Genomic DNA, 242,885 nt, shown 5'->3' with positions numbered 1-242,885 from the left:
TGCAAGACCTGTTGATGATAGGGTGACTTGGAGGTCTCTCATTTATGGGGTTGCCATAAGTCAAATTCGACTTGATAGTAGCCAACAGCCACAAAACCATGCATGTTATTAGTACCAATTATTAGCAAATAATAATCATAGATATTTGCAAACAGTGACGGCACGAGAATCATACAGTTTTCGGATCGCATTCAGATCCGTGTCCAGTTCCAAAGAGTGTGAACTGTATTAAAAAAAACACAACCCTGAGCCCCAGAAATAAGGTGTGAATGAATGTCTGCCATGTTCCGTTTTGGAGTAACTCCATCTCTTTCTCACCGGAGGAATGAGCCTGGCCCAGTCTTTACCCTTCCTTGCTGGTTCTTGATTCCACTTATTGCCGCAAAGCACTTCCGTTGCCGGTCGATCCAGAACGCCTGTCTCAAGATGGGAGGAGGAGAGTCTTGTTTCTCTCCCAGAACATCACTAATGCAAGAGCCGAGGGGGAGAAAGAGAGGGAAGGGTGGGTGGGAGAGATGAATAAATAAAAGGAGGAGGCATCAATAATTGAAGCGCCACTCAAGATCATGTAAGGGAAGAGAGCCGGGGAAGAGAGAGGCTGAAAGCAGCCAGTCCCGGCTTTGGAGGATTTGTTCCTCCAAGGCTCTTCTGCCTAGAAACCAACCATGCTTGAACCTTAGGATCTTAGCCTTGGAAGGGGCTTCAAGGGTCATCTAACCCAACCCACGCTATACAGGAAGACACAACATAGAATCGTAGATCTGGAAGTGACCCCAAGGGTCATCTAACCCAACTCTTGCAGGATGTGTTTCTCCGAGGCTCTCCTGCCAAGAAATCAACCATGCTTGAACCTTAGAATCTTAGCCTTGGAAAGGACTTCAACAGTCATCTAATCTGAAATGATGCTGGAATCATAGAATCTTAGATCTGGAAGGGATTCCAAGGGTCATCTAACCCAACTCTTGGAGGATTTGTTTCTCCAAAGCTCTTCTGCCTAGGAATCAACCAAGATTGAACCTTAGAATTTTAGCCTTGGAAGGGATTTCAAGGGTCATCTAATCCAACCCCTTCCATACTAAGATACTGGAATCATAGAATCTTAGATCTGGAAGGGACCCCAAGGGTCATCTAACCCAACTCTTGCAGGATTTGTTTCTCCAAGGCTCTCCTGCCAAGAAATCAACCATGCTTGAACCTTAGAATCTTAGCCTTGGAAGGGACTTCTAGGGTCATCTAATCCAACCCCTGCCATAATAAGCATCATCCTTCTATGTAGGATGACACAAGGAATCATAGAATCTTAGATCTGGAAGGGACCCCAAGGGTAATATAATCCAACGCTTGGAGGATTTGTTTCTCCGAGGCTCTCCTGCCAAGAAATCAACCATGCTTGAACCTTAGAATCTTAGCCTTGGAAGGGACATCAAGAGTCATCTAACCCAGCCACTGCCATACTAAATGTCATCTAATCCGATGCTTGGAGGATTTCTTTTTCCAAGGCTCTTCTGCCAAGGAATCGATCATGCTTAGCCTTGGAAGGGACCTCAAGGGCCATCTAACCCAACTTCTGCCATGCAGGAAGACACTACATGGAATCACAGAATCTTAGATCTGGAAGGGATCTAAGACCCATAGAGTCCAACCCCATGCCATGCAGGCAGACTCAACTACAGCACTCCTTAGTGGTAGAATTCAAAGATATAGCCCTGTTAGTCTGTAGAATCAGTATGTAGAGAGATCTTGTAGCACCTTTGAGAGTCACTGAAACTTTTCAGTTAGTCTCAAACGTGCTCCAAGACCTCTCTCCATACTTCGGCGCTCCTGAATGATGCCCATCCAACCTCTGTTTAAAGACCTCCAAAGATGGAGTGTCCATCACCCACCAAGGCATCCCGATCTCTTCCATGCCAGCATTGTCTGAAGATGCCAGCCACTGATGCTGGCGAAACGTCAGGAATAAACTCTTCTAGAACATGGCCACATAGCCCGAAAAACCCACAAAAAACTATGGATGCCAGCCATGAAAGCCTTCGACTTCACATTAAATGTTCTTCCTAATGTTCAGGTGGCATCTCATTTCTTATCCTTTGGATCCGTTCATTCATGTCCTAGTCTCTGGAGCAGCAGAGAAGAAGCTCACTCCATCCTCTGCATGACTTCCCTTCGGAAATCATCTAGGTACTGGTGCTCCTTGTTTTTGGTGTATATGTGACCGCAAAGACCATCTAATCTAACCTCCTGCCATACAGGGAGACGCAACTACAGGACTCCTGAAAGAAGTTACTAATATTATTAGCAAATAATAAGAAGAGATATTTGCAAACAGCTACAGCTACATAGAGAGCCAACATGGCACAGTGGTTTGAGTGCTGGCCTATGACTTTGGAGAATCTGGTTTGAAACCTGGTTTGAATCTGGCCATGAAACCCAGTGAGCGATCTTGGGCAGGTCACACTCTCTCAGCCTCAGGGGAAGGCCATGGCAAACCTCCTCTGAACCAACCTTACCAAGAAAACAACAACCGACAAAAGGAGGGACATGGAGAGATACGAAAAGAAGGTTCTTGGAAATGCCTCCAGGGATTCTGGAAGTTATAGTCCTTTCCCAGCTGTGGCACTGGAAGATCAAGGTCAGTAACATCGGCGTGACCTTCCCATCAAACCCCGGCAGAGATTAATGTGACCCTGTCCTCACATCGTGTGGGGTGAGGGTTAAACCTCCTCAAATATGGCAGGAGCCAGCTGTGCCCATCTCTTCCCATACTCTCCTGGGCAGCTGCGTGGTCTAAATATTTAATGCGCCGCATTTCACCCTAATCTTTTATTAATCAGGTTATTTACTTTGCCAAAAAAATACGGTGGCAGCTCTTATCCAAGGCAGACGTGGAAAGAGAAGGCATCTCAATCTCCCTCTCTTTCTCCTCTAGATTAAGACCTCTTGGAGCTCAAATGTCCCTGGGTTGGGTCCATTAGCCGGGGCTGATGGAAGTTGCAATCCAACCGCATCAAGAAGGCCATAGATTCCACAGCACTGGCTTAAACGGTGGTACAGGCGCTATACCTTGGATTCGATTTGTAACCCGGAGTATAAGCCAGTCAGAACACCCCCATAGAAGTATGAGATGAAATACATTAAAATGGGTTCAAACGTAGAACCTGGACAAGATTCGGTAAACAGTCATTGAGAAAGTTGGGCAAAGCATTTGCAAAGTTGTGTTTGGTCCATTTTGGAGTCGCAACTATGATTTTGCCATTTGATATAAGGGACCCCATTTTATGAAGCCGTTGTTTTTCATGGGACTTGAGCATCCTGGAACCAAACCCCAGCGGATGCCAAATTCTCGCTGTACATCCTAATAACCTCTGAGCATGTGCAAAGCGCCCACATGTCCAGAAATATAAATTCACCTTCCTTTCTCTTTCCAGCAAGGTTTTTTGTGCCTTTAATTGTAGAAATGTACAAAGTAATGTATTATAGTTCCAGGCGTCCAAAGTAGTTCGTTACGTTGGAGCTAGTTTTTCAAAAGTGTCCTGTTTCTCAAATGGGACCAAAATATTGTAAGCTGCAAACCCTGGTCTCCAGAGTCATAGTCCAATGTTCATGCCACTATGCCATGCTGGCTTTCTGGGGAAGAATGAAAGTACAGTCAGCCCTCTATATCCATGGGTTTTGCATCCATGCCTTCAAAATATTCAGCAGCAGCAACAACAAAAATTCCCAAAAGCAAACCTTGACTTTTTTGCCATTCTCTATAAGGGACACCATTTTGCTACTCCATTGTATATAATGGGACTTGAGCGTCCATGGATTTTGGTATCCACAGAGGTCCTGGAAGCAAATTGCAGTGGATACTAAGGCCCCAGTGAAGTAGTAAGTAGTAGTAGTAATACCCAATGTATTTAATGAGACATGAGTATCCATGGATTTTGGTATCCATGGGGGTCCTGGAACCAAACCCCAACAGATACCAAGGGCCCACTGTAGTAATAATAATAATAATAATAATAATAATAATAATACCCCATTGTATGTAATGAGACTTCTGCATCCATGCACTTTGGTATCTACCTGGTGTCTTGGAGCCAAATCCCAGCAGATACTAAGGGCCCACTGTAATAATAATAATAATAATAATAATAATAATAATAATACCCCATTGTATATAATGGGACTTCAGCATCCATAGATTTTGGTATCTATCTGCGGTCCTGGCACCAAACCTCAAGATACCAAGGGCCCATTGTAGTCACAGTAGTAATAATAACAATAATAATACCCCATTGTATGTAATGGGACTTGAGCATCCATGGATTTAGGTATCCACAGAGGGTCCTGGAACCAAACCCCAGCAGATAGCAAGGGCCCATTGTAGTCATAGTAGTAACAATAGCAATAATAATACCCCATTGTATATAATGGGACTTGAGCATCCATGGGTTTTGGTATCTATGTGGGGTCCTGGAACCAAACCCCAACAGATACCAAGGGTCTACCATACTATAAATATTAGATGATAGATAGATAGATAGATAGATAGATAGATAGATAGATAGATAGATAGGTGGCTAGATAGATAGATAGGTGGCTAGATAGATAGATAAGATAAGGTAGATGCCAGTGTGATGGTGTGGTTTGAGTGTTGGACTGCGACTCTGGAGACCAGGGTTTGAATCCTGCCTCGGCCTTGGAAGCCCACTGGGTGACAGTGGGCAAGTCCCAGTCTCTCAGCCTCAGGCCAAGGCAAGGGCGAACCCCCTCTGCGCCAACCCTGCCAAGAAAACCCCACGACCGGTTCCTCTTAGGGTGGGCCTGAGTCGGAAACAACTGGAAGGCACCCGACAGCCACAACTGCCACCAACAAATCAATGTGCCCCTGGCTCACAGTGCATCCAGGCCACTCGGCCTATGCTCAGAGGCCCTGTTTCTTTTGGCTGCTTTGATGCATTTGTTGGTGTGTGTGTGTGTGTGTGTGTGTTTTTCTCTTGGTGGTATTTTTTCCAAGCCTGCTTTCAGCACAGGAAGGAAGAGAGAGAGAAGGGGGGGGGGGGGGAGCAAAATCAAAAGCCAGCCTTTTTATTATTTTGGCTTTTTTGGAAAGGAGCCTTGGCTGGCAAGCTCTGGGGAGGCTTGGCTTTTGATGGCAGCCGCTGGCTGGTCTTAGCTGGGGAGGGCTGAGGCTTTTTCCCCTTCTGCTGGTCCCCTTCCTTCCCTCCCTCCCTCCCTCCCTCTTGCTCTCCCTCCCTAATGCCTGATGGATGGCCAGCCTGGAAACCTTGCCTGGGTGAGATCAATGGGTTGCAATTATAGCAACCAACCAGTCAGGAGACAGAGAGGGAGAGAAGGGGGAAAGGAGCCCACGTTACTTTGAGTGACAGGCCAAGGAGAGGGATGGAGCAAGAGAGAGAGATGGAAGGGAGGGATGCAAGAAAGGAGGGGAGGAGGGAAAGGAAGGCATTGCGGGAAGTGTAGTTTTCTGCCACCGCTGCTCTTGTTCCATTGCCTTAGCTGTGAAACAATGGTCAGGCTTTGCAACAGAGGCTGGATGGTCATCTGTTCAGGCAGCTTCGACGGGGTCTTCCTGCATGGCAGAAGAGGCCTTTGTGGGTCTCTTCCAACTCTAGGAATCTGCCAATCATCATCATCATCTCATCATCATATAATTTATTTATAGCCCGCCTCTCCCCAAAGGCTCGAGGCAGGTTACAGTCACAAAACCACAATGGCATGAATTAAACATAATTCCCTAACCCCCCAATTAAAATGGAAAACCTCCAAAAAGACAGTCAATTTACCAAAATCCGTCTAAAATTAACCCTCATTAAAACGAGGCATTGTGGGATGAGTAAATCAACCACAGTTATGGGGCAATGGGGGGACAAGTTGATCAAGCTGGGAAGGCCCGCCGGAAGAGATCCGTCTTAATGGCCTTCTTGAAGGCATCAAGGGTTGTAACGGGACGGATCTCCTCCGGCAGGTCATTCCAAAGTTTAGGAGCGGCCGATGAGAAGGTCCTCTGGGTAACTGCAGCCTGGTATTCGTTCGCTGTAGTAAGTTGCTCCCAGAGGACCTGAGTCTGCAGAGTGAATTGTATGGAAGAAGACGCTCCTGCAAGTCAATGTGTATTCCTGCGTGGCAGAAGGCGGTTGGATCGGATGGCCCTCGGGGCTCCTTCCATTTCTAGGGTTCTGTCATTCAGTGTGCATTCCTGCATGGCAGACGTGGCTTGGACTGGATGGCCCTTCGGCTTCCTTCTCAATCTAGGATTCATTGAAATGCCAAGATATAGGTTGCAAAGGGATCTTTGCAGTCAAGACGGATCTCTTTCGGCGGGCCTTCCCACCTTGATCCTTATGATGGATCTCCCATCTGCTTTAGATGGTCCACTCCATTTGATTGTAATCGATCAGAATTTTAACTGTGAACTTTATTAATTTAACTCAATGGGCCAAAAAAGTTACAGCAGCAGCTTTTGTCGATTTGGGGCGCATCTACATACACTCATTCGAGTTAAATACACTGCAATCTGGCTACCCACGATTTGGAGGAATCTAGGCTTTTTGCAGGTGGGGGGATCTCTATAAACTCTGGCGAAGAGGGAGTTAAGGTGTATACTAGTGTCCCCAAGTAGCTCCAAGGATGTACATTATCAAATGTGTGGTTGTCCGTCCATTTTGCGTGGATTCACATGGCTGCACATTTTCGGCAGAGGGAAGGCAAATGGATGCAAATCTGCACAAGAAAGTGGCAGCAATTCAGCATCTCTGTTTAAAGACGTCCAAAGATGGGGACTCCACCATTCTCCAAGGCGGCGTCTTCCACTGTCAAACAGCTCTTACTGTTGGGAAATTCTTCCTAATGTTGAGGTGGAATCTCTTCTCCTTCATCCATTGCTCCGGGTCCTAGTCTCTGGAGAAGCAGAAAAAATGCTCTATCCTCAACATGACATCCCTTCCAATGTTTAAACATGGCTATCATGGCACCGCTTAACCTTCTCTTCTCCAGGCTAAACATACCCAGATCCCTAAGTCACTTGATGGGCTTCATGGTTTCCAGACCTTTCACCATTTTGGTTTCTTTGTGAGTATGTGTATGTTGTGTGCCTTCAAGTCGTTTCAGACTTACGGCAACCCTAAGGCGAACCTATCATGTGGCTTTCTTGGCAAGGTTTGTTCAGAGGAGGTTTGCCATTGCCTTCCCCTGAAGCTGAAAGAGCATGACTTACCCAAGGGCCAACTGTATATCCACAAACTGCAGTCCATCAATGAGTTGAACAGAGACAATGGCTTCCTGGCACACTACACATATTATAACACTGGTTAATACCGCAGGCAGACAAGGGTGCTCTTGGCCAGTTTATCATCTCTTCTTTCTGGTTTGCACCACATCCCAAAACTCCCTCCACCATTCATCTGGTCATCGACTCCCCTTGGCCTTAGGCAATATCTTTCCTCCAGCCTTTGTCCTTCAACAGACATTGATAAAACTGAACTTGTCACTTCATCAACATACCCACAAGTTGTGCATTTCTATAGCTATTCACACAGTCTGGTTATAAAGGTCCTTCCTGGGTACCACCAGTTCACTCCATGCCTCTGAAGAACAAGACCAAGGTTGCATTCACACTGGAGAGATAATCTGGTTTGGCACCACTTTAACTGCCCTGGCTGAAGGCTAAGAATTCCATAGCCTTCAACCAGGGCAGTTAAAGCAGTGCCAAACCGGGTTATCTCTCCAGTGTGGATGCAGCCAAAGTCTGCAAAAGTTTAGGCTGCAACTTCTTTTGCACAGTTCGCTTCAAAGGTCCTGCAAGATCCCTTTACACCCAAGACTCAGTTTAACAGGAAAAATCTTGCCTTTCCGTCGGATTGGAGTTTGTGGATATACAGTCGGCCCTCCACATTTGTGGCTTTGATTTTTTTGCAGATTGGGTTGTTTGCAGATTTAATTGCTATGCTCTGTCTAGGAATCTCTAGGTACTCCAGAGTGACTCTGCTGGAAGCTGACCATAGAGTTATGCTGGAGGACATAGAGATGTAGGTCTTCCAGCGTGATTCTATAATCAAACTCTGGCTGTTGTTGAGCATAGAGTTGCACTGGAGGACCTAAAGATTCCTAGAGAGGTGTTCTCGAACCAGTGGGTTTTTATTTATGGTTTCCCCACTTTCATGGTATTCCTGCATCCCTAATCCCAGTGAAAGTAGAAGGCTCTCTGTATTCCAGTTGAGCTGTATCTCTGTCCAGTCTTCCTTTGCAGTCTTTTTGTTCAAGGACTGCTGTCCTGAGGTCTGAGATGGGATGTCCAGGAAGACTGAAATGTTCTGCGACTGGTTTTTGTGCATTCCCACTCCTAATGTCTGATTTATGAAGAGACTCCCAGTGTGTGCAGCCTTCCTAGAGGATTTGAAGCTCTGCATCTTCCGCTGTGTCTTGGGATGGGGATTGCATGGCCATGCTGGTGTTGGAACGCAACTCCCAGCAGTCCTAGCCTAGTCCAACATCATCCAGATGGATAGCTAAGTGATGTTGACGGGTGATGGGACATGCAGTCCACACAGAAAGGCCACAGAACTCCCATTTTTGGAGACGATTCTGCAAAATCCTTCAATGCATCACAATGGCTCCAGCCTATGGAATCTTGGGGTCTGTAGTTTGTTGTGACACCAGACTGAGAAGGCTCAACAGCCCACCAAACTACAAATCCCAGAATTCCATAGCATTGAGCCGTGGCAGTTAAAGCGGAGCCAAACTGCATTGTTTCTGCAGTCCAGATTAGACTATCTTCCTTTTCTCTATTTGCATTTTTCCCCCAAAAGTTTCTTTTTGGAACCAGGGGGGGGGGGAACACATTATATTCTTATTTAGAAGGGAGGAAAAAGTAGAACACTATATATATATATATATATATATATATCCTTAATGGATTCAGATTATCATAACACACCACTTTCTGACCATATCAAATTAATCTAGTCCAGCAATAAAGTATCATATTGGTAACAAATATTGCAAATTATTTAATTAGGAGAAAGAACTACAATACCCAGAGTGCACTGCGGTGCAAACCCCACCCCTGGTCTATTCTCTCTCCAGACCCCCCCCCCTCTTTCTCCTGATTAGTCTTCCCTGGGTTTGACGTCATAGACCCATGTGGGACCCTAGGCGGCTGATTGGCCACTTCTCAAACTCTCTGCACCAATCAGTGACGTCCCACAGCAGCAGACCCTGAAAAAGCCATTTAAGGTGGAACGGAAGAGTTGTGGACAATCCTTTTGCTACAATGCTGCTTGTTTTGCAAAAAGGGATACTTTCCAAAGAGAAATGAGAAAGAAAGGGAAGAAAGAGGGGCAACATTGTTATAATTATGATTAGCAGTAGTGTTTGTGTTTTATTTTTGCAACTTTTGCATGTTTTGAAATAATTTTATCTCTTTGCAATTGTAACTATATATATATATATATATATATATATGCATACACACAGAGAGAGAGAGAGAGAGAGAGAGAGAGACATATAGTGCAATGATAGATTTCAATTGAGTTTCCTTCTGGAAGCTGTCTGGCATATAACTATAATAAAATTAATACATATATATATTAATTTTTGGAAGCCACCAGGGATGTGAAAAAAGTGATGATGATGATGATGATGATGATGATGATGATGATGATAGCAGCAATGATAATGATGATGATAATGATATGAGGAAGGATGCTGATGATCATAATAATAATAATAATAATAATAGGTTTTATTTATATACCGCCCAATCACTGGGAATCCGAGCGGTTTACAATAGAGGGGATAACAGACAGTTCCCTGCCCACAGGCTTACAATCTAAAGACACGACACAAAAGGAGAAGGGAATGGTGAGGGGGGGAGGGAATCAGGTCCAGCATTCTTCTCTCCCTCTGAGGCCTGGACCAAGGCAGATGGACCGGAGGGAGGGCTCTGCTTCTTCAGGCTAGCCCCTGATGGAACTGGGCCAGCCTTCTCTCTCCCTATAGATGTTGGAAGCCACCATAGATCCCAGCACTGTGATAAAAGGTTGTAATAATACCAATAATAAAGATGCTGCTGATGATAATAGATGTTGGAAGCCACCATGTATCACAACTCTGAAATAGGTGATAATAATGCTAAAAATACTAATAATAAGGATGCTGATGAAGATCATAGATGTTGGAAGCCACCATGTATCTCAGCTCTGAAGTAGGTGAGAATAATATTGATGATACTAGACTGGCGAAATGTCAGGAATAAACTCTTCTAGAACATGGCCACACAGCCCGAAAATCCCACAAAAAACGATGATACTAGACGTTGGAAATCACCATGGATCCCAGAAATATGAAAAATGTGGTGATGGTGATGATAAGGTCATGGAGAATGATAGATGTTGGAGGTCACCATGGATCCCAGCTCTGAAAAAGGCGAGGAGACGTAGAAGTAGAAGCAGAAGAAATAAGGATGCTGATGATAATGGATGTTGCAAGCCACCATGGATCCCATGTCTGTGAAAAATAGGATGATGATGATCATAGATATAATTCTATGATCATCAGCATCAGCATCCTATTTTTCACAGACATGGGATCCATGGTGGCTTCCAACTCCAAGGAGTTGGAAAGGATCCTAAGGGCCATCCAATCCAGCCCCTGCCATGCAGGAATACACCATCAAAACATCCCTGACAGTTGGCCATCCAGCCTCTGTTTAAAAACCTCCAAAGAAGGAGACTACCATTTCCCAAGGGAGCATATCCCAGTGTCAAACAGGTCTTAGACTCGAGAAGTTCCTCCTAATGTTGAGGTGGAATCTCTTTTCCTGAAGCTTGCACCCATTATTCTGGGTCCTGTTGTACATACTGAACTATGAATCAACCTCACGTACAAGTCGAGGACACGTTTTGAGATTATGGATTTTGATACGACCCATGGATAAGTCGAGGGTAAAACTCGGGGGCATCTAAGAAAGGATGTAAAGGATGAAGCAAAAGGAAACACAATGCCAAATAACATACAGAATTCCAGCAGGTGTCACTGTCTGTACTCATATTGTTGTAACCCGCCTCAATCCTTTTGGGAAAGGCAAGCTAGAAAGAAAGAAAGAAAGAAAGAAAGAAAGAATAATAATTAAAGGCTGAATGGATGAGAAAACAGAGTGATTCCAGGGCAGATGACACTCTTGCCTTTCACCAGGGGATGGTTCCTTTTTTAATGAGAATTAAAGTATAGTACCTATATTGACCCATGGATAAGTCGACTTTTTTGGGGAGTCAATTTTTAACCTCAATTTCTAGACTTCTACATGAGTATATACAGTGTATTCTCTGGAGCAGCAGAAAACAAGCTTGCTCCAGCCTCGACAGGCCATCCTTTTAAATATTGAAACAGGGCTGTTATGATAAGATCACCATAGGGTTAGGAATGACTTGAAGGCACACAACAACAAGGCAATACCATCCTGGGGTTTTCCGAGGCTGAGACTGTGCGACTCGCAAAAGGACTTCCAATGGGTTTCCACGGCTGAGCAGGGATTCAAACCCCGGTCTCCAGAGATAGTCCGACATGCACTATGAGGAACATCTTAGGGATCTGGGAATGTTTAGCCTGGAGAAGAGAAGATTAAGAGGTGTTAAGAGGTGAAGGGTGTCATATTGAGGATGGAGCAAACTTGTTTTCTGCTGCTGCAGAGAATAAGACATGGAGCAATGGATACAAGGTTCCAGCTCAACATTAGGAGGGAGTTAGTAAGGGCTGTTCGAAAGTGGAACACACTCCCTCAATTGAGAATGGTGGAGTCTCCTTCTTTGGAGGTCTTTAAATGGATGGCCATCTGTCGGGGATGCTTTGATTAAGAGTTCCTGCATGGCAGAAGGGGGTTGGACTGGATGGCCCTTGGGATCTCTTCCAACTTTAGGATTTTATGATTCTATGATTCAAAGCACTACAGCATTAAGCTGCAGGGATACCGACTGTACCTAGGCCTCGGTTTGTCTGCAGCTCTCACCACTAGGCACCACTAACCTTGGCTTATAAAGCCATACCTCTTTCAGTCCTGTTTTTGCAGCCTTTTCAGCTTCTGCTGGCGTTCCACCTTAAGCCTCCAGTTTGATAGATTTCCCTCTGGGTTGCCAATAGGCAGTTTCTAATTCCAGGCAGGGGACAGACTGTTGAAACCCAGCCAGGTTTTGGGCTGACCTTCTGTTCTTGCTTCGCCCACCCAAAAACATTGCCTCCCCTTCCTTTAAGGAGATTGCATTTAATTCTCTCCCACCCCTTCTTTTTTCCTTGCTAAATGCCCTCTTTGGAAGGTGGGTGGGTATCAGAGACAGACCCATGCAGGCATACCAATGCCCATTGGTGCACACTTTTTGCAACATATATATATATACAAACACATACATATATATATTTATTGCTGAAATCAGCTTTGCCATGCTTGCTGTGACTCTGTCCCTTCTGTAAATAGGATTTCTCATTTTTCCTTCTATTTTATTGATCAGTCCCCAAACCTACCAGCTCTTGGATTATTATCATTACTATTTTATTTTGCAAGATATATATATGGTATATGCACGCATTATAAAAATGACAGTTGTCTTTGATGGATGATTAAAAGAAGAGGGACTCTCCAGCTTCCTTTTGGAAAGGGATCTCTGCCCCTTTCCCAAGATGTTCCCTCAAGGACGGCACACCGTAAGTACCTACCTTTTTATGGCTTTTTGCAAAGAACTACTTGGTTGCTCCCTTTTTCCTTTTGACAAGGTTGGCTGGGAACAGTAGGCTGTCACTGGATGGAGGTGGGAATGGAAGCAAAGAAATGGCTTGATCTTGCATTCAATGATCAGTCTTCAAAGGGGTAAGAGAGAGGAAGGAAAAGTTGTTTTCTGTTTCTTAATGGTATAAACCCAACGCCTGTTTTTGCATGCAAGGTAGCCCTCTTTGAGTTGCAAGGGATGGACTGGTAAGGTGATGCGCAGAGGACTCTAACCTTCCCGGGTGCAAAGATTTCAGGTGTGTCTCCTCAGGGGGAAATCCCAGCATCTCTTTGGGAAACGGCAACCTCGGTTGCAAAGGACATCAGTTGCAAAGAATGTGCAAATTCAGACTTGGTTGGATTGCCCTGATGTATCTATGGGTTGCGAAGAACCTCAGCTGCAAAGAATCTGACTTGCAAAGAATTGGCAATTTTGGGTTTGCTTGGATTTCCCTATTGAGTTTATAGAGTACAAAGAACCTCAGTTGCAAAGAATGGGCAATTTTGGATTTGGCTGGATGTCCTTGATGGGTTTCTGGATCGCAAAGCCCCTCAGTTGCACAGAACCCGACTTGCAAAGAACTGGCAATTTTTGGATTTGGCTGGATTTCCTATTGGGTTTAGGGATGGATTGGCTCCCATAGCTCTGCACTTTCCTTTAGGATAAATGTGCTTCAGAGCCTTTGCAAAGTGCATCCCTGACTCAGGTGCCATTGAGTTCAATGAGGTTGATTTCCCCAAGGAAAAGAGGGTAGTAGGCTATGGGAGATGATCTAGTCTTTTACAGACACAATATAATATGACCATGTCTTTTAAAGGTACTATATAATGTGTCTGGTTTCAAGCCAAACACAATTTCAATCCCAAATACAGCAGACCCATTGAAGTCAATGGGAATTGGGGGGGTGACTAATAAGTCCCATTCCTTTGGATGGGTGCATTGGAGCCGGGAATAAAATAGCATTTAATCCTCTGTCTCCCCATCTATTTGAGACCCGTTAATAATCTTCTACGATGATGATACGGCTCATCTTTAGTGTCAACTCCCCCCGCCTTGCCATACATTTTCACATTGCATTATTCATGATCCCCGTGAATGTCGTGGCTGCTCTGGAGACACTTCTGGGATTCACTGTCGTACCTTCCCCTAGCCATGCATGGACCATATGTATTGAAATAAAAACAGCAATAAAACTTGAAGGAACGGGAGCGCTGGATCCGGGCGAGCAACTAGAATTGCACAACCGCAATTTCATATTCTGTTTGGCTGCTAAACAGGGAGTGAAACCTTGGGGAATTAGTGTTAGTGTCCTCCCAGCTATTGCTGTATTTGGGACAGAAGTATCAGGAGTTCATGGATGGCTGAATATAAACGTTTTCCACTGCCTTTCCCCTAAACTTTGGTTATTCTCATTGATACTCCAGATTAAAGCTAGAGATAATCTACCCTCCAACTGTCTTGGTTTGGTAGAGGAATCCTCCGCCTTCCCATTTTCTCATTTGCTTTTAAAATTCCCACTTACAAATAAATCGGTGTGCGATCCAAATCAATAGATCGATTCAACAGCGGAGCGTGGTTCCCACTGCATTTGCCCCGATCGCATTTTCTCCCTCTAAAATAATCCCCTTGTGGTTCCCATTCATAAATGAATCAATTCAAAATGATTCGGTTCCAGCCGGCCGAAGGGGAAATTTAAATCGATTCCGATCCACGTGTGGTTCTCACTTGCGCAGATTCGATTTATCGAAAAGGAGCGTCAAAAAAGACGCGGGTTAAATAGGTCTAGCACATGGCCTCCCTCTTGGAATCACTTCAGCGATTCGGATCAAGTGGGAACCAGGGTCGTTTGAAACAGTTCAAACCGATTCACGATCCGATTTAAAACGTAGTGGGAATGACTCTTTCCCCTTCTCTCTTTCCCCTTACTTCTATTGCTGCAAACTGGGTGCAAAAGGGTCGCCTTGGGTCCCAACTTGGGAGAAAGGTGGGATAAAAATATAATAAATATAATAAAGGTAGTTGGTACTCAAAGGGAGAGAGGGACAAAATCTTTGCCCTTCCCAGTGGGCTCAGACAAAAGCAAACTGCTGCAAACTCATACCTCCTGTGATCTTCCTCCTTAGTAACCTTTTGGCACCTTGACCATCTTCCATGTTACTATTCATGGGACCTATTTATCGGAAATAGGTTATGCCAGACCGACGTCTCATAAAGAAGTACATCCGAATCATCTCCCCAGCCCTCAGTCCTTTACAATTCATTGATTTCTCTGGGCATACAAGTCTGGGAATGCGTGCCTGGAAATATTTCGTATTTGGAATCAAAGTGCATTAGTAGCGATTGTAGTTGGTTTCCACTCCCCTGCTCCCCGCAGCCTTTTTAATGCACTGCCAGCATGATGTAGTGATTTGTGCATTGAACTAGACCAGGGGTTCGAATCCTCACTAGACCATGGATGACTTTAGTCAAGTCCCACTGTTTCAGCATCAGAGGAAGGCAATGGCGAACCTCCTCTGAACTAACCTGGCCAAGAAGCTCCTGTTTTAGATCTGATAGGGTGTTCTGGTCCAAGTGCTGGACTCGGACTTGGGAAGATCAGGGTTCGAATGTGCACTCAGCCATGGAAACCTGCTGGGGGGACTTTGGGCAACTCACACTCTCTCCGCCTCAGAGAAACGCAGAGGAACCTTTTCGGAAGAAAACTTGCCCAAACACTCAGGAGGATGGCACTTGGACCAGAGCACCATACTGGTTCTAAAAAAAACAGATTCCCATGGCTAGCAATGGGCCCTTATTATAAGAATGCATTTTAATTGGGGTCCCTTGTGGGGCTGGCAGGTGTCCTTTATTATAAGGAATGTCCCGGGGTGTGTGTGTGGAAAGCCTGTTCCTTATGGGGCTGGCAGGTGTCCCTTTCCCAATGACCCTTCTTTGGGGCTTGGAAAGCTTTTCCTTTTCTATGGACTGAACAAGATGACCCCCGATTCCTTAGTTTGGGGTGTGGAGCCTTCATAAAGGCAGAGAAATGTGTCCATCGCATAATGTGCGACTGTGGACGACGCGTTAATTTTGCAGAGAAACACATGGCGAGGTTAACGGCAATCGATATTGTCGCTTGGTAGCGAGGCAGAAAAACAAGCTCCTTAAAAGCTCTTTCCTGATGGTCAGCCCTGCAAGTCTGTGAATTTCAGCGCTTCTGTATTGTTGGTTTGACAACCTGGCAGCGCTAGTTGTTTTTTGTTTGCTGTAGCAACCATTTTTTGTGTGCAAATGGCCCCCGTTGAGAATGTGATTGTGGTCCTGTTCTGCTTCCCCTTGGCCTTTGCTGTGCACTCTTAAAATCCTGCAGGAGAACTCTTCATGGGCACGTTTTCATGTATGTTTAGACTTCCTGTCCATTTCATGGCCATTTAGCTTGGAGAAATGTTTGCAGAAGGCTAGATTTGGGTTTGAGCCTTAGAGGAAAGTTGTTGTTGTTGTTACTACTGGTTTCTGCATCGCAGTTTACATACCTGATCCATGACTGCATTGCATGAACACAATGAACCCCTGTTAGTGAATTGCAATGATGCGCAGCTAGGCACCGACAAGAGTGCTCCAGTGTGCATCACACACTTCTGGTGTGCATCAGTCACTTGTGAGACACATGTGGCACTTGCTATGTGTCGGTGCATATCAAGTACTTCTGATGTGCATTGGACACTTTTGGTGCACATCAGGCATTTGTGAGGTGCATGGGACACTTGAGTTGAGCATCGCTCCTGAGATATGTTGGGCACCTTTGATGTACATTAGACACTTCTGGTGTGCATCAAGCACCAAGTTGGATACTTTTGGTGCACACCTGGCACTTGTGAGGCACACAGGGCACTTGTGATGTGCACTGGACAGTTTTGTGTATATCTGGCACTTCAGGCATGCATCAGGCCCATGTGAGGCTCAAAAGTATCCAGCGCACATCAGAAATACTTGATGTACACCACCACATTGCAAGTACCACCACATTGCAAGTGGCCCATGCGCCTCTCAGTTGCCTGATGCACACCTGAAGTGCCTAATGTGCATCAAAGGTGCCCAATGCACATCAAAAGTACTTGGTGCTTGTCACACAAGGCACTTGTGATGTGCATTGGACACTTTTGTGTACATCTGGCACTTCAGGTGTGCATCAGGTACTTGTGAAGCACAAGGGGTGCTTGTGAAGTGTTGGTGAGCAAGTACTTTTGATGTGAATTGGACACTTTTGGCGCACATCAGGCACTTGTGGGACACACAGGGCACTTGTGTTGATAAGCATAGCTTCTGATATACATTGGGCTCCTTTGATACACATCAGTCACTTCAAGTGTGCATCAGGCACTTGCGAGGCACATGGGGCACTTGTGAAGTGTTGGTGCACATCAAGTATTTCTGATGTTCATTGGGCATGTGTGGTGCACATCAGGCCCTTCAGGTGTGCATGAGGCATTTGTGAGGCACACAGGGCACTTGTGAGATGTTGATGACCATCAAGCACTTCTAATGTGCATTGGCCACTTTTGATGCGCTTCAGGTGTGCATCAAGCACTTGTGAGGAACATGGGGCACTTTCAGTATGTTGATGCACATCAAGTATATCTGAGGAGCATTGAGCACATCTGGTTTCTACCCATTGTACATTGGGCTGTAGCGCATCAGTTAATACACTGGCCTCCGGTGTGCAACAGACACTTCTAAGTTGTCATATCATGACAGCCCCTGAGTGAATACCAACATTGCAAAGCTACTCAATTCCTTTCTGTCCCTTTCTCTCGAAGCCTAGCATACCTCACAAGGTTGTTGTGGGATAAAGTACATAGAGCTAAACTCTTTGGAAGAAAGGCTAGATGTAAACATAACAACTTAAGAAATAGGGAGGTAGTTTGTTGTTGTGAGTTTTCAAGTAGTTTCTGACTTACGGCAGCCCTAAACTATGGGTTTTTCTTGGCAAATTTCTTCAGAGGGGGGTTGTCATTGCCTTCCTTTGAGGCTGAGAGAGTGTGACTTGCCCAGGGTCACCCAGTGGTTTTCCATAGCCAAGGGAGGATTCGAACCCAGCTCTTCGAAGTTGTAGTCCAAACCGCTATGCCATGCTGGCTCAGTTTGAAACATTTGATGATTTCTTTCCTCCCTTCTCAGTCCGGGCAGCCTTTCAAATTCTCCGTGTTGGAAATCTGTGACCGGATCAAGGAAGAATTCCAGTTCCTTCAAGCTCAGTATCACAGGTATGGGGCTGGATGGGTGGATTTGTGGCCTTTATAGCTGAAATAGAGCCTCCACCTCCAGAGGCAGTCTATCTTGCATTTCAGCCAGTGCTTTTTCTTCTCCGAACCAGCCTTCCAGGGCTGTTGAATCAGGTTCCTTCCCTAAATGTTGTTTACTCCTTTCATTTCTGAAAAATACCTTTTAAAATATTTGCACACCATGTCATGCCTGCTGCGTAGCTGCGAAAGGCGAGGAACCTGTCAGAAATGGAAGAATTGGCAGCCTCAGGTGCGCATGCAGATACCTCCTTCCTGTTTCTTTTCCCCGTGGCCTTGTTTGGGCGCAATTTCCATCCGCATGCGCCGCCTGAATCCCGATTAGCGGGAGTGATAAATAAAAGATACGAGAGACGCTGGGGTTTCTCACACTGAGAGTGTTTTTCCTCCACTCCTCCTTCTCTCTTTATTCTTCGTTCCCCCCTTTTGCCTTATTTTTTACCCTTCTGAAGCCCTCCACCAACTACATTCTCAGTTTTGGGCAATGTGGGCCACAGAACTGCACAGAAAAATCCCTCCAACATGCAAAACCATGTGTAAAAAATACTACCCACACAAGTCCTGTACTCCCCATGCCTTTAGTTTCCTCCACCATCGCTCCCAAAATGGCATAATGTTATTTTCCTTTGCGGTCCTTCCCGAAATGGAAAAATGTGCTTTCCTCTGCGGTCCTTCTCAAAATGGCAAGACGCCATTTCCTTTCCGGGTCCTTCTCAAAATGGCAAAAGGCCATTTTGCTCCGCAGTCCCTCCCAAGACGAAGAAATGCCATTTCCTCTGCAGTCCTTCTCAAAATGGTAAAATGCTATTTTGTTCTGCAGCCCTTCTCAAACTGACAAAATGCCATTTCCTTCACAGTCCTTCTCAAAATAGTAAAATGCCATTTCCTCTACTGCCCTTCTCAAAATAATAAAATGCCCTTTCTTCTACCGTCCTTCTCAAAATGGCGAAATGTTGTTTCCCCTGCAGACCTCCTCAAATGGCAAAATGCTATTTTCCTCTGCAATCCTTCTCCAAATAGCAAAATGCCCCTTTCTCCGTAGTCCTTCTTAAAATGGAAAAATGCCATTTTCCTTCACAGTCCTTCTCAAAATGGCAAATTGTTTCTGTGAAAGAAGGCACTTCAATGGCTCCCATGTCACTGGGATGGTGACTCCGCTCCAGGTTCTAGTTTAGCCCTTCAGGAAGTTACACAAGCTGCCGAATCCTATATTTCCCAATGGGGAAATTGGATCTTTGCAGTGATCCAAAACCTGGAATGGATTTAATCACCCTACTGACCTGGGAACCAACACCTTTTGCCATTGAACTGGGTGCGGTAGATAAAGGCTGCACAGGGCAAAAAAAGGACGCCATTTTGAGAGGGCCTAAAGAGGAAACATTTGGGCTTCTTGTGGAGGAATGACCTCTAAGGGTGGTCTAGGAAGAGAGAACAAAATTGTAACTTTATCTTTCTTTTTGCAGTCTAAAGCTGGAATGTGAGAAGCTGGCCAGCGAGAAGACGGAAATGCAAAGGCATTATGTGATGGTAAGAAAACCCTTTTTCCCCTTGTGCAAATCAACCTTGTGAGTTTTGCATGGAATAAGCCCCCCAATTGAAGCATTTCCTATGCAGAAGGGGAAAAAAAACCTCATTTTCTGTGCAGAAAATAACATTTCTCCGCAAAATGTTTTATTTTTCTGCCTAGGAGATGCTGTTTTCCGCGCAGAAAACTCTGGGTTCTCTGCAAAACCTGTGCAAATTTTGCATGGACCAAAGTGCTAACTTGTGAATCGGTTTCAAAACCCGGTGAGGTTTGTGAAGCCTTTCTCGCAAGAGGAGGGCAGTCGTGAATATTATTTGTTGCTTTTGTCACAGGAGGAAAATTAGTGTCAAAAACAACATCTCTGCAAAGACACAAATGAGGCCAATGTCAACTGATATCTCCCATGTCATTGGGACGGTGAATCCGCTCCAGGTTCTGTTTTATTCAGGGATTTATCCAAAGTGTTGAATCCCTCTCCAATAGGTCCATCAACATGGACAGCTTCTTTGTTGCGATCTAGAACCCGTGAGCTAGAACCTGGAATGGACTCACCATCCCAAGAACATGGGAGCCATCTCTATTTATGCCGTAATTCTATGCTTCTTTCCACCTTTATCATTTTATGGATGTGAGAGGGATGTTCTCCTTACCTTCTGGTCCAGACTTGCCCATTCTGTATTTCTTCTCAAGCCATTATTTCCTTCCAGAGGTGGTTCTGCAGAACTAGAAATTAAAACATAGAAGAAGGGCAAAGCTCTCTTGGATGCAAAAAGCCTGCCGCCTTTGCGACACGTTACTATTAAGGCATTGCTCAAGTTTTTGTTTCTACTTTTGGCTCGCGTGGCTATTTTTGTTTTTACAAAGGCGACCCAATAGAAGTAGTTTCATGCTGCTGATCTCAAGTCGAAATGATGTGTTCATTCTTCCTAATCCGTGCCCCTTTTTGGTTCCCTTGCAGTATTACGAAATGTCTTATGGATTAAACATCGAGATGCATAAGCAGGTAGGTGAACTTCAAGTCTCTTTGAAGGAGGGGGAAAAGTTACCGGGGAAGTTGGGTGGAAAGTATCAATCAGAAATAATAGCCGGGGGGGGGGGGAATATATGAAAGGCTCAGATGGAAGAATGACACCTGGCTTGACAATAAACAGCACATGCAAAAGGATCTGGGAGTCTTAGTAGATCATGAGCTGAATGTGAGCCGACAGTGTGATGCAGCAGCTAAGGAACCCAATATGATCCTGGGCTGCATCAATAGGAGTGAAGCAGTGAATGAAGACATTGAGATAACTGAGTATTTTCCATCCCTTGGCTCAGTCATTAAGAGATCATAGTCAAGAATTCAGAAGACGATTTGGACTTGTAAGAGCAGCTATGCAGGAATCTAGACAAGATCTTGAAGTGTAAAAATATATCATTGAATACCAAAGTTAGGACAGTCCATTGTATTTCCCATTTCTATGTATGGTTGTGACAGTTGGACGGTGAAGAAAGCAGATAGGAAGAAGATCAACTCATTTGGAAACGGTGTTGGAGGAGATTTCTCTGGATACCATGAACGGGTGACAAGACCAATACAGGGGTCTAAGTGCAAGTCAAGCCTAGACGCCAAGGATGTTGTACTTTGGACTTTGGCTGCCGTACTTTGCAGAAGGAGGAGTGAGCTTCTCTCTCCTGCTCCAGAGACTAGAACGTGATTCATTGGATTCAAATTGCAAACAAAGAGATTCCATCTAAACCTTAGGAAGAACATCTTAACTGGAAGAGCTGTTGGAAAGGGGACTGGGTTGCCTTGGCAGGCGATGGACTCTCCTCCTTTACTCAGAGCTTGGACGGGCATCTTTTGGGAGAGCTTTAGTTGTGTCTTCCTGCATGGCAGAATGGGGTTGGATTGGGTGACCTTTGAGGTCCCTTCCGACTCTAAAAGCCCAATGGTATGTTTTAAAAGATGGAGCTCCAATTTTAATCATCATATTACCAGCTTACGGATCTCTTCAGACAGGCCTTTCCAGAATAGCGTATCAGCTGAACTGAACCATCAGTTCAACCATCGTTCAGTCCATCTCACCAACTAGTCCGCACCCGATCCTCCGTTTTGTTGATTTGAATGCATTTTTAATGCATACATGATTTAATTGTTATTTTAGGGGGGGAGAGTAGAATTTGGGGTTATGGAGTACTGTTGTTTTATTATGTATCAGATTGTTTTTACTGTAAGCCGCCTCGATCCTAATCAGAGTACGCGGGATATAAATAAAAGTTGTTATTATTATTATTATTTACTGTATACAGTGGGCCCTCCGCTTTTACAGAGGCCGCAATCCTCAGAAATACACAAAGGGCAAACAGAGGGCGACACAATGGAGGTGCGCACCAGAGGCGCGTGTGCGACAGCGCGCACAGGAGTGTGCCACCATTGGAGTCAATAGGGACCCCAATACCGGCAATTTTCCATTTCTGTGTATAGTGCGTCCACACATGGCGTGGGCGCACACCGTGTGTGTATGGCGCCATCCCCTTTCACTGAATAGAGTGGTAATAGGCGAGCGCTTAGTCCATCCTGGGAGCACCAAAAAGAAGCATGGATCCCCTCTCCTCTCTCATGCATCCTGCCTTTAGGTTGAGCACAAGTAGTTATGCCTGCCAAAATGTTCTAGGTTCTTTGGCATCATTTTCCTTTGCATCATCCTTGGTTACATGCCCCTAAGTTTTACCCTTCGCCAATCCATGGGTCATATCAAAACCCATAGCTTTGGCCCCCAAACCTCCCATTGACTTATACATGGGGTCGACTCATAATCAAGTACTTATGGTATCCCAAAGGAGTCCGAGTAACATTCAGGCCTTGTTCAAGTGGGTTTCCTAACCCGGCTGCCCTTGGCACGCTGAGCCAGCCATAACCTGCCTGCCTTCTTAGTTTTTGATGAAATCCATTAGGCCTCTGATTCTGTTTCGATCGAACCAAAGAGGGCAAAAGCCCTTTTCTCGCTCCCAAGGCCTTCCTTTTGTTCCGGCGGTAATTTCCTTCCCGTCGTCTTTGGGTTTATCAAGCCAGGCATCGCGCACAACGGGGCCGGCTGCCAGGGATATTAGGTTGGCAGGCTTCCCGACAAAGTGACAAACCAAACTGGCATCGTTTCCCAGCTGCCTTCTCATTGCCAGCCTCCCTGGCCCTAAACTATCCTCTTTCCTCTCCTCCTAGTTCTCCTGTTTTGCTTGGGAAGAAAGAATTGGCAGCTGGCGAAATGTGTGCGTCTCTTTGTGAGAGTCTCCCCTTGGCTTCTAGCTTCCTGGCTGCCATTATGATTATTATTAGCCTCCTATCATTATTATTACTGTTATTATTACTAGCATCGTCGCCATCATATTCTTTGCAAATCCAGGCTTTGCATCTGTTCTCTGTCTGTCTTCTCCTCTGCTCTTCTTTCTGGATTTCAGGCGGCTGAAAAATGTGTGTCCACTTGGAGGAATGGTTTGAGCATTGGACTAGGGCCCTGGAGACCAGGGTTCGAATCCTGACTTGGCCATGGAAACCCACTGGCTGTCAGTCAGTTGGTCAGTCATTTATTAATGCTTAGACCAGAGGCAACTCGCATACATAGTGTTAAAAGTGGTTTGAGTGCTGGACCATCTCTCAACTATGGAAACCCAGTGGGTGACTTTGGGCAAGTCACACTTTCTCAGCCTCAGAGGATGGCAAGGGCAAATCCCCTCTGAAGAAACTGGCCAAGAAAACCCTAGGATAGGTTGGCCATAGGGTTGCCATAAGTTGGAAATGACTTGAAGGCACACGACAACGACAACAACAAATATGCCTTTAAGTTGCCTGTCGATTTATGGCAACCCTGTGATTTTTATAGGGTTTTCATACCAAAGAAGTCTCAGAGGTGGTTGGGCCAGTTCCTTCCTCTGAAATAGAGCCTCCAGCACCTGGTATTCGTGGGTGGTCTTCCATCCAAGTGTTAACTAGGGTTGACCCTGCTTAGCTTCCAAAAACAAATGGGATTTGGTGCCTTTGGGGTATTTAGCCGAGGTCTGTATGCATGTGCCTTCAAGTTGTTTCCAGCTTATGGCAATCCTAAGTCAACCCTATCACAGGGTTCCCTTGGCACATTTCTTTGGAGGGGGTTTGCCCTCGCCATCCACTGAGGCTGAGAGAGTGTGACTTGCCCAAGGTGGGTTTAATGACCTCCCTTAGCTGTAATGAAATATTTTTCCTGGGAGGGTAAGCAAAGACAGGGGACAGGAACCCAAATTAAGGAGAACTAGTTCTGAGCAAAGTTTCTCCTACAACTAAAATGGGCTCTCAGCTCCATCCTTCCCTGTGATGTGATTGCAGAGCACATGATTTGACGGACTAATGGAGATCCCGAACTCAGATCTTCCATATTCAACCAGAACTTAGTAAGTTTCAAGGTGGTTATGTTTGTTGTTTTTGATCTTCTGTCTTGCTGACCAAGTCTCCCCCTTCTGTCTCTTTCTTTTCGTTTAGGCTGAGATTGTCAAACGGTTGAGTACCATTTGCGCGCAGATAATCCCCTTCCTGACCCAAGAGGTAAATGAAGAACAAACCTGGGGAAAATCTGGGAAGTGGCAAGGAGTTGAGATGCAGAAAATTCATTCAAGAGGCACGGCTAGAACGTATTTGTGATGCTGGAAAATCTTCCCGCATAAACAGATACATGATAGCGAGCTTACATGCTTCACTTGTAATTGCAGTATTTAAAACATGTAATGGCAATAGTTTTACTGTGATCCATGCAACAAGGTGTCCCTCAGACCTTCCACTTTCTCATCCTTTTCAGCACCAACAGCAGGTCTTGCAAGCGATGGATCGGGCCAAGCAAGTCACCATGGGGGAGCTGAACAACGTTATTGGGGTGAGTGATGTGGTGGCGAAGGCCAAAATTTGGCCAGACATGGCCAAACGGGGTCCTATATTTGTGCACATTTCTTATTTTAGGACTTTATGAAGGTGGCAATGTATTCAAATGGCAGCCACCGTGCTTTGCAAATCTGGGTGGAATGGGAAATAGCTAACCCTCCCCTCTGAACCTCAGCTTCGAAATTCAGTTTAGATGCCAAATTCCCCCTCAAATATACTTGAGAGCTGAGCCAACAGTGTGATGCAGCGGCTAAAAAGGCCAATGTGATCCTAGGCTGTGCCAAGAGAAGTGTAGTGTCTAGATTGAGGGAAGCAATAGCGCCACTCTCCTCTGCTTTGATCAGACCTCACCTGGAGTACTGTGTCCTGTTCTGGGCACCACAATTCAAGAAGGATGTGGACAAGGTGACTTGACAGTAGTACTTTCAAAGGGGATCTAAGAGTCATGGTGGACCACAAGCTGAACGTGAGCCAATGGTGTGATGCAGCAGCTAAAAAGGCCAATATGATCCTAGTCTGCATCAATAGAAGTGTAGTATCTAGACTCGAGAGAAGTAATAGTGGCATGGTTGCATACTTAACTAAATCGCTGATACAAGATACAGATCCTCTCTGTAGTGATGACAACGGCGCTATTACTTCCGTCAGTCTAGACCAGTGATCCTCAAACATTGGTCCTCCAAATGTTTTGGACTTCAGCTCCCAGAATCCCTAGCTACTGGCCAGGCTGGCTGTAGTTTCTGGGAAATTAAGCCCAAAACATGTGGAGGACCAAAGTTTGGGCACCACTGATCTGGGTACTACATTCCTATTGATGCAGACTAGGATCATATTGGCTTTTTAGACTGCTGCATGACACTGTTGGCTCATGTGCAGTTTGTGGTTCTCACCATCTCAGTGGTCTGCATTTTGGGGGCCAAGTGGGGGGGCTTGGGGTATCCATGGCAAGGGCACAGGTCCCCCAGGAGTCTCTGCTTTCTCTCCAGCAGCAGCAGCTCCAGCACCTCTCCCATCACGCCCCTCCTATCCCACTGACCCCGCACCCTTCGGGCTCCCAGACTCCGACCCTGAGTGCCATCGGGACCACATCCGGGCTTCTGGCGCTCTCGGGAGTGTTGACGGCTCAGGCGGCGCTCGGAGCAAAGGATGAAAGAGGAGCGCAGGATGTCGAGAATAACCGAGGTACGTAGTTGGAGCGAGGGTGAGCATCCGGGATCTCTCTGGACACCATAATCCCTGTTGGCCCTATCTGTGTTGTGCTTTGAGGTTGGAGTCCTGAGTTCAAGTTCCAGGCAAAGGGGTGTTCTGGAATGCTAGTGGCATGTTTTGCATAGCTCCTCCCCCTTTGTGCTCCTCCCCCTAGGCAAATGAAGGGGTGGGACACGAGGACATCATTAGGGAAGTGACAGCTCAGAGAGGGATACTCATCATCTGTCCCATCGTCCCCTCCAGGATCAATCACGGTCACATTCTGCTCTGATGTGTTGCAGACCACAACATCCATTGATATTTTTTAACAAAGGGAGCTCTAGCATTGGCAGAAATTTTTGCCTGCAAAGAGTTAACATTTTTGCAAAGCTGGCTTCCAAAGGAGCAGAGTTAACATCTCTATAGTTCAGACTAAACCCCAAAGCGGATTATCCACTGCCCAGATCTATCAGCCACCGCTGAAATTTAGACCAGGATGGGCAGAAGGAAACATGCAAAGACCAAGAAAGATGATCAATCACACAGGGAGGGCTGCCTTGTACTATATTTCCCCCCTAAGCCTTGAATTTCTTTACTCTTCTGCAGCTGTTGGTTGAACCGCGGTGCCAGGGGGACGGTTCCGGGTGACTAATAATGCCAATTAAATCCCTATAACTCCCGTAGTTGGTACTATTTTAGGCCTGAGGATTACAGAGATCCGTGGGTGCCAGGCAGTTCATTTTTCCAGGAGAAGTGCTAGAGCCCAACTTGAAAAGCACAAAATGGTTGCCCCAGAGGTCCTGATATCCCCATCGTTGCTCCATAAATCCCAGATAGATCAGGGAAGGAGGCTTGCAGCCTGGTTCAGGAGGGAAAGCACTCTGCACATGATCAGAGGCACTTTAGTCTTGCTAAATCTGCTCCTTTGGGGAGTTGGGGGGAGCTGAGACCTTTCAAGAGAAAAGGTGACAGCACATACATCTTGCAATGTTTTCCAGCTTGTCTCATTGCACAGCTAAGGAGCAGGAAAGGACTAGCCATCTTTACCTGTCTCTTGTCAAATGTTGGGACATAACAATAGTTATGAATGAGGAAGGGCATGCAAGCTAAGAGAGGCTGCTGCAGTTTGCTTTTGCCTGAGCCGACTGCCCTTTCCTCTCCTTTCGCGGAATTAATTGCATGCAAACTACATTTTTGCACCTTTGCAGCATTTGAGGTACGCTGAGGACGAAGGTGGGAGGAGGAGAAAGAAACCGGGACTCTTTAAAAGCAGTTGAAAAAGTGGGATGGCAGAGGATTACTCAGGACTGTCCTTGCCACATCGGGACAGTTGTAGGACATCCGACGGTTTTATGTACAGTCGTCCCTCCATCTCCACGGATTCCTGATCCATGGATTGAAACCTCCACAACTTGAAATATATATAAATTCCAAAAAGCAAACCATGATTTTGACATCTTATATAAGGGACACCATTTTGCTTGGCTATTACATTCATTGGGAATTGTGTACCCACAGATTTTGGTATCCACTTGTCTGGGTCCCCAAAACCAAATTGCAATGGATACCAAGGTCCCTCTATATTGTTTTGTGAATTATTATTTATTATTGTGCTATTTATTGTTTATTTAATGTCTTCTTTCTTACAAATACAGGGGGGGGGGGAGAGAAGAGGGTCGTCTTTCTTGTCCTTAGAAGTTTCCTGCTACCCACCCCTGGTTTCAGTTTCAATGATGGCTAGTAGATCTGGTGTCCATGGGAGTGGAGAATCTGCTTTAGATTTTAGTCAGAACTACAGAGATGCTATCCCTCAAGTCCCATTAAAAACAATATCCTAGTAGAATGCTTGAATCCGTCGATAAAGGATCTGCGGATACTGCAAAAAATGAATAAAATAAATACTGAATTCTTTGCTTTTGGTGGAGGATGCACACTCCATCCTCCGCAGAGGGCAAAGAATCCAGTATCTTCTTGCAGGATCCTGTTTTTCGGTGTGTCAGGAAAGGATTCTCATTTTACAATCTGATTTGGATATCTCAAAGGGGAAGGAGGTTTGGGCAAAAGCACAGTGGGATCCATCTGGAATCTGGAAGCGCACCAGCCATGCCTATGCAGGCCACAGGGAACTGTTTTCTCCTTTTCTTCTTTGCTCGGGATTGCTTTGCATGCAGGTCTGATCAAAGCCAAGGACATTTGGCAACCTCGCCTTATCCCCCTCCATCCTCCGCCTTTGCAGAAAGCTTTGTTGGCTGCAGTCTGTCCTGGGATCCCATCCAGCATCTGTTAACCCACCTTTCTCTTTGGCAAACCTCTCCAAAGGAAATAAAAGCCATTCCCTCCGCCCCCCCAAGCTCCCCTCTCTCCCTCTTTCAACCTTTCTGCCAAGGTTGCGAGGGAGGTTTGATGGCCACAAAAGCACATAAATGTGTGTCATCTGACAGATTTCCCTCCAGCTTGTAAAACATCTGGTCACCTATGGCAAGGAATAACCATGAAGTGGGCCCTTGGTATCCGCTGGGGTTTGGTTCCAGGTCCCCCATGGATGCCAAAATCAATGGATGGTTAAGTCCCATTATATACAGTGGGGTAGTAAAAAGAGTCTCTTATATAAAAGGGCAAAATCAAGGTTTGCTTGTTAGAATATATAATGTGTGTGTGTGTCTGTGTGTGTCTGTGTGTCTGTGTGTGTATGATTATTTTCAAGCTGTGAATGCTTGAATCCGTGGATAAACAATCTGTGGATATGGAGGGCTGACTGCATATACAGTGGCATACTAAAATGGTCTCCCTTATATGAAATTACAAAATCAAGGTCTGCTGTTTGGAGTGTGTGTGTGTGTGTGTGTGTGTGTGTGTGTGTGTGTGTGTACAAATATTTTCAAGCTGTGGATAACTGAATGGATATGGAGAGCCAACCTTAACCATGTTATATAGTTTTTTTGTGGGTTTTTCTGGCTATGTGGCCATGTTCTAGGAGAGTTTATTCCTGACATTTCGCCAACATCTGTGGCTGGCATCTTCAGAGAATGCTGGCATGGAAGTGAGTGGGACACACACACACACACACACACACACACACACACACACACTGTGTGACTCTAGGTTGGGAGGAATGATTTCCATGTTAAGCTGTATATTGCTCTAACCTAGAGTCACACAGTATATATATATACCCCACTCTCTTCCATGCCAGCATTCTCTGAAGATGCCAGCCACAGATGTTGGCGAAATGTCAGGAATAGACTCTTCTAGAACATGGCCACATAAACCGAAAAGCCCACCAAAAACTATGGATGCTGGCCATGAAATCCTTCAACTTCACAATGTTTTCCAAACACCTTTGGGCTTGTAAGGCTGAAGGATGTGAAGTCTACCAGACGTTCTCAGATGTCAAGTCCCATTGGCCTTGGCTGGGCTTGGCTAGGGATGATGGCAATAGGAGTCCCACTGCATCTGGATACCTATGTTCCCCTAGTCCAGTGATGGTGAACCTTTTAGAGGCCAAGTGCCCAAAGTGCAACCCAAAACCCACTTATTTATTGCAAAGTGCCATCTCCCTCTGGCTTTCTAGTAACAAACTCTGGCAAACTCTGTGCTGGGGCGACGGCACATGTGCCCACAGAGAGGGCTCTGAGTGCCACCTCTGGCACGCATGTCATAGGTTCGCCATCACTGCCCTAGTCCCTTCGGACTGGCAAGTGGAGGATTGCCTTTTTGCAATATAACCTCTACCTGCATGGATACCCATGCTTTATGCACCCAGAGAACAGGCTAGATTAGAGGAATTAGCTTGATCTGCTAGATGTCTAGTTGCAGGTGATTCTAAAAAATCTCGAAAGGTTTAGATTTGGTATCCCACACTCAATGTAAAGAGCGATACAGACTATTCTGCATTGTTTAATTGTATTTATTGTACTATTGAGTAAAATATCTTTACTCCCGTCCTTTTATCATAAGATCTCAGGGCAGCAAAATGATTAAAAATAATCTAGACAACTGAATGATTCCAATTAAAACCGATCAACAATTAGCAAGGGGTTGGACTGGAATGCCTCTGAGACCCCTTTCAACTCCGTGATTCTATCCAGTCTTCACAAGAGCTGAAAGCAAATATAATTACTCCAGCAAAAGTGTCTTTACACAGTCTTTGAAAATGGCTTGGTCCTAAATGAGCCATTAAGACTCATTCGCTTTGCAAAAGACCTGCTCCTGATGGAGATAGAAACTCCTAGAACTGCTTTCTTGATCTGGATCAACCCAGCTGCCAGCACTTTTTGGCTCTCCATATTGGGGTTGGCTATGGTGGGTATCATGCGGTGTATTCAGAAATTGACCAAAAGGCGCTAGATCTAATAATATTGTTTCTTCCCTCCTTGTTTCTCTGCAATCGTTTGGATGACCTCAATGGGTCCGTTCCAGAACACACTTCAAGCCGGGTAGGTCTTCTTAACTTTGTCTTGGATATGTTTGTTTCAGCGTGTTTTGTGCTGTGTGCTGTATTTTGTGTTGTGTGGTGATTTTGCTGTTGTGTATGTGGCATAGTGGTTTGCATGTTGGACTATGACTCTAGAGACCAGGGTTCAAATCCACGCTTGACCATGGAGTCCCCCTTTGCAACCTCATCTAAAAGGTTTGACTGTTGGACTTTGACTCTGGAGACCAGGGTTCAAATCCACTCTTGACCATGGAGTGCCACTTGGGCAACCTCATCTAAAAGGTTTCAGTGTTGGACTGTGACCCTGGAGACCAGGGTTCGAATCCACGCTTGACCATGGAGTGCCACTTTGGAAACCTCATCTAAAAGGTTTGAGTGTTGGACTATGACTCTGGAGAACAGGGTTCAAATTCACGCTTGACCATGGAGTGCAAACTCATCTAAAAGGTTTGACTGTTGGACTATGACTCTGGAGACCAGGGTTTGAATCCATGCTTAACCATGGAGTGCCACTTGGGCAACCTCATCTAAAAGGATTGAGTGTTGGACTGTGACTCTGGAGATTAAGATTCGAATCCCTCGTTGACCACAGAGTGTCACTTGGGCAACCTTATCTAAAACATTTGAGTGTTATACTAGATGCTGGAAGCCAGGGTTCGATTCCCAGCTCGGCCATGAAACCCACTGGGTGACTTTGGGCAAGTCACACTCTCTCAGCCCCAGGGGAAGGCAAGGGCAAGCCTCCTCTGAACCCTGTGCCACGCTTGCTGTCGTATTCTTTTCCTTCGCCACTGGAAGCCTCCTTCTGGCATTGCAGAGGTTAAGACTTTGGAAGTAAACAGCCAAGGCCCCTGTTTTTGATGGGGATTTTCCACTGCTGTCACGCCTCATTATCTCCCCGAAGGGGCCGGGTGCGATTCCTTTCAAGTCCACAGGCTGAGCTGCAGTTATTCAACTGTTGTTTTAATACCAGCCACTGTGCAAACATTTCGCTCTCTGCGTCAAGCCTCTGTTATCTAGTAGAACATGTTGGCTTGGTGCATGTTGGACACCAACATATATGAGTGTGTATGAGTGAAAGGGAGAGTGGCAATGTAGTGTAGTGGTTTGAGTGCTGGATTCCAGGAGACCCAGGTTCAAATCCCCAATCAGCCAGGGAAACCCAGTGGGTCATTTTATGTGAGTCACACACTCTTAGCCCCAGAAAATATGTGAGATGCTTGCCTTAGAATCACAGTAAGCCAGAATTGACTTGAAGGCACACAACAAGGGTTCGAATTCCCACTCAGCCAGGGAAACTCACTTGGCGACTTTGGGCAAGTCCCACTCTCTCAGCCTCAGCAGAAGGCAATGGCAAACCTCCTCTCAAGAAATCTGGCTAGTGAGAGATAGCATGGTGTAGTGGTTTAAGGGTTGGACTCCAAGGAGTCCAGGGTTTGAATCCCTGCTCAGCCATGGAAACATATTGGGTGTCATTGTCCAAGTCACACTCTCTCAGCCTCAGAAGAAGGCAATGGCAAACCATCTCTGAATAAATCTTGCCCAAAAAACCCCATCATGTTTGCCTTTGGGTCTCCATAAGTCGGAAATGACTTGAAGGCACTCCAAAACAACACACACACAGTGTCCAAGAGCTCTGGTGCCCCACCAAACTACAAATCCCAGCATACCATTGCAGTTAAAACAGTGTCAAAGTGCTTTATTTCTGCAGTGGGCAACAACCTAATATACATGTGAAAACCATGCCAACAGGTTAAAACAACTCAAAGCAATCCAAAATAACTAATACGTTTCCAGTAAATTTATTTTCCATTGCTTTGAATTGTTTTGCAATGTGTTTGATACAACATGAAACAGGCAGGGCTGGGGATTGGGGGTGTTGTAGTACGGAAGATGAACTTATGGGGCTTTAAAGTTTGCTTATAGGGCTTTAAAGATTAAAACTGGTCCTTGGAATTAGTCCGGATTTGGAATCTTTCCCAATGGAAAGCTTGCATTGTCTTCTTTGATCAAGTGGAATTTTTGGATGAATTTTCCCTGCATGTCTTAGAAAATAGTTCTATTAATTTTGTGTTATTTTGTCTCCTCCAAAGAGCAATTCTGCTTCTCCTCCTGAGAGCTTGCAAGATGAGGAGCAACATGTGGACAACCTTGGGGCAAAGTGTAAGCCAGACGGGAAGGAAGAGGCCGGACGTTACGTGAGTACTGTTTCCGATTTGAGCTGGGTTGAAAATTTTCAACAAACTTTTAAATTCAATTAATATGTACATGTGAATTAAAACCATCAGATCCGATAGAACTTGTATCAGTAAACAGAAAAAGGTTGGCACCTTCCAGAGGAGCGCTAGCTGCAGTGCAACATTGGACTATGGATACATCTACACTGCAGCAATAATGCAGCTTGACACCACTTTAAGTGCTTCAGCTCCATCTTAGGGAATCCTAGGATTTGTAGTTTTGCAAGGCCTTTATGGGTGCAAGGGCAAAGGTCTATATTTCCCAGTATCCTTTGGCAAAACCCTTGACAGATACATGTTTATAGAGTAGAGCTATATGAATCCGATGAACCTATGAAAGAAGTTTTAGGTTTTAGGATGAAGCTCTCCCTCGCTCCCCATTGCAGACTAGAATTGCATTTTATCTACTTAACTTTAAAAAACCCTTTTGTCCTTCTGGATAGCAGGGCTGAGAACAAATATAATTAAAACAATAAAGATATTGTGTCATTGTTGCAAACCCAAAGAAAACAGCAGAAATGATCAAACTTACCAAACGTAGAAACGTAAAGGACAAGCTGATCAATGAAAACGTCTTGAGCAGGCATTAAAACAATTGTGCTGTAGGCACCAGTTGGCTCTCTCTAGATCAGCACCTAGGTTTCTGGTTTCTCCCAGATCTTATTTCTCTTGGTCAGAATACCCCCCAATCCTACTTTACCAGGCATCAGCCACTGCAAGTGATGGAGATCTGTTCTCTTGTCAATCAGGGTGCAGCAGATTGATGTTTTCATCCCCATCCCCACCAGCGATCTCTGGTTTGACAAGCAGAATTGGTGTCCCTGACAATCAGAGTCAGAACCTTGCCTGTGATCCCTGGTCTGATAATCAGAATCAGGATCTCATCAGTGATTTCTGGTTTGACAATCAGAATCAGGATCCCTGACAATCAGTATCAGGATCCCACTAATGGACTTTGGTGTGATGATCAGAATCAGGATCCCTGACAACCAGAATCAGGATTCTTGGCAAACATAATCAGGATCCCACCAGTGATCTCTGGTGTAACAGTCAGAATCAGGATCCCAGCATCTATCTCTGGTGTGACAATCAGGATCAGGATCCCACCAGGGATCTCTAGTGTGACAATTAGGGTCAGGATCCCAGAATCAGGAGCAATTCCTCCTCACACTAGACATTACTGGAAGGAAGGGGATGGAAATGTTAGTCTGCTGCATAATGATTGAGAGGACAGCAGACCCCCATTGCTCCAGTGGCCAACATTTCCAGCCAGTATTTCAGAGCTGATGTGCCACCGCCAAGAAAACGCTGCCTCTCGTTGCTGTCCAATGTCAAGCCCAGTTTCTCCAAAAGGAAGGCAATGTGAAGCCTTGGGTAGGCTGGCATTGGCAGAGGTATCTCTGCAGGTGTTAAACAGTAGAACTGGGGCACCGCCAACTAGAAATGCCGCTTTAACTGCCACGGCTCAGTGCTCTGAAAATTTGGGATTTGTAGCTTTCTGAGAAATTCAGCAGTCTCTGTCTGATGCCACAACAAATTCCAGGATCCCCTAGGATTGAGCCATGGCAGTAAAAGCAATGTCAAAGTGGATTAATTCTACAATGCAGATGCAGCCACAAAGGGAAGTGGGACTTCCCAAAAGGTTACTATTACAGGATGCCTCTAAGCCCAGAAGGCTCTTTCCTTATATTTATCTGTGTTTATTTTTGCAGGAGAGCGACGGAGAGAAAAGCGATTACAACCTAGTGGTGGATGAGGTGCGTGCGGGGTTTGCGGGAAGGTTTTTTTCCTCCTTCCCGCCTGAGGTGAAAGCGGGTCTCTGGGGAGAGAGAATTAAATTATGCAAGGCAGCCACAACACGGCAGAGCGAAAATTGTGCATAATTCACATGGGTTGCAGAGTTCATGGCTGTTTTTTTATCCCCTCTCATCAGAGAAGAATGGTGCTTTAAAAAGACAGAGAAAAAAGGCCACCCACAGGCTTGGTCTGGGGGTCAGGGTGGCCTTTTCCCATTCTGACCCCTTGCCATAACCTTCTGGCCTGAGGAGTGAGGATGGCAGTGCCACCCTCAGCTGTGTGCCTTTTGGAAAGCGAAAATGGATTTTAGTTTTTTAATTTGCAGTTTGTATGCTTTGTCCCTTCCATTTTCAGTTTCCAATTAGTTTGTCCTTTCTGTTTTATAGGTTCAAATTTCCATTTTTAAATTTCATATTTCTAGTTTTTGATTTACGTACATTTTTATCCATTATATTTTCAATTCTTTTTAATTTTTACTTCTTATATTTTGTAATTGCTATTGTTGTGTGGCTTTCAAGTCATTTCCGACTTACGGCGACCCTAAAGCGAACTTATCGTGGGGTTTTCATTGCAAGATTTGTCCAGGGAAAAGGGTTGCCATGGCCATCCTCTGAGGCTGAGAGTGTGTGACTTGGCAAAGGTCGCCCAGTGGGTTTCATGTTCAAATGAATCGGCAAACTAATTAACTAAATAAATAAAATTAGCATTCCCGATTCCTTATTCCTGCTATGCCTGTTTCCTTTTTCACCCAGGATCCTCCTTCTGAACACAGCAGTCCTGTCTGCACATCCAGTGTGAAACTCTTGCCAACCCGGAGGGAGATCCCAGACAGCCCCACATCGCTGGCATCCAGTCGGAGCACCACGCCGTTGAAAGGAAAGGACCCGAATGTGGTAAGCGAAAGGTCTGTGGAATAGTTGCATCAGAGATGAATTGGGGATGCCAGATCTCAGGACCAGGTCTTCAGTATCCAGTTTTCATGGTCCGTACCCAGGTTGGGTGCAAATTGGAGAGCACTGGATTGCTATAATTTGCAATGATCACTTGCTGCAACTTTCAAAGACTCTCCATGGGGGTCTATGGATGTATTTAGCTAGTTTCCTACTTCCCTCCCAGTACTTTTGGCACTCCGCTGTCTGGCTGGAAGCAAGTTTTGTTGCTGTTGTGTGCCTTCAAGTCTTGTCTGACTTATGGCGACCATTAAGACGAACCTATCATGGGGCTTTCTTGGCAAGATTTGTTCAGAGGAGGTTTGCCATTGACTTTTCCCTGAGACTGAGAGTGTTTGACTCTTCTAAGGTCACTCCGTGGGTTTTGTGGCCGAGTTCAGAATCGAACCCTGGTCTCCAGAGTCATAATCTAACACTCAAACCGTTATGCCATGCTGGCTCCTTCAAATGGACCCAAGCTCTAAAATATTTCATGATGGCAGGATAGGGTGAGTTTCTCCTAGGGAAGAAAAGAGGGCTATATGTAGGGACCAAAAGTCTCATGTTCATCTTGGCATCATCCTTTTCAGACTACGCAAGACAAGATCAGGCAGACTGGATGCCAATCTGGCGGTTCTGCCCTGACCCTGGTCCAAAAGTCCCTTCACTCACTCTTTGTATCTGTTTATTCCTGGAAATACTGCCGCAACAGCTGGCAGACTACATGGCAGTGTGCCCCCTTACCTGTTGCCACTGTCGCATTCCCCATGATGGAAGGGGACACCTGGCCATGTGGGTGAAGCCAGGTGCCCTATTTCTACCCTTTACAGGTCATAGTGGAAACCTTCACAGAAAATACGGCAGGTAAGGGGATGGTGGTGGCTTCAAAGCATGGCACCGGGCATGCATGTGAACACCACTCATTGCCACACCTGCCCGGAAGGTACCGGTGGCAGAACAGGATGGAAACATGGCCAGGATACCACAGGGTTGGTCCACAGTTCTGCCTGAACATTAATCCCCAAGTATACCCACTTTAATCTAATTATCCTCTGTCCACGAACAGAGAGATGGAGTAGGATATATGAGTTGTGTCTCCCCTTGAAGTAATCTTGCAAAGAAAACCCCAGGATAAATTCTCTTTAGGGTCGCCGTAAGTCGGAAAGGTACACAACAATAGCAATATAAAGTAAAAGTCATTTCTGACTTGCGGTGACCCTAAGGCAAACCTCTCCTGGGTTTTTCTTGGCAAGATTTGTTCAGAGAGGGTTTGCCAGTGCCTTTCCCTGGGGCTGAGAGAGCATGACTTAGGGGGGAGTCAAATCGACTCCTCACCCCTTCTGGGGCCTGTAAAGGTTTTCCTTCCCCAGCACAGCATTTGACAGCAGGATCAATACCCCTCTTCTCCGCTCACAGCTTCCCTTTCGAGATGATGTTTCAATCCAGAGATCTCGGCCGTCCGGGAAGGCGATCGATGAATTTGCACGGCACTTTCGGTTCAAAATTGTGTGCTTTTTTACACCCATGAAAGGGATGGGAGAGAGGCGCACCTCGAGACCGCCCAGCAGGACTGACAACAGGCAGCCGAAGTGAAAGGGAAACACAGACACACACTCCTGTAATGTGTTACAGAAATTATTGCAATTCTGTAGCTCTCCATTAAGGAGGAAGATCTTTTCCCATCCACCCAGATGGTACCCAAGTCTCCCCTTTGCCTGCTCTTCTGGCTAGCCATCCATCCATCCTTCCTCTCTCCACCGCCCTGGAAGCCAGCGCTAATAGCAATTAATTATACATTAAAACCCTCCCGGGAATTCAAAGCCCCTGGTGGGCACTGAGCCATGTTGCCGGGGTCGTGGATTTGATGGGAAGGAGGCGGGAGGAAGGGGGAGATGGAGGAGATCAAGAGAGAAAAGAGAGGAGAGGGAGGGGGAGATAATTCATTGAAGAAGAAGAAGACGGCAGCAAAATGTGAAATGGAGCATCCAGGCTGGGTGAAATTTCTCCCTGCTCGGATAATAGGATCCTGCAGTTGGAAGGTCCCCCAGAGGCCATCCAATCCAACCACCTGCTCAATGCACCATCTCCAGCTGGAGCCATAGCGGTGTGGTTCCTCCTGATGTTTTGGATTTTTTGACTAAACTTCGTCATGGGAGATGCACCAAAGCTTGGGAACCACTGAGCCAGAGCATCCCCAGCAGGGAGTTGTCCAGACTGTTTTGGAAGATGTCCAGAGGAGGGGAGACCACCACCTTTCTAGAGAATTGGGTCCACTGCCGATATGTTCTCACCACTGAGAAGTTCTTTCCAATATCCAATCCAAATCTACCTTCCTGTCACTTCAAACCATTAGACTTAGTTCAATCCTCCGGGGTAGCAGAGAACAAACCTGCCTTCTCTTCTTTGGCCAGCCTTTGGAGTATTTAAAGAGGGAAATAAAGTCCTCCCCACCATTGAATCTAAAAGTTGAAGGGATCCCAAGGGTCATCCAATCCAACCCCATTTTGCCATGCAGGACGACACCATCAAAGCACCCCAACAGATGGCCACCCAGCCTCTATTTAAAAACCTCCTACAATCTGCAAAAGCACTGCTGGTATGTATGGATTTGAATATGTGAATTAAAAGTGGTGTTTTTTAAATTCCCAGCCATCTGTTTTGGTGAAATTGACTCAGAAGAGGCCTTAAATGTGCTCACCAAGTAGCTGCTAAAGTCTGTATGACAGTGATTGTGAAGCCGAGTGCCCAAACTGCAACCCAAGACCCACTTATTTATTGCAAAATGCCATGTCCCTCTGGCTTTCCAGTAACAAACTCTGTGCTGGGGCAACGGCACATGTGCCCACAGAGAGAGCTCTGAGTGCCACCTCTGGCATGTCTGTTATAGGTTCGCCATCACTGCGTGTATGCTCTATCCAGGTGCTTGAGTTACAATTGTCAAGTTACCCTGGAAAAGAAAAAGATTAAGGATTAATTCAGTTTAATTCTAGGGTGTTGGCAGGCCCTCAGGTGTATCTGGGAATTGTAGTCCAGAAGAGAGCACTGGAACTCTCTAACATGGGATCCTCAATCCAACACAAAACTACACATCCCAGGATTTCAGGCAATTAAAGTGGTATAGCGCTGGAGTATCAATATGTCTGTCTAATATCTGCCAATATTGTAAAAGGTGATTTCTTTAAGTCGTTCTGTTTCAGGGCGATGCCAACTCTGCCATTTGCAAACCAGCCAACCTGTCTCCACCTCCTGAATCCTTAACCCCCGGTCCTGGTCCAAGCTGTACCTCTCAGATCCAGCAGATCGCTAAAACATCCACCACAGAGGCCATCAGTAAGTAAAAATGTGTGTGTTTGCATGTACAGTCGGCCCTCGTATGCTCAAACCCCATTAGTTTCAATGTGGGTGGGCGCCCATGTGCGGGTACCATGGGTGCACACGCAGTTGTTTCTCCTGCGGGTTACCTTCTGTGTAAGGTTAAAGCCGTGTATGGCACTCCTGCATATGGCACAGTGCAGATGCACCCATAGCAAAGGAATTCTAAAGTTACCCAACATAGGCCATGATGCAGTCTTGGCCCCGTGCTTTTTTTTTATTACTTCGCTCCACCCTTTTTCTTTTTTCCCTGTTCTTCCATGAGCTCTCCGAAGTCCTTTGAGCATGACCGGTTCCTTTGCCTCCTCCTTTGGGATCGTGCCCCACACGGCTCTGAACGGAGATCTGTCCGCTCCGAGCTCTTACGTCAGCATCCACCTTTCCCCGCAGATCGGAGGAACCGTCATGTATGGACGCTCCCCCGTGGTAAGACAAGCGCCTGACTTGCCTTTTGGGTGGGGAACTCTGTGACTCATGATGCTTTGGATTCTGTTTGGGGTTTGTGCGCAAAGCCGCACAAGTGCATGCTTTTACATTGCTTAGAAGTATTTTAACTGGCCTCTTATTATTATAATGATTTATTTATATTGCACCATCCAGGCACAAGGTGCTTTATAAACAGTTGGAGAATAAAACATACTATACTATATTATATTATATTATATTATATAATATATACTATATTATAGTATACTATAATAGTATACTATTCAATAATAAAAAACACAATATTAAAACACAATTAATGTTGTTTCTGTGCTTGTGGCCTTCTAAAGAACCAGTGTGGGATATTGGTTTGATCATTTGGACTACAGCTCTGGAGACCAGAGTTCGAATCCCTTCTCAGCTAAGGAAAACCCAATGGGTGAACTTGGGTCACCATAAGTCAGAAACAACTTGAAGGCACCCAGCAAAAAACAAAAGACTATTATTATTACAATCACTATCATCACTGCCACCATCATAATCTTATTATTATTACTACTACTACTATTATGCTGTTATATCATATTATTATTATTATTATTATTATTATTATTATTATTACAGACAGCCCTCTATATCCATGGATTTTTTTATCCACGGATTTAAGCACCCAAGGCTTGAAAATACTCCAAAAAGATACAAATTCCAAATAGCAAACCTTGATTTTGCTATTTTATATAAGGAACACTAAACCCCAGCGGATAAAAAGGGCCCACTATATTATTATTACAAAATAAGAGAGGAGGAGGAGATAATAATCATGTAAACTGCAATGAATCCCATCTTAGAAGAAAGGTGGAATATGAATTTAATAACAAAAACAGCAATAGTAATAGTAATAGTAATAATAATAATAATAATAATAATAATAGTATTCTCCCAAAATGGGGTAGAGTGCAGCTTACAGCCACCAGAGAGGAAAAAAACCTGCAACTAAAAATTATTAATAACAAATCTAAAACACAATCAAACCTGAGTTCTGTTTTTAAAAAGCACAAGTTAAAACCCGTTTAAAGCATAATAAAATAGAAACCCATCTGAAGGATAGAGCATCAGATCCCAGGTTGAATAGCAGCATGTAATTCAACCAGTAACAGGCATGGGAAGTTAAACAACAAATTAGTAAGAAGTTACTTATACTGGGAAATTTAAAATTTGAAGGGGAACCATAGCGTCTCTGATATTATATATATATATATATATATATATATATATATATATATATATCTTTCTTTCTTTCTTTCTTTCTTTCTTTCTTTCTTTCTTTCTTTGGTGCCTTACAGGTGGCCTTTGAATCTCACCCACATTTGCGTGGTTCAGCAATATCCACTTCCCTTCCAGCCGTCCCAGGCAGCAAACCGTAAGTACAGCTCAAGGTGGGGACACATTTTTAGGGACATATCAGGACCTTTAGCGGAGTGCACCCAGGGCCTTGCCATAGAGAGCTGCTTGCATGTCTTTCAGTCATTTCCAATTTAGATTAATCTGATTACTCCTCTATGATCCCACTTTCTGTGCTGGTCTGAAAATGGATTTCAAAACAAGTAAACTAGGAGAGGCTGCAGCAGTTTGCTTTTGCCTGAGCCTCCTGGGAAAGGCAGGGTTTTGTTCTCTCCTCTTCCCCTTTTGGAGTATTTGGGTCCAAACTAGTTTTGCATTTTGGGCTGTTTGCAGCAATGGAAGTAAGATAAGGACAAAGCAGAAGGAGGAGAAAGAAACCGGGGCATTTTAACAGCAACTGAAAAAGTGGGATGACAGAGAATTAAATTGGGACAGGTAGAGAGTCAGCATGGTGTTGTGCTTGAGCGCTGGACTAGGATGCTGGAGACCAGGGGTCGAATCCTTGCTCAGCCATAGAAACCCATTGAATGACTCTGGACAAGTTGCATTCTCTCAGCCTCAGAGGATGACAATGGCAAACCTCCTCCGAAAAAAACCTGCCAAGAGAACCCCACGATAAGTTTTGCCTTAGGGTCGCCATAAGTCAAAAATGACTTGGAGGCACACAACAAAGGGAGTATGCAGATTTCATTTCCTATCTAAACATGGCTGGTGCTATTCACTCCAACAGGGCATATTTCCCTGGGGAAGATGGTGGGAGTTATAATAGAAAAGAGCCAAAGGGTCCCCGGTTTCTAACCCTCGTTGTCCATCATCTTTGTGTAATGTCTGACTCTTTGCTTTCCTCCACAGGGCTTATTCCTTCCATGTGAGTGCAGATGGGCAAATGCAGCCAGTCCCTTTCCCACCCGATGCCCTGATCGGTTCGGGTATCCCCCGCCATGCCCGCCAGCTCCACACACTGACCCATGGCGAGGTGGTATGTGCCGTCACCATCAGCAACTCGACCCAGCATGTCTACACAGGCGGAAAAGGCTGTGTGAAGGTCTGGGACGTGGGACAGCCGGGCACCAAGACCCCCGTTGCCCAACTTGACTGCCTGGTAAGAAAAAGTGGGACCCTCCATTTCTGGTGGGGGCATCATGCCAACTTTCTCCCTGCCTCCCCAGTTCCTTGTAGCCTCACCCCTCTGGCTTTTTAATGCCTTGAAAACTTTGCTGCTTGCTGGCTTCTTCCATGGTTGCATTCATTTTATTGTTTGCACCTTCCTTGCTGTGACTTTCTGGTTGTTCTAGGACTGCATTTCCCAGCATTCTTCAACATTGGCCATGCTGGCTAGGTTCTGCTGGGAATTGCAAACAAGCAGCTTCTCCAGGGCTATAGTATTCTTGCTTCTGGTTTTTGAGGTCTTTTAGTTGCTAGGTATGCAAAGACTTGGGCAGCTTGGGTTCGGTTAAGGAGTACTTACTTTTTAAATGTCTGTTTACAAGCAGGGTTAAGTTTCTAGCTGAGTGTCTGTCTATGTCTGCACCTGTTAGATTTTGGCTTGCAATCCCTGTTAGGTATCTGGCTGTGTCTTTCTGTCTGGGTTTCTGATTTAAAGCACAGTTAAGCCTCAGGATGCATATTTGCCAGTTGACTTTCTGCTTGCAAGAAAAGCTAGGTATCTCACCCTGTGTCTGTTTCTTTGCCAGTTGAATTTCAGCTTGCAAACATGGCTAGACGTCTCAATGTATATCTCCCTGTGTCTTTACTGGTTGAATTTCTGCTTGCAGGCACAGCTAGACATCTCACTGCTTGAATTTCTGTTTGCAAGAAACCCTCCATGTCTAGCTGTGTCTTTGCTAGTCTATGGAAGTGACTAAGACTGCACGGATGTTAGGATGTTATTCTTCTCACATGCAATTTGTATTAATATTGTAGTCATTTAATTCTAGTTTAAAGGATCTGTTTTGTATGATTTTAACTGTGGTGTTTTTTTAAATATTTACGCCGCTCCGAGTTCCAGTTTTGGGAAAAGGATGGGTTACAATAAATATAATAATAATAGGATATGGGCAGTACCAAAAATCCCATGGCACATTGACTACTAGCATGGCTTCAAAATACACATGGTGATGATTGATTAATAGTTTTGGAAATGATGGTGGTATTTACTACCTTTTATAGAAATATAGCTATATTTCTTTATATTTCTCTCCAGAATCGAGAGAATTACATCCGGTCTTGCAAACTCCTTCCCGATGGCCGAAGCCTGATCGTGGGTGGGGAGGCCAGCACCCTTTCCATTTGGGATCTGGCTGCTCCCACCCCACGGATCAAGGCGGAACTGACCTCTTCGGCCCCGGCTTGCTACGCTTTGGCCATCAGTCCGGATGCCAAAGTCTGCTTTTCCTGTTGCAGTGACGGCAACATTGTGGTGTGGGATCTCCAGAATCAAACCATGGTCAGGTAAAGGCAATCTTCCTCGAGAAGCTAAACTGGAACGCTCCTTGTTTTGCTTGCGTAGACAGGTGAAGCCTTTTTGGATGGCAGACAGGAGACCCTCAAAGCACCAGATCCCATCTGTTATTGGAAGCTGAGCAGGGTCAGGCCTGGCTAGTACTTGGATGAGAGACTGCCGACCAATTCCAGGTGCTGGAGGCTGTATTTCAGAGAAAGGAACTGGAAAAACCACCTCTGAATCTTCCTTGCTTAGGAAAACCCTAAGAAATTCATAGGGCTGCCAAAGATTGATAGGTGATTTGAAGTTATATGCACACATGGCTTGCTCTTGGAGGCTAAGCAGGGTCAGCCCTGGTTAGTGCTTGGATGGGAAGCCATTGACCAATACCAAGTGCTATAGGCTGTATTTCAGGGGAAGGAACTGGAAAAACCACTTCTGAGGATTCCTTGCCTAAGAAAACCCCCTGAAATTCATGGGATCATCATAGTCGACAGGCAGCTTGAAGGCACACACACTTAAGGTTGCTAGATCTCAGGTCCTGGTCCCAGAGTCTCCAGTTTTTATGGGTCATCTCCAAGTGGGAGATGAGGAAATGCGTTCATCAGTTTTGCTCAGCTCAGCTCCAGGCAAGAGGAAATATCCGGTTACAAATCTCCATCTTAGTGAATAAGAGCATCAGCTTGTCTGAATTTGTAAGCCTTCATTGATTTGTTGGTCCAATTTTCAAAGGCTGTCCAGGTGGATCTATGTATTGGCAGTTGCTATGATGCCAGGGCTCACCCTCTGCTCTGCACCCAGCTTTTGGCTCAAAGGAATGCTAGATTAAATGTTCCCATCTCCATAAGTACACGAGAAGGAGTAATCCCTCATTTCACCTTGATGTCCCTTTAGTTAAGATTTCTGTCTTAATTTCCAAACTGAAAAAAATAATAACACTTAATGACATCTCCAGAAGCCATCACCAGGTTTCAGGAAATCCCAGGGCATGGGAAAATCCTCAATTGGCAACCCAAACGAGGACAAAACATTCTCCCCTCTCCAAATGAAATTTTCCTTCCCCTCCCAAATTTCTAACCCTGGAGTAACTTTAAATTTCAGTTGCGCATTTGGAAACAGAGTTGAAGCACACCAAAAAAAGGAGCCAGCAAAGTGACTAAGGGAATGCAAACACAGAAAGAGTTCTAGGTGTGAACCATTTTCAACTTCTCTCCCTCTGCCATGCTAGAAATCTGGGGAGGGAAGGAAAATTTTGTGTGCCTTCAACTGATTTCCAATTTATGGTGACCCTATCATGGGGTTTTCTTGGCAAGGTTTCTCAAAAGGGCTTTCCAATGGCCTCTCTGAGGCTGAGAGAGTGTGACTTGCCCAAGACCACACAGTGGGTGCAGACAAATGCAAAGAGGTATTGTTGGTATTCCTCAGAGAGTTTCATTCTTCCTTCTGCCATCCTTCCTCAGGCAATTCCAAGGACACACAGACGGGGCCAGCTGCATTGATATCTCCAACTATGGCACCAAACTCTGGACAGGGGGCTTGGACAACACTGTCCGGTGTTGGGACTTGCGGGAGGGCCGCCAGCTTCAGCAACATGACTTCAGCTCCCAGGTATGCCAAGGAAAGGTGGTGGTGTTTTTGGAAGTGTGGCCTCAGTGGCATCACTAAGGTTAGTGTCCCCCCAGGCTGCCTGGCACTCTCTCAGATGATGCCTTTACCAGCCAGGCAGCCTGTGCTGTAGTGGGTTGGTCTTTCCACCCAGTAGCTTTTTTCAGGTCTGGCAGAGCGTCTGGGCAAGTAGGAAAGGGAGGCGGCTTGCTTTCCTGCCTGGAAATAGGTAGAAGCACCCCATCCTCACCTGCAGCCGTAGCTGATGGATGGCAGAGGCACCCTGGTGGCATTAGGGGTGGATCAGGGGGGCCTTGAGATGAATTGATGAAAATGACTGCCTCACTGAGTTTTCATACCCCCCCAGGTGTCACCTGGTGCAGTCTGCACTCCCTGCACCCCATACAATTGCCCCTTTGTGACCTGCTCAAGGGAGCAAGTGGGCAGGTTTTCTGTGCCTGGCCAGCCAACACAGAGACATGCATCATCCAAAATGTGTGGCAGGGGGTTGGACAGGATGGCCCTTGAGGTCTCTTTCAACTCTATGATTCTAAGTCAGTGGTTTCCCAAGGGGCTGGTACATAGCGGTGCATAGTGGTGAGGGCAAAGGAGTGGCAAAAAGGAGCTTTCAAATTTGGGACAATGCTTAAGCTTTGTGAGCTTTGCCAGGATTTGGCTGGCAGGTTGAAGCTGGGCTGTTGCTCAGTGGCGTCCCTGCCCCCGGTGTCACCTACTTTCTGTGGGCAGCTGCACCTTTGCCACTTCCCTGTTGTTGTTGCTGCTGCCGCAGGCTACTCTCTGGAGGAAAGTGGCAGTGCAGCAGAAGCCTGGACATCCACACTTCATCCTGTCCTTCACTGCTGCACCACTGTTCCCCTCAGGAGGAAAGTGGCTCTGCGGCAACGAGGTCTGGACGGCCGCTCCAGGCCCTCAGGAGAAAAGTGGCAGTGTGGCGCCATGGCAGCAAGGTCCAGATGGCTGCACTGAGCCCTCTCCTTTCTGCTGTGGCACAATTCCCCAAAGGATGAAAGCGGTGCTGCAGCAGCAAGGCCTGGATGACCACACTGGGCCCTCTCCTTCGCTGCTGCAGTGTCATTCCACTTAGGAGGAAAGCGGCAAACTACAATTTCCAGAATGGATGGCCCCAAAGGATTATGGAAGTGACATTTGTGAGCTCTGCAGTTTCTGCACTTTGGTTTAATGTGGAAGGAAACCCCTGACTGACGGTCTGTTTCTCCCATGTCTCTCCCCAGATTTTCTCCCTGGGTTACTGCCCCACGGGTGAATGGCTGGCGGTCGGGATGGAGAGCAGCAACGTCGAAATCTTGCACGTGACAAAATCGGAGAAGTACCAACTCCACCTTCACGAGAGCTGTGTCCTCTCCCTCAAGTTTGCCTCCTGTGGTAGGTGTGTCAGTTCCCGCAAGGGTGCGACTTGAAAAATCCCCATCTTGATTTTGCAATTTCTGTTTCTTAATAAAAAGGTACCACAGATCAAATGATTCCACTATTTTTTCTCTCCCTGGATCCTTTTCTCCCCTTTTTTCTCATCCCTGCAGGCAAATGGTTTATAAGTACAGGCAAAGACAACCTGCTTAATGCGTGGAGGACACCGTACGGAGCCAGCATCTTCCAGGTAAGACGTGAACAGATCTTGGGGGATGATGTATCCCATCTGCAGTATTTGTCAGACCTTGACCGCTGTCTCTCTCATTTCCTTTTGCAGTCCAAAGAATCGTCCTCGGTGCTCAGTTGCGACATCTCAGCCAATGACAAATTTATCGTGACGGGATCAGGAGACAAGAAAGCGACCGTTTACGAACTGGTGTATTGAGGGAGGTGGCAGAATCACAGCCATTCCTGCCCTTCTACTTCCCACTGGAGACTGCCAGCTTTGGCTCTCGCTTGGTGACAAAAACATGTGTCAAAACTGGAGACTCTTCTGACATGAATTCAACTCTGCCGCTCTTCTCCACGAATGCTCTTCCCACAGTTGGCTGCCACGATCCCCGGAGCTACTCACACACTTCTGAGTCTCTCTTTGCAAGCCCATGTGGACTAGAAACTTAAAAACAGATTCTCAGGAAGAGTTTTCTTTTTGGATGGGCTCTCCGGTGGAAAGACGGTGCAGAGACAATCCTCCACTGCTTTTTGGTGTAAATCAGGCATGAACCACAGACTGGTGAAGCTGAACTAGAGCAGCTGGGGAGGAGGCCTAAGCCATTGCCTCCTTTTATCCCGCTAATTGGATCAGCGGATAGTAGAGGAAATGTCTCTAAGCCTTCGCTGCTGGGAGGGAATCTTCACGAAAAGCAGAGGTGAAATGGCATTGGGCCCTCTCTCCTCTCCCGCTTTCTAAACTCACTGATTTTTAGAGTCTTCATTTGGTTTCCTCATTCTTCTTCTTCTTGTGCAAATGAAATAAAGTGTTTTAAATCCTTCAGGATGATTGAGTGTGTGTTTAGCAAGTTGCAAATGGCCCTGTCAGTCCACATCAGCTGTGTGAGTGATGTCGCTATGCGCCTTCGAGTCGTCCCCAATTTACGGCAATCCTATCATGGGATTGCCTTGCCAAACTGTATTGGGGGGGGGGGTTTCCCATTGCCTTCCTCCAAGGCTGATTTGTCTGAAAACACCCAGTGGGTTTTCTTTACTGAGTGGGGATTCAAGCGATGGACTTGGGAGTCCAGAGTAGAGATCCCCACTCAGCAAAGGAAGCCCACTGGGTGACTTTGGGAAAATCAGCCTCAGAAGAAGGCAATGGAGATCCCCCGCTCAATAAAGTTTAGCAAGGTAATGTTGGGACACATAAACTTTTAGTGGGTTGGGGTACTGCTGCCACCCAGCAGCCTCTTCCGGGTTTGGCAGAGAAGGGAGGTGATGGTGGCAGTGGTGGAGATAGACTCTCCTTTCCTTCTGGGAAAGGTTCATGGCCACCACAGGTGGCCAACACCGCTGGCACTTCCATTTCCTGGCACAGCTAGCAGCTGTGACAGTTGCCATGGCTGAGTGGATTTGAACCCTGGTCTCCAGAGTCTTAACCCTGGCTAAATAGATTAGATACACCAGTGATTCCCAAAGTGGGTGGAGGAAAAGTCCAAGGGGGCACTGAGGGGAAAGGAGGCCAGCCAGAGGGTAGTGAGAAGAAAAAGGGGGCAGCAGGGGGGCCTTCAGTCAAAGTATTGAGGCATAAGAAACACAAGGGGAGCAAGGGGCCTTAACCAGCAGCAGCAAAGGAGAGGGATGTGTCTGGCCCTCTCAGCCTTGGCGTTGAGGTCGGGCAGCCCTCCGTACCTCAGGATTGTGGTGTTGCAGTGTCACGCCACCATGGACGTCAGTGTCACACCGCCATTGCCTTTTGGACATTGGTGTCATGCTGCCGTGGCCCTCTGCATAATGAGGATGAGGCCTGTATGAAACATCTTTTCAGGGCCCTTTAAAAACACCACACAGCCTTGCAGATCACTTGTGTGGGGCGCCTCCTGGTGCTGTCTGCACCACCACACACCCTTAGTGATGCCACGGCTGCTGTTCTTGCTTTCTTTCCTCAGACAGGCTGAGAGAAGAGGCAGAACAACAAACAATGTTGGTTGGGTTACAAATACTTCAGGCTCTGTGGGGAAGGCATGCCTCTGGGGAAGGAGCAGGAGGAGTATCTGAGGTCAATTCTTTGAAAGAGTCTTTTGCCTTGGAGTGGCCCCTGTAGTTAAAATCTCTCCCTTTCCCATCCATGCCAGTCTCCAGTCCAGAGCCTGTGGCCTCTGCAAAACTCCTCCATATGCACTGGCTGCACCCCTCTCCAACAGGACAAAGGATTGAGAGTCTTTCCTTGACAGGGAGAAGCCTTTCCCTTTGCACCTGGGACCCTTAGGAGCAGCAACCAAGAGGCCTCTTGTCTACCATGCCCTTTCCCACAAGGCCAACATGGGCACAGCCAGCTGTTCGGTTGCTGCTCCCAGAGTGGGTTGCAAAAAGAGCAGCAACCAAGACTGGCTCTTTTGAATGTGCAGTAGAACAGTAGAACTAATATTCGGGGATGGAGGGGAACGTTAGGGTTCTCACCAAATAGGAAAGGGGCTACTAGCCCCAAAAAGTTTGGGGACCACTGAGATAAAACAGATTATTAGATTGGATGGATGGATGGATGGATGGATGGATGGATGGATGGATAGATAGATAGATAGATAGATAGATAGATAGATAGATGGATAGATGATAGATAGATAGATAGTTGGGATGGAAAGCTGGAATAGATGGATGGATGGATGGAAAGATAGATAGATAGATGATAGATAGATAGATAGATAGATAGATAGATAGATAGATAGATAGTTGGGATGGAGAGCTGGAATGGATGGATGGATGGATGGATGGATGGATGGAAGGATAGTCAGGGATAGATCTCTTTGGAAAAGCGGGCTATAAATAAACAGTATTATTATTATTATTATTATTATTATAAATAGGGATAGATTGGATGGATGGATGGATGGATGGATGGATGGAGAGAGAGACAGGGATACATGCTGGCTATTTGCTGTAATGAATGATTTGATAGATGGGGATAGAGAGATAGATGAAAAATGGATGGAGACAGATAGATTAATCCCTCAGTCAAGTTCCTAGTCCTTGTTGCTTGACAATCCAGGTGGGATTTGATTTTGTCCACAATATTTTTGCTGACAGGATGGGTTTGTTTTTTCCCCCATTCAAGCCTCAAGAGCCAAACGGGTCAGGACGGTGCCAATGCCAGACACCCCCTGTACTTTTTATTTAAAGATTACAAAAAAGAAAAGAAAAGAAAACCACATGAGAAACTGCTTTGAGGAGTTTAAGATTTGTACACGCACACACACACACGCACGCCCACGCCAAAGAGACAAAGCCTCCGCTCCCCTCGCCCTGGGGAAAAAATACAACGGAGGAGCAGTCAAGAGTCCTCTCTTCCTTCAGCAATCCCCCCCTTCCCTCGGTTAGCAAAAATGAGAAGCAGGCCTCTGAAGAAAACACTTCCAACCTTCTTTGCAATGGTTTTTGCTTCTGATTGTATGGATTCTTTGGCTGAAAAGAAACCTGGGGGTGGAGGGTGCTGCAAAGGGGAAGTTTTTCAAGTCCCTTCGCCTGGATTCGGTTTCGACCCGGGTGCCAATCCAGCTGCTCAGTACATGACTTCATAGACAGAGGCCTTCTTGTCCCCGGAGCCGGTGACAATGAACTGGTCATCTGTAGAAACATCACAACTGAGGACGGAAGAGGACTCCTTTGACTGGAACGACAGGGAAATGGGGGGAAACATAGTTATTTAAAGCAAAGATGGGAGAGTGTTGTGTGCATGGGAGTAGCAGGTGATTTAAGTGATAGTATATAAGAACATTTTATTATGATACAGTATTCGGATACAAGCATTAGAGGAGAGAAAGAAATAAGGGAATAGTATGTGAAGGAGGCTCATGGGCCATGCATGTAAGAAAGCATTTTTGTGGGCCAAAAAATTGCATAATACCCTCCCCAACCATACCTCTCCCAAATGTGGCAGTTTGGCTGTCCTTGTCTCCACTGTGTGTGTATTGTGTGCCTTCAAGTCATTTCCAACTTATGGCAACCCTAAGACAAACCTATCATGACAAATCTTGACAAGATTTGTTCAGAGGAGGTTTGTCATTGCCACCCCCTGAGGCTGAGAGAGTGTGACTTGCCCAAGCTCACCCAGTGGGTTTCATGGCTCAGTGAGGAATCGAACCCTGGTCTCCAGAGTCATAGTCTCAAACCACTACACCATGCTGGCTAATAATAAAACCATGATGATGATAATGATGACCACCTAACTTTCTTCCCAGGTTTAGGACTCCAAATAAAAAAAAGGCCCAGATTACCCAAAACACAGGCAAGCTGAAATATAAACTGTCTATAGCAGTGGCACCCAAACTTTGGTTCTCCACATGTCTTGGACTTCAGCTCCCAGAATTCTTGACTATTGAGCAAGCTGGGGATCCTGGGAGTTGAAGTCCGAAGCATCTGGAGGCCGAAATTTTGGGAACTCCTGGTCTGCAGAATTTCAAACCAAACATGGACAATGCAGCCAGTTAATCTAAGCCCTTTGTTCCTAAAAAGTCAATTTCTATACTATCCTTGACCTGCTGTTGGAAGGACAACATGCAGGGGGACACCCAGAAGAGTAACAGTGCCCCACCTGTCCCCCAATTCTGTCCCCCACTTACCTGGAAGATACTGGCTCCATAGGGTGTCCTCCAGGCATTCAACAAATTGTCCTTCCCAGTGCTTACGAACCATTTCCCTGTAAAAGAGAAGAGAGACGCCATAGTGTAAAGCAAAGGTGGACAACTGTGGAAGAATAGGGAGGTGCTTTTGCAATCCCCCGAGACCCCAAAAGGTAATCCATCCCACCCCTGCAGGGATGAAGCAGAGAAACCCAACCTACCGCAGGAGGCGAACTTTAGGGAGAGAACGCAACTCTCGTGGAGGTGAAGCTGGTACTTCTCAGGCTTGGTCACATGCAAGATCTCAACGTTGCTGCTCTCCATACCAACCGCCAGCCACTCACCTGTGGGGCAGTAACCAAGGGAGAAGATCTGCAGAAAGGCAAGAGGAGAACGATCAGGCGGGAGGTAAACAGGGACCTGAATAGGATTTGGGCTGCTTGGATGCTACGATTCTACTCAGGGTGCTGTATCATTCGCACACAAAAGGAACAACCCTGAAGTTGGGTGATGTGAAGCGCTGTCTGGATCTCTTTTAACTGGGAGTCCTAAACCTGGGGAAATGGTGAGGTTGCCATCATGGCCCTTGATGTTGCATCTACAAAGCAGGTAGTCCATCTGTGACTACACTCAAAAGGATACCAGATGAGGGGAGTTCATTTCTATGGATTGTTTTTTCACAATGGAAGAGACCCAATCTGGATCATGATAACTGGGAGAAGGCAAAGATTAAAGGCTCGCTACTCTCTGTGCCAGGGTATTAATCCAGATGTTGTGCCTCTCTACTTACATCTGAGTAAGAGGGTAGAAGGAGGCCAGAATCTTGCTGGTGACTTACACTGACAGCAATCTCTGTGTGAAAAATAATATTTCTGGCCAGAGATAGTATTTCCTCTTCCAAAAATGCTGTTTTCTGTGCAAAATCATTACATGTGCATTTCTGGCAGAATACATCTCCAATTGCAGCCTTTTCTGCACAGCAAACAGGCCTGAACAGAATACCACCTGCAGAGAAAATGCTGTTTTCTGAACAAAAATATTGCATTTAGATTTTGTGTAGAAATAAGTCCTCAACTCTGATGATTCTCTTCAGTCCTGGATGTTTCCCAGCACTTGGAAAGATGTTTTTTCAACCATTTTACAGATATTTTTGAATATTTCTTCCCATGTCACATTACTATTTTATGGAAGTCACTGGCACTAGGTGTGATAGTGATAGCGATTACATATTGTATTTTCAGAGAAATTAGAAAAATGTGCTGATTTCTGATTGATGGTCCAGAAGGGTCTCCACGTTTCAAAGGCAGTAGACCATTAAACACCAGCAGCTCCCAGTGGCTACAACCACCCCAGACATGATAGAGGGTCTCCAGCCATTCTGTACACCCCCCTATTCTCCGGTTCCTGCCTGTGAGCTAAAGTCATGTTGCTGAAGCTGCCGTCCTTCCCGCAAGTCCCAACACCGAACGGTATTGTCCAATCCCCCCGTCCAGAGTTTGGTGCCATCGTTGGAGATATCGATACAGCTGGCTCCATCGGTGTGACCCTGGAACTGCCTGCAGATGTGAGGTAGAAAGAATCCGCAACAGGTTGGCAGATCCAAATTTTATTTCAGCCTAACCATCCCCCTGCGAGGTCAAACATGCTAAGGGAAGGTGACCGGCTCAGGGCCGCTCCATGAGTTTTGCAATTCTGCAAGGACTCGACTGCACTTTTACCTCACAAGTGTCTGGTTCTGGAGATCCCACACCACGATGTTGCCGTCACTGCAACAGGAAAAGCAGACTTTGGCATCCGGACTGATGGCCAAAGCGTAGCAAGCCGGGGCCGAAGAGGTCAGTTCCGCCTTGATCCGTGGGGTGGGAGCTGCCAGATCCCAAATGGAAAGGGTACTGGCCTCCCCACCCACGATTAGGCTGCGGCTGTCGGGAAGGAGCTTGCAAGAACGGATGTAATTCTCTCGATTCTAAGGTTGGGAAGAGAAGGAAGAGGGAGAAGCCGCCACTGGAATTGCAAACACACAGAGAAAAAACAGCAGCCTAGCCCCCTAGATGTTGCTGGAACTCTAACTACTGGCATTCCTTGAGTACTGGAGGAGCCACAACTCCCAACCTTCCTCACTACGGGCTAGCCTTGCTGGGAGCAGCAGTCCAAGAACATTTGGAGGGACCCAGCAACATCTCACTAGGTTCTCTGCTGGCTAGGGCTGCTGGGATTTGCAGTTCAAAAACAGTTAGAGGGACTCCCCGAAAGGGGGACAAGGATCCTGCATCTGACCCGGCCAGTAGTCAGGGATGCTGGGAGCTGCAGTGAAGTTATGGTATAATGGAACAAAGGCTCCTTTGCTGCAATTATTTTTAACTCTAGTAGAGGCAACCTAAAGATTTTTGCAGGTCACAATGGTCTTAAAGTCAACCTGCATGATGCCCCTGCCAGGGATGAGAGTCTTGTTGCGCTTACCAAGCAGTCCAGTTGGGCAACAGGGGTCTTGGTGCCCGGCTGCCCCACGTCCCAGACCTTCACGCAGCCTTTTCCGCCCGTGTAGACATGCTGGGTCGAGTTGCTGATGGTGACGGCACACACCACCTCACCATGGGTCAGCGTGTGGAGCTGGCGGGCATGACGAGGGATACCTGAGCCAATCAGGGCATCGGGTGGGAAAGGGACCGGCTGCATTTGCCCGTCTGCACTCACGTGGAAGGAATATGCCCTGGGGAAGAAGGCAGAAAGACATTTTTAAGATGCTCTCGCTGGAGTTCCCGCACTGAGCAGAAGATTTGACCTGATGGGGCCTCTTCCAACTCCATAATTCTAAGACACAGAAGCAACGGACAGAAAGTACAGATCTTCCAGCTAAGGCTGACTCCAACTCCTATCATCCACCCACAGGAACGTGCCCTACCAACCACATTTGGACAAGAATGGAATCTGCCATTAACTGCTGCCAAGTCATCTTCAACTTATGACAGCCTTATGAACGATAAGACTTCCAAGAGTCATGAACTGCACAGCTCAGGTCTTTCAAACTCAACTCTTGCAAATGCTGAGAGGGGGGACGGAGGCCCAGATACCAAGAGATTGCAGCCATCCCTTTTCCCCCACATTGTTATCCCCTTTTACCTCTGCCTCTCTCTGATCCCCATAAATTTCTGATCATGGCACCAATGCTCACTGGGATGCACATCGATTACTTCCAGGGGCGTAGACAAGGTCACTCACAAAAGTTTCCTCTCCCACCCTCCCCAAACTTACACATGCAACTTCTCTCCACTTACGGTTTTGCCGAAGGCACCCCAGTCTGCATCCCTGCCGAGAGCGCTGGGACCCGCAGGTGAGAGTGAGGATCATAGGCAACCTAGTCAAACAAGGAGAGGATTAACTTGGGTCAGCATCAGCCATCCTCAGATCCAGCTCGAAAACCTGCTTCAACAATTTTCTGCTGACTTTCATAACCAGTCTAATCCTAAAAAGCCTAAGTATGCTTTTTTCCTCCTCCCTCTCAATTATTCTTCCTTTTATGCCATGCCTCTTACCATACAACTAGGGACTAACTTTATTCTAGAGAAGTAAAAATAAATGAATAAATAAAACATTCACAAATTTTCTCCTCCTGAGCAAGAAAGTGTGGAAAAACTTGCAGCGTCAAAGGCTGCAAGAGTTTTTTGTTTCGAAAATGAAACCAGAAGAGTTTATTCTCCTCTTCAAGAGCAACAGAAACATTGCTGCTGTGCTGTTTACACAAAAAGGTAGCATTTTATGGACAAAGTTATTTAGTGCACCAAATGTATTGGATTCTGCAGAACAGAAAATGTCCATGAAATTTTTACAAGAGAAGGTCCTGTTATGCGAAAAATCATTGCAAAATGTGCTAAGCTACCAGTGGGGGAAAGCTTTAGAAATGTTTTGTTCCCATGTACAAAAGAATGAAATATGATACTGTTTGTATCCCTGTTCTGTTTTGATTTTTGCAAAGCACGCTGGATGAAAAAGAGGGAAAATACAATATAATTATAATAATACTTTAAAATAATAAGAAATTATTATTGTTACAATCACCATCATCATTATGATTATTATTATACTTTGTATCCTGCCTTTCCCTCAAATATTGGGATGCAAGACAGCTAACAGAATTACAGATCGCTGTTCTGTTTGGACTTTTGCAAAGTGTGCTGGATTATGAAGAGGGTAAAAATAAAGTTAAATACTAAATACTAATAATAGATACTGTAATAAAATATATCCTTTTGAAACAACTCAGCAGAGATGCCACCAGAGGGATGGCTTACATCCCTGTTCTGTTCTGACTCTTGCAAAATGTGCCGGATGACCAAGAGGGTAAAAATAAAGTTCAATAATACTTCTGATACTATTACTATTAATAATAAATACAGTAATAAGATATATCCCTCCAAAACAACTCAGCGGAGATGCTCACCAGGGGGGAACGCCCGTAACCAGTGGTGCCCACAACCGCTGCCCCATTGAGTTGTGGGCTCATGAGGTGCAGGCTGGCATAGGCACTGGCACCTGCCATTTCACCATTGACTGATGCATGGGCCACATTGAAAGCAGCCTGGTAGGAGCTCTGGACGGAGAGAGGATTTCGTAGGCTCAAGGCTGGAAAAGAAGAAGAAGATGAGAAAAAACCTTGCTATGCCAGGAGGACAGAGAAAGGCGGAAACTCTGCTGTGCTGAAAAGTAGCGCTGCATCTGAAATTTCCATCCTAATCGCCATGGGTGATCCAAAAGTGCACAGAGGTGAATGAGCAAGATATAGGCAAATATTTTACTTGCCTCCTAAAAGCCTTATATTGTTGTTGAGTCGCTTATGCCAACCCCGAGGCGAACCTGTCATTGGGTTTCCTTGCCAAGATTTGTACAGAGGAGGGTTTGCCATCGCCTTCACCTTAGGCTGAGAGAGTGTGACTGGCCCAAAGGTGGGTTTCCAGGGCTAAATGAAGATTTCAACTTTGGACTCCTGGAGTCTTAGTGCAACGTTCAAACCACTACATCACACTGCCTCTCATAGAGATTTCTTTCAGAGGTGGTTTCCCACTGCTTTCCTCTGAAGCGGAGAGAGCGTGACTTGCCCAAGTTCACCCACATGGGTTTCATGCAAAAAACACGTGGGGGAAGAAAGCCCGTTCTCTCTATAGAAAATAGGTTTCCCGCATAGAAAATGCTGTTTCTGTGCAGAAAAATAGGTTGCCTCTGGTCACGAGTGCGACTTGGCCCACATCACATAGAGGGTTTACATGGGTGAGCAGGGATTTGAACCCTGCCCTTCCACTAACCTAGTCCAACACTCAACCCACTACATCACTTTGCCACCAGCGTCTCCCAGAAAGAATACGGCAGAGAAATATTCATTTTCTCCTACAGCAGGGAGAAAATCTAATTATCTGGCTTTGCATGCAAGGATAAAATAGTCATGGATTTAGACCCCGACGCATTTCAGATATAAATATAAAAGAGGAGAATTCCCGAAATCACCCCTACCCACTCCCACCATCCCGTAACTCCGAGCCTCAGTTTCCCCTCCGGCCAACCCATTACCGAGAGATTCCACCGTCTGTTTTGCGACCGCCGGACGAAACTGCGGTGTGCTGTTGTTGCTGCTGCTGCCGCTACCGGAAGATCCCGGTGTTGGACCTTCACCTTGCGAAGTTGGAGTGTTTGATTTCAGGCCGGGAGTTACCGCTTTCTCCACCTGAAAGGAATGGCTGCATTATCTCAGAGTGACAAAGATTTATTTCAATACGTTGCAGCCAACTCTAGTTTGTTTATTTAATCTCCCAATACAGGAACTGAAAGAGACAGCATGGTGTAGTAGTTTGAGAGACGATGAATCCGGGGACCAGGTTTCAAATTCTGTTCAACCACAGAAACTCACTGGACAAGTCATACTCTCTCAGCCTCAGAGGATGGCATTGGCAAACCCCCTCTAAACAAATCTTGCCAAGTAAACCCTGTGAGATGTTCGCCTTAGGGTCACCGTAAGTTGGAAATGACTTGAAGGCACAACAAATGGGAACCAAGGAAGTTTAGTTTAATTGAAGTTTAAATGTAAATTAATTTAATGATAAATTAATATCAAAACAATATGTGGTTGTTGTGTGCCTTTAAGTTGTTTCCAAATGGTGACCACTGGCTCTCAAATTCCTTGGCAAAATTTGTCCAGAGAGGGTTTACCTCTGCTTTACTCTAAGGCAGAGAGAGTATGATTCGGTTCAAGGTCTCCCAGTGGGTTTGCATGGTCGAGCGAGGATTCGAACCCTGGACTTCCAGAGTCCAAGTCCAACACTCAAATAATAACACTATGTTCGCTCAGTTTCCTTGGCTGTGTCTCTTCAGAGGGAATTTTCCCTTGCCTGCCTCGAAAGCTAGGAGTGTGTGACATGCCCACAGTCACCATGGCTTAGCCAGGACTCGAACCATGATCTCCTGGAGTCTCAGCCCACCACTCAAACCACTGTCCCACACTGGCTCTCATAGCCACTCAGAAACAGGGTAAATAAATGAGAGGCAGTATGGCCTACCGTGATCACATCCTTGGTGGAGCGGGGTGGGGAGGCGCTGCCGGACGAAGCCATGGAGGTTGGGCTCAGGGGTGCCATCTCTTTCCTCTGGAGAGGGACCTTCTCGACCCCGTTCTCCCGAGATGAGAAAGAGTGGACGCTGTGCGGAGAAGAAGGGTCCTGGGAGGGTGGATCGTAGGGTGAGAGAGAGGGGAAGACTTATAAGAGAGGAAGGCTTTCGTGTAACTCATACAATCACAAAATCCAAGAGCTGGAAGGGGCTCCCAGAGGCCACCTACTCCAACCCTTTGCTCAATGCAGGATCTCCAGCTAAAGCAATCCCAGCAGGGAGCATCCCTGAATCTTTCAGAATACATCCAAAGAAGGAGACCCACACCACTTTTCCAGGCCACTGAGTCCATTGCTAAATCCCTCTTATTCTCAGGTTGCTCCTTCTAAGGTTTTCACGATGTTTCTTCTGAGGTTCTCAAGATGTTCCTTCCAAGATTCTCGAAATGTTCCTTCTAATGTTCTCAAAATGTTCCTTCTAGGTTTATCAAGATGTTCCTCCTAACATTCTCAAGATGTCCCTTCAAATGTTCTCAAGATGTTCTTCTAAGGTTCTCAAGATGTTCCTTCTAAACTTCTCAAGATGCTCCTCCTAACATTCTCAAGATGCTCCTTCTAATAATGTTCAGTCAAAATCTACCCTCCTATAACTTGAAACCATTACATCTGACCCTATCCTCTGGGGCAGCAGAGAACAAACTTGGCCCTTCCTCTCTGGGGCAATCCTTGAATATTTAAAGAGGGCCATCATGCCACCCCTCTGTCTTCTCTTCACCAAGCTGAACATGCCCAAGTCCTTCAACCTCTCCAAATATTTGTTCTCCATCCCTATTATCACTCTTGTTGCCCTTCTTTAAAGTTACTCCACCTTGTCTATCTCTTCTTTAAATGGGGCTCTCAGAACTGGATGCAGGATTCTAGATGAGGTCTGACCAGCATAGAATATAGTGGAACTAATTGAACTAGTTACAAGAAAATAGTGGACATCAATACTCAATTATTTCATTTCTATGCCGCCATTTTCCCAGAAAGGGACCCAAGGCAAACAAAATAAAACTACTGAACATACACAGACCTCATCGACCACCAAGTTGTCTTCACTCTTGTCTCCATCACTCCCCTGGAAATAAAAGGAAAAATAGAGGAAGGAATAATAATGGACATGAGATGCTAGCTCCAACAAACTCTGCCTTGTCCCCAAATAATAATAATAATAATAATAATAATAATAATGTATTTGTTACATAAGGATTCCTTGGCCTCTGGGGTGCCTTTAAGGTTCATTAAACTGTTCAGCCAGACTACCATCGAGCCATTTAATAAAGTAATTAAGCCTAAACAAGACATCCACAACCACCGTGGGACGGAAAAACCTACGTAGTCGGTGCCATACTCTTTCTCCTCCGTTTTCCGCTTTTTGCTGCTGTTCAGATACTCCGAAATGGCGCGCATCCTTTCGCCGTTCGATAGCACTAAGGAACTCTGGAGGATGGAGAAGAGAGACAAAAACGAAAATCACAACATGTATTGGGCAAAATCTATCTATGACAGTGTTCCCAGTATAGCAAGGACTGTTTTCTCTTTTAACCGATTTGCACAGAATAACTTGTACTGGGCAAAATCTATATATACCAGCATTCCCATTATAGAGAGGACTGTGTCTTCTGCTTTTAACTGGTTGGCACAGAATAATTTTTATTGGGCAAAATCTATATCTTGGAACCAAACCCCAGCGTATAACAAGGGTCCACTGGATGGATGGATGGATGGATAGATAGATAGATAGATAGATAGACAGACAGACGATGGATGGGTGGATAGATAGGAGGCTAGAAGGATAGATGGATGGAAGCATCTTAAATAAAGTGGATGGATTGATTGTAGATTGATAAACAGACAGATAGATGAACAGGCAGAGAAATAGACGGATAGATATATAAACAGATACATGGATGGATAGATGGATGGAGGAAGGGAGGTAAGATAGATAAATAGATATATGATACAAGATGGATGAATGGACAGATGGAAGGATGGATAGCTAGATGGACAGACTGACAGACAGATGAAAGGATAGATGAATGGGAGCACTAGAAAGAAAGAAAGAAAGAAAGAAAGAAAGAAAGAAAGAGATGGATAGATGAAATGGATAGAGCTGAGCATCCAAGGCACTCTTTTCCCCATGGCTGAAAGTCTTTTTTGCTCCAGATAACAGAAGAGACATGGAAGAGAAGGTGGATAATGGGGAGAAGGGATGCACAGAGCTGACGAAGAAGAGACAGAGAAACGGGAAAAAACGAGGAAAGAAGGGGGGGTGAATCCAACTTACGGGCCCCGGGTCTCTCTCTGTCACCATGGCAACGCAGATCAGCAACAGGGCAAGGATGGAAAAGATGGAGAGAGTTTAGTATTGGAAAAAAACACAGTGGAATGCCTCTCCCTCCCCCAACTTCCGCACTCGCGCACAGATATCGATTGGAGGTTTGCAAAGGAAAGATGGCACAGGGAGGGCCTGAAATTGCAAACCCTTTTTGCTTCCTTCTTGCTAAGTGAGGACCACCCCATTTCCCGCCTTCCTCCCCTCTGTCCCACTGCAAAGAGCGTTTGCCCCTAGTCACCTATGGGGAGCATGCAAAGCCTGCCAGGCGATCAGCCACAAAAGCATTTCCCAAGCGACTTCGTTTCTTAAAGAACAGGACACGGATCCTGATCCTAAACCTGTGTGTCTTTCAAGTCCTTTCCGACTTATGGCGACCCTAAGGCAACTCTTTCATGGGATTTTTGTTCAGAGGGGCTTGCCCTGGCCTTCCTCTGAGGCTGAGAGAGTGTGGCTTGATGGCTGAGCCGGCGTTTGAACCCCGGTCTCCAGCGTCAAAGTCCAATGCTCAAACTACTATGCTATGCTAGTGACAAGTTTTACAGCAAATGAATGCAAATCTTTTGTGAAGACCAACACATTCTCTCATACATATATATTCCTAAATTTATATATGTGTGTGTGTGTGTGTGTATCCATTTAATTTCTCCATCTCTCTATCTCCCTCCCTCCCTCCCTCCCTCCCTCCCTCCCTCTTTCTTTCTTTCTTTCTTTCTTTCTTTCTTTCTTTCTATCTTCCATTCCATCTATCCCTCTATCTAGAGATTATATACATTTATCTCATACACATATATTCCTAAATTTATGTATATGTGTGTGAGCTAGCATGTATATATGTGTGTGTGTGTGTGTGTGTGTGTGTGTGTATATATATATATATATATATATATATATATATATGGGTGTGTGTGTATATTTATAAAATCCACGTAATCTATCCATTTCATTTATCCATGTATCCATGTATGTATATATATATATATATATATGGGTGTGTGTGTATATTTATAAAATCCACGTAATCTATCCATTTCATTTATCCATGTATCCATGTATCCATTCATCTGTCTATCTGTCTCTTTCTTTCTTTCTTTCTTTCTTTCTTTCTTTCTTGGTGCTTCCATGCATCTATCCTTCCATGTATCTTCCATTCCATTCCATATATCTTATCTTCCTAAATTTATATATATACATTTATATGTGTATATGAGTGTGTATAACATTTTAAAAAATGAGGGCAATTTCATTCCAAGTCAGAGAATGCTAGACTTCCCCATTTATCCCTCTGTATTGGAATTATATCTTTCCAGTCTTCTACTCAGAATGCTGGCTTTGGTTACCAAATTTATTTTATTTCTGTGCATAACCACCATAAATACCCCCAGATATGGACGCTTCCCTGTACCTCTGTGATCCGGGTCCAGAAGCCCTCCTCGCTCATCCTTTGCCACCAGCTGTGCCTGGGCACCCAATGCCCCGGAGAGGGCCAGTAGCCCCGAAGCTCCGCCAAAGGTGGCCAGACTGGACGACTGGAGGCCGGAGGGGTGAGGGGTCAGTGGGATGGGGGGCGCATGGTGCGAAAGATGCTGCGCCTGCAGCTGATGCTGGAGGGGAGACAGAAGAGAGGCTTTCTTTAAAAGGGGGGTGGAGAGAGAGGTGGGGAAAATGTGGCCCTCAATATGTGGGCCACATGTCGACCGATACATGGGCCACATGTGGACCAATCTTTTTTTTGGGGGGAAGAAATGCAACGTATTTCTCTTCTGCTCCCTATATTTCTGCTTTCCTGCCCTCCCCACTCCATCATCCATTCTTTTGGGGGCTTCTTGTTGTTGTTTTCCAAATACATGAGTTTTGACAGAGCCCACGAAAACTGGGTCAGCTTTGCCTTCCCTCGGCTTTTAAATTAAATATCACGGCATTCATGCTTCAAGCGCATGCAGGCTCTCTCTCGCCGAGAGAGAACGCACACATGGATTTTCAAGCCCATGCCATATATATATATATATATATATATATATATATATATTTCCCCCATTGGTTAACCTGCTGCGTTATTGCTAACAGAGTTTCTTCATTTAGGTTTCACATTTTCTTCTCTTCTCCCCAGGAGAAAACATGGTTCCAGTCCCTCGCTTTTGACAAGGCTCATCACTCGCACTCGGCACCGATGCACCCTTTTAGCACGTCAAAGTCCCATATCCCCGTCCCCTTTCCCCAATCCTCTTTTCTACAAAGCAGTTACATTTTCTAGGAGTTTGGAAGAGGTTGGCTGGGCAGAGTTGGTGCTTTTTCTTCCATAGTCTGGGATGTAGGCGTACTGTCAGGATTTGAACCCAGACCAATTTTCAGCACACAATCCCCATTTTTGCCCCCAGTTTTAAACACAGGCAAATTCCCAATTCATGCAATCCCTGGTCCCCCCCCCCTTCATTTCAAACTCAGTCTGCATCCGCACTGCATAAATAATAGGTTTGAGACCACTTTAACTGTCCTGGCTCAGTGCTATGGAATCCTGGGACTTGTAGCTTAGGGAGACATTTAGCCTTCTCTGTTAGAGAGCTCTGGTGCCACAGCAAACTACAGATCCCAGGATTCCAAAGCATTGAGCCATGGTAATTAAAATGGTGTCCTACGGCAGTTAAAACAGTGTCAAATTGGATTATTTCTGCAGTGTGGATGCAGCCAGAGCAGTGTCAAACTGCATTATTACTGCTGTGCAGATGCAGCCTCAGCAAGCTTGGCCTGACCTACCTTACAGGGCAGCTGTGAAGGTAAAGACGACTAACGCTGTTGTGGGATGGAAATAAAGGAAGGAACAAAACAAACAAGAAAAGGCTCTCGAGAGAGGAAAGGTCTTTCTTTAAAATAATAATAATAATTAAAAGATGGTATTTGGGAATTCCACCAAGAGGATGGGAAGCGGGCAGGGTGCCACATACCCCAATCGCCACGTTCAGTTCGGCCATAGTCACCTGCTTCGCTCGTTCCACCGCCTGGACCACTTGCTGCTGATGCTGAAGAATGGGTAGACAAAAAGATCCAAAACCAGCATCACCAATAGTTACAATAAGGACCATCATTGTAATAATCCCCACCATTATCATTCCTAGAATTGTAGAGTTGGGCTCCAAGGGTCATCTAATCCAACTCCTTGCGCCATCCAGGAACTCACAACTCAAGCTCTCCTGAAAGATGCTCCATCCAACCTATGTTTAGAAGACCTCCAAAGAAGGAAGGTCCACCACCCTATGAGGAAGTCCATCCCACAATCAAAGAGCAATCAACATCTGGAAGGTCCTCCTAAAGCTGAACTGGTGAGGTGTGCACTACAACACCCATCCTCCCCAACTGGCATCGTTTGGGGGTGCTGGAGCACAAAGTAGAGAGAGGGCACCGAGTGTGGAAAGCCCCCAACCCATCCTTACTATCTTGAGGCATTTTGGAGCAAAACAAATGGGGGGGGGGGATACCCATAAGGGGTCCACATGAGGCAGCCCATTGTCTACCCCATCGGACCACAGAATCATAGACGTGGTAGAGCTGATTCACAGCATCATAGAGTTGGAAAAGCTGACCCACAGAATCATAGAATTGGTAGAGTTGAACCATAGACTTGGAAGAGTTGACCCACAGGACTACAGAATTGGAACTGTTGACCCATAGAACTACAGAGTTGGCAGAGTTGAACCACAGAATCAAAGTTGGCAGACTTGAAGCACAGAATCATAGAGTTGGAAGAGTTGACCCATAGAACCATAGAACTGGAAGAGTTGAACCACAGAACCATAGAGGTGGAAGAGTTGAACCACAGCATCATAGACTTGGAAGAGTTGATCCACAGTATCATAGGGTTCGAAAGGTTGACCCACAGCCTTATAGAACGGGTAGAATTGAACCATAGCATCATAAAGTTAGAAGAATCGACTCACAGAACCATAGACTTGGAAGCATTGACCCACAGAACCATAGAGTTGGTAGAGTTGAAACACAGAATCATAGAATTGGTTGAACTGAACCATAGCATCATAGAGTTAGAAGAGTTGGCTCCCAGAATCAGAGAGTTGGGAGACTTGAACCACAGAACCATAGAGGTGGAAGAGTTGAACCACAGCATCATAGACTTGGAAGAGTTGATCCACAGAACCATAGAGTTAGTAGAGTTGAACAGCAGCATCACAGAACTGGTAAATTGAACCATAGCTGCATAGAGTTGGAAGAACTGATCCATAGCACCATAGAGCTTGAAGTACTGAAGCACAGATGCATAGAGTTGAAAGAGTTGAACAATGGAATCATAAAGTTGGAAGAGTTGAATCGCAGAACAACATAGTTATAAGACCCACCTAAATTAATAGTACAGATCTTCTAGCGAAGACATCTTAGTCTTCCCATCTTGGTCTTCCAGAACTCTCCCCCCACATTTTTGAAATGGGTGAAAAAATTATGCCATTAAGGACAGGCAGAATTGGTGAAATCAGAGACACTCACCTCCTGGGAGAGGAAAGGGATGAGCTGGGCGCAGATGACGTTGAGTCGCTTGGCAATCTCCGTCTGCATGGCAGGAGGAAGAGAGAAAGAAAACAGACACACAAACACACAGGAAACACTACAAAACATCAGATCGGCCATAGATTAGGCAACCAACATAGAATAACATGGGTGCGAACCCCCCATTTTGCACATAGCAGGCACTAAGGTTCAATCCTTGACATCTCCAGTTAAAATAATCAGAAGGAAAAAACTTTGCCTGGAGAGCCAATCCCAGCACTGGTTGAGTCTCCCTTATCTGGAATTCGGATGAGATGTATATGAAACATAAATGAAATTTGCGTTTAGACTTGGGTCTCATCTCCAAGAGATCTCATGATGTATCTGCAAATATTCCAAAACTCCGAAACCCAAAACACATCCGGTCCCAAGCGTTTCGGATAGGGAGGCTCAACCTGTCATGGCACTGGACAGACAAAGAGTCCAACTTGGTATAAAACATCATCTGATGTAAAAGCAGCTCTGTATTTAGTTAGAACTCAGCTGCAGTTCTCTAGATATTGTTGGACTGCAGCTCCCAACATCCTAAGCCAGAAGGGTGAAGAAGTCTGGATGATACAACTCAGCAACATTTAATTCTCGCTCCCGGTTGAGAATCATGAGGTCTAGAAGCTTATTTAATATTTTGGCTAGGCTCAGACAAAGCTGAATTGTACAGCAGCTGCACTGCATATACACAAGGATGGGGCATCAATGATCATTATCATCATTGGAGTCCCTGTGTCGGGAAGAAGGCGGGATATAAATAAATAAAATAAATAATAATAATAAATAAGTCATCAGTTATCATTGTCATTACCTATACTTCTCTATATTGGTATTGCCATTGCCATTGTCCGAGGCTGAGAGTGTGTGACTGACCCAAGGTCACCCAGTGGGTTTCCATAGCCAAGCGGGAAAAAGGGCAGAAAGGATATAGATAAACGGAAGGAGCCAGATTGTTGTAGTCTTTAGAGCGTTGGACTAGGATTCTGGAGAGTGGGGTTCAAATCCCCGCTCAGCTATGGATACCCATTGGGTGGCTTTGGGCAAGTCATACTCTCTCAGCCTCAGAGGACAGCCATGGCAAACCCATCCTGAAGAAACATGAAGAAAACCTGCTTAGGGTTGCCCTAAATCGGGGAATGACTCACACAAAAACAACGGAGACGCTTTACAACTCTGGGGGGCAAACAAGTCCTGGAGTCTCTCCATCACAGGAGTCTCACGTTGGGTAGATTTTGCAGGAAATCATGACCAGGGGAGAAGAACTAAATGGCATTAAAACATTAAAAATGCACCAGAGATCAGCTGCCTCACCTGGCAAAAAATAATATAAAATACATATGCATGCACACCAGAGGCCTAAGCGTAGGAGCCTCCGAAACAGAGGGGGAAATATCTAGATAGGAAAAGAGGAAAGGGAGGGGATGGATGGAGAGGCCTTGGCAGTAGGTACTTTCTGGGAAAGATTTAATTCCCTCCTGGGGCCGCCGGTAATGGATTCTCCTTCCTAATGGGCAGCCGGCTCCTAAGGGAGCCCTGCCTCCAATTCAACCCAGCCTCGTTAATGTTCAATTTAGTGGCACTTTAACGCTGGCGGGATGAAAAATGATGAGGCGGCCGCCTCGCCAGGCTTCCCCCCACCACGGCTGGCTGGCTCTCCCCTCCCTGGTTTCCTCGCTTCCACTTTGGAGAGGAAAAAACAACTCCATCCCAGCCCATTTTTGCAAAATTCAGTCCTCACCCCAGCCCACTTTTGCAAAATTTCAATTCCTGCTCCAGCCCACTTTGGTAAAATTCATTTTCCACACCAGGCCACTTTTGCAAAATTCAATTCCTACTCCAGCCTACTTTTGCAAAATTCATTTCCCATGCCAGGCCACTTATGCAAAATTTCAATTCCTGCCCCTGCTCACTTTTGCAAAATCCAGTCTCTACCCATCCCACTTTTCTCAGCCCATGGCTTTCCAAAACCACCAGGAAGCATTCGGTTACTCCTGAAATGGCAGGAATGCCAAATTGCGGTTCTGAGACGGTTTGGCACAGGAGTCGTGTCGGCAGGAGCAAAGGCCTCTGGCCAACTTCTTTGGCTCCTTCCAACGTTTTTTAAAAAAAGGCATGAATGCTGCAGTCAGGGGTTCCCTGTACTCAGATAACATGATTTTTCATATGGACTCTGAATATTTATAGATATTCTTTCCACCACTTACTGCACCACTTGCAGGGGGGGGAGATGTCAGGATTCGTTCAATGTGGTCCAGCAATCTCAGAAAGTGGATTCAAAATTAATAGAGAGGGAAAATGCACAAGCTAGGAGGGACTGCAGCAGTTTGCTTTTGCCTGAAACCACTGGGAAGGGCAAGATACAACTCCCTCCTCTTCTCTCCTCTCGTTCCCCACCGCTACTAAAGAACCTAAATACCTTAAAAGCACCAGATCCTGTCTGATCTTGGAAGCCAAACAGGGTCAGTCCTGGTTAGTATTTGGATGGGAGACTACCAGGTACTGGAGGCTCTATTTCAGAGGAAGGAATTGGCCAAACCACCTTTGAATCTTCCTTGACTAAGAAAATTCATGGGGTTGACCTACATCGACAGGCAACTTGAAGCCACATACATACAATTATTTTTGCATTTTGAACTCGGTTTGCAGGAACCGAAGTAAGCAAAAGGGGAAAGCAGGAGGAGGAGAGAGAAACTGGGACGTTTTAAAAGGAGCTGAGAAAGTGGGATGGCAAAGGATTAACTGAGACTCTGTCTGACAAATTGGGGTGGTTGGAGGGTATATTGCAGATTAACATGATGGCATGGAAAGAGAGAGACTGTAATGTATTAACGTGTATTGAAAGAAGACTCGGGTGGCTTTGCCAGTTCCTTCCTCTAAAACAGAGTCTCCAGCATTGTGAAGACGAAGGCTTTCATGGCCAGCATCCTTAGCTTTTGGTGGGTTTTTCAGGCTGTGTGGCCATGTTCTAGGAGAGTTTATTCCTGATGTTTCACCAGCATCTGTGTCTGGCATCCTCATCTCCAGCACTTGTTGGCAGTCACCTATCCAAGTACCAACCAAGGCTGACCCTGCTCAGCACCCAACATCAGACAGCATCTGATGCCTTTAAGGCAGTGATTCCCAAACTTTGCTTCTCCGGACGCCTTGGACTTCAGCTCCCAGAATTCTTGACTCTTGGTCAAAGGCTAGGGCTCCTGGGAGTTGAAGTCCAGACCACCTGATAGACTGAAGTTTGAGAACCACTGCTTTAATAATAATAATAATAATTATTATTATTATTATTTTCTTATAACCCACCTTTCTCCCAATATTGGGACTCAAGGCAGCTTTAAGGTCTTTGTTAATTATTAAAAGAACAGGAGCCCCTTTCCTGTATTCCGTCAGACAACCCTAGAATTATAGGGTCCATTGTCCTCAACCCAGCTTTAGGGAGAAGGGTCTTTTGCAGTGGGGGATTCGAATCCCGCCACCTCTCCCCTTTGAGGAGTGGAAAGCAGGAAAAATCAAATGAATGAAGCACTAAGAAAGAAAGAAAAAAGTCGATACATAAACCATTAATTCCCCCCCCCCCAGACCACCAAAACTGGGTTAGCAGTGTCAACGGCGTGACCTTTCCGATGCCGGTAAAAAAGTCGGCTGGCAATGGGGTGGGAGGAGAAAGAGAGGGATTGAGTGGCATTAAAAAGGCACCTGCTGGGCCGAGGGTGGCGGGGATTTAATCTGAGGGGAGGCACCAGACAGAGCGAGAAAAGAAGGAAGGAGGGAACAAAGCGAGGGGCGAAAGAGAGGGGGATTTATCGGCCTTCGCCTCCTGCAAGTTCGCATTTGTCACACAGGGGTTCGTCAGAACCCTGGCTGATGAGCGATCTTTAAAATTATGTTAATTATATTATATTATATTATATTATATTATATTATATTAGTGTGTGTATATATATATATATGTATGTATGTGTATATATACTGTATATATATATATACACACACACACACACACACACACACACACATATACGTGTGTGTGCATATATGTGTGTGTGTGCGTGCACACACACACACACATATATATGCATGGAATGAGAGGAGAGAAAAAAGAAGAAATGCGAACAGGCGTCTGGCAAGCAGCCAGCAACACCTGAAGCCGGCAATAAATTTTGCCGTCTGCACACCGGGAAAGAAAGAGGGAGGTGCATTCAGGAGGGTGGAATGGGGTGTGTGTGAAAAAAAAGATTTTTAAAAACAGAATTATTTGGTATGTTTGGGAGAGGAAGGAAGTAAGAGAACCAAGCTGCTCCGATGGATGCGTGGTGCGTTGGCAGAGAGGAGGACAGGCTTATCAAGGGATGAATCCATGCTTTGTTTTATGATATATTTTATTGCAATGGGCCCTCGATATCCGCTGGTGTTTGGTTCCAGGACCCCCTGTGGATACCAAAAGCCATGGATGCTTCAGGCCCATGGTGTGCAACAGCATAGTAAAACGGTGACCCTTATATCAAATAGCAAAATCGCCATTTGCTTTTTGGAATTTATATATCTGTGGGTTATTTTCAAGCCATGGATGGTTGCATCCATGGATAAAGAATCCGCTTGCATTTCTAGCTCATCTTTGCTGCAACGGAGTTCAAGGTGGTCCTCTTCCCCGTATTTTATGCTCACGACAGTCCTCTGAGGTAGGCCAGGAGGGGAGAATGCAGCAGAGGCAAGAAACCTGGCTCTAAACTAGAGCATCCCAGCAGCCTTTTGGGGATGATTTCCAGTGAAGAAGACCCCACCAACACTAGGAAATTGGTCCCACTGCCAAATCTTATTATCAAGAAGTTAATTCTGATTTTCAATCAAGATCTGCCCTCTTGGAACTCAAAACCATTAGACCTGGACGTACTTTTTGGAGCAGCAGAGAACAAACCTTTCCCCTCCGCGAAAACCCTCCAAAGTACCATCACATCTGTTGCAGTTACAATCTAACATTAAAACCACAACACCACACTGGGGCTTCATCCACATGGCAGAATTAATGCAGTTTGACACCGCTTTAACAACCATGGCTCCATTCCATGGAATTGTGGCGTTTGTAGTTTGTTCTGGCACCAGAGCTGACAGACGAGGTTAAACATCTCGCCAAACTACAAATCCCAGATTTCCATGGCATGGAGCCGTGGCAGATAAAGCAGCGCCGAACGGGATTAATTCTGCAGTGGAGATGGAGCTTGACTATCTCAGAAATAGCTGGCGTTCAGGAAAAAACGAGGACGTCACAGAATAAGACAGGCTTATCTATTTTGTACGTTGAGACAAACCCATGTAACATTAAATCCACCAACGGTGCCATCAAATCAACCACTTTCCCCAACTTTAACGACATTTCAAAACGGAGAAAAATAAACTGCGCACTGACAAACTTTGCATAATCTTACCTGTTTGTGCATTTCAATGTTCAGCCCATAGGACATTTCGTAATACTGGAAGATAAAGCAAAACAAATGCTCAGAAAGAATATGTTTCCCATTGTTTCCATGTGTCTGCTTTTAAACTAACTCCTTGGCAAGCTTGGTCTCAGTCTTCCGACTGTACGTTGGGCATAACACTCCTAATCTCCTTTGCAGAGTCAAGATAGGATTACAGGAAAGGATTGACAAAACACTATGAATTACAAAAAGTACTATTTTATATCAAACACACACAGACACACAGAAACACACCAACCAGGCCACTCACCATGACATAATGGCGCTGGATTTCCGTTTTTTCCGTCGCCAATTTCTCGCACTCCAGCTTTAAGCTGTAGAAAACAGACAGGAAAAGGAGAGAAGGAAGGTGAGGATCATTCATCCCAAAATTTGGGGAAAATCCGGTCCCTGAACAATGTGGGTCGCACAACTGCAGACCCACACTCTGTGTCTTGTGTGCAATTTGGATTCATATGTTCTCGCTACGAATCTCTAGGTCCTCCAACACAACTCTGCCAGAAGTCGACCACAGAGTTGTGCTGGATGACCTAGAGTTTCATAGAGAAAACACTTCTCTGGGCATTTGTCAGTCCTCCAGCAAAGTTTTATGATCAATGTCTGGCTGATGCTGACCATAGACTTGCACTAGAGGACCTAGAGATTCCTTAGAGAGGGGTAAAAAGAATAGGTCTTTTTTATTTGTGGTTTTCCCACATTCACAGGCATCCTTCACCCCAAACGCCAGTAAATGTGAAGGGATCACTTTATTAAGTGATCCCTTAAGGGAATTGAACCAAGATGGGAGCAGCTACCAAGAAGGCCCTGTCTTCCAAATCCTTGCATTGCTTCTATTTGGAGAATATATCCAATTATAAGCATCTCTCCTCCAATGCAAAAAAGGGGGACAATGTTAATTTTACCTGTGATACTGGTTTTGCAAAAACTGGAACTCCTCTTTGATCCGGTCCAGGATCTCCGGGTAAGTCAGCTTCAAGGACTGCGGCGTGGTTGAAACGACACTGGCAGCGGCGGCGGCTGCAGCAGCCACAGCGGCAGCGGCGGTGGCGACAGGTGGCGCCGGCAGGTGAGCCTGGACAGGACAGGTAGAGAAAGTGCCCGTCACAAGGGCCATCAGGCAGATATATCCAAACTACAACTCTCAAATTTTCCAAGAAACCTTTCAGTTAGGGATAACTTACCGGAGGCCGGTTTTGGGGGAACATCCTTGGAACAAAACCATAGGATTGCAATTTTTGTTTGGTCACTTCGGTTCCTCTTGGTCTGTGCAAACTCTCGCCCCTCTACAAGAAAAAAAGATCATTTATAATATATATATAATTTGTAATGTTTTTAAAGCTGGAAAATATAAGTCTTGGGTAACCCAGTGAGCAGATAACGGTTTGGGTGCAACAGTTTTGTACCAAAACAACAGGATTGTGGTTTACAAAATGTGTAGGTAGAGAGTCAACCGAGAAAACATAACTTGCATTACTCTTAGGTCACCCAATGGGTTTTTAATGCTTGAGCAGGGATTCGAACCGCAGTCCCCAGAGTTGTAGTCCAACATTCAAACCATTATCCCATGCCATCTCTCTGTTGTTGTTGTTGTTGTTGTTGTTGTTGTGTGCCTTCAGGTCACTTCCAACTTACGGTCGGGGTTTTCTTGGCAAGAGCTGTTCAGAGGTGCTTTGCCACTGCCTTCCTCGAAAGTGGGCTTCTATCGCTAAGCTGGGATTCGAACCTTGGTCTCCGGAGTCATAATCCAACACTCAAACCACTACAACACACTAACTCTTATTCAGAGGAGGTTTGCCCTTGCCTTCCTCTGAGGCTGAGAGAGCATGACTTGCCCAAGTGGGGTTTGCAATGCTCGAGCGGAGATTCAAACCCAGGTCTCTGGAGTCGTAGCCCAGCACCCAAACCACACCACTGTCTCTTTAGTGGAGGGCACTTTGGCCACCGTGAGCAGTTGCCTCAGATGTCTTTCTCGTCCAAGAACTGGTCTAATTCCCTTTTAAAGCTGTCCCAAGTTGGCAGCCGTCCGGACTTGTAGGAAAGCGATTTCGCTCTAATCGCCAGCTTAACGAAATTCCGTCCCAATCAGGCTTGGAACGAGAGAGAGCCAGATCGCCTCAAGCGATCAAGAGGCGGCTGGCGGCGACCAGACACCAATGTGGTTCCTTGAATCAGAAAGAAAAGGGATACTGAAAGAGAAACAAGAATTGTGCACAAAACCAGGCCATGAACCTCGGAGGATGTGCAGAGATATCTTCTCTCCCAAGAAGGAAACACTGGATCCGGCGCCCAAGACTTACAGCGTTAATGACTGTTCACAGGCCTGGCATAGTGGTTGGACTAGGACTCTGGAGGCCATGGTTCGAATCCTGGCGCGGCCATGGGAACCCACTGAGTGACTTTGGGCAAGTCATGCTTTGTCAGCCACAGAGGAAGGCAATGGCAGACGTCGCCAGAACAGATTTTGCCATGAAAACCTTCTAAGAGTCACCTAAGGGTTGCCATAAGTTGGAAATTTGGTCTAGGGCTCTGGAGACCAGCGTTCGAATCCCGGCTCAGCCACATAAGCCCACTGGGCGACCCTGGGCAAGTCACACTCTCTCAGCCTCAAGGGAAGGCCATGGCAAACCCACTCTGAATAAACCTTGCCAAGAAAACCCCGTGATAAATTCGCCTTAGAGTCACCATATGTCAAAAAGGACTTGAAGGGACACATCCCAGGATTCCATAGCACTGAGCCATGGCAGTTAAAGCGGTGTCGAACCGCATTAGTTCTGGAGTGTAGACGCAGCCTTAGCTATCAATGTGCCCAAGCTAGGATACCTACGAGGAATATTCTGCAGAAGTGGATTAAAAGGAAGAGACGGTTCATACTCCAGAACTTCAAATCCAAGGCTGAGCCTCCAAATCACACAAAATATTTCACGGTTGACAAGAGTGCCCTTGGGCATGTCAAGTGTCTCTTTGCTCACCACGCACTGAATCTCAAGCAGAAAGAACAGCGCTTCAAAGCCGGAGAGCGCATGGACTGCACACTGCTTAGATTTCTTTGTCTCCAAGCTGTTGCTGCTGTGTGTCTTTGAGTCGTTGCCGACTTTCTGGGCAAGTTTCTCCAGGGATTGCCATGGCCACCCTCCGAGGCTGAGAGAGTGTGACTCTGACCCCTGCCATGAGGTTTTCTTGGCAAGATCTGTTCAGAGTGGGTTTGCAATTGCTTTCCCATGAGGCTGAGAGAGCGTGACGTGCCCAATGTCACAAATGAGTTTCCATGGCCGAGCTGGTATTTGAACCCAGGTCTCCAGAGTCATAGTCCATCACTCAAACCACTACTGGCTCTCTTTCCTCTCTCTATTAAAGGCAGCCATGTTAAGTATTCGTGATTTAAGAAGAATGGTGCAAAATGGAATAAGAATCCATTGACTTTTGTTATTGTTATAATGAGATATATATTGAGAGCGCCAAAGTGGTGAAATAATAATAATAATAATACATATATTATATGCATGTGATATTTTATTAATATATAATACATGTATTAATACATGTATTATATATTATATGCATATGATATATTATAATATATAATACATGTATTAATACATGTATTAATATATGAATAATAATACTAAGTAGTTATTATTTAATGATGACAATGATAACAACAACAACAACAATAATAAGAGTAGTAGTAATACAGTGGTACCTCCACATTCGCTGGGGTTAGAAGCAAAGGACCCCTGTGAATGTGGGGAAAAACACAATTAAAGAAAACACCTTTTACCTAAGAGAATGCCACTCTAGGAATCTCCAGGTCCTCCAGTGCAACTCTATGGTCAACATCTGCCAGGCGCTGATCATAGAGTCATGCTGGAGGACCTACAAGTGCTTAGAGAAGTCATTTCTCTAGGAACCCCTAAGTTTTCCTGCACAACTCTATGGTCAATTTCCGTCAGAGTTGCGCCAAAGGACCCAGAAATCCCTAGAGAGAACACATTAAACAAAACCGCAAATAATCAAGCCCACCAGAAGTCAAAGCCGCAAATATGGAAGGCCAACTGTATGATAATAATAGCATATATTACTGTTATTATTCCACCACATTGACTTTCTCAATATAATATTCAATTTTGCACCGTTCTTTTCGCTCTCAGTACCAGGGCTTTAAAAATCAGTGTCGCGTTCTGTGGTTCTTCTGGCAAACCAGGCTGCCCAAAAGGAGAAGTGACGCCATTCGGTTGCAATGTATTGGAACAATACATCTGAGAAAACTGGTTTCAGGAAATACATTAAACCTGGCTCTTAACCACAATTTTAACCTCATTCCTAACCTGGGGTTTTTTGACCAACGGGGTCAAAAAACAATAACCCACCAGTCACTCAGTCCAAATATCTCTTTATTCCAAAAACAATCCTATTGCATGAGCATTGAATGCCTTTCTGTTTATTTCAATATCTCCGCTTGCTGAACTTCCAACTTTCCAAGTTTTAACTGCTGATGGAGCGGAAGCCGCTTTTCGCACCGGAGACCTGAAGAAAATGGGTGGATATAGATCAAATGCATGCTAATAAATGTAATTGTTTGTATTGTTGCTTTGGCCCTTGGTGCGCAATCGGATATAAACTGAATAAATGCATCATAAACATACAATCCATTATTATTATTAGGAGCCAGCATGCTGTAATAGTTTGAGTGTTGAACTATGACTCCGGAGACCTGGGTTCGAATCCCGGCTAGAAGGGTTTTGGATTGCAGAGTTTTTCAGATTTGGGAATATTTTCATATACGTAGTGAGATATTTTGATCATATTCATTTTGGGGGGGGCTGATACATTTATAGGCCAAGTTTGCAAACCAGATATCGATAGCTACAGAAGAGTGTGACGAACCTGTGAAGGTGCAAAAGGATGGCCACTGTGACACAATAACCTATGGTCCTTCGTTGCGCAGTGGTAGCCAATGGAGCAACTGAAGAGCGATAGACAGAAGTGTTGGAGCACAACAGGAGTGTCTGATGGGCACCAGAGATTCCTAATGCACTTCAGAATTACCCAATGCACATCAGACATGCCCAAATGCACAGTGCCCAGTGCGAGCCCAAAGTGCCCCATGCACACCAGAAGTACCAATGAGTGCCAGAAGTACTCAATGAACACACGAGAAGTGCCAGATGCACACCAGAAGTGCCTCAGGTGCACCAGATGTGCCAAAATGCATGCCACAAGTGCCCAGTGTGTGCCAGAAGTGCCCCCTGCACACCAGAAGTACCCAATGAGAGCCAGAAATACCCAATGAACACGAGAAGTACCAGATGCACACCAGAAGTGCCCAAATACATACCACAAGTGCTCTGTGTGTGCCAGACGTGCCCAATGCGCATGTACCCAATGCACACCAGAAGTGCCCAAATGCATGGCACAAGTGTCCAGTGCACTTCAGAAGTACCCAATGAGTGCCAGAAGTACCCAAGGAGGGCCCACAGTACCCAATGTGCACCAGATGTGCCCAAATGCACGTCTCCAATTTGTGCCAGAAGTGCCAGATGCACATCAGAAGCTCCCAATGAGTGGCAGAAGTATCCAAGGAGTGCCCACAGTGCCAGAAGTGTCAAGTGCACATCGGAAGTACCCAATGAAAGTCAGAGGTATCCGAGGAGTGCCCGTAGCGCACCAGAAGTGCCTGATACACCCCAGAAGTGCCCAAATTTATGCCACAAGTGTCCTATGCACATCAGAAGCACCCAATGAGTGTACCCAATGCACACCAGAAGTACCCAAATGCATGGCACAAGTGCCCAGTGCACATCAAAAGTACCCAATGAGTGCCAGGAGTACCTGAAGAATGCCCACAGTGCCAGAAGTGCCCAATGCGCATGGGAGCACTCTTGCCTGGATATGCTCCTTCTCATTTCACTAACAGGGTTTTAGGGCGTTCCTAGAAAGTAGCTACATAAAGTTATGAAATGTAACTCTATAGGCTCTCGGATGAAGATGACCCTGACCATTCTTGGCAGGGCCAACAGTAGGGGGATTATGGGAATTGTAGTCCGAAGCATAAGGTTTCACCCATTCACCCTTGTCTGAGACACGGGTTAAAACTCCCCGATGTATGGGCACAGAAGTAACTTTGCAGCTGTTTATTAAGGGCAAACAGCAGACATTTCTTTCCCCCCAAAACCCCAAATTTGGCCTCCAAATACTCTTTATTTCTAACTCTTTGTCCAGCTCCTATCAGATCTCCAAACAGGAAAATTGCCATATATTTCCATGTTGTGGCTCTTCTTCTTCTTATTATTATTATTCTATTTATTTGCATCTTGCAAAATTGGGACTTACAGAGCGGCTTGACACAATTAAAAGTTACTAAAGCATCCGCGCTGCATATTAAAATGGCTGATAAACTTACAAAAGCAACACATTTTGACCGCTGCAACTAGACAAGGCTGTTCAGGAGCAGCCAGAAAGCACTCTAGACATGCTCAGGAGTGCCCTGTTCATCCCTCCAATAATTTACATTTTTAAAAAGTTGATTAATAACCATTTTTAATGGGCTTTTCCACCCTTCCCCCCTAATGTAGAAATCAGACCCCTAAGATCCCCATCTGCCTCACCTTTACAAACAGGCAGCGGTTGGACAGCAGCTCCCATTATCCCTGACCCAAAGCTGGGGCTGATGGGAGTCCAGTCACCAAACAATGCTGTTAGCCTGAATCACACACATCCTTTTTATTTCTCAAGAAAACTCCCAACTCAATCCACAAGCAGGTGGTTGTTGGACTGTAGCTCCCATTATCCCTGACCTGAAACTGGGGATGATGGGAATGGAGCCCCCAAATTAAAAGCCTTTAATGCTTTTTTTAATATAAAAATACTGATTCACACATATAATATAAACCTCCCACATTCAGGAAACTTCTCAACCCCACAAGCAGCTGATTGTTGGACTGCAGCTCCCATCATCCCCCGACCTGCAGCTGGGGATGATGGGAGTAGAGTCCCCAAATAAAAACATTTAATGCTTTAAAAAAAACTAGTTTCACACATATAATACCTCCTTTCTTTAAGGAGACTACCCCCCACAACACAACCCACAACAAGCAGGTGATCATTATCCCTGGCCAGCAAGCTGGGGATGATGGGAGTGGAGTCCCCAAAGAAAAACCCTCTAATGCTGTTTTTAAAAACTGTTTTATATCTATATCTATATCTATATGAGAGTCCCTGTACTGGGAGAAAGGCGTTGTATAAGTAAACATAAACATAATAATAATAATAATAATAATAATAATTGCATTAAATTCCTCTTTAATTCCCTCAATCCAACCCCAAAAGCCTCCCTTCCCAAACCAAAACCCACACATTTTCCCTCTTAAAAACTGATCCCCCCAAAACCCCAAATGAGACCCTCATGCACCCCCTTTTTTCTTCCTTCCCCCCAAAGCCAAACAAAAGACCATATATATATATATATATATATATTTCCTATTTTTGCAAAAATAGCAAAACAAATGGAAGGAGAGGGGAGATGGAAGGAAAACAAGCCTCTTCTTCGACTCTTTCCCCCAAAAAACTCAAACCCACCCTCTTTTTTAAATAAAGACCCCCCCAAAGGAAAAAAAAAGCAACCTTGGAAGAGACCACCACCAAAAAATGAGAAAGAGACTCACCCAAATTCAGGAAAGGAGGGGGGATCCAAAGAGGTTTCTGGGAGGGTCAGGGAGGGGGGCCTCCTCCTCGATCCCCCTCCTTTTTATTTTTAAATTTTACTCTGCGATCCCCCTTTTTTGATCCCCCCCTTTTTGCAAAAGCCTGCCCTCCCTCCTTTGCAAAGGCTTGGCCAAAGGATCAATGGACCCAGCGCCAGCTCCACGTGGGGTCTGGCTGCTCCTGCTCTTTCGCTCCAGTCAGGCGCGTCGGAGCCAATCAGGAGGCGTGGAACGCAGGAAAGGGGCGGGGCGAAAGAATAAATAAAGGACTTGCAAAGGAAGGTGGCGGCGGGCCCCACGTGGGATTGACTAGGGGAAAGGGAGGGACAGACTCCTGATTGGTCGGAAGCGGCCTGCCTAGAGAAAATGTGTCAATCCAAGAGGAAGCCGAGGAGGGAGGGAGGAGGGTTTTATTTAACCCTTTCAGGGAAGGAAGGAAATGGATTGGAAGGAGCCAGGCTGGGGTTAACCCTTTAAAGGAAGGAATCGGAGGGCAGGAATGGAGTTAAGCCTTTCAAGGGAACTCCCCCGCTGGGTTAAAGGGGAGGAATTCATTTAACTCTTTAAAATACCTCCCACTGGGCTGACCCTTAAAGGGGAGGGATTCATTTAACCCTTTAAAGGGACTCTTAAAGGGGAGGGATCCATTTGACCCTTTAAAGGAAACCCTCCTACTAAGTTAACCCTTAAAGGAGAGGGATTCATTTGACTCTTTAAAAGACCTCCCACTGGGTTAGCCCTTAAAGGGGAGGGATTCATTTAACCCTTTAAAGGGGCTTTTTAAAGGGAAGGAATCAATTTAAACCTTTAAAAGACCTTCCACAGGGTTAACCCTTAAAGGGGAGGGGGTTTACTTAACCCTTTAAAGGGCTTTTAAAGGGGGGAATTAATTTAACCCTTTAAAAGACCTCCCATTGGATTAACCCTTAAAGGGGAGGATTTAATTTGACCCTTTAAAGGGGCTTTCAAAGAGGAGGAATTCATTTAACCTTTTAAAAGACATCCCATTGGGTTAACCTTTAAAGGGGAGGGATTAATTTAGCCCTTTAAAGGGCCTTCACTAGGTTAACCCTTAAAGGGGAGGAATTAATCTGACCCTTTAAAAGACCTCCCATTGGGTTAACCCTTAAAGGGGAGGAATTCATTTACCCTTTAAAAGACTTCCCAGTGGGTTAACCCTTAAAGGGGAGGAATTCATTTACCCTTTAAAAGACCTCCCATTGGGTTAACCCTTAAAGGGGAGGAATTCATTTACCCTTTAAAAGACTTCCCAGTGGGTTAACCCTTAAAAGGGAGGAATTCATTTACCCTTTAAAAGACCTCCCATTGGGTTAACCCTTAAAGGGGAGGAATTCATTTACCCTTTAAAAGACTTCCCAGTGGGTTAACCCTTAAAGGGGGGATTCATTTATTATATTATTATTATTATTATTATTATTATTATTATTATTATTCATTTGACCCTTTAAAGGTCTTCCCATTAGGTTGACCCTCAAAGGCTTTCTCTCTCTCTCTTTCTCTCTCAATTAGGTTAACTGTTATAGAGCTGGAAGAGTTTAAGGTTTTAAAGGAAACCAGAATGGGTTAACCATGAAAGAGCTGAAGGGGAGCCCTTTAAAGCCCCCCATTAACCCTTAAAGAGTTGGAAATATTATAAAGGACTCAGATTGAGTTAACCCTTAAAGGGCTGGAAGGTGACCCAAACCAAGCCCCCCAAACCCTGACTCTAACCCTAACTCTAAGCTTCTAACCCTAACTCTAACTCACAGTCTAACCCTAACCCTAATTCACTCTCTAACTCATTCTCTAACTAACTCACACTCTAATTAACTCTCTAACGCCAACTCATTCTCTAATTCTAACTCACTCATTCTCTAACTCTAAATCATTCTCTCTCTAACTCATGCTCTGAACTCTAACTCACTCTCTAACTCTCACACTAACTCTAACTCACTTTGACTCTAATTCTAATTTACTCTCTAACTCAATGATACTCTAACTCTAATAGCAATAGCAAGTACATTTATATAAACACTTATCTAAAAACCAGGTACTCATTTTAGTGACCTACGGAAGGATGCAAGGCTGAGTGGACCCTGGAGCCCTGTCTGCGATCGAACTCACAACCTTATGGCTGTGAATGGCTGCGCCACCAGGGCTCCCTCACTCACTCCCAACTTACTTTTTACTAACTCTAACTCACTCGCCCTTTAACTAACTCTAACTCACTCTCTAACTCTAACTCACTCACTGTGTAACTAACTCTCTCTAACTCACTCACCATCTAACTAACTTTAACTCTAACTCACTGTCTAACTCTAAGTCTAACCTTAACTTTTTCAAGGATCCCCCAATCGATTAATAAGGGCTGATGGGTTAAAATCAATGGGAACCTTTAACCTCCCCTTAAAAATGCTCTGGAAGGTGTAACTTGTAAAATATGGGGTCTGGATTAACCCCAAAAGGTCCAGAAAGGGGAATTAACTTGACCCTTTAAAGTCTTACAAGTGGATTAACCCTTAAAGAGCTGGAAAATTTTAAAGATATTTAAGGGACCAAGGGCTGGAAAGGGGAAACCCTTTAAAGGACCCAACTTGGGCTAACCCTTAAAGCAGTGTTTTCCAAACATTGGTCCTCCAGGTGTTTTGGATTGGAACTCCCAGCATTGGGGCCAATAATCAGGCATTCTGGGACCTGAAGTCCAAAGTTTGGGGGGAACTGCCTTAAAGGGTTGGTCGTTCTCATTGTATGTCTCCATTTCTGACTTACAGGCGAATCTATTGCAGGGTTCCCTTGGCAAGGTTTGCTCAGAGGCACTGCCTTCCTCTGAGGCTGAGAGTATGCGACTGGCCCAAGGTCACCCAGTGGGTTTCTAGGGCCAAGCAGGATTTGAACCCTAGTCTCCCAGAGTCCTAGAGCAACCCTCACACCTTTACGTCATGCTGGATTTATGGCTTTAACCTTTTTAAAGGGGTTAAAAACTTTAAAGCACCGAGAGGCAATGGGGGGTTTAACCCTTCCAAGGACCCAGGTTGGGTTAACCCTTAAAGAGACAGAAGGGAAAATGGCCATAATCCTTTCCAAGACCCAGAAGAGATTTATCCTTTAATGAGATGGAGGTAGGAAAATTGGCTTAACCCTTAAAAGAGGCCATCCGCTTAACCCTTAAAAGGCTAGCTTGGGTGGGATTAGTCGAACCCTTCAAGCAGTTGGGCAGTTGATGGACTGCGGCTCCCATCATCCTCAGCCTGGCTGGCCTATCCAGCCAAGTATACCTTCCAAAATATTCACAGACGAAAAGCAGGTCACTTATGTGGCCAAGCAACATCAGTGCATGGTCAAGATGGCTATGAATGAGGAAGAACAGACCAAATGGCGAAGGCCGCAGCGGTTTGCTTTTGCCTGAGCTGACTGGGAAGGGCAAGGTTCGGGACCCTCCTTCCTCTCCTCGCTGCTGAGTTAATGGGCCTAAATACCCCGAGGGCCCCAGATCTTGGAAGCTAAGCAGGGTCAGCCCAGGTTAGCTTTTGGATGGGAATCCCAGGCAGTATAGGCTATATTTCAGGGGAAGGAAATGAGTCCTGTACCAGGAGGAAGGTGGGATAATAACAGGAATTCGGATCATGGTCCCAAAAGACAAGGAAAATATCAGAGGAAAGAATGGGTTTTAGCCCTTTGCCAGTCAGAACATTAATAGAGGGAAGGAAGGGGTTTAACTCTTGAAATGCTCAGAGGTGGGAACCTGGTTAATCCTAAAGACTGGGAAGGGAGGAGAAAAGTTAATCTCCGAAGGTCTGGAAGGGAGAGAGCTTAACCATTCAAGGCTAACCGATCCAGGATTAGAGTCCTGGAATTTCTTTCATTTTAACCCCGTAAAGCTGGGGATGGATTGCCCTCTAAAAAAAGGCAGTTTAATCCACTGGGTTTGCCACATTTTCCTGGATCTGGATATATATATATTTGTTGTTGCATGCCTTCAAGACATTTCCGACTTACGGCAACCCGATCATATATACAGCAATGGGACTGTTCAGCCTCAGTTCAGCCTTACCATTATTAATATGGGACTGGGATTAATATGGGACTAATATGGGACTGATGGCACAATTCACTATTACTTCAGCATGGCCATTACCAATAGAGAATTTTATATATTCATTACAAGTTATTTCATTCATACCATTCTGCCTTATCTGTTTCATATTTTATGGTAAAACTGATTTATATGCTGGTCTATGAAGGTAATATATGATTGATTGATTGATTGATTGATTGATAAGAACTGCACCAACTATTCTGGGGATTTTCTAGAATCTGTTCTCTATCCCAGCATTTTCTCAGCCTTATTTAGTCAATGTTTTAAAGAAAAAGTTGGATTAGGACACTGGAGACCCAAATCCATCCGTGATGCCTTTATTGGCCAACCGAAATGCACAATATACTTGTTGCAAGCTTTCGAAGCTCCATGAGCTTTGAAAGCTTGCAACAAGTATACTGTGCATTTCGTTTGGCCAATAAAGGCATCACAGATGGGTTTTTGTTTGCATTTGTTAAATGACCAACACAGCTATCCCTGAATCTTTGATGACTCTGGAGGGAGCTGGATTCAAATACCAGCTCGGCCATGGAAACCCACTGGGCGACCTTGGGCGAGTCACGCTCTCTCAGCCTCAAGGGAAGAGAATGGCAAACCTCCGAACAAATCTTGCCAAGAAAACCCCATGATAGGGTTGCCTTAGGGCCGCCATAAGTCAGAAATGATTTGAAGGCACACAACACTCACACAGGCAAATACCACAGCCCATCTTGGGGAGCAAGGGGTTGGACTTTGAGCTGTCTTCCAACTCTATGATTCAAGGGCCTGATTCCCACTACCTTTTAAACCGTATCGCAAATCGAACCGGTTCAAATGACCCTGGTTCCCACTTGAATCGATTTGCTGAAGCGATTCGGAGCGGGGGGGGGGGGAGCGTGCACTAGACCCGTTTAACACGCATCTTTTGGACATTGATGTCTTCCGCATCTTTTTGGATAAATCGATTGTGCACAAGTGTGAACCAGATGCGGATCGGAATCGATTTAAATTGGCCCTTCGGACGGCCGGAGCGGGTCCATTTTGAACCAATTCACTGGTAAATGCGAACCACAAGTGGGTTATTTTACAGGGAGAAAAGTGCGATCGGGGCAAATGTAGTGGGAACCATGCTCCGCTGTCGATTCAATCCATCGATACAGACGACAAACTGCAGGTTTTTTTGTAAGTGGGAATGAGGCCTATGCTTCAGTGATTCAGTGCTGTCACCCATTTTGGGGTGCCACCCGGTGTGGTCCGCACCCCTTGCACACCCCTTGTGACGCCTCTGAGTCTGGATAGTGACATACAGCTCCTTCTGGAAAAGGAATCAAGCCGGCCTTTTCTTTTCCTAGTATAGGCCATCCAAGCATGGCTAACAGATTTGGTGGGCCAGCCTGGGGGGGGGGGCTAAATCCCATGTCCCCCCCTTTCCTGCTGCTTCATTTCCATCTTTAATCCTGCTTTCCCCAAAGTCGAGAGAGAGAGAGAGAGAGAGAGAGAGAGAGATACAGATGTAGGTCACTCATTCTTTTTCCTCGCCTCCCTCCCTCCTTTCCACAGCCTTCAGAAGTAGAGGTTTTTCCACCGTCTCTTGCTGAAAATGGGGGTAATTCTCTCGGCCCCAGACCCCCAACCTCCAAGGATAAGGACATTTTAGGAGGGAACAATCCGTCTAGCCTCCTTTTCCCCCAACCTCCAACCCCCCTTTCCTTCTCTCTTTCTCTCCAGTCTGCATGTCAGAACTGATCTTTTTCAATCTGTTTCCTTGAGCTCGGATGAGGTCGGATTAAAAGCAGGAGCGGAGGCCCGGGAGGAGGGGAAATTAAAATTAAAATAGATGCCTTGTCATTTCAACTGGGATGGCGGCGTGGCTCTGAAAAGAGCCAAAGTGGGTTTTATTTCAAAGTCTGGCCCGGCTTTATTTTCCCCATTCCGTAAGCTTGGCGGAAAAACCAGAGGTATATGTATAGAGAGCGGAGCGAGGGGGGAATATTGATCTAACTTTAAAATTGCAACACTTAAAAATATCTATACCAATATCATCCAACCGACATCTAAAATGTTATCATCAACGTATTGATCCAAAAATTTTGACGAGATTGAATATCGAGGTTGAATATCGGCACAGGAACATTATTTTTGGTATTGAAAATTTTGGCGGGTATTTCGCTTGGGACTTGTGTCTTTCCAAATGGTCATAAAATGTGCATAGAATTGAACCGAGTAGCTTTGCAACATCTATATTCACGTAGGAGCTGCCGCGAAGTAACAATGTGCAGGTGTCCATTATTACAGAATGACTGGTGATGTGCCATGGTTTGGTGTGCAACGGGTACCAATGATGCTCCAAAATGTGCACCAGGACACTGTTTGGGAAGTGGTGGAACACGTCAGGAGCACCCAATCCACACCAAAAGGGCTTGATGCTCACCAGAACTGTCCCATGCTTACCAAAGGTGTCAGATGCATACCAGAAGTGCCTGGTGTGCACCAGAAGTGCCCAATACAGTACTTATCAATGGTGTCTGATGTGCAATGTAAGTGCTCCATGCTTACCAGAAATATCTGATCTGCAGCAAAAGTGCCCCACGCTTGCCAAAGGTGTATGGTGTGCACCAAAAAGTGCACCATGCTTACCAAAGATGTGCCCCAAAAAGTCTGGAATGCTTACCAGAGGGGTCTGATGTGCAGCAGAAGTGCCCTATGCTTGCCAAAGGTGTCTGATGTGCAGCGCACCAGAAGTCCCTGCTGTGCACCAAAGGGATCCTGTAACCCATCTGAGACTAATTGAAAGAGAAAGGTTGGTCTCAAAGGTGCTTCAAGATCCCTTTGCATACAAATTTCCCCAACTAACGTGGCTATGTGTTCGGATACAATTTAAAACATACAAAAAGTGAAGATTAAAACAGAATTAAAATCATCACAGAATCACAAGAATCCCAACCTCAAGTGAAAGAGTTAAATGCACTTAGGTGAAGCTGTCATGGGGTTTTCTTGGCAAGGCTTGTTCAAAGGAGGTTGGCTATTGCTTTTCTCTGCGGCTGAGAAATGGTAGCTGGCCCAAGGTCACCCAGTGAGTTTCCATGGCTGAACAGAGATTCGAACCCTGATCTCCCAGTGTCCTAGTCCACCACTTAAAGCACTACTACACTATGCTGGCTCTCTCTGACCTAAGTTACCTATCCTCAATTTACAATCTGCAAATCCATCAACAATCATATTTTGTGCAATAAGATTTCTGGCCCCAAATAATGTAACTTAGTGATGCTTTGACCAGGAGTGACTTCCATGGCATTGGGGCAGGGGATCCACTCTGGGGTTTAATCCAAACTGTCGAGGAATAGATCCTGAGGTTCTCTGCTTTGGAAAAAACAGGCAAAGGGTTGGCATTATCCTCCATTAAGTTAATATAGCAATGAAACTGAATTAAGTCATGGCCTGTGGCAGCTTGGAGGTCATTGGCTAAAAAGGAATCCGCTCTGGGATTTAGTCCAAACTGTCAAAGACTTGATCCAGAATGGTCCGTTTTGTGCATAAGGTCCAGTGCCTTGGATAACTCATTTTTAAATTGCAAATTTTAAATGTGTATTGTTTCACTATGCAAATAGCTTCTTTCTCCTTTTAAACTGATGTGTGTTTTAACTGGTGTTGTTGTCAATTGTTGTTGTTCCCCACCTCGATCCATGTGGAGAGGCGGGTAAGAAACTGTCATCATTGTTGTTATTTCTTACCCCCGAGACGGGGAACAACGACAATGAACCACAACATCAGTTAAAACATATCCGTTAAAACACACATCTGTTGAAAAGGACAAAGAAGATGTACACACATTAAAACAATCCACATTTAAAACTCACAATTTAAAATCATGATTATTTTTGTGGTTGTTGTGGTTGTTGTTTGGCCCAAACCCCAGAGCAGATTCAGCACTGACTGAATTGGAAGTCACCAGCATTGGCTTTGGCAATTTCAAACAGGGACGGATTGGAAGAAATCCACACTTTGCAATGCATCAGATTGCATCTTGGCCACTGTTCTAATAATCTGCTGGTTTGGGGAGATCTTCACTGGTGCCCAGCATGGCGGGTGAGTTTGGGCCATGGAAGCTTAGTCCCATAGCCTGACCCAGGGCCAAAGGGCATAGCTGAGGATCCCCATTTGCACTGAAAATGTGCCCCAAGAGAAAAGCAATTTCCCCTTCTCCACCCGCACAATGCAACAGCAGCTTCCATTGGATCCCTTGAGAAACACACTTAGGAGGAATACCTTCTCCATGGATGGATTTTTCAAAACCAGTCGCCTTTTGCAGAGCAAATCCATAGCTGTGGGCACATTGCCCTCTACTGACAGCATCCTTCAAATACTCCTTTTCTGCCATGCACAGAAAAGCCCTTTATAAAATGTTGTCAAGTTCGCTTCCCAGTTGATCACACTGGGGCTAATTTCGGCATTGAAGCGAGATGAAAGCGCATTTAATGCATCTGGCAAATAAAGCAAAAATGGTGAGCAATTGCACAAATGATGATCACACGCAATTGCACAAATAATGTGATATCGGAAATGCATTGCTGCTGAAATCCTGAAAGTAAAAAGTGATGCATTGACTTTCTTTGTGTGACTTGTCCACAGCCACCCAGTGGGTTTACATGGTCAAGCAAGGATTCGAACCCTGGTCTCCAGAGTCATAGTCCAATGTCCAAACTACTACACTATGCTGGCTCTCTCCACTTCTGTACAGCTACACAATGTACATCTCAACACCGCCAAACTGATCACTATACATACTTACATGCCCCCAGTTTCCACACTGGACACACCACCAGAGCCATAGTTTACCCCCAAGCCCTCTGACACAACTGCATCTGAGTTAAAGGACAGGGCTTACATTGACCCATGTTTTTGGGTCAATATTTTGACCAACATGTCTAGATTTATACATGTGTATATACAGTACAACAAGCATTCCTCAAACTATGGCATCCACCAGGGAAACAAATGGGAAAGCCAGTGCAGACCGGTGTTATATGGTCTCTAAAATGCACACCCGACACCACTCTGGCCACTGCATTTTGCGCTAGCTGCAGCTTTGAAACACGTTTCAAGGGCAGCCCCACAAAGTGCACATGGCAGTAATATAACCAGAAGGTTGACCCGACCAGTACTGTATTGGCCATTCAAGTTGCAAAAGCAAAGAGGTTTTCATACACACCAGAGTTCTGACAATCCGTTATTTAATACAGGGAGGGAACCCACCTGGAATACTGTGTCCAGTTCTGGGCACCTCAATTCAAGAAGGATGTGGACAAGCTGGAGTCTTGTCCAAAGGAGGGTGACCAAAATGGTGGATGGTCTGGAAACCATAAAGCTCTATGAGGAACGGCTTAGGGAGCAGGATATGTTTAGCCTGGAGAAGAGATGGTTAAGAAATGAAATGATAGCCCTGTTTAAACATTTCACAGGTATGTCCTGTTGAGGAGGGAGCAAGGTTGTTTTCCGCTGTTCCGGAGACTAGGACCCAGAGCAATGGATTCAAGCTACAGGAAAAGAAATTCCACCTAAACCAGTGGTTTCCAACCTTCCTAATGCCGCGAGCCTTTAATACAGTTCCTCATGTTGTGGTGACCCAAACACATGAAATTATTTTTGTTGCTACTTCATAACTGTAATTAAATAGGTGTTCTCCAATGGTCTTAGGTGACCCCCATGAAAGGGTCATTCGACCCCCAAAGGGGTCCCGACCCACAGGTTGGGAACCACTGACCTAAACCTTAGGAAGGACTTTTTGTGATGGTAAGTGATGTTCAGGAGTGGAAGACGCTGCCTCGGAGGGTGGTAGACTCTCCTTCTTTGGAGGTTTTTAAACAGAGGCTGGATCGATTGGGAGTGTTTTGACTGTGTCTTCCTGCATGGCAGAATGGGGTCCCCGCATGGCCCTTGGGATCCCTTCCAACTCTAGGATTCCATGAACTTCAGTTTGTCCACAGACCATATACCATGGGACACACTCTGTGAGCTTCACCATGCTTGGAAATGTTTTTTCCCCCTGCAAAACAAACCCAGAATGGACAGAAGTCCTGGTTTTCCTTTGAACCTGGAAAGTGGGAAGGAATTGGCTCGTGTTTGGAAATGAAATGCACACAATTTTTTAAGATAAATCATCCCGGGAGGGATGCATCGAGAAGATTTTGCAGGGCACAAAAATATCTGGGGGCCATTGGTGGTGGCCCACAAGCCCCACTATGGCCACCCCAAGGCAGACGCAGATGGCCCAGAGGAGAAGCATGAAAGAGGCACCAAAGCATCCCCAGCCATTGTTGTTCTCCTTGGGTTCCTCTTCAAGTTAAACAAAACTGCCATGTTGGCGACAGCGCTCTGGATCTCTGCCTCCACTCCAGGAATATGTTAATGTTTTCTCTCCCCCTGGAGCCTGCTGTACAAGTCTGTCTGCACACGTTCTTCGCCCTCCTTCGCTGCCAAGAACCTGGAATGCACCGCGGTGGCCAGGGCCTTTTCCAAAACACCATCTCTTCCCCTGAGCAACTTTGCCTTCTTCTTTTGAAACTAGCAGACCCCAAAAGAAATCATGTCGAGGTTGCCGATTTGGCATTTCCAGCCGAATATATCCAGACCTTTTGGCTCTGGCTTGAAAAATCCAATCAGCCCATGTCTCTTGTGTTACTCCTCAGCTACCAATAGTTAGCTACTTACAGGCATTAAAAGTCTCTGGTACATATATACACTTCTCCCTCCCTATTCGCTAGGGTTAGGGGCACAAGATCCCCACGAATATGGAAAAAACGCAAATAACAATTTTTTACCTGAGAGGACATCTCTCTAGAAATCTCTAGGTCCTCCAGAGCAACTCTGTGGTCAACGTCCGACAGACACTGACCATAGAGTTGTGCTGGAGGAGCTACAAAGGCCTAGTAGAGCATTCTCTCTAGGAATCTCTAGGTCCTCCAGTGCAACTTTGAGTTAAAGTTGACCATAGAGTTACACTGGAGGACCTAGAGATTCCTAGAGAGGACATATTAATCAAATCTGTGAATAATCAAATCCACAAATATGGAGGGATATGTGTGTGTGTGTATCATATATGTTTTTAAAAGTCTTTTTACACCTGTTGCCATCTTTCCTCCTTTTCCTCTGTCTAGGGGGAAAGTTGGATTTTTAGCAGCATCAGCATTTGGAGCCTAGCGATAGAGGATTGGAGAAAGACAAACTTTGGCTGCTGGGTTGCAGCATCCTCTCTGCACTAAGCAATGCAATAAAGCTTGAGTTGGGAAATAATGGGATTTTTCCTCTAGCCAGTCCTCTTGTATCGCAACCGGTCTTTTATGGTCACCCAAAGCATTAGTTGAGGTGGAAAGAGGCGACACAGTTTTTAAAATTCAATGATTTACTCCTCTCCCACCCTTTCCCACTCTTTCCCTCGCTCTTGGGATGACTCCCTTGTTCTTTTTTAAACAAATATGTCATGGGCAAAACATCTCTGTTAATGGGACGCTGTTATAATAAAGCCTCCGAGAGAGGAAAATCCAGCGCAACGCTATCCCTCCGGGCTCCAAGCGAATAGCAAGAAAGGACTTGAATCAGCGAGTCTTTAAGGGAGGATAGAGATTTCGTTTTAAAGAGGAAAACAACCAGGAGAGAAAAGTGAGAACTGTGTAAGAAGGGGCCGGAGATCCAACTGTGCAAATAGTCCACATATTTCGGCAGTGCTTTTCAATCTCTGTTCTGTTACCTTCAGGAGATTTTATATATATATATATATATATATATATATATATATATATATATATATGATGTGTTGTTCTATGCCTTCAAGTCATTTCCGGGGTTTTCTTGGCAAGGTTTGTCCAGATTGGTTTGCCTCTGCCTTCCCTAAGGCTGAGAGAGTGTAACCTCCCCAGGTTCACCCAGTGAGCTGGGAATCAAACCCTGGTCTCTAGAGAAATAGTTGGGCTATGACTTTGGAGACCTGGGTTCGAATCCTTGCTCAACCGTGAAAGCCACTGGGTGGGCCTTGGGCAAGTCACATTCTCTCAGCTTCAAGGGAAGGCAATGAAAACCCTCCAATAGAGTCGCCATGAATCTGAATCAACTTGAAGGCACACGACGATTTATATATGTACATTTATTTAATCTAGATCCTGCTTCTCCCCGGCTTAAAGGAAGACGATAGCACAACCTGAACAAAATTCAGCAAAAACCAGTCAGCCACAAAACCATTTAGAGAAATGATCCTATTAAAACGAAACACGGAATTTACAAGTTTGAAAGCAGAGGGAATTCAAGGCATATATACACACACACCAGTTGCATTTGCACTGCAGAAATAAAGCAGTTTGACACCACTTTCACTTCCATGGCCCAATGCTATGGGATTTGTAGTTTGTTGTGGCCCCAGAGCACTCTGAACAAGAAAGCTAACTATCTCGCAAAACTGCTACAAATAAATTGTGCCGCAGCAGTTAAACTGGTGCAAAACTGGATTGTTTCTACAATGCAGATGCAGCCACACAAATACTATTAAAAGACCCTTCTGTAGAGTTAGTTAATGGCCAAAAGCTCATCTGAAATTAAAAAGGTATTTTCCAACCAGCAGAAGGAAAGCAGAAAAGGAGTCAGCCTCCTGCGGCAGGGTTTGAACATTAGACAATGACTCTGGTGATGGGTTCGAATCCTGGCTCGGCCATGTAAACCCACTGGGTGATCTTGGGCAAATCACATGCTCTCAGCTACAGGGGAAGGCAATGGCAAACATGCCAAGAAAACCCCATGATAGGTTTGCAATAGGGTTACCATAAGTTGGAAAGGATTGGAAGGCACACAACAAAAAGGTCTTTCTAGGCCATGAGCATTTTTTAAATGGAAGAGACAGTGAACAAAGAAATAGTGCGGACTCGGGAAAGAGTATTAAAACAATATGTATGTTCTATTGCAATTCCAAATTGCAATGACAATACATGAATTGGGGGTGCGGGTTTTGAAGTTCAAAAAGAAAGAAAATCATTATATTGCTGATCAGAATTTGGATGCGCACAGGAATTTAAACACATATTGTTACATGTGTGGAATGTTGTTTATTGGACGTTTGGAAATCAGAAAAATATTGAAATCCCTAGGAAAACTCTCGGGGTTAGGAAGCAATTGTTGTCGGGTGCCTTCATTGCGTTTCCGACGTGTGGCAACGGGGTTTTCTTGGCAAGATTTGTTCAGAGGGGGTTTGCCATTGCCATCCTCTGGGGCTGAGAAAGTGTGACTTGCTCAGAAATGATATGAAGGCACTCGACAACCATAGCCTCCTCTGAGCTCTTAAACCCTGAGAGTTTTCCAAGGGATTCCAAGTGGCTGTCCAGGGCTGAGCAGGGATTCGAACCCTGGTCTCCCAGCTCAATGCTCAAACCACTACATCTCTCTAAATGAGGCAAACAGAACCCTAAAAAGCAGCCTGATAGCCTCAAGGCACCAACTGAAGACCTTTGGGGTTTAGCATGCCCTTCGTTGGTACATGTTAACTCTCACATATTATTCAGAGACATAGCCATGTTAGTCTAGACTAGTGATGTCCACACTCTGGCCCTCCAGGAGTTTTGGACTTCAGTTCCCAGAAGCCTCAGCCATCTTGGCTAATGGTCTGGGATTCTGGGAGTTGAAGTCCAAAAACACTGGCGGGCCAGAATTTGGACATCACTGGTCTAGAATATCCATATGTAAAGGGATCTTTTGCTCAAAAGATCCCTTTGCAAGATTCTCAAAGATTACTTGTTGCAATGGGTCAGCTGTCCCACCGATAAGGGATGTCGATCTGGCAAACAGCGGGCGATGAAACAACTTGAAAACGCACAACACTAACCACAAATCATGCCTCAACTTTTTCCTTCTTAGCACACCAGTCCCAAAGGGTTGTTAATTCTTCCTCTTCGGAAAATGGCTCCTCGGATCATGTTGGTGCTCTAATAATCACAATCAAAATAATACAAGGAATAAATAACCCAGGTGTGCAGATGATGGTTTTCTATTTTATTGTATTGTATTAAAAATCCCATCAATGCAAAACTCAACTCCGACAAAGGTGCTACAAGATCCCCTTGCGTTTGGAGGGTGAAACGCGGGATCCGTTTTAATGCAAGTCGGGATCTTGTTGCTCCGAAAGGCCACCTCAATCCACTCTCTTCCTGCCTTCCCATCCTGGACCCAGTTTTCAGATATTTAGACATTGTAGGTGTTTATAAGGCTTTGTGATGTGACCCATTTTCGCACCCAAACCCAGATTTCAATCAAGAGAAAAGGAACATTAGAGTTACTCTGCTTTTTAACTGCCTTGGCTCAATGCAATGCAGTTCTGGGGGTGGTAGTTTTGTGAACCTTTGAGCCTCCTCTATCAGAGGACTCTGATGTCGCAGCAAACTACAAATCCCAGAATCCCCTAGTATGCAGCCATGGACGTTAAAGCGGTGTCAAAGTGGATTAATTCTGCAAATGGAGCAGAACAGAGGTGGTGAATCTTCCCAATAACCCTGCAACATACATAAATATCTGATAATGTCCAGCTCCATTGAGACAGACCTCTGAGTGACTCCAATCCCATCAGCCCCTGCCGCCTAGAAAGGGTTGGGGATGATGGGGATTGTAGTCCATTAACATCCAGCTGTGTTAAAAGCTAGGTTTCAGTTTGCTTCAAATGCAAACTGGACTGAAAACGATCCCCGTCAGGGATGCCTCTCTTTGGAACAGAGTTTGGAAAAGTTACTTTTTAAAGATCCTAGACTCCCTCCAGGTCTGATTTCCTGCATGGCTGGCTGTGGCCATGTTGACTGCATGGCAAAAAATAATCCAGTTTGACATCACTTTAACTGCCATGTCTCAGTGCTATGGAAATCTGGGAACTGTAGTTTGTGGTGGTGCCAGAGGTCTCCGACAAAGAGAGAAAGCGATGCTCAGAAAACGACAAATCCCAGGTTTCCAGGGCATTTAAAGTGGTGTCAAAGTGGATTATTTTTGCAGTACAGAACTTTCTTGTAATCCAAGAAAGTAACTTTTTCCCAAGTTCTCACCCATAAAGTTTTAAAGCACACGCACACACATCTTTGCATATATATATATAGATACCCACAGTTTGTGAAAAAGTGATAGTGAATTCCCACTCCTTATTGAATTAAGGGAGGGAATTAAAAAGTCCAAAAAATACACCATGCAGTTATACAGGGCATAATAATAAGACATAAAGAAAATCTTTTTAAAAAACGCACACAAGGATGGAAGGAAGGACCCCACCGATCTCCCATTTGTTCAGGCAAGTCCAAAAACGATGTACAAACTCTTGCTGGGAGAGGAGTTAGAAGATTTTTTCGGGGTCATCGGCGGTTGTGTTTCTCTCCATCACAAAACACACACACACATACACACACAACAGTTCAGGTAGGAGAGCGGTAGCTGTAATGGTTGTGATCCGGTTCGCTCAACGAAAGAGGGATGCTGGCTTTGTGTCCGACGGCATCCTTCTCGGCGCAAGGCAACGGGGGGCGCTCTTTGAAGAAGTCGGAGACGTAGCGGACCTGGGTGCAAAAAGAACGGAGATCAGGAAATGCTCTGCGCATGTGCGCATGACCGTCTTTGCCGTAGCGTGCACTTCCGACTCATGGCAATCCTAATTCCAGCGGATGTTGACCACAGAGTTGCACTGGAGGACCAAGAGATTCCTAGAGAAAACACTCCTCTAGGCATTTGTAGGTCCTCCAGCATGAGTCTATAGTCAAATTCCAGTGGATGTTAACTATACAGCGCGCCATACGCGGGCGCACTTTACACGGCTTGAGCATATGCGCTCAAGCCGCGGGCGTGCACGGGGTGGAAGGGGCAGGGCATCCCATTCAATTGCATGGGCGTGCGCGCCTGTTGCGCCCCACGCACCCCTGCGCCGCCGTGCACGAGCCCCATGGTTTACAATGGGGCTTGAGCATAGGCGGAATTCGCCTTACACGGAGGGATCCGGAACAGATCCCCACGTAAGGCGAGGGCCCACTGTATATAGTCCTTTTTTGAAGGGGAGATATATATATATATATATATATATATATAGAGAGAGAGAGAGAGAGAGAGAGAGAGAGAGAGAGAGAGAATACAGGACTTAACAGGAGCTCTTTCATATATGTGTGTGTGTGTGTGTGTGTGTGTGTGTGTATGACACCTCTTTTCATATTATGTCTTATTAAGTCCTGTATAACACACACACACACATTTGTCCTTCCATATTCACTAGGGTTAGGGGCACAAGATCCCCATGAATATGGAAAAACCGCAAATAACAAAAACACCATGTTTTTACCCGAGAGGACACCTCTCTAGGAACCTCTAGGTCCTCCAGGGCAACTCTGTGGTCAACGTCTGACAGACACTGGCCATAGAACTGCACTGGAGGAATACAAATGCCTAGTGGAGTGGTCTCTCTAGGAATCTTTAGGTCTTTCAATGTGGTTTTGACCACAGAGTTGCACTGGAGGACCTAGATATTCCTAGAGAGAACATATTAATCAAATCCATGAATAATCAAATCTGCCAATATGGAGGGATGCATATGTGTGTGTGTGTGTGTGTGTGCGTGTGCGCATATATATATATATATATATATATATATATATAGGTGTGCCTATGGTACACTTGTCCTTCCATGTCTGCAGTTTTGACTTTTCATATTTGATTATTCACAGATTTTATTAGTGTGTTCTCTCTAGGAATATCTAGGTCCTCCAGCGCAACTCTATGGTCAACTTTAACCAAAAGTCGCACTGAAGGACCTAGATATTCCTAGAGAGGACACTCCTTTAGGCATTTGTAGCTGCTCCAGCGTGAATCTATGTCAATGTCTGGCAGATGCTGACCACAGAGTTGCACTGGAGGACCTAGAGATTCCCTAGAGAGTCGTTCTCTTGGGTAAAAACGTGTTTTTGTTATTTGGGTTTTCCCACATTCACGGAGACCCTGTGCCCCTAAACCCCGCGAATGTAGAGGGATGAGTGTATTTACTTTTCCTTTGTTACTTATGGGGAAAGAAAACACTAGAAAGTTACAATAATGTTGCTGGCTGTAGTGTGCACGAATATGTGTGTGTATATATAAAACAAATGGCTACGGAAACTACAACTACAACCTAAATCCTGGTTGTAGCCCTGACCCAATTGCACCTATTGACTCAGTTGGATTTCCCTATGTACGGATTCATTGAGTTACGGTGAGGTCATGGGATGTTCACAAACTTTCTACCTAATGAGGCGGAAGCCCTTTGAAAAAAGAGGAGGTTACTTTGGAGAGGAGAAAAAGGATTCACAGGAGACGGAGACTCGGGGGACCAGGGTTCGAATCACCGCCTGGCCATGAAACCCACCGGGTAGCCAAGTCACACTCTGGACTAAACTGGAGACTTCGGAAATAGGAGGCTCGGGTTCAAATTCAGCCCCTCGTGTTCCCATGTTTAATGGGGTGTTGGAGATCTAGGGATCCCATGCCTACTTGGCGGAGTTTACGTACCACAAGGATTGCGATGAGCGCCCCCTGGAGGAGGCCCACCAAAACGTCGCTCCAGTGGTGCTTGTAGTCCGACACGCGGCTGTAGCCCACGTAGATGGCGAAGGAGATGAGGAAGAACTGGATGGTGGGGCGCACGAGCCGAGCCCATCTCCCAACCAACCGAGCCTGGATATAAAGCTGGAATCAAAGCCGGAAGAGGAAACGGGGAATTAGACTCAGAAACGAACGACGTTCTACTGCCTGATCCCAGGGCATCTACTTGGACAGTCGTCCCTCCACATTAACAGCTTTGACTTTTGCAGATTTGATTATAATAATAATAATAATAATATTTATACCCCGCCTCTCCAATGATATCGAGGCGACTTACAGCGTTAAAATATAATTACGATACAATAAAATCTCCCACAAACCCAGCCATCCATCCAACATAAACCCAAAATTAATAACATTAACTATAATAAATAATACAATTAAAATTGTTTTTAAAAAACCTATGTCCTCTCTAGGAATCTCTTAGTCCTCCAGCTACCAGACGCTGACCATAGAGTCAATGCTGGAGGATCTAGGGATTCCTAGAGAAAACACTTCTCTAGGCATTTGTAGGTCCTCCAGAATGAGTCTATGGTCAGGTTCCAGTGGATGTTGACCATAAAGTCACACTGGAGGACCTAGAGTTTCCTAGAGAGGTATTCTCTTATATGCGGTTTTCCCACTTTCATGGGGTTCCTGTGCTCCTAACCCCAGCGAATGTGTGGGGCCTGCTGTATTTAGTAATAATGCCCCCCTTCCAACGGTGTATGCAGCAATTTGGAAAGAAACAGGCCACGTACCGCTAGGAACATCATGCAGTACATCCCGAACGAGGAGTGCCCTGAATAGAAGGATAACCTGGAACGGAGAGAGCAAGAGAGAAAGCATTGATTTATATTCCATTGTTTCAGCCCTTCTACTCATAGTCTAACAGCACAGGGAACCATGGCATGGGAATGAACCTTAGCTGCATCCACACTGTAGAAATAATACAGTTTGACACCACTTTACCTGCCATGGCTATCCTACAGCACAACTCTATGGTCAATCTTCACCAGATGTTGACCATAGATTCATGCTGGAGGACCTAGAGGTTCCTAGAAAGAACACTTCTGTAGGCATTTTTAGGTCCTCCGACATGATCCTATGGTCAGTTTCCAGCAGATGCTGACCATGGAGTCATACTTAAAGACCTAGAGATTCCTATAGAGAAGACTTCTCTAGGCATTTTTGGTCCTCCAATATGATTCTATGGTCAATGTCCACTGGACATTGGCCATAGGGATGTTGGCCACAGGGACGCAGGACCCCTAACCCCAGTGAATGTGGAGGGCCCCCATTTTGTTAGCCCTTTTCTTGGACTAATGTGGCTCCTAGCCTCCCTAGTTGAGAGCCAGCTTGGTGTAGTGGTTTGAGCAATGTACTGTGACTCTGGAGAGCAGGGTTCGAATCCCAGCTCAGGCATGGAAACTGAGCATTGGACAAGTCACACTCTCTCAGCCTCAGAGGATGGCCATGACAAACCCTCTCTGAAGGTACTTGCCAAGAAAACCCTCCAATAGGTTCTCCACCTTAGGGTCGCCATAAATTGGAAATTTGAAGGCACACAACACTTGAAGGCGCACAACAAAGCCTCTCCCAGTTGACCGCCACTAACACAAACCAAGAAGGAGAAGGAACGACAACGTAACTACAACAGAGATGATATTGAGCGTTCCCTGACTTCCAGTCCCTTCATCCAAACCTGGATTCGGTGACATTCTTGGCTTCGCCCCGGCACAGTCCTTCCAGCTGGACATAAACCGAGCAGTTGACTTTCGACCAGTCCGGATCACAGACGGCCAAGAAGTTGGGTCTCAAGCGGCCGATCATGTACTTGGCGAGATCCGTCAGAGACTGGCTGACGGCACCGCCAAAAAGGAAGGTCCCCACGACTTTGTAGAGAGCGGCCAAGTAATTGTTAAACTCGGATCGCGAGTAGAGACGCTCGGTGTAGACAAGGTAGGCCTCTCCGGCAGAAATCTGCAAAGGAAATTTATCAAGACTGAATGAACGGAGGAAGGACGTCAGCTGTGTTTCTGGGGACGAGAGCATCCAAATGGAAAAAGATTTGGGAAACAAACCCTGACAAAAAGATTTCCAGGCTATTTGAAGGACCGCATCTCCCTGTATTAGGGTTTTACGATCATCTGGAGAGGGCTTTCTTGGTGGCTGCTCCCAGACCTTGCAACTCCTTACCCAGAGAGACCAGCCTGGCCCCAACCTTGCTTTTCTTCCGATGGCAGATTAAAACATTTTTGTGCCACCAGGCCTTTGCAAACTGTTGCATTTGGGCTCTTAATGTCGTATGATGTTGGTTCTGACGTTTTTTAAAGGTCTGTATATAGTTTCTTTAAAATTGTTTTCATGCATTTTAATATTCTAATTGTTTTAATATAGATCTATAGGATATACAGCTGGTCCTCCACATTCACTGGAGTTAGAGGTACAGGACCCTCATGAAAGAGGGAAAACTGCAAATAAAAAAACCCTGAAAGAACACCTCTCTAGGAATCTCCAGGTCCTCCACTGCAACTCTATGGTCAACATCTGCCAGACGTTGACCACAGAACCATGCTGGGGGACCTACAAATGCCTAGAAAAGTGTTTTGTCTAGTAACTTCTAAGTCCTCCAGTGCAACTCTATGCTCCATTTCAAGCAGAGTTGCACCGGAGGACCTAAAGATTCCTCGACAGATATATTAATCAAAACTGCAAATAATCAAATAGGCAAAAGTCAAAGTTGCAAACATGGAGGTCCAATTGTAAATGTTGATGATGCTAAATCATCATCATCATCATCATCATCATCATCATCATCATCATCATCATCATCATCTCATTGCTGGTTCTTGGAAAAAGCACATTAGAAGTAATGATGTAGCATGTTAACCTGGGGATAACAAGGAGAATAACAATTTTCCTGTTGAAAATAGCAAACTCTTCAGTCTAGCTAGGGAAATTGTGAACCTCAGGAAGCATGAAGAGGATAAAACATGCAAAAAATCTCTTCTGTCTGTTTCTACCATGCTCTGCAATGAACTCTGTCTTCCCTAGCCCTGAGTGCCTTGAAGGAAGGGAAAGGTCAGTAATGCAACAAAGATAAGATAGTCTTAGTCATGGAAGCTCTCCTTTGTTGTGGGTTCCTTACAATGATAACAGTGCATGGGATGGTCACCCCGGCCATCACTCCGTGCGTAATGGTGTCCGGCTTGTACGGGTAGCGGATGGAGTCGTCATCGCAGTAGAAACCACGCTTGTAGGGAGAGTTCACCAGGGTAAGGACGATGAACGGCAAAGAGGCTGGAAGGCAGAAGAAAGAGAGACGGGGCATTCAGATTTGAACCCCTGTAAAAACCAAAACCGAGCCCCTGGTATCTTAAGATGGTGGTTGCTTAACTCCCCAATTGGTTCTTTTGGAGGCATGTTTTCATTAACTTTTTCTAAGGGTGACCATGAAGATGGCAAAGCTGACCTTTTTAATGCAGAGGAAATAAGGGATGGTTTCTTAGAGGGCAAGAAAACAGTTACCATCACTTTAACAGAATCACAAAATTCAAGGGTTGGAAGGGATGCCAAGGGTCTAGTCCAGCTTCCTGCCAGAAATACACAGCTATAGTATCCCCAGTATATGGGATTTTGATGATGGTGATCATCATCCTTTTGGGTGATGGCATGATAATGTTCATTCATTCATTCATTCATTGGGTTTCCATCCTGCCTTTCTCTCACTCACTCACTCACTCACTTGATTGATTATCTTGCCTTTCTCCCAATCATTCAATCAATCAGTCAATTTATATCTGGCCTTTCTTCCAAGCATCATTAATTAAACTGCTTCTTCAAGCTATATTCTGCCTTTCTCCCAAGCATTCAATCAATTAATCAATCCTCCAATCAATTTATATCTGGCTTTTCTTCCTAGCATTATTAATCATTAACTCAACTTCTTTATCAATGTATAGCCTATCTTTCTCCCAAGTATTCACTAACTCAATCAATCAATCAGTTTACATCTGGCCTTTCTTCCAAGCATCATTAATCATTAATTCAACTGCTTGATCAATTTATATCCTGCCTTACTCCCAATCAATCAATCAATATCTGGCCTTTCTTCCAAGCATCATTAATCACTAATTCAACTGCTTGATCAATTTATATCCTGCCTTTCTTTCCACTTGTTCAATCGATTGATCACATCAATCCATTTATATTCTGCCTTTCTCCCAACCATTCGTTCAATCAATTTATATTCCAACCCTCTCCCGACCATTCAATGATTCAATCAATCAATCGAGCAATTCATTTCCCACCTTTCCCCCAACCGACTGTTTAATCAATCACTTGATTTATCAATTCATATCCTGCCAATCATTCACTTGGTCTCTCATTCCATCAGAATATATCCTTGAAGGGCACTTTGAACTTTAGGAAAGAGAAAGGTAATTTTTTGATCGCTCGAAATTTGGGGCACGCAACTCTTTCAGGGCTTGCCATCTTCCGGAGAGGTGAGTCTTGAACCCAGATCCATGTTCCAACAGAGGATCTGGGTTCAAGGGTCACCTTTCTTTTCCCTAAAGTTCCAAGTGCTCTTCAAGGATATATATTTGACGGACTGATAGATCAAATGAATGACTGGGAGAAAGGCAGGATCCATATAAATGGATGAATCCATAAATGGATAAATGGATGAATCAAGTGATTGATCAAACAATCGGTTGGTTGAATCACTGAATGGTTGGGGGAAAGGTGGGATATAAATGGACCGATTGGGAGAAAGGCAGGATATAAATTGAGGATATAAATGGATGAATCAAGAGATTGATCAAACAATCATTTGGAAGAAAGGTGGGCAATTAATTTCTCAACTGATTGATCGAATCACTGAATGGTTGGGAGAAAGGTGGGATATAGTTTGATTGAACAAATGGTTGGGGAAAAGCTAGGATATAAATGGATTGATTGGGAGAAAGGCAAGATATAAACTGAGGATATAAATGAATGAATCAAGTGATCGATCAAACCATCGGCTGGGGAAATGAAGGTGGGAAATGAACTGCTCAAATGATCTGGCTAAATATTTGAATGGTTGGGAGAAAAATGGTATATAGCTTAACTGAACGAATGATTCGGAGAAAGGTAGGATATAAATGGATTGATTTGATCGATTTGGAGAAAGGTAGGGTATAAACAGATCGATTTGATCAACGTAGGATCTGCCCCCTTCTGCAGATTTTTCCTTGTTCCGGTCACCAAACTTGGCAGAGCCGAAGGCTCCCGTATCACAGCAAAGATCTCTCTGGCGCTTCCCACCCACTTTTATGAAGGCTCAACTCAACCCTTGCGCTAATGTACTTTGTGCCCTTGGAAAACTGGAAGAACTGGTTCGGTACAGAAGAAGAAAGGGGAGCGAAGCCAGACTGATGGTTTTACTTTTGCTCAGCAGGGAAGGCAGGGAAGGTGGATATATGAGGTGGAAAGAAAAATGAAAGCAGGACCCTTGCAAAATAAAAAAAATCTGTCCCCTTGGATTAAATTTCCCTCCAGTCCACAAATTTCGAGCCTTGCAGGAACTCAAAACGTTAGGGGCTGCGTCTACATTGCCAAGTTAATGCAGTTTGACACCAATTTAACTGTCCCGGCTCAAACTCACCTAAGAGTTTGTTACACTGGGGCTAATTTTGGTATTAAAGAGACATTAAAGCACAGTGAAAGCATCCCGCAAATGAAGTGGAAATGGCGAGTAATGGCGCAGATTATTATCACACGCAATTGTGCAAATAAAATGATATCGTAAATGCATTGATGCTGAAATCCCAAAAGTAAAAAGACACATATGAATGCTTCTTTGTGACCACTTCAATGGTGGGTTTGGTGCGACGTCATGCGAAATCGTTACGCGTAATTACGCGACTTTTCCGAAATATTCGCAGGATAGAAAGCAGCTCTTTACCTACTTTTTTAAAAGGTCAGTTTTGTAGACTCGGAGAGCAGGAAGAGACCGCAAGCCTCGGCTTTTGTCTCTTAATCTGTCCCCCCCAAATTAAAAATACTACAGATCCCGACAACAAGTGTGGGGTGGACCGGCTCGGTTGTAAATGCCCACCTCTTTTTGCGCCGGATTTAGGTGCAAAAAGGGGGTGAGCCGAGGAGGCGAAAGAACCGGGTGGCTCTTTTTAAGGAAAATTAAAACTTTGGAGTTCTTTTTTAAGGACAACGATGGTGTTTTTGTTTAAATTGCGGACTTCTCAAGGGCTATTTTAAGGGGGAGAGAGGTGTCTGGCTTTTTGTGCGTTTCCTACTTGGGTGGAAAAGGGTTCGAGGTGATTGTTTGGGAGAGAGCTAAAAACAGAAATAACATTTTTAGCCAACGTTTTCTAAGGACGGTGTGGATTTTGCAGGAACGAAAACCCCAAATAAGAAGATGACATAGTGCGAGAGGCCGTGGAGAGGAAAGAAGAGCCCTGTTTCCCCAAATGCAGGCCAGGTGATCCAATTTAGCAAACCAATGTGAAGTCGAATACACATATACAACAATACACATGCAAATCACTCCTGCCTTTCCAGATCACACAATATATATAGCCAAATCCTTTCCAGGCAAGCATTCTCTGAAGATGCCAGCCACAGATGCTGGCGAAACGTCAGGAAGAAACTCTGCTAGAACATGGCCACAGAGCCCAAAAAACCCACAAATAACAAAGCTTTGGGCAAGTCACACTCTCTCAGCCTCAGGGGAAGGCAATGGCCAACCTCCTCTGAGCAAAACTGGCCAAGAAAACCCCAGGATACCTTTAGGTCACCATAAGCCGGAAATGACTTGAAGGCACACAACACATACATGGATTCAACCATCCACGGCTTGAAAATATAGTGCGCCCACGTTATATGCGGACACACTTTACACTGACTTAAGCGTACGTGCTCAAGCTGCGAGGAGTGCGTGGGGCACAAGGGGCGGCCCGTCCCATTCAAATGAATGGAGCTTGAGCATAGGCGGAATTCGCTTTACGCGGGGGGGGGGGGGTCCGGAACGGTTCCCCCGCATAAGGCAAGGGCCCACTGTATTCTGAAAAAATAAATGAATTCCCAAAAGCAAACCTTGATTTTGCCATTTGATATACAAGACACTATTTTACTGTCGTACATAATGCAACTTGAACATCTGAGGATTGTGTTATCCACTGGAGATCCTGGAACCAAATCCCAGCAGATGCTGAGAAATACCACCTCACTTCCAGAAAGAAAGAAAGAAAGAAAGAATGCTAGAGTTGGAAGAAACCCCAAAAGTCATCCAATCTGCCCCCCTTCTCTCCCTTTCTCCTGAATATATTGAAAGCAAACTCCTTTTGCACTCTGAATTCAATTTGCAGCAATGGAAGTAAGCTGAGGACCAAGGAGGGAGGGAGGAGAAAGAAACCAGGACATTTCAGCAACAGCTGGAAAAAATAGGATAGCATAGGACTTCTTTCTTTCGTTATTATTTATATATTAAAACTGACTATCCTGTCCTATTGCACAAGATCTCAGGACAGATGCAAGCATGTTGGAACCACTTAGAAGGATAAAAACAGTTGGAAGAGACCGTAAACGTTATTCATTGGCAAGTTAAAACAGGAGGAAAGGGTGCAAAGAGCTTAGAAATGTGGTGCATAAGCATTTAGATCAAAAGCAGCATTTGGAAGGAATCCATCCCAAGACTCCTTCCGAGAATGACGCTGTTGGGTTGTCATGTTTGGAAATCTATTTCTTCCCCTCTTTCTCCTGGGCATATATTTACACACCTTTATTACGTCTTGCCTTTTCTTTCCCAGGCTAAAACGGGGCCAAAAATTGTAACCCTTCTTGACAGAGCTGTTTAAGGCCATGGTAATTTTAGCTGCTCTTTTTCTACATATTTTGCAATGCTTGTTTTTGGTTTGTTTTTCAGTTGCTGTTCTAGAAGTGAACACAACACAACTTTGACTTTGGCTGCATCCGCACTGCAGAATGAATGCAGTTTGACGACGCTTTCACTGCCATGACTCAATATTATGGACTCCTGGGATTTGTAGCTTGGTGAGATGTTTAGCCATCTCTGTTGGAGTGCCCCTGACAAACTACAAAATCCCACAAATGTGCAACAACAGAAGAGCAACACAATAATTTATTGTTGTTGTTGTTATTGTTGTTGTGTGCTTTCAAGCAGCTTCTGACGTATGGCAACCTTAAGGCAAAGCCACTATAGGTTCAGCTTGCTACTTCTTCGCAGGATTTGTCCAGAGGAAGTTTGCCCTTGCCTTTTTTGAGGCTGAGAAAGTGTGACTTATCCAAAGTCACCCAGTTGGTTTCATGGTCGAGCTGGGAATCGAACCCTAGTCTCCAGCATCCAACGCTCAAACCACTCACAAGAATACACTGATGCAAAACACAAAGAGAACCATGGTTTCTTCTTTTTTGCTATCTTTTCCAAAAAGCAACATTTCTGCAAAACCGAATGAAACATTGCCATTGTTGCATGGGCCACATATGGCCCCAGGGCCGCCCAGCGGCTGACCCCAGGATCAGAAAGCAGGGAATTGAAATCGCTATCTTTTGCAAAAGTGAGACATTAATCCAACTTTCTCAGTCTATTTTTTCCCTTGGCAAAGAAGTGGATTCGCATAGCAGGCGGAATGAAAGTGACAATCCTTACTCAACCCAAGTAGAATATCTTCATTCCTTTATACTGGCCCAGCCAAATTTCTTGCAGAGCAAAGCCGCAAGGTAAATTTCAACCTAAAAACAACCTCTGTTGGAGCTTCTTAGCCATAGCCGAAAAACAAACCGCGCCCTGGCACACGACGGGCCGCGGTTGGGACGGGCAACGGACCCAAACGGAGAATAATGCACTTTCCTGCTCTAAACCTCTTCCTATAAAAGCAAGTCAGGAAATTTAGTGTTCATTTCCATCTCTGATCTGGTCTCTCCGACTTTGTACTCTCAAAATGGCCGCTCTGGAAGCAAACGAGGGCTGCATCTGCACTGCAGAAATGATGCAGTTTGGCACTGCTTTAACTGCCATGGTTCAATCCAATGCAGTTCTGGGATTGGTAGTACGGTGGGCGATTTTGCATTCTCTGGTCAGAGAGCGCTGGTGCCACAACAAACTGCAAATCCCAGGATTTCCTACCATGGCGTCATGGCAGTTAAAGCGGCGTCAAACCAGATTCTTTCTGCACTGCTGCTTTTCTGCAGTGCAGAAACAATACAGACACCACTTCTCTGCAGTGCAGAAACAATACAGACACCACTTTAACTGCCCTGACGCCATCCTGCCGAATCTTGGGATTTGCAGTTTTGTGAGCTATTTCGCCTTCTCTGTCAGAAAGCTCTGGTGCCCACAACAAACTACAAAACCCAAGATTCCCCAGCATGCAGCCATGGCAGTTAAAGCAGCGTGAAACTGCATGCATTTTGCAGTGCAGATGCATCCTTTCACTGCCATGGCTTTCATTGGATGGCATCCTGGGGTACGTAGTTTCATGCGGTATTTTGAATTCTCTTCCAAACTACAAACACTAGGATTCTGCAGCCGTAGCAGTTAAAGTGGAACCAACTATAATTGTGGCCTATAAGAAAGAGCTCATTAAGCATAAAAATCACCATATATATAACTGAAACTGAAACCTTTCTCATTAGGCATCCTTCCAAGCAAACGCACAAAAGGATGGAAGGAGTAACCAAACGGTTAAAGATTATAGCCAGATCCTTGTTAATATTAACCAGAACTGGTTTCCAACCCTCCCTTAATGGAGACTGGGAAGGAAATCAAGGCATTTTCCCTTTGCTATATTAACCTTACAACAAACGTACAATTTTAAACATTTTCTTTTGGACCACAAGCCGGTTTCGGGTAACGTCTGGCTTGGAAAGGCCCCAGAAAAGATGTCCAAACTACAACGAGACGAACAAGCCCCGTCTAAGAGAACATTCCTTTTGCCTAGTAAGGATTCGAATCCAGATCTCCCAGAAGTCCTAGCCCAGCACTCAAACCATTACACCACACTGCCTCTCCTAAAGTTTTCTTGGTAAGGTTTTATTCTTCTTCCTTTCCCGACAGTGCGTTTTGTCCCAGAAAACACACACAGAGACACACACAAGTGAATTATCCCTTTCCAAAGAAAACCTGCCATTTGCAAACACACTTTTAATTGTTTGGTAGTAAAGAGGTATTCTGAGTACGGAGGGCGCTACCCACCTACGCATCCTCTGAATATATATATATATATAATTACTCACCCCTGACTTCCCTCTAGGTTAAAAAATAAAAGTTGCATATACTTAACTTTCAGGAAGGAGTGGTATTTTTAAACCAAAGTTCGGCCAGAGAGTGGTCACAGGACCTAAAAGGTATCCCTCTCCAAATCTGCAGAGTATTCTATATATGCATGTGTGTGTATATGTGTATGTATATATGCATGTATGTGTGTGTATATATATATATATATATATATATATATATATATATATATATTGGATTATGACTCTGGAGAACAGGGTTTGCATCTAAACTCAGGTGATCTTAGGCAAGTCACACTCTCTCAGCCTCATTGGAAGGCAATGGCAAACCTGCTCCGAACCGTTCTTGCCTAGAAAAGTTCGCTTGCGTGTCTGCGCTGTGTGCCTTCGAGTTGCTCCCAACCTATGGCGGCTCTAAGGCCAACCTATCCTGGGGTTGTCTTGGCAAGATTTCTTCGGAGGGGGTTTGCCCTGGCCTTCCCCTGAGGCTGAGAGAGTGTGACTTCTTGCCAAAGGTCCCCCCAGTGGGTTTCCATGACTGAGTCAGGATTCGAACCCTGGTCTCCAGAGCTGTAGTCGTAGCTATAGGGAAAAAACTGACTTTCATACAAAACTGAGCGGACCTTATCTTTCTTTGAGTCTCTTTGAGCATCGTAAACGGAGAGCTCTTTGCAACAGGGCAAAGGTAGATAACCGATTCCCATCTTCCCAGGAGGAGAAAAATATGGTCTTTGTTCCAGCGTGCCATGGCTTCCTTCTCCTGGCAAATGCAAGCAGGTAGTGCCAACCCCCAAAAATGGAGGCCGAGATTTCTATCTGCTTCCCCAGACCCCATAGTTGTGTTGTTATTGCTGGCCAAACTGAGTCCTGCTTATGGCAACCCCAAGCCACACTCTCTCAGCCTCAAGGGAAGGCCACGGCAAACCTCCTTTGGACAAATCTGGCCCAGAAAAACTCACCATAGGGTTGCCATAAGTCAGATATGACTGCAAAGCTGACCACCGCAACAAAATAGCGTTATAGCAGAGTGCCAGTGTGGTATAGTGGTTGGAGCATTGGTCTATGACTGCAGTGCTGGGTACAAATCCTCCCTCAAACCCACTGGGTGAACTTGGCCAAGTCACACTCTCTCGGCCACCAAGAAGTAAAGCCACTGGTGAAGAACTCTGGCCAAGAATCTCCCAAGATAAGTTTGCTTTAGGGTTGCGGTAAGTTGGAAATGACTTGAAGGCGCACAACAACAACAAGCATTACCGCAATAAGATATAAGACATCAAATGTCTGAATGTAAGGGTGCATCCATTTTGTAGAAATGATGCCATTTGGCACCACTGCAGTTGCCACGGCGCCATCCTACACAATCCTGGGAATTGTAGTTTGGGGAGGTAGAGGCGGCCACGGAGTTTGTCAAACTACAGATCCCGGGATCCCATGAGACAGAGCTCCAGCGCTTAAAATGGTGCCTGACTGCATTCTTTCTACATTGTCAATGCACCCCAAATCTCCAAACGTAGGTCCGTTTGTAAGTTGGGTCGAGAGATCACTCCGGCTGATGCGAAGCCATGTTAAATCTTCTCTCCATTCCTGGAGATGTCAAATCTGGGTATGGTGACACATGCTTGGATTATATAGCATTTCAGTTACTTCAGGAAAGATAAGATCCACTCAGATATTGCAAAATCTTCCTCAACGGGAGTCTATCAATCTGGAATTTGGTCTTCCTTTTTTCCTATTGCCTTCTACCTTCCCAGGCATTACTACCTTGAAGGACCAACATTTGAGAAGCGGTCTCAATGAGGGATGACCCACTTGTGGCCAGGTCTAGTCCACACAGCCATAGAGATGAATCATGGGAGTTAGAGTCCAATGATAACCAGAGAGCCAGAGCTGAACCCCCAGAAATCTATCTAAAAAGGAGTGGGAACCCAGTAGTCTCCATCCAAATTTTGTTAGACTGCAACTCCCAGTGTTCCTCACCATTCTCTCTGCTGGCTAAGGATACTTGGTGTTGCAATCCAACAACATTTGGAGCTCTGTCCCTGGTTTACAGAAACCCAGAAGGCTGGGCCATACTAAGGATTTAATGGAAACTTAGTGAGTTATAGTGTCATGGGGGGATTATGGTTGGTGATGGGGCATGTTTAAACCCCTGGCTCTCCAAACGTTCCTGGACTCCAGTTCTCATCATCCCCAGTTACACAGCCTTCTAGATGTGGCAGATGAAAATCAGAATCCATGTGGCCCAGTCACATCAGAATGCAGTTATGATGGTAAAAGCAAGGAAGATGAATAAACTGAGACCATAATACTTTGAACATATGATGAAACAAACATGACTCATGGGAAAAATGATCATCTTTGGTCAAGTGGAAGACAGTCAAAGAAGAGGAAGAAGAGACTCAATGCACAAAAAAGAGCCGGCATGGTATAGTGGATGTTGGACCAAGAGTCCTGGGTTCGAATCTCTGCTCAGCCATGCCCAACTCCCTGGGTGACCTCAGGCAAGTCAAGCAGCGGTTCCCAAACTGTGGTCCTCCAGGTGTTGCGGATTTTATCTCCCAGAAGCCCCAGCCAGCTTGGGCAAAAGTCAGGAATTCTGGGAGCTGGAGTCCAAAACATCTGGAGGATCAAAGTTTGGGGACCGCTGTCTTAGAGGAATGAAACGACGAACCCCAATCTGAACAGATCTCAAGAAAACCCTGTGAGAAGTTCGCCATCGGGACGTCCTAAGTCGGAAACCACTCAAGATCAACCAAGATTTGAACAAGGAAGCCCTGGTTGGGGCTGATGGGTGCTGGAGTGCAATACCATTTGAAAGACTGCAAGTTTCCCAGCTTTGTTTTAGGGGCCAGGGAGCACCCTGCAGCCTTTATATCTACTTCCAACCACTTTATTGATTGAAATCAATTTATTGATTAAAATGTGTCAGCATGCGGAAAAGACAACCGTGTGCGATTGTGTCCTCTGAGTGGGAAAAATGTCACCCTTCCTGATTCATGCATGACGGACCGGTCAGACCTCATCTTCAAGGACTCTGCGGGCTTCAGCCCTCAAAACCACCCAAAGTTCATGGAGCCTCCATGCATAAAAACAACAATGACAACAACAACTCAATTTAAATTGTGCTGGGACCACAAAGTGAAGAGAAGGCAGCAAAGGTTCGTCTCTAGATTAATCCAAACCTAGGTTTATGAGTAGGAAGAAACCAAGTTCTGGCTTCAATCCTGCTGGGTTGTGGTGTCCAACCTGTAGACAAACCATGGTTTGTGAACTCACAATCCATGGTTTGTTATGGTTTGTTGAAGCCATGGCTCATTGCCACTTCAAAGATCATGGGCGGGACAGATGGGATGGGACAGAAAGGAAGTAGGAAGAAATTGGGTTTTGGCTTAAAATCTGCTTTGTTGTCATGTCCACCCAACTCCTCTAGACAAACCATGGTTTGTTGACCCACAAACCATGGTTTGTTGTTGGTTTACAAACTCTAGTTGATTTACGCCAGGGCTCTTTGTCACTGTTTGAACTCAGAGCTGTGACTTTTCCCTGGTTTCTTTCCCTAACCACCACCCTGAGACTGGACAGAAACAAAGTGAAAATAGGGGAAACAGGTATCAGTGGAACAATTCAGGGCTAAAGCAACAGACCATGGCTTGCATAAACCATGGTTTAGCGTGACATGTCAATGCAGCCAATGAGTTTGGAAAAAACAAACGCTGCAGATGCTTTGTGTACTTCATAGTACTGGCACTGCCAAACATTTTATAGTGCAGTCTTCAGATGTTTTGGATTACCATTTTCCAGAATCCTTGGCTGTTGGCACAGTGGACTGGGGATGATGGGAATTGGTCCAAAACACGTAGAAAGTACCATATTAGGGGATGCTTTTGTAAGGTGTATGTCTTTTTGTGAGCATGGAAGGAGTGGGCCATTGTTTCAGTCATCCATTTCAGATTATTGTCATGGTATGGGACCAGGGTTCGATTCCCAGCTCAGTTGGCTGAGCTTCAGCAAGTCACACTCTCTCAGCCTCGGGGGAAGGCAATGGCAGACCTCCTCTGAACAAATCTTGCCAAGAAAACCCTGTGATAGGTTTGCTTTAGGGTCGTAGTCAAAAACAACTTGTAGGCACACAACAACAACAAACTTCACTGCTGACACCTGCATCTACACTGTAGAAATAATGCCGTTTGATACCACTTTATCCGCCATGGCTCCATCCTCGAAAATCCTGGGATTTTTGGTTTGGTGAGGCCCCTATCCTTTTTGGCAGAGAAGGCTAAAGACCTGGTAAAACTACAACCCCCAGGATTCCATAGGATGGAGAGACAGCACTTAAAGTGGTGTCAAACTGTATTATTTCTACAATGTAGATGCTCCCCAAGTCTGTTTTTTGTAGCTTCACAACCAGCCAAGCATGTTTAGCATTGGTCTAACCACACAAGAGTTGTTACCAGAGGCATAAACACAAACCAGATGCAGAAAAACCGACTTGGAATGAGAAGCAAATGGGAAAGGAGGCCGCGAGTGAAAAAAATGTCCATTTTAAACCTTGTCTTGGGTTCAAATTCTGAACATGACAGCCTGGATCCGCTGTGATCAACTCTGTAAATCTTTATATTTGCAATAGAAAAAATATAGATCACTTCTTGAAAATTGATCCACAAACACAAATTAGGACTACTGGAAACGCCAAGAACGTGGAAAGTTGCATTTCACAGAATCCGAGAGTTGGAGGATACCCCAAAAGTCATCTATTCCAACCCCCCCTGCCATGCAGGAATACACAATCGCAATTGGAAAACGCATTAGCTGTACGCCAAATATCCAAACATTCATTACTCTGCCTTTTTTGGGAATCTGGTGACATTTCCAAATAAAGAAACGTTGGGTTGCAACTTTGAACGAACGTCTCTTTTCCTGCTTTGAAAGCAACCGAAACGGCGACGTTTTCAGAAATCTTTAAAACTCTACTGTAGCCAAACTGATACAAATTGCATTATTGATGCACCTTGGATTGACTTCCACAAGTCCTGGGATCAAATCTTCTGTTTCCCCCCAGTAATATTTTCCTAGCTTGGGGTGAACTTATTTTTTAGCAGGGGATATATGGGGGAAATTTAAATTTGTACGGTACAAGGGTGTCGACAGTTGGGTTTTGAGAAGCTTTTCTTCATTTTCTGGGGGTTTTATTCAAGGAGAGATAAAATTGGGGAGGTCCAGAAGATGCTGAGAAAGGTGCGAAAGGGGGTTGTACCCCCCATCATCCACTTATAGGGGGTTGAATAACAATGTGGTCAGGACACCCCTTTCACAATGATGGAAAACATCCAACTGGTTTGTACTGGGGCTGTGGAACGGAGACCTGTAGCCGTGAATCCCTGCATTGCCGAGGGTTTGGTTAGATTCATTTATTTATTATGGTAGTTATAGATGACCTTTGGGGGTCCCTTCCAACGCAACTTTCCTTCCAGCTGGTATCAATAATATGTATTTTAAAAATGCTTGCGGGCGGATTTGTGTCAGCAAAGAAGACGTCTAAATTAGTAAAATATGGGGTTTGGGTACCGACGTCGTCGCTGGAAAGAATGGCTCCGACTTTGGAATTTGTATTTTGCAACCGAGGCACAAAGCCCAGAAACGGGGAGCTGAAATAAAATTGGCAAATGAAATTGGCAAATAATCTTTCCCCTTCCCGAACCCTATGCCACGCAGTTGCACAGATTTCCAGGGGCCCCGAGCCAGCGATGGAGGAAAGATTGCAAAACAACAAAATGAAATACATAAGGTACATAAAATAAAATACAATGGGGTAACCTCCCTAATTTTGCTTTCCATCCCCTCCAAAAATTGCATCCCCAAAGTTTGGAACAGAAGGCCTTGGAAGAAATAACAGGCCCAGAAAGTTTTTAAAAACCACGATCCCTGTTTAAATCCTGGGTCAAAATTGGGGTACTTTCAATTTGGGGGTGCTATTAAGGGAATTTTAAATTCTAGGGGTACCAATGGTTGACATTTCCATTTCCGTGGATTTTGGACTCAATTTTTGGAGATTTTGGACTTGGGGGAGAAGGAGGCTGAGGGGGTGTTTTGGGGAGAAAATGGGTGTACCCCCATTTTATCCACTTATAAAGGGATTGGATGAGGGGCTTCACCACACTTTTGGGGTGTGGGTCCTAAATTAGGGGTGTTCTGAGCAGAAAAGTGAGGTTCGTTGCCTCTCCCCCTCCGACGGTTGCTTTAAAAGGACTCAAAATTTGGGGTGCCTTTGAGGGAAAAGTAGGGGTGCCATCCTGTTATCTGTTTATAGGATGTATGATGGGAATTTGGGGTGTCACCCCATGCCTTACAAATTTGGGAAGACAAAACTTTGGAGTGCTTGTGGGGGGAAGTAGGGGTGCCATGCTCTTTATAGGGTGCTATGGGAGTTGGGGTGTCTATTGGGTGCAATGGGGTGTCTATTTAAAATAGAGGTGCCTATCCTCTTCTCTGTTGATGGGGTGCCATGGGAATTTGGGGTGTCACTTCTTGCCTTACAAATCTGGGAAGGGAGACTTAAAATTTGGGGTCCTTTGTGGGAAAAGTAGGGGTCCCATCTTTTTTATCTATTTATAGGGTGCAATGGGAATTTGGGGGTATCGTTCCTTGCCTTACAAATATGGTAAAGAGGGTGCTAAGGAAGACTTAAAAGGTCTGCTCAGTTGAGAAGGGCACCTCTAAGTAAATGTGGGGTGCGCTTTTTCAAAATCTACTTATGGGGTGCTGTGGGGCTTGAGGAACTCTCTCCTTGAGGAGATCCGGAAGGGGGTTACTAGAGAAATTTGGGGGTGCTCCTTTTGGAAAAATTGGGGTACAAGACTTCTATGCACTGGATGTGGGGTGAAGCGGTGCTAAAGAAGCCTTAAAATTTGGGGGTACCTACTCGACTTAAGAGGGGTACTTTTGGGGGGAAACTTGGGAAACCTTTTTACATTTAAGAGTATTACATTTTTACATTTTGGGGGTACACCTTTCACCTTTGGGAGAAAGTAGGGCTTCCCCCTTTCTCCTGTTTATTAAGGTCTTAAGAAAATGGGGGCTCACCCCTTTTACCCCCCATAAATAGGAGGAGACAGGATGAAAAGAGACTTAAACTTGGGGGTGTCTTCATTTGGGAAAAAGAAAAGCACCCCCTTTTTTCTGAGGCAACGGAAGTGGGAGAAGGGCATGCAAGGAGGGGGTAAAGCTTTTAAGGATGCCATCCAGAAAACTTGGGGTACCACCCCGAAAACTACCCCTTCCCCATAGATGTGGGATAAAGGTATTCATAGAGACTTAGATTTTGGGGTACACCAAAAGTTTGGAGCTTTAGCCCTTAGAAGAAGGGCCTCCAAGGTGGAGTAAAGGGTTTTGGGGTCTCAGCTAGAAAATCTGGGGTGCCATCATGAAAGTTCCCTCTTCCCCATAGATGTGGAATAAAGGTATTAATAGAGACTTAGATGTTGGGGTACACCCAAAGTTTGGACTTTTAGCCTATGGAAGAATGGCCTCCAAGGAGTAATAAAGGTTTTGGGGTGTCACCCAGAAAAGTTGAAGGGCTCACTCCCTCCTCCCCACAGATGTGGGATAAAGGTATTAATGGAGACTTAAAATTTGGGAGTACACCAAATGTTTGGACCTTTAACCTTTGGAAGAATGGTTTCCAAGGAGGGGTGAAGGTTTTTGGGGTGCCTTCCTGAAAACCTGGGGTGCCACCCTGAAGACTGGGATAAAGGTATTAACTGAGACTTAGATTTGGGGGTACACCAAAGGTTTGGACCCTTAGCCTTTGGAAGAATGGCCTCCAAGGAGGAGTAAAGTTTTTTGGGGTGCCATCCTGAAAACCTGGGGTGCCACTCAGACAACTGAGATAAAGGCATTAATGCAGACTTAGATTTTGGGGTACACCAAAGATTTGGACCTTCAGCTTTTGGAAGCATCCTGAAAACTGGGGATAAAGATGTTAGTGGAGACTTAGATTTTGGGGTACACCAATTGTTTGGACCTTTAGCCTTTGGAAGAATGGCTTCCAGGGAGGAGTAGAAGTTTTTGGGGTGCCACCCTGAAAACTCCCCCTTCCCCACAGATGTGAGAGAAATTCATTAATAGAGACTTAGGTTTTGGGGGTGCACCCAAAGTTTAGAGCTTCAGCCTTTGGAAGGCTGGCCTCCATGGAGGGGTGAAGGTTTTTGGGGTGCCATCCTGACAACTTGGGGGGAGGGTGGGGAAACAAAGGGTCTCCCCTTAGTTTAGGGGGGAAGGAAGAAGAAGCAGAGTCTTTTCCTTACCAACCACCAGGCAAAGGCAGTCCAAAGCCACGAAGATCTTAGTGCGCTCCATGATGGGGGGCTCCTTGGTTTTGTTTCCCCGGGTCCTGGGTTCGGATTGTGCGCAGCAGGGCTTCACATCCCAGCCCCAGCGATCCAGGCGGAGGGGAAAAGAAAGCTTCCCCAAAGAGTAGAACCGAGGCAGGCGATCCTGGGAGGGTCTGGAGGAGGCTTTGGGTTGGGAAGAAGGAGGAGTTGCTTTGGATGGAAGGAGGGAAGGAGGGATGGATGAAGGAAGGAAGGGGCCGTCCTGGGCTGGGCTCGGCTGGCAGCCACCCTCCGCCTCTTCCCCCGCCTCGATTGCATCGGGAAGGCCTCTTGAACCCAGGACCACAGAGCATGTGCAGAGTGCCTCCAAGTCTGCAAGGCAAAGGCCTTCCAGGAGGAACGAAAAGGTCGGATTGGCTTGAGCTGGGGGTTTCCAAGCTGCCTTTTCAATGAGTTTAGCCTCTTTTGGAACCAAAAGGGTTGGGATGGATGACCTCGAGGAGACCCTTCCCCAAAAAGAAGGCTCTGCAAAGGGAAAAGCATGCATTTTTGTGCATTGAGGGCAAAGCCTTTCTCTGGCCCAGAGATCCAGATGGAGCTTCCACTCAGGTCTTTGGACAATCCTCCTTTCCAGGACTGCAACTCCCCAAATCCACAAACTGAGGGGGATGCTGGGAGCTGCAGTCTGGAAAAAACACTCCCACTTAGATCTAAAATGCTCAACAAAACAAGTCCTTCCTTGTCAATAGGTTTATCCAGAAATCCTTATGGAGTTTCCACTCAGGTCTTTTGAGCACCTTCCTTTCCATGACTGCAGTTCCCCAAATCCACAGACTGAGGGGGATGCTGGGATTTGCAGTCTGGAAAAAACTGCTTCAGTTTCACCTTCCTTGTAACTAGATTTATCCAGAGATCCAGATGTAACTTTTACCTTGATCATGACAATCTAATAATAATAATGGCTACAAATCCACAGAGCTAGGGGATGCTGGGAGTTGCAGTCTTTAAAAACTACTTCAATCTATTCTAAAACACTCAACCAAACAGGAGCCTTCCTTGTCACCAGATTCACCCAAAGATCCAGGTCTTGACCCTCTTCCTTTCTAGGACTACAACTCCCCAAATCCACAGACTGGGGGATGCTGGGAGTTGTAGTCTGGGACAACAAATAAAACCTCCCAAACTCTGCTTCTGCATAGCCATAGCCTCAAACGTTCAACAGAACAGCTTCCTACAAACAAGTCCATCATCCCTGATCTCAAGCGTTTCGATGTTTCGTTCCTTCCAGAAATTAATAAAATTGAATAAAAATAGTCGTTTCAGGAGACAATTAAACCTCTTAGGATTGTTTGTAGATTTACTCGGTGTTTATGGTGGTTGTATTTTGGAGGGAGGAAAGAAAACATCAGATTTTGCCCAGGCTTGCAAGATTTCCCTGGTTCAAACCAAAAAAGATGTTTTTGTTACAAAAGGATATGAAAGGCTGTTTATCCAACTCCAGGGTGTAGTTTAAACAAACAGAGCCCTTTCCCATCACAAAAGCTGGTTTCCTTGTTCTTTCCTTAGGCCTCACGGTATGAGCAAGATGGAAACCCATGCGGCGTGAAGTTGGGCTTTGGGAGTCCTGGGTTCGAATCCTGACTCGGCCATGGAAGCCCATGGAGTGCCCCTGGACCAAGTCAGCCTCTCTCTCAGCCTCAGAGGAAGGCAATGGACCTTGCAAAGTAAACCTAGGAGAGGCTGTCTGGGGTAGTGGTTTCAGTGGTGGCTAGGACTCTGGGTTCGAATCCATGCTCAGCCATGGAAAGGTGACTGTGGGTAAGTCTCACTCTCTCAGCCACAGAGGAAGGCAAAGAAAACCCAAGAATAAAGGGGTCCTCAGACTCGGAGGGGCAGCAGAGAAAGAGTGTGGCGTAGTGGTTTGACCACAACTCTGGAGACCAAGGTTCGGATCCCCACTCGGCCATAGAGACCCATTGGGGCAAGTCACACTCTCTCAGCCTCAGAGGAAGGCCATAGCAAACCACTTCCGGAGACATCTGGCCCAGAAAGCCTTAGGAGAGGGTCACCGCAAGTTAGAATAGCTGCCATCAATCCCTATACTAAGAGGAAGATGGATTATAACATACTACTACTACTACTAATAATAACAATAATAAATAATAGATACATATTTGGATGGTTTGGATGCTGAACTTGGACTCCAGGAGGGAAAAAACAAACCCCAAGAACCTGAAAGCAACACTCTTAGATTTCATGATTCCTAGTCACCGATCTTCTGGGTTGCAAAGGGTTCTTCATACATGCGAAATTCCAATTAAAATTGAATTAAAATTAAATTTGCACCACAGTGTGAAAAATGCAAGGTTAATCTTGTTGCAGAGGCTTTGAAATGGTCATCTGTGTTGCTTTAAGGCCCACATTGTGGCAGGGGACCCAGAATGTGGATGCATTTCCTTTCCAAGCCAATAAGCCTTGCCATGCAAAGGAGGTTTCTGAACATTTGGGGGGATTTCTGGGGAAGAATGCAACACAGAGATGGAGCAGGGGCTCCCCCTAAAGGCAAAGAGGTAGAACTACAAGAGAGAGAGAAATCTGCTTTGAACCCAAAACCATTATTATTATTATTATTATTATTATTATTATTATTATTATTATTATGCCTCTCCCCATGGATCGAGGCAGGGAACAACAAGAAATCCACAGTCACAGACTCTCAGCCTCAGAAAACCCAAGACAGCTTCACGTTAGGGTTGCCGTAAGTCGGAAATGACTCAAAGGCACACAACCGTGACAACATTAATTCTAATAAATGAGGTATTAAGTGTTGTGTAATGTAGTGGTTTGAGTGTTGGGCTAATTCTCTGGGAGACCCGGGTTCGAGTCCACATTCAGCCAGCGAAACCCACTGCGAGACCCGAAACACAATGGCAAACTCCCCTGAAAGACTCTTGCTGTGGATTCTATAGTCTAGCTATATAGATAGATTATAGATTACAGTTTACAGATTGTTATGTAACTTCATTTCTTTTACTGTAACCCGCCTCGATCCATAGGTTATTATTATTGATATATAGATTCTATAGATAGGTATAGATATTCTGTAGATAGTGTAGAAAGGAATGTGGTATAGTGGTTGGAGTGTTCAAGTCGGATTCCAGGAAACCAGGGTTCGAATTGTTGCTCGGCCGCGGAAACTCACTGGGGGACCTTGGGTAAGTCACACACTCTCAGCCCTACAGGGAAGGCTCCCTGTGAAGAAATCTGGCCAAGAAAACCCTAGGAAAGGATATAGGATAGGACTACCATAAACTGGGAGTCGAGGGCCCAGAACAACAACAAAAGTTGTTGAAAGAAGAAGAGAGGGAGAAAGAGAAGGAGAAAGAGGAGGAAGGGAATAAGGATGGAGGAGAAGAAGCAGGAAAAACTAAAAACCATGATAACAACAATGATTCTCAGTAACACCAGAAGTGATGGACTGCAAAGATGTAAGGTCTTATTAAAAAAGTGTGGCCTTGTTCAGTTTTTGCTATTTATTTTTGGATTGTTGGCTTGCAATATGACGATGATGATGACGACGATGATGATTCTCGGTAGCACCAGAAGGCCTTATATCTTGCAAGGAGTGTTTTCTTGTGCGGGCTTTCCTATTTACAGGTATTTTCAGATTTGTGAAGTCGAAGGCTTTCATGGCTGGCATCCATAGTTTTTTGTGGGTTTTTCGGGTCATGTTCTAGAAGCGTTTATTCCTGATGTTTCGCTGGCATCTGTGGCTGGCATCTTCAGAGAATGTTTTCAGATTGTTTGCTTGCAAGATGATGATGATGATGATGATGATGATGATGATGATGATGATGATGGTTCTCAAGAACGCCAGAGCTGCTGGACTGCAAACATCTAAGGTCTTATAAAAACCTTGCAAGACAGGTTAGGAGTTTTGCAGGTTATCTCTGCATGGGATTTCAGCTGGATGGAGATCTCTTTCCATCGCCATCAGACTACCCAGGAGCGGGAATTCGCCGGTGGATTTGAGCGCTCTGTTTTGCACCACAACTTCATAGGTCAAATTCTGAAGCCAAACGCTTTGTCCGAACAGGGTTCTGGAATATACATTTTGCGGATCCGGTGCTTTGGAAAAGGAATGGGAATGATGAGGACTCCTCCATGGTTCTTGGAGCCCGCGGCTGTTATGGACCACAACCACTTTCGAGTAGTCCACCTCATTGGCGGCTGTGGATTTGGGGGGCCCTTCTCCGTCTTCCCACAAGGTGCCCCTCTTTCCGTTGATGGAGATGGTCTTCTGGAAAGCGCTGGGGACCTGAAGCAACCACTGGTCACCAAGAAACTTCCTTGGGTCGGATCCTTCTTGTTGGGAAGTATGGACCCCCAAGAGGTCACCGATAGTCAGAGTGAGATAACCTTGGCTCCACGTTTCTGTGCCACGCAAGGATGGATCCTGAGGATTGCAAACGGGGAAGTGATCAAGAAGTTAGTAGCAGTAGTATTTATTATTGCAGTCCAATGACCCATCAATACAAACAAACAAATCGTTGCACAACATCGAATAGGATACAACTTAGTATTTGTGAGACATTTAGCCTTCTCTGTCAGAGAGCTCTGGTGCCACAATAGACTACAGCTCCCAGGATTCCCTAGCACTGAACCAGAGCAATTAAAGAGGTTTATTTCTGCAGTGTGTTTTGGACCATACTCAATAAAAACATTTTATAAATACGCCGGCCAATTTAGAAGTTTCTTTCTCTCTAATCTTAATTACAGTATTTATTATTATTATCATCATTAATTTATAACCTGCCTTCCTCCCAGTATGGGGACTTAATGATTACCTATATTAGTTGCTTTTATAAGTAATGTGCTTTACTTGCAGAATTTGTTATAATTATTGCATAGTTTTATATTTTATTGCTCCTTAGATTTTACGCCTTTGGCAGGATTTGATGTTTGGAATTGATTGTATCTGCAAAGCGCCATGTAACCTTATGGCACTATACAAAATAATAATAATAATAATAATAATAATAATAACAACAACAACAACAATAATAATAATAGGTTCGGCCAGTGTCGGACTAGGAGTCTGGGTTCAATTCTAGAGAAACCCATTTGGTGACTTTGGACACGTCTCATACTCTCAGCCTAAGAAGAAAGCAATGGCAAACCTAGTCTACGGAGTTTATCAAAGGGGAATTGGAAGTATAATCCAATGGCAATCTGAATGCAATCATGGGGTTTCACGTTATTGCGTGATAGACTGCCAGACGCAAATTCGGGCAATGGCATGCTATTTTCGGGCAATGAGGAGCCAGTTCGAACGCAATGCGCATTCACGTAATTGCACTAAACTAGCGACTTTAAGTGAATGCATTCTGGCCCCACTTTCTTTTCTTATATTTTAAAAAATCACTCTGTAGCCACAGCAGCTAAGATACTTACAAATGTATTATACAATTGTGAAAGACGAACAGAGGAAGGTTAGGATGGATATATAAGTTCTTTAGGGGGAAAGGGCAGTCTCACAAATGTAAAGACTAGCTTCGATAAGATGTGGACGGACTAAGGAAATCTAGATCAACTTTCTAGAAGAATATATTTTCAATATCGAACCGCTCTATTAGAAACCCAAATGAAAAGTGACATACAATGGAGGTAGAGGGGTTTTACATTGGAGAAAAGTTATAAAGCTTGGATTGTCATTACTACTGACATGCAGATTTGATCGGAGAAAAAGCTTGGATGTTGGCTTATGTATGTAAACTATATATTGTTAAATAATATCTGCTTTGCTGCTTATAAAAATTAAAAAAGGAAAGCAAAAGGTCCCCATGAGGTACACAACAACAACAACAACAACAACAAGGGTGGCTAGTGACTTCTGTATCAATGGGTTGAGGAATCCGTTCTCAGTGTCATATTGAACTTTTAAAGGGGCGCTGACCACTATTTCCTACTCAACCCCCCAAAAGAGGTTTAGCACCTTAGATGGCTCCTTTCTGGTTTAGTCTAAAATCCGGGCCAGATTCAAAGCCCCGCTGACATGGGAGTCACCAGTCTTCTCTGGCAATGCCGTCTACTAACCAGACACATTTTGGGTGGCATCCATGTGGCGAGGTTGCTTTTTGCTGGATCTGGGATTTGCGGCCAGAGGTATTTCTGAACCCTGAAAAGTGAATGAAAAAGATTCAAAATGCAATTTTAAAAGGAAAGAGAGAGAGAGAGAGAGCGCGTAACATTTGGCTTGCCAGTTATCCATTGCATTGTTCCAATCAATAAATATTACGGCTGGAATCCAGCATGGGATTTCCATCTTTATGAGTAGATTTGCATGCCTAGTGTCTAGATCGAGGGAAGTAATATCGCCGCTCTATTCTGCTTTGGTCAGACCTCCTCTATGTCATTTCTGGGTACCACAATTCAAAGATGGACGTGGACAAGCTGGAGCATGTCCAGAGGAGGGTGACCCAAATGGCGAAGGGTCTAGAAACCACCAAGGCCTATGAGGAATGCGTTAGGGAGATGGGTATGTTTAGCCTGGAGAAGAGAAGGCTAACAAGTGACATGATAGCCATGTTCAAATATTTGAAGGGAGGTCATGTTGAGGATGGAGCAAGCTTGTTTTCTGCTGCTCCGGAGACTCTGACATGGAGCAATGCATTCAAGCTGCAGACAATGCAAGGAATGCTGGAAGTTGCCATCTGGAGGGCCACATGATTATTATCATCATCATATCTGCCATTCTCAGGCTTAATGGGAAGGTTTTCTTATACATTCATCCCTCAAGATGCCACATTATAGCCACAACTGGAAAACCCTAAAGAAAGATTCAGTGGGACTTTACTATTTGAGGTTTCTGCCTCCAACAAAGGTAAAGCATTCCCCTTCCCCCCCAATATTGGGACTGTGTTGGCATGTTTAAACTCAAAGCCACTTCAGGTTTTCCTGATGCAAAAGCATGAATGCTCTATGAGAGATTCAGGCCTGTAACAGACAGCCAAAATAAAGCTGCTTGGAGTCACAGTGGAGGTATGGTGTTTCAATGATGCATGCGTCCTAAGAGTCCAGAAGCCACACCAAAGTCACGCTTGGAGTGTGGCTTTGGTGTGACTTCTGGACTCTTAGGACACATGCATCATTGAAACACCATACCTCCACTGTGACTCCAAGCAGCTTTATTTTGGCTGTCTGTAACAGGTCTCAGTGTCCTCTGCCTAACAAAGGGGCCTGAGACCTCACAAAGGATGGAGACAGACTGCATTGCAAAGGAAGTATCTTTTTGTCTTGCAAATGGATGTTAACATTCAGGGGTAGCTGTGCTGGCCATTTAACAAATACAAACAGAGATCCATCAGTGATACCTTTATTGGTCAACCAACATGCACAATATATGTGTTGCCATGGATGCTAAATTTGAGAATCTCCCAGTTGCCACATGGCCAGAAGAAGGAGGTAACTACTACCTTGCAAATAATACTCCTCCATACCATCTGAACTAAGAACAGAAAAAAGCAAAATGCTGGCCTATGACTAACATATTCAAGTTTCTTCTTCTCCTGTATGGTATGTAATACCTTTCCTGATGAAGAACCCAGTGGAGCTCTGAAAGCTTGCAACGTGGATATTGTGCATTTTGGTTGGCCCAGTAAAGGAATCACTGTTGGGTGGATTATTTTTTGTTGTTGAAGTTATTGGATTTATCACCATCCCTTTTGTAACGCCCATTTTCCAGTCTGTTTATAATCCTTACTACTTTTCATAAAAGACGTACCACCGATGTTTCCAGACGCAAGTCAAAGAGCCGGCAACAAAGAGGAGGAGGAGAAGGAACCCCACGCAAAGAACGGATAACAAAGTTTCGGCTTCTCCATGACCTATGGAGGAGAAAAAGAAAAAGATAGAGAATAGGGGAGTCTGGAAAATCTGATAGGCTGCAGTGAGGCTGGAGGTTCAATTACTTAGAAAAGGAATCTTGGCCAAGATCAGCCAAAGAACCTCCTGAGAGTTAGAGGTGTTTGATAATGGAAGATGCTTCCTTGGAGGGTGGATGAGCCTCCTTCTCTGGAGGTTTTTAAGCAGAGGCTGCTACCTGTTGGAAAGGATTGGATTGTGTCTTCCTGCATGGCGGAATGGGATTGGATTGGATGGCCCTCGTGGGTACCTTCCAACGCTATGATTCGGACACTACCAGTCCCAAGGTGTTGCTATGGCAGTTAAAGTAGAAGCACAGTGCTACCACTATGTAGTGGGGAGGGGTCTCCCGGAGTCTTACTCACCGTTGCTCTTCATTCGGATGGACAACGCTGGTCCCCGGGTGCTCCCTCCTTCGGTGGAGGCAGCAATGGAGACCCGGATCACGGATCCGGGTCTAAGGCCTTTGATGAGATAACTCTGCACTGAACCCTCTACAACTACCGCTGTTGGGAAACAAAGCAGAGGGAATCACCACAAAGGCAAACAAAAGGCAACCTCAAGGTGAATCTATCTCAGGGGTTTTCTAGGCAAGATTTGCTCAGAGGGGGATTTGCCATTGCCTTCCTTTGAGGCTGAGAGAGTGTGACTTTTTATCCCCACTGTTTGTTGTGGTTGTGTGCCTTCATGTCATTTCGGACTCATGGCAACCCTAATAGACACACCTATCATGGGGTTATCTTGGCAAGATCTGCTCAAGGAGGCTTGCCTTTGCCTTCCCCTGAAGCTGAGAGAGTGTGACTTGCCCAAGGTCACCCAGTGGGTTTCATGGCCAAGCTGGGAATCGAACTCCAGTCTCCAGAGTCCAACGCTCAGTATGCCACGCTTTCAGAATCATGGGATTAACCTAATCCCCCCAAATGCTGCCCTTACTCTGCTCATCCCTTCTGTCTTCTTTGTAGCAGATGGAGTAGTTCCGGATCACTCCACCCCGGTCCTCCAAAGGGAGTTTCTCCCACCGCAATTTAACCTGGGTTTTCCAGATCTGGACAGGATACAAAGTCGGTGCCCGAAGTGGAGCTGAAAAAGAGCACACATTAGCATCAGCAAAATGCAACTGTGACACCAACGTAAAGCAGCAGGGAAGCTCAGTGGTTGGTGTTTCCCATGTCAGTGGGGCAATGAATCCAGTCCAGGTTTTCATACTGGTTATAGATGAGCTGTCCAAGGCTCTGAATGATATTCCCAAATAGGTCCAGAACCTCTGAGAGCTCCCTCCAAAACTCTCTCTTGCTTCTCCACCTCTCCCTTCAAACTTGGCATGGATCGATAAAGCTGCCCCTACCACTTAGTTATTGCCCTTGTCAGGATACTCTTTGGTACTGCAGAAACCTAACCCTATTCTTCCCATGTTATCTTTGCCTCTGGTACCAGATTTTCTATTAGAAATGCAATGCCCAGGAACACACTGACTTTGTTGACTGGGATATCCATATATAAAGAATGACATGCATAATAACCAGCATGGTGTAGTGGTTTAAGTGTTGGACTATGACTCTGGAGATCAGGGTTCAAATCCCTGCTCGAACATAAAAATTCACAGGGTGACCTTGGCCAAGTCACACTCTCCCAGCCTCAGACAATGGCCATGGCAAACCCACTCTGAATAAACTTGCCAAGAAAACCCCATGATAAGTTTGGCCAAGGGTTGCCATAAGTCAAAAAACGACTCGGAGGCACAGAACAACAATGCAGAACAAACAGAGGGAATGATAAAAGGTCAGAAAGTGTTTCTTGAGATCAGATTTATTCTGGTCCACTTACCAATCTGTTTCGAGTAACTGCTGGTAGAACCCGAGGCCCAAATGGTGCCGTCGATGAGGGCAAAGAGCTTGAGATTATAGAGATGTCCTGGCTCAATTGCTTCTGCAGGGAAAGAAAACGGAATCCATAGTGGTGAAATCCATGCAAAACATGAACGCACCGCACTTCCCTTCTGATCTCGCAGGTCAGATTTAAGGAAAGTTAACCTTATTTCTCCCCTAAAACAGAACTAAACAGGGCTTGCAATTTATCCAAAGTGCTGCTGCAAAAATCTCATGGGGTTAGTCTACATATCAGTGTATTATGCAAACTGCTGGTGGAGGCGAGTGGCCAAGGATGTATTTCTTGGCATAGACAGGCACCACCGTCCCACCGGCTGTTCAATGCACTCTGATATGTCACTCGGTTTGGTCTGCACCCCTTGCACCCCCCTAGTTACATATCAATTTAATGTAAAAATCTCTAGCAGCAAATGAATCCTGACCTCTCCATAGAAGTTAAGATGACTAAACTGAGCCTTTTGACACATCAAGGCATGGCTCACTAGAAAAGACAATAATGCTTGGCAAGGTAGAAGCCAGTAGGAAAAGAGGAAGATCTCCTTCCAGGTGGATAAGACTCCGGCCTGTTACAGACTGCCAAAATAAAGCTGCTTTGAGTCTCTTTGGAGGTATGCTGTTTAAATGATGCATGGGTCCTAAGAGTCTGGAGGTCACGCCAAAGCCACTCTCCATTCCTAAGCACTGGAGTGCAGCTTTGGTGTGGCTTCCGGACTCTTAGGACCCATGCATCATTTAAATAGCATACTTCCAAAGAGACTCGAAGCAGCTTTATTTTGGCAGTCTGTAACAGACCTCCGTCAAGGAAGCCCTGAGTTTGCAAGATTTGAGTAGGATGGATTAGGGTGACTTGCAAGTCTCCCATTTAATACGGTTGCTATAAGCCAAAATCAAGTTGATGGCAGTTAACAACAATAACAACCAAGTCTGCAAAGGGCAAGGAGATCCCTAGGACAGCTTTGTCCACGGAGTTAAAACTGATAATCCAGACTGTTCCCCAGCTATCTGGACTACTGTATATGTGTTGTTTGCCTTCAAGTCATTTCGGCAACACTAAGGCGAACCAATCATGGGGTTTTCTTGGCAAGATTTGTTCAGAGGAGGTTTGCCCTTGCCATCCCCTGAGGCTGAGAGAATGTGACTCGTCCAAGATCGCCCAGTAGGTTTCATGGCTGAGCTAGGAACTGAACCCTGGTCTCCAGAGTCATAGCCCAACACTCAAACCACAATGCCACGCTGAATCTGATCTACTGGCTCACCATTAATTACCACGTGGTTGACGTTCCCAGGCTGATGGCGCCAGAAAATGTCGGCGCCTTCTTTCTCGGGTAAGCGGCCCCACTCCAAAATGTAATGCATCTGTGGGAAGCTGGGAAGAGACCACTGAACGAGGAGGCCCTTTTCCCCCACTGGCGAGGCGAGAACTGGAAGCGGGGAGGATGGATCTGGAAGAAAATAAAGCTTAATTAGTTACTATTATAAAATAATTAATTAGAGCTGGAAGCTGGAGGAGCAATAGTTAGTTCCTATAAGGAATCTTACTTTTAAAAAGTAATTTGTCCTGTTATAATTCACTGCAATTACTCATTTGAATGCTTAGAAAGTCACTTATTGCAATACTTACTATGTTCTTCGTTGCTTTTGCATTATTCTTTTGGAGGGTGGAATTGGATAAATGAAAGGCATGATGAAATGGCATTTGAAAAAGGCATACCAAAACGCATCTGAAAATATCTAGAAATAGCTTCCAAAATAAAGTTTAAAAGTAGCTATGAGTGTGATTGTGGCATCCGTAAAGTAACTTAGGCTGCCCGCTGCACTGCAAAAACAATGCAGTTTGACACCGCTTTAATTGCCATGGCTCCGTGCTATGGAATTCTGGGACGTGTAGTTTTAGCCTTCTCTTAGCATAGAGCACTGGTGCCACCACAAACTACAAACCACAAACTACAAACCCCAGGATTGTATAGTATGGAGCCTTGGCAGTTGAAGTGCTGCCAAACTGCATTATTTCGGCAATGAAGATTCAGCCTCATTCCCATTCTCCAGTTTTTAAAAAATGATATTGAATTGTAACGTAGCTATTCATTTACGATTGCAAAAACTAGCGCAATTGCAAGTTCATTGATGGGTTCACCCCATCGATGAAAAGGGCCACAAAGGCAAACCCCTCTGAGCCAATCTGGCCAAGAAAACCCCATGACAGGTTTGGCTTAGTGTCGTCGTAAGTCAGAAATGTGTTGAAGGCACACAACAATGCCGAAGGAAGTATTGGAAGATGAAGGACACAAAGAAAGCCAGTTATGTGGCAGGGGTTAAAAAAGGAACAAGAGATAGTGAAAATAAGGATACCTTTGGGTCCGTATCTATGTCAGGACGTCTGATTCTGGCATGTGTAGCATTGCCAGCACTCAAGACCTGGCCCTGAGTCTCCAGTTTTTATGGATTGTGTCCAAGCAGGAGATGATGATGATGCAGATTCTCCAGGTTTTTGGGTGAGCTCAACAACAATAATAGTAGAAACAGTAATAGTAATGCACTCTTTCACTGCCATGTCCAGAGCCAGTCTTGGCAGTTGCATGCATTTTTCCAGCCACAGAATCACAGAGTTGGAAGAGCCCCCAAGGGCTATCCAGTCCAACGCCTTGCCATGCAGGAACTCACATTCAAAGCACCCCCAACAGATGGCCATCCAGCCTCTGTTGAAAAACCTCCATGATAGGGTCAACCTTTCCAACAATGTGCCCTTCCTCATTGACGCACAGAGCCAACTCTGACAACTATGTGCCCTTCCTCATCCATGCCTAAAGTAACCTTAGTTACCATGCGCTCTTGCCTAGTGAGAGGTTGAGTCCATCTTGGCGATCCCTTCTCCAACCTGGCTCCCATAGAGGCAACCCTATGCGTTTCCCAAACATGGGCCAATTTGGAAGGCTTACCTTCTTGGCTGCCGGATGGTGGGACCACAATTTTACTCGAGGGAGAGACCCCCATAGCATTGCTGGCTGCAATGAAGAAGGTGTACCCGACCTGAGCTGGGAGAAAGAGGGTACATTGAAGGTCTTTAGTGAGGCACTGCAGGATTGCGGGCTCCCCCTTCCTTTGAGAGCGGAGACGGTATGCCAAAATTTCTCCATTGGCTTCCGTTGGCTTCAAGGGCTAAACAGAAAATGGAAAGGAAAGGAAGAATTGGGCCAAAACTGGTGCCATGTCGTATTCCAAGACTTAAATTACAGTCAGCCCTCGGTAGCCAAGGATTATGTTTTTTTCTATCTTCAGAGTCAAGCATCCACGGTTTGAAAATATTTTTAAAAAGATGTACATTCCAGAATAAAATCATGGATGACATTTTTTTAAAGTTGTTTTTGTTTAGACTTGCTAGTGTTGCAATGCAACAGACATCCGAATCCCAAACTTAACTTACTTAAATATATGCCCCCTTAAATGCATTGAATTTGGATTTTTGGAAAGCTCCTAAATGATCATGCTCAACCTTTCCTATCTCTAGTCATGGCATGCGAGGTTTCCTTCCTTACCTTCCACATCAGGACAACGGCTCTCTTTCCATAAGCATCTGGGGCTCTTAGTTTCCTCCAAAGGGCCGGTCCTCTGGAAGGAACTGCAGAGGAAACCAACAGATTCAAGCGGATAAAAAAATTGAAATCGTACATTAAAACTGCAGGAGCAATAGAGACAAAAGTTAGTTTATCACCCAAGTTAACTTCCCATCACTAGGTTGAGTGGGGAGCTGAAACTTTTATTGGAGGCCTAAGAAAGAGAGCTTCCCCCCTTGAAGAAGCTGGTTTTATGCTTTTTAAGATGGGCTTGAAGTTACTATTAGTGCCAGCATGGTGTAGTGGTTTGAGTGCTGGACTATGACTCCAGAGACGTGGGTTCAAATCCCTGCTGAGCCATAGAAACCCAAAGGATGGAGAAGGGACGATGGGAGGGGGATAGGGAGGAAGGAATGAAGGGAAGGAGGGAGGGAGAAAGGACAGAGGAGAAAGAAAGGAGGGAGGAAACGTGGAAAGAAGGGAAGAAGGAAAGGACAAAAGGAGAAGAAAGGAGGAGAGATAAGAAGAAAGAAAAAAGGAAGGAAAGGAGGGAGGGAGGATGAAAGAAAGGAAGGAGGGAGGACAGGAGGGAGGAAGATAAGGAAGAAGGAAGGGAGGGAGGAAAATAAGGAGGGAAAGGGGAAGAGAGGGAAGAAGATAAGGAGGAAGGAAGGAAGGACTGTCAAAACATATGACACTTTTGCCCTGACCACTATTTAAGGTGACTCAGTCTTCTCACCTGCAGGCAGTGTCCTTACAAATCTCTCTGTGCTCCATTCGCTCCAGAAGGGACCTTCATTGCTTTGGAGAGAAGAGCTGTGCAGGTATTTGGCTCGCACCCGGACAGAGTAGTTGGTGAAAGGGGAAACGCCGCAGATGTTTGCAAAGGCCGCTGCGTTCTCCACCACTGTAAAATTCACCTTCGGAGGAGGAAAGACGACAAACCGGGAGAGAGGAGTTTGCATCATTTCTTCTTAGAGTTGCAATGAGCAATCCATAAGATATATTTCTGTTAGGCTAGGAATCTGTATCCCCACAACTGGGTGGCCTTGGGCTAGTCACACTCTCTCAGCCTCCGAAAAGGCAATGAAGAAATCTCACCAAGAAATAGAGACAGTGTATACAGTGGTTTCAGTGTTGGACTACAATTCTAGAGACCAGGGTTCGAATCCCTGCTTGGCCATGGAAAAACCAAGGGGAAAACCTCCCTCGGAGCAAATCTCGCCCAGAAAACCCCATAAAGAAAACCTAAGATGGTCCTTTGGGTGCCTTTCCAGCTTCATGGTTTGCCATGACCATCCTCTGAGGCTGAGAGAGTGTAACTCACCTGAGGCCACCCAGTGGGTTTCCGTGCCAAACCAGGATTCGAACCCTGACCTCCAGCATCATAATGCAACACTCAAACCACTACACCACGCTGGCTTTCGTTGTTAGACTTAAATTGCTAAGAGAAACACTAAGTTACAAAGGTCTCATTCCCACTTACAAAAAAAGTGGTTTGCGCTCCGAATCAATGGATCGATTCGTTCTCACTACATTTGCTCCAATTGCATTTTTCTCCTGTAAAACAACCCACTTGTGGTTCGCATTCACAAATGAATCGGTTCAAAATGGACCTGCTCCAGCCGGCCGAAGGGCAAATTTAAATCGATTCCGATCCGCATCAGGTTCACACTTGCTCAGAATCGATTTATCCAAAAAGACACGGAAAATGTCATCGTCAAAAAGAGGTGGGTTAAATGGGCCGAGCGCATGGCCCCCCTCTCCGAATCGCTTCAGCGAATCAATTCAAGTGGGAACCAGGGTCATGTGAGCTGGTTCAAAGGAATTTGTGATCCGGTTTAAAAGGTAGTGGGAATCGGGCCAAAGTTTTAAAAAAACGAACAAACGAAAGAAAATATTTCACTCCAATTTCAACCCTGATGAAAAGAACTGATGCAAAAAACCAGCCGCTCACCTGTGTCCAGGAGGTCTCTGCCAAGTCCCGGTACTGGATCACATACTGGGCCTCCGACGCAGACAGGATCTCATCTCCTGGTAGGTCCCATTCCATCTGGAAGCAACGGCTCTGGTTCGCAAGGATCGCACGAATCACTGGGGGACTCAGTTTTACTTGGGTAAAAGTAAATGGGGAGAAGAAGAGAATGCAGCTCTCAAAGGCAAGGGACAAAGAACCCACCCAACTTCTTCCATGCAGTGGCTACCACTTTAGAATAATAGATTCCTAGAGCTGGAAGGGATCCCCAAAGACTATCCAATCGAACCTCATTCTGCCATGCAGGAATACACAATCCAAGTACCCCCAACAGATGGCCATCCAGCCTCTGTTTGAAAACCTCCAAAGAAGGAGACTCCTTGGAGGCAGCCAATTCCACGGTTGAATAGCTTTTGCCATCAGGAAGTTCCTCCGAACGTTGAGGTGGAATCTCTTTTCCTGGAGCTTGCATCCATTGCTCCATTGTGTCCTAGTCTCTGGAGCAGCAGAAAACAAGCTTGCTCCCTCCTCAAAATGACCTCCCTTCCAACAGGGCTATCATATCACCTCTTAACCTTCTCTTCTCCAGGCTAAACATATCCAGCTCCCTAAGCAAGGCTTTATAGTTTCCAAACCCATCGCCATTTTGTTCGCCTTCCTCTAGACATGCTCCAGCTTCTCCACATCCTTCTTGAGTTGTGTTGCCAAGAACTGGACACAATATTCCAGGTGATATTTCCCTTTCAATATTCCACTTTGCTCCCCTTAGGGACTAGAAACCTGAACCGACCATCAAAGGTCTGACCTGCTGCCTTTACTCCAACTCTCCATGTGCTAAACCTTCCCCTTATTTTATTATTCAGTAAATTTCCAATAATTGGAAAATGCATTAATTTGTTTTTCAAAAATTGGAACAGAGAATGGAAATGAGTCTGAGTCTGCGCTGCAGAGATAATGCAGTTTGACGGGGCTTTTAACTGCCGTGGCTCAATGCTATACCATCATGGGATTTGTAGTTTACCATAGTCTCTGACAGAGAAGACTGAGTGCCTCACCAAACTACTACTACTATTAATGTTAATTTATACAGCGCCATAAATTTGCATGGCACTTTACAGACATCATCAAAACGATCTATAACCTGCCAATGGCGTACAATCTAAACTACAAATCCCAGAATTACTTTGCATTGAGCCAGGGCAGTTAAAACAGTGTCAAATTGCATTATTTCTGCAGTGCAGATGTAGCCTGAATCTCACAACTCTCCCAAGGTTTAAGTATTATAATAATAATAATAATAATAATAATAATTATTATTATTATTATTATTATTATTATTATTATTATTATTATTATTATTAGCCCCCCCCAGTCACAAGGAATCCAGGCAGGATACAGCAATAAAAATACAGAGAATACAATAAAATAAAATACAATAAAATAAAATAAAAGAGAGCGACGTGAGTTACAGAATTGTATGTTTCCCCCCTCCCCATCAAAACTCAGAAAAAGTTACTTTTTGGGACTCCAGCTCCCAGAATCCTCCAGTGACCATGCTAGCAAGGGAATGCTGGGACTTCTAGTCCAAACCAGCAACATTTCCGAGGCCTGCTCTAGTCTGTATCCAAAGCGATTCGACAAACGTTGTATTACGTAGCCGCCGTAATTGTTCCATTTCGTACAGCTGTCTATGTCTAATATAGCCTTCTCCAATCTGCGATCCGTCCTTCAGACTATTCTATAAAGCCTTTTCATCTGCAGATCGCTTTTGTCTCCTTTTCCATTTTGCATCATTGTTTTATACATTCACCCCTACCTTTTGGTTGTGGGAGTCACGGATGCGTTTATCCCTCTGCAACCATTGTTCAATCTTGTCTTTTGAACTTTAAAAAAAGGCATGCCTCTTTTTAAAAACTGCTTCCTCCGGAGAGCTCCACCGTGTAAGTCATCCACTAAGCCATTTTTATATATACATAAAGGAAATCGAATTATTGTTCTTTTTTAATTGCATGCTTCACCTTTCTGCAAACGCACTTGCGGCAACAGATTTCCTTCTCCCCCAGATATTTTTATTCTTACACCAACCCTGTCTGCCCGGTTCTCTTTCCCTCTCATATTTGATCCTCACAGCAACCTTGTGAGGTAGGCAGGCTGGGACAGAGAGGAGGACTGCTCTAAAGTTACATGGTGAGTTTCATGGCTCAGTAAGGACTAGAATCATAGAATCATAGAGTTGGAAGAGACCACAAGGGCCATCCAGTCCAACCCCCTGCCATGCAGGAACTCTCAATCAAAGCATCTCCATTGACAGATGGCCATCCAGCCTCTGCTTAAAGACCTCCAAAAAAGGAGACTCCACTAGACTCCGAGGAAGGAGTGTGTTCCACTGTCGAACAGCCCTTACTCTCAGGAAGTTCTTCCTAATGCTGAGGTGGAATCTCTTTTCCTGGAGCTTGCATCCATTGTTCTGGGTCCTGTTCTCTGGAGCAGCAGAAAACAAGCTTGCTCCCTCCTCAATATGACATCCCTTCAGAGATTTAAACAGGGCTATCATATCACCTCTTAACCTTTTTTTCTCCAGGCTAAACATCCCCAGCTCCCTGAGTCGTTCCTCATAGGGCATGGTTTCCAGACCTTTCACCATTTTAGTCGCCCTCCTTTGGACACGCTCCAGTTTCTCAATGTCCTTTTTGAATTGTGGTGCCCAGAACTGGACACAATATTCCAGGTGGGGGCTGACCAGAGCAGAATATAGTGGCACTATTACTTCCCTTGATCTAGACACTATACTTCTATTGATGCAGCCTAAAATCGCATTGGCCTTGTTAGCTGCCGCATCACACTGTTGACTCATCTTCAACTTGTGGTCTACTTGGACTCCCAGATCCCTTTCACACGTAGTTTCATTCAGCCAGGTGTCCCCCATCCTATATCTTTGTATTTCATTTTTCTGCCCTAAGGACAGTACCTTACATTTCTCCGTGTTGAATTTCATTTTGTTAGCTTTGGCCCAGCTTTCTAGTCTATTCAGGTCATCTTGAATTTTGATCCTGTCCTCTGGAGTATTAGCTATTCCCCCTAGTTTGGTGTCATCTGCAAATTTGATAAGTATGCCCCCAATTTTGTCCTCCAAGTCACTGATAAAGATGTTGAATAGCACTGGCCCCAGGACAGAGCCCTGTGGGACCCCACTGGTCACTTCTCTCCAGGATGAAAAGGAGCCATTGTTGAGCACCCTTTGGGTTCATCTGGTCAACCAGTTACAAGTCCATGTAACAGTTGCCTTGTCTAGCCCACATTTTACAAGCTTGTTTGCAAGAATGTCATGGGAAACCTTGTCAAAGGCCTTACTGAAATCAAGATATATATATCCACAGCATTCCCTTCATCTAACAAGCTGGTAATTTTATCAAAGAAAGAGATAAGGTTTGTCAGGCATGACTTCTTTCTCTGAAACCCATGTTGACTTTTTGTGACTACGGCATTGCCTTCTAGATGTTCACAGACCCTCTGTTTAATGATCTGCTCCAGAATCTTTCCTGGTATAAATGTCAGACTAATTGGACGATAATTGTTGGGATCCTCTTTTTTCCCCTTTTTGAAGATGGGGACAACGTTTGCCCTCCTCCAGTCTGCTGGGATTTCTCCTGTTCTCCAGGAGTTCTCAAAGATTATTGCCAATGGCTCTGATATTACATTTGCCACCTCTTTTAATACCCTTGGATGTAGTTCATCTGGTCCTGGAGATTTATATTCATTTAGATCAACCAGATATTCCTGTACTATCTCTTTACTTATTCTGTGCTGAAATTCCCCTATTCTGTCCTAGAACCTTGATCCTCCTCAAATTTCAGTCCAACACTTTAACACAGGAGTGAATAACTGCTTTAGGTCTGGAGACCAGTTCTACCTACCTACATACCTATCCCTCCAACCCCAACTCTAGCTCAGAGGTGAATAACTACATTAGGACCTAATAACTAGATTAGGTCTGCCGTAAAGCCCTTCCAGGGGGCTATCTATCTATCTATCTATCTATCTATCTATCTATCATCTGAACCAAGACCAGAAACAGAAAATGCAGGCCTATGACTAACGTCTTCAATTTCTTTCTCCTGTTTGCCTGACGAAGAAGCCAGTATGACTTCGAAAGCTTGCAACATGTAATTGTGCATTTTGGTTGTCCCTATAAAGGTATCATTGTTTGGATGTTATTTGGATTTGCTATACGGCCAACGCGGCTACTCCTAGATACTCTAACCCAGGGTAAGTAACTATGTTTGAGGCCAGTTCTCTGCCCCCAAGATCTTCCAGGGGGCACTCTCTCTCTCTGTCTGTCTATCTATCTATCTATTTATCTATCTATCTATCTATCTATCTATCTATCTAATCCATCCAATCTATCCATCTCCAGCACTCTAACCCAGGGTGAGTAAATAGATTGGAGGCCAGTTGTCTGCCCCAGAGACCTTCCAGGGGACAATTATCTATTTATCTGTCCCATCCATCCATCCATCCATCCATCCATGTCCAACACTAAACTAGGAGTGAGTAACTAGATTAGGAGATCAATGATCTACCCCAAAGGCATTCCATTGGCTGCATGCTCTATCTATCTATCTATCTATCTATCTATCTATCTATCTATCTAGCCATCCATCCAACTCTAACCCAGAGCTGAATAACTGGATTAGGTCTGGAGATCAATTCTCTACCCAAGGCACCTTCCACAGGGTGCCTGCTCTATCTGTCCATCCATCCATCCATCCCCAACTCTAACCCAGGGATGAGTAACTAGATTAGGTCTAGAGGCCAGTTCTCTGCCCCAACATCCTTCCATGGGACAATTATCTATTTATCTGTCTTATCCATCCATTCGTCAATTCATCAGTACAATACTCTAAACCAGGATCTATTGGTGATCTACCCCAAAGACCTTCCATTGGGTGCCTGATCTATTCATCCATCCCCAACTCTAAGTATCTAGATTAGGCCTGGAGTCCAGTTCTTTGCCCCAACTTTCAGGGGGCACTCTATCCATCTTTCTTTAAAAACATCACATCTTATCCAATCTTCACTTTAACCACATGAAACTATGTACACGTGGATACACTTAGGCTATGTGTATGATATTGTCATGTAAAGGTCTAATTTTAATGCTGATAGCTGTTTACGTCACAACTATCACCACTACATTCAGGGATGTACGGAAACAACGATTCATCAGTACAAAAAACATTCCTAAGGATCTTGTATGGGGTGGTATGGAAGGAGAAGTCAAGTTATAACACCGGGTGACACCAACCCTAGTGACAGCCTGATCCTAAGTTGTGGTTTTCACACATCTTCAACTACACCACACATTACTGGGAAGTCTAGATTTTCCGAACAAGAGCTTGCATGCTGCTTAGTCCTTACCAATGTTCATTCCATGGACGCACTTTTCCAAAGAGCTAAACCGGACTTGTTGGTTCTCTGCTGTGAGTTTGATTTTGTAGAAAGCAAAGAGGTTTTCAATGGGGATGCTGCACCAACGCTCTTCCGGCTTGGCAACGCATTGCGCAGGGGCCCCAAAATCTCTCCGGCAGCGTCCAGATTCCCTGAAACGGGAGATTATCGGCAACAGATCCCAGATGCGGATTCCCTGTTCCACTGACATGGGACCCACCACTACCATACCTACCATATAGTGATAATATAGGAATATAATACAATAATAAAAGGATACAACATAGTGATAATAATATGCAAAATATAGAAATAATATTATGCAAAAATTAGGAATAATATAGTAACAGCATTATGCAAAATATAATATAGGAAGAATATAGCTTGCAACCTGTATAATGTGCATTTTGGTGGGCCCAATAATGGCATCCCTGTTTTGTGGCTTTTGGATGATACTATACTTTGTTATATGGCCAACACAAATATCCTTGGATATATAAGACAGGAATATATTATTCCAGATTTTTAAATGTTTAAATGTATTTATTTATGGTATTTATATCCCTCCCTTCAGCCCTAAAGGTTCTCAGAGCGGCCAACAATTATCATTATTTTAAAGGCATTTTCCTAAAAGCTGGCCATATTTTTTCAGAATAGAGCTCAGCATGTTGGAGCGCTCCTTTTCCCAGTTTGGAATAAAACCCAGAGCGGATTCGAAGACTAAAATGGAACAAACAATGTTAAGGCCTGAATTATGGATAGTGCTAACTAGAGCAGATCTCTTGAATTAAACCTATTCCCATAAGTGTTGATTTATTAATTAAAATTGATTTGATGATCGTTCTCCAGTCGGGACGATGGGAATCATGAAGTTGCTTTGACCGCAGCTCCCAGCATTCCTTGCTCCTGGATGCTGGGACCTGCAGTCCAAAACCACATAGAGGGCCCTATTCAGGCCAACAAGTAACACAACTCACTCTGTAACATGAAGGGTGTATGTCATTGGCGGATGCGTCTCCGGCAGAAGGTCCCAATAACATGTGATGTTTTCCCCCCAGAAAGTGACACAATATTCAATTTTCGGGACTCGTGGTGTCACTGCCGAGAAAGGAAAAGAGATGCAAACCAATAAACAGCTTAGGGGTATCTTTCAATAGCTTGGGCTCATGATAATACAGTGAAAACATTCTTTTGCTCGGTGAGTCTCAAAGGCGCAACAAGGTCCCTTTGCAAACAAACACACAAAACGCAAACCATACAACACAATTCTGCCAGGCCTGTTCCTCTCCGGCCTGAACTTTCCATGCGGTCACAACAGTTCCCTCAACTGGTGTTAGAATCACAGTATTGCAGTATCTTAAGAGTCAGAAGGGACCCCAGAGGTCATCTAAACCAACCCTTTGCTGCCTGTAAATACACAAGTAAAGCACTCCTGGAAGATGTCAAGGGCCACAATATGGAGCTCAGTTAAAGAACTGAAAGGGCCAATCTCCATTCATGAGACTCCTATAAGCTCCATCTCTTGGAACATGGGAATATTTAAGCGACTGAGTGCCTAAGCTTTTGGACAAGATTCATCTCTCCATTATCACAAATGTAACGCATGTTTTCAACAATGTGGATTATGAGCAATTAATAATAAATTGGAGGGATGGGTGGTTTTTTTAGCTGTATCCCGGCTCCTTTGGAGGCCTTGTGACGTTCGTCGACAGGACAGATGGAAGGATTAGGAGCTCTTTGCTTGCAGGAAAATGTCAGAGCCTCGCACAGTGTTCCTTGGGGTCCCCAAAGCATAGAGGGACATGAATTCGGAACATTAAACTCACCCGCCACAGCCGGCGTCTAACGCAAAGAAGCGAAGATGCAACAGCTTGCCAATGAAGTGGTGATTAATCCCGGGCAGACACAAAGCCCGCTCGCCACAAAGTGTGCATGTTTTGAACGCCACCAGGGAACACTTTGGCACTGTTCAGTGCCAGCGAAGAAGCTGGCACTGCAAGCGAGGCCCGTGTGAGTCATTGAGAAGGAGTGCGATGCCCATCACTCTTTCTCTCCTCGAAAGGGTGGTCATTTTACTCCGCAGGTGAATGTGAGTTGTAAAAGACTTCACTGGTGTACAAGGGGCTGCATCTGCACTGCAGAAGTAATCCATTTTTGACATCGCTTTCACTGCCATGGATCAATGGGATACAATTCTGGGGTTTGCAATTTTGGCCTCATTCCCACTACCTTTTAAACCAGATCACAATTCAGTTAGAACCGATTCAAACAACCCTGGTTCCCAATTAAATCAAGTTGATGAAGCAATTCAGTGAAGGGGGCCATGCACCAGCTCCATTTAACCAGCATCTTTTTGGCGCTCATTTCCCCCCGCATCTTTTTCAATAAATCGATTCTACGCAAGTGTGAACCACAAGCAGATCGGAATTGATTCAAATTTGCCCTTCAGCCAGCTAGAACCAATTCATTTTGAATCGGTTCATCGTGAATGCGAGCCACAAGTTGGTTATTTTGATGCCAAAAAATGCGATCAGGGCAAATGTAGTGGAAACCACACTCCGATGTCGAATAGATCCATCAATTCAGATCTCACACCGATTTATCTGTAAGTGGGAATGGGACCTCAATGAGCTTTTCAACCTTCTCTGTCAGAGAGCTCTGGTGCCACAGCAAACTACAAATCCCAGGATTCCAAAGGATGCAGCCTTGACAGATAAAGTGGTGTCAAACTGCATTCATTCTGATGATAATCCTGATGTAAGCTTCCACTGAGCTCAAAATTGTTTGATGGGATTTTTGGGTCAGATCAGGCATAAGCAAGCTGTTGCAGCCTTTTCTAAACTTGTGTGTATTTCCTCCTTAATAACTTTTGCCCTCTTGACCACGTGCCAATGATGCTTGGGCACACGAGTACCAATATCTAGTTGTGACGTGTGAGACGGTATGCAGCCTGGGCTTTCCCAGATCAAGATCAAATGATGGGACTGTTTCTTCTCAGGGGAACAGGGAACATTTAACCTATCCTGCTTGCTTCTAGCCAGATGATGGATACAGAGCAGAGTGGAGGGTGAGCCCTGGCTCTACCATGATTGTGGGAAGAGGCCTTCCCTCTCAATCATGGTAGAATCAAGGTTCACCTTCCAACCTGTTCTGTCTCCACCATCTGGTTTGATAAGTAAATATACAGACCTACTAGAGCAGTGGTTCCCAACCTGTGAGTTGGGACCCCTTTGGGGGTCGAATAACCCTTTCATGGGGGTCGCCTAAGCCCATTGGAAAACACCTATTTAATTACAGTTATGATGTAGCAATGAAAATAATTTCATGGGTTTGGGTCACCACAACATGAGGAACTGTACAGTGGTACCCCGGGATACGAATGCGCCGCCTTACGAAATTTCCGGGTTACGAAAAAAATCCATGTAATTAAATGTTTCTGGGTTACGAAGGTTATTCCGGGTTACGAAGAAAAATTTTGGTGCTTTTCGGCGCGATTTCACACGAAATCGCGGCTTTCGCTATTAGCGCCTATGGGCTTTTCGGCTAGCGAAAGTTTCCGGGTTACGAAAGCGGCGGCGGAACGAATTAATTTCGTAACCCGGGGTACCACTGTATTAAGGGGTCGCGGCATTAGGAAGGTTGGGAACCACTGTACTAGAGTGTCTTTGCAACTTGCAGTAAAGCATGAATTAAAACTTGCAAACCATATCATGGAAAATAATAGTCCCATTCTATTCTGTTTTAGTCAGACCTCATCTGGAATACTGAGTCCAGTTCTAGGCACTACAGTTCAAGCAATCCATGCAAAAGGGATATAGGGGCCTTAGTAGACCATACGCTGAACACGAGCCAACAGTGTGATGCAGCAGCTAAAAAAGGCCAATACAATCCTGCTCTTCTAGGTGGGATGGAGTTTGGCATGCGACCTTTTTTCTCTTGCTTGGAGCTGAATGCCCCAAAACTTTGCATCCTTGTAATTTTGCCTAGAGATTTTCCTTGAAAGCTGGAGACTTGGAGCTAGACAAGATCTGGCAACCCAAGAGATGATGCACCATGCAGTTTTGAAGAAGTTTGGAGAGGTTTGGGCTTCGCTTTCTCACCACTAGAAACGATGCCTTGGAGCCCTCTTCCTCCCTAAGGATCTGGGACTGACGAAGGCTGCTTTTTCCCCAAAGGCTCCGAAAGACGAGGTTGGACTGTTCTAGCAATTTATCCGGCCACGGACACAATGTTCCCTCCACTTCCAGAAAGCGAACCGGGAACAAAATGTGGGTAATTCGAAATGGACTGGGCCGAGGAGTAAAAAGAGGGGACAGAGGGTGATTTATATATGCACACGCACAGGTTGGCAGGCCAGAAACAATATGTAAGCAGATCGGCTTACAAAGTCTGGAACAGAAAAACACAACACAGATGAATCTCACCTGGTCAACAAAAGGCTAGGAAGGAGTCAGAAAGGGGATCTGAGGAGAAGGCAGCCATGACAAAGGTCGTGCCTCTTGGCTTCTCCTACCTGCTTTGCAGTGCGGAGCATTTTGCTTCCAACTGTGTTCAATTTTCACCTTCCCGGCTCTCAGCCTGCTTTCGGACACAGTCAGACAACCTGTGGGTTTTTCTCATTATATGCAGGAAATCTTTGGTGTGGAAGGAGTCATGGCTCCAAATCAGCATTGAAAACAGGGGGTCATTATCTGTCTGCCTAGTCAACCACCTGTCCTCATCTCATCTCATCATAGAGTTGGAAGAGACCCCCAGGGTCTGCCATGCAGGAACACCCAACCAAAGCAGCCCCGACAGATGGCCACCCAACCTCTGCTGAAAGCCCCTCCAAAGAAGGGGACCCCACCATCTTGGCTTTCTGCTTCATAGAGTCATAGGATCATGGCAGAATGGGGCTGGACTGGATGACCAGACTGACAATATGATAGCCCTGTTTGAATATTTGAAGGGGTATCCTATTGAAGATGGAGCAAGCTTGTTCTCTGCTGCTCCAGAGATTAAGGCCTGGAGGAATGGATTCAAATGACAGGCAAAGTGATCCCAGCTCAACATTAGGAGGAACTTCCTGACAGTAAGCTGTTCAACAGTGGAAGACACTGCCTTGGAAAGTGGTGGAGTCTCCTTCTCTGGAGGTCTTTAAATACAGGCTGGATGGCCATCTCTTGGGTATGCTTTGACTGTGTGTCCCTGCATGGCAGGGGGGGACTGGATAGCCCTTGCAGTCTCTTTCAACTCTAGGATTCAATAAACCTTGGGGTCATCTGGATTTGGCAAAGAGAATTGTGCCACCCTCAAGTGATGGTTTGGTCCAGATCACTGGGTAAATGAAACAAGCCCCCCAAAAACCATACTAAGTAACAGTTTATTCATAGGGTTAGTGTTGATCTTTTCAACTTGGTTGGTGGAAGATGTCTCCCATTCAGAACTGGGAAAGGTTCTGAACTGGAAAAGATCTGAATGTGAAAAGGTTTCTTTTTTTTGGGGGGGGGTATTCAGTGTTGACCTTGTCAGTAGAGGACCTTTCCCATTCAGAGCGGGAAAAGTTACTTTTGGGGGGAATGCAGTGCAATGGCTGATCCCACGCTAGCAGGCGGGTGAATGTACTCTGCGCCCAAGGCAGCTTACAGTCAAAAACTAAACCTACAATTGCTTCATTGATGTATTCATTTGATTTTTATCCCAAATGGGACTTAAAGCAGCTTGTGACAAACCAAAGAGCCAGCTTGGTGTCATAGTTTGAGCTCTGAACTACAACTCTGGAGACTCTAATTCCCAGTCAGCCATGGAAACCCAGTGGGGGATCTTGGGCAAGTCACACTCTCTCAGCCTCAGAGGATGGCCATGGCAAACCTCCTCTGAACCAATCTTGCCAAGAAAACCCCATGATAGAGTCGCCATAAGTTGCAAATGACTTGAAGGTACACAACAACCACAAAGTTCAGACTCAAAAGGGGAATGGATTCACTCTGTTCCCACTGACATGGGATGTACCAGGCAACCTTACTTCAGCAACCAGCATCCCCCAACAGCCATATGGATGGGGGGATTTGGGGAGTTGTAGTGCAGTTCTGTCCCCGTTTATGTTTTGTAAAGACCCAACACAGGCAATGGATTTGAAAGGTAGGAAGACAACTCATCCCACCTTGGCTCTTACCTGAACAAGAAGTGGGAATGAGGAGCGTCACGATACACCCCAAAGCCAGCTGCATCCTGAAGGCCATGATACTTAAGTCACCTGGAAGGGGGGGAAAGGAAATTACAGATGAGTTTTCTTTTCCTTCAAAAGGAAATATTCTCCCTGTGCGTGCTTCTTTTGAAACAGCATGGCTATATGCGCGCATGGGCCTACCCACACACTGCACTTAGGCACATCTGGGGAAAAGGACAGCACATCGCTGCAGTACCGCGTGTGGGCTCCTTTTATTTGTTAAAGCGCAAAGAATGTAAAAGAAAGAGCGCAACAACTTTCCTCCTCTGTTCCTCCTTCTCTCTTTTCTAAACCATCCTCCCTCCAGACTGTTCTTCCTCTTCTGTTGGCATTGAAGCAACTGAATTATAGCAACTCAAAGCCCAGTGCATGCACAAAGTCCTGGGTTCAAATTTCGGCATTTCTACAGCTGCAGAAATCATCCAGATTGACACTGCTTTAACTGCCCTGGCTCAATGCTCTGGAACTGTGGGATTTGTAGTTTGGATTGTGCGATTGTAGCTCTCTGACAAAGGAGGCTCAGTGTCTCCATGGCAAAACGAAACACCAGGAATAAACTCTTCTAGAAGATGGACACATAGCCCCAAAACCCCACAAAAAACTATAGTAACTTGGATTATTTCTGCAGTGTGGGTGCAACCTGGATAGACCTGAAAACAGCCCCAGTTGTTAGCTCCATGTCAATGGGGTGGAAAATCCAACCCAGGACTTAAAGGAATTCTCCAAGGTCCTGAATTCTATCCCAAATATGTTCAGTACTATGGAGAGCGCCATAAAACTATGAAGTGGTGTGGTGAGTCGGGCCTCTGCTGCCAGGCAGATGGGTTTTATCATCCTTGGTGGCATCACGACCAAATGCTAACACTGCTCTGGTGGCATGAAAGAGGTCACTTGCATGAATGATCTCACTGGATACTTTTCCCATTCACTATTTAGTTTGAGATGGGGAAGAAATATAAAGGCTGGGGACAGACTGGGAAGGGAATGTTTCTCTGTCGCTTGTTCAGTTTTCATAGCTAATGGAAGGGGAGATGGGTTACACTTGCACACTTTGTTTGCTCCTGTTACAAATAACCCTTGGGACTTCATCTCCCATCAGCCTTGCCTTGGTGAGGCTGCACCCCAGCCAAGGGTTCCTCATACCTCCAGCAACTCAGATTTGAATTTGATCCCTATCCAAGGGAGAAGAGCCAGCATGGTATAGTTGTTCGAGTGTTGAGACTAGGATACCAGGAGACCAGGGTTCAAATTACGGCTCAGCCATGGAAAACCACTGGAGTGACTTTGGGCAAGTCACACTCTCTTAGCCTTAGAGGAAAGCAATAACAAACTTCCTCTGAAGAAAGCTGGCCAAAAAAACTGTAGGATAGGGTCATCATATTAAAGCCAACATGAAGACACATAATAGCAGCAACAACAGATGTTCATCCTATTTTGAGAAATCTATGCCGTGTAATGGTTTGAGGGTGGGACTATGGATCTGCAGTCCAGGGTTCGAATCCAAGCTGGCCCATAGCAACCCACTGAGAGACTTTGGGCAAGTCACACACTCTCAGCCTCAGAAAACCCCCAAATAGCTTCATCTTAGGGTTGCCTAAGTTGGAAATGGCAAGAGCCAGTGTGGTGTAGCGGTTTAAGCATTGGACTAGGACTCTGGAGACCAGGATTTGAATCCAGGCTCAGCCATGGAAACCCACTGGGTGCCCTTGGGCAAGTCAGACTCTCTCAGCCTCAGAGGATGGCAATGGCAAACCCCCTCTGAAGAAACTTGCCAAGAAAACCCCATGATAAGAGTCTCCATCTCAGAAATGACTTGAAGGCACACAACAACAACAACAACAACAACAACATATTCTAATAAATGGGAGCATGCCACAAAAGGCCCGGTGTGGTGCCGTGGTTTGAGTGTTGGGCTCACCTCTAAAAGGTCTGCTGATGCTCAGAGTTGGTGTCACTGAGTTAGAAGGACGAATGGTATAAGATCTGGCTTAAGGCAGCTTCTTCCTATTGAAATGACCCCAGAATCATGGGAACTAGAAACTTTAATTTATTTTTGTTTAAAAGGGATCTGAGCAGCAAACGTTCTGCTTTGCATGCAGAAAGATCTTCAGCGGTTCCCAAACTTTGATCCTCCAGCAGTTATGGACTTCAGCTCCTAGAATCCCCAATCAACTTGGCTAACAGGCAGGAATTCTGGGAGTTGTAGTGAAAAGTATCTGGAAAATCAAAGTTTGGGAATCACTGATCTAAATCCAATCCAGGCTGGGAATAGTTCATACCTGAAGTCCTGGGCAGCTCCTGCCAGTCAGGGTTGGCAATATTGGTACAAACGGGCCAAGAGTCTGACTTGGTCTTCCTATGTATCATCCTGTGTGAAAAAAGAACATTAATTCCCATTCATTCCACGGATCTTTGAGGTCTGTTGAAAATTCACCAAAATGTCCCCTCTTCATACACATAGAGGCTTTATCCCTGCCATCAGGTTCTTCTTCCCAGCTGCTCTTGAGACAACACAGCAGAGAAATGCAAAATCCAAAAGGTGAAGCAAAGAGCAAAGCATCACCTGCTGCTCCAGAGACTAGAATATGAGCCGACGATTCAAATGATAAGAGATCCCACCTAAACGTTGGGAAGAACTTGACTGTAAGAGCTGCCTGAAAGTGGAATGGACTGCCTTGGAGAGCTGTGGACTCTCCTTCTTTGGAGGTCTTTTAAACAGAAGCTGGCCGGCCATCTTTCCGGAGTATAGTGCCTAGAAACGAACACCTTTTGTGCCATGATTGTAAGCCTGAGGGCAGGGAAGCGTCTGAATAACTGTCTGTAAACCACTCTGAGAGCCTTCGGGGCTGAAGAGCGAGGTATAAATATTGTCAATAAATAAATAAAATACCTGCCCTTGAAAACAGTGCATGCACAAGGAATCTAGGAGCCGTAGGAGACCACAAGCCGAAACTGAGTCAACAGTGTGATGCAGCAGCTAAAAAGGCCAACATGATCCTATGAATATTGTGTCCGGTTCTGGGCACCACAGTGGACAAGCTGGAGCATGTCCAGATGAGGGCAACCAAAATACTGAAGGGTCTGGAAATCACCAATCTTCCCGAGGAGCGACTTAGGGAGCTGGGGATGTTTAGCCTGGGAAAGAGAAGGTAAGGAGGGTGCCATGTTGTTGCTGCTGTTGTTGTGTGCCTTAAAGTCATTTTATGCAGCTTATAAGTTAACTTATGCAGTTGCGTCTTCTGCATATTGGGAGGTTGGAATAGATGGCCCCTGTGGGTCCTTCCAGTTCTAAGATCCTATGACCCTCTGATTTTTCTTTAATGGTTTTAATGGTTTATGATATTTTATTATAGTATAGATGGGGGGGGGGGAGAGAGAAAGTGGTAGCATGCCTTTTAATCTATGTTGTATTTTATATTGTATTTTATTCGGTGCTGTGAGCTGCCTCGATCCTGCGGGAGAGGTGGCATATAAATAAATTATTATTATTATTATTATTATTATTATTATTATTAAATTAAAAGTGGAAACTATATTTGGTGAGTTGCAGAGATTAAGCCTAGAGTCCTCTACACATATCTGCAACTTCCCAGGTTTACGTTCCATTTGCTATTTTATATGATGACAGCATCAAGATTAATATATACCCCCCCCCCCCCCTAAAAAATGGAAACAGATATAACAGAATGGTTCTTGAAATTATCTGACTATACGGAAGTTGATAATTAATTAGAAAGTCTAATTAGAAAGGATTCAATGGATAAATATAAGAAAGATTAATCAAACCTACTTTTGGGGAGAGAAGGGAACATATGGAAAAGAGGATTGAGGCACCAAGTTTTAGAGAAACTACATCTGTAATACTTATGTATATAATATATGTACTTTTATAAAAGGGGTTAAAAGTATCTAAAATATTGGCAGTGATAATCGTATTATACAAACATACACACACATATATATATCAGGAAAGAGAAGTTTGATAAAGTATCAATGATATTTATGAGCTAGATGGAAAGAAGTCGTTTTAGTTTATACGTTTGGTGTTTGTGATGAATTGCGCAAGTGCCATTCAAATATTTCATGTCTGTCTGTCAAAGTCATTTTACCCTTTTAAGATTAATAAAATTTAACAATAAAAACAAAGAAACAGAAGCCCTTCCAACACCTGCCTCCAGTTTCTGCTTTTTTCTGTTGAACGCTCCACTTTATCAGCTTAACTGTTCAGGAATAAAAAAGCACTTACCTCTGATCCAAGTTCTCTGGCATTGCTTTCTACCCAAAGTCTCTTTCCTGGTTACTTGGAAAAGGCAAATCTCCATGTGCAGAGAAAATAAAAGGATGTGTCCTCAAACCTTTGGTGAAGAGAAACTCTCTGCTGTCCCTACATCACATTTCTTCAGTGGCCATCCACTCATTTAGATCCCTAATACTGAAAAATAAATCTGGTCCTGGGGCAGAGTCCTGTTATATGTGAAGATCAACACACTCACAACCCACACCCCTGAGCAAGAGATGGGCTTGGTCCATTATTTGGAAGGCAGCTTTGCAAAGTAAAACCTGTGCCTCCACCCAGGAGCATCCAAGGATGGAGGCAACAGGTGAGTGAAAAGATAAAAGGTGAGTTCAGAAGCTGCATCCCAAAGGGGTGTGGCCTATACCTACTTGGCCAATCAGAAGAGAGGAGGAGGAGGAGTCTTGGGTAAATGGGGTGGGGATGAACAGAAGGTGAAACTTACACATACAGCTGTGTCTGCACTGCAGAAAGGATGCAGACTGACACCACTTTAACTGCCATGGTTCCATCCTATGGGATTTGTAGTTTGCTCTTGCACACCACACCTCTCTGACAGAGAAGGCTCAATAGCTCACCGAACTACAAATCCCAGAACTCCATGCTAGTTGAAGTGGTGTCAGACCGCATCATTTCTGCACTGCTAGAGAACTCCTGGATAATAAGAGACCCATTTGCGGTTTCTTCCAACTCTATGATTCTAAGTAATAACTCTTTTCATTGAGTTTTGATGAGCAATAAATCACAACAACAACAACCACCCCCATCCAGTTTGGGACCGGTGCTTTGGGGTGTCATAAAACAACAGCAAATGTCATAAAACAACAAAATATGGGCCAAGCAGAGCTGCTGATATCCTGGTGGAGGTCTCTCATTCCCAAGGGTCGCCATAAATTGGTCAACTTGGTTGGAAGTAACACCAAAATACAATTTTTACACCGAGGAAAAGGTATTTGTGTGTGTGTGTGTTTTTTCCCCTGCCTGAAATGTGCATCTGGGTTAGTTGGCAGTTGGGTTTCAAGTTCTACTTCGGGCAGCAAAATGGCTTGGGCCCCCTTGACCATCCCTGCTATTTACTGACTAAAATAAGCCCTTGGCCACCATTCTTTCTGGAGGGGCATCACTTCCGATGGGCACATTAAGGGACTTACGTTTGGACTTTTAAAGCTTTTGATGTTGTAAATGGGAAAGTATGCCCCTAGGTGTCCACCATCATTTCAAGACCATGAAGCCAGATCACTTGAAAGCTGACAAAGAGATAAGAGGATCAGTAATTAGAGGGATCTTGTAGCACCTTTGAGCCTAACTGAAAGAAAGAAGCTGGCAGCATGAGCTTTCATAAACTTAAGTCTACTTCCTCCAACTTGTTGTTTCTAGAATGTTTGTTGTTGTTGTTGCATACCTTCAATTCATTTCCAACTTACGGCAACCCTAAGGCCAACCTATCATAGGGTTTGCTTGGCAAATTTCTTCTGGGGGAGTTTGCCATTGCCTTCCTCTGAGGGCAAGAGGCGTGACTTGTTCAACATCAACTAGTGGGTCTCGAAGCCGGGTCTCCCAGAATCCTAATGTCCAAACCATTACACCTGCTGGACCTTTTCTAGAAAGTACTGATTAATTTTTCTAAATTAAAACCAGCTTGTGGTCCGTAGTATCCGTAGCATCATCTCAAGTGGTTAAGTGTCGGGCGATATTTCCTAGCCACAAAGAAGGTTAGCCGGCCCATTTCTCCTCCAAAGGGACTCTAGGCAACTCAATGTGTTGCTCTGCCTTGTAGCGCCCCAGAAGTCAAAGCAGTTCAAAGACTTAGTAAAGAACGAGAGAGAAGAATATACAGAGGGAAACGGTAGAACCATCAGGGCAGAGGAAAGAAGAAGGAAAATGGAGAGGGGAGGGATGAACGCAAAGCAGAGATGGGAATTAATTCACGGAGACCCGATATACCTGCTAGTAGATGCGTATATAAAAAGACTCAACTCTCCCTCTCGGTTGCAGGGTTTCCCCCCAACGTAGGCTTTTAATTAAATAAATAAATGAAGGGTATTTCAAGGCAGTTTCACATCACAGTGAAGACCTTCCCTGCTGTCACAATGGGGAAGGATGTGAGAAATAGGAGGAAAGCAGCCTAAATGGAATCGTATCCCAAAACAAAATCCCTTCCCACCCACCCGCCTCTACCAAGGCAAATAAAATACGAGCTGCTAGTCCTTCCTCCGTTTCCTGGACACCCGGTTCCTCACCCCCTTATCATTGCAATTCCCCCCTCCCCACCCCGAAAGGTAAGACCACTTCCTCACAAACTGTAAACAAACCCGGGGAATATACATATATAAATAAGACATATTAAAAACAAAATAGGCAAGATGAAATGAAACGGGTCCATATCTAAAAGGAAACAAATACTGTGATGCCGAGGAGAGGAACGCAAATAAACCCTAATTGCCATTGATCCAACAAGCATTTGTTTTTTAAAACGGGAGCAGCGCTTAAGTGAGTTGAATGTGTGCTTCCCGTTTGAGAAGACCGCCGGGGGAAACGCAGCCTTGCTCAGTAAAGCAATGTAAAACCCAAGGGGCACTGGGATGCAACGCAGTGGGCATGATCCATTTTCTTCAAGGCGCCACCTACAATGCCTTTCAGTGCTAAGGAGCGAAAAAGGAGGTTCCGGTTGCAGTTTCACCTCGCTGCCTCTAGGTGGAAACCAAGAGCAGTGGTTTATGCCATCTAGTGGCCGAAGATGGGAATGCAGAAAAACAAAAGGAATCTCTAGTTTTTTGTGGGTTTTCGGGCTATGTGGCCATGTTCTAAAAGAGTTTCTTCCTGACGTTCTCTGAAGATGCCAGCCACAGATGCTGGCGAAATGTCAGAAAGAAACTCTTCTAGAACATGGCCCCATAGCCCGAAAAACCCACAAAAAACTATGGATGCTGGCCATGAAAGGCTCGACTTCACAAAAGGAATCTCCTTCAATGCAGAGCTTGCTTTGGCGACCTGAGAAAACGAATTGTGTGTACAGTGCCCCCACGTTTTATGCAGGCGCGGCATACACGGCTTTCAGCATACGCTGAACTATTGTATCATTTGCTTTCTTTGTGTCACTTGTTTCCAAAGATGTATCCTAGCATGCCCACACTTATTTATCACAAGATGGGGGGAAAACAATAGTTCTTTACCCCTCAAGACCCCATCCTGTGAAGGGAAATCAAACAATCTTAAAACTGTGATTGGCTTTCAAACTGACAGTTAATTCATAGGAAGCGTTAAGTATCTTGGAAGAAATGTAACCCTGAGAGTTATGAATGGATTTATCTGGAGCAGAGCATGGAAGAATGAATCTTGAGCCCCAAATGGCCTGGTGTACAAGTGGAAAAGAAATAGGGTCAGGCTAGATAAAAGTAGGACAGCAAGATTCCAGATGGGACTTTAGTTGCAAGATGTTATTTTGCTGTTAACCCCATGATGGCAGAGGACCCAGAGGAAAATGGGTCTTGTGATCTGCACAGTCCAGTAGGCAATAATCCGAATAGGATTTGCAGTCAAGAGGGTCGCAGTGGGAAAGAACTGGACTGCAACCACATAACCCAGGATACCTTGCCATGGAGGGAGGTAGAACTCCACTAAATACTAAAATAGCCCTAAAAACTATTTTCAGCTTCACAAAACGTAGGCAAACCTTCATGAGGATAGGAACTGGACATGTGTGCGTAAGGTATTTGAGCATCAGTTGAGACCACAGTAGAACTGCTATCGTATCGGGACGAGTCCTGATTATGCTCTGCGAGGCCATAAAGTAGGATGAAGGTTTGATTGCCAAAGCGCAACCTCTGACATTTGTCACTATCGGCTCTGTTTGGGGGAACCTGTCACCTTCATGTCTCTCCTCGTAACTCCAGCTATGCTCCAGCACAAATCCTTTCCACCTTGATGTAACTGACACGATCGTCTGTAAGATGTGTTATTATTATAACAATGAGAACTGGGGCTGTAAGCAAGATGACAGAAAGCATTCAACTTTCACAGTCGCATTCCCCCCATTCACCAAATGCCTCTCTGAAAAGTGGACAACAGAGTCAAGGAGGAGGAAAAGTAACAGCAGCAGCAGTTGTGCAGAAATGAACTTAGGGGGAAACAGAAGATGGTAGTGACCTTACCTTCCACTCTCTTTCACTCCATTTCAACCCTTGCCCTAAAATTTCAAATTATACAACCAGAGAAGAGCAAATAAATGCGTATAGAGCTACAGCAGAGGTAAAGTGGTTTTGTCAGAAGCCAGGGAAGGATCAGATTGAGGACAGAAACACTGCAACCCCAAAAAGGTTCAATTTAAAAAATATCGGGGTCGGGGAGAAAGAAAGGATATTACCAGTAACAAAATCCAGTAACAGCAAACCCTCACCTTGGCTTTGCGTACAATGGACAAACTAGGGAGAAGGAAAGTCGAGGATTCACCCTTAAAAAGACACACCCTTGCCAATTTTGTAATGTTCCTGGCGGGCCAAAAGAGCAGAGAAGTGGCTGGGGAAATCCATTTTTCGGGTTCTCTGTTCCTTTGGTTCCTAGTTTTGGCACTCTGAAGCAGCAGTTCTGTAGCTGCTGGCATCAGACTTAACATTTTAAAAGTCACTATGGAAAAAGCAAACACATTCTTCCATCGATTGTGAATTCCTCCTGCGTGCCCCTTCCATTTCTTCCTGCCATGGAATGTCATCTTAGGGGGCTGGAGGACAAAAGCAGCTGAAAGTCCACTAATGTGCCATCTCACATGTGGTCACATGAGCCAAAAGAAAGAGGAAACACTATTTTCACAACTATGATCCCTTCCTTGCGGACACAGGACTCTGTGCCCATGAGACACTCGGGACAAGGGAACACCTGCCCTGAAAGGAGGTTAAGAACAGCCCAAGTTGGGGAAATGGTTTACAGAGCCTTCGTCCTCCCCACATTGTGAATTCCCCTACGACCATCTTTCCCTCGCCTCCTGTTTTCCCTTCCCAAATTCCCACTGAATCTCTTCAATGGCAAATCCTTTGGAAAACCCTGGCTTTGCCTTGAAAGGCAAGAACTCTGGCTTCCTCATCTTGCCGGACACAAGTATCTCCATCCTGTGAAGTCACCAGTGAGAAGAAGCCAGAAGAAAAGAGCAAAGAAAGAGGACCAAACGGTGCCCCATTCCACCCCTAGAAATACAGGATGCAACTACCAGATTTGGCAAGAATTCACCTCCTAAATGTGCAGAGAAAACCAAAAATTAAAAAAAGAAGAGGTACCAGTTCCTGCTGTTACAACTGAAAACTTGAGGTCGTAATCTCCTTCTGGCTTGTTCCTCGCCTTGATGGCCAGCAGTTTTCTGCATCCATTCTTCTGGAACAAAAATACCCCACAATCCACTCTCTTTGCTCCCTTAATAAAAGTGCTTAGGGCAAACCTTTCTCTCTCCACTGTATCCCTTACAATACCAGTTACATTGGCTGGTGATATTGGCTAGCATCCCATTAGTAGCATATCCAGGCATAAGTCAACCGTACACCTGTGCACATTTCTTTTTGGTTGATATTCCCTTCTCCCTCTGCACTGACCAATGCCTCTTCTGGGACCTATTGTAGAATTATTGCATCTCTCCTCCAAGTAGTATCTGGTAGAGAGCAGTGCGGGATTGGTGAAGTGCCTGGCTGTGTTTCTGTAGCCAGAAGCAAAATGATTACACAACTGACTGAAACTGCCTAAGGACCTCAACAGAGGATGTAGCCATTCTGTAACTGGCTACAGAAAAATGGCCAGATGTTTTCCCACTCTTCCACCAGACAGTGAATAGTTATTGGGTGGTGGAGCCAGATGTTTTCCCACTCCTCCAATGGACAGTGAATAGATATTGGGTGGTTGTCCTACTTTAGCATAGTTTCTCTACTATGCTACACTGCACTACACAGAATGGGAGCCAGTGGATGTTCAAGTGAACAAGGGGTTGAATGGGGGAAGATTCTACCTGCCCCTGAATGGCTTTGGCCTCCTTGTCTGCAATGACCCCATAGGGGTCACAGTTTCCCCTCCGCCGGCTTTTCATGAAGCTGCATGAGAGAGAAAAAGAGAGATATATAACCCTACGTAGGTGTTTGGTTTCGCTGGAGAGATATCGAAACATCAGGGGCAGGGCAGGAATGGCGGTGTATGCTCCTGTGTTTTTTGGAGGGAAAAGGCGAGGTCCGAGGGGTCTGACAATTCTGACCCGTCCTCATGGGCCTGGGGAAAAGCGGCAGGTTGACCAACTGCCCCAACCCGCCTCCATTCCCCCAAAGGGAACTTGGATCCAGTCCCATCCGAGTCTACGTCCAGCCTACAAAGAGACCCGTCGATGGTCAGTGTCACTGAGACAAGGAGTCCAAATGGGCTGTCGGTGCTGGGCAGGCCGGCTGAGCAGCCAGGAAGCTATTTACATCTCCGATGCCAATGATGCTGAAATCGGGGACAGATAAGGACACTTGTGCAGGGGCCACCAACGTCTCTGAATCCCTGTCCAGTCCCACATGGCCAGAAATTAAAGGCAGCCTCTCCGTGACATTCCTAGGGAGGGTGAAGTCCATGGCAATGGCTTCCCCCGAACACTGCAATGGCTCCTGCTTGCCTGCTGCCGCCATCTGGTAGAAGCCACTTTCGGGGGGATCTGGTGGGTGCTGCAGAAAGGGTGGCGCCCGGCCTCCCATGGGCACTTCCTCAGCAGGATCGAAGGAACAGTTTGTTTCTGAAGGAGTGCTGCACTCGTAGCCATGGCCCGACTCACTGGTGCTGCCCAAACTGCATGCGGCACTTTCGATACTTAAGGGCTCTATAGAAGAAGGGGGCAGTGGGAAGAAGATGAAGAAAAAAGTCTGGTTGATATATTTGAAGTACATTTTCATAGGCTCTTAGTCAAAAGGGGCCGCAAGGGCCATTTAGTCTGATCCACAGCCATGCAGGAATACATACAACTAAAGCACCCATGAAAGATGTCCATTCAATTTCTGCTTAAAGATTTCCAAAGAAGAAGAGTCTACCACTCTCCAAGGCAGTCTATTCCACTCTAAAACAAATCTTACCACCAAGCAGTTCATCTTAATGTTTAAGTAGAATTCTTGCTAAGTCTGGAAAAGTTACCTGCACCCTCCATCGTCAGGTGATCTGGATTAAAGCGAGAGTCGAGGCAACCGGTAGCCGATGGGATGGGTGGAGAGCCATGGGCACGGCTGGCATTTTCCCCCTCGCTGCCATCCAAAAAATTATCTGTGTAATCCCTAGGGAGGGGTGGGAAGAAAGAAACAAATAGATCCAAACTTGGAGATGCAGAATATTTCTGAATGCACAGCTTAGAACAGAGGTAGGCATTCTCTTTCGGGTTATGGCCTTCCACAAGATTAAGAAAAGTCAAGCTTCTGCAAACAAGCAGAATGCATGAATTTTTTTTTCTTCCTACGATGATGGATGAACATGTGGTCCCTCTTTCTGAGGAAGGGTTTAAGAGTTACATTCAGGACCCCTTCCCCAATCCAGAACAAGAAAGAAGGAAGAGAAGGACAACAGGGGGCCAAAACCCCAGACTTGTACATATACTGTCCATATGTGCCCCTCCAAGTTTAAAAGGTATCTCAATTTCAGTATTCATTATTTTCTTTGTTACCTTTTCATTACTTAAAAGCACCCCTTAGGATTGAAAAATAGAATAACATTCATATATTTTTTTAAAAAATCCCACTCATAATACCTCTCCCCACCCCCATAAGTAACTGGTGAAATAAGAAAATCTTACTTGTTACAACAAAAGAACTGTCTTACTTTTGCAATGTTAACTTGGCTAGCACCACCATGCAAAAACCTTTGAGGGAGTAGGTGTGTTACATCTTCCTGTTGCATGAAGTGCCTTCAAGACCAATACGTTTTATCCTGGATAAGCTTTTGCAGATTGCAGCTCACTTCATGGCTACTGATGAAACTGGGCTGCAATCCACAAACCTGACCCATTGGATCTTGCCCTGGCAGTCAAGGCCTGGTGCCTCTAGGATCTGTCCACTGGCTTCCTAGGTGTTCAGCCACCTATACAACCGATTGCTTTCACACGCTAGCGATCTTAGCCGACACACAAGGTGGGCAACATACTTCTTCTTCCCGAACCGTGTCTGTTGGGTGAAGTAGTCATAGCGCTCCGACTTCTTCCACATGTAATAGTACTCCACACACTCGCCCACCGATCGGGTGCGGACCTGCAGGGATTGGAAAGGTGAGGACAGGGCAAAGTTTAGAACCACCATGATTGATGGAGAGAACTTTTTTTGAGAGTGAATCTGGAGTGAATCCCAGAATCCTTTGTAATGTGACAGATCCACAATGACCATCTCTTTGGTGGATTTTTGACAGAGTACTCAGTGATGTCAAGATGTCATCATAACAACGATGATGACAACAACCACTGCCTCAACCTCCTCCTGAAGAAGGACAACAAGGATGAGAAGATGTATGGAGAACATAATATAAGGGGCAAGGATGAAAAAGTGGGGCATGCCCAGCCTGGTAAAGAAAAGATGGAGGGGTGACATGGCCACACTCTTTAAATATCTCAAGGCCAGTCCCAGAGAGGGAACAGGCCTGTTTTATGCTGCCCCAGAACCAGATCTAATTGCAATTAAACAATCTATAAAGTTAAAACAATTTAAAATTCTTTGAAAGACAGTGTAGGGAAAAAAAAAATCAATCCAAAACCAAAATCCATCCCTAAAAGCCTGAGGGAACACAAAACTTTGCTGGTTGATGGAAGGCAAGGAGGCAACTATCTTGGCATCTCTAGGGAGGGAATTTCAGTCTGGGAGCAGCCACTGAGAAGGCCTTGTCTCCCTTGTTCTCACCAAACATGCCTAAGAAAGCACTAGGACCAAGCCCCAGCCTGACGTGAAGATCTTAAAGCTCAAACAAGTTTTTAAAAAACATTTTAAACAAAAGTCCTGTAGGAAGTGGAAAACCCCACTTTTTGCCAACCCTAAATAACCTAAAAGAACCAGATCCCAACTGATCTTGGAAGCCAAGCAGGATCAGCCCTAGGGAGACCACCACGAAATACCAAGTGTAGACTCAATTTCAGATGAAGGAACTGGCAAAACCACCTCTAAGAAAACCCTATGAAATTGATGGCCATTGAAGTCTCTACCAACTCTATGATTCCGTAATTCTGTGTCTTTACTATTTGTCATGCATTTGAGTTAACAAACCTGCCATGGATGTTCCCAACTTACCTTGTTGGCTTGAATAAGGTGGAAGTTTTTCCCGTGGACCCGAAACCCATGCTCAAAGTTCCTGCATTCCTCTTCACTCCAGGCACACAGTTCATCTGCCAAGAAAGCACAATTAAGAAGAGGGGGAAAGTTTGCTTTAATAACAAAAACACTCAAAATAAAAATGAAAATAAGAGTGGAGGAAGGAACAGCAGCACCTTAAATACTGGATTACTTCACTGTATACTTTATTTACAGTTACAGTTAAAATCCCTGCTTGGCTGTATTTGGGGGCAGGTAAGTGGAACAAAAAGAAGACATCTCTCTGAACTCTGGAGGGCAGTAAGCAAGCTACAAAATGGATCTCTGGAACCTCCAAGAAGGACCAAAGGCCTCTGCTAAAAACAGAATGATGGATATATTTTCTCTCACCTCGAATGACCTTCACATTGAACCGGAGTCTCCGGAGAGCTTCTTCTGGATTGAAGTTGCATTTTACCAATTCATATAAGGCCTGTGGAGAATGCATGGACAAATGGCACACAGCTTGTTAGACAAGGAGCAGAAAGTAGGATGCAGAAGGAATAGTAAAATATAGGAAGACCTTGCCCTAAAGGACCGGCATTCCATCCAGACCATCTCACATTACCATGAGGGACTATGAAGAAAACCAGGCATGAGGAAACAACTTTCCTCTTCTGGAGACTCTGGACAGCCTTTAAATTAATTTATTTCTGGTGGCACACTGCCCACTTCCTAACAGCATCCATGTGACGGCCTTTCATGCTGTCTGGGAATAGTTGCCATGCTCACCTGTTCATTGTCCTTCACCATCTCTCCTTCTGGAAGACTGGCATTGGAGACTTCATCCCGCCTCCTCTTGATGGCTCGGTAAAGGAACTCCTCGACGTCTTGTTCAGGGAGGATATTTGGATCCCAAAGCAACTGGTCTTCATTCTCATAGACTGCAGGAGAAAACATCTGGGCTGTGATCTCATATAACAGCCTTGGACTATAAAACTCCACTGGCATAATCATGTGTGCAACAGCAGAGATGGCTCTTTTTCGTGTCCCACCAGTGGGAGCAATATATTATGTGAGAACATAATGTGCCACCCTGTTGTGGAAAGCCATTCCAGGTCTACATTGTGCAAACCTGGTATAACCAGGTGATGCTGGAGATTAGAGATGTGAAGTCTTGGGAGGGAGGGCAGAAAAAAAGGTGGGTGGGTGGGAATTGTTTTCTGGTTTTACCCGCCTATCTTTCAAGTATACCCACACCCATGCATGGAGCATAAACCAATGCAAAAACAGTCCGGAACATTACACTGTGCCAACAAGGAAGTTCTCTTACCTTTTTCACTATGCATGTTTAAGCTGAGAAGGGGAACAGCTGCCTGGTACTGAGGCCCAACCATAATCTCCTGCAAAGAAAAGTAAATTAAGAGAAAATGGGATCATTCATTTTCTACTGGCATGTGCTATTGGCTTCTGGGAATCTCTCACCAGGCTACCTGTACTTCTCCCAAACGGTGCACCCGCCCAGTGCGTTTGACTACAACTCTCATCCCCTGCAGATAACATTGCTGTTGTTAATTCCCATCAAATTGGCTTTTACTTATGGAAACCCTATGAAGGTGAGACCACCAAGCCACCTCCACAGCCCTGCTCAGCTCTTGCAAACTCAGGGCTGTGGCTTCCTGGACAGAGTCTGTCCAACCATAATGCAGTCTCTTTCCTTTTGTGCTTCTCCCACCTTATGATTTATTTAAAGATACAGCCATGTTAGTATGTAGAATCAGTATGTAAAGAGATCTCGTAGCACAGGGGTCGGCAACCTATGGCCCGCAGGCCGGATCTGGCCTGGTGAGGCCTTGGGACCGGCCCCAGCCCGGTCCTGCCGCCGATTGCCGCCCCCACCGCAGCTTCTGCGCCGCTCCGGGCGCCATTTTGAGTTCGGCCCCCCAGTTGTCTGAGGGACAGCAACCCGGCCCCCGGCTCAAAAAGGTTGCCTACCCCTGTCGTAGCACCGTTGAGACTTACTAAGCAAAAGAAGTTGTAGCATTAGCTTTCATAGATTTGGTCTGCTTCTTCAGATGCTATAACTTATTTCGCGGAAGAGGAGGCATTGCACCCTCTTGCTAATTTTTTGACAGCAAAAATTGCTTTGGGAAGAGAATCAGGGTAGATGCAAGATCTGAGGAAATAGTCTTTCCCACCAGTGTTTCACAGCCTCTTGTCCTTAGTCACTCTATGTCCTCTCCAAATGGAAGATGGAGTGATAATGCCAGCTATGGTCTCCCAAGATTTACCTTCTTGCAGTCATTTGGGGGGAGAGAGTCTTCTTCAGAGTCCTCAGCTGAGAAGGAAGCAGACGGGGAAGAGCAGGGACCCTTGTCTTCATCAGCAAGAAAGTTCGCTTTTGGAGAGATAAAAGTAAGATTTTATTTTTTTTTAAACTGCAAACTCTTAATGATCATACAGAGAACATGCTTTACTTCAGAGAATACCATTAACAGAATGCGGACATTAATGCCAAATTATAGCTAAGTTTGTAAAGACCTCTTCGCCTCTTTCTTACAAACGTTTGCTTCAGCTCTTTCCAAAATGACGCTGGAGACTCTGAAGATTGAAAACCATTTGTCCTTTACTTATATGTAAGATGAATGTGGGTTCAATCTGGAGAGGATTCACTGCTCCATTAACATGGAGATACATTGGCACACACACACAAAATACCACAGCTCTGCCCTTTCCCCTCTGGAGCCATGCATGCATCTCAGCCAAACACACTGTTTGTGCTTTGGTCCAAGTGGCTAGTAAAAGGCTCTCCTTCCATATTCCAACTGCCATTGCTCTGGCCTCTGAGGGAGAGAAGAGAAACTAGGCACATCTCCATTTTGTATTGGCCCCAGCAGCTGATGAGAGGCCCTCCCTACAGACTAACTACTACTGCTTTGGTTTCTGAGAGAGAGAAGAAAAGACAGCATTTATTGGATTTATTCCCCTCCGCTACCATCATCCTTTTTGCTTGCATTTTGTGTAAGTCTGAGGTCAGGGAACTGTCAAACTATTTGTAAATCCTCTGGGAGCCTTTTTGGCTGAGAGGTGAGGTATAAATACTCTAAATAAATAAATAAAATAAACTTACAGCCAGTTTGGTTGGGAAAAAGATCCGACGCATCATGGGAAGTGACTGAAGGAGTGAGATCGTCAGCCGAAGACTGCGTCTCCTCTTCCTCTTCCCCAGAAAGCAGATCTTTTGCTATTTGTTCCTTTAAGCAGAAAGTGGAAGGAAAGAGGAGAAAGACTGTAAGAAATTATTGGTTAACCTACATAGTATTTTACTGTTCCTGACCAGGAAAGTCTTCAAAGGCTTGGGACAAGGTTGCAAAAAGGACTTCCTCTACCCAACATACTAAAAAAGACTTATTTCACACATGTTTAATGTAATATATATAACGATGTTTAATACATTCTTGAAAACAAATCTTTAACAACATTTAAAAAGACATTTCCTTCACATCGCAATTGTGTCACAGGTACAACTGCACTGACATCTGGAAGATGGCTTTCTGTAGCCTTGTGAGCTGTGGAACTCCATGCCATAGGAGGTTCATCCTCTTCTTGCTCATCATGATATCTCTTTTCAGACAAGTATCTGACCTGAGAACAGGGCTGTGTGGGTGTGAATATGAGAAGTGTGTGTGAGAGAGACACAGAACATGTATCCACATAACAGAAATAAAGAAGTTGGACACCACTTTAACTGCCATGACTCTATCCAACAGAATCTTGGGATTTGTAGTTTGGTGAGGCACCAGAGCTCTCTGACAGATCAGGCTGAATATCACACAGGATTACAAATCCCAGAATTCCACATGGAGCCATAATAGTTAAAGTGGTGTCAAACTGCTTTACTTCTGTGGTGTGGAACAGCACACACACGGGGGGGGGGGGGGGGGGCTGATTCTTCTTTAAAGCTGTTTTTATCTGTTGTAACAGTCACCTCTTTTACTGTATCTAGAAATAAATACATCTAAATAAATAAATACATTCTAATAGATTTTTGAAGTTTCACTTTTTGCAAAAATTGACACAGTATTGTGACTGCAGAAGGGTGGAACACAGCCAGACAGGGTTGTGCACTGGTTACAGCAGGGGTGAGAACTGTGTAGCCCACCAGATATTGTTAGACTTCAACTCCCAGTATTCCTTACCACTGATTATGATGGCTAGGGGATGTTGGAAGTTACAGTCCAGCAACACACCAGCCCTATGTGATAGAGTTGGAGTGGGACTCCATGTAAGCCATGATGTTCACTGGGGGACCCTGGATCATTCTCTCTTCCACAGCCTGAGCTACCTCACAAGGCTGCTGTGTGCATAAAGACAGGGAGAAGGAGGAAAGCTACATATGCTGCCTTTTTGCTTTTTGGTAGTGGTTTGAATGTTAGATTGCTCCTCTGGAGACCAGGGTTTGATCTTCCACTTGGCCACAAAACCCACTGAATGGTCTTGGGCAAGTCACAGTTGCCCCAGACGATCTCTTACCTTATCTAGGGTCATGTCCGGGAGGTTGGGAGCCGCATCATTGCTCTCGCTCTCTTGCTCAGAGATGGGGTCAGAGGCCTCATAGCCATAGAGTGCCAACAGTTCCTCAAAGGGCATTTCTGTGTTCTGAAGGAGAAGAAAGAGAAACTGGTTCAATAGCTATGGAGGACTCCCCTAAAGCAGCAGCACTATTAGCTTGGCCATTTGAGTTTAGAAAAAAGATATGGGAACAGACTGAGGGAGTCAGCTTTTCTGTTACTATCCTGCTTTCAGAAAGGCTTTCAGCCTTACTGCTGAACATAAAGAAAACAAAAATACTGACCACAGAAATACAACCTAGACAATGAGGAAATCGAAACAGTTAAAGGGTTCCCGTACCAGGTATCAAACACTGATCAGAATGGTGACTGCAATCAAGAAAAAAAGATGAAGACTGGGAATGGGAAGAGCAGTTATGAAGATCCTAAAATGTAAAGATAGACAACTGAGCACCAAAGTTAGAATTGTCCAAGCCATTGTATTCCCCATCACCAGGTACAGAAGTGAGAGCTGGACAGTGAGGAAAGCAGATAGGAAGAAAAGCAACTCATTTGAGATGTGATGCTTCAGAAAAGTGCTGAGGATACTGTGGAGAGCCAAGACGACAAACAAATGGGTCCTAGAACAGATCAAACCTGAACTCTCCCTAGAAGCCAAAATGATCAAATTGAGGCTATCATACTTTGGTCACATCATGAGAAGGCATCTGGAAAAGACAATAATGCTAAGAAAGGTGGAGTGACGTAGAAAGGGAGGAAGATAGATGGACTCTGTTTAGTCTAGATGGATGGACTCCATTAAGGTGACAGGTATGAATTTGTAGGACCTGAATGGAGCAGTGGAGGATAGGGGTTTTTGAAGATGTCTCATCCATGGGGTCGCCATAAGTCGGGATCGACTCGACAGCGGTTAACAGCAACAATCCTGCTTTCATAGTTTCCATAGCTATGAAGGGAGGAAACAGGTCATGCTTGCATCCCCTGGACGTTCCTTCTTTGCTTCTGCTTTAAAATGTCTTTGGGAGTCCACCTTTCATAAGCCTCAACCTGGAAGGAGTACACCCCAATCCAGCCCCCCCCCCCCCTACAGCCAGCAATGGGGATTGAATATGATCACCAGTAGGAGATCATCTGGGTACAATTTGTGGTCTTCCACTGGCTGTGAGGGGATGTTGGAACCCATCCACAAAAGGCTAGGAGGTATCTCTGCTGTAGAACATCTGCTGCAACATTTACCACCAATAAAGCTCATTTGATATCAATAACTTTTATCTGTGTTGGTGGTCAAGGGGAGACCAAGAATTACACTGGGTTCTGGCACAGAAGTCATGGGAATGCTGAAGGGGGCAATCCAGGCAACTGAAACAGCTGCTGGTCCAGTTTATCCCAATATTGTTAACAATGGCTGGCAACTATTTTCCAGGCTTTCATGCAAGGGATTTACCCATCTTACTTCAGATGCTGAGGACTGAACTGGGACTTTTTGCATGCAGATGGAAAATTCCCTACCTGGGAGGCATTGAAGCTCTTGTCTAGTTCTTCAAAAGGCTTTGCTTTCTCCTCTTCTCGATGCTCCTCCTCGTCTTCCTCTTCTTCCGTCTCTTCCCGCACCCCGTAGTTTTGCGACAGGATCTCAGCCAGATTGAAGCGATGGTCAGCTGAGCCCATAGAAACCACTGCGTGGAGTGAAGGGGAGGGGGTGAGACAGAAGAAATAGCAGCTGTAACCTGTGATCCCATCAACCACTCTGACACTATTAATAATGCTTCAGCAGACTCCTCTAGCCAATGCAGAGTTTGACACTAAAACTTCTGCATGGCACTGAGGTAGGGAAGGTGTAGGACAGTGAATTTAGATGGGCTGCAGTGGCCGGAGAGTGGCATAAACCAATGGGTAGATTCAAGTAATACTTACCTGCCGTGGTATGAAGGCTGGGTCTCCCAGGACATAAGTTACGGGCAGGGAAGGATACAACCCTTGGGCTTTGCCTCCCAACCGAGGCCTTTAAAAAAGAAGAAATGACACATTCTTATATGTTTTTCACTATTTCCAGCCTTTTTAACACCTTCCTATATAACAGGGCTGAAGAATCAGCAGTCTTCCAGATGCAGGAGAACTCTAGGTCCCATCAACCTTTGACAGCCTTACCAATGGTGAGTATAACCAGAGCAGTAGTTTGTTAATACAGTCCTACCCTCACATTCTGGGGACTAGTAACCAGTTTCACTTACCTGCACTCAGAAAGAAAAGATCTCTCTAGGCATCTGGAGGCCCTCCAGGTTGACTCTATGGTCAACTTCTGCTCAAAGGTGGAAATCCAACGCATAGCAAATGAGTTGCGCTGGAGGACCTCCTCATGCCTAGAGACTACCTCTCTAGGCACCTGGAGGCCCTCCGGGGTGACTCTATGGTCAACTTCCAGCACAAATATAGTGTTTGTCACTAACTTGGGAAATGTGGGTATCCTAAAAACAACTGCAGAGAGAGATCTTTCTGTCCAGCCATCCTCAATACATCCAACCCCCAGGTTTAGGAATGCCTTCCCTTGTGAGATCGTTTAACCATGTAGACTAATGCTGTATTGTGTTTGTTGAATGGCAGTGACACACACATTCTCAGGCAGAATGTTTCCCCCAGTCCAGTAAAAGCCTAGGTAGGTTCCTGAATACAAAGCATCAACCCTTTGAAATTAATGCACTTCAATCTCTGACTGCTCCACAATGGATAACACTGCATTTGGAGACCCAGGCTGCATCCACACTAAGGGAATGATGCCGTTTGACACCGCTTTAACTGTCATGGCAAAATGCTATGGAATTCTAGAATTTGTAATCTGGTGAGATATTTAGCCTTCTCTCTCAGAGATCTCTGATGTCACAACAAACTACAAACCCCAGGATTCCCTGGGATGGAGCCATGACAGTTAAAGCGGTGTCAAACGGCATGTAGATGCAGCCTGGGTCTCCGAATGCAGTGTTACCCATTGTGGAGCAGCCAGAGATTGAACCTCAGGCCTTGTGCATGAAACAGATGTGCTCCATCCCTAATTCCGCCTCATTTTTCTTCTGCCCACTGTATCGGTCTATTCACTCCTCTTCCCCTGAACCTTTCTTATTCTTCACCAGCTTGATATCAAACCCTAACTCTGGCCATTAAAAATAAAGAAGCAGAATAAGGATAATCACCTTATTGTCCAACAGAAGGAAAACCTATGGACACTGAAGGTAGTAAGAACCCATAATTAAATTGTAGCTGACACACAATGCCCTCTGAAAGAATACCAAACTTTAGGCAGTGCTAGGGCACCGAACTGAAAGACACAGCCCTGGAAATACCAGTTCTTTGCCTACTAGGAAAACTGCAAAGAAGATTCCTTCAACTTAAAAGCTATGAGCACATGTGCTGCAATGCGCTGGTCCCTAGTGTCTTATTAGTGACTTAGGAGATATTCTCACTAGAGATCGCCATGTCTGCTTGAAGAAAGAATCCAACGGATGCCAGATGTGGAAGCGAAGAACATAATCGAGCCCATTCAAGAGAAAACACCAGACTTTTCCATATGAAGGAATACATGGATTTCTCCTTCCAATAGACAGGGTGAATGTCAGGGAAACAGGTAATGAAGAAGAGGGACAAAAATCAAAGAAGCATAGAGTAGTGAGTGACTACAAGGTTGATCTGAATGATTAACTTAAAGGAATGTAAAGTCGAAGGCTTTCATGGCCGGCATCCATAGCTTGTTGTGGGTTTTTTGGGCTATGCGGCCATGTTCTAGCAGAGTTTCTTTCTGACGTTTCGCCAGCATCTGTGGCTGGCATCGAAGATGCTCCACATCTGCAACATTCAATATGCCAAATTTACTTTTATCTGCCTTCAAGTTAACTCTGATTAATGGCGACCCCATCCCAGGGTTTTCTTAGCCAAATTCATACCGAGGGTTGCCATTGCTTTCTTCTAAAGCTGAGACAGCTTGACTCACCCAAGGTGGGTTTCCAGAGTCTCCCATTCTACAATGAAACCATTATGCCACAGTGGCTTTCCCACTGCCTCTGACACCAGTGAAAATAGATAGCCATAATTATACCAGGCATTGATAGTCTTGTATTCCTGTCATCACAAAATACATTAAACGAAAGAAAATGCTGCCTATGGAGACAGGTAGTTGTTGCATCCACACTGCAGAAATAATCCAGGTAGACACTGCTTTAGCTGCCATGGCTCAATGCTATGGGATTCTGGGAGTCGTCGTTTGTTGTGGCACCAGAGCTCCCCGACAGAGAAGGCTAAATGGCTCACAAAACTACAGATCCCAGGATTCCAGAGCATTGAGCCAGGGCAGTTAAAGTGGTGTCGACCTGGATTATTTCTGCAGGGAGGACAGCCAGTGTGTCATAGGAAATAACGTTCCTGTATTTTGGGTAATGTTTTGTTCTTTTTACTTAGGTTGGATACCATTTCTGGGAAAGTAAGGGATAGTAAAGTATATTTTTAGAAAGAAAATTGTGTAAATAAAACTGTTTATTTCTCTGGGTGATTTTGTTTGCTGCCATGTGCGACTTCTGGTGACGCAACTAATTCTTCTGGGCGTACGGGTACAAACGCGATTCCCAAACCATCAACAGCATTAACACGCATCAGTGTGAAAACCAAATGCGTGTTCTACCCTCTTTCTCTCTTTAGTAATGAGCCTCTAACACGTTATTGTGTTCTGCGTGTCAAAATTATTTGCACGCTTTTACGGGATGCGGACATTTTAATCATTATCGGGATGCAAGTAAAGTACATATGGTCCCCGTGTGATAAACTCCTTGGAGAAGAGAAGACTGAGAAGTGACATGATTTAAACAACTGAAGGGGTGACATGTAGAAGATGGAGCAAGCTTGTTTGATGCTCCAAAGACTGGAACACGAACCAATGGATTCAAAAGACAGAGGTTCCACCTAAACAATCTATACTTCTTTGTAAAAAGCACTTAGTTGTTACATCGGAAAGGCCTCAGGACTCATGACTCCAACAAGCTCTGCAGAATTACAGGCTTGGGATGTTTGACAATAACATGAGGTTCAACCAAACAGGGCCGTGACTAAGTTCCAGCCACATCCCTAGGATTTGGCCTTAGTATTATGGCAATACTTTGGTGTTCATCGGAGCTGTCATACCTTCCATAGGCAACATCTTCCTGAGTAGGTCCACCTCCTCCAGGGTTGGCTCCAGGTTTGGACTTCCCAGTGGTCCTTACTTTGGGTGACTCCATCTCCTTCTTACCACCATTGCTGCTGAGTTTGATCATGTAGGGACAATGCTTTGTCAACACGATGACGATGACACTCAACTTCTAATTTTCCATTTTGGTGGAAGCAGCAGGAGCCATCTTCCTTAAATGCGCATCCAATAACAAACTACTGGAAAAGAGATTCCACCTCAACATTAGGAAGAACTTCCCGACGATGAATGCTGTTCAACAGCATGCTTCTTCAGAAAGTGGTGGAGTCTCCTTCTTTGGAGGTTTTCAAACAGAGGTTGGATGAGAGTGCTTGGATTGTGTCTTCCTATGGGGCAGAATGGGGCTGCACTGGATGGCCTTTGATTTGAAATGGAGGTTGAATCCAATGGCTAGGTACAGCTCTTTAATAGGGCTGTGATCCAACTCTGCATCCATGAAGCTTGTCCTTTGCCTAGAAATGCCAAGTCTAGATTGTAAGACACTCCAATCCGCTTTTGGATGAACAAGTATAAAAGTGTTCTAGACAAATAAAAGTAAATATATTCTTCCATTGAGTATTGGTCCATTTCCAGGCACAATTAGAAGTGTTTTTATCCAGACCTTTATATCCTGATATGACTTGGGCCCAGAATATCTGAAAGACCGTATCTCCTTTTATGAGCCTAACCGACTTACTTTCCTGCATTTGGTGAAGACAGAAGCATCTTTTCAGCGGTGACTCCAAACCCATGGCAGGTTCAGTTGGTTCCCCATCTACTCTCTTTCCACTGGCAGGCAAACATCTTTTCATTTAGACAGGATTTTGGCTTTTATGTTAATGTGTTAGATTTTTTTAGTGGCATACATATCCTAAAGGCACCAGAACTCATCTGATCTTAGACGCTAAGCAGGGTCAACCCTGGTTAGTCCTTGGATGTGAGAATCCCAGCTGCTGCAGACTCTATTACAGAGGAAAGAATTGGCAAGATCAGCTCTGAGGATTTCTTGCCTAAGAAAACCCTATAAAATTCATGGGGTCGCTTGAAGTCATATATATATATATATATATATATACACACACACACACACACACACACACACACACACACACACACACACATAGAATTTAAAGAGGACCCCAAATCCAAGGAAAGCCAATAGGAATTTAAATGCGAAAAGTTCATGTTGTCCTCCGACGTTCACTTTGCTAGTTTGTTTCCTGAAAAGTTCCTTGCGCTTACATATACATAAAGACTAACTTTCCCTTCCACTTGATCCTCTTCCTCTCTACAACCACAGAGTTGGAAGAGACCCCAAAGGCCATGCAACCCAACCCCATTCTGTCACGCAAGAAGACACAACTCAAGCCTTTCCTGTGACAGAAGGCAGCATCTCCCGCTGTCAAACAGTCCTAAAGGTCACCAATTCAACCTTTCAAAAGCTCCTACAGGTTACCACAAAGCTAACTTGGACCTCATCTTGGGTAAAAGATTGGATATAATTCAATAAACACACAAATATATAAATAACCCCATCTTTGTACAACGTGGCTCTTCACTTGTTTTGCATTACAACCCCCATATCCCTCTCTAGCATGGCCAGTAGTAGCAACGATAACTGGGGATGATGGGTTTCAAACACATGTAGAACACACCAAACATGAGATACAAGGTTTACTTCATTAGTTGTGCCATTGATTCCTCAATGACCCCCCCCATTGATATGGGCCCAGAATTGCAAATTCTTCTTATGTTCATCTGTATGTCTAGGATGATGTTTGGTCCAACATCGCTTTCCATCAGACATCTCAGATGTGCCTCTGCCTCTTCCAAAAGTTATGGCTTGTTGTTCTTGTGTGCCTTCAAGTCATTTCCAACTTATGGCGACTCTAAGGCGAACCTATCGCAGGGTTTTCAGGGGCTGAGACTTGCCCAAAATCACCCAATAGGTTTCCGTAGCCGAGCGGGGATTCGAACCCTGATCTCCAGAGTCATAGACCAACGCTCAGACCACTACACCGCCTCAAACACCTTGGTTAATAGCTATTTCCAAGCCCTTTCTTGGTCAATTTCCCTTCTACTTCATCTCCCTCCAAGTTATCGCCTCGATTCCAGCTGCACCTCTTTCACAGCCGGGATTCACAACTTTGCTCACACCAGTTGCACGAAAAAACACACACACACTGCTCCAATTTCCACAGCCCAAGTTGTGTCTGAGCGCCAAATTTCTGAACTGCACCCGCATCCAGCACTTCAAAAGTTTCTTTCTTTGCTCTCCCCAACTTCAAAATGTGCACACTTTCGATAAAATATAACACAAACCCATTGCCCCTGTATCTGTTAATCTTGGCTGATTCAATCTGCTTCTCCTCATCCCTCCAAACTTTAGGGATTAATATTATTATCTCTACTGTTGTTGTTGTTGTTGTTGTTGTTGTTGTTGTTGTTGTTGTTATTGATGCTGATATTTATATTCCGCCTTTTCACCAACTCTGGGACTCAAGGCAGCATACCAAAAAAACCCCAAATTAAGATGTGATAAAGGTTCATATCACTAATAGAAAAACCAAACTGGGCCCCCAGACAGACATTGTTGGGGTGCAACTCCCATCAGCCCCCGCCACCCATAGCCAGTGGGCAGGAAAGATGGGAACTGTAGTCCAACAAGGTTGTCTGCCCAGGCCTTATGATCGCACCCTAATAACAGCTTCAAGTCTTCTTTGTTGGCCCCATAACTACACAACTTGGCTGTCTCTCCCCAGATTCCCAGAGGAATCACAAACGGTTCCAAACAGTTTTATGGGATGCTCCCCCCAAAAAATTCACTCTCGCTGCTTCACATCCTTCCCCATCAAAGCACCTTAAGTCTTGTCCCCATTGAAGTGTCTTGGCACCCCTTTCTTTCTGTTGATGTCCCTTCAGAACAGAGGGAACCCCATGATCACTGTCTCCCCGCCCCCCAAAAAAAGAACCCTACAGAACCCTGCATCCCAGTCCCTTGCAATGCCCCTCAGAATGGCCAAAGCTTCAGGGACATCAGTTGCACCTCCAAATTATTGCTTTCCCTCTCCAGACTGAGAGGGAAAGTCTAGAGGACCCACAGCAGTCACACCTCCACAGCTGCACCCCACAAAAGACCTCAAACCTCTGTGAACATTGGGTACACTCCCTTAGGAAAAAGTAATCCCAACTGGTGGGGGGAGAGGTTAGGGGGGAGTCTGGGTTTAGAGGGGGAGCAGTGGAGAGGGAGTCGTTGGGAGCCTGGGGTTAGATGAGGAGGAGTTGGGGGGGGGAGCCTGGATACAGGGGGGAGTTGTTTGAGTGAGAGCAGTTAGGGGAGAGCCCAGGTTTAAAGGGGGAGCAGTTAGGGGGAGCATGGGGTTAGATGGGGAGTAGTTTGAGGGGGAATAGTTAAGGGACAGCCTGGGTTTAAAGGGGGAGTGTTTAGGGGGAGCATGAGGTTAGATGGGGAGTAGTAGTTAGGGGGAGCCTGGGGTTAGGAGAGGAGTGATTAGAAGGAGCCTGGGGTTAGGAGAGGAGTGGTTAGGGGGAGTAGCTAGGGGGGAGCATTGGGGTTAATTAGGGGGAGTGGTTAGGGTTAAGGGGGAGGGGTTAAGGGGGAGGGGTTAAGGGGGGAGCCTAGGGTTAGGGGAGGAGTAGTTAGGGGGGAGCCTAGGGTTAGGGGAGGAGTAGTTAGGGGGGAGCCTAGGGTTAGGGGAGGAGTAGTTAGGGGGGAGCCTAGGGTTAGGGGAGGAGTAGTTAGGGGGGAGCCTAGGGTTAGGGGAGTAGTAGTTAGGGGGGAGCCTAGGGTTAGGGGAGGAGTAGTTAGGGGGGAGCCTAGGGTTAGGGGAGGAGTAGTTTAGGGGGAGTAGTTGGGGAGGAGCCTAGGGTTAGGGGGAATAGTTTGAGGGGGAGCAGTTAAGGGTGAATAGCTTGAGGAGAGCCTGGGGTTGGGGGAGACTAGTTGCAGGGAGTTGTTGGGGGGGGGGAGCCTGGGTTTAGAGAGCGAGTAAGACCCCTAAGTTTACTCCGGGAACCCCTCAAACCCTTCCAGCCCCCCATTCCCCAAATCCCCCAGGAAAAGTCCCAACTGAGCCCCCTAGACTCAGCCCCACACCTTCCCCGAGTGACCCCCAAATGAGCCCCACCTGCCTCGAGGGACCCCTCACCTGCCTGAGGTAGGTCCCCCTTGGGGGGCTGCCCCCAAAGCCCTGCCCCACTCCCTCCTCCTCCCCCAGGGGTGCCCCCAACGCAAGCCCCGCCCTGGCCCTGGAGGGGAGGGAGGGAGGGGAGCCCCACTTTCTGGGGGGAGCCCTCCGCTGACACTCTCTCACACACTCACCTCCGCCATAGCCGAGTGCGAACGGCCGTGCGGGGGGGGGGGGCAGGAGAGCCCCGGATGTGGAGCCCTTCGCTGATTGGCTGAGACGGGAGAGGGAGGGGAGGAGGCAAGGGGCCCCGGAGGAGAGGGGCGGGGAGGGGACGAGGGGCTCTGGGGGAAGAAGGAGCCTCCGAGGGAGAGGCAGGAGGGGGGACTGAGGTAAAAGCTGAGGGAGAGGTAGGAGCAGATGGGGAAACTTAGGAAGAGCAGGTTGTGGAAACTGAGGTAAAGGTGAGGGGAGATACCTGGGGCAGCCAGGTGGGCAAAACTGAGGTAAAATGTAAAGTAGATAGGAGGAGGAGTACATGGGGAAACTGAAGTAAAAGGTGAGGCGAGGAATTTGGGGTAGGTGGGGGAACTGAGGTAAAACTTGAGGGAGAGGAGGTGGGGAAAACTGAGGTAAAATGTGAGGGGAAATACCTGGGGCAGGTAGGAATAACTGAGGTAAAATGTAAGGAGGAGCAGATGGGGGAACTGAGGTAAAAGGTGAGGCAAGGTATTTGGGGTAGGTGGGGGAACTGAGGTAAAACTTGAGGGAGAGGAGGTGGGGAAAACTGAGGTAAAATGTGAGGGGAAATACCTGGGGCAGGTAGGAATAACTGAGGTAAAATGTAAGGAGGAGCAGATGGGGGAACTGAGGTAAAAGGTGAGGCAAGGTATTTGGGGTAGGTGGGGGAACTGAGGTAAAACTTGAGGGAGAGGAGGTGGGGAAAACTGAGGTAAAATGTGAGGGGAAATACCTGGGGCAGGTAGGAATAACTGAGGTAAAATGTAAGGAGGAGCAGATGGGGGAACTGAGGTAAAAGGTGAGGCAAGGTATTTGGGGTAGGTGGGGGAACTGAGGTAAAACTTGAGGGAGAGGAGGTGGGGAAAACTGAGGTAAAATGTGAGGGGAAATACCTGGGGCAGATAGGGAAAGCTGAGGTAAAAGGTGAGGGAAGATATTTGGGGTAGGTGGGGGAACTGAGGTAAAACTTGAGGGAGGGGAGGTGGGGAAAACTGAGGTAAAATGTGAGTGGAAATACCTGGGGCAGATAGGGAAAGCTGAGGTAAAAGGTGAGGGAAGATATTTGGGGTAGGTGGGGGAACTGAGGTAAAACTTGAGGGAGGGGAGGTGGGGAAAACTGAGGTAAAATGTGAGTGGAAATACCTGGGGCAGATAGGGAAAGCTGAGGTAAAAGGTGAGGGAAGATATTTGGGGTAGGTGGGGGAACTGAGGTAAAACTTGAGGGAGAGGTAGGAGCAGATGGGGAAATGTAGGAAGATCAGGTTGGGGAAACTGAGGTAAAAGGTGAGGGGAGATACCTGGGGCAGGTAGGGAAAACCAAGAGGTGAGGGGAGATATTTGGGGTAGTTGGGGAGAACTGAGGTAAAATGTAAACTACGTAGGAGGACCAGGTGGGGTAAATTGAGGTAAAATGTAAAGTAGATAGGAGGAGCAGCAGATGGGGGAAACTGAGGTAAAAGATGAGGGGAGGTATTTGGAGTAGGTGGGGGATTGAGGTAAAATGTGAGGGAGAGGTCGGTGGGGAAAACTGAGGTAAAATGTGAGCGCTAGGAACAGAAAATAGGGAAAACAGAGAGAGGTAGGAAGAGCAGGTGGGGAAAAACTGGGGTAAAGGATGAGGAAAAATGTTTGAAGTAGGTGGGGGAACTGAGGTAAAATATGAGGGGAAATACCTTGGGCAGATAGGGAAAACTGATGTAAAAGGTGAGGGGAGATATTTCGGACAGCTAGAGGAACTGAGGTAAAAGGTGAGGGAGAGGTAGTAGGATCAGAAGGGGAAGCTGAGATAAAATGTGAGGGAGATAGCAGGAGCAGATGAGGAAAAATGTGTTGGGAGATATTTGGGGCATGAGGAACTGAGAATATGTGAGGAAGATAATAGGAAGAGCATGTGGGGGGAAAACTGAGGTAAAAAGTGAGGGGAGGTACCTGGGACAGGTGGAGAAAACTGAGGTAAAATGTAAGACAGAGGTGAGTAGCAGATAGGGAGAACCAAGGTAAAATGTGTAGGAGGAGCAGATAGGGAAAACTGAAGTAAAAGGTGAGGGGACATATTTGGGGCAGGGGGGGAAACGGAGGTAAAATGTGAAGGGGGATACCTGGGGCAGGTAGGGAGAACTGAAGTAAAATGTAAAGTAGATAGGAGGAGTAGATGGGGGAAACTGAGGTAGATGGTGAGGGGAGATATTTTGGGTAGGTGAGGGAACCAAGGTAAAAGATGAACTGAGATGTTTGGGGTAGGTGGGGGAAGTGAGGTAAAAGGTGAGGGAGAGATAAGAAGGGCAGATGGGAAGAACTGAGGTATAATGTGAGGGAGATAGGAAGAGCAGATAGGGAAAACTTAATAATAGGATTTATTTATATGTCGCCCAATCACTGGGAATCCGGGCGGCTTACAACAGAGGGGATAATAGATGGTAAAAGGTGAAAGGTAAAAGGTGAGGGGAGATATTTGGGGTAGGTGGTGGAATGGAAGTAAAAGGTGTGAGAGAGGTAGTAGTAGATGGGGAAACAGGTAAAATGTGAGGTGAGAGGTAGGATAGGCAGGTAGTGTGAACTTAGGTAAAATGTGAGGAAGATAGGATAGGCAGGTAGTGTAACATGAGGTAATACACAAGGAAGATAGGAACAGCATGTGGGGAAAACTGAAGTAAAAGTTGAGGGGAGATACCTGGAGAAGGTGGGGAAAACTGAGGCAAAATGTAAGGCAGAAGTGAGGAGCAGATGGGGAGAACTGAGGTAAGAAGTGAGGGGGGAATATTTGGGCTAGGTGGGGAGAACTGAGGCAAAATATGAAAAGGATACCTGGGGCACGTGGGGAGAACTGAGGTAAAATGTGAGGGAGAGTTAGGAAGAGCAGGTGGGGAAAACTGAGGTAAGTAGTAGGGGAGATATTTGGGGCAGGAGGAACTGAAGTAAAACAACTTGGGAGAGATGTAGGATAGGCAGGTAGGGAGAAGTGAGGTAATATGTGAGGAAGATAGGAACAGCGTGTGGGGAAAACTGAGGCAAAAGGTGAGGAGAGGTATCTAGGGCAGGTGCGAAGAAGTGAGTTAAAACATGGGGGAGAGATATTTGGGATAGATAGGTAAAAATGAGGTAAAATGTGAGGGAGAAATAGGAAAGTTGGTGAGGAAAACTGATGAAACATGGGGAATTGGTGGAGGACCAGTTGGGAAGAATGAAGTAAAATGTGAGCAGATAGGAGGAGCAGGTGGGGAAATCTGAGGCAAAAGGTGAGGGGAGATATTTGGGGTAATTCTGATTGTTTAATTCTTTCTTAAGGGGTGACATGGCGTATATGTTTGTATGATTTTAAATGTTGTACGCCGCTTTGATTGTTTTCACAAAAAGCGGGATATATATAAATAAAAATGTGTTTAGGACTGGGGAGAGCTTTATGTTGCCTTCTCAGTATTATTAAACTTCAGGGCGTTAGAAACCCTTGCTGGCTTACTGCAAATCAAGCAGAGATGTACCCATTGGTCTCCACCTATTTTCCACCCACTTCTAAAGTAGTGCATGGCAAGGGATCTGAAGTCAGGCACAAGCAATATACAGTGAACCCTTTTGTGCCCACTTGCAACTTTCCCCACCTTCTTTCCTGGAAACCTGCCATGGACCAGCACTGGCCTTGCACCGCCGCTTTGAATAACACTGATCTACAGTTCAAAGATGTAGTCGTGTTAGTCACTTAAATCAGTACGAAAAGAGATCTTGTAGCACCTTTAAGAGTAACTGAAAGAAAGGGGTTGGTAGCATGAGCTGTCGTAGACTTCAGCCTACTTCCTCAGATTCGTTTGATGGATCTACAATGGCCAGATAGTGCTCTTGCCATAAGACAGTAGATGCCTTGCAGAACATTGTTGAGAATGCTTGGTAACGTAAGGCAGAAAAGAGTAACACCGCATTAGAGAACATAGAGCTGGAAGGGATCCCTCAAGAGCCATCCAGTCCAACCCTATTCTGCCATGCAGAAAGAAACAATTAAATCCCTCCAAACAGATGGTCATCCAGCCTCTGTTTAAAAACCTCCAAAGGAGGAGACTCTACTACATTCCAAGGAAATCTATTCCACTGTTGAACAGCTTTTACTGTTAGGAAGTTATTTCTAATGTTTAAATGAAATCTCTTTTCCTGTAGTTTGCATCCATTGCTCTGTGTGTTAGTCTCTGGAGCATCAGGAAACAAGCTTGCTCCATCCCCAGTAGGAGATCGTTTCAAATATTGAAGCATGGCTATCATGTCGCCTCTTAATCTTCAGTTCCTCAGGGTAAGCATACCCAACTCGCTAACCCGCTCCTTATAGGGCATGGCTTTGAGACCTTTTGCCATTTTGGTTGCCCTCCTCTAGACATGTTCGAGCTTGACAATATCCTTCTTCAATCGCGATGCCCAGAATCATAGGAGTTTATCATACGAAGGAGTTTGGGAGTTTATCCCGTGAATATCCTGGGAAAATCGCACAATTACACAAAATGATTGCACACAACGTTGCACAAAACCCACCGTTAGAGTGGTTATAAAGAAGCATTAATGTGCATCTTTTTTCTTTGGGGATTTCAGCGACAATGCATTTCTGATATCACTTTATTTGTGCAATTGCGTGTGAAAATCATTCGCGCAGTTACTCGCCATTTCCACTCCATTTGCAGGATGCTTTAAATGCGCTTTAATCTCTCTTCAATGCCGAAATTGGCCCCAGTGTGATAAACTCCATAGAGTTGGAAGAGACCCCAAGGGCCATCCAGTCCAACCCCATTCTGCCACGCCATGAAACCCCAGAATCCCAATGCATTGAGCCATGGCAGTTAAAGGCGAGTCAAACTGCATTATTTCTTCAGTGCAGATTGGGCCTAAGAGTCTAAAACATTTACATGTACTGCTGTATCTTGTTTTTAGATCCTAGAGAACCACATAGTTGTAGACAGCATCTAGTCTTCTTAGGACATAATCCATATTCTGATCCACATAAACCATTTCGCAGAGCATCAATAGGATGCCTAAAGAGTGGTACTTCAGGTGGAGGCTGAGAGGAGACTACTACTACTTGCTTCTGCATTAGGCAGCCTTGGGTTGCTCGCCAGAAGGGGTTCCTATCGCATACACAGGTTTTGGGTTGGAGTCCTGGATGATTTTGACTAAGGTGGCAAGAGAACTGCCAAGGAGAAGACGGTGTTGGAAAGTCAGGGGGATCTATCAAGGAAATAAGGGAAACTAGATGGTCCGTAGAGCTAAGCTTGGAAAGATACTGGGGGAAATCTGTTACAAGACATGGTCAATAAAAAGGAAATTGCACGGTGTAGTGGTTTGAGCATCGGACTATGAAGAACAGGGTTTAAATCCCCACTCAACCATGAAATCCTACTGGGTGACTTTAGGCAAGTCACAATCTCTCAACCTCAGACGATGGCAATGGCAAACCCGCTCTGAAGAAGCTTGCCAAGAAAGCCCTGTGACAGGTTTGCCTTAAGCGCCGCCATAAGTTGGAAGCAACTTGAAGGCAAGCAACACACATAACCCATGTTTATTCTCAAGACAGAGGAGCATTTCCAAGCCGTAATAAAAGTGACACCCGCGACCCAGAGCTGTGTTGGGCTCAACATTTTATCCAACCCACCACAATGCTAACCAAGAAATTATTTCAAAATGACGACACATCATGCCCAGTTTTTAGGTCTGAGGAGTGCAAGATCCTTTAATCGGGTTTTCAATCGGACCAAAGTCAAGGAAGCGCAACCCCTACATCATGTGAGACGCTTTGCCTCTTACTCTCATTGGACGGCTGATTTCAAGAATGCGAGGGCTAGGAACATATTCGAGAGCCGCTCTGGAGATCCCGGGTGGACGGGGGACCTCAAAAGCGTAGACTCGAGGTTTGGAGAGTTCGTGAAATTTTTCCACTCCAACAATGGGACCATGGATGCTTTTTCTACGTATCTCTGGAAGGGCAAACCAAAAGAGAAGAATTTGGAACCAAGTTCAGCACAGACAGCCCTTTCCTAAAGAGGGAAACACTGGAGGTGTAATGCTTCTATGTAGGCCTCCGTTTATTCCGCCCCCCGCGTTGTTTCTGATCAGAAATGTTTTGCGCCTATTTAAAGTGCTATCAAAAACCATGGATGGGAAATAATGGGGTGAATATACACCCCACATGGATGGTATATTTCTCCTATGCCATTTTGGTTCATTTCAACTTTTCTCTCTCTCTGCGTAACCAAGATCCCCCCCCCCAAATATTCTTTATTTACACTCCTGATAAAATACATTCTTATTTAACCCATATTCTTTGCAATGTTATTCTTTGCCATTCCCTCCCCACTCCTTCCATAACCTTTTCCTCTTCAATCCATTAAGTCCTCCTTTACATCATCATTATATATTCCTCTTTCTTTCTTCAAAATCATTCTCCATCACACTAATCTATATCCATTATTCTTTCTTCTCTTAGAACTATGTCTCTTTTTATGTTTCATTTGCCATACATTTTTAAGAAACTCTCGTTTCCCATGATCTAGGCAACAAAACTCCTCATCTCTCTGTTTCTAATCGCAGTTTGACCATCTCTTTCTGCAATACTTCAACAATGGATCCCATACTGCTTCTCCTTATCTCTCATTAACATTGTTAATTTATCCATTTCCATTACATCTAAGGCTTTTAAAAGCCATCCATCAATAGCTGGGGTCTCTGGCTCTTTCCAGTGTTTTACGTAACCAAGATTTTTATAGTGTTTCAAATAAGGCGTGACTAGAGAGGATCTTGGCGCAAAAGAAAAATACACTAAGGGCAACGAAGGCTTCTGGTTTCATGTCTCTTTAAATACAATTGTGTGTCCAAATACAATGTTGATAACAACCTTTTTTCTCAGCTTGGAGGCAGAGCAAGTAGTTTAACTTTCACTGGAGGAACTGAGGATAGTCTAAAAGTATGTCTTGCTGTCAAAGTTACTATCAGAGGAAACTACCTGACTTCTGGGGGGGCAAATGTGCCAATGCACATCTGAAGTGGTGCCCTGCCTCTCGGTAGAGGGGGAAAGCCTTTCAAGTAGGCATCTGGGATGATTCCTTATGGGAACCGCTTCCCCGCTTGGCTGTGGAAGGGGCATCTTGGGAACCATGTTAGCAATGCACAGAAGCCCTTGTGTTTGTACAGCTCTGTTCCCAGGCCGATGGTCTGAAAATGGGAATGCGCTTCATTTAAGGAGCAGCATGGGACAGCACCCCCATACCAGAAGCTCCCCAAGGAACCACAGCTAGACTGGCATGAAAAGCAAGTTACAACACTTAAGGAGAATGATAACACAAGTTGCTTACCCCTCGAAGGGGATGCCACATGCTTTGGTTCAGCTAGAGCAATGATCCGTGGCGTTGCAGTAGCCGTCAGGGCTCCTTGACTCACCTAAAGGAAAGAATGCAACACTTCTATGAAAGAGCTTGGTTTCCCCATCACTGTTTCTGCATCAAGCAGAAACAGACACCACCAAAGAAAGGAATTAAAGGGGCACACAGAGATGGTACCTCTGCCAAACACAGTTCGGGCAACCAGCCAAACGCTGATCTCTACACAGCTGATAGAGACACCGCACCAATTAATAAGCAAGCAAAGTGACAGAGCAGCTTACAGCTCAGCATTTACTTAGGAGTTTATCACACTGGGGCTAATTTCAGCATTAAAGGGAGATTAAAGCATGTTTAAAGCATCTCGCAAATAGAGTGAAAATGGTGAGTAATTGCACACGCAATTGCACAAAGAAAGTGATATCGGAAATGCATTGTCGCTGGAATCCCGAAAGTAAAAAGATGCACTTTAATGCTTCTTTGTGACCACTTTAATAGTGGATTTTGTGCGACATTGTGTGAAATCGTTTCATGTAATTATGCGATTTTCCCAGGATAGTAACAGGATAAACTCCTGATCTCCTTCGTGTGATAAACTCCTTAGCAAACCAGAAAAAGTTCATTCACAAGTTTCGGGTCCAGCAAGAGAGTTATTCAATATCCAAGACAGGTAGACAGTATCCAGCGTCCACAAACACAGTCCAGGTCAAACACACAGGTTCAGGAACATGACGGAGAGCAAGGTAGGCTAAATAATCTCTGAAAACTACAAATTTATAGTTAACACTGCTGCTGCCTAATTTATGGCTGCTTCCTATAGATCCTCTGAGACTTCCCCAAGCTCTCCCTCTGCTATCTCTGCTTGGTTAAGGTCGGTAGAGGTAAGTTGTTTTCTGTATCTGAATGGGCAAGACTCTGCCAGAGCTGGTTTCCAGCAGATCCAGTGCTTCAGTCTTAGAGTCAAAGCCCATTTCCATGTTCTGAAAGCAGGGCATCACAATACCAACCAGTTTTTATACCACAAAGAAGAGCTGTACTGGACCAACCAATGACTTTACTCATCTATCACCCTACTTCTCACATTGGTCAACCAGGGAAACACGCAAACATGCATCCCCCAGAGCATGGATGCCATAGCAGTTTCTCACTCATCTTTCCCATCTGACCAATTCTTAGCAAGTCACATAGTGCTTCTGATTCAGCAGCTAGCCGTTCTAGTTGGTAGTCATCAGTATCCTTGTCCTTCATGAATTTGTCTAACCTCCAAGTCAGTGGCCATCCCCACTTTATGTGGCATCAAACTATGTGCTGTGTGAACAAATCTCTCCTTTTCTTCTGTCCAAAATCTCCAATATTCAGCTTGACTGGATAATCTACATTGGTTTATGAGAAAGTGGAAAGAAATAGTTTTATATTTTTCTGTGAAACTCACTGAGTAACCTTGGGCATCACATGCTTTCAGCTTCAGAGGAAGGCAATTGCAAATCTCTTCTGAGTCAGAAATGACTTGAAGACAAACAACATCAACGCATGATATCCAACTTCTTACTCATTTTCTGAAATCATTCCACTTTTCTGCCATCTTCCTTTGACACACCTAGCTCTTTCCTGGCTTCTGATCTATTTAAAGATTGTAGTACAGTGGGCCGTTGGTATCCCCTGTGTTTGGTTCCAGGACCCCTATGGATACCAAAATGTGTGGATGCTCAAGTCCCACTACGTACAATAGATAGTAAAATGGCATCCCTTATATAAAATGGCAAAATCAAACTTTGCATTTTGGAATATATATATATATATATATATATATATATATATATATATATATATTCAAGCCATGGATGGTTGAATACATGGATGCAGAATTCATAGCTACGGAGAGCTGACTGCAATAATTTTCACAATAATGTGAATTTGCTACAACGGACATAAAACAGTCTGCCAATATGGTTCAACAACAAGGTGCTATGGCATCTCAAATGCATGGAAGCATTATACAGTCACCATTGTCCTACAGCAAAGGAAGAAGCTGGTGAACAATCCACATACCATCAGAGACCGGGGCCGGCTTAATTCCCAGACGTCGGCGTAATGGCGAGGCTGTGCCAGTTCCTTCAACCTGGGCGATGCCTCCACTTTCAGAGCCGCCCGCGAGACTGGCCACATAGGAGTGGGCCTGGATTTGGCAAAGAGAAGGAAACAGCAGCAACTTACAAAGACTGAAATACACTACCCAAAGTATGCATTGTGACGAAACTTTTATTAAGCCAACCAAAAGATGCAAAAATACATCCCATTAGCTTTCAAAGATTTTTTCATCAGGCAAAAATGGCAAAAAGCAATGTAGCAGAAGCAAGGCAGTCCTCTTAGAATCATAGTCTGCATCTTCTTAAGATGATCGCTTAAGGTGGCACTAAGGAAAAGCCTACACTGATAACAAAGTTATTCCACCCTGTCATGAAGTGATGGAAACAAAAGAAGTAATGGATTTTGTTTTGTATCCATGAATTTATCTATTGGGAGTAAAAACACACAGAGTTCTCTATAAGTTTATCATACGAAGGAGATCGAGAGTTTATCCTGTGAATATCCCGGAAAAATTGCAAAATTACACAAAATGATTTAACACGACGTCACACAAAACCTGCCATTAAAGTGGCCACAAAGAAGCATTAACGTGCATCTTTTTACTTTCGGGATGCCAGCAACAATGCATTTCCGGCATCACTTTATTTGTGTGATTGTGTGTGATAATCATTTGCGCAATAACGTGTCATTTTGCGTTTTATTTGTGGGATGCTTTAAATGCACTTTAATCTCTGTAATGCCAAAATTTGCCCCAGTGTCATAAACTCCTACAAATGGTGGCTAGGATTCCTGGAGGGCAGAGCATAGCAAAAAAGTCTGCAGGTTGAACTACTCTATATCTCTTTCGCTTTCCCCTCTCCAGACTCATTCTGCCACTGCACCTCACCCATGGCTAGTAGTAGAGAGCAGGGGAAGGATCAGAGAAACATATAGCGACGTCCCTGTAGGCAGACACAAAATGATGGTATCGTCTGCTGAGATCTACTAGTGTTTTCCAGAGGTCTCAGTGGACAAGTGTCTGGCTATGTTACCGTATTTTGCATCTGGCTATAGGAACACAGCCAGACATGTCTTCAGTTCTTCCCTTCACCAGCACTGAATGGCCAGTGTGTGTATAGTGGCTAAATGGTGGTTTTGGTTACTGCAGAGTAAGGAAAATAACACCAACCTTTGCAACGTACCCTAAAACATACACCAAAAGAAAAGCCCACACATGAAAGCCAACCTGTTCAGAGAAGCATTCCCAGGCACTGCGTGACTATTATTTGCTATCTGACGTTTTTAATTTGTTGCCTGTTTCATTGAACTCTTTCCTGTATTGTTATGTATCATATAGATAGATAGATAGATAGATAGATAGATAGATAGATAGATAGATAGATAGATAGATAGATATTATTTCTTAGATTGTATGCCATGGACAGGTATTTTATTGTTTGTATGTACAGCGCTGTGCAAATCTACAGCACTATATAAATAAAGCATGATGATGATGATGATGATGATGATGATGATGATGATGATGATGACATAAGTTGGGCTTAAACCCATATATGTCACTAACAGGATATTAGCTGGTCTGTCTATTGGGCAGAGTGAGGTATCCACCACCTCAGTCTTTGCAAGGACTTTAAATGTTTGGCAGACAGAACTGTATCTTACCTGATCTGTCCTGCAATCCCTAATTTTAACTTCCCACATTCAAAAAGGTGTGTGGAGGATCCTTGTGCACCACCAGCACTGAGTCAACTGCAAGTGCAGTCACTTTCTGTATATGGAACCAGGAACTGGGACACATGTTGTGCTTTGCTTCAGGCACCAAGACATCTTGGGAAGGTTCTGACTGGCCTACCTTTTTATGGATAGATTGGTCCACCTATTTTCCGCCCCAAACTGGTCATGTTCTCCCTCACCTGTCTCCTCTGAAGTCTGCATTCACCTTCTTAATTTGTGAGAGCTCTTCCTGCCTGGAAGTTAAGACTGCAAAAGAAAAACGGGGAAGGGAGAATCATAGAGCTGGACAAGATTCCCAAGGACCACCTACTCCCAACTCCCTGCCAGCGCAAGAATCCAGAGATAAAGTAACGCAACAAGTGGCCATGCAAACATCTGTTGCAAATCCTGCACTGGAAGAAAGTGCATCACTTTCTGGGCCAATCCATTCCACTATCAGGCAGTTCCTCCTAACATTTAGTCAGAAGGGTCTAGAGCAGTGGTTCCCAAAGCAGGTGTATTGTACTTCTGGAGACAGAAGAAAGATCTAAGGGGTCAGTGAGGGAAAAGGGGGTAGAAGGGGGCCTTCAGTCAAAGAACTGGAGTGCAAGAAAGACCAGGGGAACCAGTAGCATTTAGCTGCTTAGCCAGCTGCTCGGTTGCTGCTCCCAAGGTGACTGGGTGCAAAAGAAGCAGCAACCAAGCAGCCAATTTTCAGTAGCGACTGAGAAGTGTGTTGTCCATGCCAGTTTTTATTGCAAGAAAAAGGCACAGGGGGTACTAGGGTTGTCACCCAAGAGGAAAAGGAGCGGTAACTCAAAAGGTTTGGGGACCACTGGTCTAATGGGATCTCGTTGCAGACAGACGCCTTTCCCCCTTCTTGACCATGTGGGAACTGGGGATTTAGGGGTGCACTTTGCCCACCCTTGGATTCATGGAAAAAGGGAATGGAGAGAGATAACAATTCATACAGTCTAAAAAGCCATTCATTCTAACTACTTGTCGGAATGGTTGGAAAGTTCTTGTAAGCTCTAGCCTGCAAAGCCACAATTGTTTCAACAATTAAAGCTCTTTCCTTATAAACAATCAGTTCCCAAAGGCTTCTGGAAACAAAGTCTTCACCCACCACCAAAAATGGAAGAGGCCAGTCCAGCCTCTCTAGAAAGAGAATCCCAAAGCCCCAGCCTTCCCCATGAATGTCCCTGAAAGGTGGGGGGGGGGGGGCAGAAAGAAGGCCTTTCCCTGCAAGATCTCAAAATCCAGATGGGCTCATAAGATGTGTTTACACACATTTACACACACCTCCTTTGTTAGATCTTCCTTATTATTGAAATGTTATATTCTCTACAACTAAGTGTCTAAGGCTCAATGACTTTGCTAGGGGCTGCTCCTTGTGATATGACCCTTGAAACATCACCAGGACCTGCCACCTAAGGCAACAAGGTGATGTCCCTAGGTTTCAAATTTTGGCCCTGAAATCTCGGGGATAGTCAGAACCTGGCAACCCCATAACTGGACCTGAGCCATATAGGGCTCTATAGGCTATGACTCTAAAACCTAGAAATGGCAAGGTATACCTTTACCTTTTATAAACAACCTGTGACCTGTTAACTACGTATAACTAAAACGATCCACCACTTGCCTGGAACGGTGAACCTGGGCTGCTCCTTGGGTATTTTATCTACCCAGTAGACAGTCGGCCTACAGAGGAGGACAGAGAGTGTTAAATGATGTATTATAGTATATCTTCATGTCAATTTATCTACCTTTCTGTTCCCTGCTTACAGCACGACCAGCACAATACCAGAACCTGAAAAGGTTTCCGAAAATACATTTTCCCTTGTGCATTGTTTTCAGTCAGGGATGGGGATCCCATACCCTCCAACATTTCACACACCAGGACCAAGACACGTGTGACCAAGCAACACCAGAGTGTGGTCAAGACAGCAAAAGTTTTAATGGGAAAGAATAAACAATCTGTGAACAGCTGCAGCGGTTTGCTTTTGCCTGCGCAGACTGGGAAGGACAAGATTTTGCCCCATGTTCTCCTCTCCCCACTGCTGAGTTAACTGAGTGCAAACTACTTTGAACTCATTTTGCAGCAGTTGAAGCAAGTTGAGGAGAACTGGGAGGAAGAGAGAGAAACTAGGACTTTTTAAAAGCAACTGAGAAAGTGAGATGGCAAAGGATTAATCAGGGCTGTCTCAGCCAAACAGCTGATGGGTATGGTGTCCTGCAGTTTCCAAGATCACACAGAACTTATTGGACTGCAGGACCAGGCAACCTTGGTTAACATCTTTTATGTACACTATTACATTCATTAGATTCACACCTTTTGCAAACATAGCCAATGGCTAAGAAATGCTGGGAGCTGCCAAGCCAACAACATCTGGAGGCCCACCCTTGCTCCAGATGTTTTTGGGACATTCACTCTCCTCAGCCGCAGCTGGTATAGCAAATAGTAAGGAATGCTGGGAGTTGCAGTCCAACAAAATCCAGAGAACCTAAGCCTTACAGGTTTGTTTGGTGAGGACATTGCTGGAGGCCTTCCTGGTTATTCCATGTGCTATCATTTTTTGCATTATTTGTTATATATATATTTTCTTACTTCTTTGCATTCGAATAAAAGTCCTTAGAAATGATGAGTTAATGGCATAAAGCATGAAAAACGTGACTCAAATATATCGCCAAATGTCCTGTAGACTGAGTGGAACAAGTAAATTGAGGAAATCCTGTGGCCCTCCAGATGTTGTAGGACTGCAGCTCCCTGCAGCCCCAGCTGTAAGGAATGCTGGGAGTTGCAGTCCAACAAAATCTGCGCTCCCCACACTGGTGATGCACCAATAAAGTGACTTGGCACCACATACTGTTCAACTGTGGAGAGGAAATTTTGTATTAAATCTACAGCACAGAAGGCCCTTTCCCAGGTCCTTCCACAGCATATTCCTCTGATGGATGGGACACAGAGGAAGGGCTCTTCCAACAGGCCTTAAATCTCAGGCAGATCCATATCCAGAGGCACTCCTTCAAGTATTGAGAGTAGAAAGATGACCTACCCTACCATCTAAAACCATCTATATGAAGAAAGTGAGTGTATCTGAACAAAATCAAACCAGGCTCTTCTCACCTGCAGAAGAGGAGCTGGTGGTTAACCTTTGGCTGGGCAAGGATACTGATCCGGTCTTGTTTCTGGTTCCATCCTGGAGTCATCTGTCACTTGCATAACCAATTCCAGAGCCCTTCTGGTCAAAATGGTAAAATATATTCTCGACCAAGGATTGGATTACCGCTACCATCTGGCAGAAATGGCACACTGATATCTTGCAGTGTCCCGGGACTAAGAAGGGTATGTAGGGTGGTGGAAGTTGGGCAGAATCATCCGAAAACCTGAGGAATTGTGTATCTCAGTTGTGGCTGTAGCCAAGATCCAAATATAGCGATCACAGTTTTTGTCGGTACTTTATGACACCAGCTGCAGAAGAAAAAGAAGAAAAGTGGGAAAATGCACTTGATCAGAGTTTCTGCGAGCTTTGCTTCTTTACAACGTTCTGTCCTTTCTCTTATGTTTATGCTATTCTAAACAACGGGCACTCGATGCATCTACACTGCAGAAATAATCCAGTTTGAGACCGCTTTAACTGCCCTGGCTCAGCGCTAGAGGATCCTGGGAATTGTAGTGTATTGTGGCACCGTTCCCAAAATTCCCTCGCATTGAGCCAGGGCAGTTAAAGTGGTCTCAAACTGGATTACTTCTGCAGTGTGCTTTGGAATTGTATTACTTTTACCTGGAAACCAGTATGAAATGGAACCATTTACAAATCAATACCAACCATCACCACTTGGGGGCACCCTTGTCATAAAAATAGGCCAATAGATATTTATGTTAGGGAAACTTTGGCCAGAAAGAAAGTAGACATGAGATGGGATCTGTGGTTTAAAATTCTTTTACAGGTTTCAGTCTTTGCAAATTCTCATGCAACCCCCCCCCCCAAAAAAAAAAAAGTTGCGTAGAGCCCAACTATCCTGTGGTAGGAAAAAATATATAAGCTGAGAAATCTAGATCTATGCACAGAGTCCTCATGTTGTTATACATGAGAAGGACCACAATTCAATGGTTAGAGCTCCTGGTTTGCATGCAGAAAGCCCCCAGCTCAGTCTTCGCAAAATCCAGGCCAGGCTGGGAGAGAATCCGGCCCAAAAGGTGTTGACAACATTGGGCTGCATAAAATACAATAAAATGCTGATAGCAATGAAATCCCACCAGTGTATTTATACTGGAGGAGAGTGTGTCATAGTGGTTTGGGCTAGGACTCTGGAGACCAGGTTGCACCTTTGAGACTAACTGAAAGAAAGAAATTGGCAGCATGAGCTTTTGTAGACTTCAGACTACTTCCTCAGATGCATCTGAGGAAGTAGACTGAAGTCAAAGCTCATGCTGCCAATTTCGTTCATTTAGTCTCAAAGGTTCTACAAGATCTCTCTACGAACTGATTCTACAGACTAGCACAGCTATATCTTCGAATTCTACCACTCTGGAGACCAGGATTCAATTCCCAGCTCATCCATGAAACCCATTGAGTGATCTTGGGCAAGTCACTCTCTCTCAGCCTCAGGGGAAGGCAATGGCAAACCTCCTGTGAACAACTCTTTGTCAAGAAAACCCCATGACAGGTTTGCCTTAGGGTCGCCATGTCGGAAATGACTTGAAGGCTCACCACAACCATCCCCACAAGATGTATGGGAAAGCTCTCCTGCCCGACCTCTCTTCTCCAACTACTGTATATACTCATACTCATACATATACTTATACATGTCTAGAAATTTTAGTCAAAAAATTGATTCCAGAACCCTGGATCGACTTATGCATGGGTCAATGTAAGCCCTGTACTTTAACACCTATAAAAAAGCGAACCATCCCCTGGTGAAAGGCAAGAGCATAATGTGTCCAGGATGCACTGACCCCCTTCTATGCTCTCATCCATTCAGCCTTTAGTGTGATCACAAACAGTGATGCCTTCTGGAATTTTGTAAGTTCTTTGGCATTGTTTTCCTTTGCTTCATTCTTTAGATCCTTTGCTACCTGCCACTAAGTTTTACCCTCGACTTATCCATGGCCCAGATCAAAATCCGTAATTTGGGGCCCAAAATTTGCCCTCGACTTATACATGAGGTGACTTATGGTTGAGTACATACGGCAAACACCCTCAGTGCTCTCTAAGTTAATCTCTCCCAGGTCTTGGTTGCCAGACCTTTGACCATCTTGGTCATCCTCCTTTGAACATTGGCACTTGTGCAAAGAAAAAGCGAGGCCTCCTTGTGCAAAACTGGAAGATCTGATTGCAGGCAAAGTGCTCCGTTTGGATTCCAGCCTTAGTATGAAGGCAGATTCCTAGGAAATGGAGCCTTATTTTCTGTCTGTAGGGGACAGATCACAGCTCAGGGGTAGAATTCAATGTCTGCACGCAACACCATCCACTCCCCAGCATCTCCAGGTAAGCCTGGGAATGCAACGAGGTCGGATGTGTAGTTTAAAATGCTTTTTGCAGGATCCGGTCTTTGCAAATTCTGATGCAAATCCATCAGAATGGTGGCTCATGTGCATCTGAAAACCTGGAGAGAGAGACCCTCTGAAAACCAGTGTAGACAATATAGATCTACATGAGTAGTTCCCAAATTTGGTCCCCCGGGTGTTTTGGGCTTCCAAAACTGTTGTCCAAGCTAGCTAGGGCTTATGGGAGTTGAAGTCCAAAACACTCAGAGGACCAAAGTTTGGGAATCACTAATCTACATGGACGGATGATCCGACTCAACACTAAAGCATCTTTCCATATTCAGAGGCATCTTGGTACTCCAACACCACTGAGGGTAAGGGATCCATTCTGGGCGTTCAGTCCGAATTGCAAAGGAGCTATTCAAGATTGCAGGACCCAGCCCCGCAAATGGATTCAGCTGTTCAGAGAATTATAGGAGTTTATCACACTGGGACTGATTTCAGCATTAAAGAGAGATTAAAGCACATTTAAAACATCCTGCAAATGAAGTGGAAATAGTGAGTAAGTGCGCAAATGATTATCACACGCAATTGTGCAAATAAAGTGTTATCGGAAACGCATTGTCGCTGAAATCCCCAAAGTAAAAAGCTGCGCGTTAATGCTTCCTTGTCACCACTTTAATGGCGGGTGTTGTGTGATGTGTGAAATCGTTTTGCAGAATTACACAAGTTTTCTGGGTTATCTCCTTTGTGTGATAAACGGAGAAGGTTGAGACACCAAGGGTCAGCCAGTCCAACCCAAATTCTGTCATGCAGGAATTCATAATCCAAGCACTCCCAACAGGCCCTCCAGCCTGTTTCAAAACCTCCAAAGAAGGACAGTCCACCACAGACTGAGGCAGTGTATTTCACTATCAAACTGCTCCTTCAAAGTTTGGATCCAAACCCAGAGCAGACTCACTGTCCCATTAGAATCAGAGATCCCAGCTGACACCATCAATGGTCCGGTCTTCTCCTGGTCCTCTCCCTAGCTTTGGTTCCTTTCCATGCACCCCTTGCCACTCATAACTGGTCCCCTCCATCTAATACCTGTCCTGAGTCTCTCCTGCCTGGCTTAACAGAACACATCCTTGCAAGCATCCGTTGCCATGGGGACTGTAGCCGCGTCTCCCGTTGCCAGGGAAACCCCCTTTTGGACCAAACATCCAACATCTTGGCAGCATCACTCTGAGAATGCCTCAAAGGGATGCAAGAACAGGGGCAAATGTTTGGTACTACATCTAAGCAAGCAAAATTAAATGCACAAATTATAGGATGGGCGACACCTGGCTGGAAAGCAAGATAGTAGGCCCTAAGCTGAACATGAGCCAACAAAGCCAGTGCAGTTTTGGGCTGCATCAATATGCATTTAGTGCTCAGATGGAGGAAAATAGTTACGCTACTCTATTCAGCTTTGGTCAGACCTCACCTGGAATCCTGTATCCAATTCTGGGTGCCACAGATCAAGAGAGATCTCAATAAGCCAGAAAATGTCCAGAGAGGGGCAAGATAGTTAAAGGTCTAGAAACCAATTCTTGAGGGAGCTGGATATATATAGCTTGGAGGGAAGAAAAGGGAGAGGTGACAAGATAGCCATCTTTAAACATCTGAAGGGATGTCATCTAGAAGACGGAGGAAGCTTATTTTCTGCTGCTGCAAAGACTAGGACCAAGTGATTGAAGTGATAAGAAAAGAGATTCCACCTAAACTTTAGGAAGACCATAAGAACTGCCTTGAAAAGGTGGTGATTTCTCCATCTTTGGAGATATTTAAACCAAGGTTGGGTGGGCATCTTCCAGGAGTGCTGTAGATATGTTTTCCTCATAGAATACATGACTAAATGCATCTGAGGAAGTAGACTTGTGTCTACAAAAGCTCATGCTGCCAACTTCTTTCTTCAGTTAAATCTCAAAGGTGCTACAAGATCTCTCTACAAAAGAGAGAGCAAATTGCCTCTGCAATTGCCTCTAAAGGAGTGCCATTGTTTAACATTTTAAAACCCCACATTTTTTTCAAAACCAGAATCGTCTTCCATTCAACCTGCATCATTTCTGCAGTGCAGATTAGACCTATGTTTAATAATTTTTATTATTAATGAATTTACAAAGATGTACATCTTTAGTTGAGATGAAGCAGGGCTGCTTGTAATTCCCTTTATAAGCCTGCCTGGGTTCCAAAAAACGGCCGTTGGCACCACAACAAACTGGATATCCCCAGATTCCACAGCATTGAGCCGCAGTAGTTAAAGCAGCGTCAAACTGGGTTATTTCTGCAGTGCAGATGCAGCCTGTAATAGTGTGGATTTACGGCACCAATAAAAAAAACCCAAAAGACTAAATTATCCTAATGTTGAGCTCCCTTTCTATTATTATTATTATTATTATTATTATTATTATTATTATTATTATCATTCCTTTCCCATTACCTCAGGGATGGAGCCCAAAGGCTTCCTGCATTCCCCATCTGTGTTGAATATTCATGGAGTCAACATGAATATTCAGATAAGGAATTTGCCAGAGCAGAAATCTACAGCGGGGAATTAATTAAAGCAATGAAGTTCCTCCCTGAAATGGATTATGACAGCTTGTTGGGGCAAAAAATCCACAGGTAGCTTATGCAGATACGGAGATAACCCCGACCAAGAAAGACCTCCCAGGGTAAATCTGTGCCTGCGTCTAGGAAGGACAGAGGGATTTGCTTGGCTCACGTTGCATTAAGTTACATTTATATTCCACCTTTCATATGGGCTCAAGATCCGTTCCCTTATTATTGTTGCTGCCACCATCACGGGTATCGATACCCCACCTTTCTCCCAGACTGCGGCTCAAAGGAGCTTACCAACTGAAACGATACAGTTAAGAACACACCAAAAGGCAGCATTAAAATAGAAGTGAATGATGGGCCAAAACTAACAAAATGAATTTCAACAGGGAGAAATGTAAGGCCGGGGGGGGGGGGGGGGGGGGGAGGAAATGCACAGATATGGAATGAGAGACACCTGGTTTAAGAAGACTATGAAAGGGATCCAGGAGTCCTAGTAAGCCACAAGTTGAACACGAGTCAACAGTGTGATGCAGCAGCTAAAAAAGCGAATGTGATTCTTGGCTGCATCAACAGAAGTGTATAGCATCTAGACCAAGGAAAGTAATAGTGCCACTTCATCCTGCTTTGGTCAGGCCTCACCTGGAATACTGGGTCCAGTTCAAAAAAGGATGTTGAGAGAAGCTGAAGTGTGTCCAGAGGAGGGCCACCAAAATGGTAAAGGGTCTGGAAACCACCAAGTCATAGGAGGAGAAATTGAGGGAGCTGGGTATGTTCAGCCTGGAGAAGAGACAGTTAAGAGGGGATATGGTAGCCCTGTTTAAGTATTTGAAGGGGTGTCACGCTGAAGATGGAGCAAGCTTGTTTTCTGCTGCTCCAGAGAACAGGACCTGGAGCAATGGATTCAAAAGAGAGAAAAAGAGATTCCATCTCAAGATTAGGAAGAACTCCTTGACAGTAAGAGCTGTTGAACAGTGGAAAACACAGCCTTGGAAGGCGGTAGGGTCTCCTCCTTTGGAGGTTTTTAAACAGAGGCTGGATGGCCATGCGGGGTTTTGAGGGTGCCTTCCTGCATGGCAGAATGGGGTTGGACTGGGTGGCCCTTGGGGTCTCTTCCAACTTTAGGATTCTGTGTATTCCTGCATGGCAGAAGGGGGTGACTGGGTGGCCTTTGGGGTCTCCTCCAATGGATACGATAGACCACAGAAGTTTGGTCCCCAACTGAGTGAATACTCTCAGCCTTCCATAGCTACAGACTTTTTATTTCCCTCGTTGTAAAGAATGAATGTTATTGACTTGGGAGATTCACCTCCTCTTGAACCAAACGGCTTATCCTCTCTTACAGAACGTCTTCAGGAATACAAAGCTATAGCCGCATTAGTCTGTAGAATCAGTATGTAGAGAGATCTTGCAGCCCCTTTGAGACTAAACTGAAAGACGTTGGCAGCATGAAAGCTCAAGAACACTCTTCAGGAATAGCCTATCAGTGTGGTACCTCCCGACAATCCTTCACCGGGCCACAAGGGGGTGCCACCAACTCATCCCAAAATTTGTTGTTAACTGCCTTCAAGTCAATCTTGACTCATGGCGACCCTATGGATAAGACATCTCCAAGACCCTCCGCCCTCCCATGCTCTGCTTCATTCCTGCAACCCCATAAAATTCATAGTGACCTCCTCCATAGAGTCCATCATCCATCTGGCCTGTGGCCTTCCTCTCTTTCTGCTTCCCTCCACCTTTCCCAGCATCATTGTCTTTTCCAATGAGTCCTTCCTTCTCATGATGTGTCCAAAGTACGACAGCCTCACTTTGGTCATCTTGCCTTCTTCCAGCTTGATCTGCTTTAGGACCCATTTGTTTGTCCTTTTGGCCGTCCATGAGATCCCCAACACTCTTCTCCAGCAAATCTCAAATGAATGGATTTTCTTCCTATCTTCTTTCTTAACTGTCCAGCTGTCACTTTCATTCATGGTAATAGGAAATACAATGCCTTGTATGATTTTAACTTTTGCGCTCAGTTGTATATCTTTGCAATTTAGGATCTTTTCTAGTTCTTTCATAGCTGCCCTCCCCATTCTTAATAATCTTCTAATTTCTCTGTTTCAATCCATGTTTGATCCCAGGTATGGTAAGTCTTTTACTGTTTCTATTTCTTCATTGTCTAGGTTGAACTTGCAAAGGTCCTCAGTGGTCATTATTTTTTACATTCAACACGTGCACTTTCTTCTTTGATCTTCCTTTGCAGTTGTTCCAAGTCTGTGATGTTTTCTGCTAGTACTATGGTGTCACCTGCGTTTCCTCCTATTTTCACTCCTCCTTCTTCTGTGTCCAAGAAGCCTGCTTTTCTTACAATATGTTCTGCATACAAGTTGAATAGATAGGGTGAAAGGATATAGACTAGTCTGACCCCTTTGCCTATTGGGAACCATTCCGTTCCTCCATGTTCTATTCTGTTAGTAGCCTCTTGTCCTGAGTACAGATTCCTCATCAGGACTATCAGATGTGTTGGCACTCCCATGTCTTTAAGGGCCTTCCATAGCCTTCCTTGATCTACGCAGTCAAAGGCTTTGCTATAGTCCATAAAGCACATGCCGATTTTCTTTTGGAATTCCCTGGTGCACTCCATTAGCTGCAAAATAGTGTTCCAGAAGATGGCGCTGTGGTCACAAGGGCACAGAGAGTGGCATGTTTTATGCATTGCCCCCAGGGCTGAGACAGGATTCGTAGCAATCCCACCCAACCATTTTGGCAGCGTGTCAAGCCTCAATCTCTTTTTCATTAATTTTTTGACACCAGGTTTGGAAAAATAAAAACAAGATGGGCTTCTTTGTTCGCATTGCCCCCTACGCCAGCTCTCCTGATTAGTTTCATTAGCAAACCTGTGATCTTATTGACCACATAGCATGCCCATGGATTGGAGAGACCCACCCATGGGAATGTACAAAGCAGCACCATCCCGACTGGTCCTCGCCAACCTCATTGTATGGCTAGATGACTGGCGCTAGGCCATAATGTGGCCTTGGGCCTTTCGTTATGGCAATCCTGACTGGTTGGGATTTCCAGCGTGGGTATTTTTGCAGAAAGCAATGGGCTTAGCTTGGACTCTTTGAGGTATTATCCAGCATGATAGCAAAGGGGATGCTGTGGCATTAGCCTGACATTAGCCCCTTCGCTGTGTGTTCACGGATTGTTTGGCATCACTACCAACATGATGATCGGTTCAGGAATCCCTTGCCCATTTTGGCCTTCGAGGCCACAGTGAAGGGGCTAATGTCAGGCTAATGTGGGAGCCATTTTATGCCCTGGGATGTTCTGGACATTGCACAGAACACTGGAAAATAAAACCAAAGCCCCAGAGCGATGAGGAGTCAAACCTCGGGCAGAGAAACCCACTGGATGAACTTGGCCAAGTCACACTCTCTCAGCCTCATGAGAAGGCTAAGGCAACAGCAAGCCCGCTCTGAACAAATCTTGCCAAGAAAACGATGTGATAGGTTCACCTTAGGTTAGGTTGGAAATAATTTGAAGGCACACAACAGCAGGGAGGCCTTGCAAATTATTTAAAAGATCATTTGGAGTTTATCACACTGGGGCTAATTTTGGCATTAAAGTGAGATTAAAGCGCATGTAGAGCATCCCGCAAATAAAGTGAAAAGAGTGAGTAATTGCGCAAATAAAATGATATTGGAAATGCACTGTCACCGATATCCCAAAAGTACAAAGATGCATGTTAATGCTTCTTGGTGACCACTTTAATGGCGGGTTTTGTGCAATAGCGTGTGAAATCATTTCGCATAATTATGCAGTTTTTCCAGAATATTCACAGGATAAACTCCCAATCTCCTTCGTGTGATAAACTCCATCGCTCTTTTAAAGATCAGAGATCAGAGACGACAACTCTGGGGGACAGAGTTCAAATCCCTGAGCAAGTCACCCTCTCTCAGCCCCAGAGATGGCAATGGCAAGCCTCCTCCGAAGCAACTTGCCAAGATACGTTCACCTTAGGGTTGCCATATGTCAGAAAAGAAGGCACACAACAACCACCAGAGTTGGGAAAGGCCACAAGGGCAATCCAGTTCAATCCCCTGCCATGCAGGAATATACAACCAGATACACAAGATAAATAGAGATGCCTGCAGGCTTCCAGGAGGGAAAAATGGCTACAAAATAGACAGGGATGTAGCCAGGATTTTAGGAAGGGGGGGGGGTCCAGACTAAGTGCCACCATTATAATGGGGCTTGAGCACGGCGGCACAGCAGCACGCACCATTCATTTTTCTAATGGAAGGGGGGGTCCAGACCCCCAGAACCCCCCCCCCTTTGTCTACGTCCCTGAAATAGATCAGTATCGGGATGCTGGAAGTGTGGTGGCCCACAGAAAGATCCTTGGGGACTGTGTGCGGATCCCAGGGCTGCGTTATCATGACTCTTGTAATATAGATGTTTTACTATGGTATTAAGATACTAACCAATGGCTGCCCCTAATTGGTTGGCATTACGGTATTAATCCATCCATGCTTTGGTTGGGACCATCCTTATAATTAATAATCTAGACAGGAAGGAAAACCAACCAGCCAAGAATAAACATTGGTCAGCACACAAACGAGAACAGGAGCAAAGTTATATATTAACACAACGAAGGGTGGAGGGAGCATAGGAGGGGGAAACCTACCTCTTTTTTTGCCACAGGTTTTTTTTAACCTGAACATTCAACCCAAAAGAAGTACAGACAATACCTTGCTTTTCCAACAAAACACTCTCTTTTGCAAATGATCCTGAGCCCTGGGAACTGGCAAAAGAGACGTCTAAATTATTCAGAGAGGTGCCTGCAAATACTTCGCACCTCTGGCAGACAATGTGCTAAACCCAAGCCACTTCTGACCAAAGGTGAATGCAGCAATGAACAAAATGCACTGGTAGCTTTTGCTGGAAACACAAAAGGCAAAACTCTACGACGCTCTCAAATCCAGCCGTGGAGTGCATTAATTAGGCATGGAATTAAATCTTGCCTAAAATAGAAATATATCACACCAGGTTCAGCATTTTCAGATATTGTGCTCAACCAGGTGGGGATGTAGAAGAGGGGAACAGAGGCCACTGTGGTTTGAATGTTGGACTAGGGCTCTGGACACCAGGATTCAATTCCTATGGAAGCCCACTGGCTCGCCTTGGGCAAGGCATGCTCTCTCAGCCTCAGGGGAAGGCAATGGCAAACCTCCTCTGAACCAACCTTGCCAAGAAAACCCCATGATAGGTTCTCCTTAGGGTTGCCATAAGTTGGAAACGACTTGAAGGCACACAACAAGAACAAAACATCATTCTGCCCAGCCTCCTCAATCACTCTATCAACACTCTATCAAGACTTACTTCAGCAGGTCACCATCTTAGAGATGGAAAAGCAAAGAAAGTGGAGTTCTGCAATTTTTTGAGTCAGGTGGGGAGGTCGAATATTGGTCCAGAGAAGAGGAAGGAGGTTAAAACAGATTTTTCCAACAACACAGTTGTTCTACCAGTCATGCCCATGCCAAAACGGCCACAAAAGTTATTTTGGTAGACTGCCACCAAGCCAACTTCTGAAAGGCCACCTGGCTCTGGCAAGAGTTGGAGCTCAGCTGAGGTCTTTTATACCTCTGGGTCAAGACCCGCCTCCTCTGAGGCTTCACCCCTTAAAGGGGCAGGCCCTTGAAGCCTAGCCTAGCCCTTCTCATCTCTCCAAGAGCTTGTGATGGGTGGACGTCTCGTGTTGGAATACCAACTCCAAAGATCCTGGAGTTTTTAAGGGAGAAAAGAGCATTGTTCCATGTCTGGAGATAGGCTCAGCAATTGCCACTGCAGCCTGAATCATGGAATTGGAAGTCATCCATTCCGTCATGCAGGAATTCACAATCAAAGGATCCCTGAAAGATGGCAATCCAGCCTCTGTTTAAAAAGCACCAAAGAAGGAGGTGCCAATACACTCCAAGGTGTGATTCAGGGTCACGGATCTGGAAATGGCCATCTTCTAACAGATTAGAGAGCTGGGCCAGAACTGACAAAATGAATTTCAAAAAGGAGGAATGCAAGCTACGACACTTTAAGCAGAAAAAGTGAAAGGCTCAGATATAGGATGGGGGACACTTGGCATGACAACAGGACATGAGAAAGGGATCTGGGGAATCTTAGTAGACCACAAGCTGAACATGAGTGTGATGTGACAGCTTAAAAAGCCAATATGATCCTAGAATACATCAATAGAAGTTTAGTATCTAAATCAAAGGAAGTAACAGTCCCACTCTATTCTGCTTTGGTCAGACGTCACCTGGATTACTGTGTCCACTTCTGGGCACCACGATTCAAGGAGGATGTGGACAAGCTGGAGTGTGTCCAGAGGAGGGTGACCAAAATGCTGAAAGGTCTGGAAGCCAACAAGCGCTATGAGGAGCAGCTTAGGGAGCTGGGTATCTTTAGCCTGCAGAAAGTTAAGGGGGAACATGTAGCCTTGTTTAAATATTTGAAGGGATGCCATATTGAAGATGAGGCAAGCTTGTTTTCTGCTGCTTCAGAGACTAGGAGCAACGGATGCAAACTACCAGAAAAGGAGAGTCCACCTCAACATTAGGAAGAACCTTCTGATAGTAGGAGCCATTCAACAATGGAAGACGCTGCCTCGGAGGGTGGTGGAGTCCCCTTCTTTGGAGGTTTTTAAACAGAGACTGGATGATTATCTGTGCAGGGACGTAGCCGGGGGGGTTCTTGGGGTCCAGACCCCTCTTCCATTAGATAAAATGAATGGTGTGTGCTGCTGCACCGCCACACCCAAGCCCCATTATAATGGTGGCACTTAGTCTGGACCCCCCCTTCCCAAAATCCTGGCTACGTCCCTGATCTGTCACAGGGAGGGCTTTGATGGTGTCTTCCTGGTTCCTGCATGACAGAAGGGATTGGAATGGATGGCCCTTGAGGTCTCTTCCAACTCTGTGATTCAACCTCCAGGGTCTCTGGTGTCCCTGGCTCAAGATCTTTAGCCCTCCAGTACTGCTCATATCTCCAGTAATGCTGCATTGGCTTTGGACTAAGCGGTGGAGCAAGGAAGGGAGGATGCAGAATTTCCCCTTCCCAGGACCTTATCGCACACACAATTTTCAACGTTCTGGGGACAGAAGGAGGACGCTCGTGTGCGCGCGCACTCTGCAGAAAATGGAATTTATCGCACACGAAGACGTCCTCCAAGGGGCCCCATTCCGTCCCCCGGCGCGCACCCGTCCGCATCCAGTCCTGACGGGCGCCATTTTTTGCTGACAGAAGGTAATCCATGAGGCAAAAATCACACCTGTCAGGACTTGATGCGTACGGGTGCGCACCAGGGGACAGAACGGGGCCTCTTGGAGGACTGAATTGTGTGCTATAAACTCTGTTTTCTGCAGAGCGCGCGTGCACACGAGCGTCCTCCTTCCGTCCCCAGAACGTTGAAAATAGTGTGTGCGATAAGGTCCCCAGTTGATTCAGGCAAAAGCAAACTGCAGCGGCCTCTGCTAGCTTCTTCTTTCATAACGTTCACTGTCTTGACCACACTCAGATGTTGCTTCACCCCACACATCCCGGTTTTCTGCTATGAAATGTTGGAGGGGAAGAAAGTAGGGGTGACTCTGAGTGCCAGTAGACTCAGTAAACATGATGGGAATCCAATTTCAGTCTTCACAGAAAGACATCTTCTCTACTGCAGACAAAATTACAGATGAGTAGCTTGGAGAAGAAGGATATTTCCTCCTGTATGTTTTGACTTCATAACATATATCCATGATCCTCCAAGATTAACATACAAGGTTTATTATCCCCATATCTCCCTCTGTCTCCTTCTCTCTCACACACACACAGAGGGATGAGTGATCAAACCAAAGGAGAAATTTGATAACCTCGAGGGAAAAACACAAACACAAAAAAATATACCCTACACACAAAGCGGCAGGAGCAGCTGGCTCAGTATCTGCAGAGGCAAAAGCAGCCGATAGCAATCTTAATGGGTTCCTATAAGCATCCTAAAGGACAGCTTTCAACCTTAGACTGAATCCACATTTTTTTTTTATTTGCCTTTTTAAGTGCACAAATGAGAAAGCGTCGAAGTGATAGCTGCTGGAGCTATTTTGCAAATAAGGTTCAGCCGCTTAGATACTGACTTTAAAGTTCAGATGAAAACCCCGGGACAAATTCATCATGCTACACCTCCTCCCCGACATGGAAGCCACCAGTCAACATAGTCTATTTGTACATCTGTCTTCATTTCTACTTTGGCTAGCTACTTCTGTTTCTTCTTCAACTGTCCAGTTCTTCAGAACAACGAGGACCAGCATCTTGCATTGCATTTAGGAAAAGAATACAGCGCCATTGTTTTAAGATGAGCATTTTCTCCCCGGCTGAAATGGTAATCCATGAAGTGGAAGAGGGCCTGCCCCGTGGTGTAGTGGTTTAAGTGTTGGACTTCGACTCTGGAGACTTGGGCCTGTTACAGACTGCCAAAATAAAGCTGCTTTGGGTCTCTTTGGAGGCATGCTATTTAAATGATACATGGGTCCTAAGAGTCCAGAGGTCGTGCCAAAGCCACACTCCATTCCTAAGCACTGGAGGGCAGCTTTGGTGCAGCTTCCAGATTCTTAGGATGCATGCATCATTTAAACAGCATACCTCCAAAGAGACCCGAAGCAGCTTTATTTTGGCAGTCTGTAACAGGCCTAGGGTTTGATTCCCAGCTTGGCAGTGAAACCCACTGGGTGACCTTGGGCAAGTCACTCTCTCTCAGCTTCAGGGGAAGGCAATGGCAAACCTCCTCTGAGCAAATCATGCCAGGAAAACCCCAGGATAGGAGGCCTTACAGTTACCATAAACCAGAAACAACCTGAAGGTACAGAACAACAAGAAAGTAGGACAGGGCATGTGTGTGAGAGAAAATGACACATGTGAATAATGTTCTACCAACTCAGTGGTTCTCAAACATTAGCCAGCATTGTGTATAGAAGCTACAGATTTGTAAACTAGAGTTGTAGATCTGTAGCAGCTCCGTATTGAGTAATATTGTGTATTCACTATTGTGGCACTAGTGACATAATTGTTAATGCCTCCCCCCCAAGAAAAACCTACCTTAACAGCAACCAGTCTCAGTAAGCAATGCAATAGATGGCCATCTGTTGGGGGTGCTTTGATTGGGATTTCCTGCATGGCAGGGGTTGGACTGGATGGCCTTTGAGGTCTCTTCCAACTTTCTGATTCTATGGTCCTATGATGATTTGAAGTCTGTTCAGCCGGCGATTGGGGTGCTGCGGGATGACATTTCCAGCCACCTCTTGCCAGTGACTGAGGCCGGGATGAAAAGCAAGACCCCGTCACTCAATTCTGCTTTGGTCAGACCTCACCTGGAATGCTGTGTCCAGTTCTGGGCACCACAATTCAAGAAGGATGTGGACAAAATGGAGCACGTCCAGAGGGCAACTAAAATGGTGAAAAATCTGGAAACCACCCTATAAGGAGCAGCTTAAGGAGCTGGGTATGCGTCGCCTGGAAAGGAGAAGGTTAAGAGGTGATATGATAGCCCTTTTAAAATATTTGAAGGGATGTCCTACTGAGGATGGAGCAAGCTTGTTTTCTGCTGCTCCAGAGAATAGGATACGGAGCAATAGATTCAAGCTACAGGAAAAGAGATTCCACTGCAACATTAGGAGGAATGTCTTGACACTTAGCGCAGTTTGACCATGGAAGATGCTGCCTTGGAAAGTGGTAGAGTCTCCTTCTTTGGAGGTTTTTAAACAGAGGCTGGATGGCCATCTGTCTTGGTGCCTAGAAGTCTCTTCCAGTTCTAGGATTTTAACTCCTCATTGCAGCTTCACTTTCTGGACACATCATTCTCCTGTATCCTGATCTTCAAATGAACAGATCTCCTTTGCTGCTGGTTTGCGGGACAAGCGACAGACAAGCGACAGTTAAAAACAAACACTCCTGTTTTGTTTTATCGATTCTTCTTTCTTTCTCTCTTTTCTAAAGTCTGGCTGTAATTACTATTTTCCAACCCTCTCCTCGGAACGACGACGGCTCTTGGAATTTAAACATTTTAACTTCCGCAGTTTATTGACAGTGGTTCATTGTCAGACCAGCATCCCATGTCAGTTGCTTCTTTTTAATCACTTTATTTTAACGGGCAAGAAATGCCACTCAGAAACAAACCCTTCAATTAACATAAGTTCAACCAAAACAACTTTCTTTCAAAGGGCACTTTTAAAAAGAATAATTATTAGGGAAGCTTGTGGATCTAACATCAGACTGGCATTTTGCTACTTAATTTTCTGATTTACCCTTTTATTGGTGTAGTAACCCTACACTTTAATGGGGGGAATGTTTTTTAAAAAATAAAGATTTAGACACACACACACACACAAAATACCCATTGGATTTGGTCACAACTCGGTGTCTGATGTAAGATATCAACAGTTGTCTCTCCAGACATTAATTATTTTGCAATCCAAATCCCAAGAAGCTCCAGCAATTCATGCCAAAGGATTCTGGCAGCTGAAGTCCAATGGCATGTAGAGAGTGTGAAACTGGTTAGAGAAGACTGGAGAAGATGCTGGAGGTATTCGACCCTTTCACATTACACAAATGCAGCCCTATGATATGAACCCACATTAATGGCCATGCATCCTATGGAATCCTGGGATTTGCAGTTTGGGGAGGCGCTAGAGCTCTTTGGCTGAGGATTCAAAATGTTGTTGCTGTTGTGTGCCCTCAAGCCGTTTCCAACTTATGGCAACTTGTGGGATTTTCTGTGGCTGAGAGTATGTGACTCACCCAGAGTAACCCAGTGGATTTCATGGCCGAGCGGAAAACCGAACCCTGACCTCCAGAGTCATAATCCAATGCTCAAACCACTACACCAAACGCCCCGGACTTTTGTTATTATTATTTAATGGGCTGTGTTCTACCAAGCTTTAATTTTTACTATGGTCTAATTGTTTTTTAATTTTTCTGAATTTTTTAACGTTGTTGGTATTGACTATTGCAAGCCACCTTGAGTCTCAAAGTGGCGGGGGGGGGGGGGAGGTAGAATATTGATATCATCGTGATGATCAATAATAATAATACCCCAAAGTAGCTTCTTCCCAGGTTCTTCTTCGTTTTGGCCTGTCGGCTTAATTCCCATTGAACGGCATCCTGGTAGCCCAATTAATTTTTTACGCTTTACTGACTTGATGTGAAATGCCAGCGATTTGCGGAGCCAAGGATCAAGGATAGGACTTCTAGATTGTGGGATGTTAGGAACAAGAAGACAAGAATCGACAGCACACTGTTCAACCATGCTGCTGTGTCCTGAATGTGTGTGTGTGTGTGTGTGTGTGTGTATATATATAGAGAGAGGCATCACAGAGAAGCATCACAGACTGGCATCTCAGAGGGCATCCAGTCCAACCTTCCACTAAGGTAGAAATGTAGTATCCCTTTAACAGCTTTGCAAGGGGAATGGTCTTCAAAGGCTGTTTGGCAGTCAAGGTTTTGGTGAGTTGGGCAGCATGTTGCAGTAGTCAAGGTTTTGGTGAGTTGGCGGCACCCTTGGTCAAAGGCCAGCAGAATGAATCACAAAGAAGGGAGACAACTGTATGCTGGAGTGTGTGTGCGAGAGAGGCCAGATGATTCCTAGAACCAAATGAAAGCCATTCTTTTCTTGCCTGTTGTACGCTTTTCGTGAATAATAAAAAATAAAACTCACTCCCACTCCATCCTCTTTGGTGTTTTCCAAGCCCAGCCGTGCTTTGATTGGGAAGTGCATGGGCCCCGCGACCATTGTGACGGGGACAAAAGACCTACGCTGTCTGATAAGCGCTGTGGCAATGCTTTCTTCTTCTTCAAAACCATTGGGTGTTCATTTCGCCCCCACGCCAGAACCACTGAGCGCTTTTTCCTCGGGGCACCTTGCTGGGGAAGAAAAACACCCCAACTGTCCCCCATGCAGGGTTGCAGCCATGGGGCCATAATGAAGGCATTGTCCCCTATGAAATTTTCCTTCAGCTCCCACATTTCTAGCACAGCAGCATGAAAATGGTTCACCTCTCGAACTTTTCCCTTCGCTGTGTTCGCATTCCCCTGGTCGCTTTGCTTGCCTCTCTCTTTTTACCTTGAATGCCTCAACTTTCTTTCTAAATGCTCAGCTGTACAAACTTCTACGTCATTTCTGCAATGCTAGAAAATTGGGCTGTGAATGAAAATGCTGTCGAGAATGGCAGGAGTCTGATTTGGCCAAGCAGCGCCTTTTATGATGCCTGCCCTTTCCCTTGGCACCTCTTCTGGTACAACCTCAGCCTTAATGTGAACTAGAAACTTGACTTTCAGATCCAGAAGTTCATGGCTGGAGCTGGAGTTGGGTGGAAGGTGATGCCCCAGGTGTGGTTAGAGAAAGTGGTGCAGAAGTACAATGCTGGGCCTCTAGATGTTTTGAACAATGGATCCTAGAGTCTCTTACTATTGGCTACTGGCTCTTTGTTGTGAACTGCCTTCAAATCAAGTCCAACTTATGGTGACCCTATGACTGAGAGACCTCCAAGTCCCTGAATCCTTAACTGCCCAGCTCAGCTCTTGCAAATTCATGGCCGTGGCTTTTCTGACTGAAGCCACCCATCTGTTATACAATCTTCCTCCACTTTATCAAGCATTATCGTATTTTCTAGCGAGCCCTTTCTTCTTATGATATGGCCAAAATACAACAACCTCGGTTCAGTCGTCTTGGCTTCTAGGGAGAGTTTGGGCCTGATTTGCTCTAAAAGACTCATTCATTGGTCTTTTTAGCAAATCATTGTATTTGCAGAACTCTTCTCCAGGACCCCATCCCTCAAATGTGTTGATTTCCTTCCTATCCACTTTCCTCACTGTCCAGCTTTCTCAAACATACATATAAATACGATGGCAGGGAGAAGCCTAACTTAACCATTAAAAATAATAATAATAATAATAATAATAATAATAATAATAATATTTATTTGTATACCGCCCTATGGGAAACCAATCCAGGCGGTTGACAACAGTAAAATATAAAATATAACAATTAAAAACCCTTTATCCCTCCCCCCCTTAAGACAGTATTAAACAGTATAACATATTAAAAACACAATATCAAAGCATAAAAACAACAATTAAAAACTAAAACCCCTGATATCCCTCTGTTGATCCTCAACCATCACTAAGATGGGGCCACGGGAGGAATGAGGGAATCAGGGAACCTGGGCCGGGATGGTTAATCTGGAAAGGCCTGTCGGAAGAGATCCGTCTTGACAGCTTTTTTAAAGCTGTCTAATGATGTCAACTGACGGATCTCATCTGGCAGGTCGTTCCAGAGTTTGGGGGCAACAGCAGAGAAATGATATATCTTTACACTTCAGGATCGTGTCTAGTTCCTGCACAGCTGTGCTTCCAAGTGCAAATCGTCTGTTTCTCAACTGCGGTCTCTGCTCCGATCGATGATTGATCCCTAGCATGGAATCGTTATTTTGCTTATAATCCCCACAAGCCATTCTGGGTATGGCTTATAAGAATTGTAAGTCTTCCAAAAAAACTTATTTGGAGGGCAGTGCCATCATTTTGTCTCCCTCCATTGCTGCCCCTCTGCCTCAGTCCAGTCCTGTCTCCAGCCATAAAAAAACTCTCAAAGCTGACACAGGCAAGAGCACCCAAAGGGTCTTTCCTTGTGAAGCTACAGCCCTTTCTGCTTTCAGTTCTGTCCAAATCCTCTTCTTCCATCAGATCTTTTAAAAAGCTGACTTTAAAACCAAATTAGTTGAGAAGAAGGAGGGAACCCCTGGGTGTCTGTATATGTACAGCCATTAAAGTGGGGTTGCGAATCTGCTCTGGAATCTAGTCTGAACTTAACAGAAACAACCCAAGGTGCTGAACCTGAGCCAGTCCAGCATTTTGGATACTCTGGACTAAACCCCAGAGCAAAATGATAACCCCACTGATGCTTTGCACCTGAAGTCTACCACTTTCAGTATCACACTTGAAACGTACCTCCCCAAATCCTTTTTGCTAATCAGATATTTTAAAACTTGACTTTAGGAAGAAAAAGCCCATTCACTGAAAGGGGAAAGGAACTACTGCATATATGTATCCATGTGCCCATGCCAGTTGGATGTTGAATCCGTTCTAGACTCTAGTTCAAATGAATAAGGAGGTATCCATGGTGCTGAACAAACAAACAAGTCAGCATTTGGAAAGGGTACTTTATAGGAAATGTATTGGTTGGAAAAATGTAAGGTACTGCACTTAGGGCAGAAAAACAAAATGCATATATCTAGGATGGGGACACCTGGCTGGATGAAACTATGTATGAAAGGGATCTAGGAGTCCAAGTAGACCACAAGTTGAACATGAGTCAACAGTGCAATGCGGCAGCTAAAAAGGCCAATGCGATTTTAGGCTACATCAATAAAAGTATAGTCTCTAGATCAAGAGAAGTAATAGTGCCACTCTATTCTGCTTTGGTCAGGCCCCGCCTGGAATATTGTGTCCCGTTCTGGGCACCACAATTTAAAAAGGACATTGAGAAACTGGAGAGTGTCCAAAGGAGGGTGAGTAAAATGGTGAAGGGTCTGGAAACCATGTCCTATGAGGAACGACTTAGAGAGCTGGGGATGTTTAGCCTGGAGAAGAGAAGGTTAAGAGGTGATATGATAGCCCTGTTTAAATATTTGAAGGGATGCCATATTGAAGAGGGAGCAAGCTTGTTTTCTGCTGCTCCAGAGAATAGCACACGAAGCAACGGATGCAAGCTGCAGGAAAAGAGATTCCACCTCAACATTAGGAGGACCTTCCTGAGAGTAAGGGCTGTTCGACAGTGGAACACACTCCTTCCTCGGAGTGTAGAGATGTAGAGTGTAGTGGAATCTCCTTCCTTAAAAGTCTTTAAACAGAGGCTGGATGGCCATCTGTCAATGGGGATGCTTTGATTTGGATTTCCTTCATGGCAGAATGGGGTTGGACTGGATGGCCCTTGCGTTCTCTTCCAACTCTACTATTCTATGATTCTATGAAGGAGGAATTACTATTGGTTTTTACTGGTCATTGATCAAAATAAATGCAGTTGGCCCTCCACATTTGCAGCTTTTACTTTGGTTGATTTGATTATTGACAGATTTTATTAATACGTTCTCTCTAGGAACCTCTAGGTCTTCCAGTGTGACTCTATGATGAGCTTCTGCCAAAAGTCACACTGGAGGACCTAGAGGTTCATAAAGAGAACACTTCTCTAGGCATCTGTAGGTCCTCCAGTGCAATTTCATGGTCAACCTCTGGAAGATCTTGACCAGACAATTGCCCTGGAGGACCTAGAGATTCATAGAGAGATGTTCTCCCAGGTAAAAAGAATTAGTGTTTTTTTAATTGCGGCTTCCCCACTTTCACGGGGGTCCTGTGCCCCTAACCCCAGCGAATATGGAGGGTCCGCTGCCTATGCCTGTATGTATGTACTGTCGGATTTTGTGGCAACGGTAGCCACACAGGATTCAGCGTTGTTCGGCAATGTCTTGGTTAATTTTATTCTTCTTTTGTACTTCAGGCGGGGAGGGTGATCTAGATTTTGGAGCAGACGCTGCGCAGGTAGAGGAGGAAAAGCAACAGATCAACGCAACCATTCTCTCCACACGACCCCAAAGAAAACCAACCAACCTGGGGAGACAGAATGAGAGAAAGAGAAAAAAGGAGGGGTGAGCACATAAGGCTGGGGGTGGAAGCCGGCTGCCATCTGGAGTACCTGTTAACCTTTCCATCTTGTCCAGCTGCATTTTTACCATTCGGAGCCTGAGACAGAACGCACACACAGGCTCTCCGGCACGCAAAAAGTTTCGTCCTGTTCCTCGTTCCCATGGAAACAAGCCATTTACTTCCTTTGGAAGTTCTGCCCAGTGTCTGAGTTGGGAAGCTTCTCTTTCGGCTTCAAAGGCCCCCTCGCTCAAAACCTCCACCTGCGCAGCTGTAAGAAGTCCTCCTAAAGCTAAAGAAGGAAGATAATAGCACAGGAATGGATGCGTCAGACTTCGGGTCTTAGAATCTGAGAGCTGGAAGGGGCTACAAAAGCCATCTACTCCAACCCCATACCATTGCAAGAGTGCATCATTGCCGCAGATGCCCAAAAGATGCCCATCCAAACTCTGTCTAAAGACCTCCAAAGATGGAGAATCCACCACCCTCCAAAATAGTTTACTCCACTGTCAAACATCTCCTAGCAGTTTTTAAATAAACTTCTTCCTAACGTTTAGGTAGAATCTCTTTTCTTATAAATTGTGTTCTAGTCTCAGGAGTAGCAGGAAACAAGCTAGGTCTCTCTTCTCCATGACATCCCTTCAGATATTTAAAGATAGCTATGATGCCATCTCTCAGTCTTCTGGTCTCCAAGCTAAACATACATGGCTCCATAAGTTGCTACTCATAAGGTCTGGTTTTGTTTGATAATAATGATGATGGTCATGTTGCACTTATATCCCAAAATGGGATCCAAGACATCTTGGCTTGTTGATATCCTTCTTGAACTGTTGGCATAGATTGTGGCTATGCTTCTTGAACTTTTGGCTTGTATTTTTGATATCCTTCTTGAACTGTTGGTGTAGGTTATTGATATTCTTCTTGAGCTGTTGGCTTGAATGGTTGAAACCCTTCTTGAACTCTTGGCTTGGATTGTTGGTATCTTTCTTGAACCTTTGGCATGGACTGTTGATATCCTTTGTGAACTGTTAGCCTGGATTGTGGATATCCTTCTTGAACTGTTGGTTATTGATATTCTTCTTGAGCTTTTGGCTTGGATTGCTGATACTCTTCTTGAACTCTTGGCTTGGATTGTTGGTATCCATCAAAAGGAGGGCGACTAAAATGGTGAAGGGTCTGGAAACCATGAAGCCCTATGTTTAGCCTGGAGAAGAGAAGGTTAAGAGGTGATATGATAGCCCTGTGTAAATATTTGAAGGGATGTCATATTGAGAAGGGAGCAAGCTTGTTTTCTGCTGCTCCAGAGAACAGGACACAAAGGAGCAATGTATGTAAGCTACAGGAAAAGAGATTCCATCTCAACATTAGGAGGAACTTCCTGAGAGTAAGGGCTGTTTGACAGTGGAACAAACCCCCCCTGAGTGTAGTGGAATCTCCTTCCTTGGAGGTCTTTAAGCAGAGGCTGGATGGCCATCTGTTGGATATTCTTTGATTGAGAGTTCCTGCATGGCAGAATGGGGTTGGACTGGATGGCCCTTGCAGTCTCTTCCAACTCTATGATTCTATGAAGTTTATCAGACAAGGGAAATTGGAAGTATAATCCAATGGCAATCCGAACGCAATCATGGGGTTTAACGTTATTGCATGATAAACTACCACATGCAATTTTGGGTAATGGGAAATCAGTCCAAACGCAATCATGGGGTTTCACGTTATTGTGTGATAGACTACCACACGCAGTTTCGGACAATGGCAAGCTATTTTCAGGCAATGGGAAGTCAGTTCGAATGCAATTTGAATTCACGTAAATTCTCTGAACTAGCCAATTCACGTGAATGCGTTCTGGCCCCACTTTCTTTTCATTCAAAATTAAGAGACATTCTTCCTGTGCGATAAACTCTCATGATTCGTGAACTGTTGACTTGAATTATTGATATCCCTCTTGAACTGCTGGCCTGGATTGTTGCTATTCTTCTTGAATTGTGGCACCCAGAGCTGGACACAGGCTTCCAGTGGAGCTCTGAGTAAAGCAGAATAGAGTGGTGCTAGTATTTCCCTTGATCTAGAGCAGTGGTTCTCAACCTTCCTAATGCCCCGACCTTTTAATACAGTTCTTCATGCTGTGGTGACCCCCCAACCATAAAATTACTTTCGTCTCAGTTCCTAAGACCATTGGAAATACGTGTTTTCCAATGGTCTTAGCTGACCCCTGTGAAAGGGTTGTTCGACCCCCAAAAGGGGTACTCCTGTTAGTACAGCCTAGAATTGCATTGGCTTTTTTTTGTCTAACAGAAGTATGGCAATGTTTCCTTGCCTGGTTGGATCTAGGCTTCTTCATAGCCTCCCTCAGAGCGGACAAATAGGATTCCTGTGTCAGGGTGGCTGGTGGCTCCCAGGTCAGTGGGCAAACCTTAGGAATGAAGAAGGACAGACAAGCTAGGAGAAGATGCAGCAGTTTGCTTTTGCCTGTGTCTCCTGGTAAGGGAAAGACCAGATTTTCTCATCTCTGCTGAGAGAATGGAGCCCACACTACTTTTCCAAACTCCATTTGCAGAGACTGGAGTCAAATAAGGACAAAGAGAAAAAGTGAGTTGGGGAAAAGAGAAACCGGGACATTTTTAAAACATAAAAAAAAAAAAAAAGGAATGGCAGAGGATTAATCTGGACTGTTGCAATTTGATTTAAGGGTATGCATTTCTCATCCCAATAGCAATGAAAATCACATTGGTTATGCAGTTCCCAGCCTTGAACTGCCAAGCCAAACACAAATTCACCCCTTTCCCCTTCTATGATGTGAGATGCCAGGATGTCAAGAATCAGAAAACCGCTCCAGTAGCGAAAAGGCCTAGACTGTCCAGCAGAAAGTGATGCAGGGCTAAATCCAGAAGACAAACATGGGACTGATGTAAGCCTGAATATGTTCCTTCCTAGGCTCTCTAATAATCATGCCGGATGGGAAAATGCCCCCTTTACTGACCTTTATAAAAATTTCATTAATTTTGCCCTTCTCTCTCTCTCTCTCTCTCTCTCTCTCTCTCTCGCACGCACACACACACACACACACATAGACACACACACTCTGGTCCTCCTGCTTCTACCAATTATCCCCTCTTTGGCAATAATCTGCCAAATAATATCGCTGCTAATTGGACGCTGTAAACCTATTTATGTGGTAATTAAAACCCCATGAATAGGGAAACTAGATCCTCCAGCACTGGCTGAGAATGTGGCAAGCAAAGCCAGGGGTGACGTCTAAAAGATCAAAAGGCTGGCCTCACAATCATCTCTGGATAACCTCCGGCTTTGGTTTGGCGCTTCAGGAACCAAGAGACACAGCTGGCCTGATCTTCCTCACCTCTTTGTCTCTTTGGCTTCCCTGATTCAGTTGTTGAGTTGTCACTAATAAGTGGACAGCTCCTCCCTTTAGCTGCCAGCTCCTGGCACCATCTGCCCAATTCCAGCAGACTCCACACACTATGTACCCGAGTTTTCCAGGCTCCACCCACTACCCACCAGGTTCAATCAGGCTCCACCCATTCTCTACCCAGTTCCATCAGGCTCTGCCTACTACCCACCAGGTTGAATCAGGTTCCACCCACTCCCTAACCAGTTCCATCAGGCTCCACCCACTACCCACCAGGTTCAATCAGGCTCCACCCACTCTTTACCCAGTTCCATCAGGCTCCACCTACCACCCACCAGGTTGAATCAGGCTCCGCTCACTCCCTACCCAGTTCCATCAGGCTCCACCCACTACCCACCAGGTTCAATCAGGCTCCACCCACTCCCTACCCAGTTCCATCAGGCTCTGCCCACTACCCACGAGGTTGAATCAGGCTCCACCCATTCTCTACCCAGTTCCATCAGGCTCCACCCACTACCCACCAGGTTCAATCAGGCTCCACCCATTCTCTACCCAGTTCCATCAGGCTCCACCCACTATCCACCAGGTTGAATCAAGCTCCACCCACTGTCTGCCCAATTCCACAGGCTCCGCCCACTATCCACCAGGTTCAATCAGGCTCCACCTACTAATCAGGCTCCACCCTTTAACCTTCTCTTCTCCAAGCTAAACATACCCAGCTCCCTAAGCCACTACTCATAGGACTTGAGGGGGGGTTCCAGACCCTACAATGCACCATATAAATAGAGGAGTGCTGCAGTCATTACACCTGTGTAGTTCAGCCTCCTCAGAAATTATCAGAAGTATAGTAAATTAGCATTATTTTGCTATTGCTTTCATGATACTCAGGTGGTTACCAGCTTCACCTGGAGGATGTATACCCTCTAACTGTCCTGATTTGGCTGGGGCAGACCCAATTAATTCTCTGCATTCCAGTTTTTTCATCTGATTTTAAAATGTCCTAGTTTCTCTCTACTCCTTCCCCTTTCACTGAGCTTACTTCAGTTGGTGCAAACAGAGTTCAAAATGCAAAAGGAGATTGCCCTGAATTAACTCAGTGGGAAGAGAGGAGGCATAGGCTCTTGCCTTTCCCTGTAGACCCAGGCAAAAGCAAGCTCCTGCAGCCTCTTCTAGCTGGTGTGTTGTTCCCTATTAATACCTTCTACCATCTTGACCACATTCCTATGTTGCTTGGCCACACATTTCCCAAGTTCTTCGGTCAAATTCTAAAGGGTATGGAGTGATGAAGAGGCCAATGGTTCAAAATGGTTTGAACGTTGGACTAGGATTCTGGGAAATCGGGGTTCGAATCCGGACCCGGCCATGGGAACCCACTGGGCAACCTTGGGCAAGTCACACTCTCTCAGCCTCAGGGGAAAGCAATGGCAACCCCCCCCCCCCGAAGAAACCTGCCCAGAAAACCCCATGCTAGGTTTGCAGGCAGAAACAATTCAAAGGCACACCACAACAACAATAGGATGAAGTGGAGGATTGTGTTATTCCGTTAGAAACCAACCAGAGTGGGCTTTAATTGCTGCGCGGGGCTCTTTTTAAAGGTTCGCATACAGTCTTTTAATGATTTTTAATGTTTATAAATTGAAACATTGTTGAATTGCTTTTAAAATAGCTTTTATAGTTATATTTTTATGGATGCTTTTGCAGAGTTTTTTTTAAAAGATCACTCTTGTTTTTCAGTCTGTTGTTACCAGCAGCAATGAGTCTCATTATGGGGAGAAAGGCAGATAATGAATAAAACGGGAATAGCAGCCAGAATCCTATTGGGGACTTCCGAGTGCACAAGCGACGTAGTTAATGCTGCTATATAGTGAATTCCATCCAGATCCTCCAAAGCACCCATTTACCGGCTGCAGCTGCTGCAAGCAACAAGGATTGGTTCCCCTGTTGATCGGAAAGCCACTGGTTGACGTTTGCAACTCTTCCCAAGAGCGGATCTCCAATGAGAGAAAAAGCAGGGATGTCATATTGAGGAGGGAGCAAGCTTGTTTTCTGCTGCTCTAGAGACTAGGTCCCGGAACAATGGATGCAAGCTACAGCAAAAGAGATTCCACCTCAACATTAGGAGGAACCTCCTGACAGTAAGAGCTGTTCAACAGTGGAACACACTCCTTCCTCGGAGTGTAGTGGAGTCTCCTTCCATGGAGATCTTTAAGCAGAGGCTGGATGGCCATCTGTCAATAGGGATGTTTTGATTGAGAGTTCCTGCATGGCAGAATGGGGTTGGACTGGATGGCACTTGCAGTCTCTTCCAACTCTATGATTCTATGGTTCCCCCTCCTGCCAAAGATCTCTTGCATGAGAGGACTGGGACTGTCAGCCAGCTGCTTACCAATTGACAGAAGAATGGTCCCCTCTCCAGACTCTTACTTCACAAGTCCAGAAGAACCAGAAAAGACCCCAAAGGCCATCCAGAGCAGCCCCATTCTCCAGGAAGACACCATTAAAGCACTCCTTACAAATGGTCAACCGTCCTCCATTGAAGAACCTGGAGAGCGTCCAAAGGAAGATGACCAAAATGGTGAAAGGTTTGGAAGCCACCAAGCCCTCTGAGGAACGTCTTAGGGACCTAGGTATGTTTAGACTGGAGAAGAGAAAGTTAAGGGGTGACATGATAGCTCTATTCAAATATTTGAAGGGATGTCCCATTGAGGATGGAGCCAGCTTGTTTTCTGCTGCTCCAGAGAATAGGACCCAGAGCAATTGAATCAAGCTACAGGGAAAGAGATTCCACCTCAACATTAGAAAGAACTTCCTGATGGCAAGAGCTGCTCATGAGTAGAAGATGCTGTCTCAGAGGGTGGTGGGTTCTCCTTCTTTGGAGGCTGGATGGTCATCTATTGGGGGTACTTGGACTTCATGGCAGAATGGGGTTGAAATGGATCGCCCTTGGGGTCTCTTCCAACTCTATGATTCTATGAATCTTAGGCAATTCCACCATTCTCCAAGGGAACTTCCACTATCTAACAGTACTTACCATCAGGAAATCAATGGAATCTCTTTCCCTGTAGTTTGAAAACCTTTATTCAGTAACTAGAGCTCTGCACCAGAGACATTTGTTGCCAAAACAAAACCACAAGAATTAGCAAAGGCTAATTAAACCATGCGCAGTTTCAAAACACTGGCGGGCTATTTTCTCATTCATTACAAAAGCAAAAATAATCTTGTTCCTCTTGGTCCTCATAATACCCACTCCTCATTTCTTCTGCTTGCATTCCCAGGGAATTGACCTCCAGCATAAAAACCCAGCAAGCCACACTCTCTCAGCCTCAGGGGGTTGTACCTTTGTAATTATTGTTTCTAGACTGTATGTCTCCTGCATGTTTTTATTTATTTATTTATTTCAATTAATCTGATTATTCTGTACAGACAGTGCTGTGCTTTCTAAAATTTAATAATTATAATAACATCCAGATTTCAAACCCCAGGTTTGCAAATTGCCATAATGACTCCGAAAGGTGACTCACATCTGTCTTGACTGTGGTCTTTCTCTCTCTTTTTGCAACCGTCATGTCATGGCGCATCTCCAAAGGAGAATGGAGGTGGGTGGATAAGAAAGGGAAAAGGGGGAGTCCGATTCAGATCCATTTAAAGTTAGGCCTGAGATGGAGAGAGACTTTTATTTCCATTTCCCAGCTGGCCCAAAGCGGTGTCATGCCAGGAAAATCACTCCCATTGAAGTCACCTCTGGAGCACAAACTTACATTTTTGTGGAGAAAATGGCCACAGCGTCATGTTTCATTCTGGGTTCACATACGTACTTTTGTTAGCTGATGGGACAAAGAGAACCTCACTGTGGTGCCTGCCAGGCTGGACCTGTTGAATGCCTGCCTTGTTTGCAGTGCAAAACCTGTAACGCCTTAGGAACTTCTCTCAGATGTTGTCTCGCTTCCTAGTTTCAGATCCAGGAGGCAAACTCCTTGCACCTTTGATGGTTGCATCTATACTGCAGAATTAATGCAGTCTGGCATTGCTTTAACATCTATGGCTCAGTGCTATGGAATTATGGGATTCGTATTTTAATGAGATATTTTTGCCTTCTCTGTCAGAGCACAACTACAAATCCCCAGATCCTATTGGATGGCGCCATGGCAGTTGAAGCGCTGTCAACTACATTAACAGGTGAATATGGACCTTGTGAAACTGTGCATGTGTGCCTTCAACTCGCCTGTCGACTTATGGCAACTCCATGAATTTCAGAGGGTTTTCTCAGGCAAGGTGGTTTGGCCAGTTCCTTCCTTGGAAAAATCAACCTGGTATTTGTTGAACGTCTCCCACCCAAGGACTAACCTGAGCTGACACTGCTTAGCTTCCAAGATCAGACAGGATCTGCTGCCTTTAGAGTATTTAGTCCCCACCTTGCAAAAGTACTCAATTCAATTTGCACAGATGCAAATCCCTTTATGAAGATGGAAGTCCCTAGCAGAATGCCAGCCGTTGTTTTATTTCTTCCTTTTAATGGCATGGCTGGCTGGGGGATTCTGGAAGTTGCAATTGGAAGGGGGGGAAAGTCCCTTTCCAATCTCATCTCTCTCCACGCACCCCTGGGCATGCGCGCATGAATAAAAAGAAGGTTGGGGGAAGGTCAGAGAAACCCACAAGTGTCCAACGGCTGTGATAAAAATAAATGAGACGGGGGAAGCAGCAATGTAGGCCCCTCAGTAATGAAGCTCATTTGCACCTCTGTGTTAATCGACTTCCGGCAGGGACTGAGCCCAGCGGAGGCTTAATTGGCAAAAAATTGAAGTAGAAAAGCATCCTGGCTGCATCCATCCTTTGTTCGCTCCCACAAAGGGTTTTCTATTAATCCTGCCCCACCTTTCAATGTGGGTGGGAAGTCATTGCTGAACTGGGGGTGTGATGGGTGAGCACTCATTGGTGTCATCCAGAGGGGATCTGGTTCCTGCACCCGTATTAATTTATTGGATTTATATCCCACCTTTCTCCCCAAATGAAGTGATGGATCTGCCCCAGTTTCTATTGCAAACACGAAACGAGCCACCCAAGCTACAAAGCCCTGTTGTTGTGGTTGTCTTTACTACCGCGATTCCCAAACTTTGGTCCTGCAGGTATTTTGGACAGGATCAACATTTAGAATGACCCGAACAGATAAGAAAGATGGGCCAAAATGAAACAAATGAATTTCAACAAGGAGAAATGTAAACTACTGCACTTAGGCAGAAAAAAAATGAAATGCATAGATAGTGGATGGGGGACACCTGGCAAGATCTAGGAGTCCTAGTAGACCACAAGCTGAACGTGAATGTGATGCAGCAGCTAAAAAAGCCAATGTGATTGTAGGACGCATCAATAGAAGTATAGTGTCTAGATTGAGGGAAGTAATATGCCACTCTATTCTGCATTGGTCAGACCTCACCTGGATATTGTGTCCAGTTCTGGCGACCACAAAAAAGATGTTGGCAAGATAGAGTGTGTCCAAAGGAGGACAACAAAAATGGTGAAGGGTCTGGAAACCATGCCCTATGGGGAGAGACTTAGGGAGCTGGTTATGTTTGGCCTGGAAAAAAGAAGGTTAAGAGGTTAAGATCTCTGAAGATGCCAGCCACAGATGCTGGCAAAACATCAGGAATAAACTCTTCTAGAACATGGCCGCATAGCCCAAAAAACCCCACAAAAAACCTACTGATATGATAGCTGTTTAAATATTTGAAGGGGTGTCATATTGAGGAGGGGGCAAGCTTGTTTTCTGCTGCTCCAGAGACTAAAAAATAAAGCAATGGATATAAATTAAGGGAAAAGAGATTCCACTTAAACATTAGCAGGAACATCCTGACATTAAGAGCTGTTTGACATTGGAACATACTCCCTTCCATGGATAGTAATGGCAGCGTAGAAATGCAAACACTACAGCAGTGCCATCATTGTCCATGGACAGTGATGGCAGCATAGAAATACAAATCCCGGAAGACATCGCAGGCACCAGTTCACACCTGGGAGTCAAGCTAAATCTAAACTGCTTCCACACGCCTGGGTCATCCAAAGGCATTGTGAGTGTGAAGTCAAGCTAAGTTTTCTGAGAAGCTGAACAGCTGAAGCGAAGGTTATAGAATAGGCTGTTAAAAAGAGAGAGGGAGAGAAGAAGATGAGTTGACACAGCGGTGTGCAAACAAGAGGTTAGAAGGAGCATCGCATGCAGCACTTAGCAAATCTGTGAAGAAACAGGTCTTTGCAGGAGACACAGTCTATTTTAAGATGCTGCACCATGGCATACGGAGGAGCCAGCGACAGCCGATAAATGCCTTGCTCAGAGACTGGCTTCGAAAGGACATAAAATTCAAAACTGGAACTTATGGGAACCATTGGCTTTCTCATGCTGGATGGGACATCAACACTTAGAAGCCTTGATGGAAGGAAAAGGCAATCAGGGATCCTGTTTTCTCCTCCAGTTCCTCCACAGTTCCTCCAATATTGTGGAAATCTCTACGCTATTCAAGAGACCTAGTGCCCTCCAGACATGTTTGACTACAACCCCTCTCTCTTTCATGCTTTCTGGGGATGTTAGGAGCTGTAGTCCAAAACAACCGAAGGGTGCCAGGTGAGAAGTCAGTACTCCTATTCTCAACTTCTTTGCCAAAGTTGACCAGACTGGTTGTTGTCCCCAGCAAGAGGGCCAACAGAGGCTGCATCTACACTGCAGAAGGAATGCAGTTTGGCACCGCTTTAAACTGCCATGACTCAATACTGTGGAATGCTGGGATTTGTAGTTTTGTGGGATATTTAGTCTCCTCTCTCAGAGAGCTCCAGTGCCACAACATCCCAAGAGTCCATAAGATGGATCCATTAAAGTAGTGTCAAAGTGCATTAATTCTGCAGTGTGGCAGCAGCCACATCCATCCGACCAGTTCCTCTTGTTTGCTATCATGACAATTTCGATGTTTGGCAACTCTATGAATGAGTGATCTCCAAGACCACCACCTTCCCTCCAAGATATCAGCTTCCCTGCTCAGGTCTTGCAAACTCAAGTCAGCTTCCTTGCTTCAGTGAATCCAGTGCAGTCTCTGTAATGCAGTCTCTCCCTTTTCTTGTTGTCTTTACTGAACATTATCATCTTTTCCAGTGATTCATGTTATATCGTGTTATGTCCAAAGTACAAGAGCCTCAGTTTAATCATCTTGGCTAAACTGGAAGACTCTGGTTCAGTTTGCAAGTAGACCCATTTATTTATTTTGGTAAAGACCCATAACCTGCGTGGTGTAGTGGTTTGAGTGTTGGACTGACTCTCGAGACCAGGATTCGAATCCCCACATGGCCATGCAAACCCCACTGGGTGACCTTGTGCAAGGCATACTCTCTCAGCCTCAGAGGAAGGCAATGGCAAACTCTCTCTGAAGAAACTTGCCAAGAAAACCCCATGATAGGTTTACCTTAGAGTCGCCATGAGTCACAAATGACTTGAAGGCACACAGCAACAACAATAAACAACAACAAAGATCCACATGTGTCTCTCAGGAGATGTATAAGCAAAGGCCAGGGATATAACTAACTGCTTCTTGATGGATGCAATGAGGAATTTCAGCAGTGTTCTTCCTGCTCCAGGCAAGTTTTCAAAAACAACATTTTTCGGAGACAATTCGCAATTCAGGACTAACTCGGCACAAAATTCACATGTGGTTGTTTTGCGTATTGAACAGCGTGTTCTGCCCAGAAAATTATATTCCTGCATAAAAACATTTTATATGCAAATTGCCAGTGCACAAATTTGCAGAGAAAAAGTCCCCACTTGAAGCAGTTTCCATGCAGAAGAAAACAAATTTGTCTTTAAATATCATTTGCAGAAAACGCTGTTTCCTGTGCAGAAAATGCTGCTTTCTACACCAAACAACCAAGTATGAATTTTACACATAATGTTTCCCAAATGCCAAAGATTCTTTCCAGTCCAGGATTGTTCTTCTCGTGTAGTACAGCACTACAACATGTAGGTTTACATTAGTTGAAGGACTACATAGTGGATTGTGTGTTCCTGCACGACTGGGGGTTGGACATGATGGCCCTGGAGGCCTCTTCCAACTCTACGATTCTATAGTTTCTCAAGACTTGGAAAAAGATGTTTTTCAACCGTTGTTTGAATATTTTCTATAGCTGCCTTCAGTAGCGTCACTGAAGCGAGTGTGGGGGGTGCGGACCTCACCGAGTGATACCCCAGAAGGGGGGTGACACCCAGTCAGTCCCCTGCCCCCGTGGGGCCTTGGGTGTCTTGACCAGACCTCCACAAGGCCTTGAGCATCTTGTCTGGGCTACTGCGGGGCCTTGCACACCCTGTCCAGGCCGCCGTGAGGCCTTAGGTCTTCCATCCGGGCCACTGCGAGGCATTGGGCACCCTGTCTGGTCTGCCACAAGGCCTTGGGCGCCCCATCTGGGCAGCTGCAGGGCTGTGCATGCATTCACTTGTGTGTGTGCATGTTCCCATGTGGGACTCATGCGCTGGAATTCCCACCCCAGAAGCCCCACCCCCAAGCCCCGCACCAGGTGTCAACAAGTTGAGTGACGCCAGTGTCTGCCTTGAGTCCTTATGCCAGGAGGTAGGCAGGGTATAAATAAATAAATAATACATTTCCCCCCTCAAAAATATATGTTTCCATTTCCAGAGGTTCATGTAAACAACCACACCTATGTGTGCCGTTCTTCTGCTGTTCCACCTTGCTGTTTATACACACACACACACACACACACACACACACGCACACGCCCAAAAGCAAACACAGTCACAGCATTTGACACCTGTTCCCTTCCTTGTACTCCTTGGTGGTTTCCCGCTCTGTGGAAGAAGAATTGTGCCATGACCGGGAAGGGATGTGGGAGGAGGAAATTCATGTACAAAACCAGAGGAGGGCATATCAAAGCGACATCTGCCAAGAGAAAGCAGCAGCAAACCCAGGGAAGGTAGTGAGCGTATGCGCTGTTGGTGGCATTGTGAATGCTTCCTCTGACTGGGTCCCCCCTGGGAAAGCGCTATCTCTGTATGTTGGCCCAGGGAACGATGCAAAGGAGATAAAAAGGCGGATTTCTTGATATGCGTGCTAAGGCAAGGTCTGGGGGAAAGAGGCAGCCCTCACCCCCCTGCTAAAACCAGTGACAGCTACAAGCATCGTGGCTGCTTCTCCTTTGACATTCATTCTATTCCTTACCCACCCCACAAGTCCAACCAAACAAGGAGGACTTGTCAACTCAATGCAGGATGCAGAGGAAAAGCTTGAAATCGCCACGCTTAATTCTGGAGATTCATTCTTTAATCCTTTCGGCTGGTTACCCCACACTCCTGCTTTTCTTCCTCCTGTCCTAAGGGTGACATTATTTTCCCCCAACCAATTGCGGATCACAGCACAAACAGGAAAAATGTCAGAGTTCCAGCATAGCCGGGATCTACAGCAACTTCATCCCCCAAATGTCCCTGTTCCCTCTAAGTTTGGGTACAGGCTTCACAGTGGCTATGGGAGGATGAATTTTTACAGCAAAATCATACTATTACAAGGTATCTTTCTCCTCCGAACAAATGGCTAGGGACCCACTTTCGTTCTCAGAAAATGTGCATTTTGAATATTAAATAGCACAGCCTTATAAACTATTCTGAATGTAAATTGTTACAGCCAGAGGATGCCAAGATTTTGCCCGAAAACTTCTGTGGATTCTGGAGCTATCATGGGCCACAGAATATACTTGGAGCCAAGTTGTGGCCATATTTTGGCCACCTTTATGATAAATGGTTATGACGATGAGACATCATTGCCCCTGTTAATCAAAAGCTCAAAGACATGACCTGGTGCAACCTGACTTTGCTACAACATCTCTGCAGGGCCAGGTGCTTATATCCAAAGGCCCATCCACACTGCATATTATAGTGCTATTGTTCCAGTATAGCTGCCATGGTTAAAATGACACACATGCTTTGATTATAGCTGGAAACCACCAAGCCCTCTGAGGAGCGGCTTGGGAGCTGCATATGCTTAGCAAGGAGTAGAGAAGGTTAAGGGGTGACACAATATCTATGTATAAATATTTGAAGGGATGTCCTATTGAGGATGGAGCAAGCTTGTTTGGAGCATTTGGAGAATCCTAGAATCATAGAATCGTAGAGTTGGAAGAGACCACAAGGGCCACCCAGTCCAACCCCCTGCCATGCAGGAAATCCAAATCAAAGCATCCCCGACAGATGGCCATCCAGCCTCTACTTAAAGACCTCCAAGGAAGGAGACTCCACTACACTCCGAGGGAGTTTGTTCCACTGTCGAACAGCCCTTACTGTCCTAAATGCCTTTCCCTAAAATGCCAGCCCCAGGATCCCGTAAGGATGAAACCTATGGCACTTAAATTGGAATTATAACCCTATAATCGCCTCATGTAAATGTAAGTGTGGCGTAGTGGTTTGAGTGTTGAGCTACAACTCTGGAGACCAAGGTTCGATTCCCAGCTTGATCATGAAACCCACCTTGGGCAAGTCACTCTCTCTCAGCCTCAGGGAAAGACAATGGCAAACCTTCTCTGAACAAATCATGCCAAAGAAACTCCATGATAGGATCACCTTAGGGTTGCCATAAGTCAGAACAAGTTGAAAGCACACAGCAACAACAATAAATAGGCCTGACGCTTAGGCTTAATTTCCCAAAACGGCACAAAGGAAGAAACAGGATGAATTTTTACCTAATTTCCCCATCGTAACAAGCATGCCAGCCTCTGCAAGAGTTTATTTTTTAACAAGAGTCCCACAACACACCTTCCCAGGTTTCATTTACAACATTCCCCCCCCCCCCCCCATCCTCTTTGTGATGGTAGTGGAAAAAATGTAGCAGCTGGGCTGGGCAGTTTTCGACCAAGGTTTTCACTTCCTCACATGGAGATCTGGGCAAACACTTCCCTGGCATCGTCTTCTCTGCCCTCTTTTATGCACACTCCCCCCAAAAAAGATGTATGAAGAAAAATTGTTGGCAATGTGGGAGCAAGGTGTGGGTAGGTGTGTGTATCTCGAAATGTCTCGTTCTTATGCTGGAAGACGCATTGTGAATGTAGCTGTCACACAAAGGACCCGCAGCCAAAGATTCAGGATGGGTGTGAAATTTACCACCTACATCCTTTCCATTGCACACCTTCCAAAAATCCCCCCAAAAATTTTTTTTGGCTCATCTGTCTTCCCTTGGATGCATATACAAAGAGAGACATACAAACCACCTGCTGCTTATTTCCAACAACTGCCTGGTTTTGAACAGTGACACATTCAGCTTGAGCAGCTGCAATGCTTATGGATATTCCCAGGTGCTTTGCATCAGGGCGAGGGACGCATAATGCCAGGAGAGCGGCATAGCAGAGGGATTCAAACATAGGCGCTTGGGACATTGATATAGAATACAACTATAGGAAAGAAGGGTGAGCAATTACAAGTGAAAGCAGAGGCACTTGGAGACTTGACTCATGGAAGGAAGTGTTCTCTTTCCGTCCTAACTAGAAACAGTGGTAGAATTTAAAGATACAGCCGTGTTAGTCTGTAGAATAAGTACATAGAGAGATCTTGTAGCACCTTTGAGACTAACTGAAAGAAAGAAATTGGGAGCATGAGTTTTCATAGACTGCATCTGAGGAAGTTGACAGAAGTCTATGAAAGCTCATGCTCCCAATTTCTTTCTTTCAGTTAGTCTCAAAGGTGCTACAAGATCTCTCTAGGAAGAGTGGGTTAGCTATGGTCAAACCACAGAGCGAGTGGTGCAAATGCCACCCCATTTGCCAGAAGAAGAGTTGGGCAGCTTTCCAGTTTGGCTGGGCTCCAATGCCCATCTAGGGCTTGAAAGAATATTTGAAAAGTTTATGCCATGAATACCCCGGGGAAATTGCATAATGATTTCACACGCGTCGCACAAAACCCGCCATTAAAGTGGTCACAAGGAAGCATCCGCGCGCATCTTTTTACTTTCGGGATTTCAGCGACAATGCATTTCCAATATCATTTTATTTGCAGAACTGCGTGTGATAATCGTTCGTGCAATTACTCGCCATTTCCGCTTCATTTGCAGGATGCTTTAAATGCGCTTTAATCTCTCTTTAATGCCAAAATCAGCCCCAGTGTGATAAACTCCCTTGACTGGCTCAGAATTCATATTAAAACCCAAAGGAGATCTCCCATGAAAGCCATCAGATCTCCCATGAGAGCCACCTTCGGAGAAATCCTGCCGGTGAGGAACTTACAAGGCCTGCGGTTTGGATGGGTGTTTTCGAAGGAAAAGAAGATAAATCAAAGCCTTCACGTCAACTGCACTGTCTCCTCTGCATTTAATTTTTTAAAAAATGTCTTTCTCTCCCGATGGCAATTTTGAAGCGGTTGTAATAAAATTATAATAAAACCAAGCCGTGCGCGTCTTCCCCCCCCCACCTCCCCGGACGCCGGAGCCATGGAAACAAGATAAAGGGGACACCTGTGCTTCGTGGTGAACCACCACTCATTGGCTGCATTGAGAGCAGAGCCATAATTAAATATACATATAAACAGAGAATGGGAAGGATGTGCAGAAGGAAAATTGGCCTTTTGAGGTGGTACGGGCATCAAAACTAGACCCATCTCTGGATCTTTTGGGGGAAAGAGCAGTGATGGCCAATGACTCTCATGTTGGGAGGAGAGTATGGACGTTATCAGACAAGGGAAATTGGAAGTATAATCCAATGGCAATTCGAACGCAGTCATGGGGTTTCACGTTATTGCGTGATAGACCACCACACGCAATTTTGGGCAATGGGAAATCAATCCGAACGCAACCACGGGGTTTCACGTTATTGCGTGAGAGGTGATCGCATGCAATTTCGGGCAATGGCAAGCTATTTTCGGGCAATGGGAAGTCAGTTTGAATGCAATTCAAATTCACGTAAGTTCAGTGAACTAGCGAATTCATGTGAATGCGTTCTGGTCCCACTTTCTTTTCATTTGAAATGAAGAGAAATTCCTCCCGTGTGATAAATTCCTATGAATCCACTTTCGGTACTTGGTCAAAACTGTAAAGGGCCCACTCCTCCAAAAATCAGTTGCCATTCGTTTGGTTAATTCCAGCTAGAATAGACCTGGTGTTGAATGAGTATGTAGAGAGATCTTGTAGGCATCTTTGAGACAAACTGAAAGAAAGAAGTTGGCAGCATGAGCTTTCGTAGACTTCAGTCTACTTCTTCAAATGCTTTGCTGAAGCATCTGAGGAAGTAGACTGATGTCTACAAAAGCTTGTGCTGCCAACTTCTTTCTTTCAGTTCGTCTCAAAGGTGCTACAAGATCTCTCTACATACTGATTCTACAGACTAACATGGCTATATCATTGAATTCTTGTGTTGAATGGCGAACCAACAATGTTGGTAAACACAATCAATTCAGTTCAAGATATAACCATAATGTTAGTCTTAGGATCAGTATGTAGAAGAGAAATCTTGTAGCACCTTTGAGACTAACTAAAGAAAGAAGTTGGCAGCATGAGTTTTCGCAGACTTAAGACTTTTTTCCTCAGATGCATTTGGTCCAGGAAACAGCTTAAACAAATGATTCGGTGGGTCTGTTGTAACCAAGACCAACAACACAAAATGAAATGCCCAGATGTAGCTCGTACATGCAAAAGGGATCTAGGGGTCTTAGTAGACCACAAGCTGAACATGAGTCAGCAGTGTGATACGGAAGCTTAAAACGCCAATGAAATTCCTGGGCGCATCAATTGGAGTGTAGCATTTAGGTCAAGGGAAGTAATAGTGCCATTTTATTCTGCTTTGAGCAGATCTCATTTGGAATATTGTGTACGGTTCTGGGTACCACAATTCAAAAAAGATGTGGACAAGCTGGAGTGTGTCCAAAGGAAGGTAACCAAAATGGAGCGACTTAGGCAGCTAGGTGTGTTTAGCCTGGAGAAAAGAAGGTTAAGGGGTGACAAAATAGTCATGTTTAAATATTTGAAAGGGATGTCATATTGAGTCAGTGTGCATACCTGGACAACCCATTGTGCAAAAGGGTAATGTACAGACACAATATTCATTCATGCCCTACTTCATTGTGTAGCCACATGCGCACGGATTCCAAACGTGCCACTCCAGTTATGCCACCATCAATTACCTTTACCCAATGCCCCCTACCCCTCAAAATCTCTTCACATGTGCAATGCAACACGGAGAAGAGATGGTTAAGAGGTGATATGGTAGCCTTGTTTAAGTATTTGAAAGGATGTCCTATTGAGGATGGTGCAAGCTTGTTTTCTGCTGCTCCAGAGAATAGGACCCATAGCAATGGATTCCACCTCAACATTAGGAAAATTTTCCTGACAGTAAAAGCTGTTCGACAGTGGAGCAGACTTCCTCAGAGAGTGGTGGAGTCTCCTCTCTTTGGAGGTTTTTAAACAGAGGCTGGATGGCCATCTGTCAGATACTTTGATTGTGTATTCCTGCATGTCAGAATGGGGTTAGACTGGATGGCTCTAAAGTCTCTTCCAATTCAATGGTTCTATGAACATATGTCTGTGTATGTCACTAACAGCAAGATAGCCATTATCTCTCCGGCCTCCCATGGTGCCTAAGGCGCCTTACAGACGGGCCTAAGCGGCGCCGTCATTGCTCCAGGAATACACGCGAGGGGTGGCGCTTCTGGACGCGCCTTGCCCCTCGCGCGTATTCCGTACGGCAAGATGGCGGCGCCCTATACAGACAGGCACCGCCATCTTGACGTAATGGACGCACAGTGTCCGGACGTCTAAACCCAGAAGAGCCGTCGCGAGTGCGCACTTTCGCACTTGCGGCGGCTCTTCCGGGTTGCCAGAAGGAGTGCGATTTCTGCACTCCTTTTTTGCAGCGCGGGGGAGTCGCGCGGTTTGGCTGCAGCGGCTCAAGACCGCCCCTTTTGGGCGGTCTGTAACGGGCCTAAGATATCCATAAGAAGTGCAAAAGATGACTTAAGGCATGATGGTTTGGGTCATTTTGTGTGCCAAAAGTTTGATTCTTTAATACCTTTGCACATCACTCACTTCGTGCGCATCTGACACCTGCTCAGCAAGAATTGTGGCTCATGTCCCAAAAGACCAGTATCCCACACTATGGAAACTCCGCTTTCTTTTCTTCTGCCTTGAATTCGCCTTAATTTCATTTGATGAGGGCTTGCTCGCTGTTTTAATGCCCCGACCGCTGCTTTCAAGATATCATTAACCCTGGTTCCTTTGCTTTCGGTCCCTAGAGGAAACAGAGCAATCCCCCTGGCGGTGTCGACTTTGAATGGTGGCCTCCTACCAAAAATTAAAAGCAGAGGAAATCAGTGCCACACAAGACAGAATCAAACCAAAAATATGGACATGTCTAGGTCAACAAATGCATCATTGCACAAGGATGTGCCATAGCTGCCTACTGCCTTCACTTTAAAAGCCAGAAAATGGGGTTTGAGGGCCACACGAAGCATTCAAGCCATACTTTCCTCACCATGATCCATAATTTTAACCAAACACCAACTCTCACCCTTTTTAAAAATCTGCTTGCAATGCCCTAGATCAGGGAGTGGGAAACAGGGGTAGGTTGGGAGGTGTATCTACACTGTTGAAATAAAGCAGTTTGATGCCACTTGAACTGTCACAGCTCCATCTTGCAGAATCTTGGGATTTGTAGTTTGGCAGACAAGGTGAAAAACCTTGTAAAACAAGAAAATCCAGCATTCCATAGGATGGAGCAAGAGCACTTAAAGTGGTATTTATTGCATTATTGCAAACTGCATTATTTAACAGCGTAGATTCAACCTACATGGGGACCGAGGGCCAATATCCCTCATCTTCCTCCAAGCCACCCCTCCCACACACCCAAATACTACCATTTTTCTCTGCAGTCCCTCTCAAAATGGCGTGTCACTTCCTGCTGCCATTTTGAGAATGGCTGCAAAAAAAAAACTTGAAGTATTTGAAATGGGTAGTATGAGTTTCTGGAGGGCTTGTGGGAGTGGGGTGGAAGTATTTTTGTTTGCTTTTACAAATATGAGGGGCTTTCTGTATGCTTTGAGGGCAAAAATTGTCCTAAATGCCACTTTCAGTCTAATTCGAGTCACATTGAAGCCCATTGTAAGAGAAAGGTGGGATATAATCCAATAAATAATTCATTAATTATAAAGGGCGTGTTGTTTGGGGACACTGGAGGGGCTTCAAGTATGGGAAGATACAAAATGGCTGCTTCACGAGGTTTATTGCGGTAAAATAGGGACAGAAAGTGACAGGAAGCAGCGGGAAGTATACACTACTGCTTCATGAGGTACATTGTGGGAAGAAACAAAATGGCTACTTCATGAGGTATATTGGGGGAAGATACAAAATGGCTGCTTGTATTGATGGAAGATACAAAATGACTGCTTCACGAGAGGGATTGCAGGATGAATCAAAATGGCTGTTTCATGAGAGGCGTTGCATGATGAAACAAAATGGCAGCTTCACCAGGTCCACTTTGGGAAGATACAAAATGTCTGCTTCACGAGTAGGCTTGCCATATCCCGCCTGGGGGCGGGACTTTCCCGATTTGGGGCGGGTCCGCACGGTCCGGCCCCGGTTTGCCCCCGCCCCCGGGCAGGATGTGGCAAGCTGAGGGAGGCTTTGCCTCGCCGCTTGGCCTCCGCTCCCCGCCGCAATCGCGGTGAGGCCCGGGGCCCAGGCGGCAAGTTAAAGCCTCCTTAAGGCGGAGGCTTTGCCTCGCCGCTTGGCCTCCGCTCCCCGCCGCGATCGCGGCAGGCTGGGGTCCCAGGCGGCAAGTTAAAGCCTCCTTAAGGCAGAGGCTTTGCCTCGCCGCTTGGCTTCCGCTCCCCGCCGCGATCGCGGCGAGGCCCGGGGCCCAGGCGGGGAGGGAATCCTTCATTCAGGGAGGCTTTCCCTCCCCGCCTGGGCCCCGGGCCTCGCTGCGATCGCGGCGGGGGGCGGAGCCCAAGCGGCGAGAGAAAATGTAGGACAAAATTTTCAAATGTAGGACACATTTTTGTGTGTCCTACATTTGAAACTTTTGTCCTACATTTTTCCCGGTTTCGAGGTCCGGATGTATGGCAACCCTATTCACGAGGTATATTGCAGTAAGGTAGTGACAGAAAGTGACAGGGAGCAGCAGGAAGTGACACGCCACTGCTTTATGAGGTACATTATGGTAAGAGATACAAAATGGCTGCTTCACGAGGTGCATTGCAGAAAGATACAAAATGGCTGCTTCATGAAGTACGTTGGGGGAGATACAAAATGGCTGCATATGTTGAGGGAAGATACAAAATGACTGCTTCATGAGAGGCATTGCGGGATGAAACAAAATGGCTACTTCATGAACTAAATTGTGGGAAGATACAAAATGGCTGCTTCACGAGACGAGAGGCATTGCGGAAAGATTCAAAATGGCATTGCGGGACGAAACAAAATGGCTGCTTCACAAAGTGCATTGTGGGAAGATGCAAAGTGTCTGCTTCATGAAATCCACTGTGGGAAGATACAAAATGACTTGCTTCACAAGAAACATTGCGGGATGAAACAAAATGGCTTCTTCATGAGGCACACTGTGGGAATATACAAAATGGCAGCTGGGCCTTGGACAAGGAGCCCATCCTCAAAACAGCTGGAGAATTTTGCCCACTCCCTGGAAAAGACTGAGCAAAACCGTTCCCACCTGTTCCTATTCTTGGCCCAATAAAACACCTCACAACATCCGAGATTTTATTTTAAAAAATGCACTCCTCAGAAGTCTGCCTTGGCTCTAGAACAGCAGCACCTGTCACCATCACACCTAAATCTGTTTCATGTGCCATATCCAAGGAAACGGTTGTTATTATTATTATGCACCTTCAAGTCAACCCTGATTTATTGCGGCCCAGTCCTACAGTATTTCCGGCAAGAGGATAAAGTTTGCTGTTTGCTTCCTCTGAGGCTGAGAGAGTGTGACTTGCCCATGGTCACCCAGTGGGTTTCCATGGCCAAGTGAGGAACCGGACCCTGGTCTTCAGAGTTTTACTTTTAAAGTGTTTTTGCTTGGTGCTTGTTTTTATCCGTATCATTTCCTCAGCACTCTTGAATGTCGGGGAAAGAATTCAAATGTGGCCGAGATCCTCCCTCGGGGTTGTGTATCCCAAATCTATGGGGACATTCAGACTACTTTTTACCACAACTCCCAAACCGGATTAAAAGTGGGATGTTCCCACTGGTGCCGGTTTTTGCACACCCGATCTGGGGCAAATCCCCCTCAGCGTGGGTTTTCTGAAAGAGGGGTATTCCCTGTTTCTTTTCGGAAAACCTGGTGCAAGCAAATGTAGGGATAGGGGTAGTGATAAAGGTCCGAGGGTGCACCGTTGGCAGAACTTGCCTCCCCTCTCGCACCAGTTGCGAGACATTCCCATCCCCTCTCCCAGTTCGGCAGTACCATTTTTGTGCTCTCTACCAAAGCCAGTGAAAGGGGATGTGTTTGTGGGGTTTTGTTTGTTTGTTTGTTTTCTTTTGACAGAATATGCGATTTAGACAGAACATGCGATTCAGAATTTGGAAGCTAAGAGGATTGCATTGGGGTGGAAAGAGGTGGGAAGCCAAGAATCATAGAGTTGGAAGAGATCACAAGGACCATCCAGTCCAACCCCTTCTGCCATGCAGGAACTCTCAATCAAAGCATCCCCGACAGTTGGCCATCCAGCCTCTGTTTAAAGACCTCCAAGGAAGGAGGCTCCATTACACTCCGAGGAAGGAGTGTGTTCCTCTGTCGAACAGCCCTCACTGTCAGGAAGTTCCTCCTAATGCTGAGGTGGAATCTCTTTTCCTGGAGCTTGCATACATTCCTCCGGGTCCTGTTCTCTGGAGCAGCAGAAAACAAGCTTGCTCCTTCCTCAATAGGACATTGAGGATCACACTGGGGTGGAAAGAGGAGGGAAGCCAAGAGGATTGGATTTGACAAGTTGACAGAATATGCGAATGTTGCCGCTAGATTATTTTTTTATAAAAAGAGGGGGGAAAGCACCCATGCTGTTGGCGAATGGCTACATGAGACCACTGACACCAGCGGAAATGAATATGCAAATCATTTGATTGACAACAAGGAGGCTCCATCTTATATCGCTACTCAGTGAAGAGTGAACATCAGCGGGGTAAATTGCACCAGAGAGGTCCGATTGGGGTAAAGGTAGTGGGAACATCATTCTGGACAGATTTGGTATTGGGATTACCGGATCTGCCCGGATCTATCGAGGGCAAACGCACCAATGTGAAAGGGGCCTAGGTGTAGCTTCCTTGTCAATGCAATGGTGAGTCCATTACAGGTTTTCAGATTGGCTCAAAGGAGGTCTCCAAGATGCTGAACTCAAACCCAACCCTTTTAATGTATAAGCAGGGAGCCCTACTTGAAGCGCTGTTGCTCCATCCTAGGAAATCTTGGGATTCGTAGTTTTACAAGGTCTTCTGTCTTCTCTCTGCCCAAGAGGGCAACAGAAAAGAAATGAAGCAGCTTTCAGACTTCAGCTCCCATCAGCTCCAGGTCAGGGGATGATGGGACTTGCAGAGTAGACCAAAACATCCAAAGGCACCAACTATGTTCTCCTATCCAAATATCTCCTACAAACCGGCCCTTGACGATACCCGAAATAGGACCATGAGGTTTGTTCTATCACGGCCTAGGCCCGTTGCCATAGCAGCCAGAAGCCATGCTTGGAGGCGCTCTGGACCACGCGAGGCCTATGCGTCGGCATAGCAACCGCGCACCACAAACAAGATGTGTCCTAGCCGAATTTGCCTGTCTCACACACACACACACCCCGCCGGAGCTGGCCCACAAAGAGTTTGGCTGGCAAATTAAAAACCTACAATTCCCACACCAAGTGTATCCACAAACACACAACGCTTGCATATCTTATCAAGCACAGAGCAGAACAAACAGAGGCCAGTCTAACAACCTTAAAGTCGGCTGCGTTATAATTTGGACTGTCGTTCTTTGTTCTTTGTCTCTTTCTCTTCGCAGAGGCTGCATCCACACTCCACAAATAATCCAGTTTGATCCCACTTTAACTGCCATGGTTCAATGCTAGAGAGCCCTGGGAACTGTAGTTCCTTGTGGCACCAGCACTCTTTGACAGAGAAGGCTAAATGTCTCACAAACCTACAACTCTGGAAACCAAGTTTCGGATCCCTGTATTATTATTATTATTAATTATTATTGTTATTATTATTATTATTCACTTATATGCCGTCTTTCTTCCACTACAGGTGTCATGGCCGGGTGGGGACTTGAACCCTGGTCTCCTCCATAGGGTCGCCATGAGCCGAGATCGACTCAAGGACAGTTAACAACAACAACAACTCCAGGGTCACAGTCCAGCATTCAAGCCACTATGCAATACTAGCCAACACAAACTTTATTGGCCAGAGTGGCATAGTGGTTTGAGTGTTGGACTGCGACTCTGAAGACCAGGGTTCGATTCCCTGGGTGGCCATGAAACCCACTGGCTGAACTTGGGCAAGTCACACTCTCTCATGGCAAACTTCCCCTCAACAAACTTTGCCAAGAAAACCCCACGACAGGGTTGCCATAAGTCGGAAACGACTTGAAGGCTCACAACAACAGCAAAGCAGGTGAAATGTTTGGAATATTCCTGCTATCACACTGTCCACATGCTTTCCCAGTCTAAAAAAAACCCTGATTTTTAAAATAAAACAGAGAGATTCCTGGAAAGTTGAGAAAACCCCACACAGGTTTCACTTTCACGGATATCAGTTTTCTGCTGTTCCAGAGAATAGGACCTGGAGCAATGGATTCAAGCTACTGAAAAGAGATGCCACCTGAACATTAGAAAGAACATCCTGATGCTAAGAGCTGTTTGATAGTGGAATATGCTGCCATTGAGTGTGATGGAGCCTCCTTCTTTGGAGGTTTTTAAACAGAGGCTGTTGGGTGCTTTGATTGTGAATTCCTGCATGGCAGAACAGGGTTAGACTACATGGCCCTTAGGGGTCTCTTCCAACTCTGGGATTCTATGCTAAGTGTCATGCACCATTCCTTCTCCTCCAGAAAAGAACCCATACAACTGAGCAAGGCCCACAGCGCACGCATCCCTTCCCGCATCCAAAGGATGAGGAGAGACATCAATTCCAGTTCTCCCACCCGCCTGCATCGGCCTCAGTTGCACCCTGAGCCATCCTGATCCGACGGCATGACAAAACTCTGCTAAAATCTAGATTAATGAGCGCAGAGGTGCACCCCACCCATATGGTGGCGTGCCTCGCTTGCGCTCATCTGACAGGTGGAATAGTGGGGGAGATAGCTAGGAAACTGTGGGAACCCTCCATGGGGTGAAAAGCAGATTTTTCTCTCCCCTGTGCTGAGGGCTTTGGAGGGACACTCAGTGGCAAAAGCCATCCAGCTACAGAAAGCTGAGCGCAAAACAGGCATTCTGCTGTTGAGCAGATGGCCGCCTTTGGATCCATTGGCGCATACCCAAGAGAGAACATATTTTCTCTTCAGGGTGGTGGAAGGGAATTTGCAAGAAGATTGGGGGGGGGGGCTTCACAGCTGCCAGGCGGGAGCATTTTGGCTTCAGGAGGACTCAGCTTGGAAAATATGCAGAACAAAAGCGAGACTCTGCACATGTACAGAGGACTCAGGGACTGCCTGGCTCCAAGGATGGGCAAAGCTCAGCCCATGAGCCACATGTGGCCCTTAGGGACCCTAAAGGTGGCCTTTGGCTACCCCAAAAGGCCCCTAAATCCACCAAATCCTGCCCCAAATCTTTTTTTTTAAAACAATTGGACCAGTTTGGGGGCACCAGTAATGGCAAACCAACATTTATGGAGAGCTCCTTGGGAGCTGGGCATCTTTACCCCAAAGTGGTGGCCATCTTTAATTATTTGAAAGCCTGTCTTGTGGAAAGCAGAATTAATGCAAGGACCCTAAGTAATGGATTCAAATTGCAATGAAAGACCTTCCTTTTAGATGTGGATGATTTGAGCGTCAGCGCGGTGGTATGAATATTAGACACTGCAGAATTATTGCAGGTTGACACCACTTTAACTGTCATGGATCCCTCCTATAGAATCTTTGGATTTGTAGCTTTTGGAGGTACAGAGTTCTCAGACAGAGAAGGCTAAATATTTCCCAAACTATAAATCTCAGGATTCCATAGCCTTCAGTCATAGCAGTTAAAGTGGTACCAAACTGTGTTAATGCTGCAATGTAGATGCAGCCTAGGACTCCAGAAGAGAAGGGTTTGAATCCCTGCTCACCTATGGAAGCTCAGTGGCTGGCCTTGTGGAATCCATACTCTCTCAATCTCCATGGTAAACCATAGCAAAACTTTCTTGGAAGAGGACACATAGCAAAATGGGGTTGGAATGGATGGCCTTTGGGGTCTCCTCCAACTCTAAGGTTCAATGATACCAACCCTCTGGTTTTTTATGTACCAACTGCACAGGGCAATGAGTTTGGCTTTTCTTTCCAAGCCTTCTGGGGTTCACGCCAGCCCGTCTGGGGAAAAACGGCTGTCCCATGGGAAGCAGAAGGAGAAAGCCAAGAAGTGAAGGACAAAAGATGGCAACGCAAAAGTCTTTCTTGCCTGCCATCGCAGGGAAGGAGAGCCAGAATCCTGGTCTTGATTTCCCAATGTTTTGACAGCTCCAGGCGCAAAACGGTTCCACTTCGAGACCACATGCCAGCCCAGACTTGTCTTGTTCCCTCCACAAAACCCGGCCACCACCAGACACCACATTGGCATAATCACTGTTTTCCTTTAGGGCTCGCTTTTCCCAGTCGCTTAATTTGCCTTTAAGCAATGTTAATACGGGTAAATAATGCCGCCGTGTGAAAAATTGTGGCTTGGGGGAAAGAGAAAGTTTCTGCGGAGATTTTGGCAATGCTGCATACACATTGCAAGCCCGCCAGTGGATGGCTCTGGTTTGTTGGGTTCTGGCATTTCCATCGACCAAAGGTCCTCACCAGGGTTTAAAATGGCTAGGCAGGGGAGCAAAAATGGGGCAAAACTGCCCGCCATCCACAACCCTAAAAGGCATTTTGGAAGCATCCAGTGGCAAGAAAAGAAACTTGGTCAGAAGACAGATCACATATTAAAACCTCTGAGGTGTGGTCCCTACCCCTCGCACTCCTCTAGTGACACCTCTATGGATATGTGCCTTCAAGTCTTGATGGATGGCAACCCCATGAATTTCCTAGGGTTTTCTTAGGCAAGGAAGACTCAGAAGTGGCTTTGCCAGCTCCTTCCTCTGAAACCGAGCCTACAGCAGCTGGGATTCGCTGACGGTCTCCTATCCAAGGACTAACCAGAGCTGTCCCTGCTTAATGTCCAAGATCAGACAGGATCTGGTGTGTTTAGGATATTTGTGCCCTTAAGTTAGAAACATGCCATGGTTATTGCCAGGGTACAGGGACTGTTTGTGGATGTTGTCATGCAGTTCTTGCAGTCCAATTACTTCCAAACAAAAGAGCGGCAGAGAAGGCTCACCTTCATAAATCATCATTACTGATGGATTGATCAGTTGCTTCAACATCCCGCAATGCTTTCAAGGAGCAAAAGGCAAGATGCATGACTTTTATCCCTTCCCACCACCCTATCCTCTGAGGTAAGGCTGGGTGGAGAGAGAATCACCGAATGGTAGAACTGAAAGGAACCCTCGAGGTCATCTATTTCAACCCCTACCAAGACAGAAAATCCCTTCTAATACATCCTTGAGAAGTAGTCATCCAAGCTCAGTTTAAAAACCTCCCATGAGTGACAGCCCACTGCCCTCTGTGACAGGCCTTTCGACTGTCAAACCCCTCTTTATTTATCGTTATTGTGTGCCTTCAAGTCATTTCCAAGTCATAGAATCATAGAATAATAGAGTTGGAAGAGACCGCAAGGGCCATCCAGTCCAACCCCCTGCCATGCAGGAAATCCACATCAAAGCATCCCCGACAGATGGCCATCCAGCTTCTGTTTAAAGACCCCCAAGGAGGGAGATTCCACTTACACTCCAAGGGAGTTTGTTCCACTGTCGAACAGCCCTTACTGTCAGGAAGTTCCTCCTAATGTTGAGGTGGAATCTCTTTTCCTGGAGCTTGTATCCATTGTTCCAGGTCCCAGTCTCTGGAGCAGCAGAAAACAAGCTTGCTCCCGCCTCAATATGACATCCTTTCAAATATTTAAACAGGGCCATCATGTCACTTCTTCACCTTCTCTTCTCCAGGCTAAACATCCCCAGCTCCCGAAGGCGTTCCTCATAGGGCATGGTTTCCAGACCCTTCACGACTTTAGTCGCTCTCCTTTGGACATGCTCCAGTTTTTCCACATCCTTTTTAAATTGTGGCGCCCAGAACTGGATGCAATATTCCAAGTGGGGCCTGACCAGATCTAGACACTATACTTTTATTGATGCAGCCTAAAATTGCATTGGCCTTTTTAGCTGCTGCATCACACTGCTGACTCATGTTCAACTTGCGGTCTACTTGGATCCTAGATCCCTTTCACATGTATAAGGCTCTCGTTCAGCCAGGTGTCACCCATCCTATATCTGTGCATTTCATTTTTCTGCCCTAAGTGCAGTACCTTACATTTCTCCATGTTGAATTTCATTTTGTTAGCTCTGGCCAGCTTTCTAGTCTATTCAGGTCATCTTGAATTTTGATCCTGTCCTCTGGGGTATTAGCTATTCCCCCTAGTTTGGTGTCATCTGCAAATTTGATAAGTATGCCCCCAATTTTGTCCTCCAAGTCATTGTTAAAGATGTTGAATAGCACTGGGCCCAGGACAGAGGCCCACTGGACACCCCACTGGTCACTTCTCTCCAGGATGAAAAGGAGCCATTGTCGAGCACCCTTTGGGTTCGGCCGGTCAACCAATTACAAATCCATGTAACAGTTGCCTTGTCTAGCCCACATTTTACAAGCTTGTTTGCAAGAATGTCATGGGAAACCTTGTCAAAGGCCTTACTGAAATCAAGATATATATATCCACAGCATTCCCTTCATCTAACAAGCTGGTAATTTTATCAAAGAAAGAGATAAGGTTTGTCAGGCATGACTTCTTTCTCTGAAACCCATGTTGACTTTTTGTGGTTATGGCATTGCTTTCTAGATGTTCACAGACCCTCCGTTTAATGATTTGCTCCAGAATCTTTTCTGGTATAGATGTCAGACTAACTGGACGATAATTGTTGGGATCCTCTTTTTTCCCCTTTTTGAAGATGGGGACAATGCTTGCCCTCCTCCAGTCTGCTGGGATTTCTCCTGTTCTCCAGGAGTTCTCAAAGATTATTGCCAATGGCTCCGATATTACATTTGCCAGCTCTTTTAATACCCTAGGATGTATTTCACAACAATCCTAAAGCAAACATACTACAGGGTTTTCCTGGCAGGATTTATTCCAAGGAGGTTTTGCTATGTATGGCCTTCCATGGAGGCTAAGAGAGTATGACTTGCACAAGGTCACCCACTGGGTTTCTATAACTGAGTGGGGACTCAAACCCTACTCTTCTGGAGTTCTGGGGTGTATCTACACTGCAGAATTATTGCAGTTTGCCACTATAACTGTCATGGCTCAAGGCTATGGAGTTCTGGAATGTGTAGTTTGGGGAGCCGTTAAGGCTTCTGACAGAGAGCTCTTGGTTGTCAAAAACGACAACTCCCAGATTTCCATAGTGTTGAGCCATGACAGTTAAAGTGGCCTCAAACTGCATTAGTTCTTTAATGTGGCAACTGCCCTCCCCTAATATTTGTACCAGCACACTGGCTCTCAAATAACTCCCATTTCATAGGAATCTCTTCCCCTGGAATTTGAATCCATTAATTTGGGACCTTGCTCTGCCTTCCACAGGAGAGGCTTTCCGATATTTAAAGATGGCCATTGCATTATCAGTCAAATCTTCTCCAGGTGAAAGATGACCAGCTCCCAAGCTGGTCATAAAGCTTGGTTTCTAGACCATTTAACATCCTAGCCCTGGTCCTCCTCCTCTGCACAGGGTCCCTCTTGCCAGTTGTCCAGCTTCTTCCTAGCATTCAGTCTGAATTTCTTTTTCTGGTCATTTTTATATCCTTTGCTTCAAGTCCTACCTTCGGGAGCAGTAGAAAGCAAGCTTGCTCTACCTTATCAGACAGACCGCAAATATTTGAAGACGGCTCTCCTATCACCCTTCAGTCTTTTCTCCTTCAGTCTAAACAAACCTAATTCCCTTAAACACTTCTCACAAGGCTTGCTTTCCAAACCTTTCACCATTTTGGTTGCCCTCCTCTGGACATGCTCCAGCTTCTCAACATCCTTCTTGAATTGTGGTGCCCAGAAATGGACACTGTATTCTAGGGTGAGAATAAAGTGACACCACTACTTCACTCATTCTAGACACTATACTTCCATTAATGCAGTCTAGAAATGCATTCGCTTTTTTTAGCTGCCGCATCACATTATTGGCTCGTGTCCAAGTTGTGATCTCCAAAAATTTCCATGGCTGAGTGGGGACTTGAACTGGGATCTCCGGAATCCACAATCCAATAATCTAAGGTCAACACCGCACTAGCAAAATCCCTGAAGGTGGCAGGGCATGGCAAATCAACTCCGTCCAAGTCCTGCCACGTGACTCAGTAGTCTGACTCAAGAACAGACTTATTCACCCGATGAATCAAAGATCAGGAGATACAAGTGTCCAACAGGGAATGCTGAAGGGGGTAGGATGTTGCCTCAGCACACATCGGGGTCAGCTAAGCAGATTTGCCGTTCGGATCAGTGTCTGCCCACTAGCCCGACTGATCGGAGCATGCAAGGAGCCAACCTAGTGAACAGAGGACAGTGTTTCCAGGTTTTCAAAACAGAAATAACAGACAGTCAAAATTCATGACAGGTAGAGCCAGCATGGCATAGTGGTTTGAGCACTACACTATGACTCTGGAGACCAGGGTTTGAAGCCCTACTCAGCCATGGAAATCCATTCGTCACTTTGGGCAAGTCACTCTCTCAGCCTCAGGGTCAGGCAATGGCAAACCTCCTCTGAACAAACCTTGCCAAGAAAACCCAGGAGGAGAAAATGAAGAAGAGGAGGGATGAAGAAGAGGAGGAGAACAACAAAGATGATGATGAAGTAGAGGAGGAGGCAGAGAAGGAAGAAGAAGAGGAAGAAGAGGAAGTGATAACCATGTTTAAATAGTTGAAGAAATGTCCTATTGAGGATGGAGCAAGTTTGGTTTTGGCTGCCCAGGGACTAGGACATGGAGCAATGGATGCAAACCCCAGGAAAAGAGATTTCACCTAAACATTAAGAAGTGCTTCTTAACGGTAAGACAGTGAAAGACGCTGCCTCTGAGCCTCCATCTTTGGCGGGGGTTTTTTAACAGAGGTTAGATGGCCATTTGTCACAGGGAGAGCTTTGGATGTGTCTTCCTGCATGGCAGAAAGGGGTTGGATTGGATTGCCCCTGGGGTCCCTTCCAGCTCTAGGATTCTATGACATTCTGCCTGCAAATAAGACTTTCTTCCACCTTTGCAACTACCTTTGTCTCTTCTTCACTGAAAATCTACCTCTCAATAATGGCAGCCGGTGCATTCCATGTCAGTGGGCCAATGAATCCACTCCGGGTTTGAGCCTGAACTGAAAATGAACTATCCAAGGCACTGGAAATGGATTCACAGCCCCATTGATATGGCAGATGGTAGCCGCAGCCGCACCCCAAGGCTCCAGCAGGCAGCCGTCAAATGCTAGCAAACATTCCAAATGCCAAGCCATGGATTGTCGGATGTTGTTCAACAGAGAGATCAAAATCTCCAGCAAATATTTCGGCGGCTGGGGACTAGCAAAGATCAAAATTCAGGGAGTCTGGAGAGGCCGTTGTGTTGTTTGGATACGTGGGCGGTTGGAGGAAGAAACTGCTTCATCCAAGATCTCTGTCAAAGATTCACATATCTAAACTCTCCCCCACTTTTTAGAAAATGCATACCTCACAGCAAAAGGATTTTGCAGCACGACAGCCTGTGTTTTTTCAAGCCCCAAATGAAAAAGAGACACACAAAGAGTCTTGTGGAAATCTTGTATCCTCCCCCCTCCTGTTTTGTGCTTTCCAAAGCCAGCCTTCTCCCAAGCCTAGACATCATAGCAAGGATGACAGTGATTGACAGCCACCGGGCAAAGACCAGATGCCTTCAACCTTTCTCTTAACATCCTCGGGAGAGATCTAGTTTATCATTCTCCTTGCAACCCAAGCAGTTGAAAGGAAGGTAATCCCAGCAGGCTATGCCAGGCTGCCCCACATGGGAAAGGAAAAAGACAGAGCAATGCTGGAGATTATTAAACATAGGCAAAGGGATTTAGTGCCTTTACAAACTACAAATGGCCATCATCAAAGAGGGGTTTTCACATGGCCGCATCACACCGAGTGTCTCTTTGGAAACCAGAGAATAAGATCCAGTGTGCAGAGTTCGCATTTGGCACATTTACACCATTGCAGCTAGCCATGGTGGCTGACATGTCCCATGCTTCTGGGATGATGAATCAACACTAGCATTCTAAATCCTCTTGCAGAACAGACCCATGGATCAATAGGATTTACTTACATGTTGACGTGGTTGTGTGACATCAAGTTCTTTCCAACTTGTGGTGACCCTATCATGGGTCTTTCTTGGCAAATATCTTCAGAGGGGGTTTGCCACTGCCAACCTCTGAACCTCCAGTGACATGGAGGCCACCAACTAACCCTAGGAGCCAGGTCAAAGTTGTCCTCTGATTGATTTGTGTAGTTCTGGAAGTACAGTTGAACCTCGACTTTCATGGGTTTAACCTACTCAGATTTATAGTTTTTTGTGGGTTTTTCGGGCTATGTGACCATGTTCTAGAAGAGTTTGTTCCTGATGCTTCGCCAACAACTGTGGCTGGCAGCTTCAGAGAAGATCTCTCAGTGAAGTTGCCAGCCACAAATGCTGGCAAAATGTCAGGAACAAACTCTTCTAGAACATGGTCTCATAGCCCAACAACCTCACAAACAACTATGGATGCTGGCCACGAAAGCCTTCAACTTCACTTCGATTATTAGTCAGTTTGCCATCAAGAATTAAATGGGAATTTTGGGGGGGAGCTTTGCAACCTTCTGAGAAATAACTCTGCAAGGTAGGCCAAGGTGAATGAAGGCAATGGTTACCCTACGAGGTAGCAACGATTGCTGTATGGGAATACCTCCCAATAAAAATCATCATCATCATCATCATCATCATCATCATCATCATCATCATCATCATCACCATCACGACTACCATTAGGAGATATGCCCATATGGCAATCTTTGCTACCTCTTAGGGTAAGCAATGCCTTCTTTAGGCATTTAGAAATTGCCTAAATTTCTAAATTGGGAATTGTGTGGCCAAGAGACCTCAGAGTATGGTCAAGATGGGGGAAATTAATGATAACAATAATAATAATGTTTATTTATAACACCCTTTGCACCAAAGGGTGGTACATCAAAACATAAATATTAAAAAATTAACAATAAAACACACTATAAAATACTAAAATAATACACTATAAAAACTATTATCATCATCATCATGGGGAAGTATGCCTGTATGGCAGTTGTTGCTACCTCTTGTGGTAGCCCTTGCCTTGTTTCACCTTGGCCTGTCTTGCAGGGTTATTGTCACCAAAGACAAGCAAAGGAGGCTCTGCAAGCTGAGTGGAAACAAGGGAGGCTAGCAATGCAACTGATAATTATTATTACAGCCTTTTGGAAAGACGGAGGAATAAGCGATCTTGCCCACGGGCAAAAAATAAAATCAACTCAACTTAAAAACCCGGCCAGAGACTTTCCGTTCCCTCGCCAATCAGCCGAGCTCAAAAGCAATATGATAGGAAAGCCACATGTTTCCCTCCGCTGCCACCTTCTTTTGCTTTTTAATCCACTCCGAGCACTTCGCTGGCTCTGCTTGATTAAGCTTTCGCTGAAGCCAGGCCGAGGTTTTTATCGCCGATAGCGGGGAGATGAGAGAGGGAAATGGCCATCGGGTGGCTGGAAGTAGCCAGCCTAATCAAGGGACCGGAGGGGAGAAAGTGTCGGACTAATAGGTTCCCATAGCAACTTTGGACACAGTTCCATTTTCGGACCAGCGATGGAGAAGCGCGGACAAGAGGAAATATGCGGCTGATAACTAAAAAGGGTGCAAGAACCTTATTGACCCAAGGAACTGGACCAGATCCAATTGGCTCTTCATTTCGAGCCATAAGGACTAGTGCCTTGACACTAAGATGGCCCAATTGTCTCTCCAGCACTGGCCATCTGAGTGCCCTGTGTGAGTGAATCCACTCTTGTTCTGTCCCTTCAAGTCACTTGTGACTTATGGGGACCCTAAAGGAAGATTTGTCATGGGATGTTGCAGAGGCTGAGAGTGTGTGACTCACCCAAGGTCACCCAGTGGGTTTCCACAGCTGAAGGAGGATTCAAACCCTGTCCGTCCACAGTCTTAGTTCAAAACTTTAACCAGTACAGCACACTGGCTTGTATCCAAGCAGATGTTATTATTGCCGCGTGCCTTCACGTCGTTTCTGACTGTTGGTAAAGCTATCACAGGCTTTTGTGGGGCTGAAAGTGTGTGACTTACGCAAGGTCCCCCAGTGGGTTTCCATGGCCAAGTGGGGAATCGAACTCTGGTCTCCAGAGGCATAGTCCAATGCTCAAACCACTACACTACGCTAGTTATCACACCATGCTGGCAACACTCATTCCCTCCAACATTTCACAGATGAAAAGCAAGACACTTTTTCTACGTAGAAATACTCTTTTCTGCACTCAAAACGCTCTTTCTAGCACTGTTTTTCCTGCACAGAACAACCATGTGCGAATTTTGCACAGAATATCTCCTGAACTGAAATTTTCCTCAGTCCAGGCTTCTTCTCAATGCTCAGAAAAAGAGGGTTTTTTTCACAACTTTCCCAATATTTTCAAATATCCTTTGCACCTCTGTACAGAGGTAATATGCAGAGTTAGCTTCTGGGTTGCATCTACAATACAGAAATAATGCAATTTAAGTGCAGTAACTCCATCCTAGGGAATCCTGGGAGGAGCTCACAATCCCATTTTCCTTTGTCACCCTTGTTCCTACTAAAACCCGGAATGAGCAACAAGAGGTTAGAAGCCAGTTTGCAGGGCTGCAACAAATTGGTGAGGATCGTGGCAAGGAGTGGAAATGTGAGTTATGAAAATTGAAGTACTTAAAGCAAAATGTTTTCCTCCACTTCCACAGACTGTTCGGCTCTTGACTCTGAGGCAAGCCGAAAGGTTACAGCTCTTAGAAAATCCCTCTTTCAGTTCAGAGACGCTTTCTTCTCCGCTGGCTGGAAATGAGACTCTCGCATCTGAGGGTAACTCTGCATTTCCCAGTCTTTCTGGAGAAGAGTTCCCCTTCGATGTCTTAATCATTCCTAGTTTATCTCAAGCATCCTTGAAGAAATGGGATCTTGGGCACTTGGAAAGGTATATTACGCTTCATTTCTGCCTGATTTAAGGTTGTTTCTGGCTCCTTCAAAATGGAAGCTGCAGGCGGAGGTGAGATCGCCAACTGTGGTTTGGGGATCACAGCTGTTTATGAATTTTGCCTCTGGAAAAATTCTGCGAATTTCACAATTGTTATCATTTATCTCTTTATTATAAGCTGTTCTGCAGAGCAGCTAGGGCTTTTATGTTTTCCCTTTAATGTCAACAGACCATCTTTATTTTCAGATTATTTTGAAGGCTCTGGGATCGTTTAGCAGAGTTACACAACTCTTGCAATGCAAAAAAAGCAACACAGCAGCTACATAACTCTTGCAATGCAAAAAAATGTGACGCACCAAGTATGTTGTTGGGATGGGCCTTCAAGGCGAGTCTGACTTATGGCATCCAGCTCCAAGGGGTTTTTTTTTTTGGCCGGATGTATTTGTTGGCAAACTGTATATCCGGAAAGCATCAAGATTGTGATTACCCAATGTGCAAGTGGAAAGGGACTGCCTTTCAGGTCTGATGGCTCTTTGCTGTTGTGTGTCTTCAAGGAATTGCTGACTTATAGCTACGACAAACCTATCATGGGGTTTTCTTGGCAAGATTTGTGCAGAGGTGGTTTGTCGTGACCTTCCTCTGAGGCTGAGAGCGTGTGACTTGCCCAAGGTCCCCCAATGGGTTTCAGGGCCAAGGTGGGAATCAAACCCTGGTCCCCAGCATCACAGTCCAACACTCAAACCGCTATGCCATGTTGGCTCTCTCTGGAAAGTAAATCTCCCTTTCCCACCTGGCCAGTAGCTCCAGAAAAGACTGTTGAAGTGAGGAGAGGGGCATTTAAAAATGATCCGAAGCATGTATCAACTCTATTAGGTACACCCTTGACCCCAAGATCATCTCAACAAAAGTTCTCAGCAGATTCTGTGGGTATTTCCCCCCTTTGTGGGGCAAGGGCCGGAGGTGTGCCCAGAGGCAGGTAGCTGACCTGAGCTCCGTTCAGCAAACAGGCTTCAATAAAGAGGAATTACAAGCCATGTCTGACAGCACAGTGAGGAACGGCTGGATTCAATTAACTTGTGTTTGCCTCAAAGGCACCCAGCGGGAGTCCCGAGTCGGTTCTTTTAAAACAGCCGCTCAGCTGGGAGGCAAGGAATAAAGGCAATAAAGGAAAAGAATGTTTTAAAAGAGATGGAAAGCCCAAAAAGCAGCCAAACAATTTCTTGAGCTGAGAAGGAACTGCAGTTGGTCTCTTTGGTACTGGTCTCTTCTGCAGCCAAAACCTCTTCCCCAAGATTGGCTCAGCACCTTGGCTATCTGCTATCTATCTTGTATTTTTGGACTAAAATACAAGGCGGATGCACCAAACTTAGTGATTGCCAAAATATGGGACACATGTGCCAACCCTAGTGATGCCCTATAAGGAATGGTTAAGGACCTGGAGAAGAAAGGACTTAGAGGTGACATGAGGGCCATGTTTAAATCTTTGAAGGGATGTCATATTGAGGATGGACCAAGGTGGTGGAGTCTCCTTCTTTGGAGGTTTTTAAGCAGAGTCTGGATGACCATCTGTTGGGTGTGTTTGGATGGTATCTTCCTGCATGGCAGAATGGGATTGGATTGGATGACACTTGAGGTATCTTCCAACTCTATGATTCTATGTCCCGGGATTTTGACCCCTGGATCCATCCAAGAATGGACAAATGTTCCCCAGCTTCACAGACCCACTGAAGGAAAGGCTAGGGATCATGCAACCTATTCAGAGACTATTGGACTGCAATTTCCAGTAGCCCCCTAGCCAGAAGAGTCAATGGTGAGGGATATCGGGAACTGAAGTCCAGCCACAGCTAGAGCACCACAGGATCCCCATGCATGGCTCAATGGTGAGTTAGGACAAATCACATTGATCCCATGGGTCTACTCAAGTTGGACCTAGCAAATAGATTTAAGCTACCTGGGTTCTTTTTTCACATACGGAGCTGAGGCTAAGGATGAAATGAATGCACATTCGCTATGAGTTTCCTGGCAGAAGGAAAAGGAGACCGCACACTTGGGAACCCTGTCAAGAACAACCCAGGCTGCAAAAAGATTCCTTGTACTTTGGGAACTACACAGAACTCAAAGTGCCTGTTTGCTTTTGCCACAGAGAAAAATATCCAAAGTGCTGAAGTGCCAGGAGCCCCATGCCACTCACAGACCGGTCTTGAGTGTGCGTTCAGATACCTGTTTGAATCCTGGTTTTCTCCCACTCTATAAAGAGGTATCTTTAAGGATCGCATGGGCACTTCTTCTGAAAAGCCAAGCTCATGACCCCAGATTTTACCTGTCTCCAACAGTGGGGGTCTCAGCCATGCAACATGGGTGTGGGAATCTGTCACCTTTGAGCTTTTGTCTTAGCCATTTTCCAGCAACCACAGAGTCCTCCCTCAGGGGCTGCATGCTGCTATTTCTGGCACAAGCTGACCAAGAATAGCCTTTTCTTTGTTCTTTCCTTGTCCTTTTCCTCAGGACCAAAAGCACGTACCGAAACAGCGCATCTTTCTTTGCAAATCCAACACACAAATACCTTTTCACCAAGGCCTCTGCTCCTCCTTGGCCTCCAATTGAAAGTTAGGAAGCCACTTGATCCTGTTCTGTGGTTCCCAAACTTTGGTCCTGAAGATGTTTTTGGACTGCAGCTCCAGTACTGGCTGGGGCTTCTGGGAGCTGAAGTCCAAAAAAACCCGAAGGACCAAAGTTTGGGCATCACTGACTGCCAGAAGAAACCCTGCAGGTTTTCAGAGAGAACAACAGTCCTGTTCCAAAACCACAACATCATGCTGGATCCAAAGATTTGTCAAAAGGAAGTTTGCCACTACCTTCCTCTGAGGCTGAGAGAGTGTGATGTGCTCATGGTCATCCAGTTTTCAAACCCTGGTTTCCTGGATTCTTAGCCCAGCATCATGGTGGCCTTTACCTTTCGTAGGGACTTATGAAAACAACCAACCTTTATAGAACATAAATACAAAAGTCAGAGATACTGAAGACCCTTTTAAAATGGAAATCACATTTATAAAACATAAATACAAAAAAACCCCAAAGATTAAAACATAAATAAACAATATCAGTGCTATTAAAGACCACATTGAAAGGGAAATCGGTGCATTAAAATCATCAAAGACACATCAAATCCCAAACTTGGTGCCCATATTGTAATGGCTTCCCTGTGCATTTTGCACTTTCCACTCCACTCTCCCTGGATCCTTCATTAACCTGACATTACAAAGATGTACTGTCTGAGCCGCTTCCACACACCCCAGGCTCACAACGCAATCCCATCGCCTCCAATATCCTGCGCAGTGTTGACTTTGCCCTCCATCCTCCACCGATTCCCGGGGGCGGAAAATTTAAAAAATGACAGCAGTGCCTTGATCTTCAATCTATGTCAATTCCTCAGGTCCAGGGAATGCAATAATGAGCTGCGGGGTGGATTTTTTTCCTTGAGCTGCGAGGATTTTCTTCCTGCAGCTAAGAGTGCAATTCAAGAGACAATTACCAGAAAGGAAGCCACAGAGAGATAGCCAGCATGGCATAGTGCCTTGAGCACTGGACCAGATGGAGACAAAGGTTCGAATCCCAGCTTGGCCATAGAAACCCACTGGGTGCCCTTGGGCAAGTCACACTCTCACAGCCTCAGAGGAAGGCAATGGCAAACACTCGCTGAAGAAACTAGCCAAGAAAACCCCATGATAGGTTCACCATAGATTGGAAATGACTTGAAGGTACACAAGAACAACTAACAAGCCACACAGAACTCCATGGGAGATCCTGGCAAACACACCTCTAAAGGATCTTACTTGTGAAGTAGGATCTCTTGTGAAATGGGGGTGATCTGTTTCCCCATGGTATGCAGGGCTGGAATTCAGTATGGGTTTTATGTCTCCCTAAGTGCAAACCTGCATAGTGTAGTGATGTTGGACTATGACTGGAGACCAGGGGATGTTTCTCCACTCAGCTATAGAAACCCATGGGATGGCCTTAGGCAAGTCACACTCTCTCAGCCTTGGACAGCGGCAATGGCAACCCCCCTCTGAACAAATCCTGCCCAAAAAAAAACCTCATGATAGGCTTGCCTTAGGATCGCCATTAGTTGGAAACAACCTGAAGGCATGCAAGAAGAAGTGGATTTGCATGTGTGGTGGAAAAAGAACAGAGCAGCTTTGCAACATTTGTGTTCAGCTGGGGATTGTTGTGATGTTACTGCACACAGGCATCCATCATATAATGGTGGAGGAACTGATGGGCCAGTGCACAACAATGTACATCAGGGCACCCCCCGATGCACATCTGTACACCAGCCAGAAGTGCAGGAGCACAATGGAAACACCCAACGAGATTCAGGAGTGTCCAATGTGCATCACAAGGGCCTGGCGTGCATTGAAACACACTTGACTGTGCCCTGATGATGTTGTGGGCCTTCACGTCATTTCCGACTTATGGCAACCCTAAGGCAAACCTGCAAGCCAGCATGGAATTCATGCTTCTCTAGGATTTCAGAAGTCATTGCCGGAGTTGACAATACTAAGGTGGAAGAGATGGTTATTGTTTTTCTTAATGTAATGTTAGACAGCAAACTCAGGAACAGCCCTGAGGCAGAATGAGGCAGTCGCCTCAAGCAGCAGCTCCTGGAAAGGAATAATGGGTAATGGACTCTTCTCCTTTGGAGCTCTGTCAATCCAAGCTGGAATAGGCATCTTTCAGGAATGTTTTAGCTGGGGATTCCTGTATGGTAGGAGGTTGAAATAGATGACCTTTGTGGTCTTTTCCAACCCTATGATTCTATGATGAAAGCTCCACCACAATTGGTGACTCCCATGTCAGTGGGGCAGTGAATCCACTCCAGGTTTTGCCTAGCTTTAAATAAGCATCTTTCTTTGCAAATCCAACACACAATTTAAGAATAATATCCAGCTCCTTCCAAGTTTTCCCTAAAACCTGGAATGGATTCACTGCCCTCCTGAGATGGGAACCACC

The 242,885-nt window shown here is 45.3% G+C and overlaps 6 protein-coding genes across 8 annotated transcripts; 1 reads left to right on the top strand and 5 right to left on the bottom strand.

Moving 5' to 3' along the window:
• The first annotated feature begins 12,202 nt into the window (after positions 1–12,202).
• TLE2 (TLE family member 2, transcriptional corepressor) lies at positions 12,203–46,724 on the top strand. Of its 2 annotated transcripts, none has more exons than XM_089535788.1 (20): positions 12,203–12,699; positions 17,919–18,004; positions 19,504–19,567; positions 20,524–20,568; positions 24,058–24,120; positions 24,371–24,445; positions 25,440–25,632; positions 30,058–30,074; positions 32,167–32,271; positions 34,023–34,067; positions 34,860–35,000; positions 38,234–38,366; positions 38,674–38,834; positions 40,178–40,254; positions 41,088–41,337; positions 42,439–42,686; positions 44,139–44,286; positions 45,537–45,687; positions 45,843–45,919; positions 46,010–46,724. In XM_089535788.1, exons 1-20 carry the CDS (start codon positions 12,676–12,678, stop codon positions 46,115–46,117), a joined length of 2,211 nt encoding a protein of 736 aa, XP_089391914.1. In that variant the 5' UTR covers positions 12,203–12,675; the 3' UTR covers positions 46,118–46,724. The 2 variants fall into 2 exon arrangements, with proteins under 2 accessions (XP_089391914.1, XP_089391913.1); XM_089535787.1 differs by having other exon boundaries at positions 25,437–25,632.
• A 2,291-nt stretch (positions 46,725–49,015) lies between these two features.
• On the bottom strand, positions 49,016–77,299 carry LOC149308430 (transducin-like enhancer protein 1). 2 transcript variants are annotated; one of them, XM_089535784.1, is made up of 21 exons: positions 77,137–77,299; positions 70,657–70,758; positions 70,378–70,547; positions 69,726–69,789; positions 69,425–69,469; positions 63,960–64,022; positions 62,411–62,485; positions 60,874–61,072; positions 59,421–59,437; positions 58,469–58,573; positions 58,167–58,211; positions 57,044–57,202; positions 56,061–56,214; positions 54,940–55,121; positions 53,777–53,856; positions 52,962–53,211; positions 52,220–52,467; positions 51,910–52,057; positions 50,723–50,873; positions 50,502–50,578; positions 49,016–49,549 (listed from the first exon to the last, which is right to left on the bottom strand). In XM_089535784.1, exons 2-21 carry the CDS (start codon positions 70,678–70,680, stop codon positions 49,442–49,444), a joined length of 2,364 nt encoding a protein of 787 aa, XP_089391910.1. In that variant the 5' UTR covers positions 70,681–70,758; positions 77,137–77,299; the 3' UTR covers positions 49,016–49,441. The 2 variants fall into 2 exon arrangements, with proteins under 2 accessions (XP_089391910.1, XP_089391909.1); XM_089535783.1 differs by lacking the exons at positions 49,016–49,549; positions 50,502–50,578; positions 50,723–50,873 and having other exon boundaries at positions 51,726–52,057; positions 62,444–62,485.
• Positions 77,300–91,261: 13,962 nt separating this feature from the next.
• PLPP2 (phospholipid phosphatase 2) lies at positions 91,262–113,600 on the bottom strand. Its single transcript, XM_089535785.1, has 6 exons — positions 113,416–113,600; positions 98,004–98,155; positions 96,558–96,835; positions 95,614–95,671; positions 94,781–94,957; positions 91,262–92,811 (listed from the first exon to the last, which is right to left on the bottom strand). The coding sequence occupies exons 1-6, from the start codon at positions 113,465–113,467 to the stop codon at positions 92,671–92,673; spliced, it is 858 nt and encodes a 285-aa protein (XP_089391911.1). The 5' UTR covers positions 113,468–113,600; the 3' UTR covers positions 91,262–92,670.
• A 3,355-nt stretch (positions 113,601–116,955) lies between these two features.
• Positions 116,956–140,586, bottom strand: LOC149308428 (interleukin-6 receptor subunit beta-like). The gene is made up of 14 exons (XM_089537059.1): positions 140,380–140,586; positions 135,203–135,323; positions 134,196–134,377; positions 128,760–128,914; positions 127,542–127,722; positions 126,785–126,867; positions 126,188–126,407; positions 124,508–124,693; positions 123,190–123,291; positions 122,299–122,445; positions 121,731–121,871; positions 121,226–121,328; positions 119,539–119,620; positions 116,956–117,898 (listed from the first exon to the last, which is right to left on the bottom strand). The coding sequence occupies exons 1-14, from the start codon at positions 140,564–140,566 to the stop codon at positions 117,371–117,373; spliced, it is 2,418 nt and encodes an 805-aa protein (XP_089393185.1). The 5' UTR covers positions 140,567–140,586; the 3' UTR covers positions 116,956–117,370.
• A 6,408-nt stretch (positions 140,587–146,994) lies between these two features.
• MIER2 (MIER family member 2) lies at positions 146,995–168,178 on the bottom strand. The gene is made up of 13 exons (XM_089535782.1): positions 168,095–168,178; positions 160,464–160,551; positions 160,059–160,225; positions 158,512–158,637; positions 157,109–157,232; positions 156,270–156,376; positions 155,312–155,381; positions 154,771–154,922; positions 154,390–154,471; positions 153,979–154,073; positions 152,852–152,955; positions 151,856–151,992; positions 146,995–151,547 (listed from the first exon to the last, which is right to left on the bottom strand). The coding sequence occupies exons 1-13, from the start codon at positions 168,101–168,103 to the stop codon at positions 151,087–151,089; spliced, it is 1,722 nt and encodes a 573-aa protein (XP_089391908.1). The 5' UTR covers positions 168,104–168,178; the 3' UTR covers positions 146,995–151,086.
• Positions 168,179–173,842: 5,664 nt separating this feature from the next.
• Positions 173,843–182,491, bottom strand: SPMAP2 (sperm microtubule associated protein 2). Its single transcript, XM_089536872.1, has 6 exons — positions 182,409–182,491; positions 180,924–180,982; positions 179,482–179,548; positions 177,530–177,656; positions 175,457–175,541; positions 173,843–174,082 (listed from the first exon to the last, which is right to left on the bottom strand). The coding sequence occupies exons 1-6, from the start codon at positions 182,489–182,491 to the stop codon at positions 173,883–173,885; spliced, it is 621 nt and encodes a 206-aa protein (XP_089392998.1). The 3' UTR covers positions 173,843–173,882.
• Between the last annotated feature and the right edge of the window lie 60,394 nt (positions 182,492–242,885).

Source organism: Sceloporus occidentalis, unplaced genomic scaffold, assembly GCF_023333645.1.
Source record: "Sceloporus occidentalis isolate IW3139 unplaced genomic scaffold, rSceOcc1.0.p SCAF_8, whole genome shotgun sequence".
Taxonomy (NCBI): domain Eukaryota; kingdom Metazoa; phylum Chordata; class Lepidosauria; order Squamata; family Phrynosomatidae; genus Sceloporus; species Sceloporus occidentalis.
This window is presented reverse-complemented; position numbering and strand designations above follow the sequence as displayed.

What these genes read in the sequence shown, in the direction of transcription:
- SPMAP2 (XM_089536872.1), bottom strand. Translation starts at nt 182,491, where the DNA reads ATGACTCCAGGATGGAACCAGAAACAAGACCGGATCAGTATCCTTGCC. An exon ending in GCCCAGGTTCACCGTTCCAG is followed by an intron (nt 179,549 to 180,923) that starts GCAAGTGGTGGA and finishes TTTCTTTTGCAG; the next exon opens with TCTTAACTTCCAGGCAGGAA. An exon ending in GCAGACTTCAGAGGAGACAG is followed by an intron (nt 177,657 to 179,481) that starts GTGAGGGAGAAC and finishes TGCCAAATCCAG; the next exon opens with GCCCACTCCTATGTGGCCAG.
- MIER2 (XM_089535782.1), bottom strand. An exon ending in CAGCCTTCATACCACGGCAG is followed by an intron (nt 160,226 to 160,463) that starts GTAAGTATTACT and finishes CACTCCACGCAG; the next exon opens with TGGTTTCTATGGGCTCAGCT. An exon ending in ACACGGTTCGGGAAGAAGAA is followed by an intron (nt 151,993 to 152,851) that starts GTATGTTGCCCA and finishes ACCCCTCCCTAG; the next exon opens with GGATTACACAGATAATTTTT.
- LOC149308428 (XM_089537059.1), bottom strand. Translation starts at nt 140,566, where the DNA reads ATGCGCGCATATAGCCATGCTGTTTCAAAAGAAGCACGCACAGGGAGA. An exon ending in CAACCACGTGGTAATTAATG is followed by an intron (nt 123,292 to 124,507) that starts GTGAGCCAGTAG and finishes CTTTCCCTGCAG; the next exon opens with AAGCAATTGAGCCAGGACAT. An exon ending in TGCCACCCAAAATGTGTCTG is followed by an intron (nt 117,899 to 119,538) that starts GTTAGTAGACGG and finishes TGCAATCCTCAG; the next exon opens with GATCCATCCTTGCGTGGCAC.
- TLE2 (XM_089535787.1), top strand. Translation starts at nt 12,676, where the DNA reads ATGTTCCCTCAAGGACGGCACACC. An exon ending in AAGGAAAGGACCCGAATGTG is followed by an intron (nt 35,001 to 38,233) that starts GTAAGCGAAAGG and finishes GTTCTGTTTCAG; the next exon opens with GGCGATGCCAACTCTGCCAT. An exon ending in AACATGACTTCAGCTCCCAG is followed by an intron (nt 44,287 to 45,536) that starts GTATGCCAAGGA and finishes GTCTCTCCCCAG; the next exon opens with ATTTTCTCCCTGGGTTACTG.
- PLPP2 (XM_089535785.1), bottom strand. Translation starts at nt 113,467, where the DNA reads ATGGAGCGCACTAAGATCTTCGTGGCTTTGGACTGCCTTTGCCTGGTG. An exon ending in AAGAATGTCACCGAATCCAG is followed by an intron (nt 95,672 to 96,557) that starts GTTTGGATGAAG and finishes TCTCCGTTCCAG; the next exon opens with GTTATCCTTCTATTCAGGGC. An exon ending in CGCTCATCGCAATCCTTGTG is followed by an intron (nt 92,812 to 94,780) that starts GTACGTAAACTC and finishes TTTTGCACCCAG; the next exon opens with GTCCGCTACGTCTCCGACTT.
- LOC149308430 (XM_089535784.1), bottom strand. Translation starts at nt 70,680, where the DNA reads ATGTTCCCCCAAAACCGGCCTCCG. An exon ending in ACATTGAAATGCACAAACAG is followed by an intron (nt 64,023 to 69,424) that starts GTAAGATTATGC and finishes CCTGCCATGCAG; the next exon opens with ACGGAGATTGCCAAGCGACT. An exon ending in ATGGAGCCAGTATCTTCCAG is followed by an intron (nt 49,550 to 50,501) that starts GTAAGTGGGGGA and finishes CTGTCGTTCCAG; the next exon opens with TCAAAGGAGTCCTCTTCCGT.